Here is a 269738-nt window from a genome sequence, read left to right as displayed (position 1 = left end):
CATGTATTCTTAATATATTTTATAACAAACTCAGTTTTAAGTAAAATTTTGTACTTGTTTTTTACCTTTTAAGGCTTTTAGCCTTTTAATATATTAAAACTTCTATTATTTTACTGTTAGGATAGAGTACACTCTTAAACTTTTAATTTTTTTTTACTTGCATAAAAAAATATTTAAAACATTAAGGAATGTTTTATGTTTGACTTTTAAAGGAATTCGATTAGTATTACATATAAAGCTAATTTTTTTTAAAGCATTTCAGTCGTTTTTTCTTCTTTCTTTTCTTTTAATTAAGAGTTAGTTTAGTAAAATTTTTATTTATGTTTGATATATCAAACTAAAAATGTTTTTTAAATAAGAGATTTTTTTTAAATAAAATAAAAAAAATTATTATTTTTCAAACTAACATAATTTTTGAACTTTAATTCCTCAAATACGAAATTTTTTCTTTTGGTTTAGAACAAGTTTGCCGGGGGAGGATACGGCGAACTCTATCATTTTTATAGAATTCATCAGGAGTGCAGCAAACTTGCTCTAAAAAAATCGTATTTGAAAAAATAATAATTTTTTATTTTATTTTAATGAAAAAACCTTTAAATAAATATAAGTAATAATATAATTGTATTTGATTAATTTTTTAAAATTTTAAAAAACTATAAGGTTATATTTTAAAAAGAGACTAAGAATGAGAGAGTGAGAGATAAAAATTGTAAAATTAAAATTAAATTAAATTTATATATTGTGTTTATGGTAAAGTATAGGAGACTATGTTATGTTATAATTTTCTGTGAAAAAAGAAAATGTGTGGTTAGATTTAGAATTTAAAATGTTGAATGAGAATAATTTTAAAAATAATATTATTAAAATTTCAATTTTCATTCTTAGAAATTTTAATTTTCTTTATCTTTATTTTCTAGAGGAACTGACAGGATTAAAATTTTGTGTCTTAAGACTAAAATTTTACTTTTAATTTTTAATTACTAAATCTCAATCTCTCATTTTCATATTCTCAATCACTTCTTTTAAATACTACCTACAACAACAACAATAAAGTTTTGTTCCACTAGGTAGGGTCGGCTACACATGAATCAAACGACGTCATTGAACTTTATCATATTTATAGAAAGACTGTCTACATGTAGATCTTGTTTGACCACTTCGTGGATGGTCTTTCTAGGTTTTCTTCTGCCTTTCACCCCTTATCCATTTTCCATCTTATCCACCCTCCTGTTTAAGTGTTTTGTCGGTCTTCTTCTCACATGTCCAAACCACCTGAAACGCGATTCTACCATCTTTTCCACAATAGGTGCTACTCCAATTCTCTCTCTTATATATTTGTTCTTTATTTTATCCAATCGCGTATGACCAATCATCCATCTCAACATCTTCATCTCTACCACATTTAACTTATGTTCGTGCTTTCTTTTAGCCGCCCAACACTTTGTACCATAAAACATAGCCGGTCTGATAGTAGTGCGATAGAATTTACCTTTAAATTTTAAAGACACTTTTTGTCATATATAAACCAAATACATTCCGCCATTTTGACCAACCTACTTAGATCCTATTATTTACATCGTGTTTAATCTCTCCATTATTCTATATGATGTACTTAAAATATTTAAAACTTTTAACTTTTTATATGATATTTTCTCCAATCTTCACTTTTATATTAAAATTTTCCCCTTCACAACTGAACTTATATATATTTCATCTTATTATAGCTTATAAAATTATATAACGTTTATATTTTGATAAGTATAAGACTTTTTTTATTTTATTTTAAAAAATACTATTAATTTTTAAAAATTACAATTATACGCACATAAATTTTTTATTTATCACATACAAAACAAAATATTTATACTTTTATAAAACACAAACTTCTCCTAAAAAATTTAATGACGCTTAATCTAATTAGCTAAATCCTAGACATATACCTATATTCTGTGGATGGAATTAATTCTACGATTATAACACGTTATTCATGCTTCTGAATGTGCTTCATATTTGCCACAAATGAATAAATAGGGACCTACCACCAAGTCACCAATCGATTGCTTGTGTCAATGGATTTGGTCCACAAAAACTGATGCCCGCACACACACATTTATTAGTTACCTTCTATCTTTTTACATTCTAATTAATTGCTTTCGTCTTACTTTTATGGTATGTTTCAGTGTGATATATTAATCATTAATTTATTGTAAATATAAATTTTATTTAAAATTTTATTATTAATATAAAATAAAATTCGAACATGTGATTTTCACTTAAACAAATGAATAATTATTCAATTATACAACATTGGTTATATTAAAATTTAATAATTACATGTTAATTACTGTATTTTAATATCACTACCGTTTTGATTTTTTATACATTAAAAATGGATTATTTAAATTTACTTTAGATATAAATATATTGATTTTTTTAATGTATAATTATTTTAAAACAGAAAAAGGATATCTAAGGACGGACTATTATTACATTTTTTTTGCTGACATTATTGAAGGGATTACTAGCTTCTGATATTTGTATATTTGTATATATTTTTTTATTTTATTTAATATTCATTAATTATTATTATAATAATTAATAAATACTAAATAAAATAAATTTTAGTTATTTTTGGCTAATTTATTTTAGTTACTAAACATTTTCGTACTTTTATAATATGTGATACGATTGTAACTTTAGCTTATCTTGTCTCTTAATTAATCGTGTTGATAGAGATTCAATAATTTTATCGGACATGATATATATGTAACTATTTTTCATTATTGGGTTTAGCTGTTGTACGATGATAAAATGAACTTCAAAATAGATAATAATTACAATAATCCAACGGTGCCCTAACACATACATACAGAAGAAACCAAAACTAAAAAGAAAAGGAGAGAATAATTTTTGGTATAGAAAAATAAATCAGTTTTTCTTTTCACATGTAAGTAGCAATTCATTGACTAGAAAGAAATTTTTAAATGGAGTTCACAACTAATCGAATTAGTTTTCGTTCGATTGCATTGAAAGATTGAATGATATTGTGGTAAGAAAAAGGCATAAGGTCCATGATAGATGTAAATTAGTCGCAACTTGTCATCATATACATCTGAGACAATATGTAGGGCATACCATAATCTTATCTATATATATATATATTTTAAGGTTGTCAATTATTTTGTTTCTACTGTTTTGGTACATTCGTGATTAACATGTTGTTGTATCTTTTAGCAAAGCTTCATGGGCAATATTGTCCACCTATTTTAAAGTTTAAGATCTTATGAAATATGAAGAGTAGATGGTGTTCATTAAAAGTACTAATTGTTGTAAAGAAAAATTAAAAAGTAAATATGTTTTACAGTCTCTTACTATTTTTGATCGATTTTAAATTATATTCAAGTAATTGATCTAAGTAGTTTTTTATAACAGTAATTTATTAATGTGTCAAAAATCGTCTAAACCAGTAATATATAGACCGCTAAAACTAATTACTTAGATAGGTAGAATAATTAAAAAAATTTAAATTATAAATAAATACTTTGTCTTTCGAATAAATGATCAGAAATTGAAAATAATGTTAAATCTAATAAAAATAATTAATGTTAGAAATAAGAGACTAAATTAGAAAAAGAATTTGTGTATTATTGAGTGTGTTTAAGTTATTTAGAATGATACAATATAAAAGGATATTTATAAGTGCTAAGAAAATCGAAATAATAAAAACGTAATATCTTATAATAAATATTCAGATATGAGCTAATTAAAATTACTAATTGTAAAGGAAAATTAAAAAATAAATATTTTTTATGGTCTCTTACTATTTTTTATTGATCTTAAATTATATTTACGTAATTGGTTTAAGTGGTTTTTATAAACAGTGATTTATTGATGTGTTAGAAATCGTCTAGATCATCAATAATAATATGAATCACTAAGACTAATTACTTAGATATTAGACTGATTAAAAAAATTTAAATTATAAATGAATATTTTGTCTTTCGAACAAATAATTAGAAATCGAAAATGATGTTTACTCTAATAATAATTAAGAACGAAATTTATTTGATCACTGATAGAAAAACTGAAAAAAAATTTAAAACTACACGAAGAGAAAATTAGGCTAAAATATTAAGAAAATATAAAGAAACAATTAAAAGCTTTCATGTTATACTCTTTTCTTCTCTTCTTATAATAATAATAATGATTTCTTTCACATTTAGATTTATTGATTCTTTAATGTAACACAGAAAAATAACCACATACATTAAAATCAATTTACTTAAAAAGTTAAAGACGACAATTATTATTTAAAAAATGAGTATTATTTCTAAAAAAATATTATGGCAATTGCTAATAATATTAAAGTTAAAAAGAATTCATAAAATTTCTAAAATAGTTTAGCATTCATTATTATTATTATTATTAGAAATTTCAAAATCTTATATATTTTCAATAATGTAACACTCAAATTGATTACATTATTTAAGTTACGTCAAATTTCTTGGTGCATTATAACATGCATATAAGAAGAACATAATTTCTTTGCTCATCTTTCAATTTGTTTTATTAACATAAAGAAGTTTAAAAAAAATTGCACGAAAACAAAGGAAGATAAATAAGAAAAGGTGACGACAGCAAATTCATGGGGAATTACGTGCACAAAGAAATTGGAAAAAGTAAGTAGTTTGTGACCGTTGGATCTCATCAAACGCATCGAAGGACCACTGCACGCTCAGTGGTCCCCCATAATCCAACACCTAACATTCTGATTTCTTTTATACTTTGCAATTTCATTTCATTTCATTAATTCTTGGTAACTGAGTTCTGAACCCAACACATTTACATATGGTTTTGGAAGCAAGAAACCATAGTACTTTGTCATAAATAGCATAGATATTTTTTAGACTATTACCACTTGCCACGTGCCAACCTCTTCGCCTAACATGTGCCATCCACAAATGACAAATCAATATGGACTACTTAGCTTTAATTATGATTAAAACTAAACACATTATTAAATGATGGTGACTAGGATTTAGCCGACATAGTTGAACCGAAAGTTAATCTGTCATGTATTGGCCTATTGGGTCAATTTTATTTAACAAATTTGGATTTGGTTAATCTAAATTGTCATAAATAATAATAGGATTTAGTTAATATGTGTTTTAATGACAATTAAAAAAGTTTTTATAAAAAAAAATTACTTTAAAAAAAATATTAGTAAAAATTTTAATATATATTTTTAAAATAATGATAGTTAAATCTATAATAATATATTTAATATTTGTAAATAATATTTATTTTATTTGAAGTGTATATTTTTGTATTTTTTATTTATTTTTTTTTGCGCTGTCTTATATTAATTTTTTTAAAATAATAGAAATCGAATTTTGAATTTTTAATCATAATTTTTTTTATATTATATCATAAAATCACTTGTATCAAAATTACTTATATTTCTAATACCAATTTTTATGATATAGTGTAAAGGGAACATATTAATATTATTATTAGTACAATTTTTTTTTATTTTTTATTTTAATAAATATAAAAAATATAATAAAAACTTAAATTTTATATTTTTATATTTTTATATTTTTTTTGAATTAATTACTTGAACATATCCTCTTAGAATAAAGGTTAGAATCTTAGGGTTGCTAAAGTATTAGGTGTGGTTAAGTTAACAAATAGAACGATTGCATTTAATGATTATATAATAGTTTGATTTATTGAAATCTTATCATAATAAAGGAATATCCCACCTTTTTTGGGGGTCTGTATTCTATGAAGCTCCAAATACATGTTTTTATTACTCGAATGCATAAACTATTCTTATATACTTTTTTCGTTATCAATTTGAAAATTGAAATTCTTCATACATTTCCCGACAATTTTTTAAATATTTTAAACATCTCAGTTGTATTTATATATTAATTTAAAAGACATAAAGTAAAGAAAATTTAAAATATAATTAAAGTTCAAAAGAACACTTGAGTTCTATATGTAAATTGTGGCATTCCATTAGATTTGTTAGTTACTCGAAAATAAAATCCACTGGGGCACTGGGCTATCATGATTGTTGAGCAAATTCAGAGCACCCTATATACACATCGATAATATTAGAAAAATAAAAAAAAATTAAAATTTATTTTATATTTATTAGTTGTTATAATAATTAATAAATATTAAATAGAATAAATTTTTATTTGTTAATTTATTATAATTACTAAATATTTCTGTATATACACTACAATGATTATTGAAAGAATTGGTAAAACCCAAGATACAATAATAGTGATTCTTGAACAAATAGAAGTATAGAACAATCTGAAAACATTTCCAATTGCCAAGGTAACTCAAGAAAAAGGAGAACTCTGGAATGGGAGAACAAAAGGGATGAACTAGTGCTATGTATCAATTGAATAGTGTTGTGCAAGTGGCAGGATATATATATCGAAGAAGAGCTTTGTTGATTTGTTTCAATTTTTTTTTATTCATTGAATTTTGCATGCATATGTGAAATAAGATAGATTTTACGTTTGCAAGGATACAGATAATGAAAAGTGTTTAGTAGAGATATCTAATTCAATAATAAAATAGTGAAGAATTGTCATCAGCCACTATTATAAAGATGAATTTTTTAATGGGACAAATTAAAGCAGAAAATAAATATTAAAATTGGATGTTATTTTATTATTTAGTTTAAAGTATATATTTTTTCAAGTTATTTGATTATGTAATTCTTAATTAGACATATATTTTATTAATATTTAAATATTAGTGGTACTGTTAGAATTAGAAAAAGGGAGGTTGAAGCAAGTTGAATTTAAAAAAGATGTTCTTTTAGCAATTTTTCACAAAAAATAGATTATGCAAAAGATATTTTGCGTTTTGTCTCTAAAATCAGAACTGAATAGAGTAGAGAAGAAAAAAATCAGACAAACATGTATTCTGGTTTAGTTTTTTTGTGCATAAAATCTACATCCAATCTCCACCATAACCATGATAGAATTTTCACTATAATCAAACTTATTACAAGCACCAATACTAATGAATTACAACCTAGCTAATTTATCTAGTATTAATCACTAAGTTTCTATCCAAACCTAATTACTTCCAAGTGTTGTTCCAACTTGGCAAAAAAAAAATTCACTGGTTTAATCAGCCACCAAATATTATCCAAACTTGATAAGGGAAAGTAATCCTAACTCAACAAAAACTAAATACATAGAAATCTTCTTTGACTTTTTCAATGCATCTTTTTTACCTCTTTTCTCTCATGATTTTTTCATTTTTCAACTCACCATGATATGTCTTTTTCTCAATTACAGAAAGATAAATATTAGATAGCCATAACACTAAAATTTTAAATGAAGTACAAAGTTGAAGGAAAATGTTTCAGCTCAAGTGTATGATGTAACACTCTACTATACTTAATCTTATACTTAAGTCATAAGACTAAGATAGTAAGGTATTACGACCTCTAAAAGTAAGAATATATATGTATATTAATAGCGAAAGAGATATTTAACTAGGAGCCCTGAAAAATAGGTAAAACAAAATCGCAAAACTCAAAAAGCGCAACTCTGATAAAACGTGGTTACATGCGTGAGAAGAAACGAAAGCTTAACGACATATATATAGAGAAAACACGAGTGGAGGGTGAATAATACAAAATAACAAGCTCCTAACTCAGCCTGCGAAGCCAAGGCTAGCCGGAGAACATATAGGTACGTGTATATATAATAATAATAATAATAACCCAAAAGAACATGTTCAAAAACCCTAGTTCTCCATAAAACCTCTAAGAGGTACATAAACAAAGTATCCTTACAAACAAGAGGAGGACCTATACATATATATACATCAAAGTAACAAAAGAGGATCCCAAAGTAAACCACTTCGCCACAGAAACTTCATACGCCTACCGAAGTGCCGCTCGACCTGCATCTGAAAACAACAACATAGTATGGGATGAGAACCGGAGGTTCTCAGCATGGTAAAGGTGTCACGCACATAATATATAAGGTCCTGGAAATGCCAGAGGCAATCCTAGAACGCCGACTCTCAAATTATAAAGCTTAAATTACTAAACAGAAATCATAAAGAGGGTGGTCTTCTAGGGAACTTCTAAACCTAGCTTAAACTTTAACCTTAACTCTAAACCTGTCCACCTTTCCTCCGTACCTCCATCTCCAATGATACGCATAGACAAACAAATAGACAAGGCAAGCACAGGTAGAAAACAAGTAGTTCAAGTAACAATTACAACAATTAGCAGAGTATAATCAATTAAGCATTCCCAATTAAGGCATAGCAAACAAAGCACACAAATGCATATGATGAATGTCTATCCTACTGGCTGTGAGCTCACGTGTCGGTTACTTTGCCAGAACCCGACACATCTGGTAGCTAACCCATACATTGGTCTCTAGGTTGCGCATCTCCAGGAGGATCATAAACGAAGGAGAGTGCCTTTCCACATCGAAGGAGTGTGCCTTTCCACATCTAAGGAGTGTGCCTTTCCACCTTGCAACCAGAGAAGAACGTGGGGGATACGATACGAAGGAGAGTGTCTTTCCACCTTCCCCACATCCACATCACGACAAGAGAGGGAACTTCCACCCTCAAATTACCATCCGAATACATGTCCAAATTGGTTACGCAAGAGGGATTACACCCAGACCTTGCCATTCCAACCATTTCAGCCACACAGTCATCTTAAATCTCATCATGTTCTTACATTCATTCTTTATAATCATAGCGACGTATATTCATTCAGCTTCACACCATTTCCCTCAAGATTCATCTTGTTTACCCCTTTTCTTCATTCCCAAGTTATCTCAAATTCCTAACTTCTGCTAATTACTAATCTCACTAGCAAAATCTAGCGTTAACAGGGTAAAAATAGGGGTTTAGGGTTCAAAATCATGTTTAGAGTATAAAAATACATGTGCCAGAAAAACAGAGTGTGAGCGTGCGCACAAGTGCGTGCGTGCGCACACCAACCCAGAATTACTTGGTGTGCGTGTGCCTCACCTGTGCAAGCGCCACCAGCAGAAAGCATATCCTGGTGTGTGCATATGCACCATTTCTGAAAAGCACCAGGTGTGCGTGCGCACAGGGGCGTGCGTACGCACAGATAAGTTTTTGTTTCTGCTGGGTGCGTACGCACAGCAGTGTGCGTGGGCACACACCAGAATTTTTTGAGTCTGCTGCAACATTAAAAGTTCAGTTTTTAGCACCGGATTTTCGGCGTACATAACTTCCTCTATAAATTTCGGTTTTTCGCAAATTTTATATCATTTTCAAGCTTATAAAACCTTCTTTAATTTAAAATAAACCTCATTTCCATACAAAATTTGAGGAGCAAGTTATGGACTACCAAAGTTTATCAAAAATCAAGTTTCACCAAATTATACCAAACCTCAATTTTTACCTAAAATCACATTTTCTTACCAAAACCTAATTCCACCCAACTCAACATACCACAACCATCAATACAACTTATACTCAACAATAGCATAACAATTCTTGCAACGCTATCATCTTTTTAGCTCAATAACATCTTATTTCAATCCAACTTACAAATCTTAATCACAACTACAATTATTCTATAAACACATATTGTCATCTTCATAAAATCCTCCTACCCTCATCACATTGTTATACATCATTTTAATACCAACAATGTCAAACAAACACCACCAAATCTCAACCAAATCATTATACTAGCATATATATATATATATATATATATATATATATATATATATATATATATATATATATATATATATATATATATACAACTCACATTGTCAATTGCTCAATTATGACCAAATACCAAGAAACATCATAAATTCACCATATTCCTCAACACATGCCCAATATCAATTTATCCATCAATATTATGAAGACTAATCATTTAACTCGTTTAACCACTTCAACTTATCCTATTATTCTCTAGCCTAAGTTTTCACAGGGCATTACATATTAAATACGTGAAACCTAAACCATACAATGGCCACTTTTTCACGTATTCTCCGAGGCAACTCACCAAGGTCACACACACGCAGCTCCCACACGTCCAAATTCAATAAAGCTTTAGTGCCAATCATTCACCAAGCCTCCATTTTACTCAATTATCTTCAACATACACATATACAAGCCTAATTCACATGTATCACATCCAAGTTCAATACCCAAACTCATATAAATTGTAATTGGCAGAATTTAAGGACGCTCACCTTAAGTATATCTTGATTGAGTAAAGGCCCACAAGTTCCTCAAGCTAAACTTGAACCTAGAGAACCAAAATCACAAATTTTCAACATGGATTCTTACTAATTTTGGAAAATTGGAGGGGTAGAGAGGCTGGAGTGTTAGGGTAACTTACCAAAGAAATTGATCCTATAGAATTGTAGAGCTTGACGCCGTAATCGCGTGGCCGCAAACGGTGTGACGATCGGAGCTCGGAGCAAGAAGTTATGGTGGATTGAATTTTTGACCAAGGGTTTGGAAGTGTTAATTGTTTTTCCCCTTCTCCAAATTCTGCAGCGTGAAATGGAAAGGAGGGAGGGAAGGGAAGCTGTGTCACTTAAATGCTAAAGGGGCTGAATTGGGCTTTGGGCCCAGTTCGTCCGGTTCGGCCCGTTTGGCCCAATCTTGGGCCAAATTTTTTGAAATTGGTGTCAAAATTCTCGTTTTAACGAGCTCTATCTTATTTTAATATTAGATTTATATTTTTAATTTTTCATATTAAAATTTAATTTATTGACTAATTATTCGCTAATTTTACGTGGTTTACATCCTACCCACCTAATTAGGAATTTTTCCCTCAAAATTCAGATTCAGTTATCTGAAAGGAGGTGTGGGTAGTCCTTCCACCTGTCCGATTCGAGTTCCTATGTATGTTTCCCACTCCCAGTTCCACTTTTAGCATCCTTTACTAATGTAACTTTTACTCTGCCTAGCTGCTTGGCAATGGTATCTTATTATATATCCTAACCGAGGTTACTCGAAGCATTAGATCCTTCTTTAGTTGCACTGGTTTAAGTTTTAATACGTGATTGACATCAGAGGTGTACTCCTGAAACTAAGATGTGATACATCGCACTAGTTTGAAAGATATGGGGATAGAGTTACCTAGTATGCCACTGGCCTAATTCTCTTCAGAATTCGAAAAAGCACGTCCTTGCCATTAATCCAGGTCCTAAAACACTTCGGTTTCAATCCCTTAATCTTGATTCACTGATTGATTCCAGCTTGTTGAAGTAACCTTCTCGAGTTCAGAACATCCTTGGTTCGTATAACTCTTCTGTCGGCTTTTCATAGTGAGAATGTTAACTCGAATTTACGTAGCTCTTCTCCGTTGTCTTGGCTATTAAATTCAGGATCTAAGGTATTCGATGCTCTAGTAATACAGGGGCATTTAGTGCTCTGTGAAGCTCCATCCTCTATCCTAATCCTCAGTGATCTATTTTGAAATTGGTAATTACTCTTCCTTACTTCTGGTGTAGAACCTTCAATGGTTGCAGCATTCCGATTTATGCTTTATTCTTTATGTCTGGCTACCCAAAAATATCTTTTCATGGTACGTCTTGGCAGTTTCAGGGTAAGTTTGAAAATCCTCTCTCGTAAGTTTCAGAAAATAGTTTCTCATCTCAACTTTCGATCTCGACACATAACTCTCTCTTGGTATCTTCCTGATTCAACAGGCTTCAATACTCTTAGTAGCTCCGTATCACCATTATTGCACTCCCTAAGTCCTTGACACTACGATCTCTATTTCGGCATTGGACATATAAATCTCTTCTTAATTCCCTTTTGTTTACCAGACTTCGACATCTTTGGCGACTCCTTACTATCTCGTTATGCGTCCCGTACCTCATCGATTCCACGTTGTAACCTAGCAATGGATTTAGACCAACACTTCCAACCGCACTCTCACTCTTCCAACTTAGAACTTTAACTCATCTAACCTTTTCTCCTTTGGAATTAACGTCCAAGAATCTCTTAGAAACTTCTTGCTTAGGGCGTCTGTCACAACCTCATGACGTTGCATCCGCACGCATCTTAAGTCTTCCAATAATACATCATAGTCATTCCCTAAATGGTTGGTTAGGCTCAAGTGATACAAGAATTGGCATGAAGGTCAATCTTCTTTCTATGGCTCGAAGGCTTTCATCAGATCCTGGTATTTCATTCCCACGGTGCACCTTATTGCAACTATTTAGTCACGAGCGATATAATCGGTGAGGATTAAGGCTCTAAATTCCCTAGTAATGTCACAGGTTCGTCTTGCATTCAAAGGTCTTGCTCTAAGAAATCAATGTCTCTCTGGTTGCAGCTGGGATTCATACGCAATATTAACGTAGGCTCGAGTTGATTTTCAAAGAAATATTAAGCTTGAAAGACGAATGAATAGTGTGAACAGTGTTCGTGAGAAAATAGAAAGAGTTTTATATGCGGTCATCAGAGTTGTATCAAAATAATAGAATGCACAAGAAGAAGAATCTAGGTGCATCTCCAAAAAGGAAACCGGACCAAAAACATTTGATAGTATGGATTAGTGTGATGTCTCACTTCCTATATGCAAATAAAATTTCAGGTATCAGTTTCAGTTTACCTCTTCCTTCTTGTGACCCACCGTCATCTTGGGCCCTCTTACGTGAACAGACTATTGTCTCATTTCCCCTGATTTGCTTATCTCTAAGAATCTTGATTATTCATCCAATGCCAAATAGAAACTTCACTAAACTCTGCAGGTTTTGATGGCAGTATCCTATTCGGAATGATTTTGTTTACTTAGGTCTTTCTTCCTTATCTTAGGCTATGAGTAATCACGGTATTCTAGAATGATTCATGGCTTCTTAAATTCAATCATTGCAATTACCTTAACCTGGTGATTGTGATCTATCTGCATCATGAGTTTCCACCACGTGGATTAAGACAGTCCTTAACTAGATGCCCAGGTGATCCGCATCTGTAACACAGTCCTTGCTTGTTTTTATGATGTCTATTGGATCGATAGTTCTCAGTCCTCTTGAATTCTTGACTCCTTGGTGCCAAGTTTTGATGGTGATCTCTTCGGTGGGAATCCCGGTTATTGTTCTTTGCCACGGCTGCGTTTCTCACACATTCTTAAGATATTCAGCTATTGTTCACGAGTTCAGAAAATACCCGGATCTCCATGGGTGCAACGAAGCTCAGAATATCGCTCCGAAGGCCTCCCCATACTTGATACATTTCCACTCAGCAAAATCCTCAGGAGCTCCTTGAGAAATCCGTGAAAAGCGACACGGTTCCTCAAACTTGCTTGTGTTCTCAGTAATGGTCATTTGGCCTTGTTTCAGTTGAAGCAGTTTGAGTTCCTTGGCATTTCTAACTGAGTTGGGAAAGTACTTCTTATAAAATTCTTCTTGGAACAAATCCCACGAAATCATAACTCCATCAGGCTGCAAAATACGCCTCATGCCCTGCCACCAATGCTGAGCTTCACCGTGCAGCTGGTAGGTTCCAAACTCAACCCACTGTTCATCAGGAACCTGCTGAGCCTGTAATACTCGTGCAATAGCCTGTATCCAGTTATCCGCATCGGTAGGGTTTGAAGTTCCTCTGAAGGTCGGAGGATGAACCTTCAGGAAGGAGGAAAGCGTCATAGGACCATCATCGTCGTTGTTGCCATTATTTCCATTGTTTATTTGGTTTCCTAAAGCTTCGGCTGTTGCTTGCATCGCCGTGGCTGTATTCTCTAGGGCGGCCATGAAGTTTACAGGGTTAGGAGGATTGTTCCTTGTCGCTTCAAGCATAGCATTGCCTGTTCTGCCTCTACCTCGCCCGCGTCTGCGTCTGCAAGTCGACATATGGTCCCTATACACACCAAACAAGTGATATCAAGTTAATCAGTCTCAATATCGCAAGTCCAGTGCTTTAAGTCCCAAATGCATGCTCATGGATGTTTGTGCCACATATATCAGTTAGATATCCTAATAGCACATAGACACATACAAAGAGAATGTACAGAAGCATAATCAATCCATCCTCATGCTCTATAGGAACGAACTGCTCTGATACCATAATGTAACACCCTACCATACTTAATCTTATGCTTAAGTCATAAGACTGAGATAGTAAGGTATTACAACCTCTAAAAGTAAGAATATATATGTATATTAATAGCGAAAGAGATATTTAACTAGGAGCCCTGAAAAATAGGTAAAACAAAATCGCAAAACTCAAAAAGCGCAACTCTGATAAAACGTGGTTACATGCGTGAGAAGAAACGAAAGCTTAACGACATATATATACAGAAAACACGAGTGGAGGGTGAATAATACAAAATAACAAGCTCCTAACTCAGCCTGTGAAGCCAAGGCTGGCCGGAGAACATATACGTACATATATATACATAATAAGAATAACCCAAAAGAACATGTTCAAAAACCCTAGTTCTCCATAAAACCTCTAAGAGGTACATAAACAAAGTATCCTTACAAACAAGAGGAGGACCTATACATATATATTCTTACTTTTAGAGGTCGTAATACCTTACTATCTCAATCTTATGACTTAAGCATAAGATTAAATATGGTAGAGTATTACATATGAGATGATACTCAAGTGCCACTCTATTTCCCCTTTCCTTCAAAAGTTGTTGTGAGGCCAACTATATAGTGAGGCTGGCTCTTCAATTTTGTTTCACTGCCTCTGCATTTTCTCTTATTCTGCCCGTTGCTTTCTCCCTTTCTTGCTAGCTCTTCTTTTTTAATTTTTGCTTTAATAATCTGCACCGTTGATTTAAACTTTGGCTCCAAGTTTTATTCTTAACCATTCATTTGAATCAGAAAAAGCAACCTCCAATTTCTTTTTCTTTTTCAAGTAGATGTAGTAGAAAATTGGTAGCCTTAACAATCTCAGTTTTGCATGTACAAGAATAGTAACACAGTTGCTACACTTTGTTTTTTGATCCAATGCGGTCTTTGATTTGAAATAGAGAGGAAGAGATCATTTCTCTTCTTCTTTCCCAAACTGTGTAACATTGAGAAGAGTAGCTTAAACAAGCTAAAATGATTGCATATAAATGGAACTGAAAAGCTGTGATTTACTTCTGAATGAACATTTAATTTGATCTTTCTTTGTAGTTTCAATATTTGACTCTTTTTTTTTTATGTTTGATGTTAAAGATCACCTTTTTCATTTTGTGCCATTATAATTGTTGTCCATTGTTCGGTATTTTTGTTTTGTTCTATCTGACTTTGCTAGTGATCTTCTCCCATTTGATTTTGTGATGTCTTTGTGTCCTTATTATCCTTCATTCTTCATAGTGTTGCCAACTGCCCTTTTTACTTTTGCTTCATTAGTCAAATCATGTAATGTTGAACCATTTTTCTTGGTATGGTGATTCTGATTTCCACTATCACTATTGATCTGAGGCTTTATTTTGAGCCCTGTGAAGTATTTTTCTAATTCTGCATGTTGTGGGCTGAGATGTGTGTATTGAACCTGCAACACTTACAAACACACATTTTAGACTATATTTAGACTTTTAATCCAGTAAATGTTTGTTATGGTATTTATATACCCAAAATCAATTCTAATTCAACAAATGTATATTCGCATTTATACTTTTATGAGTTTTTGCTATTAATTTAGATTTTTAGAGAAAAAAATAAATTTTTTAGTATTAAAAAATAAAACTAAAAATCAACAAAAAATGTACCTAGTATATTTGAAAAATTGCTGTTTGTATTCTAAAATACAATATTTTTGTGACAATTTTTAATGGGATCTAGCAATAATTATAAAATATCAAAAAAATTAAAAATTACGTGACTCAGATAGCGATAATTTGTAACAATCACAAAAAATAAAAAAAATTTTATGGTGCCAGAAATAGTAACGAATTCTACAATTAGTATATTGTAGCAGTTTGAAATCACTATAAATCAAATTGACACAATATACTGATATAACGAGAGTTATATACTAGTGATTTCTATAAATCATCTTGAATATTAATCCTTGTATCTTAAAGGACAGTGACTCCCAACCATTGGTAATTTATTTTGTGACGGTTTAAATAACAAAAAAAAATAAAAAAAATCGTCGCTAAATAACGCCTTTCTTGTAGTGAAATTTGATTATGTCTGGATTAGATAATTTTTTTTGTTTATTAGTATAAGTAAGCTAGTTATTATTTATCATGAATTTACCGGAAGTTTTGAATATTTTTTTTATAGTATGCTTTTTTCTTGTTTTCATTATATCCCACAACTTTTATACAAAAGAATTTTGTTAATTAGACAATGACTTTTGTAAATAATGTGAATAATAAATTTTAGAATTGATCCAATAAAGTAAAAAAATACTCCATCGATCTTCAATTACCTCCTAAACCTTAACATTAGTATAACCATCTGCACACTTAGTGAATTGAACATGCAGTCTTTGTTAACTGTGCATGAATAGTAAATCGAATCAAAAGAAATAACCATCCAATTAAAAATAATGAACATAATCATCTACATACCTATTGAATTAAACATCTAACATATTCATTATTCATGTTGTTTAGTATTCTCATTATTTACCTATACTTTTTCTATACAAAAAGTGTTCGGATATAGCAATAGCCAAAAGATGGTATCTCTTGCTAGTTTTATTGGCTCAATTTTATCGAAATGGAACCTATATGTGTGCTTTTCTTGGATATGGAAGCATGGTGTACTAGACGTATATGTGGGACAGCTTTTTGGCAGTGTCACAAAGAAGAACTCGGACCGTGCGTTTTCTTTGTTTCTGAAATTTGCATATGAAATCTCACGGTCCGATTTGTATGCTAATGGGGATTATAATTTGGGGTTTAGGAAATCGGACCCTCAGTGTAGTACAAGACGCATGGTCTGAGTTCCATGCTATAATTTTGAGAAGAACTCGGACCCTCCGTTTTGAGTGCATATCGAAATTGTTTTGGTGAACTGCAAGCTCAAATCGCATGGTCCGATTGCATTTCTTAAGATTTTTTTAATCATGTTAACCTAGTCGAAGGGTGCGAGTTCTAATAAGTGGTCTATATAAAAGTGGGAAGTGAACTCATAACTTATTCGCGTCTTCTTCCCGAACATAAGCGGCTGCCCCTTCTGTTTCTTCTTTCTCGTTTCTTTATTGTTTGCTGTTTTAAAGTTGAAAATCTAGTAGCTATTTCTATGCTTTTTTTGGTGATTCACAGAAATGAGTGATAGAGTGTTACTAAAGGTGTATTATTTTGGTCAGATTTTACTACAAACATCTGAAGGAGTAAAATTTATTTGTGAAAATCCATTAGATGTTGTTATTCCTTTTATCATCTCATTTGAAGAGCTCAAATGTGTGATCTGTGAAAAGATTGATTCTGAGAGGGCAAGAAAGATATCCTGTATTCTCAACAGATATCCCGTATATGTGTTTGGTGGATTCATCCAGTTTCAAACCAAATATGTGACGGACGAAGCGAGCATGCAAGAGATGTTTTCAATGTATATTGAAAACCGGGCTCAAATCTCGTTCATCGAGTTGTATGTTGAGTTTGAACAACCTGAGGCTGACCGGAATATTGTACGGGAAGATTATAATAGTGACAGTGAAGAAGAGTTCGAAAGTAACTACGAGTTTGTTAGTCCAGATGGAGATGAAGATCAAGGTGATGAAAATACGGCTCCAGATGTGACAGAGGTGGCTAATGCACTCGCAAACGAAGTGCCGTTTGAGGAGCCATCATTCATACGAGTTTTGGACTTGGAAGCCATGCATGTTCCGGAATTTCCGGAATATATGACTGCAGGTACGTAAGACGTCATATTTGTATTTTTTTTAGTCAGCTATTGATATAGTTATGAATAAATTAGTATTTATTTGCCATTATTTAATCATGCGTTGATGTTATAGTTCTCAGCATCGAACCGGCGGTTGAGCAGTTCAGGTGACTGAGTCATTGGTTCAACCGCTGGTTCTATGTAAATAAAAAAATAAAAAAAAGCACGAATGTTAAATAACAAAGTTGAAGTTGTATGTGTTTTATAACAATAAATATTTTTTTTCACTTATATATGTATAGTATAAGTACTTATTAGGTAATAAGTATATTCTCTCGAACATGATTAGTAACTATTACGTGAGTTTCTGATTATCATTCGCAGTTGATCGATCCATTCAATGGTTAAAACCCAGTGAACGGGATCGGTTAGGTTCCGGTTCATTTGGCTTGATGGTCGAACCGGCATGTCCGGCCGGTTTTTCACATCTTCTGCTGTTGTTCTTTTTTTTAATTAGAGTGACATAATAACATGTTGTCAGATTTGGATTTATATCATACTAGAGGCAGTGACTGTAGATTTACCCATATTATTGGTTTTGAAATCTCTGTGTCTTTATTTGATTTTTCCTATGGTGGTTGTCAATTGCAGAGATTCCTATTGTCGCATATGGTGAATTTGCCGTTGGTATGGAGTTCAGTTCCAGGGAAGCTGTTATTAAGGCGATAAAGGATTATACCATACGACGAAGCGTTGACTACTGGGTGTATGAGTCTGAGCCATTGACATTTTATGCGAAGTGTACGTAGTATGGGTCCAGGTGTGATTGGCTTATCAGGGTTAGCATGATCAGCAGGAAGTACTGTTGGGTTATAAGGAGGTATAATGGTAGTCACACCTGTACCAGAGCCACCATTTCACAGGATCATTCGAAGCTGGATTCTATCACAATTGCAGAAGCGATAAAGCCATTGGTTGAGGTTGACCCCTCCTTGAAGGTAAAGTCGGTTATAGCAGAAGTGCAATCGAAGTTCAACTACACCGTCAGTTACCGGAAAGCATGGTTGGCTAAGCATAGGGCAGTGGAAAAAATATTTGGAGGTTGGGAAGCATCGTTTGAAGCGTTGCCTATATGGTTTGAGGCCATGTGTCATAAGGAGCCACCAGCTGTTGTCCATTTTGAGACTATGCCTGCATATCAAGGCGATGAGTTGGTGGGTGATATTCAAGTACTGCATCGAGTATTTTGGAGTTATTACCCCTGTATTAGGGCATTCAGACATTGTAAGCCAATTGTCCTGGTGCATGAGACTCACTTGTACGGAAAGTATAAGGGTTGTCTACTAGTGGCAGTTTCACAGGATGGCAACAACAATATCGTCCCAATCGTGTTTGCTATTGTGGAAGGAGAGACTTCTGATGCATGGCACTTCTTCCTTAGTAACCTTCGTCAACATGTTGTCACTCGGGATGGTGTGGGTCTAATATCCGACCGACACAAATCCATCAATGCAGCTGTGGAACACAGTAACGGAGCTTGGTCACCTCCTAGAGCTTTTCATATGTTCTGCATCAGGCATATAGAGTCGAATTTTCTGCGAAAATTCAAGGCACCGTACCTCCAAAAATTGGTCGTCAACATTGGTAACCATTTACTAAATTTAAGTAACTTATTAACAGAAATAACCTTCAATATTTGTTTTGACATCTATAATTATTCTTTTTTTTTTTTGTTGCTATCCTCTAGGATATTCAAGGACGGTGTGGGAGTACGAAGTGCGTTACCAGCGATTACGGGAATGGGGGGAAGCGTATACAAACTGGTTAAACCGAATTCCTCGCGAATAATATGCATTGGCATTTGATGGTGGATACCAATGGGGTCACATGACAACGAATCTAGTGAAATGCATCAATTCAGTGTTGAATGGTGCACGCAATCTTTCCATTACTGCTCTTGTCAAGGCAACATTCTACAGGCTAAACGAGCTGTTCACCAGAAAAAGAGCGGAGGCAGAAGCGCAGATTAATGCTGGCCATGTGTTCTCCGATGTCGTGACCTTGAAGTTGCATGCAAACCAACTTGCATCAAGAAACATTCAGGTCAGTTGCTATGACCGGCAGAATGAGGTCTTTGAGGTGCGTGAGATGCCAAGCGGACTGGAGTTTGCAGTCGATCTACGTGGCCTTCGATGTGACTGTGGTGAGTTCCAGATGGACCGGATCCCCTGCAGACATGTGTTCGCATGTTGCGCCAACCAGCGACTGGATTGAAAACTGTATGTGCATGATGTTTATAAGATGGACCAAGTTCGGCGGGTGTACCAAGCAAGATTTAGGCCACTAGGTAACCCGACGACATGGCCTGCGTACAACGGTCCTCGCTTCGTACCGAATTCGTATCTGAGACGCGTCTTGAAAGGTCGCCCCAGGATGACGCGCTTCTTGAATGAGATGGACACGCGAATGTTACGTCGTCCTAGGCGATGTAGGCTATGTGGAGCTAAGGGACATAGTCGTAGTAGATGCCGTCAGTCAGCTGGTACAAATGCCGACGGAGATGCTCAGTAGGTTCACAGTATGGTAGGTAGAGCACGGCACTAGTATGGCATGGGTTGTCCATTTGAGGTAACTTGACCTGATATATGTAACATTGTATAAAATTACTCGAAATCTCACCACTATGTAACCACTATGTAACATTGTATAATGTTTTTAATTTGTTTTTATGTTTAAATAGTTTTTATTTTTGAATTTTTATAATTTATTTGGTAGTTTATATCTATTATTTTAATATATACTACATGTATGTATTAAAAAATAAAACTGATACGTATTACATAAATATATTATAATTTGCATACTTGTTGAACCGGTCGGTCCAGTTCACAGGTTTTCTGATTGAACCGGCCAGTCTGGTCCAGTTTTTACAACACTACATATAGGATACCTGTAGCTTCTTATAATATGATCTCAATTGTCCAACTGAGGTATATTGACATGATATCTATAGCAATATACTTAGATTTTATGAAACCTTAATACATAGTCCAGATCAATAATACCTGAATAGGGTCATTAATGCATAAATACTCTAAACGTACAATAGAAATCTTAGCATAGTCCAGCTCAGTAATTCATAATGTCCAAAAGATACAAATTACTCTAAACATAGTCCACGTGATTAATACTTAAATAAATAATTTACACCACAACTACTTTCTGATGGTCCACTTTACATCCTTGACAAAGTTCTTGCATTTCTTGGCCGCCTTTTTGAAGACAGATGGAGTGTAGCGATTAGCGCTACGATGTGGTGGATCAATCCTCAGATTGTAACCTTTGGAGGTGTCATCCGGAGTGCGTTCCTGACCTGTACACAATTTATAAAAAACAATTAAATGTAGTACATCAGGTAATCAAAGCAACACATATACCACATATCATTTAGGAAAAATCAAACAGAGATGCCAATTATGAACAAAAAATAAATAACTAATCGAACATGTAAAGTAAAATACACAACATAATACCATCATTACGAGATTCTTCATCCTCATCGAACTCCTCTATTTCATCATCCTCATAATCGTCCTCGTCATCCGGGTCATCTACTAGATACGCATCGGTCTCTTTCTCGAGTGTGTTAGCATTTTCCTCAATGAGTCCCATGAAAACACGGTTAGGGTTCTGACTAAAAAAAGCTCCGCGTCCACCGTCACTCCTACTAGAGTCAACCGACATAAACCCCCTAGAAGCAACCGATGAGGTATGGCCCGGGTACCTCGCATCCAATGAATGCCTACCTGCCATGAACTCAGGCTGATGGCCATATTGTGATAGTCCAGGATCTGCAGACATGAACCCAAGCAACTGGCTAAAAGAACCTACTTCTCCTGTTTCAAACTGTGAGGTACCCCAATATTGTTGACTTACTGGAACTGATGGGGGGAACTATGTCTGAGGTACATACTGGCTTGAGGATTGATGTTGTTCTTCTGGAATCGGGTTTGGAGGTAATATATGCGGCGAATGTGGCTCTTGTCCTTCATTGTCATCATCCATATCCTGACTACCCTCATCGATATCCTGATTATCCTCATCCATATCCTGATCACCCTCATCCATATCCTGATCACCTTCATCATTATCTTGACCCACAAGATTTGACAAGTTCAAGTGGTCCCCAAATTTTGATCGGTACCAATTCATGTAACTATCTAATGGATGATGTGAAGGCATGGGAAGCTCAGATAGAACGTAGTTATACCTGTTTGACCAATGCATCACCCAAATTGAATGACTCGGTGCCGTGGCCCAATTAAGATTCTTGGGACCAGTCAGGACTTCTCCATGCGCCTTGTCTAGATTCCGCTCCTGATTAGGTAGTCCCTGAACAAAACCAAACTGTCGCCTAAACCTATCGGTAGCATGCCACTCGATACATTCAAATGATACCAACGGAACTGTAGCGCTCCAAACAACTGACTGCATGTAGATTTCAGGAGGAATGATGTTCGGATCCACGCGATTCACAGCATAAGCAACCCAAACAAACTGGAAAAAATAAAGGAACCCCATGATCACAATCCACAATGCCAATTACAATAAGAATGCTTTATAATTATGTCTCAGACCCTAAACCGGAAACTAATACTTCTTTAATTAAAACACACCTTCCCTTCCTGAAGTTCGTCAAATGCCTTCCTAAAGTGAGCTAACTTCAGATATCTATATCGTCGGTCACCACGCTCCCAGTTCCTCCACCTAATATGATATATTCAATTAGCTCAACTAGCATTAATTGAATCTTAAATATCAAGATACGGGCACATTGTAACAAATTATTACCTGTTTGCTAGCGGGAAACTTTGGGTTTTCCTAGGTAGCGGCGATAGATATGGCAGCCTGATCCAAGCCCAACAGAGTAGAAGTGTTAGTGGACCATCTATTTCCTTGCAGTTAAAACGAGATGCCCGGCATAATGCCCTATACAGGTGTGCTAGCTAGGCATGCCGCTCCCCAACTATACTGTCCAATACTAACAAAATCACGTAGCAAGGGTAGAAATTTTCAGTGCACACCTGCCCCAGACTTATCCCCAAACAAGATTGTCCCGATCAGCAACATAATATGGCACCTCACATACCTCTATATACTGATATCATCAGTCAACTCTAAATTTTCTTTTAGATCTCGCAGCCAGGTAAGTTTTATGCAACTACCTCTACAATCTGACTTACGCGGTGCAACTCCAAATTGAATTAAACACTCAGCCTCCAACGCTTTAAAACTACTCATTGTCATCCCTGTGACTGGAAGACCATCCGTGGGAAGACCAAGAATTATAGCCACATCTTCAAGAGTCACGGCACATTCACCAATGGGAAGGTGAAACGTATGTGTTTCCGGGTGCCAACGTTCGATCAGAGCATTCACCAATGCTTTCTGACACTGCACTACCCCAATCTGCGATGCATGATAGAAACCGGTGAGTCGTAAAAGGTCCTCCGCCCTATCGTTGTACCGATCCGGAGGAACTGGGTGATTACAAGTCAATATTCTTAATTTCTACAAAAAAGATAACAAATTCATAGTCAGCTCATTAACAATTACTATATGACTATCATGAATCATTTTACTAAATCCTTTTAACTCTAATTATTCTTACTTCTAAAATTAATTATTAAGCCTTAATTTTATTCATAACTAACAACTAATGAAAATAATTAACAAAGCAAAAATTCCTAATCAAAATTCTGAAGTTACAACATCTACCATAATATCTGATAGTAATTACTGATTTACTATCACTGAAATATTATTTCCTCAACTATCAAAAAATATTACTAACCTGTATCCTTTATTTTCTAACAATGGTAAGAACAATTAACTTGCTAATAATAATGATTACAACTAACAAAATTTAAATATCCTCATGATAAAAGCTAACGTGCTTTAATAAAAATAATTCCACTAATCATTCAGTAAGTACTAACAATTTCTCACAATAACAATAATGTTTAACTTCATCCATAACATTTATAGTAAAAAAATTTTAAAAATTTTTAGAAAATTTTAAAAAATTTACACGGTTTTTTCCAATTATAATAATAATAAAATTTAATAAAAAATTACAAAAAATGTTACATTCTCTCTTAAAAATTAATTACCGTTCGGTTCTGTTTACATTTTTGTAATAACAACAAACCAGCAAGCATCATAATAGTAATAACAAATTTCCTAATAATAATATCTATAATAAAAAATTAGAAAAAAAATTTCAGACAAATTTTTATAAATATCTAACAAATACGGAGATATCCTAATAATAATTCTATTTATATTTCTAACTTGCATTTCTAACAATAATCATAATAATTATATTTCTAACAGTAATAATTATAAATAAAAAAATTATAAAATTTAAAAATAACACTTACATAAATCAGATAATAATAAAATTTAATAAAAAATTACAAAAAATGTAACATTCTCTCTTAAAAATTAACTACCGCGGTTCTGTTTACATTTTGTTAATAACAACAAACCAGCAAGCATCATAATAGTAATAACAAATTTTCTAATAATAATATTTATAATAAAAATTAGAAAAAAAATTTCAGACAAATTTTAAAAAATATCTAATAAATACGGAGATATCCTAATAATCATTCTATTTATATTTCTAACTTGCATTTCTAACAATAATCATAATAATTATATTTCTAACAATAATAATTATAAATATAAAAAATTTACAAAATTTAAAAATAACACTTACATAATTAGAATGACTAAGATAATGAATAACATGAAACTCAGGTCGATCAATATCTTTAAATTTATTTTTTTTTGGCATGTTTTTCTTTCTTCAAACAAGTAGCTTTCAGAACTATGGTGAAAGGAAGAAGAAGGAGTTGGGAGTGAGGTTGAGAGTGAAATGTGAGAATGAGTTAATTCGGATGGTGAGAGTAGGTAAGTTGGTCTTGGACACCACTTCTCCGAGCCAACCCAGCGCGACGCGTGTCCAGACAAGAGAAGAAAATGGACCGTGCGTTTGGTTAAACGCAAATCGAACGGTCTGTGTGGCCTTCCCAACTCGCAGGGTCCGAGTAGCTCCTCCTTCCCAACTCGTAGGGTCCGATTAGTTTTGCCACTGACACCACAAAAATGTTTAGCACACACCACTCCTATATCAGTGTCCAGCTCCATTCATGTAACCATATGTAAATTAAAAAGCGAGTTTTATTCATGTAGGCCAAATGATGAATAAAAAAAATGCTCAGAATTTTTTACCCCCATCTCCCTCAAATAATAATGGCCACCATACCATTAGAGCTATATCATGAAATCACTTGTACGTCCTTGTATAGGGTTTTTTTTTTTTTTTTAATCTTATATTAAAACTTTGTTTTAAAATAAAAAAAATAAATTCTAGATGATTATATATAAAATATTTTATATTATATCATAATAAAATTATTTATCTCAAAAATTTAATTTAAATTGATAAATTAACATACATAAATAATAATAATTATTTTTAACCGTTTATCTAGTTCCAACCTCTGTTTAAGATTTGAAGTATTTATAGTTGATCATACTCCGGACTTTCTTCTAAATCGTTGTACTACACTGGCTATAGGGGTAGTAATAGATAAGATAGAGTAGGATTTGGAGTCAACCCTAATTTTATTTGTGGGTTGGAATTTTTATATAAACTCAACCTTATTCTATCTGCGGGTTGAGGATATCTCAACCCTAACTCTACTCGCTTTTAACTCGTGGGCACCCGATCCTATCCGCGGGTTACAAAAAAAGATGCAACATTATTATATAACTTGATAATAATTTAAAATAGAACTGACTTTTATGTAAAAAAATATTAAATTATCAATTAATGATCCTCTTTTAATGACTGAAGATCTTTTGCATTTAATGAGAGGTTTTTGGTTTAACATCCACTTAAAACATATTTTTATAGAAGTATATAATATATGGAAAAATATGAGGAGCCAATGGAATATTTATACAATGTGTACAAATGAGGTTTAGGAAGTATTAGAGATATAATCATTAGTGTTACCTTTTTCCATCAGCTGAATCTTTTGTGATGAGTGGTATTATGATATGGTATTAGAGCGCTAGATCCGAAAGGTCAAGAGTTCGATCTTTGATGAACCCTAAAATCAATTTAAGTTTTTGGGAAGATGTTTATTATCGCTAGTACTCGGATGGTTATTCTAAATAGTATGGAGGATGTTCATTTTGTAACTCAATAACCTATTGTACACATTGTACAAATAGTTCATTGTCTCCCTAGAGGGATCCATAATATATACATATATAGGATGCGCATTAGTCGAATAGAGTTGAGACACAACCCGCACTCTATCTGACCTGCACGAGAATCCTACTCGCACTTTACTCTACCCGCTACGAATCAAGTTGGCAACCGTACCCAACTAGGTGAGGTCGGATTAAATACCCGCGAATAGGACACATATTGCTACCCCTAACTGGCTAGTTTAATTTTTCACATAAATAGCAGTAAGCTAAGCTATTAGGTTGGATGGATAGAAGTAATAAAATCCTTGACTAATTTTGTTGAGAAAGCAACAAAATTTAGAGCAATAAAAAGAAAAGGAATCTAGGAAGTTGAAAGTAATAATGAAATGAGCATGCTATTATGCAGATGATGATGACGGGTCACAAGTAGCTTTGGTATGTTTTCGACTTCTTATTGGTAAGCTTCTGTACGCTCTTGTACGGAATGATCAATGATCTAACATCTTTCTAACGTTTGTACCATTCCCCATTTTCATACTTCCTATGCACCACCTACTTACAATAATATTGCTCATACTTTCTTTCTTTCCATAAATAAAATTTACATTTTTTTTATAATTTTTATATTTATTAAATATATAATTATTCATATTTTTTTTATCAACTTAAATTTTTAAAATAAATAATATTGTGATATATATCAAAACAACTCTATAACGATCTAGCTAGAATTCATTTGTTTTAAAACCATTTTGAATTTGTGAAAACTATAAGAGTATAAGAAAGTTTTAAATATATCGATACACCAGTGTTTTATTAATTTTTAATCGTTAATTTTAATTATATATTATATATTTTTTATAATTAAAATTAACGGTTAAAAATTATTGAAAAACCGATAAACCGGTAGATTAAAAATTTTTCAAGAGTATATAGTATAACTAATTGTTAGTAATTTAGTTAGGTAGTTAAATAACTTATGGTTAGTTTGTTAAGTGGTTAGTTTTTTATGGTTCTTGAAATACTCTTAGGTTTATGTAGTATAACAAAATGTTAATATTTTAGTTAGGTAGTTAAATAACAGTCTTAAGTTATTATTAAGTGGTTAGAATTATTTTTTATAGTTTTTGATATATTCTTACATTTTGTTTAGATAAATAATGAAAAATAGAAAAAAATGAGAAGAAAAAAAATAAAAAGATTATTTTATATATTTTTTGGATAAAAAAATAAATAAAAATAAAATATTTTTTTTTGTTTGAATAAAAAATTATAATAAAAAAGTTATATTAATATTCTTAAATCTTTTATTTTCTTATTAATAAAATGATGAATTAGTAATGGATTACTCTTGTGATAGCATGAGAGAGTAATGGATTATTATTTAAAAATATTACGTCTTTTACATTCTCTCTTTTACGTTCTCTCTCTCTTGCAATGCTTGCAATAATTTTTTATCAATTATTTTTAATTACAAAAATAAAAAATACACAACAATAATATATTTTATGTAACATCCTTCTTTCTATTTCTTTTCTTTTAGAGTAGCTGATCATTTTGGCTCTAGAAAGAATAATAAAAATAAAGTAGTCTTTAAAAAATATTTTTTGTTTGATAAAATGATTCAAACCTTCAGCCAATATTTAATTTATCCAGTCAATTAAATTTGTATAAAATTATTAATTTATTCGCATGCTTATTAACAAATTATCTTTTAAAAATTTAATTATATTTTTAATTATAAATATATTTAATTTATGAAAAAATATTTAATTAATTCTAATATTTTTATATTAAGAATGACTTAATTATTAAATTAAATGTAATATAAAGACCTAATTAAAAAGAAAAAAAATATAGGCATTTAATTATAAATTTAATAAAATGATAGAAACTAACAGAAAAATTAAATTATGAAGATCCAAAATATTGTGCAAACAAAAATGCTAAGTTAAAGGAGTTTTAGAATTATGAATTTTGAACGAGAGAGAGCAGAACACAAAAAAAAAAGACAAAGAAGAGAAAAATAGAAGGTAGAAGCTAAAATTAAAAAACAATAGAGACAAAACGAATATATTCACACTTCTAAAGTTATAGCACTAGCTTATATATATATATATATATATACACAAGATAAAGATATATACAACTGCCCTACACCAAGACTCACTCAAAACAGAATATACCACCAAATAAAATCAAACTAACTACTTCTCTATTTCTGTTATGAATAAAGATTTAGCATCTTTATCTTTTTTTTCTTTACACCTCTCAAATTCAAGTATGGTCGAAGAGCAACTCGTAGTTTGATCCTCAACCTCTCAAAGGAAGTAGTAGATAAAGGTTTAGCAAGGATATTTGCAATCTGTTCAGTACCTGGAATGTGCACAATATGTAGAGAGTTATTCCTCAACTTATCTCTAATGAGTTGAACTTCAAGTTGAAAATGTTTCGTCTTATCATGGAAGATTGGGTTATGTATAATGAAGACTGTGTTCAGGTTATCACAGTGAATCATAGGAGAAATCGACAGAGGGACTTCTAGTTTATAAAGAAGATTTCGCAGCAATGAATAACAAGAACAGCAAAAAATTTTTAAAAAATTATAATTTGATTTTAGATGTAATAAAACTTCATATGGTGATTTATTTGCCAAAATAGAAGTAGGTAATCTATTAATTAAATATGTTGAGGTAATAACAGCTTCATCCCAATAAACTAAAAGCATAGACGCAGTGGATAGTATAGACAAACTCATTTCAATGAGATGTCTATGCTTCCTCTCTGCACAGTCATTTTGCTCAGGAACATAAGGACATGAAAAATGATGTGAAATGCCTTCTTATGTCATGAAATTAGCAAAAGCAAGAGATTTGTATTCACCTCCATTATCATATTGGAGTTCCTTAATTTTACAATTAGTAAGGTTCTCCATGAGATTTTTATATTGTTTAAAAGCATATAATACTTGGAATTTGTTAACAAGCAAAAACGTATAAGTATACCTACTAAATGAATCTATAAAAGTCACGTAGTATCGATAACCAAGTTGAGAGATAACAGGGACATGGCCCTAAACATCGCTATAAATAAATTGTAAATGTGCATCATAAGATATATTAGAATTAGAAAAAGGCAGTTTATGCATTTTATAAATCTTAGAATTGAATCAGAACTTAAACTATTATGAACTATATTACATTGATTGAGAACTAATTGAATTGTTTTGGTGGCAGAATGACCTAAGCGTTTGTGCCACATATCAAAATTAGAATAGAAAATAGAAAAAACATAAAGAGTATTAGAGGCTGATGAAGATTGAGGCACAACAACATTCACAAACTGATAAAGACCTCCTCTTCTAAAATATTGTAGAAGAACTCTCTTGGTGAATTGACAACAAGTCAACAACATAATAAGTTGTATGAAATTCAAAATAAATAAAATTATCTTGAGCAAATTTAGATACACTTATTAGGTTCTTAGTGATGTGTGGTGTGTGTATGAGCTGTTGTAATGAAAACCATCATTTAGAATTTAAAAAATACAAAAATAAACTACCAATATGAGATATAGAGATACTTAAACCATTTTCAACTTGAACCTGATCAGGGCCTTTGAGCAAGAAAGCATGTTAGATTGATTTGGAGTCACATTATGTGAAGCTCCTGTATCTGGATACCATGTTGGATTAGATATGATGGATGTTGCGGCAAGGAAGGCTTGTGGATTATGGAAAGATGGAGTTAGTGGTGAAAGAGTGGAAGCTGTGGAATTGTTTTGTGATGAAGAGAGGATGCAGAGTGAAAACCATAAGTGTGTGTCCTGAATGATTGATATCGAGAAGGGGGTGAAAGTTCTTGGTTAAATGATGGAAGCAGTGCCAAGCAATGTGATCAAAATGGCCACATACTTGACAGTGAGGTTTGGGAGAAGTATAGAAAGACCTTCCCTCTTTGGTTTGTCTTCCTCTTCCTCGTCTTCCTCCAACTCCATGATTGAAATTTAGAATGGATAGAAATGAGGTTTGTGTGAGGTTCGCTTGCATCACTAGATTCTCTGGCTTTCGATACTTTTTAAGCATTTCATCATGAGTTAGTAGCATAGTTTTAACCTCACAAAGACTAAACATTTCTGGTTTTGAATTGACAATAGTCATAAGTATTTGATCATCCTCGTTAAGTTCTTTAAGAATAGCTTTAACCTGTTTTTCTGGTTTGAGAGGCTTTCCCAAGGCTACAAGAGAATCTGCAATGGTTTTTATTTTGGAAATGTACTTTGATGTTGTGAGATTATGTTTTTTGATAATGTTGAGTTGTGCCTTCAATTGTTTGATCCTAAATTTTATTGACTCCTCAAAATAAGCCTTAATCTTGTGCCAAATTTGATAGCTATAGACACATCCAACCATTTTTTGCTTGAAAACTGAATTCATAGAAGCTAATAAACAGGAAATTAGGTTTTAGTCATCTTAGATCCATTGTGTGTATTGAGAAAATTCAATCCTAACAAGTTAATTTTCTGAGTTATCAAAACGTGCAGGAATCTGTTTTTGATGTAGATGATCTTCTAATGCTTGTCTTCTATTAGCTGCTAAGCCTTGTTGCTTCCATGTCTTGTAGTTATTTTCTCCCAACTTATCTTGAATCGGATGAAAGGGCCTTTGATTGAAAATCTGAAATAGAATCTGATTAAAAGTTGTATTAACAGCATTTGAATCTTTGTTGTTATAGATAGCAGAATTATCAGAAGGTAAGGCCATGGATCTTCAAAAAGAAAGAAAGACTAGGCTCTAGATACCATAAAGGAGTTTTAGAACTGTAAATTTTGAACGAGAGAGCAGAATACACATGGACACTTCTTCATCTAGAGCCTAGTCTTTTTTTTCTTTCTAGAAAGACTAGGCTCTAGATACCATAAAGGAGTTGTATTAACCAAGTCTGTGCTTCTTGTCTTTTGTATACACATGGACACTTCTTCATCTTCCTCATCTTTCTCCTTCTTCGTTATCGTCGTCGTCGTAACGTCATTGTCATCGTCATGTCGTTGTCGTCGTCACTGCCGCCACTACCATCCTTCTAGTCGCTGTCACCATCGCCATCGCTGCCTCTTTCTTATGTCATTACTGCTTCCTCCTCCTCTTCTCATGTTGTTGATGTTATTGTTAACATTGTTGTTGTTTAATTTCTTCTTCTCTATTTTTTCTTTTTCATCTTCTTTTATTATTATTATCATCGTCCTCATCATCTTCATCTTCTTTTCTTATAAATGTTCAGAAAATTAAAGCACATAAATTTTGATATACAACACATAAATTTTGGTATACATCACACAAATTTTAGTATACCGCATCAAAAATTTTAAAGATCACGTGCCCAAAATATTGATACCCAACAAATAAAATATGCACAACACATAAATTTTGGTGTACAACACAAAAGTCTTGTTGCATAGCATAGAATTTTTTTATGTGCAGCATAGAAATTTTTGGAGGATTACATACTCAAAATATTGACTCACTCAACTAACAAAATACCTTTGCAGCAAAAATTTATGCTATGTGCAAAGATTTGTGTGTTATGTACAAAAATATATGTGCTATGCGTAAAAATTTGTGTCCTATATCAATAAATTTGTGTTATGTACAAAATTTGATATATTATACTTCGAAAATTTGTATTCTATATCAATACATTTTTGTGCTCTTCAATAAAAAATTATGTACTACAAAAAGTACCCAAAAAAAAAATAATAACATATGCACATAATTTTTTTGTTAAACTTTACACTAAATTAAATTTAATTACAAAAAGATTTATACACATAACACCATTTTTGTACAAAACCTTCTACATGTGTGAAATACAACAAGGAATTATTATAGAGAACAATTGGTATTATGTCTTAACAAAACTAAACTAATAAACCGAAAAAAAAAATCCATTTTTCTAAGTATAATATTTTGACATGATATAATCTAGTATTTATAAGATTATATAATTTAAAAAAAAAAAAAACTATACATATGACTATTTTTTTTCCTTTTAACAAATTAAAGTTAGTTACACAACCATTGAATGAATAAGACCCAAAAAATTGTTTGTCGACCAAAACCTTCTTCACATACGTAATGTCCAATTGAGTTGGCAAAATGACGTTTTTTTTTTTCTTACTACTAATGATTCATTGAAACTTCGTTGTCATCCCTTCCTTTCTATATATACTTATTATTTTTTTAATCACGGTAGTCATCATAATATAAGTTCTTTCATAAACTATTTCCCACATTATACCTTCCTTTAATCTGAAATTTTTCTTTTTTGGGAGAGTGGGCTTTTGCTATATACCAAAACAAGAAAAGGATGAGGTATTCGATTTTCTCTTACATCTTTTTTATTTATTTTTTATAAGAAAAAACCTCAATTGTTTCTTAATATGGTGGGGCACAGGGGAACATAAATAACGTTGGATCAAAGTGGATGAATAAGGAAAGTTGGGTATGTGAAAGCTTTTGCTTCTTCTCTTAGATAAAACAATTAAAGAAAATAAAAATAGGTCAAATCCAACACCATTTCTTGACTTACCTCAATTCTTTCTTTCTTTCTATTTTTATGTTCTCCTTCCTCTCTTTTGGGTGCCTCCTTAGTCCTTTCTTTTTTTCTTTCTTCTGATTCTTCAGATTCATTCTTCATCATTTTCTCCCCCTTCCCAACACCACCCTAAGCTATTTTCCCCCCTCTCTCTTAATTTTTAGTTTATTTTTTTTTCCAATTTGGTTTGAATAATTTCCCCTTTTGGCAAGTGAAAACCCTTGGATTTTTTTTCCCTGTTTTTGGCTCAGTGAGAAACTACTTGAACTGAAGTTGCTTCTCTAACTGCTGGTAAGTATCAGACTCAAAAGAAAGAAAAAACAAAAAAACAAAAAACAAAAAAAAAAAAAGAAAAAGAAAAGAAAAACTCTCTATCTACATATTTTCTTGCTTGATGTTTATAGATCCTTTTGTTTGGAAACCAGATTTATTTATTTACTTTTATTGATATTCTTCTCAACAATAATTAGGTATCTTTATATGTTTCCATCAAAATCTATATACATACATATACTGAAAATTTTTCTTTCTAATTTTTAAAATTTGTTAATTTCTCCATATATATATATTCTCCGATCCATTATTTTCCTTTAACATTTTTCATCTTGGTTTCAGATTTGCTCGCTGCAACTCTCTACCTTGCTTGGTTGACTCAAGGAATATAATACTTTTGTAAGAAAACATTTATTATTTATTTATTTATATATAATAATTAAATTATTTGATATAGAAATTACATAATAATTTATTTTGATTTCCATGTTTTAATTTGGCAAAGAAGAAGGAGATAGAAGAGAAAATGGTGAGAGGGAAGACTCAGATGAGACGCATAGAAAATGCCACAAGCAGGCAAGTGACGTTTTCAAAGCGCCGCAATGGGTTGCTTAAGAAAGCGTTTGAGCTTTCTGTTCTTTGTGATGCTCAGGTTGCTCTCATCATCTTCTCTCCAAGAGGCAAGCTTTATGAATTTGCAAGCTCAAGGTATATATATATTCTACTTCTACTTATTATATATATCTCATTATATTCAGTTTATAACCTTAACAATTATTATTGTTATTATTATATTTATTTATTCATGTTAGTTTCTTATTAGCTCTAATTATTCATTTTCATCTTAGGTGTATAGTTTCTTTCTTTATTTTGTTTGCTAATATATACCTCATATATATAGTTCAAAGAATAGTCAAACTAGTCAAACATTTTTATCAAGTACATTTATATCTTTTTTTTTAATTTATTTTTTGAGGTTGGGGTCTGAAGGTATGAAGAGTAGATAGGGAACATTTCATGTGAGAGAGTAGAAGGACGAAGATATATAAATGCTTGAAAAAAAATCAGGAAATTTTGGATTACATATATTTTAATTTAAAAATCTTCTAATAAAATAATAAATACATATTATCAATGTCATAATAAATTATTGAAACTAAGTTAATAAAATTAAATTTAGTAGTTAACTAAAATAATATACAAGTCATATTTTACTTAGTTTCATATATTGAATGAAACACTTCATTATTGTTTGTTATTACTTAACATAAACATTACAACTCAGTAAAGCTATAAATATGTACATGTAATAGTAGTTCAAATTAATTAAGGTAATAAGATGATGTTGAATAGGATTGAGGCCATTGAAATAATTGATTAGTAACCCACGGTAGATACATATATAGTACAAATTAAAGGGGGTAAATGATGAAATGTACTATTGTGGTTTCCTCATATTGGTGCATGAGAAGATATATAGCTAGCACATGTTCGTACTACTTAGTAGTGCTGCTGAATCATACGTACTATATAACAATAATCACTCTGACATTTACGATGTTCATCACAGGCACAGAGACACACTAATAAGTATTGTGAATTTGTGATATAATTGTGTCACTTTATCTCTAGCCATTATTTTTTTTTTTGGCACATAATTTTTATGGTTATTAGAATTATTATTAAATGAAATTTGAATGATAGAAACTTCATATCCAATTGTATTGATGCATTACAATATAAGATATATTTGAAAAATTTTGAAAATATAGTAATAATGTGCATATTTTTATTAAACATATACATTCAATTTATATCATTTTATATTAATTTAACCGTGAAAATTTATACAATTATTTTTATATAAAGTTGATAATTGAAAATCGTTAAATAATAATTTTGTAACGGTTCTTATATGAAAGTTTATATGATTCATGTTGACAATTATCCTGTCGATAATATATATAACCTGCACCACATAACAATTCTACTTGATGCCTTTTGTAAAATCTCATCATATATATGATCTTCAACTAATAATGATGATAAGTTTTTGTTTTATAGAATTAATAAGTAGTGTATGCCTACGCGATTTTTGATATAACATCCAACAACAAAGTGATTTGACAGAGTAGTGTATATAATTAATGTGTCAAAAGACAAAGGAAATTAAAGTAGTAGTATTGTAACTCATTCTGCGAGGAGCTAGCTTGTGATCTTTCATAAAATAACGTGCATAGTGTGTGTGATCACCACAGTACTTAATTACTATCTTAGTATATATAAAGAGCAACAAGTACCTCATTCCAAGATTATTTATTTCTTTATAAAATTTAATTTAATTTCTTATTAATTACTAGAGCTTGTATTTGTATAGAGAGTTGAAACTGCAAAAATTATGGTGGTTGTGTAATCTATTTTTTCTTGGGCGATTTTGTCCTGTTGTTTATAAAAAATGTGAAAAATCAGTTAGGAGGGTTTCATTTGCAATTTATTTTTATTTCTTATTTGTGGTATTTTTGTTTTTAAAATTTTATGAAAAAGAGAAAATAATAATTTTTTTTACTTTTTATTTTTTTTATGAAATTTTAAAAACAAAAAATAATGAAAATAAAACTAGAAAATAAGATCATAAACTAAACACATTCTTATATTTTAAAAATAGTGGTAATCATTTTTTTTTAATCTAACTTCTAAATATTTTAGAAGAACATGTAAACATCTTTTCCAGCTTAAATAATAAATATTGAAGCTATATAATGATCAAGTTTAGGTCAATAATAACCTAAGCTAGAATGAATAATGTTGAGATGTATACCCTTTCATTACATTAAAAAAATAGCAGTATGATTAAGTGAAAAGTTCTATTGAGCATATAAATAACGTGTATGATTAACACTTTTCTTCACTTAACATTTCACTTCTTGCATTGCTTGTAATCAGCTTTGATTTATTTATTTTTTCCCTCTCTTTTAAAAATAGTCACATCAAATCATCAATTTGAAAAGTCTTCCATCACCCTTTCTATAAATATGCTTAGACTGTGATGTAGTTAACGCTGGAAACTTCTATATAGTTAGTTGGCAATCCTTCATTGAGGTGACAAGTGTAAGAGAATCCACTTGTTAAGAGATATTATAGAGATATATATAATCATTTGTGTTTTTACTTATTGATTAAAATTTTTAGAATAAATAATTTTCTGACATAGCATTTTGTGAAAAGAGATATTTTAGGTATATAATTATTTATATGCTTTTAGTTGCAATTTATAAACTTTTTCAAACAAAACTAAAAATGTGAGGTGACCAATATTTTCTTCTTAAATTTGTTTTGTATTCAAGTTTATAGTAGCTAGCTTTATATTTATTTTTACTAAAAATGTTAGAAGTCACAGAAATAAATTAACTTTCGTTCTTTTTTGTTTGTATTGTCTTATATTTGAATTCTTTCTTTTAGAAGTCACAGAAATAAATTAACTATAAATCTTTTAATCATAAAAATTTTAATATTATATTATAAAATTACTTATTCCAAAAGTCTAAAATATTATTATATCCACACATTTATACCGAAATTATACTTGTTGTTCTCTTCCTGTTCACATACACTGCACACTCACACATCTTAGAATTCAAGTGAATTTTAGAAAGATTCAAACTCAAAGTTGGATATGATGCGATGCTAATTGAGCTTACTAGCTAAATTTCTTACTCATAATATCTAGATTAAATTCAAATAATTTAGGATTTGCTGTAAACTTGAATTATATTATGACACAATTAAGGTAGCGAAAGTGTAAATAAAGATAATCACAAGCTTGAAATATTACCAAAATATAGTGGAAGTGGATTCGTCATATAGCTAGAAAAAATTGCATGAGCAATTCCAAATACTTAAAAGTATAAACTTGAGTCTTTATTAAAACATAAAGTTATATTAGTTTTTTTTTTTTTCTTAAATATAGAGAGCATTAAATTTTAAAAAGTATCTCATGTCACAAATTTTCTGTAATCTTTTCAATAATAATAATAATAAATAATATCAAGCTTAACATGCTTTGGACAAGCATAAATATCTCTAATTTCTAAGGTTATGTCACAAGAAGATGAGAGTAGCTAAATAGTAAAGTTTCCTTAATTATTCAAGTTGAACATTTCATCAAAAAGTATAGTATATTGAACACCTTGCATTTTCAATGGGAATATTCTCATCAAAGTACACCAATGCATGATTGAAGTAGCTAGTTATGAGGCAAATGGATTATTCACAAAGCTAAAGATGGCATCTACTTCTTAGCCTAGGCCTTTGGACTTATTTGGTATATGTCTTAGAATACAATTATAGAGATATTTATTTGGAGATTTAAAGTTTGTTTAAAAAAATGTAAAAGAAAAGTTGTCTCTATTTTAAGATAAAATTTGAAAATGACTTAAATCAATATGATGACGAGTGTCATGAAACTAGAAATTGAATTTGTCAGCATAGATAATTATAATTTTATCTTATGAATTTTTATGTCATATTATGAAATCAACCCTCTTTTGAACTCAAACTATTAAATTAAAACACATACTTAGTTCTATATCAAAACACTCACAATGCAAGAGTCTCAAAGTTCAAAAAAATAGAAAATGATTCACTCCAATAATATAATTTTAACAACTATTTTCATGCTTCTAGTTTAATAAACTCTTCTAGTTAAAGTGCTCTTTTAATCCTCAAAGATTTTTTGTTTAAAATGAAATCATTCTAATATTTTTTAAAAAAACTCATTCTTAATGTTACAAAAAATTTTCTAAAATAGTCTTTTTCTTGAGAAACATTATATTTTAGATGAATTTACCTATTGTAAAAATAATAATTCCAAATCTCCCCTTTTTTTCTCTCTCTTTCTAGCAAATAGCAATCACTTCCTTCTCCAAATCCTCCACCAACCCACTTCTATCATCAACATCATCCATGATCATCTCTTCTCATTCCATCCCATCATCACCACCTCTACTTCCACCTTTTCACCACCATCACCCTCCATATCCATCTCCACCCTATTGTTATCCTTCACCCCACCCTCATCAACACTGAGGCCTTATTAGATTGAAATATGGAGGTGAAAATGAAAGTGTGAATGGGGTAAAGGGTGATAGTGGAATAAGGATGAAGATGGAGATGGAAATTAGAATAGGATTTTTTTTATTTTGTATTTATTATTTTTATCAACCTATCTAAAATTAATTCCTTTTATCTGAAGAATTATTTTAAAAAATTATTATAATAATAGGGACAATTTTCTTTAATAAAAAATTAAGAATGATTTTAATATTAGCAAAAATATTAAGAATAAAAAAAAATACCTTTTCTTTTTTCATTTGTAACTATACAAGTTGATACATTCATTGATCTATATATCTAGACACAAGTATATACCAAAAGTTTCCTAGTTATTATTGAGAGGGTACATGTTTTTATAGTTACAAATAATAGCTTTCGTTCACGTAGACTTGCACATTAGCTTATTATTATTATTAAGTGTATTGTAATAAGTATAGTATGTATCATATATATACATGCATGATAATTGTTCTAGTAGTATAGGCTAATAATTGGGTGCTACTTTTAGTATATCATATATCAGTGTATCAGAAAATCAAACCTTTATACATATTTAATATGTTCATCTTTTCAGATTGTTTATCAAACTTAATTTGTAAATTGGCTATTAATTTTACAGCATGCAGGAGATAATTGAAAGATATCGCAAGCATACAAAGGATACTCCACCAGCAGCCAAATCAGCTGAACAGAATGTCCAGGTTAGTAGCTAGGTTACATATACCATTTTTTTAAAGTTTCTTTATATATTTATTTATTTGTAATTCCATAATTAAGCATTTCCAATCCATTGTCTAGCATATACATGGTTTTTTATGTGATTATACTCATGATTAAGTATCTAGCTTTCAGTAGTGACCCTTAATTACCATAATAAAGTTACCAAACCTAATTAAATCATAGTTCTACTTCTACCAAACTAATTAAACTTAGAATTTCTCTACCCTTTTCCATTCTGATTATTTAACTAACCTTAGGCATTATTTTTCAAATATATGAAAAGACATCTATCGAATTAAAATTTAGGAAAGTCTTTATTTTTTTATTTTTTTAGAAAGATTTATTATACTAGCAATTGGATATGAATATATATTTGAACTCCTTAATTAGTCCTTATGAACAAAAAAAGAATATTGATCTGAATTTAACTTAATCCTAAAAATTAATTCAAAATAGAGGTAGGTAAAGCAGATTATTATGGCAATATGTTCCTTTTAATAATACAACATCTAGTTTCTAACATTTACTTGTTTTGAGGTTTTGGTTTGATGCTAAATAAAGATAATTTATTATGATTATACTTCAAAGGATACATGGACAAATAATGTTTGGTTTGCATTGCTTGCTGATTTATTAGTCATTTTGATATGAACAAATGATGATGATAGTGCATTTTGTTGAAGCCTAGCCAACTAGTGAGTTGTCTTCAATTGTTTGTATTTATGTTTAGTTTTTAGATTGATAAAAAAGCGTATTATTGTTTGTTGCATAAAATTAAACAATAATAATGTTGGTGTGTTTGGTCTCCAAAGTACTATATCTTATATATGCCAAAAATTGAAGTTGTTAGTTAGAGACAAATCTTATTTCAATTCATTTGATCTTGAAAAGTATTACGGTCAGAGACTATTAGCATCTAACTAATAACATCTCCTAATTAATCTTAGTTAATCGAATAATTAGCTTACTCGTCTAATTAAATAAATATTGAAAATTTTATGTATGCAATAAATTATTAACTAACAATAAACTCTTAAATAAAATTCTAAAATCTTTAACTTGTCAAATTGAGAAAAACATACAAAACCAAAAAAACTAATAACATCTCCTCCTAACGAATTTGAACCATAATTTTAGAATTGTATCACTTGTTGGATTAAAAGAAAAAAAAAAAGTATAACTGATAGTCTACATAGCTATAACTATTATTATTATTTTAACTCATTAATTTAAATTTGGTGAATTCTATTATATCTATGCTTATGATAGATATAATAATTATACAAGTATTGTTAAAATTAAACTTATATTTTTTTAATACTTTTTTAGTAATATTTTTTAAAAAATATTGTTAAATAATAAAAAAATATTTTAATTTTAACAATATCTTTTAAAACACCATAATCACCAGTATAACTATGATAATATGGACATACTAAAATGACCTTTTAAACTTTTACCAAATATTATGACTCAATTTGACTCCAACCTCAACTAGATCTGGCTAAGATATGGTGCTGATGAGTGATGACCCATTACCATTAAAAAGGGAATAGGGAAGGGCGTTTTGGGCAGTTTATAGCTTAACCGGTTAACCCTAGTAGGCCTTAATTACAAATACAATAAACATGCACACACCTCTTACCTGAATTGAAGCAACAACTAACAACTGCAAATTTTGTGACCTTTAATGTATACTTATTAATTAGATTCATCCTTTCATACAAGTAGCACCATATTTTGTGACCTTTAAATTTTTCTATAGTGAATCTAGCTAGAACCTCATCCTTCCACATAAAGACATGCAAATCTTTAAATTTCAATGTGTAGGAATTGGCTAATTGCATTTGCTTATGATAGACATATTTATTAATTTTATTGGAATATTAACTCTGTAGTTTGGTGAATGACATTGCATTCCCTATTATAATAATAGCAGAATTTGAAGCAAGAAGCAGCAACCTTGATGAAAAAGATTGACACTCTCGAAGCCGCAAAAAGGTTATTGAAGATCTTGTTTGAATAAATATTCTCCATATATTTATATAATTATATTCATCTTACTCAATTTCTGAAATTCAATAAAGTTTAGCTAATCACATTATTAATAAATTAACATCTACATACATACATATTGAATTTGTGATTCTCTCAGGAAATTCTTGGGAGAAGGTTTAGGGTCATGCAGCATTGAAGAACTGATACAGATAGAACAACAATTGGAGAAGAGTGTAAGCATTGTTAGAGCAAGAAAGGTATCACAGTCATTATTAACAAGCATTATTTCTGAATAAATTTTCTTTAAAAAATGTCAAAATTATATTTATTAAGCAATGTATAATAGCATTAATTAATTTCTAATCTCCAGACTCAGCTTTACAAGGAACAAATTGAGCAACTAAAAGAAAAGGTAAGCTTATTGCATCATTGCATTATTCCCACTAAACATTAGATTGAAAATTAAATATTCTGACTAATAATTTGTTTTTAAAAATTCAGGAAAAAGCCCTAATGGATGAAAATGCCATGCTCTATGACAAGGTAATAAAGTTACATTCTAATGCTATTTGATCTGAATTTTTTTTTGCACACTCATATAGCTGATTTGGATTATTCAACATTTCATTACCCTAATTGAAATCTAAATCTTAAAAAAGTTCACTTATAATTATTAGTTTGTGGATATTTGTGAGATGATACTTATATATACTTGTGTTACAAACATAATATAGGGTAAATTACACTCACATTTTTTAAATTCATTAAAATTCAACTCATAAACCATTATATTAGACTGAATTTTTTTTGTTACAGTGTGATAATATGGTTCAAAATCTAGCAACAAATAAAACAAATAATAAAGATCAGAGAGAGAATCAAGCTCAACCCTATGCAGAAAGTAGTAGTCCAAGTTCAGATGTGGAGACTGAATTGTTCATTGGACTTCCTGAAACAAGAACAAGGCGCATGTCTCCTACAAATTAATTAAAATTAATTTCCCTGTGATGATTGTTGGAACTATATATTCCATCTCTATGCAAAAGTATGTATAGAATAATAAGGGTAATTAGCCCAAAATTAACCTTATCATTAATGTATATTAGAAATGTGCTTCTTTATTCTGCTCTAATAGAGATAAGATAATACTAGTGATGACTAGAGTGCTTTGTTTGATGATAAATCCTCAAACATATGTTTGGAGTTTGATTATTATATGACAAGTTGTAATGGCAAATGCCTAATGGGACTCTTATTCAAATTAAATTCCTGAATTCACTATTATATGAGTGCAGTGTTAGGATAATCATCAACATTAATTTCTCTTATTTTCTTACTCAGATTTCAAGTATAGTGATGTATGATATTTGTGATGTATATATATATCAACCAGTATAAAGCTTAGAAGAAGGATAGAATTCTGTTATAACTAGAATAACAGAAATAATAGAATATAACCGAATTGATTAATGACTTAGACTCTAATCTACTACCCTGCTTCCAGTTCCTATATTCTTTGACCTGTTTCACTAGACCAAACAATTTTAACTAATATCATATCATTCATATCAAGTAGTGTTATTTGAATATTTTAAATTCTGTGTTAATAGAACTAACAGTCAAATAAAATTTAAAGTTATTATTATTATTATTGTTATTATTGTTTCAAATAGGAATCATACTAAATTCAAGAGTAATAAAATAGAAAATATACAAAATATGGTAGTTTGGAGAGCTCATAAAATCATTCTCTTACAACAAATCAACATTTCCCACCTTTGAGATCATAAGTTAATTAATTAAAATAACAACAATATGAAATATGGTACATGTATGTGCAAATAGAATTCAAGATGTGTGGTCCGATCAATCAATTAATGTTTTGTCTGTTTAGACAGCTTCAAACCTTTGAATAGGTTAAGCCCTTTAAGGTGTCTTAGTTAAAGATTTTGAAACTAAAAACAGACCCATTTCTTGATGATTGTGGACTTCCTTGCATGTTCAACCTTAATCAAAATTAGTGTGAGATTTCTCAGGTACTTGCAGATGTAACTGAGTAAGTTTGTGTTGTGTTTTTCTTTTTCTTGGGCTTCCGCCCCTTTATCTCACCCAAAAAATTAAAAAGACCAAAACTAGCCCAATAAAAAACCATTATTGATTAGTGTGAGATTTGTTTGGTAAAAAACATGCCAAAAAATAATAGGCAGCCCACTGTACAAAAATCCAAAGACTTCCAAAGTATATAATGTATACAGTTTAATGTGATAATTACATTAGTAACTGTTTTTACTATTTGAACCCGTGACTTTGAAATTACTCCAAAATTTTTTTCTCTAATAAAATAAAAACAAAAGTAGGATTAGGCATGTTCTAAAATATAATTATATAAAAGCCACGTGAAATTAATAAATATGATAAGATTTTTTTTTATCTTTTAGATAAAAAAAAAATTAGTTCAAGTTGTTAGGATGAGAAGGTTTCCCCCTGTGGATTTTTGCATCAGGCCAAGCCACAATGTGCAAACTGAAAATATTATCCTAAACTAACTTTTTTTTCTTTTAAATTTTTTTCATTTTATTGAAGGCTTAAGTACATCTATACATACAACACACCAAATTACCAATAAGAGTTTCTTTTATTTAATGCCTTTATATCCAAGAAAATCATAATAAAAGTAAATAAAAATAATATTATATATTTCACTATATATTACTAAAATTATTAGCATATTTCTTAAATACTTGAAACGCTTCCTTTATTGTAACATGTTGATTGGTATGTAGATAGGAGGATAGATTTAAGAATTTCAGTTAGAAGGCATTAAATATTGAGGAATGAATTATGAAAAGGGGTTCCATGCATAGTAAATGGAAAAAACCGGGGTGTTTTGAGGAACACCAAAAGCATAAGCATGCATAGGGATATATATCTGAAGTGAGAGCAGAGAATACTTATTACTGGATTGGATTCCAGTTCTGTCACAAAATCAAGTTGAGCAACCACAAGACAACCAAGTACGCTAAAGTTTTCATCTGTCAGAACTTCCTGGATTCTTGTAGTTCCACTGTTCTTTCCTTTTTACTAAACTTAATAAATATTACACGCTCTCAAAACTCTTCTCATTTAAAAATAAATAAATAAATAAAATGGGCAATGAAATTTTGAAAATACTAATATTCTAGTAATTTAATTTTAATAATTGATCTTAATCATATATATATATATATATATATATATATATATATATATATATAATATATATTTTTGAAAAAAATAATTAAATCAGAATTTATAAAATACTTAAAAAAATTTCAATAAAATAAATAGCCTTTTTATCTCTTTTCTTTATTATTACTATTCTCATAATATTTACAAAAAAATCAAATAACTAATATTTCTCTTACATTTGTCTTATATTTGAATCAATATTAATTAACTCTTTAATTTTTTTACTAAAATTATTGACTCTCTAACATTTTCTGATAAATATTTTTAAAAAATGTATTTAGTTAATTCAAATGTAAAACAAAAAAAAGAAAATATTTATCTTTTAGTCATACAAATATTTTCTAAATTTATTGAATCTTTAACATGTAACAACTTAATATCAAATTACTGAGATGTTGGAACCAAAAACTTATTTGTAAAAATTGAATGAAAAGAAATCAAAATCAAAACAATAATTTATTTGAAACATATTAAACTAAAATATATTCATCTAGTATTCCTATATTCTATTAAAAAAATTGTAGCGCATATTAGTCCAAACAATATAACATTGTTTAAAGTCTATACTTTGTATCCAATTACACAGAAGAGGCTATAGAAGTCTGTAATAGCTTCCCACACATTGATGATAGTAACAAAGATACACAGTTTATGATGCTAATTAATTAAAAACCATTCAAAACACAAGTATCTTCTAATTCAAATAAAAGCATATATAGACAACAAGGTGAGTAGTCATATACGCTATTATATTATATAGTAATTATAATGATGATCAAAGCACCCATCCATGCATGAAGTTATTGGTCTCACAACCCATGTTCTTAGCAACATTATTAGATGCTTCAGGTTGAACATAGTGATGGTACCTGTTCGTTCAAAACAACTTGTTAATTTAGAATTCCATCCCGGAATATATATTAATTTCAAAGTTATTATTGGAGAGAAGGGGAAAAAAAGTTCTAATAAGAAAAAAAATCAGTGGCAGTTCTTGATACTCTTATTTATAGTATTTTTTTATTGTCAATGTAAATTAATTTTGGACGTGCCTTCAATTGCGTAACGCTATATTATAAAAAATAACTACTATTTTTATTGAATGCGTGAATAATCATAAAAAACAGATAAAATTATACAAATGTGTAAAATTTTTTATATTGTCAATGGATTAAAATTAATTTTTTTTTATAATAAGAATAGGCTTGACTCTTAAAATAAAAAACAGTAATTAAATATATCAAGAATGTTATTATAATTTCAAATAATATTCCGAAACTATAACTGAAAATAGAACTGGAAAACTCAAAAGACACATGTTATCTGTGTGTAAATCAAAAGCTAAAACTACAACACAAAATACTGTGAATAGTTAAAATAAAAAAAATTAAACATGTCAATGACTATTGATAGAAATCCCTACTATATATATATATATATATATATATATATAGTCTATGATTTTTAAATTGCTTTTATAAAATAATTGACACCAGTAGTATGACACTTGACCCAAGTTTCAGTCCAAGAAAAAACCATTAGTACTTGAGTGTTAATACCTTAATCAGGTGATTAATTAATTATTTCTATGAACAGATGACTAAAATTAAATTGGAAATTTAATTTACCCTATTTGCAAGAAAGGCTCAGGTTGGCAATCCATAGGGTTATTGGTTTGAGAAGGCTGAAAGGTAAAGTTGCTGTTTGCAGCAGCTGAAGTTGAACTCCACAAGCTTTCCATAGCTTTTAGATTGAACCCTTCTGCCTCAAGCTGAAAATTCAAGTTTAATTTTTCAAGAACATAAATTAATTTAAAAATGTGTTGATTAATTAAACTAATTAAACAAATATGACAAGAGGCATGTATCCTCCATGGCTAGAATTGTTGCAATAATAATAATCCTATGCTGAAATGTTTGGTGTTATATTTCAAAACCTTGAGCCTAAGTTGCTTGTTCATATCTCCAAGATGGCGCTCCTGCAAGATCAATGAAAAATACAAAAATTAAGAAATTTTTAACTTTTTTTGAGGTTACAAAATTAAAATGTTTGAACACAATGCAAGTCAAGCGTTCATAATGGTCTGCAGATTAGTAATATATAGAATTATAAGATAAAAAATATTAATTGATGATGAGTATCATGTATGTCTTACCCTCCTACGTAGCTCTTCCATTTGTTCAATCATAATTTGTGTCTGCAATTAAAGTAAAAGTCCACAAGCATAGTCAATCTCATCCATTGCAACTGTTTTAAATTTCTTTTTCATATGTAATCTTTACCAAACAAATTGAAACGAACCAGTTCTTTGTCACATAATACAAATTGTTTGTTGATAGAATAATGTGTAAACATTCATTTGTCATACTAACCGCTCAAATTTCTAGAAGAAGTAATATCACAATATGATATCAGAATTTGTATGATTGAAAAATTTAGAATTTAATTTCTATTGAATAAAAAAATTTAGCAACCTATATAAAAATTTAAGCAAACTAAAAATATATTTAAAAATATATATTAAAAATATAATTATTTATATGACTTTTTTTATTAATTTAAATTTTTGAAAGAAGTAATATTATAAAAAATTTTCAACTTTCTCTATTTCAAATTGGGATTTATTATTATGAATAGCATACCATGATTGAAAATTATTGATATGTTAAAAGAACCCTTATTATAATTATTATATTTAAGAACCCTGAAAGAGTTATTAGTTTCTTCATTAGTATGCTGTTCTGATATTACTGATGTGGAAGGATGAGATAAAAATTATAGAGAATAGCATCTATATATAGCAATGCATATACACTTAAGATATTATATTATTACAGATGGGGACTATTATTATCAATAATAAGTCAATATATATATGACTTTAAAGTGACTAATTATACAAGACATGACTCTAGAAATTTCTCAGTTATTTTTCTAACAATTTATTGCTTGTGCTTGATCAATTTAGTGCTGTGAGAAGAAATTAAAAAAAAAAAAAGCAGTTTAATTTTTTTGCATAATACAGTTTCATTACCAAGTAATTAAGCATTTTCCCCCTCCTCTTTACTTTTATGTCTTTCCCTTACTTCCACATTTTCAACCTTATATGATGTTTAATTTAACAGTCAAAACTTTGTTGAATCAAGTTAAAAACTTAAAATAGATTGTACCCTAATTAGCCCATTGATTTAATTTTAGATCCTTTATTAGCAAGCATGTTATATATATACAACCAAAGAAAAGTAACCAAATAATTATATAAAAAAAAAAATAAAGGAAAGGAATTAAAGAACAAAAAGAAAGAAGCAAATCAAAGATAATGTTTGCACTCACCTTCCTCTGCCTGGCCTGTGCTAAAGCACCTTCAAGCTGTTTCTCAAGATTCTGCAGCTCCTTTATGCTCAATGGTCCAAGATCTTCCCCAAGCAAGTGCCTGTGTTTTACATTGCCAACTAAATTTTGTAATATAATTTATATATTATGATTTTTGCTAATAAATTCAATTATTACTACTATATGAAATCAATTTAACAATTTTTGAATATAAAAATATCTTCGTGTAAGCAATCATTTAATATTATAACATACATATCCATATTATTAATTTATTATTGAAAGGTAATTAACTTTAAGTGTTTATTGTAATTATCATTATTATTAAAAGGGAATTAAGTGAATAATACCTCTGAGTCCTTTGTAGAGACTCATACTTTGCCTTTAGCTTTGATACCTCCTGGTACCAGCTCTGATTATTGCAACACATATGTATTAAAAAATTATTCAATCAAAATTACTAAGATCTAATTAGTATCTATATATGATATATATGCATCCCATTGTTAGTTGAATGGCTTAGAATTTAAACTTCATTAATGTTTATTGTCAAAGATAGCAATCTTCTTGCATTGTTTAAAAATTGCTACACTTTTTAGATGAAAGAAGTAGTGAAAAAATACAGTGTACCTGAGTTTCACATTCAACATGTTCATCTTGAGGAGTAAAAGAGCAGCGTTGGTATCGTTCAATAGTTTTGTTGATACTGCATTATTTCAAAGCAAAATAAGAATTAGGATATAATATAATATATTAATGGTATAATATATATATTTTTTTTTTGAAAATAAGTATCAAAACAAATTATATATATATATTCTTAATTTCTTATATACAAATATTTTTTTATGCATAGTCCATAAAAAAATTCTTAATTAAATTAACTAGATATTTCATAGTTAATTCTTATCAATACCATCCATTTCACTCAAAAATAATAATTTCGGACAAGGAAAAACAATTCACATTGTTGTTCAGTACAAAATTACTATTTACTATCATCATTTTGCAAATACTCATGTTCAAATTCATACATAGAGTTTTGTAATTGCACAAACATGAAAGGTACATGACAATTGAAAGAAAAAGACCCAATTCTAATATTCTGAAAAGGGAAAACGCGGTAATAATAATGCCTTGGGTAAATCATGTAACATACATTTTTTATATTGTTCTCATAAGACAAGTATGATTATGCATTAATTTTATATAATTTAATATTAATATACTATTAATATAAAATGTCAGTGTAAATAATTTATACTTACATTTAATTATGTAAAGTTATATGTTAGTAAAAATAACTATTTTTTTATATTAATGGTATAAATGATCATCTAAAAGAAGAATATAATTAAATAATTATATAAATTTTTTTATATTATTAGTATATTAAAATTAAATTCTTTTTATATATATATGTGTGTAATCATAAGCAGGGTAAGCTAAATTTTGCATCCATACAAATTAATTTTAATTTGAAATCAATACAAAGAACAAATAGTTCAACTAAGCTTTACCCCTTCATTTAGTTTATTGACTATATAAATTTGAAAAAAAAAAGTAAAACATATAAATTACTATAATATTTTCTAGAACAAAAGAAGTGTTTTATTTTTTGGTTAGGCAAGTCAAAACTAAAAAGAAAAGAAAATGTGGAACCACTTGTAAGGGATTATTTTCTCTCTCACAGACTACTTCTCCAGGAAACCTAGATTATTTATTTTTATTTTATTTTTTTAGAGAAAATTGGGTGCTCCAACAAGAGAGAAAGTTGAAAATAATGCAATAACATATACAATCCGAAAATTAGAACAAATTAAAGGTGAAGAGCTCTAAATCCCTAATCTTGACCAAGAACAAAGTTTTACTTTTCTCTTTATACCTTGGATCACAAAGTTTACTATAGGTTGCAAATTGTTTAACCTAAATCTCTTAACAGAAGAGTAAAAGAATAAAAATAAAATAGTAAAAATCTGAGGCCAACTTTTTCATCTTTGCACTCTCCTTTCCTTTTCAAATGTCCTAAAGGCATTCCTTCACCACAGAAAATCAGATATACCTATTAGGGCTAGCAATGAAAAAGGAACAAAGTAAACAAAACAAAAATAAACTAATTCATTATCCTCTTTTTGCTTTTCTTTAGTAAAACCTTATCATTATTCATCACGCGGAAAAATTAATTAAATTACATGTCAAATTATAACACCTAAAAATAATCTACAAATACAAGAAGAGAGTGGAAGAAACCAAGAAGAAAATATCAATAATGGACATGAATCTTTATGAAAGTGATGGATAATTAACATACCCAGAAAAGAAAGAGAGAAATAATTGATCTAAAAGAATCAACAATGAAAAGAAATTAAAACAAGATTTGAGATAGAATAATAGAACAACTCAATTTGAAAGAGGAAATCAATGATAGAACCAAAAGATCAAAGGATGGATAGAAGGGAATATGGACAAGGGTAAGTTTTTTTTTTTTTTTTTTTAAGAAAAAAAAATTAAATTTAAATTTTTTTTTTTCATTTTATAAGGTGTTGAAAAAGCCCTAGATCTTGCACAACGGTACAAGAGAGTAAACACAAAAATATCCATTAAATTTTACAAATAAACTCTCTTGTATGCCTTGTCCACTCATATCATATGATGATTGCTTTCTTCCTTTACTTTGTTTTCCTTCTTAGCTTCTTTCCTTTGCTTGTGAGTTATTAGAAACTTAGAATCAGAAAAGAAGAAGAAAAATATATGATTGTACTGTTCCATAAAAAGAGTATGAAAGCTGAACCAATTTCCCTTTATCCCCCAATAGAAGGTATATGGTATGAGGAAAAAAAAAATATATATATATTATTGATTGAATGACCATCATGAAACGTGTCCATCTATGATTGGATGAGAGCAAAATTAAAACTTATGGTATGAAACTATGAAACTTTCTCTAACCCAAGAAATACAATAGAATCCCAAAATTGGAAAAATAATAATAATTAAAAAAAAAAAGAAGAAGGTGTGAAATCATGGAGGAGTATAGTTATAAGATCCATTGATCCAGAAAAGGAAGAACTAAGAGAGAGATAAAGAAGCCAGAAGGTGGTGTCAGATGTATGTGTTAGACAAAGAAAAAACCATGAATGTTGGTGATTGGTAAGAAAAAAATAAATAAAATATTTTTCTAAAAAATACTAAAAAAAAAAAAAAACCAATGGGGTGAAAAAGTTACCAAAGGTGTATGTAGTTGAAATCTTAAAAATATCAAATGCAGTAGTCTATGGGGGAAAGAAAAATAAAAAAGAAAGCACATAGAAACAGAAATAACCAGTGACCATTTTAGTGAAAGAAACTGAGGCAAAGAAGAAAGTGTTTTGCAGAGAGAAGAAGAGAAGAGATCCAAGATAACATATATATATAAATATTAAAAAAAAAATCAAATGGAACAATAAGCAACAATGGATCTTATAATGAACATTAAATTGTGATATTTTTTTTTTAAATAAATAAATCAGATCATATATTTATATTTGTTTATATTATATATATATAAAAAATAAATAAATATACCCAGCACTTCCAAATTCATAGAGCTTGCCACGGCTTGAGAAAATGATGAGGGCAACCTCAGCATCACAGAGAACTGAGAGCTCATAAGCTTTCTTGAGCAAACCATTTCTTCTTTTTGAGAAAGTAACCTGGCGATTGATCTTGTTCTCTATCCTCTTCAGTTCAACTCTCCCTCTACCCATGTTTTTTTCTTTTTTTTTTTTTCTTTTTAATAAAAGAAACTAAAAACTCTCTCTTTTTCAGTGTTTGTGTATGAGTAGTATTCCTCGAACCACTAACCTCCTCAAAGTAGTTGTAAAATATTTTTAATTAGAAAGAAAATAGAAGAGGTTTGTGTCTCACTCTTTGTTTTGGTTTCAGCTAGATATATGGAAGGAGAGAGAGAGAGGGTTGTTGAGATAATAGATAATGGGGTTGTGGGGGTTTGTTTTTGTTTCAGAGAGAAGTGGAAGTTAGTGTGTGAGATATATAGAAATAGACAATGAACATAGAAAAGGGGGGCACACACAACACTTAACATTTGATCTTCTCTTACAAGAAAATGGAAACCCAAGTTACTCTTATTTTTATCTTATTCCTTTTTTCTAATTTCATTTTGGTAAAATTTGCATGGCCCCCTCTCCCTCTCTTCTCTCTTTCCAACTTCCTGCATCTTCTTAATTGCTGCATTTTGGGGTAAGGAATTATTCAACCAATTTGTTTAACTCCATTTCTTATTATTATTAATTCTTGTGTATATATGTATGTATGTGTTGCTATTATTATTACATCAACATTATTTTATTTATTTTTTTCTTGTTCTGTTCCATTTGTTACTTAGCTTGACAAATGACAAGTCAAAATTTCTGAGTTATTTTGTTTTTTATCCATTTATATTATATCACTTTCAATTTAACTATAAAAAAAAAAGTATATATATATATATATATTCTCAATTTTTCTAAGCAGTAAAATTCTATTCGATCGACTGCTTTCTATTTTTAAAAGTATATATATTTAATTTTTATGATTTAACTAAAATATGCTAGGTATATTTTTTGAATTGATATAAAAAATTAATTTTTAATTAGTTAATATTAATCAATTTTTTATTATAATTTTTTTTTTTTAAAACTTAAGATTTAGGATTAATATTTATGGTTTAAAATTTATAATTTAGAGTTTATGATTTAAATATTAGGATTTAAAATTTGAGATAAAATAAAAAAATTGAAAAAAATTAACTCTCTAATTAAATTTATTTCTTTTTAATTTTATAACATGTTACATATTATATAACCTTTCTTAAAAACAAAAGATGAATAGATTATAAAGAATATTAATGTAATTTGTACAAAAAAAATAGATGATCAAGTGAAAATAGAACAAAAACAACGGAATTATATAAAATTAAGTATATTGATTTTTTGTGAATTAATGATATGAGAAATTTGTAAAGTATATATTGTTAGAAAGAATGACGCGCCAAAATGAGTAGCTGCACGCGCTGGCATGTGAAGGGTTTAAATAAAGAGAGAGCGGCATTTGTGGAAATGCAGCATCAAGCAGCTGCTGAGGCAGTTTAGCCCAAAATTGATTATCAGAATAATGATGATGATAGATATCTGCATCTTGTTGACCAAAACTCTTCTATATGTATGTGCTAACAACAAAGCAATAATAATAATAATAATCATAATTGTTTTTCAGAGGACCATAATAAGTTTCACCAAAGTTCGTTTCAGTTCAGTTATTTTGAAGCAACTAAATCAATATTATTTCATCTTTTGATTCACATGCATGTAATTAAGTTAGGTTTACATTCCTTAAGAAAAATCTTAGATTTCACTTGTGTATATCATATAATTCAATAAAGTAGTATACGACTAATATATATGTATACTATTAATTTAAATATTAATTTAATGTATGTTTTCTTCATTTTTGGTGGTTAGTTACAAAACACGAACACTAAAAACACCACTTTAATAAAGATATTAAAAATATCTTTTTTTTAAAGATGTTTATATGTGTCATTTTATTATTAGACATCTTTATTAAACTGATTAATAATTTATTTTTTAATAAATCAGAACAAAATCGATTTATTATAGCAACAATAATAAATTCAATTGTCTACATTATAATTATTAGACCTTGTTTGATCCGATCAAATTACACAATTTAAATCAAATATCTTTAAATTTTTTTATAAAAAGACAAATATATCTTTAACTTTTTGTTTTGCAGACATTTAAATTCCTAAAAATTTAAAAATACAATTAGATCCCCAAAAAAAAATTGAATTTATTGTTATTGTTATAAAAAAATAGGTTTAATTCTAATTTGTTAAGAAATTAAAAAATAACCAGTTCATTAATACGTTTAATAATAATGCGACACGTGAGTGTTTTTACACAAAGACGTTTTACACGTCTTTATGGAAGCGTACCTTTTAAAAGTGTGCTAGGTTATCTGATCGGAGTTTTTTGTAATTCGACTTATTTTAAACTCTGCTCATTTTATCAAAAGATTAAGTCTAAATTTTTATAAAGGGACCACTTTATATAGAATTTGAAAAAAAAGCTTATGAAATTTAATTTGTTGGGTTGGTTTGTTAAAATATTGTTTTTGTAAAAAAAAATTTAGTCTAAACTTTTAACTACTTACTTATAATCAACAAAAAAATCAATAATTAAGACTAATTAAGATTGTAGTTTTTTTTGTAAATATAATTATAATATGTAATTAATAATAAATTATAATTTATAAAAATATGAATAACAAATTCTAAAATGCATCTAGTGCCAATTTAGATTTTTTATACTTATTGTTTTGAATTTTAATTCACAAAACATATTTTTTCATTGGCTCGTGAGCTTGTCAAATTTTTAAACAAGTCGAACTTGAGTCTGAAAATAATTATGAAAGGTAATAGATTTAGGCGTGAACTATGTATTTATAACATGAATTAGATGCTTCTAAGTCAAAATTTAGTTAAATTTGACCTATAGATACAATATGACACGATACAAGAACAGGACACATAGACACATAAAATTTTAATTTTATAAGACATAAGGACATTGTATATATGTATAATATAAAATATTTTTTAGATAAATTATAATAATATTTTATTTATATTAAAATATAAATTAATATTTTAATTATTTTTATATATTTTTAATTATGTAAAATATTTAAAATAATTTATTGTTTTAATGAATAGTAATATATATTATTTCTAAACTCATTTTAAGCATATAACAAAAGTTAGACACGAAAGTATATTTTAATTTTTTTATTAAAACACATTTGATATAAAAGACGCAAGTGTCGAATAAATGTCATATTTAAAATGTATCAAATATGTAAATATGGATAATTCAACAACAGATTCATGCTTTATAAAATTTTATATGGTTATTTAATTAGATTTATGTATTTAACTAGATAACTTTTAAAATAGTAAATTTAAAAATTAACTATTTTTGTAAGTGGAATTCTTTTCAAAAATTAATTTTTAATAATATTTTTAAAAGTTAAATTGCTAATCAACGCTGGAAGTTGCAACAGAATTTTGTTTTCCTCGTTGTGGATTAATTAATCTTAAATTAACACAAGCTTCATGCACCAAAAGTCAGCTTTATTATTACCCCTTTAAGATACATGGACATTACCATCATCCGTACAACGTTTGAAGACTATTAGAGATGAGTTGAAGTACTTGGTACCCTTTCTTGCAATAATTGTGATTTAATTATAGTAGTTTACGTACATATACATACTATTTTCTAAAGATATATGAAAGCATTTGTCTTAGCTTCTTGGAATTTCTAGGCATATCCTTGTTCAACTTAGAAAAGAATATTTAAATAAGAAATAATAATTAAATATTAAAGAAAGAAGCAAAGGTCCATAATGATAAAAAAGCTAAAACATATCCTGAATTTTATTAGACAAAAAGAAACGTAAAGAAGAGCACATATATATCCGGAGAAGATTAAAGAATAAAAGAATAATAGAGTGTACCTCATGGAAGATTATTATTAAATAAAGAATCAAAGTTTGCAAAAAGTGGTAATTGCAATAATAAGGTAGGCTAAAAATTGCAAAATAAAAATGTTACTTAATTAACAAATTAAAGACGAAAGAAAACACGTTATTAGGTTCAGTTTTGGATATAGACAAGAGGGAATTTTGTTTGATTCCGTTGGAAGGGTAATCAGTTGTTGAGGCCCACCAAACCCTAATATGAAGGGCATTGAAAGCAATGTGTAAGTTAGTTGTTGTTTCAATTTGGCTGCAAAAGCATATAACCCTATACACTTTGCTTGTGCTACTATTATTGTAGCCCTACTCATTGAATTGACAATACCTTTAATTTTGGTTTGCATTCATATGTGTGTGTTTGTGTTTGTGTGAGTGTGTGCGTGACTTCTCATGAATCTCATGTTCAATGAATCCTTTTTAAGACACTTTCTTTTCCCCTTATTTTTCCAAGTGCCGTACGTGCACACAACATTTCACTCCTTTTTGTTCAAGACTCATATCTTCCCTTATGGAAACCTAATTGCTTCCTCATCTATAATTTTTTTTCCCAGTTTTTTTTTTGTAATTTTCTATACTTTTATATGATTAGCTTAATTTTTGTGCATGATTATATTATCTGTGTAAAAAATGTTTTTGCATTAATATTTAATTGATTAAGTAGGTTTTCTAGGTAGATAAAAATACAAAAATATTTTGTAACAAAAAAAATTAGTCAAAAACAGTCATAATTTATTTAGCATTTATTAATTTTAGTAACAATTAATAAATACTAAACAAGATAAATTCTAGTTAAGCTTTTTTTTTTATTTTTTTAAAAAAAAATTATTTTATTTATATAGCACTATTTAATTAAATGTGTCAATGAAAATAGTTGATTTCATACTTATTTTTTATATTTTCATTATGAATATTATATTTTCAGGCTCATAAAAAATTTTCATTACCCGTACACTGAATTAGCCACTAGTTTAATCTCGTTGGCATTGTCATCAAAATTAATTAATGTGAGGCTAAATAATTTATCGTTTTATTGAGAAACTGAAAATCTAAAAAAATGCTATATATATAAGAGAAAATAATATTTTTACTATTCTAACCAATCATGCATTATTGTTTATGGTCATTTATAATACATCATCAGAATTTCTTAATCTGAATCAATTAATTAATAGAAAAATTGACTTACTATATTCATATAAAATGTACAAATGAAAGGATATTCCCCCTTTGATTCACCTGATGTGTGCACTTATTATCTCATCCTAAAAAGTATTGGCCAGGACTAAGATAAATAAAAAAATATTATCTAGCTGCTTCATATATATATATATATATATATATATATATATATATGGTAGCCTTTAATTTATTTGTTGGTTTTGGTGTTTACTTTAATTTCACCCTTTGATACAAAGAGTGGGTGTAAAACATTTGGGTAGAAAGACAGTATTCTTTTTTTGAATGTATAATTGTATATAAGAGTGTCAAAACATAAAAAGGCTCAATGAGTGTGAAAACTGAAAAGTTGAATACATCTTATCCATATTGGGAAAATTGGTTCTTATATAGTATATATATCTGCTAAGAGAAATTACTAAGCATTTATTAGGATTGAGGGGGAAGAAACATTTCATACATATATATGGTCATGTAAACATAATTGGTTTGATTTGCAAATGAGATTCAAAAATTAAACTTGGATTGTATACTAATATGTTTATAATTACTATATAATACCATGTCAAACAATGAGCATAGCATATTCATGAGATATTTTTGAAGGATTAGGCTTAAGTGGTCCCAACATCTCATAATCATGTCCGATTTAAGAATATGCAAATTAAAAATGAGAATTTCGGGTAAGATTTTTGCCTCTACTCCTCTTTATTTTTCTGTCTTTTTTCTTTTTTATTTTTAAATCAAGAGAGAGTGAGAGACAGATAAAGAGAAGAACCAATAGTATAGTAACCGACATTTTAAATGGAATATTTTTTTTTTTAAAAAAATCAATGGGTCATGAGGAGATCGAGGGCGAGTAGGTATGAAAATTATTCAACTATTTCTTGATTAATTGAAATGCTAGTTAATAAATAATAAAATATAACATGATAAAAGAAATTAATAATAATAATAATAATAATAATAATAATAATAATAAATTTGTCAATGAATTATAGCTCAAATGACATAGTCTTTTTATACTCACCTAAGAAGTCACGGGTTCGAGTCTCTCTATCTTCGATAATAATAATAATAATAATAATAATAATAATAATAATAATAATAATAATAATAATAATAATCAATTTCATATATAGAATAAACTACTAAAATAATAGTTAAACATTCATATCACTAACAAAAATAATCTTAAAAATACAAATGACAAATAATTAAATTTTAAAAAATTTAAAAATCCAATAAAAATAATAAAAAGAATAATTTATTTTATAACTTTAGATGATTTGTGCATTTGATACAAATTTTTATAGAAATATTTAAATAATTATTTAAAAAGTATAGGTAAAAATTGGAACAAATTTTGATATGTAGATCCTTTTTTTCAATTTTTTCTTTTTAAACATTATCATTTAAAAAAAATATCCCAAAAAAATCGTTTAATGTGAGAAATATAGAGGAGAAGCACTTCAGAAGCTATATATATATATATCAGAAATTGTAATGTTAACTTGTATTCTAATGAAGTAATTAGACTATTAGTTAGTTTCTCACTATTATCTTGTATTAGTTATGCGCTATATAAAAATCTACTTTAATCATTAAAATTCTTATCTGTATGTGTTTCTTGACTTGTTCCTACAAGATTCAATTTTTCATGATGTTACATCCATTATTGTCACATTCAAGCATGCATTAAAATTTATTGATAGATGAGAAGATCATTGTCATAAAAACTTTGCACTTGTCACTTTGGTTTTTAGTTAGAGTCAATAAGTTTGACATAGATGTTCCGAGATGATTCAATTCAAGACAATAAACTAAAAAGTAAAAAATAATTCATTTTAATAATGGTTTAAACTTTTATTCATACAATAATGCAAGTACACAAGTAAGCTTACAAATATGTGAGAATGAATACGGTTCTATATATCAAAGTACATCATCTGAATCTACCCTTGCAACAACAAATTTTCATGAGAACTGTGTCACTTTTAATATAAAAATAAAAAAATAAAAAATAGGTTTGATTTGTGGCTCGTGTGAGTCATTGTTTGATGTACATTTTTGTACTATTTGCGACTCGAATTTGATCGAATCATTGAATCCAGTGGGAGAAACATGGCCTCAACAACACCACAAGGGGTGCTTCTTTTGCCATTTTAAGATCATATTCATCAATTTATATATATAAAGTTATGTGGCATTTAATTTATACATTTAACTTAGTAAATTATACAAAATGACATACAGAATGAGTTTAGTTAAAAGTTTATATTAATTAATAGCTGAATTAATGTGGAAGCAAATAGGAATTAATAGGTTAAGTATGTTAATTAGTTAACTGTAATAAAGAAATACAAGTTTTATATTATTTAGGATTGTAAAATTTATTGTTATTATTAGCCTCACATTGCCTAATTTATTTAGGCTTCTCTTTTCCTACTAGTATAATTGAATAAATCATGTACCTATTTGTTTATGTAGTAAAGTTGAGCTGGATATGAACTAAATTTTTTGGTTAGTTTTTCTCGCATTACAGTTAGGATGTTCACTATTTATTTATCATTCATTTAAACTTATATATAAAAAAAATTAATGATTAATTAAATTTTTATTTTTGATAATATCATTCTTTATATAATTTTTTTACATTATATTTTGTATAAATTTGTAAAAAGAATGAGTAACATTATTAAAATAAGAGTAATATTATTATCTCTTTTAAATACATTATTTCTTTTTAATTTCATTTACAATAGTAAAAACATATCAATATAAAAAAATAAAAAATATATTAAGATTTCATAAGATAAATAAATTAAAATAAGTACACAGCCATAAAAAAAATTATATTTAGACTTTGTGGTAGAGAAAATAAACTAAAACAGGAACATAAATAAAAAAAGACGTGTACTTTTATTTTTTCTTCCTTATTATAAATCGATATGGCTTATAATAATTTTTGTTTTGTTCTTTTCTTTTCATAAACTCTACAACCTGTAGTGATTTATGATTTACATGACGTTATACGTAAATTATAATGACTTAAGATAAAGTATATACAAAAAATTAAAAATTTACGACTCGTATAAAAAAAATTACACACGCATATAAATAATAAATCTCAATTATTGTAATTTTATAATTTTGAGTTTCAATTAATTTAATAGCGCAATTTGTTTATATTACTGCTATTATAATTGGTTTATATATATATGTTAGTATAAAATATTATTTATATACTAAAATTAATTATTATGTATTTATATATATTATTTAATTTATTTTTAATATATATTTTATATTAGTAATTAATTTTAGTCACTGAATTCAGGCGTATTTGCAACACAATTTATGCCAATAAAAATGCTACTTTGAAGTCTGAGGCGACAGACAGGATCCACCAATGATGTAATTGAAGGGTCTGGTTAGTTTAGAAATGCACACAATCTAAGCGTTCAAACTGGATTGAGGATAAAATATCACCAACATAATTTTCTTCAAAATTCTTATGATTAAAAGAGAGAGATCAATTTATACATAGTGTAAACCTTGTTGAGTTACACCGTTGAATAATTGTTCATAAGCCATGGATTTTATTGATCAAACAGTTAAATTATGTCATATTATTATTATATGTCATATTATCATGATAATCAAACTTAACTAAATTTCATAAATTCAAATATATATTAATAGATATTTTTCCGGATAGTTTATATTAATAGATATATAATCTAATAGTTGTTGTTTTTTATTTTAAAATTAAACTATAATATACGTAAAACTGAAGTGTTATGAGTTAGACCAATTTTATAAAATTTTATTATAAAATCTTTCAACCGGATCACTAATTTAAACACGCTGTTTATTTTTTAAAATATAAAATGTATCCTTTTTTGGGAAAAATGTTAACTATTGGTTTAAAGTTTGACTTAAGTAGTTGAAGGAGAATCCAACTTAAACCGACATTTTAAACAAAAAACGTATATTTGGATGGAATACATTTTAAAAAATTACAATTTAGCTTTAATTAAAATGGTTGGGTTGGATGTAGTAATGAGAAAAAGAAAGAGAAATAAATAAATATGATTCTGGATTTCTGGTAAAAAAAAATCATACCCAAATTCATCAATGAATCATTTAAAAAAAAAAAAAAAAGCAAATAAAATTAAAAAATAAAAAAATTCCCTCCAATTAATTAGTCCAAATCTTTATATAGAATATGTTGCATTTATTTCCCTTAAAAGGTTGATGAAAATTGACGACATCGTTCACATCTAGCTAGCTCATCATATAATTAAAGGGGGACCAACAATTTAAAATGACTACTAGAAATTATTATTGTTTCCATTTGAGTTTTCCATAAAAGCTGAAGCTTAAGGACCCTCAGATTTTCAACGTTTATAACAACCTAAGAAAAATATATACATAATCGATGGAATCAAGAACAAATTATATTATTATGTTGTTTGGATCAAAACGGTGTTGGCTTTGGTTATGGATATGACAAAGAACTGAGCATCCTTTAGTGTCTATATCTTGCAGCCTTTCTAAGATTCTTGACCACCATTTCTCTCTCTTTAAGAGTAAAATCTTTTGAAGCATGATGAAGATCAGATGTATCTTCCATTATTGACCTTGAATATAATTAATTATATTATATACATACAGTACAGTGTCACTTGATAGGTTTATTGAAAATATCTTCCATTATTGAAGTTCATTAATTAGCTTTTGGGAGCCCCACTCTAAATCTTAGGAGGATGTAATTCATCACCTTTTTATTCACAATAATTATGTAAGTTGCGTTTGAACTACAAAATAGTTGATGACTTTTATGAGAATATTAATTTTTTTATGCACTATTAAGATTTTGTACTGTTTGTTTATTCATCTGATCTATTATAGACTATGTGCTAATTTGGATTGGCTTTTTTAGTAAAAAAGATATTTTTTTAAATAAAATATTTTTATTCAATTTAAAATTTATTTGGATATATTTTTTTTAAAAAGTATTTTTATTAAAAAATAAATTTTTTACTTTTTTTAAAAATTAGCACTACCTTACTTTTCAAAAAAAAAAAAACTAAAAACAAAAGACGTTTTTAATATTTAAAAATTCTTTTTAAAAAATTTATTTAAATATAAAATTATTTTTATCTGTTAAAAAAATTAAAAAAATAAATATTTTTTTTAAAAGTCAATCCAAACTAACCCTATATATTAATTACACATGTGAACTTTAGAAACCAAAAAAAAAATTTAGTTTAATAAATATTAAGAAGTTAACATTTTTTATTAATATTATCTAATATTTTAGATTAGCATTTTATTTTTATACTATTAAAATTTAAGATTTAGAGTATAAAACAATTTGTAAAAATAAATTTCATATATAATTTATAATCTTAACCGCCCTAAACTTTACATTATAAATTATATTAGTAAGTTATCACTCTTTTTAGTTATGTTTAGTAGTAATAAGTAATAATAAACAAAAACTTACAGAAACATGATGTAGAATTGTGTATTGAGTAATCATAACTACTATTAGAACTCTTCTAATAATATATTTTTTTAAAAAAAACTAAACTTCCACCAATATTTATATGCAAACAAAGTCTATGTTGCTGCACCTAGTGCAATATGCACTCATGTATAGCACATCATTTTTATAGGGGTGTCACATGGTTGGACAAATTTTCTGTGACTTTCAAAATTGGCATGATCATAACCTTTTCCAATCCATGAAACGCTATAAACCAACAACATCCAAGAACAAGGATTTACCACAAAGGGTGTGGAAATAGGAAAAGAATGGAAAATAAAAAAAACAAGGATAAAATAATGGAGGTAAACAAAGTGTGCAAGTCAGATGACATTAAAGCCACTCAAAATTTACTTACTTTATTTTGTGTCTATATAGTGGGGTCCACAACAAAATAAATAACAAGTTAATATTTAAAATAATTCCTAAAAAATTATCCATCTATTTCTCAATTTGGTTTTAAAAAAAATTTAAATGCCTCAAATTAAATTTTAAAAAATATAATAATAAATTAAATTAGTCATTCTGCTAATTAATTAATAACGTGTCATAAAATAATTATATTAAAATTAAATTTCTCAATTTGATCTTTTAATGATTATTTTAACTATTAATCCTAAAGATTATTTCAAATTTCATAAATAATTGAATTCATTTTTTGTCATCACATAAGTAATAAGAATCATATCAATATTATTATATCAATAGTAACATAATTGTATATATTTTGATTTTGATAAAAATGAGCAATATTAAATTTATTTACATAAAGAGAGAGGGGGGATGAAATTAAAAAACCCTAGAATATATTGATGATGAGTTATAAATCCATGGTTAGTAGGGCTAGCTAGGTAGGGTCTAAAGCAAGACGATAATGGTGGGGTAGTTAGGGCTTTCTAAATAGAGAAAGCTTTCATGGGTGTGTAAGGGACATTAATGCCAGTTTCCATTTTTGGGTGTGGGCCCACACAGTAGCCATCAGCCAGTTGAGCTTTCAATAGTCCTCTCTTTCTCTCTCTCTCTCTCACTGAGCATGCTGCCCTTAACTTGTTTCCTTGCAGTGAAGAGGGAACAAAGAGTACGCAGTTTCTTGGAATTGTAGTTTGTCTCTTACATGAAAATTCATTTCATTTCATTTGTTTTTCCCCCTCTTTAACTTTGCCCACCTCAACAGGAGTCGTTGTGGTAAGTAGAAATTACAAATTATCATCAATATTTTTTCCAAAGATTTCAATTATCAAGAGAGAAGAATACTTAACTAGTTTTAATGTATTGACAGTAGTGTAAAATATATATTATACAATCGTACAATAACAATTGTTCTTTTAGATAACTTTTCACGCGATCAATATAAAATATAGTTATTTTTTTTAATGTGTTATTATATAATTAAATATACATATTTTGTTATGTAAAGTTTGTTAACAATTTAAAAATATGAACAATATAATATACAAATTTATCTTAATTATAAACTGAAATTTAATTAACTTTTTCAAAGAAAATTTTATATAACAAACAAAATTTAAATTCTAAAAATTTTAGTTATTTAATAGGTTAAGTAATCTATACATAAATTAAAAACAACTCAATACAAATACACATAATTAGGTATTATGAATTGATAGAACTAGATATGAGTCGTTTTAAGTTCGATTCGTTAACAGTTTGACAAATTAGGCCAATGAAATTGTATATATGTCCAATTAAGTAAAGACTTAGAATTATGTTCAGTATTTTAAAAAAATTTTGAGGGTCTGTGAGTGTCTGTGTTTGTATTTATATGGTGTCTAATCTTTGTAGAAAGAGAGAACATTTGTAAGTGGAAATAGCATAGTTGAGGGACATGACACTACACCTTATCGCCAGCATTGAGCGTTGAACTTTAAAGGAGGCCACTTTCATGGCACTGCAACTCATGTGCTGGTGGGGCTACCCCCATTCTCTTTTTTCCCCTCTCTTACATTCATATTTTGGGTATAACTTCATTGATTGTGACCTACTCATCATAATAAAACAATAATCTTACCAAGTTCTTTAATAAAGTAAGTTGTGCATTCAAAAACTGCGATTTTATGTATGTGTATATCATTCAGAATGCAATTTGTTTAATTATTTATTAACTTGTGTTTATGTCTAATTAAGTAATAGCTTACAAGGCCATGCAATAATATAAATATATTGATGAATTAGTTTTATAGATGCCTTTACATTTGAGAGGTTAAATTGATTCAATTAAAGTTTAATGGACCAAATTAAATCGTAAATCAAATTTAAAAGGTCAAATTAAGTCTTTATTCATATGATATGTGATTTTAATTTTCAATATATGGAACTATGACTATTTGGAGAGTTTAACGCTTATTTTTTTTTGTGTATGGTGTTGTTTTGTATTTTATTTATCAAAGATATTATGTCCATGTTAACATTAACTATTAAATTAGACATTATATATTTGTATATAGATATATGTTAATTTAATTTATTTTTAATATGTATTTATATTTTAATATATATTTTATATTAATAATTAATTTTGGTATATATATAATTAATATGATTGTTTATTTATACATTGGGGATTAGTTAGACTTGTTTGGAAAAATCTTCTATCTACTTGTGTGGTTATGTTTTCCCTTCTCTGAATCTTTACAACCATGTAGATTCTCTCACTGTTTTTAGAATTTAACAGTAACCAATTGTTTTTTTTTTTTTAAAGAAAAGTAACACATTTATACCATTAAAAAATAAGGACATATCAATAATATGTCCAGATTAAATGATTCATCCTTAAACATTCTTAATTAAATAAATCAAAGAATGATGTTCTTTTTATTAGTTAAATAAAAATTTAACTCTTCATTTTTTATACTTTATAATTAATAATTTTAATTTTTTTATAAGATTATAAAAAGTAAAATCATAAAATCTGATAATTTTATTACTTCTGATATATCAGACTATTTTTCTAAGAATATTGTACTCTCCATTTTTTTTCATAACATCTTAGTATACGTCTAGATATACAGATATTAATTCTACTACTAAAGTAGTCACAAAATATATTCTATTACGTGGGTAACCTGAGATAGGTAGATTGGGTTTGAAGGATGGGCCTAAGTGTCAATGTAAGATGGTCTCCGATTTGTTCACGTTCGGGAGCCGCCGTCCGAGTTGTATGTTTTGGAGAATGGAAGGTGGTACCTGCAAAGACACTCCAATGCCTAAGTTAGCAAGGAGTTAAACAGGTTTAAGAGTGTATTGAAACTTAAAGATACCTGAGGGGTATCAGGGTATATATAGTGGTGATCCAATAACCACCGTTGGAGTAGTTTCACTTCTGTAGGTGAATAACCATCCCTTTATTTTAGGGTTGTTGAGATATTGCTCTTAGAAGTGGATTGAGAGATTTTAGGGACAGTTACTTATTAAAATAAGTGTTATGTGCTAGCCTATCTCGAGTCTAACCTCTTTGAGGAGGAATCTATGTCGAACCTGACTTCTTTTAGAAGAGGTCGGGTAAGTAGTGAAGACCAATTTTTGGATTGGACCTTTTGGCTTATTTAAACTTGAACCATAGTGTTGAGTCAAGGTATAAACATTTTCCATATTCAAATTCAAACTCTCGAAATCTTAATTAAAGGATGAGATAATAAGTCACCAAGTCACATCCATGAAATTATAGCTAGGAGTGTATATGGTTACGAATATAATTCTATTATATTCTATTATATTAGTTTTGAACTCCATGAGTAACGAATATAATTAGGTCAGACCGATTAAACTCGACTTTAATTGGTTTAGGTATTAATTTTAGGATCGTAGATAGAAACTCGAACTAATTCAATCACCTAATTAATTTAATATTAATTAAAATGAATAAATAAAATTTAATAATATATATATACAATTTTATCTCCTAATTTTAAAGTACTTCAAATTATAACAGTTATTTAAGTTTGAATCAATGATTTATTTTTTAATTATATTGCAAATTTAAAGTATTTAGAAGATGTTTAAATTGGTTTTTTTTTTTTAAATTTTACTTTTAATCGAATATCTATTTACCCGAACCAATTTAACTCAAATTTAATCGGTTTAGATTAGTTTGGATCCACTTAAAAAAAAATTTAAATCCGAACTAATTAAATTTTAATCAGCTCGGTCCTCTTATTTTCTTAATTTCAAATTAACCCCACCTGTGAACACCCTTAATTATAACAAAGTAATATATATGTGAATTTAGCTAATTTGTAATTTAAAGGCACGATAAGGTTGAAAATAGTAATTAAGATGAGGTTTGCCAATAAGCCCAGAGAGTGGGTGGGTTCAATGTGTACGAAACATGGCAAAATAGAAATGAATATGGGCCTATGAAGTAAACGGCTAAACCATAGCATTTCAATTCTGTCCTTCGGTTCCGGATTATATCCTCAGACCAAAAAAAAAAAAAAAAAAAACACAGACAAAAGAGACTTTGTACTTACAATGTTAGCAATAAATTAAATTTACTGTGCTGTACTTCTCTCACTGCAACAAGCTTTTCTTTTCAAGTTGAGTGGTTGTGAAGTAAATTAAATTAAATGACAATAGCAGTGACTAGAGTTTCCCATTAATATGCATGTTGTGTATCATATATTGTTTGTCTCTGTTTTTTTTTAAATAAAAATATTATGTATACATAAAGGTAATAATCACTCTATATATGAAGTAGATTCATTTTTTTCCTTCTTTCTATCAATTGATGAGTTATGAGATACTAAGACCTAAATTAACTGGGTCCAATAATACCCCAATTCAACTATAGGAGACTGAGTTTAATTTGATATTGGATGAAGAGAGAACTTTTTTAAAATAGAAAGAAAACAAAATAAAATACACATCATAATATTATTATCAAGCTGCCTCCATTTTTGCAATAAGTAATTAAGTATCATTGATTAATAACAAGGTAAAGCATAACAATTAGCATATGACATTTTTGTTTTCATTTTGGACTGCAATGATTTAATGGAGTTGGATTTTTGAATTCCCAAGGCATCACAATTTCACAAAGGTCCAAGATGAAATGATGGCCCAAAACATAAAAAGGACAAAGAAGAATAGAGGATGATCCTGACCCAAAAAAAGAAAGAATAAAGGTTGATAGTAATCTAGTATTAAGAAAGACAAATTAACTAATAATAGTATATAGGAGAGCTTCTCTTCTCTCATTAGGAGATTCTTCTGTGAATTTTTAGGTTCTTCTCCAAGAGGGAGCCTTTCTTCTCTCAACACACATAGTCATATCCTCACAAATATAGCTTTAAATTTGAGCTTTCTACAACGCTGAAAAACCTGAAATAGACAACCATTTTAGTCAGAAACTCACAATATAAACAGCATTGAAGGAAAAGTCATCAAGTTCAACAAACCTGGAGAGTTGGGGTACAAGAGAGATTGCTTAAATGTAGTAGGGAAGGTAATAAGTGAGAAAGAGATAAATTTCAAAACATACAAGAATGCGCTACTATGAATGTGGAAAAATTCACAAGAAGTGGCAGTTACTGATATTGGATCAAAAAAGTTGTTATTCAGCTTTAAGGACAGGAAGAGAGGGCTGCAGATTATGCAGAACGGCCCTTTGAATGTCAAAGGAAATATGGTCAACCTCAGATTATGGAGGGAGGGGGAATCGGTGTTTGAAGTGGATCATGACTTCATGGAATTTTGGATCCAAGTGCATGGTATCCCACATGACCTCATGGAAAAGGAGACAGGCATTGTTATCGGAGAGATGCTGGGGGTTTTGGCTGAGGCAGAAGATCCAAAAGTCGATGGCGTTCTTAGGAGACCATATATGAGGATAAGGGTTAGCATTAAAATAACCAAGGCTCTGCCAACAGGATTCTAGCTCGACAGAGAGGAAATGCCACCACTGTAGGTCTTCTTCAAGTATGAAAGGCTACCAGACAGTTACTATTTCAATTGTGGTATATTAAGACACGAGAAAAAATCGTGCAAAAACCCAACAGCAATGGCTTGTTGGGACCCATCCAAGAAGAAGTACTCACCAGGATTGGGAGTAACCCAATTTAGACCGAGTCCAACCATGAGAGGAGGAACTTCAAAACAACAGGGAGGGAAGGAGGCAGAGGAGGAACAGACGCGTGAGCAAATGGGCCTTAGACGGGAGAGTGGAGATGAACAAAGCTCTGAGGAGAGTAGGATAAGGGCTGAGCAGGCACCGCAGCAGAAAATCAGGGAAGAAAGCGTATGGAAAAACCAAACAAGGAGAGAGGAAGAAATGGCAGAAGCAGAAGAGCAGGTAGAGGGAGTATCGAAAATCCCCGAATTTCAAGATGACAGGGATATGCTGTTTGACCTAGGAGCAGCATTTAAATTTAAAAATCTTATTATGGATATAAGAGAAAGAAAGAATGAATGGGCCAGCAACACAAAGGCCCAAAAGGGACAGAAGGGGAAAGGGACCCAGAAGTCAAGTGGAAATGGACTAAGGAAGGATATCGGGCCTATCTTAGACATAAATCCTTTGCAAGTAGGGAATATTGAAGGGAGTGGGCTGAATAAAAACCCAAGAGAAGAAACGAAGGTGAACAGCTACAAAATTGAAGACTGAAAGTTGGGCCAAGAGGATAAAAGAGAAAAAGAAACCATAGGCCAGGAATTAAAAAGGCTCATATTAGCAAGGAAGAAGGATGAGCAGGTGAGTAAAGGTAGAATAGAGAGCATGAATCACCAGGAAGTAGGGAGAAGAGGAATGCAAGATGATGAACTGAGCAAGCCATCTAAGGAGGCAAAGAACAGAGAGCTGGAATTGGTTAGTCAACATGTTAATCTGGGTGAAAATGTCTACTTTGTGGAATTAGCAAGTGATGAAGATGAAGACAAAGCAACTGAAGAACAAGCTGAGTGGGAAGCATAGTTAGCCAAGAAATTGGAATTGAAGTTGAATTTGAAAAAGAAAAGAGAGAACTGGCAGGTGCCAATGCTCACATACAAGGACAGGAAGGAGGAACAAGAGGACAATGAGCACAAAAAAATGAAGAATGGCAATACAGCTGTGGATACAGGGGAGTTTGAGTTAGCTATGCATGTGTCTAGGCAGAGTAGGGGAACACAAATGGCTGAGGAGGCGGGCCTTAACATGCCCCAACCTCAGCCATGAGTATTATAAGTTGGAATTGTCGGGGAATAGCGGCTGCCCCGATAATTTCTGAGTTATATGAGATATGTAAAAAAGTAAGGCCGCTAATAGTGTTTTTAATGGAAACTAGGGCTAGAAAGGAAAAAATGGATAGGGTTAGAAGAAAGCTTAATTTTGACTATATGTTTTGCGTGGAACCCCGGGACTTGTCCGGCGGTCTAAGTTTGTTATGGAAATCTAATACTAATATTAATATTTATGAGTGGTGTGATAATTACATTAAAGCAAATATTAACATTAACAATGATTTGAATTGGCAGGGTATTTTCGTGTATGGGAATCCAGTTTTTCAAAAGCGAAGGAAACTATGGCAGGAGCTTACGGTAAGCAACATGAGTAAGGAAGTACCTCAAGCTTATTTGGGGGACTTCAATGATATTTTAAATCAAGATGAGAAGGTAGGCATTCATCCACAACCTAGAATTTATTTAGAAACGTTTAGAAGGTTCGTAGATGATAATGGTTTAATAGATATTGATCTTAAAGGCAGTAAGTACACATGGTTTAGTAATCCAAGAAATAATGTTATCACTAGGAAAAGACTAGATAGAGTGTTAGTGAATTGAAAGTGGTTGCAAATATATCAGAATGTCAATTTAAGAGCCTCTCCGGCCGTTACTTCGGATCATTGTGCTTTATTTTTGGATACACAGCGACGAATTCGGATAAAAAAAGGATTTCAGATTTGAGGCCTATTGGGCAGAACATGAGGAGTGTAAAGAGGTGATCAAAAGGAGCTGGAAATGGGAAGATGGTAGTAGAAAGTGTTGGAATCAATTCACGAAAAAGAGGAACAAATGCATTAGGAATATAATGGAATGGAGTAGTAGGAAGTTCAAAAGAGCAGATAAAGAGATAGAAAGGAAGAAAACAGAACTACATCAAATTCAAGAGGCAGGTATGACAGAAGAGGAGCAAAGAAAGGAGAGAGAATTAAAGAAGCAAATATCAGAGCTCTGGAAACAAGAAGAGAAATATTGGGGGCAAAGATCAAGGCTGAAATAGTTAAAGTTGGGCGATAAAAATACAGTCTTCTTTCATGCGACAACTATTCAGAGAAGAATTAGGAATAGAATTGACAAATTGAGAAATGAGACTGGACAGTGAATTCTAGAGGAAGCAAATATCATGAGATTGGTAAAAAGACATTTCACTAAGTTGTTTATGTCAGAAGGAAATAGGAACCTGGAGGAGTGTGTAACAGAAATTCCTAAGAGAGTCATGAGAGAGATGAATAAGGAGTTAATGGTGAACATCACTGATGAGGAAATAAAGGAAGCGGTGTTTAGCATGGGAGGCTTAAAAGCTCTAGGCCCAAATGGAATAAATGGATTATTTTTTCAACAACACTGGGATATTTTGAGGAAAGAAGTGTGTGGAGTAGTTAAACAGATTTTTAGGGAGGGCAGCGTACCGGAGGACTTGGGAGAAACAACTGTTGTGTTGATTCCTAAAACGAGTCAACCGGAAAGCCTGAATCAACTTAGACTCATAAGCTGTCGCAACTTCGTGTACAACATAGTGACGAGGGTCTTGGTGGGGAGGTTAAGGAGAGTCTTAGATGCTATTATATCTCCAGTCCAAAGTACCTTTGTAAAAGAAAGACTTATACAAGACAATATAGTAATTGTGCAGGAAGCTTTTCATAAGTTAAACAAAAAAGAAAATCATGAAAGCAATGACATAGCTATCAAATTGGATATGAACAAGGGTTATGACAGGCTGGAATGGAATTTTCTACAAAGGGTAATGGAAGAGTTTGGTTTTAGCAAAGATTGGGTCAGATTGTTGATGAGTTGTGTGAAAAGTGCGAGTTATAGATTCAAAATAAATGGCAAGCTATCAACCAAGATCATTCCACAGAGAGGTCTCAGATAGGGAGATCCCTATTGCCCTATTTATTTATTTTGGCTGCTGAGAGTTTTACTATTCTCATGGATAAGGCGAGGAAGAAAAATCTTATATCTGGAATTAGGCTTGCTCTAACAGCACCGGTTATTACTCACCTACTTTTTGCTGATGATTGTATTATTTTTGCAGGGACACAAGAAGAGGAGATTTATCAACTTATCCAAATTATAAATAAATATACAGAGACATCATGACAGAGAATTAACACTGACAAGTCCGGGCTGATATTTGGAAGGCAGGTATCAATACAGAGGAGGGTGAACATTGAGGAGATAACTGAAATGGCATCATGGGATGATCCGGGAAGATACCTAGGGCTACCAGCAAGATGGGAAAGATCCAAGAATAAGGCATTGGAGTGGATACAGGAGAAGATGCTGGACAAGATGCAAGGATGGAAAGAGAAGCTATTAAATCAAGCCAGAAAGGAGGTTTTGATAAAAGCAGTAATACAGGCGATTCCTGTCTAGGCTATGAATATCATTAAATTCTCCAAATCCTTTTGTAAGAGAATTGAAGCAGCAATAGCCAGATTCTGGTGGAGAAGCAATGGAAAGGAAAGAAGCATTTACTAGAAGAGTTGGGTAAAAATGACAAGGAGCAAAATACATGGAGGTTTGGAATTCAAGGATTTAGAATGCCAAAACATAGCACACCTAGCTAAACAAGCTTGGAGGTTGTTAAAAGAGGAGGATGCCATATGGGTTCGGACTTTAAAGGCCATTTATTACCCAAATTACAGCCTATGGGAGGCGGTAGAAGGAAGGAACGCTTCATGGATATGGAAGAACTTGCTTGAGGGAAGGGATTTCCTCAAAAGGAAAGGAAGTTGGAGTATAGAGAATGGAGCGGAGGTAGATATTTGAGAAGACAATTGGGTAGCAGGGATAGGAAAATTGGGAAGAGGCGGAGTAGGAGGTATTAGAAAAGTGAGTGAGCTGATTAGAGAAGGGAAGGGTTGGGATAGGAACAAGATTAAAGAAATATTTCATGGAAGCGTAGCTGAACTAATAACTAAGACTCCTATTAGCCTGATCAACAAGAAGGATTACTTTGTTTGGCAGCACATAAAGGATGGACAGTACAATGTGAGAACCGGTTATTATGTCGCTAAGGAGGAGAAGGATTCGAAGAAAGAGGGAAGAATCTGCAAGGCTTCGACTAGTCAGGATTGGAGGGAGGATTGGGAAGCTATTTGGAGACTACCGGTGCATCAAAAGGTTAGAATGTTTCTATGGAAAGCAGTGCATAGAATTTTGCCAGTAAACACGAATCTATATCAGCGGAGAATTACAACGACGCCCACATGCAACATATGCCAGAAAGAGGATGAAACAATTGAACATGCGCTATTATTGTGTCCGTGGACTAGAGCAGTGTGGTTCGGATCCAGTATTCAAATTGTTCCTACGGCCTATAATGTAAGATCTTTTGGAGAATGGATAATGGATAAAATAAGAAGAATAAAGACTGAATCAAGGAGTGAACAAGAGAAAACTTTATGCAAACTCGGATGTGTTTGCTGGAGCATTTGGAAAGAAAGGAACCAGCATATATTCCAGCAAACAGAAATCAGCCCACAAAAGGTAATAATTCAATCAGAATATCTAACAGCAGAATTTCATAAGGCAACACAGGAATCCATTAAAGCAAACATTCCAGATACAGGCAGGGGCGGTGTGAGAAAGAGAATTACCTGCAGACCGCCGCCAAAGAATAGGTTGAAAGTGAACACAGACGCATCTTTTCACAGGGATACCGGTACAGCAGCTCTAGCAGCGGTAGTAAGGGACTGGCAAGGAAAAGTCATAACTGGGACAACAGCAACATTCAAGACAATATCACCATTAACAGCCGAAGCTCAAGCATATAGAGAAGCACTCATACTTATTAAGAATCTTCAGATACCCAATTGCATAATTGAAACTGACATCTTACCTCTGGTTCAGGCAATCAAGGCTAGAACGCCCATAGCGGAAGCAGATGCAATCATTCGAGATATTCTCCAACTGCTGGAAGAGGCTCTAGATGTGGGAGCTACCTGGACTCCAAGGGATGGCAACAAATTAGCTCACCAACTGGCAGCGATGGCAGCGGAAAATAATCTTGGGAGACAGTGGACAATGAACCCACCTATTCAATTAAGGAATACAATAAGATCAGAAGCAAGTCTCGCAAAAATTCAGCATATTCAAGATATACAGAATCAAGTAATACAGAATCCAGTCAAGGGGACGCAGATCAGGATGGGACACCCGTCGTGAGGCGCAGCAACGGGCTACTTCAACACGAAAACCTCAGGATTAGAGATGACATAGGCAATGGGAGAGGAGGAGCTCGGAATCACGAACATGCACAATCGTTGGAGGAGGAGAACACACCACTGGATAGCTCGCTGTGAAGGAGAAAGAAGACCAGGTTGAGGTGTTGAGGGTCAGGTTGTATTCGGGTCGGGCGCAGGTCTAGGTTGGTTGCGGGTCTCTTAGCTTCAGGCGCCTTGGGTCGGGTTGTTTGGCTGGCCAAGGCCACGTCCAAAAAAAAAACTAATAATAGTATATATAATATCAAATTTCAATTAAAGGCATTATTACTCACTAAAAGCATGTGATCTAAAGGAAAATATATATGTTAGATCATTCAAATATATTTGAAATTGACAGAATCACTGTTAGAACAGCAATATAATACTAGGTACAAAATTCAATTGCATTTCTTGTTAGGTTATTGTATCTAGCTATATTACTTATCATTTCAATGAACAGTTTCACATTTATAAATAAATTCCTATTTCTCCATTTGTGTCTTATGCGAAAATGCCACAAAATTAATATTAATAAAATTATTTCAAAAAAAATACTGAACCAATACTTTTTATTAATATTAGTTAATATTTTAAATTAATATATTATTTTTATAATATTAAAGTTAAGATTTAACTTTTAATATTTAAAATTAATTAAATATTAATCAAAAATAATAAATTTTATTAGTCGTAATATTACTCGTATTTACATCATGATATAATTTCGTATCTATTAATTAAATTATTATTAATTAAGAGAGTGTAAAATTGTTCATAAATTGTGATATTATATCACCTTGTGTGGTTATTATATTTGCTAGTTATTAAGGGCAAAGGCTATTAGTGATCCAAGTGTCCAAAATCTAGGGTTAATCGTTGCTTATATAATAAGTTAATAACTCCCCACCACGTTAGATGGACGAATTGACTCTTGGATCTTGTCAACTCTATATACAACCCTCAACTAAACATTATTTTACGGAAATAATCATCATGATCATCACCAAATATGGAGCCAACTTATTACATACATAGTCAATCCCAACATGATCCAATTGATTATTCATGTGAAGGAATATAATTTTGAATCACAATCCATATAAATTAGTCTAATATTTCCATAAGGAGCCAAAGATTAATTTAGAGTAAATATTTAAATTGATATTCAACAATTTTTTATTATACATATTAGACAGATAAATTTTTTAAAAATTTTATTATAAGATAGTTAGATCTTGATAAATATACTTACTACAAGATAAATTAGTTACTAAAAAAAAGTTCTTAAAAAATAAAAATGAATTAAAAAGTCAAATGACATATCTGAAATTTCTTATTATTAACCAAGTTGGATATTTACCAATTAAGTTAAAACAAGAAATGCATAGCGGCAGATACTTGGAAAAATAGATGACAAATCTAAATTAGGATTCCAAGAGATTTAATTTATTCCTCCTAAAATTGTGTTTGTAAATTGTATTTTAAAAGAGAAAGAAATAAATTGCAGAACTTTTGAACCATTGCAAAGAACATTTCACACATAAAACAATTAAAGGGCATGCATCCTCATCACCAACTACAAAATAAGTTTTTTTTTTTTTGTTGCTATTAACTACAAAATAAATAATTGCGATTATATGTTTTCTTCTTGTATTGGGTGCTGCCTGCAATAATTATTTGCTGCTTCCGTGGGTGTCTTTATCTTGAGAATAAGACTTTTCTTTGCACATTCCTTCTCATTTTCCATTTCATGTTCGAACAAAATGGACTAATATATATATATGTTTTATTTTCTCATTCCCTTGGATTTTTTGTTTTTATTTCCCACACGGTTTTGTTTGCAAAAAGATCAACTAGATATGTGCAGATAAATTGTAGAATTTAATTAACTAACATTAGATAAGCCTGCGTTACAATTTATTTTACTTCAAAATATAAAATATATGAATAAATGTGCAATTTAATTGCTATGTACTACATTGAACCCAAAAAAAAAAATCATAATTGTAACAACTGCTTAGATTTTGTATGACTTGGAAGATAGAAAATAATAGAATTAAATATTTACTAATTAATGATATTTGTGTATGTGCAGTTATTTTATGTTGACCATTTTTGTATAGATTATATAAATAAATTCATATATATTCTAATTACAGATCTAGTATATTCTAATTATTTTTGTTTGAGAATATCCAAATTCTCGAAACTAGAGAAAATGAAAATATAAAAATTAAAATGAAAAGAGAAGGTTTGTCTGTTTGACTTGTTCCTTATATATTCCCACTTAACAAGCCTAAGCTTTATCTGCTACCAACACTTCAATCTTCTTTTCTTCATTCACTTCTCAATTCTTTCCACTACCTTCGTTCTCTCCCATACCAAAAAAAAAAAAAAAAAGATGGTTTCCGAACCCGAACCAGAATCAGAATCCGAACCCGAATCTGAGTGCACCGAAATCCCCATCGATAACGATCATCCCTACCTCCATTACCAAGAAGAAGGAGAAGAAGAAAAAGAGAAACACAAACCGAAAGTAGACCTACTATCTCGTAATCTCGCTTCTCCTCAGTATTCCGATAACAGCCACGAGTACGACGACGATCACAACGACGACGACGACGAAGACGACGACGAAGAAGAAGCCGTAACAAACAAACAAAATCATTTCAACGCGGAAACGCTCATCCATCCTCATTCACTCCTTCCATCTCCCGCGCCGCCACACACTTTAACATCCACGTCACCACCTCGAAACGACGACGCTTCCTCCGGAATCGGCACCTTCATCAGGCAGCGAAGCTCCGGCCTCTCGGACGCGATCTTAAAGAGGATCTCGACGTTTCGCCAAAACGACGACGTTTCGGACAAGAAGAAGGTGGAAATCATGGAGTTCAACCTCTCCGGTGTCAAGGTGGTAGTAGAGCAGAAACAGGAGGAAGTGAATCAACTGAAAGGAAGAATCACCTTCTTCTCGAGATCGAATTGCAGAGACTGCACCGCCGTGAGGAAATTCTTCAGAGAGAAAGGTCTTCCGTACGTTGAGATAAACATCGACGTTTTCAGGGAGCGTGAGAAGGAGTTAATGGAGAGAACTGGAGTCTCAGCGGTGCCGCAGATTTTCTTCAACGAGAAGATGTTCGGCGGTTTGGTGGCGCTTAACTCGCTCCGTAGAAGCGGCGATTTCGATCGGAGGGTGGCGGAGATGCTGGCGGAGAAGTGTCCCGACGAAGCGCCGGCGCCGCCGGTGTACGGTGTCGATCCTATAAATCATGATAGGAAAGACGAGCTTTATGATCAGATTAGGTTCGTACGGCAGAAAATTGTGATCAGTGATCGGTGGAGGAGGATGAAGATCGTGAGGGACTGTTTCGTTGGCGAAGAGCTCGTTGATGCTTTGGTTGAATACCTTGGTTGCGCGCGTAGCGAGGTACGTATGACATACGTATGCGTATACAGCATGCTAACAGCTTACGTATTCTATACTATTCTTTCGTTTCTTTAATTTGTTGTAGATATCTTTTAAGGTATATACGTGTGCTTAGTACCATAGATTTGTAATATTAGGAATTGATAAAATTTTGATAAATGATCCTTGAAACCAAATTTTAGAGCCACTATTTTGTACATTTATGAATTGATTTAGACATCTGATATATGTATAATAAAACAAAATGCTTCCATCAAAATATAATGAAATAAAATATTACATTAGTTTTGTGGATGTAGTAAATATGAAAAAATGTTTTCATTGGTAATTAACATAGTTGAGAATTTTAGTTTTTAAATTCTTATTTATTTAGGAATTATTTTCCCTGTGTCCAATAAATATAAATAGAAAAAATTTAGGGAGTCAATAACTTTATTAAATTCTGGCATAACCAACAAAAAAAAATAAATCATTAAATAAAATTTTACACCAATCTCATACTATTAGAATAAATATATGAAATTGTTGATTTTAAAATGTAGAGCTCTTGCTTTAAAATATTAAGTGTGATACTGATTAGTAAAAGTGAGGGAAGGTGCGAGCGTGAGAATTGTTTATTTGTTTTCTGCATTGATGAGAAGCATTTAGATATGGAACAGAACTTGAGAAGTTTAGAACCATAAGCTGTAATAATGACACACATGGGGGCCTATGATGATAACAAGGACTCGTGCACTACTATGTTTTAATTTTGTTTCCAAAACAATGGGGAACAAAACAGCTCTACCACAAGAAGTACCTATGTTACATTACATCCTAGGTGTCATAAATAAAAAAATATTATATTGTTATACTTTCAGATAATTCAATTTTTTATTTTGGGAATATAGTATACGATTTTATTTTGTGTTTTTGATATCAAGTATAAAAATTTAATTTATATTTACTGAAACTTCTAAGCAGGCCTTCGTTGGACACCACTGGTTAGAATTGAGTTTCTAAGGCCCGTGAATTTTTATAACGTCAGCTTAATCACACAAAGGGCCCAATTTCAAGAGTTGTAAAGTGCACGGAATTGTGGTGTCTTTCATGCTTCATTTCGTCCACACAATAACTTCCTTTTTTTAAAAAGAAAATTAATATTCCCAGATGTTTTAAATTGATCAATTAATATATGGTGTCACGAGTGGTGACTCATGCTTAACCGTTGCTCATTCAGCACGGTATGTTGATTACTTGATTGCCATCCACTACGGTGGCGTCAGTGACTAACTAATTTTTAGTTGAACTTTTTTGTTAAATAAACAAATGTTCAATAACCATAATACTACAGTACTACTTGGAAAGGAAGTTATCCGTGCCTCTAAATCATAGGGTACATCACAATTACAAATAAAAGTTATGGCTAATGTTAATATTGATCATTATATTCAAAATACCAGAAATTAGTTATTAAATTAACTATTATATATATAATAGTTTTAAATAGAATAATTAAAAATTTTGAGTATATTAATCACACTTTTCATAAATCAGCTACTATTTAATTATTTATAAAATTTCATTACAAATATAAATATGTAGTCATTTTATATTATTATATGAATAGAGTGATTTATAACGTCTATATTATGACATAGTTGATATGAGTCTTAAGTAAATCAAACACCTTATTATCTAAGTCGATACAATTTCATTGTAGGTAACAACATCCTAGATCGTAAAAGCCTTGCCATTCCAATGCTACATGTTCACTATGTTCTTTAGTACCCCCACTTTTTAAACAGTTGTCAAAACTTTGTTTTTGTAAATGTATAATATATTGTTTCCCCCAAGACTAAGATGCTTTACATTTTGGAACAAATGTGTAGGCTGTTGTGCTCGGAAAACAGTTAGCCAGGAAGCACTTCATTCACCATGTTTTCGGGTAAGTAAAGCGCTATTGAACCTAAGAAGACCAGGCGGATAACAATATGAGCCACAAGTAGTAGTTGATGATATTTTCTTACTGGAATTGGAAACCTTTTGTGTTTTTTTAAAATGAAGGGAACATGATTTTGAGGAGGGAAATCACGTATACCGTTTCCTTGAGCATGAACCTTTTATCGAAAGTTGCTACAATTTCCGTGATGCTACAAATTATAATGAACCAAAGTCTGCAGCTGTTGTTGCCGACAGGCTTACCAAGATTATGTATGCCATTCTTGAGTCCTATGCTTCTGATGACAGACAATATATTGATTATGATGCCGTTAGACAAAGCGAAGAATTTCGTAGGTATGAGAATCTTATAAAAATGAATACTCATATGTAATTGTTTCATATGAACTTTAATAATTAAGAGACGTTAAATAACAATTTATTCAAACATATTAAAGTTTTCAAACTAGCAATTTCACGTGAAAAACTGCACGTAAATTTCTACATCTTATAATATACATAAGCATTAATTTGTTATGTATTATTTTTTTTGGCATATATTTGATGCAAATTAAATATTTGTTGATGTATGTTCATCTACTTATAGATTATATATTGGTTTTTGATTTAATATGATTCAATTTAGTCTATCATATACTGAAATCAATATTTGGTTTTTCACATTTCAACCATGTATTTGTTAAGTCTAAGTTATCAATATTAGTTATTTCAATTATGGTAATTCTATTTTTGAAATAACTAACTAATTTAGCTAATATTGATAACTAATTTCTATTACAACTCCTAACTACATCAATTAAAAATAAGATTTTTAGATAATTTATAAGTATGAGACATATAATATGCTAGAGAGTCTATAACACTTTCAACACATAATACATCACTAGTGGATTATAACTCTTAAGGATAGGCTTAAAATTAATCGACGGAATACAATGTTAGAAGACTAAAATGTTACAATGCTACCATTTAATGGTAAATGATAAAGGTGTGTCCAAAGAGAACATAGTTATTATACTGTATGTCTAAATGATATACCTCTTGTGTTTGAATATTCAATATTCTGTTTAAAGTTATTTCTCATTGTTTTACTCAATGCAGGTATGTAAATATGACAGAGGATCTCCATCGGGTCAACCTATTGGAACTATCAGAAAACGAGAAACTTGCCTTCTTCTTAAATTTGTATAATGCCATGGTCATCCATGCTATTGTTAGAATAGGTTATCCAGAAGGTGTAATGGAAAGAATGTCATTCAATACCACTTTTCAGTATTTAATTGGAGGCAGCCCTTTTTCTATATCTGATATAAAAAATGGTGTCCTCAGATGCAATCAGAGGTCAGCATATTCCTTAGGCAAACCCTTTGGCACAGGAGACAAGCGATTGGAGGTAAAAAATTTCCACAATATTCAATGTTGATAGATAGTCATGTACTCTTTCATTGTTATGATACTGAGTTAGCACTTAATAATCTTTAAAAGATCATGTATAAGTCAATTTAATATTTTAAGGATTTTAGGCCTCTATTTAGTTTTTGAAAGATTCTTAAATTCCACCTGGATGTGTCACTCATAAGTCATAACATTAACAACGTAACAAAACTAATTGAAAGACCAACTTATTGATTCTGCTGACGACTAAATTGAAACATTAAATCATCGGAAGATCAAATTAATTCAGAAAACTTTAATATTAACTTTTATATCATCTGCTATATTTAGTGTTCTTTTTATTATTATTATTTGAAGAAGTTTAACTTGTTCATGACAATTCGCAGGTTGTTCTTGTCAAGTTTAATCCGTTAATTCACTTTGGACTTTGTATGGGTTCAAAGTTCAGTCCAAAGATTAGATTCTTCTCAGCTCAAAGAGTAGAAGATGAATTAAGAGGTGCTACAAGAGACTTCTTTGAGAATAATAATGGAATTGAAGTGGACCTGGAGAAGAGAACAGTTCATCTCACTCCACTTTTAAAGTGGTAATTAACATTCAAAGCAATAAACTTGGCACCAAGTTCCTTATATCCATTTCATCCAATTCTGAAATGAAACAATAATGACAAACAGTTTTCTTGAAATGAGTAGCTTAAAAATGAGATTTGGATGAAGTTGATGTAAGGAACCTTAATCTGAGTTTGTTTTTTCAATCCTTTTGGAATACCTTGGCTAAGGCTGATTTTCATTTATACCTCCCATCTTATGGAAACATTATTATATTGGCAGGTTCGGTGGTGATTTTGGTACAGAGAAAGATATACTAAATTGGGTACTTAATTACTTGAGTCCCAGTAAATCAGGCCTTTTGTCTCATCTCTTATGTGATGCTGGCCCTGTTACTGTTTCCTACAAGAATTTTGATTGGTCAATGAAAACTTGATTAGGTAGCAACCCCATTATTTGATTCAGCAACTGAATGAATGTCTGAATTCAAGGTAATGTTCATTGCACATGTCCCGGCTTTTGACATGTTTTTCCTTCCAAATGAGAGAGAGTTGGAGTGACGTCATACCCAAAACAAATAGATAATTCAGAGATAGATATGATAATTCAGAAGCTCTAGATGTTTTACTTTTCAATGGAGTTGGTTTTAATAAGTAGAAATTTTAAAGTAGGGAGAGATTATTGACTATGATAATGTTGTAAACCACTTCAGAGTTGTGTCTCTTTTTTAAGGTCGTGGTGCATGTTATAGCAAAGAAGTAGAATATTGTTTAATCTCATACAAGAGTGCGTATCATTATTCTCTTTATTCTTTCCATCCTTCTTTCTTTTTCCAATTGCTACTTTGATACAAGGGAGTTGTTGATGGTATCTATGCCTATACATACATCATTCTACAAAGCAACAAACTAAATTGTTTTAAAGGTTATCAATGACAATATGACATAGAATAGGGAGGTTGAATTTATGGCCCTTTTTAAATTTGTGAACTTTTAACTTAAAACTTGATTTAACTTTTGAATTATACTGAATTGTTGTGACTTCTGCTAAGTTGATTAAGTAGAATATATTTTTATTTTGTCTCTTAACAATAAAACTAAAAACTGAGTAGAGAAGAGAAATTGACACAATTATATATCCTGATTCAACCACCTTATTGAATGTGGTCTACGTCCAGTCTTCACCATAACTGTGGTGAAATTTCTACTATCTTTCACAAAGATTACAATTAACAATTTTCTAGGATTCTATCGAATCCTATTTGGGATAAACCAAATTTTTACCCAAACTTGATTTGGCTAGATTCACACTCTAAACTTTCAACCACTAAATGCTCACTCAATTTAGCAAAGTAATTCCCTCAGAATTATGAATACAAAACAAAAATACATATAAAAAAGTTTGAAATAATTTTATAACTTTTCTCCAAGATTACAAAACAAAAATTCATAATACAGCAATCTCATAAAACAATTTAAACAACCAATAGCAACTAGCACAGTGCTAAGCAGCACCAATTCAGATGCTAAGAAGCACCAATTCTGTAATCAAATAACCTAATTAATTCAATTCATTTTACATATTCACTTCCTCTTTTGTTATCAAAGAGGTGAAATATGCCATGCACAAAATGTACTTAAGAAGCATTCAACTAGACTTTGATACTTTTTCAAGAAATTTTCATTTTGAATTGACAGTTTTCTTACTAGCTTACTTGAGTTGATCAAATATTTGGTCAAGTTCACAAATTCTCAAGGAACATCTTTCACTACTACATTGACCAAATACTTGTTGGAGGAGGATGTACCAACGGTCAAAGGAGGAAGACTTTTATCTTCTTCTTTTTTCATGATAGTGTCCTTTCCAGTTTTTAGTCCCTTTTTTCTTGGATTGTATTATTACACCACCGTCTTTTAGATAAGAAGTTCTATACTCTTGTTTCTCATCACTTAGATCAATACTAAAATATTCGAAAAAAATAGGCTAAAAATATGTCATATGATAATGAAACATTTTGTCACTCCGAATACAATCATACATGTGATGCATCATTAAGTATGCAAAAGAGATTTCAACTTTATTGAGAATGATATATTGAACTAAGGTGTCACAGAGAATAACTCTTTGATACGAATTACTTTCAGGCAAGAGAATATAAGTGATGATTCAGTGTAGCTGCGCTCTAACAGGACCTAGAGACCGGTGGTTTGGCATGACACTATTCATGAGAAAAATTGATGCAGGAGTATGTATCTTTATGTTTGTGTCATTAATTAAAGTAGTCTAGTTTAACATATATTATTATATTGTGTTATGAGTTAGTCTCACATCGCCTGAGTCATGAAAGTTTCCTCTCCCGTACTAGTATAAATATGCGTATGTACCCGTTTTGTTTAAGTGTTGAATTGATTAAGTTATATATTGAAATAAGTTGTGTGCTTATTTTCCTCTAGACTCTTTGAGAGTAAGAGGTGCATCATTGACTTAGCCAACCAAGGTGGGTTCTTGGCTAATTTCACCATAGTGGGGTTGTTAACCTCGCCAAGATTGGTGATCCAAGCGGACGTCCCGGCGTAAAAAATGTTCAAATTTATATTAGCGAAAACTTCTTTGTGTGAAATACCAAAATCATTATCTCACTTACCCGAAGTGTAAATTGACGGATTGTTTATTTAAATAAATTTTATGGCCCTTAACTTATGAATGAACAATTTCTTTATGATAGTATATATTTGCATAGAACTCTCGAACTAACTCAGGATAAACTGGTTTTTGAATTTTAAAAAGGTTTTTTCAGTGCAAGTAAACAATATTTTCAACAAAGTTCAAATATTTTTTAGTCAATGCATCTAAATCAGCCAAATATATTGAACATAAAGGGCGATTAATCACAATAACCCTATGGAATTTGAAGTTTATGCTTAAAGAGAAATGAAAGGGGTCAAAGTGAAAATGAGGGCGGTTACTGAACTGGGACTTGAAGCCAACAAGATCAAGGTTATCAATTCTTTTACAGAATGAAGAAAAAAGCGACGGTTAGAACGTGGTCGTGAAGAGGATCGAGGAGGAGGAGACATTGGTGGTTCTTCCGTTGCCATTGGTTTCTTACCCTTGGTCACATTTGTCCTAGAGGTGCTAGCATAACCACTGTTGGCGGATGATAGGCAGTGAATTTTGTTCGAGCCACAGTCTCGGAAACAGAAGAAGAATGTGAAGAAGATTGAGAATGAATATGAATGTGGGTTTGTGCTTTATTCTTTGGAGGAGGATTTGGAGAAAGAAGATTTGCTTGCTAGAGGAAAATGGATCCTCTCAATTGTTAAAAAAAATTGAAGGAGTAAAATGTGATCCCTAATCTTTCATTGTTCTTTCTCATGTTTTTTTTTTTTGTCTCACTTACAAAATTAATGGTCAAAGATCACACTTTACTCCCTCAATTGTTAAAAAAAATTGAGAGAATATATTCTCTTGTTAGAGAAACTCTACGAGTAGCCACCTTCTTTCTCATTATAATGAAAACTAATGACTATAGTTTTGTGATAACAATAGAAGTTAGATGAATAATATGAACCATTTTCAAAGAATAACCGCAATGAATGATGGTTTTGAAAACACAAATTTTTTTTTTAAAATAATTTGAAAAGATATTTAAAAGAATTTAATAAATATATATAAATAAGCATGTGAAAAGATAAGTCAAAAAATTTTTGAGAATCTAAATATGATTTGACTTAAAAAATTAAATAAATAAAAGATATTGTGAATATATGATAAAAAATTTGATGAGGCCTATTCATAGATTCAATTAATATGCAATTTGACTCTTAAAAAATTTGAAGTTAGATTTAATTTAATTTTTAAAATTTTAATAGTTCAATTAGACTCCAAAATTTACAATCCTAACTCACGTGAACCTTTAAACTAATTTCCGTTAACGACGTATTGATGTGGTATATTAACTTATTGTGACTAAGATTTTTTGCCAAAATTTTATATGATCAAGATTTACAGAGCTACGGAAGTTTAATTATTTTTTTTAAAATTACAAAATTTTTAAGTTGAACTTGTTATTGTCGTTTTCGTGAGAATATTGAGATGCCAATCAGGTTTTTAGGAAATTTAATAGATGTTATTTAAACGTAGAGTCTAAATTTTAACAAATTAACATATAAAATTAATATATTATTTATGAAAATTAATTTAAAAACTAATATAAATTACTATTATAAATTTTAATGTCAAATTAAATCAATTATAATTTTAAACATCAATTTAAATTCAATCTCAAATTTGTCCAAACCGAGTATCATATATAAAACATTTATATTGTAGGGTGTCATATGATTACGAAATAATTCATTAGTTCTTTTTTTTTTTTTTTTGGTACCTCAAATGGATTGGACAACTTTCAATCCTAGGTACAAGTACAACACACACCCACACACTCCTCATATGCTTATCAATTTTTTCTCTTTGGTTGCAGTTGATAGGAATTAAGCCCGAGATCTTTAAAATGAAGAGGAGGCAGAATGACGTGTGAGTTAAGGCTCATTGGCGAAATAATCCTTTAGTTCAAATGATGCTCTAAGTTTTAGTACTTCTGTTTTTTGGCCAAAAGAAGGATAAGGGGAGAATTTGGGCTTAGTCTCAGTGCATAACAAAAATATATTTGGGCCTTTGTTTTATTGACAAAAAGTGAAACGAGTATCTTCCATCTTCAACGATCTACGCAGCTTCAATGAAAACTTGTTCAGGACCCAAAAAAATAAAAAATAAAATATGAAACCTTGTTAGCACATAGCAGGGCTCACTCCTTCGCTCACTCATTCTTCCTTTTCCCCTTTTTTCCTTTGATATTCCGACAGCTCTCTTCACAAGTCTTCGGCGAAGCCACAAGATCATTCTAGAACCTCGCCTCACAAGATATGGGCGACGGTCCAAAGAGACAAGGCGGACGCCCACTTCCTCCGCCGCCAAGAGGTCCCCCCGGCCCTCCTCCTCCTCCCCCTCGCCCCCGCGCCGAACCCGTCGATCGCGAAAAGGTTCTCTCTCTCTTCTCTCTCTCTCTCTCTCTCTCTATTAAAATTTGCACTCAACGCCACTATTATTTTATTTTTGCAGACTTGCCCCTTGTTGCTCCGCGTCTTCACCAAGGTATACTTTTAAGTTTTAAGTTACAAAAAGCAATTCCTGAAAGCTTTGAAGCCATTTGTATTTTTATTTATTTATTTTTTTGTGGTTGTTGAGGAGGGGAGTCATCACACGATGGAGGACTTTGCTGTGAGAGGGAAAGAGCCAGATGAGGAGGTTCAGATTTACACCTGGAAGGACGCTACTCTTCGTGAATTAACCGAGCTCGTAAATCCTCTAATTCTATGCATTTTTCTTTTCTTTTGCTTTCTCGCAATTTCTTATATTGTGCTTCTTTCTCAGTGTTTTTAGCTTAGGGTTTTAGTTGAAGAAGGAATGGAAAGAGGAACAATGTGTTTGTGATGATAATGATGATGAAAGGTATATAGTTAATATTAGATGGTTTTTCACATGGAATGAAATTTAGGGTTCTAATTTAGTTTAATGTGTTAAGTTACCACATTGGGAGATTTTGTTTTTCTGGAGGCACTGAAAGGGTGTTAAATAGGTTTGTGGGTTGGACGGAGTATTACTGATTCAATAGCACGAGATGAAGCAAGAGCTTGGTGCCATTCTATTATTGAAAAATGGTTTGATGGTATACTACAAAAATGAGACTTAATAAGTTTAGGAAGTGGGTAGTGTGAAGGCATGGAGTTGGGTCGCTGCAAGTGCGTGCGTGGAAGATTGGCATGAATTATGTCACACAAGAAAAGAAAATGGATCAGAAACTGACAATGAATTGAGGTAAACTATAGGAGGCGTGGTTGTAACAAATGATATTTAGGGTTTGTTTTGGGAATTTGTTACTCTGCAACTTTAGTGGGATGTAGTTGTGTGCTAAAAGTGTAACATGGTTAAATGATGGTAATATGCGTTGGTTTAGCATGGAGAAAAAGTGCTGACTTTTGGTTACAGGCATTGAGAAAACGATGTAATGATCAAACGTTTATGGAAGTTGTTAAAATTCATTAAAATGCGAAGGTTTTTATATAGTTATATCTTTGGCTGCAAGTGCCCAGCAGCTTTAAAAGGTGTTTCCGAAAATGGGGTCTTATGTTTTGGTGGTGGCCTGATAGATATCATTTGGATGGTGTCAGACTCTCAGCTGACATGTGCTACTTAGTGTAATCATTGAGATTATAGACTCAAGCCTCTTACAGATTATAGTCAAGCCTTTTGGTGTTTAGTGACCCACGCTTTTGCAAATGACAGATGAGGGGAAGGCGTGAAGCCTAGCTGATGCATTGGTTCTTTTGTTTCTATTATCTGATTGAAGCTTAACGTTTTCCAATATCTGTAATTTGTGTGAAGTATGTTTTCAGTTGGTTTTCCTTTTTCTTTATTGTGGTTCATATTCTTGGCATGTGCTTAGCTGATTATTTTCCACAGGTCAAAGAAGTGGTTAAACCTGCAAGAAGAAAACATGCAAAGCTCTCATTTGCTTTTGTGTTTCCTGATAAAAATGGTCGATTCAAAGTTCAAGAGGTAATACTTTAACTTAATAAGCATTTTTTCCATCCTCTTCCATTTTATGCATACTTTACCTAAAATGGTTCACTCTATATATCTGGTTTGTATAAGAGGGTTCTTGATAACCATGACTCATATGTTAAACTTAGATCAGTAATTTGATTTTGATTATTCAGTAACCACATGCATATCTTTGTGTTAATGCTGATATGTAAAACTTGAATTTGTGAACGGGTAGTATTACCTGTCCTTTTTTATAAGCTCTGTCATCTTTGCTTGTTTTGTGTGGTGTAATCAAAGATATCAAAGGGCATGCCTTCGGTACTGTTGTGGTCCGGGAGGGCCATAAAGGGTCAGTGCATCTTGTGCCTTAAGAGTTAAGAGTTCCATATTGGTGTAGGCAAGGCATTAATTTATCAAATTATCTGTAATATTATTTATTTATTTATTTATTATTATTTGTTAACTGTGGTGTTGAATAGGAAAAAATAGATTATTCAGAGACTAGCTATAGTTGGGAAAAAAAAATTGCTTCTTATCTTTGTCTAACTTGTTAGACATTAATCCCCCAGCACCTTGAGTGGTTTTTAACTACAGTTAAAAATATATAATTAAGTGATTGTTTCAAGTCTACGGTAGTTACTGGTAAACATCTTTGGTACATAGAGATTTCCATTATCTGCAAGATTAAGCTTCCCCCTTTGAAAGAAGTGGCTTTTATAACTAGCTGCTGCAATGAGTCAGAGATTTCCATTATAACTAGCTGCTTCAAGTTGTATAAAATCTTATATTTTGGCAAACTTGATTTCTTCATGAAGGTTGGGAAGACACTAGCTTATGGAAATGGAAGATTTGATGACGGCAAGGCTTTAGCCGAACTTGGTTTTGAGGTGAAGAATTTCTTCTTGTCCTCAAGCTATATTCACAAATTTTATTCACAATGTTGCTGACTTTTTTTTTTTTGGTCAAGACAATATTGCTGACTTTGGTTGTTTATTTCGCAGATTGGTGATTACTTGGATGTGGCTATTCTGTAGGTTCTTATGGGCTGTCTTTATGTGTTTTGGCCTTTTTATATATGAAGGCCTTGAATTTAGTCGGTTTAATAGAAAACTCTATGTAGTGTTTGGTAGTTAATGTAGCATGAACTAAACCAATTTGATTTGCTTGGTTGCGAAAATAGATAAACTTGTGATTGATCAGACCAAGACCCATTATGCTACTGACTAGTGTATTGTTTGATGGGGGCAGAAAGTAAAGGGTTAATTCTTTTCTGTTTCCTGAAAACGAGGGTACAGACATAATGTAAATTGGACAAATTTTCAAACACACAAAGCACAGCGAATGTGGATTAATAATCGGATTCAAGAATAAAAGTAGAGTGATCCGAATCATAATTTGTGGAATGGTTGGTTATAGGGACCCAACTTTTTGCTACTAATAATTAATTTCAAAATAAAGAATATGTAATAAATTGATGCATTTTACGAACATTTTAACTATTTTACAAACTAACTCAAGCATTTTGTATTAGTCGTTGATTTTCGTTGAGGTTTAGAACCTGTTTAAGTTGTCATGTGTAAGAAACGTTTGTAGAAAAATAGCAAATATTTAATTATATATTATTATAAATTTAATTTGTTTACCAATTTTTAATTTATTATTTAAGATGTTATCCAAACGCACGACTTTAATTGGATAATTATATAAAATTTTATATATTGTTAGTATAGATTAAAATTAAGTTTTATTATATCAATTCAAAAATATTCTGTATAATTTTTATATTATTTATCTATCGAAATTAAATTCTAAAACAAAAAGTATTGATACTTATTTACTTTAAAATGGTTACAATACCTATTTATCTTACTCAATGTGAGAGAGAGGGGGTGGTTGGGATAAAATTTAATGAAAAAAATGAGTAAATAATTAACAATTATAAGTTTCATATGTTTTTCAGAAAATTAGATAATGAGGTGAAGAGTTAAGAAAACAAGTAATATTTCAAATTAGTTCTTATGAGTTTTTTAATCGAATGATTTAGTCTTTAATAAATTTTAATCATCAAATCATTTTTAATTTTTTGTTTTGTTAAAAAATTAATTTTTTATTAAATTTTAATAAAAAATTAGACATAAATTTTTTTCGTTATTTAATAAAAACATAATAATTTTTATATCAATCTATCTATATAAATAAATAATTTAATATATAAATTTATTTATATAATAAAATAAAAATTATTTATTAAAAATTAAAATATCCAACTAAAAATTGTTTAGAATATGATTTAGGCGTATTATTCATAAAAATGTTTCGCAAAATGGGATAGAAGTATAGAACAGCGGCAGTATTGTGTTGGCAAAACCGCAAAAGCCTTATCACTTAAACCGTAAGACGACGTCGTTTCCACCATGAGCGCCGTTATATGATTGCGAAGCACCGACAAATAATAATATTGCATTATGGCTTTATCCCTATATTGTAGTTAATTAATCCTTTTGCTAGCCAAGAATAGTAGAATACAAAGGAAAACGATAGAAAACAGCGTGAAGAAAACCCAACTCCACACAACAGTGACAACACAGTAACGGAAAAAACCAAAGTGAACGAACATCAAGACTCAAGAGAGAGAAGAAACGAAAGTTACCACTTACCATCGTCGTTGCCCGTGCTTCCTCTCTCTTTCTAAACCTCTCTTCATCTTTTCGTACGGAATCAGCGCATTGATTCTCTCTCTCTCTCTCTCTGAGTCTCACATTGTGGTTTTGCAATTACTTACTTCACTATTGTTGTCAATGGATTTCGACTAGCATTGTTCCCTTACTCAGAAAGCTCACTCTCCAACCAGATCCAAGTTCGATTCTTCTTCTTCTTCTTTCTCTCTACTTTCTCGCTCTAAAAGCTGCTTTCTTAGTTCTCACACTTTCCAATTTTGCCTTTTACTATTTTGTTTTCCAGAGCGTTCCATTTTTTTTCTTTAGTTTCTATTGTGATAAGCAATGGCGCCAAAGAGAGGGATTTCGTTCTCAAGGAGCAGAAGCAGCAGCGGCAAGTTGTCGTCATCATCTTCGTCATCGTCATCGCATTTTCCTGTTTTGGCGTTCGTGATTCTCTGTGTTATGGCTCCGATGATTTTCTTCCTCGGAAGAGGCCTCTACGCTGCGGGTCAGTTCCTCTCTCTCTGGTGAATTTGCAGATCTCGGAAATGTGAAAGTGGAAAAAATTTGTGGGAGTTAGAAGTGGTTAATTACTCAATTTAGTGTTCGTGAATTATTTATAACTATTAACTTATTAATTTACTATTTATGTAAGATTACAGTTTCTATGCTGTTTGTTTGACTAGGAAGTGTTCTGTTTTAAGTAAGAAAAGCCAAATTAGTGTTTGTGGTTTAAGTAATTAATTAATTAATTAATTAGTAATTGATTACTACTAAGTTATCACTTTAGGTATTTTAGTGTTTCTACGGTCTGTTTGATTAGGAAGTGTGTGGTTTTTGCCGTAGTTGTAGGATGCAGTTCTAACTCCTAAGTTAGAAGGGCAAGTGCCAAACAGGAGAGAAGTTTCTGAAGGGGTAGTTTGGCATTGTAACTTAATATACTTGGTTTCAATTCATTGATGTGGTGGGAAAATGGATCCTTATGGCTGTGGAAAGTGGTGATGGGCAAGTTTATGTGATGAAAAATGGGTTGAATGAATTTGACTAGTTTAGGAAGCTAGTGACCTTGACTAAGTTGTGCAGTGTCACTAGCATGATGTCACTGCTTTGACTCTGAGTTGCACTGCCCCGTTTGGAGAAACTTATTATTATTTTTTTAATGCCACTTAAGGGGATACATGATCTATTTCTTGATTCGGTTAGTCTGTCATATTTGTATCAGGGAGTTGGGACTGTGGAAGATGTTGTTGATATTAATGGAATTTTTGTTAGTTTCTAGTTGATGATAATGTGTTGGTGTTATTCATGGAATTTTGTTTGTTTCTGGTTAATGATAGCGTGTATTTAATATAGGGCTATGTGTATTTGTATTTATATTGGTGCAACATGATTGCTTGCTGACAAGAAGCAATTTTGCCGTCACACGTTGATGGTTTTTGCTTTGGCAATATCTGTGAGTAATAGAATGAGGGTAATGATGAAATCAGAGTCAAAGCATTTTATCTTTGAACTCTTGTTGATCACATGATTCAGTATTGATATTTGACAATAGGATCTGTTAATGCTTATATTTTGTTAGACACTGTTAAATTGTGAGAACTGAAATGCGATGGAATGTACCTGACTGAAACTGGAGATGTACTTCATTTACCATCCTGCTCCCTTTCCCAAATTTGATTCAATAAACCAAAATGAGAAAACAATGTTTTGATTAACATCTCTATGGATCTAATTCTATCCACAACATATTTATGAATTTCAGTTTGGCTAATTACTTTATATGCGTTTTGCAGATCAAGATGATTTTTCAGCAGTTCCAAGTAATCAGGTATTGTGTTTTTTGCTTTACAGTCTATATAACTAAGTACTGATACTTGATACATGTTCTTGCTGGTTTTATTTGTTTGCCTAAAGAACTTGTTGATTGCCACAGGTTGTCACATGGAGAGGATGGCAAGCATTGCAGAATCTTAAATCATTTTTTCCAAAAGAGGCAAGCGCAGCTTATCTTGATCTATATTTTGCATATCTTGTTTTCCACAGAATAGTACTTCTTGGTTTTCTAATAAATGTTATATTTAGGTTCTTGATGTTATCGTATCCAGCACGAATGATACAGGGCCTTTGAGTCTTGATAATTTCAGAAAAAATAATATGTCTGCCTCTTGGAGAGTCGTGGAGTTGGAGACTTCAAATGCCACAAATGAGGTTTGGAAGATTGTTTCTTCAAGAACATTAAATAGCTGTATTCTACGGTGGAACATTATTATTAATTTATTATCATATTGCTTCTAAATTTTCAATATTTTGTTTTATTTGTTAAACTCAAAACCAGCCCAAAACAGATGACAGACAAGAGAAACCAAAGCTGAAGGATGGAAAATCTTCAGCTGGTATCATACTTTGTCATATGATCTGTCTATACTCTATATTGTAGCTTAGTTTTCTGTCCAATTAGTATGTTTTATTAATTGTATGTTATGAATGTAGATGGTCGTACTCGATGGATTGATAGTCCTACGCAACAAGCCAGAAGGGTGAGCATCATTCTTTTAACGTTGTATTGTTAGGTCTTCTTCAATAGCTTGTTTGCTTTATTGCTTACACCTTTGGTTGCTAACTTTCCACTGTGGGTATGCATTCTAGCGACATTTTGGTTTCTTTTATGATAAATGGCAAACGAATTTTTCTGTCTTAATGTAACATTCATCTAGCTAGAAATTATGTTTTCAGAATACATTTACTTATGTTATAACTTTATAATTTGGTCCTGGATTATGGTATAAATATCTTTAGTAAGTTTCATTCTGTCATTTGTCAGTTTACCCTAAAATTTAACTCATTGGTGGTACTCTTCTGGACAATGAAACTTGTTCTTGTACTGCTAGAAAATAAAAGCTGTTTTGTTTGAAGATAATGATTTTGAATTTTCCTCCCCACAAAAAACAAAAGAAGAATGAAATAATTTTTGACGTTATGCACATTTTCTGCAGCAATTAATAGGGAAAAGGCGGGAGAGGCGTGCTGCTGAGTTGGTAAAATTGAACGATGAATTAATCGCAAAACTTGAAAATTCAGCTATTGAACGCTCAAAATCTGTTGAGTCAGCTGTTCTAGGTAAATACAGCATTTGGAGGAAAGAAGTTGAGTATGAAAATGCTGATTCTACTGTTCGGTTGATGCGGGACCAAAACATTATGGCTAGGGTATATTTAAGTATTGCAAAGATGAAGAACAAGCTTGAACTTTTCCAAGAACTGCAAACTCGGCTAAAAGAGAGTAAACGTGCTTTAGGCGATGCTACTTCTGATGCTGATCTAAATCGCAGGTAGTTTGGCCATGTGTAATGTCATCAAAATTACATATGTTCCTGTCTTTCTATGCCATCGGCTGAATTTACTTATTTAACTAATTTTTGTTTGATTATCTCTAGTGCACATGAAAAGATAAAGGCTATGGGTCAAGTCCTGTCAAAAGCAAGAGAACAATTGTATGACTGCAAATTGGTATCTGGGAAACTAAGGGCAATGCTACAAACAGCCGATGAGCATGTTCGGAGCTTTAAGAAACAGAGTACATTTCTCAGTCAGTTGGCTGCAAAGACGATACCTAACGGAATCCATTGCTTATCTATGCGTCTTACCATAGATTACTACCTTCTTCCACCGGAAAAGAGAAAGTTCCCTGGGAGTGAGAACTTGGAGGATCCCAGTCTTTATCATTATGCACTGTTTTCAGACAATGTCTTGGCTGCATCTGTTGTTGTCAACTCAACTATTACGAATGCTAAGGTGTCAGCGCAAATATCCTTTTACCATGACAGTTTTTGTCACGTGCATTATTTCCTTTAATAAATATTTTGTGCCTCAAAATAGCCAATAGGATATCCATGTATTGTTTATGCACACCATCTATTGTTTCATGATTTATTTTCAACATTGCAGGATCCTTCAAAGCATGTTTTTCATCTTGTTACTGACAAACTAAATTTTGGAGCCATGAACATGTGGTTTCTGTTGAACCCACCTGGAAAAGCTACAATTCATGTTGAAAATGTCGATGAATTTAAGTGGTTGAACTCATCCTACTGCCCAGTCCTGCGGCAGCTAGAATCTGCAACAATGAGAGAGTATTATTTTAAGGCAGGCCATCCGAACACACTTTCTTCTGGTGCTTCAAATCTGAAGTACAGAAACCCCAAATATCTGTCAATGCTCAACCATCTGAGATTCTACCTTCCACAAGTTTATCCAAAGTTGGATAAGATCCTTTTTCTCGATGATGACATCGTTGTCCAGAAGGATTTGACTGGTTTGTGGGCTGTGAATCTCCAAGGTAAAGTAAACGGTGCAGTCGAAACATGTGGTGCGAGCTTTCACCGATTTGACAAGTATCTGAACTTTTCAAATCCACATATTGCAAGAAATTTTGATCCGAATGCTTGTGGCTGGGCATATGGAATGAACATATTTGATCTGAAGGAGTGGAAAAAGAAGGATATCACTGGCATATATCACAAGTGGCAGAATATGGTGAGCAGTTGAACGCAGCTTTGGTTTATGTTACACATGTAATCTATTCTCACACCAATAGATGACCACAAAAGAAAACCTTACTGACCATTTCCTTTTTGTGTCTGATTCTAGAATGAAGACAGGGTGCTGTGGAAGCTGGGTACATTACCCCCGGGGCTAATGACATTCTATGGTCTCACGCATCCGCTAAATAAATCATGGCACGTTCTTGGTTTGGGTTATAATCCAAGCGTAGATCGATCCGAGATTGATAGTGCAGCAGTTGTACACTACAATGGCAACATGAAACCATGGTTGGAGATTGCCATGACAAAGTATAGGTCTTACTGGTCCAAATATGTGAAGTATGATCATCCCTATCTTCGGAACTGTAAGCTACATGAGTAATAATGATAAGTTACGGAGAACTATTCTTTCTCCATTATGGCTTTGGCTGTGTCAAATACAGTGCCATGCTAGAATGATGATCAAATGTCTTAGAAGAGATAAGGTCAGTCTTGTTCTATATATTAGCCTCCCACGTCATATGTTCCCCACATCATTGTTATTTTAGCTTTCAATTCATTTAATTTGTTCACACCACTCTCACCCATTTGAAAACAAGGTACATAAGTAGTATACCTTGTTTACTATTAAAACAAAAAAAATTCCCCATTGTACAATAGCCTGATGCTAAGAGAAAGTCTAGAAATTGAATATCATATTCTGTATTCTTTGGAAAGATAACTTTCCTGTTCAGTTTTGAGGACTTGGTTGTTATTTGCATAGTCTGAAGGATATTAGTATATTACTGTGAGGGAATATTTTTCTATTTTCGCTTCATGAGTTCGGGAGTATTTTTACTAAAAACACAACCAAACCATATAAATGTCTTTGAAGCTTAATTTTTTTACCCCCCAATAGTACATGTCAATTAAAAAGTTTATGGTTATACTAATAACTAATTCTTTTTTTCAAACGCTACCTGTAACTATTCATCCACTTAACAAACAAAGTTAAATTTTAAAATTTATAAAACCATTATCACAATATATATAATATTTAAATATGATAAAATATTATTAATTATTTTACTAATTATTTTATATTAAAATTATATATATACCGAGACAGGTAGACTTAGAGACACGTATAATCTAAACCGAACGGATAAAGATGAGGTGGGTAGTCGCTGATTTGAGAAGTGTTGTTGTTCCTAGTTTTAATATACCTTTCAAAAAAGAGCAAATGTTAATGCGTTTTGAAAAAAATAAGCTAAGGAAGATAACCGTTCTTTAAAAAGATTAACTTTCTCGTCCACCAAGTGTCAGTTTTACCAAGGAGGCAAAGAGCTGTCTAGCTGAACCTTATAAAGAAGCCATCGTGATCAAGGTGCTGGATAAGTATTATGGCTACACGGCTCTCATGCATAAGCTCCGGATAGTATGGCGCATCAAAGGAGGATTTGATTTGTTGGATGTGGGATTTGGATATTTTTTGGTTAAATTTGATATTGCTGTGGATCGTGAGAAAGTCATTCTTGGTGGCCCGTGGTTGATAGATGGTCACTATGTTGCAGTAAAGCCATGGGATGTGGATTTTAGGCCATGCGAAAAATCCTTTGGATCAACGCTGGTATGGATTCGAGTCTCGGGACTTCCAATTTGGTGCTACCAGGAACAAGCAATGCTGCGAATTGCTTCTGCAATTGGGATTCCGGTGAAAGTAGATTTGGCTACTAAGCTCGCAGAAAGAGGAAAATATGCCCGAGCTTGTGTTCAAATTAATCTTGAGTTGCCTGTAATCAAACATATTATAGTGGAGGGTGTGACTTATGAAGTGGAGTACGAGAGTTTACAGTTGATTTGTGCTACTTGTGCACGGTATGGGCATGATAAATCGTTTTGCATGGAGAATGAGTCCTTGGAAGGAAACATAAATTCCTTTGGTGATGGAAAAAATAATGAAGCCCCAACACTAGTGCCACACAACAATCATGAGATTCAAAAAGAGGCTGAATCAGAAGCTCGTGATTTGGGTGAGAAATTAGGAGTTGTTAAAGGGAAGGATGTGGTTACGGAATCATTGGCTCCTCACGTGCCTGATGGTCTTGTTAATGAGGCATGCATGGATGATGGAGAGGGCTGGCAACAAGTGTTGCGTAAGAAAAAATTTACAATGGGCCAGTCATCAGGTTTGAAGGACCAAGATGGAAAGCAGCACAAGTTTGGTTCGAGAAGGGTTCCAAGGCCCAATTTGCATGGTGATGGAGGCAAATCAACTGGCATTAGGATGGGAAAGCAAGAAAAACATGAAATTGCGCCATCTCCATCGCGCAGAACTCCTGCACGTCGTGGAATTTCTCTACGGAAGCGTCCTCGGCCTTCCTCCTTGCAGAACTCGCCAGTTGATAAAAATGGTGGCACAACGGAGGAAACCTTAGTAGATGGAAGCATGGCAAGTGCAGTGTCAGGGGGTCCAAAGGTGACAATTATTGAGGATCAGAGTGTGCCAGTACCGCAGGACAAACCACCTATTGAGGTTGGTGATTCTGTTTAGAGTTTATGTTCTTATTTATTCTGTCCCTATTATTTATGGATAGTTTAAATATGATTGTTTGGAATATTAGGGGTGCTTTTAATAAGTTAGCCCAGGTGCATTGTAAGGAACTTGTTAGGAAATTTAGACCTGTTTTCTTTATTGTGGTTGAAACTCACTCCCCTTTTCAGCATTTAAAATTATTTTGGGAAAGGTTGGGGTATCACTCTGTTGGTATAGTAGAGGCACAGGGGCATAAAGGAGGTATTTGGTTTCTATCCTCTATGAAGGGTGTTTGTTGTAAGTTCATTGATGCTTTTGATCAGGGTGTTACTGTTGAGGTTCACTTTGATAATTTAATCTGGAGGTGTAGTGGTATTTATGGCAGTCCTCAATTTAATAAAAGGGTTCTCCTTTGGGATTATCTTGTTGCACAATCCATGGTTTTTCAAGGACCTTGGATTGTTCTTGGTGATTTTAATGAAGTCAAATTTTCTCATGAATCTAAGGGCTGTCAATTTTCTCATCAAAGAGCAGACATGTTTGCTACTTCATTAGGAGATAGTGGTTTGTTTGATCTGAAGACTATCGGGAGGCAGTTTTCTTGGTACAGGAGGGTGAAAAATTATGTTGACGTGGCAAAAAAGCTTGATCGAGTCTGTATAAATAGTAGTTGGTTATCTATCTTTCCAGAGGCTTATGCAGAAGTTTTAAATAGGCTGCAGTCTGATCATTGCCCTATTCTGGTGCGTTGTAAAGGTCGTCCTCAGCCTAAAGGGAATCGACCTTTCCGATTTGTTGCTGCTTGGGCTACTCATCCTGGGTATAAAGATATTGTGAACCAGTCATGGTGGTCTGGTAATAGAGGAATTCATGGCAAGCTTTCAGAAGTACAGAAGAATTCACTAGAGTTTAACTCGAAGGTATTTGGTAACATTTTTGTTAAGAAATGTGAATTAGAGCAGCAGATTAATTATTTACAAAAGCGTTTGGAAGTGGTGGATAGTATTTATTTGCGTCAGAAAGAGCAACAGTTGCTTGATGATTATAATAATACTCTAGTGCAAGAAGAGCTCCTATGGTTCCAAAAGTCCAGAGAGCAGTGGGTAAGGTTCGGGGATAGGAATACAAGATTCTTTCATATTCAAACTCTTGCGCGAAGGAAGCATAATAAGATTCATGGCCTTTTTCTCAAGGATGGAGTGTGGGAAACTGATCCAGAGGTTCTGAGTCAAGAAGTAGAGTCTTTCTATAAAAGCTTATTCTGTCATTTGGATGATGTTGATTTGGGTTGCCTTGGTGATGTGCCTCTTCCTTCTCTGAATGAGGAAGCTTGCAATAATCTTACGGCACCAGTTACTATGGAGGAAGTCAAAACAGCTGTTTTTCACATGAACTCTTTTAAAGCTCCAGGTCCGGATGGGTTTCAAGCTTTCTTCTTCAAAGAATATTGGGAGATCATTGGTCTTGATGTTTGGAAGATGGTTAAGCAGGCATTCTCCGGTGTTACTCTTGATCCGAGAATGTTGGAGACTTTACTGGTTCTCATTCCAAAGGTTGAATCACCGGTATCTATGAAAGATTTCAGGCCGATTAGTCTCTGCAATGTAGTTTACAAGATCATCACGAAGGTCCTTGTTAATAGGCTTCGTCCTCATCTTGTGGAGATTGTTGGCCCGCTTCAAGGAGGATTTATTCCGGGACGAGGAACTCCTGACAACATCATTATTGCTCAAGAAGTCCTCCACTTTATGAAGAAGACTAAATCAAAGAAAGGCACACTGGCCTTTAAGATTGATCTGGAGAAAGCTTATGACAGAGTTGACTGGAGGTTTTTAGCTCATACCCTTAAGAGCTTTGGTTTTCCTATTCCTACACTTAATTTGATTATGAATTGTGTCACTGCTTCTTCCTTATCTATTCTTTGGAATGAGAGTCGTCTGAATGGCTTTACTCCTAGCCGAGGTCTTAGACAAGGAGACCCTATGTCACCCTATCTTTTTGTGTTGTGTATGGAGCGACTGGCATGCTTTATTAGTCATCAGGTTGATTTGGGCTTGTGGGAGCCGGTTGCTATTTCTAGAGGGGGACCAAGAATATCCCATTTAATGTTTGCGGATGACTTGCTTCTATTCTGTAAAGCTACAAAGAGACAAGTGCAAAATGTGATGTTGGTTTTAGAGACTTTTTGCAAAGCATCTGGGATGAAGATTAATGTGGAGAAGTCTAAAGCGCTTTGCTCCAAGAATGTCTCGGCAACAAGGAAAGAGGTTTTCACTGGGGTATCCTCTATCAGATTTGTCCAGGATTTGGGCAAGTATCTTGGAGTTACCCTTAGCCATTCTAGAGTGACTCGTTCAGCTTTCAATGGTGTCCTGGATAAGATTCGGAGTAGGCTAGCAAGCTGGAAAGGGAGTTTACTCAATCGGGCTGGTAGACTCTGCTTGGTTAATTCTGTTGCCGCTGCTATTCCCACGTACCAGATGCAGGTCTCTATTTTTCCCAAAGGAATCATTAGTAAATTGGAGTCTATGATGAGGAATTTTCTTTGGAAAGGACAAGTTGATGGAAGAGGATTGAATCTTGTTAGTTGGAAGGTACTGGTTACTCCAAAAAAATATGGAGGTTTGGGGATTAGAGATCCTTATTGTGTAAATATTGCTCTTCTTGGGAAGCTAGTTTGGACTTTTTTCCAGCAGCCAAACAAGCTATGGGTCCAATTATTGGATGCCAAATACCGATCATCTCTATATGACTGTTTTAGTTATCCTAAGAACAAGGACTCTCCCATTTGGAGGTGTCTTTGCAAGGCTTGGAAAGTGTTGAAGGATGGGTTTGCTTGGTGTATTGGAGATTTGAACCAGAATTTTTGGTTTTCTAGCTGGAGGAGAGAAGGACGGTTATCTAATGAGATGGATTATGTCCACATTTCTGATTCGAATCTCCGGATACAGGATATTTGGTCGGTTGGTAGGTGGCATTTGGATACTCTTTATTCTCCTTTATCTCAAAATCTGAAAGATAATATTCTCTCTTACAATCCAGATGAACAAGCAGGTCCGGAAGTGGGTTGGTATTGGAGTGGGTCTGCTGCCAAAGTCTATGACTCACGCAATGGTTACTTGTGGTTGTGTAAGCAGCTGTTTGGTTGGGAGGAGAGGGAGAATTGGCTTTGGCTTTGGCGTCAGCTTGTTCCGGAAAAGCATAAGTTTTTGGCTTGGTTGTGTCTTAAGGAGGCTCTTCCTACTGCAAGTTTTCGCTTTAGAAGAGGGATGTCGTCATCGGATAGGTGTCCAAGATGTCTTTCTAGCCAGGAATCGGTTATACATTGTATTCGGGATTGTCCAAAAGCTCAGCTTGTCTGGCAAAGGTTGGATATTCCTTGTCATCCTTTGGATTTGAAGAACTGGTTCTTGTATCATAGCATAGAGCACCCGTTCAAGTTCTTTTCGGGACTTTGGTGGATATGGCGAGCAAGGAATAACGACATCTTTAATCCCCATGAAACTTGGCCTCCGGAAAAAGTCATTTGTCTGGCATTAACTTCAGAAAAGGAGCTTAGAAATATTTTTGAATTACAACGTATGTCCCTTCCCTCTACTCTAAATGGTTTTTGGAATCCCCCATCCATTGGTACTTTTAAGATTAATTGTGATGCTAGTTATTTTGGTTCGGGTGATAGTGTTGGTTTTGCTTGTGTTATTAGAGATTGTAATGGGAGCTGGCAAAGGGGGTGTTTGGGAATGATTGAGAGTAATAGTATTCTTCAAGGAGAATTGTTTGCTATTTGGAGAGGATATCTCTTAGCTTGGGATGTGGGTCAACGAGATGTTATTTGTGAGACGGATTGTGTGGAAGCATTTAATCTTGTTACTCAAGATGGTTTTGGGTTTATTGATCCACTGGTGCTCAAAATAAGAGATATCATGCATTGGAATTGGCGTGTTGACTTTCGTTTGATTATGAGAGATGCAAACACGGTGGCAGATACTATGGCAAAGATGGCGATGAAGTTACAACTTTCGCATGTGGAGCTTCTTTCACCTTGGGAGGAGTTTAAGAGTAGTCTTAAACGGGACTGTCCCTCTATTTAAGCAGTTCCTTGTTTTGTTTCTTTTGTTTTTCTTTGTTTAATTTATTTCAGTCACCAAAAAAAGATTAACTTTCTATTAAAAATAAAAAATATTATTTATAGTTTTATACCCCAAATATTCTATATAAAAATATGGTTGTTATTAATTAATTATATATTTAAATTATTTTTTAATTAACAAAGTAAAGAGAATACCTGTTTGGTTGTTAGAAAATATTGGTATCAAAATAATGTTTAACGAGGAATTAAAATACTTTAATTATCATAATTATTTTACTAATTATATATATTTAAATAATGCACTTTATTCAATAAGGAATTAAGGATGAGTTCCTAGAAAATAACAAACTATTTTTTGGAGAAAGTAAATCAACTGAGAATAATTGGTTCCTTGCTAGTGTATCTGCAAATCATGGCTAGTCTATGCTTCCCGACGATGGAGGATGCTTGTGCTTAGTATGGATTTGTGTAGTACTATTGTGGATAGTTACACTTGGTACACATGCAACTGTATTATTTACACATTCATTTCCTAATACAACCTTTGTAAACACACAGAACCCCCTCAATCTATGGCATCTTTCTCAACTGCACATACAATAATATTCTTCGAAGACAATTCAATGACTTAGGAGGCTGAAGATGTTGACAGAAATGTATCTAATTGAAGCAAAGTTAGTTGATAGAAGTTACGTACTCCGCAAAAACAGTTGAGGCTGTACTGCGTGAAATATGGAATCAAATTTGCCAGACTTAGGGAGCTTGTATGAGTTAATACTCAATTTTGCAGTTGAAATTTGAAGTCAGATCTATTTTGACCCTTAAAATTTTAATGGACTATTTGTACAATGTGTACAATGGACTATTGAGTTATAAAATGAACATCCCTCATAAGCTTAAACTGATTTTGGGGTTCACCAAAGATCGAACTCTTGAATTTTCGGATCTAGCGCTCTAATACCATGTTATGATACCACTCATCCCAAAAACTTCAACTGATGGAAAAAGGTAACACTAATGATTATATCTCTAATACTCCATAAACCTCCATTTTACAATTGGCTCCTCATACTTTCCCAATTTCAATAGATTTAAATTGGATTCTGAAATTTACCGTCGTAACTCACATTAACTCTTGATCTAATCTTTGTTAATGACATGTTAATTTGATACATTAACTTGTTACAATTTAGATTCTTTGCCTAACTTTTATGTGATCAAGATTTATTAGAGTTTCAAAAGTTTGGTTGTTGCTTCTAGAACCATAAAATTTTTAAATTAAACTTGTTATTGTCATGTTCGTAAGAATATTGGAAAGTCAATTAAATTTTTAGGAAGTCTAATAAATTTTACTCATGAAATTTAGGCAAAAAATTTAAATATTAATAAGTTAATATACAAAATTAACACATTATTTACAGAAATAAACTCAGAAACTAACATGAATTACTATTGTAAAATTTAGAGGATAAATTAAGTTAGTTATAATTTTAAAAATCAATTTGAGTGTACCTTTAAATTTCGGAAGACGAATTGAATATTAACTTCGATTCTAAAATGACTTGTCTCTTTATACAAATTGATCATATTCTGGTGTGGATTTAGATTTGGAGGCTTCCCTAAATTCCTGAAGATAATTCCAATAGGTCAAAAGATTAATGCAAAAAATAGACAAGTGTTTGATTGTGGATTGTTTTAACAAACTTAGTTCCTTTTTTAGATTTTTTTTATTTTCTATTTTTCAATATCTTCTTTAGATTGAATTTTAGTAATTTCTTCTTATTATTTTGGTTGAATATCCCAATCTCTAGGTCTCACCCTTCTTTCTCAACTTATTGCTTTTTATAAGCTTCTCTTTTTCAATTAATTATTGAATTCTTTATTTTTCTCTTTTTTCATTAAATTTTTAATTCAAAACATTTGAGAAACGTTATTAGTGGAATAAATGGCCATTTCACCGTATTGATAAAATAGATATAAAAGATGCAAATAACAAATTTTTTTTCTAAAGATAGATTTTCGACCTGGTTTAATAAAATAAAGAAAAAGTATTGAGTACCAAAATTTTATCTATCAATTTTTTACAACAATAATTATTTATTATTTTTTAATTATGATTAAAAATTAGATCCAATTCAATGGAAGTCGGCAGGAATTGACAAAATTTTTGTTGTTAACGTAGCAAAATTGTAAAATAAATCAAACATTAATTTGTCACGGGGAAATTTAACATAAGTGCATGTGTGAGGTGTTAGTTACTCACATAATATAAATAAGGTGTCAATTTGATTTTTGAAATTTAAGATTAGATTCAAATTACTTTTTAAATTATAAATGATTTAATTCAACCTCTAAAATTTACAATAGTAATTTATATTAACTCCTGAGCTTATTTTTGTAAATGGCATATTGATTTTGTTGAATTAAATTTTAGTGTAGAGTGTGTGAGTGTAATTCGAATCACCCTTATTCGAATTACTATGGGTGTAATTCTAGTTCGAAACATAATAATTCGAATTATATAGTAACGTGCATTGATGGATTCATAAACCAATTTTCTATTTGATTTATTTGTGTAAAATTTTGTTCTCCTTGACTTATTATAGTGTTTTGGCCTAACTTTTATGTATGATTTATTACTTGATTGTCTTAAAACATATCGAGTACAAGTTTGTCCAAGGGATAATTTTAGAATTTGAGATAATATTTTAAGATTTAAATAATTTTATTAATGAATGTAATTTTTTTATAAATATAAAGTTAATTTTATTTTTTTGAGATAAATTTGTTATTATTTGAGAGTTTTGCTATGCATTCAAATATTTTTATTAATCAAATTTAATTAAATTGGTCCAAATTCAATTAAAAATCTCTTGCAGATATATATATATATATACACATTTCTTTTTCTTCACATGAAAAATAACACTGAAATTTCTTAATCGCGACGCAAAAATTTTTCCAGACTTTGAATTTGATGTTGCAGTTTTTTCTTCTTTTTTTTTATTCGTGTAGAATTTTTATATTTTTATTTATAAAATTACATGTTTTTCTTCAAAAAATTTTTGTGTTTATTATCAAAATAGATAAATAAAAAATAAAATAAAAAAGTTGTATAATTTTTTTTTGTTTGATTTTTTTTTATTTTTTTGGTTTTTATGCTTTTTAGAGGAAAAAACAACGAGAATTATAAGAGTGTGACATAAAAAAAACTAAGAAAACAAGAATAAGAAGGAGAATGAGTTCGTTGTTTGGGAAAATATAAAAAAAAATAGTATTAAAATTTTTTAAATGTGATATAAACAATTTTAATATTAACACTGAAATTTTTTAAATGTGATATATAAAACGGAATGATGCAATTTTTTTATCCTTGTTTTGGAAAAAAAAGATGATAATGACAATATTGAAAAAAATTGTGCAAAATCGTAAAATATAATGTTGTATGGCAGTTTTTTTTTCCTTATTTATTTTTGGAAGAAGAAAAAGATGATAATGACGTTGAGGAAAAAAAAAAGATGATGATAATGGTAATGATAATAAAAGAGGAAGAGAAGGAAGAGGTTGAAGTGAAAGAAGAGGAGTTAATAATAATGATAAATTTTTTTTGGTGTCTAAACAAGGAAAGAAACAAAGCAAAAACTATCCTAAATCTGAGCGGATGATTCGTTGGAGATCAACACCAGGCTCAGACCAAATAACATGATTAGAGTTACTCTTGGCACCATATTTAGCCATCCAATCCGCAGCTCTATTTGCTTCTCGGGACACCCATTCAACGTGAACAAGCCAAGGACGAGATAAAAGCTCCTGAATCTTGTGAACTAAATCTGTTACTTCAGATGAATACCCACTTGTAAGCTCATGCATGATGGGCAGAATGTCAAAACAATCCGTTTCACATATAATATCCCTCAAACTGCAATCCCAAGCTAAAACCAGCCCCCTCCAAGCAGCAAATAATTCACATCTGATTATAGACCAAGGGGGAATGCTTTCAGAGCAGCCCGAGATCCAATCTCCCTTAGAATCTCTAATAATACACCCAAATCCCGCTAAATTTGAATCCATATGCAAGCTTGCATCACAACTATTGCCTACCGGTGGTTCCCAATACAAGCAATTTTGGAGAGACCTAAAGGCATTGCTTCGATTCCTGTAAACCTGTAAGTCCTTGGCGGTAATTCTGGCCAAGGCAACAACCTTATGGTCTGTCCAAGGGTTGTCAGTGTTGAATATGTCATTGCACCTATGTCTCAATACCCACCAAAGCCCTGCACCAAAGGACGCCTCATTGTTAGCCAAGGCCTTCCGAAATTACTCTTCAAGAGTAGTACCAGCCGTCGAGTCCAGGATACTAGGATCCAACATATACCAGATTGTCTTTGATCGTTCACAGTCTCTAAGGCAATGCTCCATAGTCTCCTGCGCCTTGTTACATCTCTTACACATATCTGAAGAAGCTAAATGCCGCTTGAATCGAAAGGTCTCAGTTGGTAGAGCATCATGTAAGCTAAGCCACATAGTAAATTTGAACTTCTCTGGAATGTTTGTGTTCCACAATCAGTTCCAATTACTGTTGGCATTCCAATTTAATGTTTTCTTTAATAACCATCTGTAACCCTCCCTTGCACTATACTTTTTTGTTGCTGCAGGCCACCACTCCCACTGTGGCTCCAACTCAGTCAAACTAGGATATCTTAGACCACAAATAAACTGCTTAATCTCATGCGGAATAGGCGTGGTAAGACTATCAACCTCCCAAGACACCCCTTTTCACAAGTCAGCCACCATGAAATCTGATTCAGAAATATGTACATAAGGAACAAGGTTGCAAAGCTTACCAAAAGGAGTCCACTCATCATACCAAACTGATTTGTAGACATCTCCAATATTCCAATGAAGCCCTTCCTTGAGATGCTCATAGGCACTAACAATGTTCTTCCAGGTAGCCGATGAAGAATTTCTACCGTTTCTGTTCATACCAGATTGATTCCTGAGATATTTATGCTTCAGAACCTGCACCCATAACTTCTCACTATTATTTAGACAATCCCATACCAACTTTCCCAGAAGCGCCATGTTAGCACAGGAAGTATCCCTAATACCCAATCCTCCTGCCTTTTTAGGAGTTATGGCGACCTCCCACCTGACCAGAGGCAGCCCTTTTCCAGTCGCTTGGCCTTTCCACAAGAATTGTCTCATCAAGGAATCAATTTTATTACATGCATACTTCGGGAGAAGAGAAATTTGCATTTCATAAACTGGGATAGAGGCCATAACCGATTTAACAAGACAAAGCCTCCCTGCCTTATTCAGTAGGCGTCCTTTCCACCTGGAGAGCTTCCTCGAAAAGTTTTCAATAATCTCCTGAGCCGTCTTCCTGGAAACTCTGGCATGACCGATGTTAATTCCCAGGTATTTACCCAAATCATTGTAGAACCGGATGTTAGAGACCCCTGAGAAACCCTTTTTCTCCTCTCCGACACCCTCTTGGAACACTGGGCCTTTGACTTATGAAGATTTACCTTTAAACCTGACACTTTAGAAAACAAGTCCAAACAATGCATGACCTCTATTACTTGAGCTTTTGATGCCTTACAGAAAAGCAAAAGATCATCTGCAAATATCAAATGAGAGAGTCGTGGTCCATTCCTAGAAACCGCAACTGGGTTCCACAAACCTTGGGAAACTCTATGAGAGATAAAGCAGGCAAGCATTTCCATACAGAGTACAAATAGATAAGGAGACATAGGATCTCCTTGCCTTCACCCTCTCTTCGGATTGAAATTTTGGAGCCTGTTCCCATTCCACAAAACTGCCAACGAAGAGGAAGTCACACAATTCAATATAAGATTAATGGTAGCCTTTGGAAACCCAAACCAGACCAAAGTAGCTTCCAGAAAACGCCAGTCTACCCTGTCATAAGCTTTTTCCAAATCAATCTTGAATGCCATGGACCCTTTTCGAGACTTGGTGTTCCTCATGAAGTGCATAATCTCCTGAGCAATGATAATATTCTTTGTGGTTCCTCTTCCTGGAATGAACCCTCCTTGCAAAGGACCAATAATCTCCGACAGGAAAGGTCTGAACCTGTTAACTAGAACCTTTGTGACAATTTTATAAATTACATTACATAAGCTAATAGGCCGAAACTCCTGTAAGGAAGAGGGAACTTCCACTTTAGGAATTAGAATAATGAGAGTATCGAAAATAGCCGCATTCAGTGATTCACCCTCAAAGGCTCGCTTGACCAGTCCACACACATTGTTGCTAAGAAAGTCCCAGAACTCTTTGTAGAAAATTGCTTGAAATCCATCTGGCCCTGGGGCTTTAAACGAACTCATGGTCATCACAACTCTTTTAACCTCTTCAGACGTCACCAGTTCCACTAACTTTTGACAAGCCTCAGTACTAAGAGACGGGCAAGGAAAAGGCCCCATGGCATCTAGGTCAATATCCTCCCTTGTAGAAAAGAGCTTTTGAAAGAAAGAATTTGCCACCATTTCTAGAGTCGTAGTCTCCGTGGCCTAAGACCCATCCTCTAAAAATAACCTATGAATTTTGTTCCTCTTTCTCCTGATAACTGTCTGCAGATGAAAAAATTTTGTATTTATGTCTCCACATCTCACCCATTGTTCTCTAGATTTTTGATACCACAACAACTCTTCTTGAAGAAGGACAGCATTCAGTTCATGATGCAAAACTTGCTCTTTGATCCTAAGCTGTTGATCCTCCCGACTCTCCAGAGTAATCTGAACGTCATTCAAAAGCCTCTCCAACTCCCTTTTCTTAACAAAAATATTGCCAAAAACCTTTTTATTGAAGCTAGTTACATCTTTTTGAACCTCCAACAAATATTTGACTACATCCGGAGCTCCTCTATTCCAAGCTGTATCAACAATATTCCTAAAAAGAGGATGAGTCATCCACGCAGCCTGGAATCTGAATGGACGATGGCCCTTGGTAACCCTCTTTGCCATCTTGCACCTAGTGAATAATGGGCAATGATCAGAGTGAAGGCGCGCCAGCACCTCAGTATAAGCCTCCGGAAACATTAGTCGCCAGTCCTGGTTGATTACTGCTCTATCAAGCTTCTTGGCCACCTGCACCCCACCTTTCACCTTCCTATACCAAGTGAATCTTCTCCCAATAGCCCCCATATCAAACAGCCCACAATCCTCCAATGTTTCCGCAAATTGTTCTGCTCTGGCAAGTCTAAATTGCCCCCCTCTAACTTCACTCTACAACAGAACATCATTAAAGTCCCCTAACACAATCCAAGGTCCGTGGATCATATTAGCAATCCTTGTCAAGTCACCCCACAGTTCTTTACGCCGATGTATATGCGGATTAGCATACACCGCACTGCAGTAACTAGATGTATTGCCCATAGTGATTTCAAAACTGATACATTGATCAACTACATCCAATACTCTTACAGAAATATTTGAATTAGAACATAGAACCCAGATACCCCCACTATGACCATTAGCCTCAACAATACCAACACCCTGGTAACCTAGATTATTCCAAAAAGATTTCATCCTCTCGAAAGCAATATGGATTTCAAACAGAATGAAAAAAGTAGGGTGAAATTTATTCGCTAACTCCTTACTATGAACCCGGGCCAATTTATTAGAGGCACCTCTAATATTCCAAAATAGAAAGCTTAAATCTAAATAATCCATAAAACAATTTGTATTGTAAAAAGGACAAACCTCAGCTGAAGTCCCTAACGAGATGATGAAGATCCACCATCATATCCCTCTGAGCCTTGCTTGTCCTTGTCCGGTTGTTGCCCGGTTTGTCTGTGTCCCTCCACTGACAATCCTTCCAATTTGCCGATTTGCTGCTTGCTGGTGTCGCCAAGGCAGTCCGGAGTCGACGGCGAATTCTGCAAAGAAGAAGGGCGCAACCTCTTGTGTCCGTTTTTGATAATGGCAGTGAAAGTCGGCACCGCAACGGAGACAGCTTTGCCCTTCACCCCTTGCTGTTTGGAAGATGCCATGCGTGCCTTAGATCTGCTAACCGACCCGGTCTTCACCCCTTATTCGGCTCCTCTCATACGTAGCCCAAAGTCACGGTTCTGGTCCAATTTCTGATTTGAGTGCACCGGCATTTTATCTTTAGATGTTTGTTGGGCTTTGTTTGATTGACTCAATTTTCCTCTCCTTTTACCGCTGACTTTGGTCCAGCCAGCCTCATTTTCCAAATGCTGGGACTCCACTTCCTTCCCATGCAACGTATCATCTAATTCCTCCCCAATTTCTGCAACTATCACTGACTCTTTGGGATTGCATCAAAATTCAAAAATTTTCTCTTTTGAGGCTTCCTGTGGCTGCACCACCCGGGCCGCCATCTCGGTCACTGATGTTTCCTTTCGATCCACCCTTTCCGAATCTATTGGGGTCATTCTGCAGTCAGTTGCTGGATGCCCGAAACAATTGCACTTGTCACAAATAAGGTGTAAGCATTCATACTCCACCTTATATTCAAACTCATCGACAATCACACTCTGGACCACCGGCAAACCAAGATTAATTTGCACGCAAGCCCGAGCAAAATTTCCCCTCTCCGCCAACTTAGTAGCCAGATCCACCTTGACTGGTCTTTCCACAGCAGAAGCGATTCTCATCATGGCTTTATCCTGATAGTACCATATGCTCAAACCAGAGATTCGAATCCAAACCATAGTCTCCCCCAAAGTGTCCTCACAAGGTTTAAAATCCGGTGTCCATGGCTTGACCGCAATATAGTGACCGAAGATCATCCATGGCCCCCCTAGTAAAACCTTCTCTCGATCGTCCATGCGATCAAATTTAACGAGGAAGTACCCAAAACCCACATCCAAGATTTCATATCCACCGGTGATCCTCCATACCCCTTTCAATTTGTGAAACATGGCCGTGTAACTAAGGTTTTTTCCAAGAACCTTAATCACAATTGCTTCCTTGTATGGTTCAGAAAGGATGTTCCTAGCCTCTTCGGAGAAGCAAACTCTTGGAGGCATAAGATCTCCTTGTTTTCCAGTGACCACTACTATGGAATCCTCATCTAGAGCTTCAGCCCGATTTATCCCTGTGGCTACCGTAGAACCAATAACCTTGTCACGGAACGAAATCTTGGAAGTCACCCTGGAACTAAGGTCGCCCTTACTTGATCCCTCCTTCACATCTGATGCAAACCCTCCCCCACTCTCCCCCTTATCTCTTTCGATGGCATGGCCATCTTCTTCACCGTGTTTCACCCTCAAACGCTCTCTCTCGCTTTCTCCTTCTCTCATTCTCTCTGAGTACGAAGTACGTACTCTTTCTCTGCTAGAGTTTTTTATCTTCTTCTTTATTTCACAATTTAAATTCCATACTTCTATTATCATAATAATAATAAATTGATGACAAGTAAATCATGTCATATTTTTTATTAACGGAATACGTCTATATATACGATTGAATATTTTTAGTAGTAATAAAATTTAAAAATATTTTTATCCTAACAAAAATAATTCAAGTATATTTTTGATGATTTGCTTATTCTAAAAATAAAGGGGCCATCTACTGTAAAGATACATCTTTACAGATTTTTGTCTTTATTGATTCAAAAGCGTGTTACTTAAAAGTGTTGCTTAAAGAAAAAGTGTTACCTTTAATCGTTAACTTGGCTCTGATACCAATTTTTAAAAGCCATTTTTCGAAATTTCTATTAACTCTTTCATATAAATTTATAAAAGTATTGACTATTTCTACTATTACTAGTTTTTATAATTCTGATTTTATTTATAATTTTTCAGTCTTGTTTTAGTTTATAATATTCTTTTTTGTATATAAAGTCTTTTATCTGTTTGTCTTTTTCTTTAATATAATTTCTCAAATCCTCAAAAACTTCTTTTATTTCTACACTTTCTGTTGTTTCTAGATATCTTTTTAATTTTTCGACTTCGTTCTCCATTTTTTCTTTTAACAATTTTAATTCTTTTAAGTCATAATATGATTTTTCAGGCATTTATAAATTTTTTAAGTTTAATTCCAACTTGTTTATATTTATTCTTATTTCTATCCTTTTTATTATAAGGTCATTAATTTCGAACTGAAGATTATTTAATTCCCTTTTATACTCTTTTATTTTACTTTTTAATTTTTTCGCCCTTTTTCTTTTTATTTTGTTTACTGGTTTTTCAATCTTTGTATGCTTCATTATTTATCTTAGAATTTCTGCAAATTCTATCATCGATTCATTACTATTTTCTAGAGACTCTATTAATTTTTTTAGCTCTTCAACTTCTCTTTTCAACTTGTCATAGATTATTTTTAGAGCTTTAAATGCTCTTTGATTTATTTCAGAAAACTGTAAATAATTTAAACGATTTTCTCTTTCAAAGAGCTCTTGTTTCTTGTCTTGATAAGTTACATATATTTCTTCTTTATTTATTGTCATAATTTAGTGTTTAGAGTTTCAATTAACTTTTCGACCTTTTTTGTTAATTCTTTTATTTCAGAATTTTCTTCTTTAATTTTTAACTTAGATAAACTTAAAGGGCTATTAATTTTGGATTCTCTTATTTGAAAATTCGATGAAACTAATTTTCTTGATGGTTCTTTTAATAATAGAACTGGATTTTCAATAGCTTTATATTTTGGTATTTCTGTATTTACAATTTTCTGAAATAATTCATCGACATAAATTCTTTCTCTGTTTTTAAATATTATACTATGATGGCTATTTGTTAAAGCATAATTTATAGCATATGTAATCGAAAATGGTTCATCATCTTGTTCCATTAGATTCTTTCTGTGAAATTTATAAGCCAAACTTATAGATCTACCAAGGTTTTTAGTTGATAAAGGTATAGCATATCCAAGATGGGCGTTGAATTTAACATTTACATTTGCCAGGTTTCCATGAACAATTCCGATTATTTGATCTACTGGGTCATCAGTAATTCTTTTGTCACAGATTGCTAAGCTTATTGGTGAATTAATTCCTTTCATATATGTAGATTTGATTAAAACTTGTATAGTACTAATATGAATCTATCCAATTTTAGATCTTTTTTGTTGATCCTTAATTTTCTCAATCTGTTTACTCAATTCTTCATCATTTATCAAAGCTATCTCAAGTTCTCCATTGGCGGATTTTATCTTTATAGGGGCTTCAAGTTGAATTTTTCCATAGTATATTATATTTTTTCTATTAAAAACTTCTTTTAAGAGATTTTGTTTATTAAAATTTTCATTTGATTTGAGATTTAATTCTGTTTTTAGAACAGTCTGTTTTTTATTATCTAATAAAGCAGTTAATCTATAATAATCAGATTCTTCTGTTAATTCTAAACTTTCTAAATAATTCATAAATGAAAGACTAGGATGAAGATGTACCTTTCTGGAGAAAAACTTTCTTTATTTTGTATATTTTACATAAGGTGTTTTTATCTCCAGAGGGGAGATTGTAGATGCTAACTCCAGAAGGGAGTTTAGAATTATTTTTCCCTAAGGGAATTCTTCTTCAGACTATAGAATCGCCTTGGCATCTTCCTCCTTGCTCTCCTAGCATATGAGTACTCTTAGCCTCCTGCTTTCTATTGTCTGATGCTTTTACAATTGCCTAAGCAACCTATTTATAATAGTTGGGTTTGATGGACAATTCTCATCCTTACCCTTCTTATGACGTTATTGCTTACGTCATTGTTTTGTTCTCTTGCACCAGCTACATTGTTGGTGCTCTATGACCTAAGTGCTTACGTCACTATGCAATAATGTTAAGAGATGCTTCAGATGCACTGTCCTCCTCTTTTATCATGTGACCCTCAGATGCATTGTCTTCTTCCTTCATCATGTGAGTTGATTCCGTTTCATTATTGCTTTCTTCAGATATCTCTGAGGCACATAGCTGGCACTTGTGGTCTTCTCTGTCTTTTATCAAATAGCAGAGATTCCTCTTTATCCCTTCAGGGAGCTTTTCTAAGAGTCCAGATAAGTTATAGAATGCTGATTCAAATTCCACCAAGAGTCTCATCTCTCTTTCTTCGATTTCATTTCTTTTACTGGACACAAGCAGAGTATTTCTACTTTTATAATTAATCCTTGTGTGAGATTTCTTCGTTATTTTTTGAGTTCTTTCAAAGACCCTTGCTAATGTGTTGGCTAGCCTTCCTTCATGACTGTAAATTGTTAAGTCTTGAATCTGATCAATTGGTTAAAAATTTCCTGGGAAGACGGACATGAATATTACTTGGTGTGCTGGAACCAAGCATTCTTCTTCTTCATTAAAAATAGGTTGACTGTTTGTAAATTTTAGGGATATATCCCTTGGATTTATATTGTCAATTATATTTTTAAATCTCTTTACTGCATCAACGAATCCTGCAGGAAACTCATTAATAATTTTTAGATCATTAAAAATTAAAATTGTATCAATTAATCCATATTGGAAAAACTGATAGGTGTCAGATGGGAAAGCATCTGGAAATATAACCAGCTTTGTTAGCTGTTCTTTGGCAATAGGATAATATCCCAAAATTGCCCTTTTTTCTTCAGTCCAATTCAGGACTATGTTAAGGGTTTCTCTGAGATTTGATCTACAGACCCTTTTCTTTTCCTTGATTTCAGCCCTTGTAGGAATGTTTCTTATTATCCATGTTCTCTGGGTTTGAATTGGAGCTTTATCTGCTCTTTTTAGAGTTTGCTCTAGATGGAGAGTTTCATATTCCCTAAAGGATTTCTTTGCCTCTTCCAGTGTTAGAAACCCTCCTTTATGAATTATCCTTGACTGGTGTGTGAATGGTGCTGCTTTTTCCCAGGCATCATATACTCCTTTCATGGGGCCATTATAAATTACATAATATTTTTTATCTTGGGTGGATTTTTTAATGATTTCAGCAATTATTTTATTTTCTGAAATTTTTTCTTCACCTGATTTGTCCACCATGCTTAGCTGGCTGAACTCTGATGGTTTTGCTTGTTGTGTTGATTTCATTGCTTCAATGGCCTTCTTGAGAGATTGGATCTGTGTCCTTATTTGCTGACAATGCTTGCATTTTTCAAGTTCTTGCTCGTATTTTTGAATTTCTTGATCTAATGTATTAACTCCATTCTCTTGTTAATGTATCTACAATAACATTTTTGTCACCCTTAATATATTCAATTTTTATTGGATATTGTAACAAAAATAATTGCCATCTTACCAATCGTCCATGATTATAATCAACTTTTAAATTATATCGTATGAAACCTGTTAGGTAACTTGAATCTGTCCTTAATGTAAATTCTCTGGGTAGTAAATCAATTTTCCACTTCTTAAGAGATTTAATTGCTGCTAGAGTTTCCTTTTCATGAGTGGTATATCTCTGTTCTGTTGGAGTAAAAGTTCCTGAAATATACCTGCAAAGTAATTCCTTTGGGGAATCTTTAGAATCTAGTGATTCTTTTTCTTGTTCCAAACTTTTTATAGTTTTCTTAACTTTTAGACATCCTGACCAGGTTATGTCTGAAGCATCTGTTTCTACTATTAAGTAGTCATTTTCTTCTGGAATATAAAGTTCTGAAAGTTTTTCACATAATTCTTTAATCCTTTGAATTTGCATACTATCTTTTTCATCCCATTTCCATTCTTTTTTAGTACTTATTTTTGGAAATAGGCTTTTAGTGTATTCTGTTATATTCCTTAAAAATCCTTGATCAGAAATATAATTTATACACCCTAAAAATCTTTGTAATTGTTTTCTATCTTCTATTTTATTAGGAAATAAATTTACCTTTTTTAGGATATTTGGCTGAAGTTTTAGCTTTCCTTGAGTGGATAGAATTAATCCAAGAAACTCTATTTCTTGTTTTGCTATTCTTGCTTTCTTTTTGCTAAGAACTAATCCTTTTTCTTTACATCTTTCTAAAACTATTAATAATTTTTGAAGATGATCTTCTCTATCCTGTTTTGTAAAAATTAGTATATCATCAATGTACACTAAAACAAATTCATTTAACTCTTTTAAATTTTCTTCCATAAATCTTTGATAAATACCTGGGGCTTGTTTTAATCCGAATGGTAATACATTCCATTCATAGAGCAACACACTTGTTGATTCTTTTGTTGGGCAAGTAAAAGCAGTTAATTTCTTTGTTTCTTCATCTAAACGAAGTTGCCAATATCCTGATTTTGCATCAAGAGATGAAAACCAAGTTGCTCCTTTGATTTTTTCTAAAATAGAATCTTTTCTTGGAAGTTTATGAGCATCACCAATAGTTGCTTCATTCATCTTCTTATAGTTAATAACCATTCTTCGTTTTTCCCTTTTAATTTCATTATTGTTTTCGACATAAAAGGCTGGAGCCGCATGAGGACTTTTACTTAATCTTATAATTCCTTTTTCCAAAAGATCTCTACATTCTAATGAGAACTCTTCTCTATCTCTTGCGGAATAAGGAATTTTATTTGGAACATTTATCTCTTTTGTAGGATCTTTTAATTTAATACTTACTAATTCGTTATTTGTATTTTTAATATCTAAAGGATTTTCAGCACAAATTTCATCTAAAAGTTCTTCTATCTTTATTTCAAGATTATTTTTTGGGATATTTATTTGAAAGTATAAATTTAAATAACATGTCTCTAATATAGAAAATATTTTAAATTTTAAGATCTTATCTATAGTAGTAGTTGGTATTTTTATACGTTTTGATTTTTGATTTATTGACGAATCGTGTGGAGCTTTTAAAACTATATATGTTAATTCTTGAATGAATGGATGATATAGCTTTAAAAAGTTATTTCCTATGATAAAATCCATTCCAGAATCTAACATATATATAGATGGAACAATGAACCTATAATTTTGAATAAAAATTTCAACCATCTCTGCTTTTTGGTCAATTTTATGTATTGATTTGTCAGCTATTCTAACTCTTAATGGTTTCTTTAATTTTTTCCAATCAAGTTTTATATTTGAACTAGCAAAACATTGTGTTGCTCCAGAATCTATGAAAGCATTTATAAACTTTTCTGTTATTTTTATAGTAATAAATGTGGCATTATTACTCAGTCTCTGAGTCTGTTTCCGAGACATATTCAAAAATATAGTCTAAGTTATCATCAGATTCTTTTAATGGTTCCATGAAACAAGACTTAGCAATTTCTATTTGTTTGGTAAGATCCTTTTTATCCTTCTTTTTTGGACATTCATTTGCATAGTGTCCTTCTTCTTGGCAATACCAACACTTACAATTTTCTTTTTTATTTGGGCAATAGTTTTTTTTTGTCTTTTGTTTTTATTGTTATTTTTCTTTCTAAAATACCTCTTTTTTCTCTAGTTTGGATAATATTTTCTTTTTCTTTGAAAATTTTTATTAAGACCATATTTTTGGGGTATCTCTTCATTATTCTGACAACAAATTCTAATTATATTCGCAAATCTTTTTTGAGTTGCTTCTTGCATACAACGTTCTTTTATTTCCTCTCTTATTGCAGAGGTTGCTCCACCAAAATTATTTTCAATTGTCCCTCTGTTTATTTCTCTTATAAATCTTCCCATTATAAATTCATTAGCAGGATATGGAAGTTTTGTTATATACATACTAAGATAATGATTTTTATCTTCTTCTTTTAATTTGTAATAATGTATTCTATATTCACATATATAAGATTCCACATTACATAGATCATATATCTGAATATTAGCTAAATGATTTTTTGCTTCTTGATATTCTTTATTATAGACTTCTTGTTTATGATCTATAATATTTTTTCCAAAAAATTCTTTATATAGAATCATCATTATATATAATATCTTATCATAAGCTGTTATTTTTGTTGCTAAATCTTCTATTATTTGGTTTTCTATTGATGTCATATAATCTCTTATAGTTCCTTTAGTATGAAACCCTATGTAATTCCAAATATCTCTTCCAGACAATTCACTAAGCTTTGGATTAGTAAAAGCTTCTAATAAAAAGGAATTCAACCAATTTTCGAAAATTTCTTTTTCATTCTTTTTACAGTCTAAATCGAGCATTCTATCTCCTTCCATTTCCTGGATTTTAGGAACGTATTTTAATGGTATTTTTGTATATTTTGAATCTTTATTTATAAACCCTTTTTTAAAAGCATAATTATCAAAACATGTTTCCCATTTAAATTGAGATTGATTATCCTTAGATGTTCCAGCTTCATTTTTTACTTGTATTGGAATTGCTGGTTCTTCGTCACTTGAATAATCTAGGATGTGTTCTTCATTTTCTATATTTTCAGGGTTTACTAATTCTTCTTCTATTTGAAATCCTTGTTCCATAATATTATTTTCTTGAGCCATCTTTAATTGTTTAAAAAGCATTGTAACTTCTTCTAATTTTTCTTCAATATTCATAATTTTAGTGGTGGTTTTACTTTTAAATCTGTTATGTTGATTATATTGTAAAATTTTTTTTCTTTGGAATTCTCTTTTTCCTTATTTCTTTGAAATTTTATAGATACTAATATTTCTTCAAGCATGTCTACTATAGAATTTAATTGTGGGTTAAAAGTATGATGAAGATGTGGTGAATCATTTCCATGGTAACATTTTTTAGAAATTCCATGAAAAATAAGTTTTTTCAGGTTTTTTAAGTCCTTCAATAAAACTTATAGTAAAATAAAGATTTTGAGAAAAATCATTTTGTATTGATTTTAAGAATTCGGTGTCATTACAGTTAACATTAGTTAAAATCATTAATTTTTGATCTATTAATTTTGATAACTTAATTATTTCTTCTCTTAAATCTTCTAATTTATTTTTTTCCATTAGGTGACGCTTTTATGAAGAGTTACGATTTTAAGTGAAAAGTGTGATTTTAGAATGTGTGGTTTGAATTTTGCCACCTAAGCATATCTTTAAATTTTGCTCTTTACCTTATATTTTACCAAAAATAAATTATTGCTATTGTTTTGTAGTGGCTTTTATAACCATATTCTCTTTCTCTATTAATTATTGTATTCGTAACCGTTTCCTTTATCAATGCAACCCTACATATTATTCTCTCTCTTCATTAAATTTATGCATGCCAAAACATTTGAGGAGGAACTTGAATAGGATTACACATTCATGAATCATGACAATTCTGATGAATCTGTATTGAGTCATTTTGTCTAACTGGTTTTACTTGCTAAGTCAGTCATCTTTTCATTAGGCAAAGACTCTAGTAAGGATATTTAAACATTTTTAAATAAGAACATTTAATCTTATTTATTAGATAGATTATCATGTATTTAATTTTGAATACATAACATAAATTTAAAATATTGTCATTGTTAAAAGGTAGATTATCATGTATTTAATTTTGAATACATAACATAAATTTAAAATATTGTCATTGTTAAAAGGTATATATTGTTATTTTTTAAAATTGTTATTTTAGTTTTGATATCAATTTTTTAATTTATTTAAAATTTAATTTTTTAATAAAATTTTATTAGAAAATTATTTTATTTTTTTATAAATTTTATAATATTATTTTTTATTTCTATTTTATTATAATTATTTTGATACTTTTTTATTTTTTTGCAAATTGAATATCTTTTACAAGTTTAATTTTTATTTATAATTTTATAATCCTTTTAATAATTCTTTTTTTATTTTTAAAGATTTATATTTTAATCTACCGATTCTTATTGCTAATTTTTTATTTTTTTTGTCTAACAGTTTTTGTTTATTTTTGAATTTCTTGAATAAAATTTATTGTAAAATTAAGATTTAAAAAAATTATTTTGTATTGATTTAAGAAATTCAGTATTATTTGAATTAATATTAGTTAATTTTTTTTGCCTATTAATTTGAATAATTTAATTATTTTTTCTTAATTTTTTTAATTTATTTGTTGATTTAATTTCGTTCATAGTTTATGTTTTTATTATTAAACCACATTTTTTAAAATACGTTTTTTAACTGTGGCTAAATAAACTTTAAAAAAGATTATTTTTATGGTCTTTATATGAGTGATGGCCTTTTATTTATTATTTTTTTAGAGTAAAGTATTGTTTTTATCCCAACGTTTGGGATAAGTTCTATAATTGTTCCTAACGTTTCATTCGTCCTATTTATGTCCCCAACGTTCCAAAATTGATTCAATGTTACCCTCCTGTTAACTCCACTGACAGAACACTAATGGAGCTGTCTACATGGACGCCTTTGTCTATTGTGGCAAACTATTCCCCTGTTGACCGTTACTGAGAATTGAATAAAAAAAGAAATTTTAATTTAAAAAGGTGTTGAAACCCTAATTTGAGATAGCCCCTTTTGTAGATTCGTCTTCTCACCATCGCCGTCTCTGTTGCAGTTGTTGCTGACTCCATGGCTTCGCAGGGCTCCCAGGCGGTGCGTAGCAGCAGTGCTTCGAGTCGAAACAGCAGCCAAGGCCATCGACGGAGAACAACTTGTTACTGTGGGGAGAGGCCAGTGCTTGCGATTTCATCAACGGCAGATAATCTGGGACGGAGATTCTGGGGCTGTGTTAACTATGGGGTAAGTACAAAATGTAATTACTGGGTATGACTATTATTTGATTATCTGATTAGAATTTTCTTTTGGTTTTGGCTTAGATTGGAGAAGAGTGTGGGTATTTTGTGTGGGCAGAGTCAGAGCAAGAGGCACAAGTTGTTCGATTGAAAAGAAAAATCACAGACTTGAAGGGTAAAGTGACAACAGTTGAGAGGATGTTGACATTGGCAGTAGCAGTTGCTCTGGTTAGATGGATATGTGCTATAATATTACTGTGTGAAAAAATGTCATTGACAAAAAATGAGAGATTTTTTTTTGCAATAAGGCTGCACAACATAGCCACTAGTGTGTAATGTCTTGGCAATATGTTGTCTGTATTTTAGGGTGTGGTTGTAGGCCAGGGATTAACTTGGATCAAATGTAATCTGTTGATTGAATAATTTTGAATGAAAATTTATTGTTAACCAATTTTATGTCTTTAATATACATTTTCATGGTACATTATTGTTGTAACTATTTGCAGATATAATTAACTAAAACAGTAACCTAGAAATAGCATAAAGTATTAACCTCAACATTAGGTCTAGTATGGCAATAGTTCACAACTTAACTAACATAGATATCATGTACATGTCCAAAAATTGGAAATATAAATCAACCAAGATGCTAAACAGTGTTTATGAAGTAGCAGCATCACCAAATACAAAATATGAAATCAACAACCATAGTTTTTAACCTATCACAAAAAAAAAAAAACAAAAACAAAAACAAAAACAAAATACATCACAAGTCACAGAAAATCACTCTACATTGTTCCATGTTCTTGGTGGAGTCTTGGCCATGAACCTGAGCTGGGATTGGGTGACCTTCTTCACTGGGCTTGGTAGCACCCTTGGTGTTGTTGGGGCTGGTGCAGAAATAGTTTATGAATGATTCACTTTAGCCCTTTTTGAAGTAGCAGTCTATGATTGTTGGGAGCTGACAGCTGGCTTTCTCTTTGGGTGTAAGAGTGGTTTTTTGTTGTTTCCCTTTTGCTTCCTAAGACCACTCTCAGTAGCTTTATTAAAAGAAGTCTTGGCAGAGAGTCTGGCACTTTTTCTAACCCCTCTCTGTGACCTCCCATTTGAAGTAGAACCAGCAGCATTGTTAACTTGTGCACAAAACAGATGGGCAGATAATTCAATGAAGCAAATGATGAAGACAAAAGTAAAGACAACAACAAATAATTAATGATATAGTCTTACAGCAGGGTTTGGAGATTGACCCTAGGACTGACTAGGTGCAGACTCTTTTTTCCCCTCTTCCGTGATGTTCACATCAATTAAACCTTCATCTCCCTCCCTGTCATCATCAATGTCACTGAAATCAAGACTATCAAGAGTGTGATCTAATGCATTCCCATAAATTGAATCAGAACTCCATGAACTTTCACTCTCCCTAGGTTCATAGTCATCATCATCATCAGAGGTCTCACTCCCCTCCTCTTCTTCTTCAACAGCATCAGAACTCCTAACAGCCTCACATGATCCCTTACTCATGGACCCAACCTCTTCCACTTCAGTAGGTCCATCAGTAACTGGCTTTGACCCAAGCCCAACATTAGGACCTTCATACACAACAATTGGGTCAGGCCCAGCCTCATCACCTATTTTAGCAGGAGTAGTTATTTGCCCCGGTTGCACATCTTCTCCCACTTCACTTGTCTTGTGAACAACATAAACCTCAACCATATCATCCTCCACCTCAATTCTTGCCATATCCATTGCATCTTTGTCGTTTTTAAGCACGGCCAATCCTTCCTCTAACCCAGCATTCACAGCTTTATACCACATCGCAGCGATATCCTTCTTCAAAAATCCCTGTCTACTCATTATTTCATAAACCTCAATCAAATTTCATTCATCTTCATCACAGTAGTCTACAATGGACGTCTCCCCACACAAATACATAACAGCACCTTCTTCAAGCCGAAACCTACCCTGGTGATAAATTTTTACACTAAAATGACTCATCTCTTCCGCTACTTTTTCTATTACAAGTTTCAAACATCATAAAACAAGGGTAATCAATGTGCAGGAAAGAAAGTGTAAATCAAAACATTCTACTAACATCAACAACCCTAAACCCTAACAACAACAATATTGCAATCATAGAAACCCTATGCATTAACATCTTTACTTGCATGAATTATTCCTTTGAAATGAAAATCAAATATAGATTGCACATACCTTTTCACTTTATGCCGTTTCAAAGTTTTTAGTACCAAGACGGGGCAATGCTCTCCTGTATGTAGGGAAAACTAAAATACGAACTCGCTTCAATCTGTCTTCTTCCAGTGTAATTGAGCTCGTCGAAAAACAGAGGAGAAAAGTTCGATAGGGGTTCAGGGAATGTGGAAGATGAAGTGTTACGTTTTTCTTTCTCTCATCTGAATGCAAGCATTTCGTATGCTAAAAGAAACATTATGTGCGAAGGAAAACTCGCGTCAATACACACATTTGGGGTTAGCAACGTTTATTGTTCACGTAGGCAACTCCATTAGTGACAATTATAGGACTTATCCCAAACGTTGGGGATAAAAATAATACTTTACTCTTTTTTTATAAAGTGTATAGTATTTTGACTTCAATTAAGGTGGCACATTCTAGCGCCAGTTTTTACATGTCCTTCTTCTCAATGTCATTTAAAAAAAAATTAAATGTAAATAATGAAATTTTACCATGATTAAGAGAGTTTTCATTATAGACAAAATATATTTGACGAATTTGTTAATTATTAATCATTCATGTCAGTTAATTATGGTGTATATTCAAATATATATAATATCATTAATATTGTTTTAAAATTTTATGTAAAACATTAATTATATATTATAATTCTTTTTGAATTAATATCATCATATATTAGCTAAATTTATATAATATGCTATAAGATATTGTAATAAAAAATGATCATGATTATTTCCAAATTTCGTTAGGTTGATAACATATATTGGTTGCATTTTCAATTTATAAAAATACTAGAACTATACATCTATATATTAAACTTCTAACTAGTTAATTAGTTTATAAAAAATATATTAATCTAAAACAATAAAAGTATAATTTATAATTATTCTGTCTTTTTCTTTTCAACAGGACTAAATATTTTTTTTATATATGTTCTTAAATAATGATGTAACTATATTCATTATTTCTTATTCAATTTTAAAATTCACTTATTATAATATTCACGGTATAAATAAAATTTTTTTATTATATTTTATATCAATTATCCAAATTTTAAAAATAACATGCTAATTAAATTAATTATTTTTTAATAAAATTATAAAAATATAAAGAAACAAAATCTTTTAATTTATTTATAAAAATATTATTTACACACTAAAATTAATCACTAAATTCAGTTATTATATATTTATAGTTTAATTTATTTTAATATATATTTTATATTAGTAATTAATTTTGATAATTAATTTCGGTGTATAGTTAGCACGATTGATTTATTTATTTATTTATTTTATCAAAGATAGGAGACTCCAACCCGCAACCTCTTAATTGAATACGAAGAGATTATACCATTTGAGTTATAAGCCAGGATTGATTTATTTATTGCCTCTAATTAGTTGCCATTAAATTAGTTGTCTCTATTCTCCATCCTGTTGCCACTTCACCCTTTAATTTGCATCATTTGCATGTACCCTAGTTCCCACTTCTCTGTATTCTATTTCTATATATATGGGTACCAATATCCCAAAACATCATAGTAATCCTCAAACAACATTATTATTATTGTAGTGATCGAGTTCACACTTCACAATTGTCTTCGCATTTCAAAGACAAAAATGGCTCAACCAGTGTTTGTTTCATCAGCCCAAATCTCAAAAGAAGATGAAAAGATAGTGTTTGATTCATCTGTTATGTCATATGAATCCACCATACCCAAAAAATTCATATGGCCTGATGAGTTTAAGCCAAGCCAAGACATACCAGAACTTCAAGTTCCAGAAATTGACATGAAAGCCTTTCACTCTGGTGATCCAAAAGTTATATCAAATCTTTGCTCTAAGATTGATGAGGCATGCAAGAAGCATGGATTCTTTCATGTTGTTAACCATGGCGTGGACGCCGAACTCATAGCGAAAGCTCATGTTTTGATGGATGATTTCTTTGGCATGTCGTTGGCAGAGAAACAGAAGGCTCAGAGAACGCTTACAGATTTTCGTGGGTATGCTAGCAGCTTCACTGGCAGATTCTCTACCAAACTTCCATGGAAGGAAACACTCACTTTTCCTTACTCTGCTGAGAATTCATGCAAAGCTGTGGAGGAATATTTTGTTAATGCTCTTGGGGAAGATTTTCGTCACTTTGGGTGAGTTACAATGATTTCTTCCCTTTCTATTTTTATAATGAGCCATGCCTGAAATGTTTTAATTTAGTTATATTTATTTTTTAAAAATTATTTATATAGCGAAGGTAATAAGTAGTTATTTTTATAATAATGTTTTGGAAACGTTGAAATTTAATTCAAATTTGTCTTATTTAGTATTTATTAATTATCGTTAAAATTAATAAATATTAAATAAGAGAAGTTTGAATTAATTTTTTATTATTTATTGAATATTACGATTATTTTTTATAGTTGTGGAAATTAAATCAGTAAAATTAGCAATTTAAAAGTTTAAAATATTAACTAAAATTAAATAAGATATAATCATTGTTTTTTTACTACATAATATTATGTAGTTGAATATATGTGTGAAATTACTTTATATTTACTGGATATTAAAATTACATTATTTTATTCTGTGTTTTTTTATTCTTAATTTCCATGAAAAAATAATTAAAATTTTATTATCTCTTTTTGTTTTATTTTATTTTAAATGTTTACTTTAAAAAATAAAAAATTAAGTCAAATTATTTTTAATCAAGTAGAACATTTTATTTTTTTATTTTGTACAATTGACAAAATGGCTCAGTAATTTAACGTGGAAATGGATCTTTTTAATTTTTTTTAATTTGAAAAAGTAAAATGTGATATCATATAATTAATTTTATGAGTGGACAAAAAAAGAAAAACAAAATAGAAAGCATTAAAAGATTAAAAATTAGTCTAAGGGTGTTCATGGATTGGATCGGATTCGATCCGCATATCTGTGGTGTTTATTCGAATTCGATCCAAAAATTGCAGACATAAATCTGATCCGCAAAGCTATTCAATCCGCACACTAATCAGATCGGATTGCGAATTTTGTGTTGGTATCTGCATATCCACATATCTGCAAAAATAAAGAAATAAATATTCTTTTTATGTTTTATTTCAACTAATAATTATTATATATGTTGTATTATTTTAATTTATTATTTAAAAAAGTATGTTTAATATTATTTTAAGAGTAAACATATTTAAAAGAATAGAAAAAATAAATTTTATTGATTTTTTAATAAAAATAAGCTTTTAAAAATATATTTTGTGTTTTGCGAATATATGATATTTGATCCAATTTATAAATGTGCGAATTGGATCCAAATTTGTTTAAAAACTACGTATATTTAATCTGATTTGACTCGATAATTTTAATATGGATCGAATAAAAATTTTAGACATATCTAATCCGCGTCCACTCCTAAAAATCATATTTTATTTTTAATTAAAAAAATTAAGAGAATCTATTTCTATTTTAAGTGAACATACATAGCATCATTATTGTTAATTGCGTCACGTTAGCCTTGTCCATCAATTATAATAGAATAGTATAGTTATTATGAGAAAAATAAAAAACAATTTATAATATAAAATATTTAAAAAATAAAAAATATAATATAATAAGTAAGAAATTTAAAAATAAATTAAATTTTAAGGGTAAACAAAACCTGGTTAACATTTTTCTAGAGAGAAATGTTCATTTTTAAGATATATATTTTCCTTAATTTCAATATACATACCTCAGAGAACTGTTTTAATTTGTCAACCTGACTGCATCAATTTTAAAAGGAAAAGATTAATTAAAAAATCTTGACACATATATATTTGTATTTGATAGGGAGTTCTACGAGAAATACTGTGATGCAATGAGCAATCTAGCCCTTCAAATCATGGAACTTGTGGGAATGAGCTTAGGAGTTGGGAAATACTTCAGAGACTACTTTGAAGAAAATAACTCTATTATGCGACTGAATTATTATCCACTTTGTCAAACACCTGATTTGACCTTAGGCACTGGGCCCCACTGTGACCCTAATTCCCTTACCATTCTTCATGATGATCAAGTTGCTGGTCTTCAAGTGTTCTTCGATGGCCAATGGTACTTGGTTCCTCCAAGACAAGGTGTCTTCGTTGTTAACATTGGTGACACATTTACGGTAACAAATCTTTATATTGTAATCTTGTTAGTTGGTAATTGGTTGATTTTATATAATTTAATATATTTAATTAAACTATTTAATATAATATATATTTATATTTTAACTATTATTTTTATATAAAAATATATTGAATAGATGCCAATTAAAATTAAATATAGCATATATTACAGTATGGTGTAATTATATTCCTGAGTACATACATATACCGATTGAGTTGAATTGACATTTTAAATTTATTCCGCGTGATTTCTCAAAATTAATTAATATTTATAAATAAATACGTGTATTATTAATAACTTATGTTAATATATATGTTATACAATACTGATTTGATAATTAATTTTTAATATACCCATAATATAATTGTTATTTTTATTTATTTATTTTCAGGCTTTATCAAATGGAGTTTACAAGAGTTGTTTGCACAGAGCTGTAGTGAATGACAAATCAGCAAGAAAATCACTTGCTTTCTTCCTGTGTCCTAAGAGGGACAAAGTTGTCAATCCACCAAAGGAACTCATTACTGAAGAGAATCCAAGAAAATATCCAGATTTCAAGTGGCCAACCTTGCATGAATTCACTCAGAAACATTACAGGGTTGATGAAGGAACTCTTGAAACATTCTCCAAGTGGCTTTTAGACAATAAAACTTCAACCAATTAATTAAGAGTGTCTCTTGTATATATATATATATATATATATATGCCATCCAAATTAAACCAACAAGTATGTAATAATCGAACTTTATTTTCTTATGTTTAGGTGCGGATGATGATCATATATATAGTCGTAGACTCTTAGGAATAATATAATAAAGTGCTTGGTGTATGTCTTCATCGATTTTGAGTCCTTATAATAATATTATCATGTTTAAGCTTTTAAAATCATTTTCTCTTTTTTGATTAATTATTAATGAGTTATTTTTTCTTTTCAATGAAACAATAATATTATTAAGTTTTAAAGTGATCTTTAAATTTTCACTTAAAAATTTAAAATTGATCATTAAATTTTCAATTATTTCAATTTCTACATGAATTTTTATTATGTAATTTATATTAATCCTTCATTAGTAGCGTGTTAATTAATATGACATCATAAATGAACAATTAATAATATATAGTCTAACCAGACTATATCATTTAAATTATAATTTATTAGCATAAAATATCAATTAATTGCACATATAATAATAAATAGCAATTTTACGTATTATAAAACAATTTATTCATATGTCAATTGATATCATTATGTATCACAATATAATTTGTTTATATATTACTGACCATTAAAATTTTAGAGATAAATTTAAAACTGAGAAAAAAATTCAAGTAACACTTTTAACTTTTAAGAGTTAATTTAACATTTATTCTATTTCTTTATTTCAAAACTTCCAAAGAACGTCCACATACATTCATTATTTTGCTCTTAAATCATGATTTAATTACCTTCTCACATCCTTCAATTTAGAAAAATTATTACCGAAAATTCGTCTAAAAGAAAACACGTGTAGGACATATTCTGATCTATATCTAAACATTTAAATATTAAAATTTTGTTAAAGAATCCATCTAATTTTATAATTAATCTTTTCCTTTTCAAAATAGATGTGGTAACAAAAAGAATTTAACTGAGGTATTGAAAATTAACGGAAATACCATAAAAATAATTTTTTTTCTTCCAAAACGGGGTTTACTTTTCTTTAATTTATTTTTCTAATTGTTTGCATTGCTTATATTTTTTTTATTTTCTCTTTTATATTTTAAACAAAAATATTACGTACATATAAAAAATTAATTACTAAATCAATTATCATGTATTATATTCATACATATTAATTCATATATTTTTTTAATTAAATACTCAATCAATAAAATGATCAAACTTGTATCAAATTTATCAAAGTAGAATAATAATTTTTTTGTTTTACAGTAGAATAATAAAATTTTATGAAACACCAAAGATATATTTTTATTCGGTGAGTGATATTTTATATTATATACATAAATCATAATTGTATTTTAAATTGTTTTATTTTCCTATGCTCAAAATAATTACTATTATTCTATCATAAAATTGGCAGGAAATGCAATTCAAAATGAAGCCATGTGTGTATCATAAGTTCATAACTTATCAGTCAAAATTTATTAAAATACGGTTAAAATATATATTAAAATATAAATACACATTAAAAATAAATTAAATTACACATGTATTTATATACAAATATATTAGTGACTAATTTTAGTATACAAATGATATTTTTGTTTAAAGTAATAAGCATAAAAATAATTTTTAAAATAGAAATCATTGTAATTAACTCACCCAAAGTGTCGAAAATCTTCCGTCCCCAAGAACTGTAACAAAATATTCCTCAACAACTTTGCATGACTTCTCATCAGAAGAATAAGGAAAAGCATACCCTCGTTGAGCCTTCTTCTTCTTCTCCAGGAATGGCATGCCAAAGAAATCATCCATGAGAGAATCCACGCTTCTTGCATGCCCCATCAATTATACTATGTTTTCATTTTCTTTGGGGTCTTCATGGGGTGATGAAACAAGCATTGCTGCTTCAGCCATTTTTTGGTTTTGAAATGCAAAGGCAATTATATTGTTGTTTTAATTTGAAGATGGATTACTATGATGTTTTGGTATATATATATACATGTTGTATCACACGAAAGGGTGATGCGGCAATATTTAGTAACATTGGTTATGATCATATTTAACTTTTTTTTTTTTGTATTTAACTTATGCATATCACAAATATAATAACATAAATATATTTTTGAAGTGTGTTTAGATATGAATATATGTCCTACACGTGTTTTCTTTTAGACGAATTTTCGGTAAGAATTTTTTCCAAATTGAAGGATGTGAGGAAGGTAATTAAATCATGATTTAAAAGGTCAAATGAATTTTACCAAAATGATGAATGTATGTGGACGTTCTTTGGATGTTTTGAAATAAAGTATATAGTAAGAGTAAAGATCAAGATAGCAAGATTAAAGATCTTGAGAATGATCAATGACTAAAAACTTTCTGTTAAGTGTAACTCTCTCTCTCTCTCACACACACACACTTTCACAGCATGTATATATATACTCTATATATTTGTACCTGGTATGAGTTAAGAGAGTTGTATAATGCAATTAAGCTTTAACTTCTATAGTTTTCATTTTCCTCTGCTACTATTCAGTTTCTATAGTTCTTCAACCTTAGTTTTCTTGTTTCGCAAGTCGTCTATTCAGAATCACTTTATAATAAAGAAATAGAATAATGTTGAATTAAGTCTTAAAAGTAGTACTTGAATTTTTTCTCAATTTTAAATGGATCCCGATAGGGAGATAATGGACTATTTATACAATGTGTACAATAGACTATTGAATTACAAAATGAACATCCCTTCTACTATTTAGAATAACCATCCGAGTTCTAGAGATAATAAACATCTTCCCAAAATATTAAATTGATTTTGGAGATCTAGCGCTCTAATACCATGTCATGATACCACTCATCCCAAAAGCTTCAACTGATGGAAAAAAGGTAACACTAATGGTTATATCTCTAATACTTCATAAACCTCCATTGTACACATTTATTCCATTAGCTCCTCATACTTTCCCATTTTAAATTCATCCCTAAAGTTTTAATAGTCAATAATATATAGATAAATTATGTTATTGTTGTTAAAATTTTTATTCTAATTTGCTAATATAAAAATTAGTCCGAGTAATATTGTAATTATTAAAAAATTTTATTAGTTAATTGCGTTGACAGTTAATTAGTTTTTTGATAGAGAGAATATAATTATTCACAAAAAATATAATTTAGATATCTAATTTTAATAATCACAATAGACACATGACATAAATTGACATTTAGACAAATTATGTGTATAACACGTAAAATTATTATTTACATTTTATGTGATGTGTAATTAATTGGCATGTCATTATTTTATTACATGTAGTTAAACCATGTTCTGACATATGTTATTAATTGTCCATTTAAAATATCGAATTAACACAATGTTAATAAAAAATATTCAAAAGATTAAGGTAAATCAAATAGTAAAAATTTAGATTAAAAATAATTAAAAATTTAATGACCAATGTAAAAATTTGACTGAAAATTTAAAAATTTGAATTTTTTAAATTTTAAATTTTACTTTAAAAAGTAAAGTGTGATCTATCATTATTTATTTTATAGATAGAATAAAAAAATATATGAAAGAGAAAATATTCAATGAAATCTCACTTTATTTTTTAAAGTGAAAATCTAAAATTTAAAAGATCCAAATTCAAATTCAAAGACTACTTTAAAACTTGATAATATTATTGTTTCATTGAAAAAACTTGATAATATTATTGTTTCATTGAAAAGACAAAAACAAATAATGGAGTCGTCAATAATTAATCAAAAAAGAGAAAATGATTCGGAAAGCTTAAAAATAATAATATTTTATATTGAACTTTCATTTATTGACCATAAAAGTTCAGCGCAGATTGATGCACCAATAAATCCCACAACAAAATATCCAGAAAGTTTATTTAATAAGTGGAAATATAATATATAAACCAAACGTGAAGTTACACCAATGACATAATTGTTTGTTTAATGTGAAGTCAAATCCAATATGAAATAATGATGGGCAAATATGATGATATCCATGTATCGGATAAGAATACATCTAGGAAGCCAACATCATTTCGGTCAAAAGACATAAACATAAAAATATTTAAAATTAAACATTTAAAGAAAGAATATTTAAAAGTGAAATAAAATAAAATGAACTTAGGGTATAATTTAAGATTTAAAATTTGAAATCTAAAATGGTCGAGTTATGCCGACAATTTATTTTAGGTGAAATTGTGGTAATATTGAGAATAAAAAGAAATAAAAAAGATAAAAGAATCATTTAAAAAAATAACGAGTAAATAAGTTTATTTGGCTAGAGTCTAATAATTATTTTAATAATATTTTGGTGAAGATTTAAGGTTGTTCTTTTCATAATAAAAATATAATGTATACTGGCATATTGTTAAGGGATTACAAATGGTTTGGGATCTGGGCATAAAGAAAATCATTTTTGAGACTGACTTTCTTGTTAGAAAAAACTTAAGCATGAGTTTGAGTTTTCATTCTGTTATGGATAAGTTTCATACTGTGTAAAGGAAAAAAAAAAAAGAAATTAAGTTTCATACTCCATGACAAAAAAAAATGTATCATACTCAATCAACAGTATAAATATCGAGAAATATGTATAATCTTAATGTATGAAATACCATAAATAACATAATAATTAGTTTAAATTTATTTTTTATGTTCCTTCTAATCAAGAGAATTTACAAGAGTTGCATGCACAGAGCTATTGTGAAGAGCAAAATTGTTAGAAAAGCACTTAAAAAAAAAAATTCAAATTCTTAAATAAAAACAAATGTACCATGCATATCGAAGTAAGGAAATGTTAAAAGCAAAAAATACAAACTCAATAATTTTTATGTTTGCATAAGAGAATGTACTAACATAACATTAAACTGACAATTGAATGTAAACCATCGTTTTCAAAGAGATTACAAAAAAAAGACTGTTTAAAGCAGTGAATAGAGTAAAATAAGTAATATAGTTCAATACACTCTTATAATCCACCATCCATTACAATCACACACCTAACACCTCATTAATGTAATTTTTTTTTTATTTTTATTTTTTTTTTGTTTTTTTTATTTTTTTTAACTTATAACCACACTAGGCACACACTCTTTTTTTTTTTTTTTGGTAACTTAAAATCACACCACACATACTTTTTTTCTTTTTTGCATTTTAATTTTTTTTTTGGATTTTTTTAAAACAACTATAATATAAAACCAATCAAATTGCATCTGACAATAATATTTTCTCTTGATCAACTCCTTTGATATAGCTGGGTGTTGCTTTTTGTCTGTAACTCCATCTTTAAAATTGGACTCTGTTTAATAGAACTGTTAATAGAACTATGTCAGTTTAAAAAAAGATAAATAAAAATAAAAAACCTAAACTTAATTAGTAGCAATAAAATTAAAATTTAATGTAATGTGATACTCCACTTTAATTTGGGGTCTACTAGAAAGATAAAATTATTGATAAATAAAATGCAGTTTAATTTTAAAACCAAAAAAAAAAAAAACAGCTTTAAACTTATGAAAGCTCCCTCTACACTTCTAACAAGAAAAGAAAGGGGGGATAGATTGAACAACATTACAAAACTTAGTTGTAGTGTTCACAGTTTAAAATTTGCATTAAGTGCATGATTCACAAATTAGATTATAAAATCATTATTAGAAAAATGAACCCATATTATCTAGAATGAGTTGTGTAGTGTGTATGACAAAATAAAATAAATTATCAACCTACAAACTATTTGGTCATAAGTCATAACGTATAAATAAATAATTTTATATTCAGACAAATAAATAATTATTTGAATATGTGTCATTTGTTGAGAACCTTCAGAAATTTTTTGAGTGATATTGTATCGAAAAAATATAATTTTATATTCAAACAAACATACATAAGACTTTCGAACTAACTAAAAGTCAAAAGTATATGTTTGTGACTTTTTCTTTAATTAAGTTAATCTTCATCCTGCTAATGTTTTAGAGTAAATATATATAAAGATTAACTAATTATTTTAGGTCAAGAATATCTTACATTTAGATCTAGATAGAATTAATAATAAATTATATATATATATATATATATATATATATATATATATATATATATATATATATATAATTTACAATATTTGTATAGTAAAATTAATTAAAGGAGTTTTAATGCTAGCTAGTATCCAAGTAAAATGCATAATGACCGGCTAGTAATGACATTATGAAAAAGTAGTACAATAATGGAAGAGAGAATGAATATGATGCATGTCCCTTACATATCTCTGAAGTGGGTATGAGCAGTATGAATATAAGAGGAAAATACATGACATTCAACTTGGTAATCTTTTCTTTTTCTGCATGCGCTCTTTCTTGTAGATGACTATTTTGTATAACAAGTCAGATGGGAATGTGGGATGTGTGAAGGAGAGACCTAATAGGGGTTGGTATTTAGGGTATTTACATGTATAGATGACATGCATTGATGATTTTGCAGCATCAGTATCCCTTTCTCTTTGCTTCGTAGCTTATTAAAAAAAAATGGCTAAATTTTCAATCATAGTTTAATAAATTTCAAGAAAGTAAACTTCATTTAATTTCATAAAAAGTTCAACTAAAAAAAAAGGAATTAGATACATTACCCCTTCAAATGCATTCCGTACAACACAGTTGAGATCATCTTCTAGCAAGAATGCTTGTTTTGGTAACACCAAATATGGATATTCATAATCCTCTTTGAATTGAACTTCCATCCACCTGTTCACAGATACTGTACCTGCACAAAAACTCTCCATCTTGCTGCAATCGATTACCAACAACTTAATTAAGGATGGGAATTTCAAGGCAATGTTCCCATTGTAAAACCTTTCAAGGTTTGGTAGAGAGCGTAGAGACAAAGTCTTAAGTTTCTTGAAAATTATCTTCTCTTCGTCAAGCTTTGACGACTCTCCTACTTCTTCTTCAGACACAATCTCTTTTAGTGATTCACAGTTCTTTATGGACATGTTCTTCATCTGATGCAGAGTTCTGCTTGTTGAAGGTGTGAACAAATTCACAAGTCCATTGCATTCTGATATGTTCAACTCTATTAGGCTCGAAAACGATACCTTGCTTGGTACTATGCTCCTCAAACAATGGCACTTATCTATTTGCAGTTTTTCAAGATTTTCAGAAATCTGTTGCATCCAAGAATGCTCTAGCCCAATGGAATTCAGCTGCGACAAGGTACTCAACTGCAAACACTTTAGATGTGGAATAATTTCTTTCACACAAGCCATGCTGGGACTTTTAGTGCCAAATATCTCTTTGAAAGAGCAACAACTCACAACAAGCTTTTGTATGATGGTGGGCAGCTTTTGAAGTAATTCATATGGAAAAGTAGCTGAATCATCATGAAAACATTGCAACAGAAGAGCTTCTAATTTTGAAAGGCCATTCACATGAAACTGTCCATGCAACATCATCATGATTTCCTTCTTGTTCAGTGCTAGAAACTTCAAGTATGGAAATACCTACAAGGGGAAAAAGTATGTCTATTTCAGCATACTACTACATACATGTTGGCTAAAATAATTAATAAGACATTGATGGATATGTCATAAAATTTAACAACACATGGAACCTTTTCTGGCAACAAAATGGCTTGACACTCTGCTTGTGGATATTGAAATTTCTGAGACTCAAATTCGAATGTCTTCAACTTTTCACAGTGAAATAAGTGCACTTCCTCTAGTTTGGGGCATTCTAGCTTGTGCGGTGAAGGGTAAAAACATTCTAATTCTGGCAAAGACCACAGTTTTATGGATGTCATGCTTTGCAATGCAAACTCTTTAGGAGCTCCTTCAACAATTGCTTCATCCTTTGTAACAATTTCCACCAATCTATCACACTCTGTTATTTCCAGTTTCTCAAGTTTATTCAGATTTTCGGCTACAGATGTTGGAAATAACCTTTGAAGGTTGTTGCATCCATGAACGTAGACTTCTTGAAAACTCTGAAAGTAACTAATTTGTTGAGTAGGATCTGAACTAATGTGTTTCTCTAAGGCCTAAGTTGCTTTTGAAGGACACGGTTTCTTTTCTTTACTATATATGCTTATCAATCTTACAAAACTCTAGAGGATTATTTTGTTTGTGTTCTTGGAGAAGATTTCAGACAACTTGGGTATATCAGAAATTCAGAATATCATATAATAATTTTCTTTTAAATTTTTAATAGACTCTAATCTCAAAATAACATTTATTGATTTTTTTTATCTGTCAAGTATTTATTGTTGTATCACCTAAAGCAATGTTTGTCTCATGTTTTCATTTGGTAGAGTAAAATAAAGTGGTCCTTACCCAAGCATATTTGTAATATAAAATATTTCTCATATTTTCATTTGGTAGGAGTTTGTATCAAAATTACTCTGAAGTGATGAGCAATCTTTTTATTAAGATCATGGAACTTTTGGGAGTGAATTTAAGGGTTGGCATCAAATATTTCAGATGTAGAAAAGAAATGATTCTATAATAAAAGTGAATTCCCGTTATCTACTATGCAAAGACTTGCATGCAAACAAGAAAATCATCAGTTGTTTTCTTTCAGAGTCCAAATACAAAATAAAGTAGTGACTCCTCCAAATGAACTTATCAACAATGAAAATCCAAACGTGTATCCAGATTTCACATGGCCAGCTTTTCTTGAATTAAGACACATATTATAGGCATTATAGATCTGATGCAAGAACTCTTGATGCTTTCTCAAGGTGGCTAACAAAGAACAAAAGTATGTAATGAGTTATAATTTCAGTACTTTAGGATTTGTGTTAGCCAGGGGATAAAGTGATATTCATAAGTTTGATACTTTGGCTTGTCTAGCCGAATAGATGAGGACCTATGACTTACTTTCTAAAAGAATAAGTAAGATTATATTCAATTTTAAAAGAAAAAATATACCATAACAAAAATAAGAAAATGTTGAAAATTTAATCACTCTCCTGTGTTCACATAGAATGTCACGACATAATATTAAATTGACAACGGAATACAAACATTTTTTTTTTACTTTTAAAAAAGGAAAGTACTTAAAAGAATGAATAAAGCAAAATAAGTAATACAGTTTAACATACTGTTATCATCCATTATCCATGACTTACAATGCAATCACATTTCACACACATGGCTACACTAGCATAGATCATCCTCAACCCCTTTTTTTGTTTTTTTTTTTTAACTTATAACCACACCACACATGCACACTCTTTTTTTTTTTTTTAACTTATGACCACGCTACACACATCACATGCACTTTTTTTTTTTTTTTAACTTACAACCACACCACACTTGAACTTTTTTTTTTTTTTTTTCTCTCTTTTCTGCTTTGGGTAAACTTATACCATGCACACTACACACCTGCTCTCTTTTTTTTCCTTTTTTAATTTTTTTTAAATTTTTTTAGTTGTTTTTGGAAAAGAAATACAACATAAAAGTCAAGTTGCCAATATTCCTTCCTCTTCATCAATGTCTTGTCCATGTGGGTATCCTCATTTTGTCTCTAACTTCATTACTGGAATTAGATTCCGCTTAATAAAACTGTTAATATAACAGTGTTAGTTTAAAAAAAGATCAAATAAAAATGAAAAATTGAAACTTAAATAATATATGCAGTAAAAAAAATGATGGTAATATAACTCTCAACCTTAATTTGGGATCTACTAGAAAGGCAAGGAAGACAAACATAAAGGATTTTGTTTTGGACAATAACAATAACAACAACAATAATAATGTGTATAGAAAACAAATTTTTGCTTTGAACCTTTCCCAATCATTGCCTCCAATCAGAACATGGTTAAAAAATAAAATTAATAAGAGAAGAACAAAAGAACAAATTAAATAGCACTTCAAGGCTTAGTCACAGTATTATTATTCTCATTAAGTGTATCTGTAAACTCTGTTAAATTAGTAAATAATTAGTCAATAAATTAGTTTTTAATAAAAAATTAGAAACGCAAATATTATATTAAATTAGGATAGAGCTCATCGAAACGAAAATTTTGACACTAATTTCAAAAAAATTGGTCTAAAATTAGACTGAACGGACCGAACCAGTTGAACTGGATCCAAACTAGACCATCGATCCAACCAGACCAACCTATTAAATTAACCCAAGCCTTTCTTCCCCCTCATTTCAGCTGAAGCATTCACAGGGGAGAAGAGAATGAAAAGCCTCCCGAACCCTTACGATAAATCCAATTTGTCGTAATTTCTCCGTCCGAGCTCCGATTGCCGCACCGTTTGCGGTCACGTGTTCACTGCGTCGAGCTCTACGTTTCTACCGGAACAATTTCATAGGTAAGTCATTAAATAATCCCAGCCACTCCTTTCTCCCAATTCTTGAAAGTATGGTACGGGTATTGAATTTCTTTACTTTTTGATGTTTTAGGATCTAATTAATTAGCTTGGGAAAAACGTTTACTCTTGCTTATGTGAAGCTTGAGTAAGGTGAGGATATTATAAATCCTATTTAATTTGTTGAATTTATGTTTCGGATATTAAATTGGATATATATGTGTCATAAATGTGTATTAGGTTAAGAATAAATAATTGGAGCTTGAAATTGTGAATATTGAAACTTGGAGGAAGCTGAGCCTAGAGTTTATTGAGTTTTGAGGGGCTGCCTTGGTATTAAATAAATTGCTTTGGTCGCTACGAGAAAATCGGCCAAGGTATGGATTAGGTTTCTTGCATTTAATATATAATGTTTTGTGAAAATTAAGGCTAGATGACCATAGGATAAGTTGAAATGCAGGTGCAGGTTTAATGTTTAGCAATTTGTTGATGAATATATTTGGTTGGTGTTTGTTGGATAATAAGTGATTGATTATGGATGGAGATCGTTATTATGTTAATTTGGAAAGAATCATGGGTGGATTATTGATTATATGATTACAGGTATATTGAAGGAAAGCTTGATGGATTTGTTAAAATATGAAATTGTGTAATATTATTGAATGGTAGTTGATGAAATGATGTAGAGTATATTGAGTATTGTTGTTGGCATTTTGAGTTGATATTGATAGGTCAGAAATGTATGGAATGGAAATATTGAATGAAAATAAGGTATTGAGGAATTTGCAAAACTTTGGTTTTGGGCCGAATTTCGGCGGGCTATAACTTGGTTTACGGAACTCCAAATCGATTTCAACTTGTTTTAAATGAAAATTGGATTTGTGAAGTTTATGCCGTTCAAAGAACGGAAGAAAAATAATTTAAAATGATTGAGTTATGCCTATTGGAAGTTTTGGTGTTAAATCTGTGTGCAGTTGAATACTCCACTATATGCAGCTTTCTTGTTGATCATTTTTTTTTAAGAGCATACATCCACGCGTACGCGTGGCATGGGATTTTGGCGACGCATACGCAACTGATGCCATGCGCACGCGCAAGGGGTAGTAAGCATGTCCACGCGTACGCGTGACCCACGCGCACGCGTGACATGAAGTTTTCGCCCACGCGTACGCATGACAAGGGACGCGCGCGCGAGCTGCACTTTTACACTCCCACGTGTACGCGTGGCTCCTATTTCAGTAAATATGGTTTTCAACGTTTTAAATTGTAGTTTAAACCTCTAAACCTCTATTTTCATTTCTTTAGTCATGAATAATAATATTACACCTGATACCCAGATGAAGTTAGGAAATGGGGATGACTTGGAAGTGAAGTAAAGCTGAAAAGTGATGAATTGATTATGAAATGTTATGGATGATCATGTATGATACTTGACTTGATAATCAAATGAATGATCATGTATGAAACTTGGCTTGAATGATTAAATGATCTGAGATACGAGATTCTCTGGATAAAGTACCGTGGTTTGCCACCACGTGTACCAAGTTGAAATCTCGATACTTTGTTGACCCTACGACATAAGGGTGACCGTGCATTTATAAATTCCCGAGAATGTTAACTCCCATTGAGTAATATTGATTATTTGAGAAAAAAGCTGTGCATAGACTCTTGGGGATGCACGTTGAGGGACAGTCTAAGGTTTTCGGACTTGTCGGGTTGGCTGGATAACCGACAGATGAGCCTCATCAGCCATAGGACAGGCATGCATCATATGCATTCTACTTGAATTACTTGTTGTGTATTAACTGGGTGTGCCTAAGTGTACTTGCCATGCTAAATGTATATTTGTCACCTGCAGTATTTGTGACCTTCTTGCGCTTGTCTTTATCTGTTTATTTGTCTGTGAAATGCTGACAGAGATGGAGGTATGGAGGAGTGACAGTATGGACTTAGATTTAAAGTTAAGTTAAGTTAGGCTTAGATACTCTTAGAAAACCACCTTTTATGGCTTCTGTTTAATACTTTAAGCTCTATAATATGAGTGTCGGCGTTCTAGGATTGCCTCTGGTATTCCCAAGACCTTATATATTATGTGTGTGGCACCTTTACCATACTGAGAACCTCAAGTTCTCATTCCATACTATGTTGTTGTTTTTCAGATGCAGGTCGAGAGGCATCTCGTTAGGCGTCTGGACCCCTGAGGCGAAGTGGTTACTGGGTTATTTTATTGTATAGTGATGTATATATATGTACTTAGCTCTCTCTCTCTCTGCATAACTTGTTCTTTTGATCCTCTTAGAGGTTTATGGAGAGACAGAATTTTATTTATGTACATTTGAGTTTTGGATATGTATATATATATATATGTGTGTGTGTAAATATTATCCGGCCAGTCTTGACTTCGCAGGCTGAGTTAGGAGCTTGTTATTTTGTATCTTTGGCACTCTATTCCTACTTTTATAATCTTATGTTTGATGGTTATAGATTTCTTAACACGCAAGTTAACTCGATTCTTGAACGTTGCGCTTTTAATTTCGCGATTTTTATTTCCCCTATTCTTCAAGGCTCCTAGTATATTACAATCTTTCTGCTATTACACGTGTACATTTTATTTTAGAGGTCGTAATACCACACCACCTCTGTTTTACGACTTAAGCGTAAAGCTCAGTGTGGTAGGGTGTTACAGTATCCAATTCTAAGATTCAATAACGCAGCAGATTATTTCGGTATATACTATTTAGTCCTATACAGTTAATTAATGAAGTATTTTTTCTAAAATTTAAATAGCAGGATAGAAATTATGTAACTAATTTTATATTCTAACAAAGATACTTAAGACTTAACCTAAAGTAAATATTCATTCTGGTAATATTTGAACTTAATTAAGAATAAATAAAGGTTAACTGAATGATTGGGTCAAGATCAGGCAAATATATACGTTTAGGCTTACTACTTGAAGGGATTTTAATATTGGCATATAATAAGTAAAATATAGGATCAACAAAATAAATAAATAACTCAGAATTGAGGTTGGAAGTGATTACTGAATCCAAAAGCATTTGTGTAATAATGGGAAGTATAAGAAAGAATGAATAATGTATGCCATTCCAACCAAATCTCTAACTAATTAATTAATCATTTCTCTCTCACAGAATCTAGTGGCTAAGACTTCAATTAAATAGAAGTCATAAAACTTTGGGCTGAAACATAATTCTATATGATCCTATACAACATCCTACGTACCATCTTTCCTCTTGGTAGCTCTGACAATCACTAACATAACTAAGGAATTTGTTGAATTTTTGAAACACTCATAATAGGGTGTGGTGTTAAATTAGAAACTTAATTTGATTTGATTTGCGCAAAAAAAATTATAGTATTTTACTAATCAAACTATGTATGTGCCACCTTAGTTAATTTTTCTTGTGACCAAACTGAAACAAAACATTCCGGCTTAGTGGCAACTCTCTTTTCTATATGCTTACATATCTGAACTGGCAACAAGCAGTATGAATAAGAAGGGAAAATGAATGACATCTTATTTAGCATAAATAATGTGAAAAGGGAAACTGTATTCTAAATTATTTTAACAGATTCAATCATTATGCAGACTGCAGAGTATAATAAAACTGAAGAGAGTAAACTTTAGGCTAATAAGAACTTCAACTTAACAGAAAGGAATATAATACATACCATCCCTTCAAATGCCTGCTGTACAGCACAGTTAAGATCAACTTCCAACAATACTGCTTTTTTATTCTTCTTAAATTCAACTTCCGTCCACCTGTTGACACTGACAGCACCTGCACAAAAGCTCTCCATCTTTTGGCAATCTATTAGTGAGAATTTGTCCAGTAATGGGAATTTTAAGGCAATGTTTCCATTGTAAAACTTTCCAAGGTTTGGTAGGGAGCAAAGGGACAGAGTTTTCAATTTATGAAACACTATTATCTCTTCTTCAACAAGCTCTGATGACTCTTCTGTCTCTTTTGACACTATCTCTTCTAATGATTCACAATCTTTTACTGACATGTTCTTCAGTTGATGCAAAGTTCTGCTTGTTGAAGGTGTGAACAAACTCACAAGACCATTGCATTCTGATATGTTCAATTCTATTAGGCTGGAGAACGATAACTTGCTTGGTACTATGCTCCTCAAACAATGACACTGGTCTATTAGCAACTTTTCAAGATTTTTAGAAATGAGATCCATCCATGCATGTTCTAATCCAATGGACTTCAGTTTAGACAGCTTAATCAACTGCAAACATTTTAAATGAGGAAGAATTCCTTTGCCGTCGTCCATGTTGGGACTCTGAGAGTAGAATATCTCTTTGAAAGAGCTACAATTCACAGCAAGATTTTCTATGTTGGGAAGCTGTCGGAGTACTTCATATGGAAAAGTATCTGAATCGTCATGAAAACATTGCAACTGAAGAGCTTCTAATTTTGAAAGGCCATTCACATGAAACTGCTCATGCCACATCATCATGATCTCCTCCTTGCTCAGTGCTAGAAACTTTAAGTTTGGAATTACCTATAAGGGAAAGAAAATATGGCCAATTTAGCATACTACATACATGATGGTCAAAATAATTAATATGACATGGATGGATATATGTCATAAAATTTAACAAGACATGAAACCTTTTCTGACAAGAAAATGGCTTGATTCTCTGCTTGTGGATGTTGATATCTCTGAGACACACATTCGAATGTATTCACCTTGTCACAGTGGAATAAGTGCACTTCCTCTAGCTTGGGGCATTCTAACTTGTGGGGTGCAGGGTAGAAACATTTCAATTCTGGCAAAGACAACAGTTTTATGGAGGTCATGCTTTGCAATGCAAACTCTTTAGGAGCTCCTTCAACATCTGCTTCATCCTTTGCAACAATTTCCTCCAATCTATCACACTCTGTTATTCCCAGTTTCTCAAGTTTATTCAAATTTTCGGCTACAGATGTTGGAAATAACCTTTGAAGGTTGTTGCATCCCTGAACGTAGACTTCTTGAAAGCTCTGAAAGTAACTAATTTGTTGAGTAGGATCTGAATCCCAAACATGTTCAAGATTTAGTAGCTGCTCAATAGTCAATTTCTTCAACCTGGACCTTAAAGAATTGATATTTGTGTCTTTCACTTCATGTGTCACTTCAAATATTGCTTTCACAGAATCACATTGTCGCACTACCAATTCTTCTAATTTGCATAGCAAACTGAGTATGTGAGAGGGTATTACAATACACGTGAATTCACATTTTTCCACAATCAAAATCTTCAATCTGATGAAGCAAAAGGATGGGACTCGAAATGGAGCATTCCATATTCCATGTATCCTTGAGTGTTCGCTGAGCTTCAATTCCTCTACTTCCCTCACAAATCTTGCAACCTGTACATGAAACATAATAAAAATGTTAAATTAATCGGTCCACATGTTAATTCGCTACATAAAATCTAGTGTTTTGATCCAACTTCATTCTCACTACGTACACTTTTTTAGTTGCATCTTTTTTAGAAATTAAACCTCTTATATCTTTATAAATTTTTCTGTTTTCCACTTAAAAAGATCACATAGCTATTTTGCTTTATATCATGAGTATTCATACAAGATTTAACTACTCAAATATATTCTTCCTATTCTCGTATAATCTTATTATTCTAATTAGAAACCTTCCACACATTTATACATGAACAGAAAGAGATCAGAGAGGAAGAAGAATAATCCATCCAAAATTTTATACACTGCAATTCTTCTCAATTGTTAAAATATGAATACATATATAAATATTTGCGCAAATTGTGTAAAGATAATATCATCCAATGTGAAATTCATGGAAATTTTGCAACAATAATGATGCATATCATATCTGCTTTTAATCCAACATCGGATATAGGTTGGCATATTAAAAATGTGCTATATAGCTAAAAACTGCGTCGATCAATGCTAATTCAAGTTATTGTGATATGAATTCTGACAGCTAAAGCATATAGGTTGGTAAAGTAAGCAAATTTTTCTCTTTACAAAATAATATTTGTTGTTATAAACACTTAAAATGTATTAAGAAAAGTTTTTGTCTTTTGAAGAAAAAATAAGAAAGGAGAAAAAAAAATAAATACATACCTCTGTCCTGTAAATATTACGTAAGGTAGAATTGAGATCAACTTCCAATGGGGTTGCATCTCCATATTTAAAAAAACCTGCTGACAACTTGTTTGTATTGATGGTACCTTCACAGAAAATCTCCATCCTGTTGCACTTAAATACTTTCAATTGCTCCAATGATGGAAAGCTTAAGGTAAAACCCCCATTGTAAAATCTTCTAAGGTTTTCTAAACTCTCAAATTGTAATTCTTGCAGCTGCTCAAATACTATCTCATCATGAAGTGATTCTTCTCCTTCATTAGACACAATCCATTGCATGGATTTACAATTAGATATTTCTATTTTTTTGAGTTGAGTCAAACTTTTAGTTGTTGCAGATGTGAACAAATATATCATGCTATCGCATTTAGATACAATCAAATGCGTTAGATTGGAGAAATATACAGGAGAAGAAACTAAGCTTGTTAAACCAGAGCAGCTTCTTACTTCTAAGGTTACCAGAGTTTTGAGAATGGATGATTCTCGTATCCAAGAGTGTTCAAATCCTATGGAAATTAGTTCAGAAAGAGAAGCCAACTTCAATTCTTTAAGATGCGGTAGAAATTGGGTGCAATCCAAACTAGGCCTTTTAGAGCAAAATATCTCTTTGATAGAACTATTTTTCACTTGGAGAGTTTTTATACAGGACACCTTTTGGAGAAATCTATATGGAAGTTCATCAGACTCAAGCTCAACATTAAAACTCTGCATATCAGGAACATTTATGTCGCCAAAGTGGCTTCCCTCACATTCTTCATGTCCAATCATCTTAGCTTCTCTTTCACCAAACAACATGTTGGTCAATTTGGGAGTAACCTGGACAGAGGAAATAAGGCCATCAATTCAAGTTGTTAGAGAAATAACTAAACCAAAGGACTTAATCTTATAAGAATGAATACCATACAAGAGAAAAATATACATATAGCACAATAAATACTTTATATATTTGATAATTTTGTTTTTGGAGGTGGGAACGGATATATAGACTCGTGATGCTGATCGCAAGACGTGTCCACCAATATATTTTGAAGAAAGATAAAAGAAAATATAAAGTACATTATTTTTACATATAAATCATACCGGAAGAAGAATTTATAGGCACTGTTATACAATACAATTCACTATCCATATTACAAGATTTTTTAACCTATTTACCATTAGTAGTCTCATGTAGGAAATATAAAGCAATCGCATGATTAATAAGTAATACCTCTTTGAAACAGACTTGGTCCTCAATTTGTGGATCATGACCATTCAGTGTCTTCAACAGGATACAATGCAATGAACAGTAAAAACAATTGAGGCTTGGTAAATCCAACAGTGTCAATGAAGTCAAAAGTAGGAACTTAATAGGGTTTGAAATTGCTCTTTCTGGTGTTGTTTTAATCCCTGCCATGATTTCCACCAAGCTTTTACAATGTTTCAACTCTAGAGTTTTAAGATTTACAAGATCCTTGCCTATTGATTTTGGGAATAAGCTTGTAAGGCTTTTACATGTATCAACACGCACTTGTTGTATACGTTGAAATTGGAGTACCCCACCAGGATCTTCATTCCAAATGCTATCCAAATTCGGCAACTTTTCTAAGACCAACTCCTTCAGTAAAAATTTAATTGGTAGGAGTGTCCTGTCTTTTGTTATGCATTTCACATCAAATATAGTTTTCACAAAACTACATTTTTGAACTTCCAATTTTCGCATGTTATTTAAAAAAGGAAGTAAATTAGCAGGTATTACTTCCGATAAAAAATCACATTGATGCACAACCAAAGACTCCAAATTACTGAAGCATGCTTCAGAGAGCGGCAATGAGGCACGCCACATCTCTTGAAAATATAGACTTTCTCTGAGCAAAATCTGCACATGGAAAATAAGAAATTTAATTACTCCTTGTTTGCTTCTCTACATTAGGAGAGTTGTGTGAAATCACAAGGGATTGGAATATATTTGTAAGTTTGACTTTTTATTTGTAATTATTTAGAATGTTTAATAAAGCTGGGTAAAAATTTAAGAATTATTTCTCATTTAAAAAATGTTAATAGATGTACACTAAAATCAGTTACTAATACATTTACTTGATAAGATGATTACTTTTAGGGAAAGTATGGGGAGCCAATGGAATATTTATACAATGTGTACAATGGGAGTTTAGAGAGTATTAGAGATATAATCATTAATGTTACCTTTTCCATTAGCTGAAGCTTTTGGGATGAGTGGTATCATGCATGGTATTAGAGCGCTAGATCCTAAAGATCAAGAGTTCGAGTCTTGGTGAACCCCAAAATCAATATAAATTTTTGGGAAGATGTTTATTATCGCTACTACTCGGATGGTTATTCTAGATAGTATAGGAGATGTTTATTTTATAACTCAATAGCCCATTGTACATATTGTACAAATAACCCATTGTCTCCCTAGCGGGATCCTTACTTTTAATATATAAATAATATTTTTTAAATAAAAAATATTTAAAAAATAATAAATTAATTTACTTCTGAAATAAATACATAATATTATATAATATTATATGTAACAAATATATAATTTTAAATGCTGTATACTACTAGGCCTCGTCTTGTTTAATGTCACTCATTTTTTAACGGCATCTTATTGAAACGCTCTAATATTACTTGAATGTTATGCGAGCTTATTATTATAACTAGCTAGTGTATTTAATCCACCTTCTTATTCATTAATTCTGTGTAATAATAGATACAATATTAGTTTAGATGGTATTTTTTCATTTTTAACCAAGAGATTTTATATTTAAAATTTACAAATAACTATATATAATGAAGAATATTTAAAAAAAGAAAAATTTGTACATCAAACCTTTTTCAATCCTTATATAGTAGATAAGTATATTGCTAATAATGAAAATTCTTAAAATAAATAATCTTCTAATATATCATGACATATCTTTTGTTTTGAATTTATGTGACAAATTTCATTATATAATATCATATAGATTTAATTAGATGATAAATTTTTTAATTTAAAATGTTTATAGTTGAATTTTTAATTTATTCAACGTACTAAATATTAATATAAGAATTTAAAGAACATTTATTTTTTTACAGTGTCATAATTATTTACATGTAATACGTATTTTTTTAAGGTTCTGCTGCAAGTTACAAAAAAATATAGTGCATGATAAAAAAAAAAATTATAAAGGCAGGAAGTCAAATGAAAACTGAATAAAGTCATGGAATTTCAAAAATTTCACCTAAACAAAAGATGAATATCAAGATATATAAAAGATTTTTTTGTTTAAGTTTAAATAATATTAATAACAATATGATTAAATGATATGAAAGTAAGGTTGTTATGTAACATTTCAATATTTAAACGAGCATTAAATAAAATATTGTAACCTTTCCTTATATATAATATAATATACTAAACCTGGAATTTGTTTATTTTTTGTCTATTATTCCAATTATGTAGTTTATAATATGAGGGACATTTTTACTTTGAAAGAATAAAAGACGTACTTTTTTGTTATTCATTTTGCGAATGGTGGTATCAACATCATCTTCCCATTGGACTTCATATGCAATCCAGCCTTGTCCTGAGCGTAACTTGAGTGAATTTAGATTTATTATGTGGATGTGGGGACAGAATGTTGTCATTCTCCAGAATTCGCCAAACATGAATAACTGTTGCAATGCTGGAAAACACAAAGTACGTTTGCCTGAGTATAACCATCTCAGCATTGGCAGCTCATCAAGATGCAAAACCTGAAGCTGCTCAAATATTATGTTCTCATTAGATTCATCATCCTCTTTGCATATTATCTCTCGCATTGATGTACAATTTCTTATCTCCATATGCTTGAGTTGACTCAAAGTTTCTGCTGTTGAAGATGTGAACACATACAACAAAGCATTGCAATGATATACAACCAATTTCGTCAGACTAGAGAAAGACACCTTGCTTGCTACTAAGTTCTTTATATCAAGACACCACTTCACTTCCAATGTTTGAATATTATCAAGGATGGGGTGTATCCACGAGTGATCCAAACCAATGGATTTGAGTTTATGAAGAGAAGAGATGCTTAACCCTTTGAGAGCGAGATGCCATAGGAGTTCAACATAATCAGCCTTAGGTTTTTCCTCAAAGAGCATATCAACTCTTTTTTCTGAATATCCAAACTCAAGTACCTGAGACTTTAGTTCCCAAGTCAACTTGACGCCTCTCATATTAAATGATAATTTCTCCAAGCTCTGAAATAGGAGATTAACCTAACAAGCAACACAATGAAAATGGACTCGTTTTAAGAACAACATAAATTAGTTTGGACATCTACTAGTGAATAAATAATGTAATTCATATACAACTATGGCTGGATTTGTTCATTTCTCTAATTCTTAATCACTCACTAAACAATTCTAATAAACTTAGGTAATATTGATTAGATCCAAAGAAAAATATATGCCAACATTTTTTTCACGCAAATACTTTTTTTGAAAATCTTTTGGGATAGAAAAAAATTTCTGCAACTTATTTTTTCTATTCTATTAATTGCAACCAAAAATTATATAAAGAAAATTGTAGGCAACCAGCAACGAAAAAAATGAATAGATTCGTTTTAAAAACAAAAGTTAAATAAGTTGAAATATATATTACTCTACACCTAATAATGAACAAATTATATGAAATAGCGGGTGGGAAACTGGGTTATTTAATCATATTTCATATTTTATAATGTCGAACATAGCAACTTATGATATTTTTTTGTGAGAAAAGGATAAACCATCAAAATATATTGTTTTGCCACTTTTCTTAAAATAAATCACTTTAAAAAAATAAAAATATGAGAAATATGAAATGATGAACAGTCACTTCACTATCATCATATTAATTCAATTGTTTTGTTTTGATGTTAAAATGTATATTGCAATTCAAATAAAAGCTAGAATACCTTTTTTTAATAAAATGCAAAAATTATTATTTTTATAATTAAAAAATAAAGATATCATATATAATTACGGTGTTAGTTGTTCATCAATATTGTTAGTTGTTCATCAATATTCACATTGAAGTTTCTGTTATATTTATGATATTGCACAATTTTTTTCTTAATTACGGTGTTATTTAATTTACTTATTTCTTATCAATGATTTTTGTTACGTTATATAAATTTTTATAATTGTTTGGTTGATATAAACTGATTTCAATAAAACTATAGAATCGTCATAAGAAGTACCTGCTCGATTGGAAGTAGAACTTGTTGATCTACAAAAGTCTCTGCCTCTTGACAATTGAGTATCATCCATTTAGAGACTTGTATAGATAGTTGTTTTAGCTTCGGAAATTGAAGCTTGTGTAGTCCCGGATAAAAGTGTTTGAGCATTGGCAGCTCTCTAAGCACCAGTGAAGTCAAAGAAGGAAGCTCAAATGTTTTGGTGTCTCCTAATTCTGAGGTTCTTTTATCTTCTGCAAAGATTTTTACCATTTTCTCACAGTCTTTTACTGAAAGATTATTCAGCATGGCAAGGTCTTTAGCAATGGATGTTGAAAACACAGATTCGAGACTATCACATCTGTAAATGTTCAAATCTTGCAGAGCTTGAAAGTGAATAATTCCTTTGGGATCTTTATCCCACACATGTTCCAAATTTGGTAGATTCTCTAGAGATAATTTTTTCAAACGAGACATCCGCATTGCTTTTGTGACCTGCTTATTGCTACTGTAGTCCATATTAAAGATGACTTGCACTCCATGGCAATCGGATACATGCAGATATTCCAAATTCTTAAAGCAATGAAGCAAATGAGATGGAATTACATGCACAAGATAACCACATCTCTTCACAACCAAAGATTTTACATTCTCAAACATGTTCACTTGCACCATAGTTTTGTCACACCATACTTGTTTTAAGTTTGGATGATTCGAAAGCTCCAAATGAACCTATAAAATGATTGCGAGAAGAAAAAGGGATCATTTCTTAGCTTTTAAAATTGCTGTCATTGAATTTTTTTTTTCTAAAAATAGTTACAAAGGTTTAGTTATAAAAGATAAGTATATATATATATATATATTCAAGCTTTTGTTAAGTTATATTTTAGCAAATTAAAGAATCAGAATATATATGAAGTTCTTCGACAAAAAATTTAAAATAACTTAACTAAAATCAAAATTAAAAAAGATAGATGTGTTAATATAAACTATAATATGTATATAAGTAAAAAATTGTAGAATTCAATAAATGAAATTAAAAACATTGAGAATATGAATAAAACTTTTCAATTTAAAATAGTGCATGTCGAAATATGACTACTATAAAAAATAATACAAACTTGTAATTTAGTTCAATATTTAGGAACGTACCAAATCCAAGTAGAAGGGAATTAAAAACAAAGATATGAAAAATAAGCATTTAATTGTATAAATGAAGAAGGAGTACCTTATCTGCAAACAGCATTTGAATGGTGGCATTCAGGTCTCCTTTCCAATACCCTTTCTCTTCCTCACCATATCTTTTACTGGCAAGTACCCTTTGTAGCTTTGGCACTGTTATGTGTTTTGCGGTGAACGTTTTCATCTTGGGACATTCTCTCAGAATTAATTTTTCCAACAATGGCACCGAAAACTCACAATTCGAGTTGCTACAGAAACTTGTGAGGTTGGTTAGGTCTTTAAGTTGTATAGTTATCAAGTTGGCAAAGACAATTTGAATCCCCTCGTCATTTTCCTGCTCATCCTTGGTAACTATTTCATTTAATTGAAGACAATACTCTACCTCCAAGGTGGTGAGTTGAACCAAGCTCTTTGCTGTTGAGCATGTCATTAGAGTTTTCAATTCACCACAATAATATACTTGCAAGCATGTCAAGTGAGCGAAGGACACCGAAGAATGTGCCAACCTCCTCAATTTGTGGCAGAATAGTAAAGCCAAGCGGTGCAGTGATCTCTGAAGAGCAGGATCTCTTTCAAATCCAATATCCTCCATCTCTTCTGCCCACAAAGTTAATTCCTGAAGAAGTAATACGGTTCCCAATCTTTGCTTGGGTGCGGTGTTTCCACTTGGCACGAACTCTCTAATGTTAGAATCATAAAGCAATTGAAAGATTTGTAGATTAGGAATGGTGTGGAGGAAGCAGTATAGAGTCTCGTCATGATGACTCTGCCATGTGTGCAAGCGAAGTTTTTTCAAAGAGGTAAAGCGGTATTTGCCTGTGTTGTTCAGTAACCACTCTACTCCTTTAGAGTCAATAGTCAGATGCTCCAAATTGGACAATACCTATATACATCAATTTATAAAACTCATTATCAAATAAACTCCAATTACACCTATCGAAGAAAAACTATCGATTGTTTAGATCGATTAATACACTTATATATTGCAAGTGGCTTGTTTAGATCGATTGCAATCAAGACTGCTGCCACCTAAAATGCTGGTTTGGAACTTCTTTCCGAAAGGGCCGTATAAGTATGTATGTCTATATATTCTAATCTTTCCAAGACGAAATTTGTTTGCATATATAACATTTGGTTGGGTTATGTTTATGTATTTATGTTAAAGCAAACCATATACACTGATTAATAAATAGTTTAGATCGATTGCATAATTGAGGCTGCTGAGATTTGAAAAGCTGATTTTTCTGAAAGCGTATAAATATCTATATTCCAATTTGGTAAAAAAAAATTTATTTCTATGCATAAGAAATATAAATATGCATTTTATTTTGAAATGATAGATATATTTCTGTTAAAAATAAATAAGAATGTAAGTGTCTATCATGACTTTGATTTTGATGCACACATTATCTTTGTGTGTTTGAATACACACATGAATTTAGATTTTATAAAATTAGACTTTTGTCCCCTTAAAATTTTATTCAATAGTGTGATTCTTTTATTTATTCATTTACAATTTTACATAAAAAAAAAGGTAAAAGTAAGGAGTATAGCACGGATGTAGTTAGTAAAATAACGGAACTAAAGAAATTATTAAATAACCAAAGCCATTGAAAAATTATATTGTTAGAAATTTTTAATGATATAAATGCATATATAAATTTACTATTCAAAAACAAGTGTCATTAGCAAATATCTTTTTATATTTATCAATATTAATTCTTGTTTTTTTTTTGTTTTACACGAATATTAATTCTTATTAAGCAGTGTACTTATAGTAATAATTTCTCCATCAATTTATGCTTGATGTCAATGAAGTCATGACCATGACGTGGTGGATATAGACTATAGAATACAATAATGTCATAGGTTTTGGTAAGCACTTTTACCTTTTCTACCGATAAGAATGCTCTTTCTTCTTCATTGACACTTTCTGTTTTGAATATTTCCAAATTTGGACACTCAATCATTGTCAGTTGCTTCAAGTTTGGACACTCTACAATATGTCTCCCTTTGTAGAAACATTGGATGCTTGGTAAGTCCCTAAATGACATGGAGACTACTTCAGGAAACTTCAATGTTGTTTCTGATCCTCCATCACACGCAATGATTTCCTCCAAATGATCACAATATTGTATCGAAAAGCTTTCTAGTTTTCCAAGATCCTTGGCAATAGAAGCTGGCAACACATTGCTCAATGTGTTACATGAAGAAATCTCTATACTCTGCACATTTGTGAAGTTAACCACTCCTTTTGGATCTTCACTCCATACTTGCTTTAGATAAGGGAGAGAACCCAAATGAATAACCTCCAATAATGCAGATTTATTTGCGTCACTTTGTTGCGGAGGAAGTCTACTTTCGAAAATGAATTCCACCCACTCACATGAATAAACCTTCAAGCTTTTCAAACTCAAATAACAACATTTCATGTGACTAGGGAAAATCTTGTCAATCTTATTGCAGTGGCTAATATCAACAGAAATGAGACTAGAAAATGAATCTGCCCTTACTTCATTTTCACATGGCCATATTTCTTTTAACATCTCCATTCCACTCAATTGGATTTCCTCCAGTTTAGGAAAGATACAATCCTGTTTTGATGCAAAATAATACAATTATATAATATACATAAAACATAAAAAAATCTATTACAAATTTTACAATTCTGCGCACCTTCGAATACTCATTGTTATTTTCTTTGCTGATGAATAACTTCTCCATTAGTGAACACTTACTTATAGAGATGCTTTTTAGCTTATTGAGACTGCGAGCCATAGACAAGGAGCATAAATATGTCAAGTTACAGTCTACCAACGTTAATTTTATCAAGTTCTGAAACCAATCATTTGAAATTCGATCGCTCCATATGCTGTGGATCTTGATTGAGAACAACTTCAAGCTCTCTAAGTTTGGAATTTCTACCTGCAAGAAAACATACACAAAAATCATGTTATTCAGTTTGGAAGCACTAATATAAAAATGTTAAATACAGGTTATTTTAAACTTGAGGAACTTACATTTTCATCAAAAAGAGAAAAGGAAGTTGTGGAACTCTGCTCATCCTCTGCTGGGACAATTCCTATGTCGTCATTGATTCTTGCTTGCTTTTCCATAGATTCCGGTTCCAAAGGCATGTCTGCATTGTTGTAAAAACTGACAAATGATGGTAACTTCTGTAATGTCAAAGAGCATAACTTATGAAGCACAACCTTGTTGGATCCTTCTTCTTTACTAATAACTGCTTGTAGAGAATCACATTCAGAGACATCAATTGTTTCTAGACTAGTAAGAAATTCAACAATGTAAAAGAAGAATATGCTCTTCAATTGGGGGCACATCTTCACTTTGATTATCTTTAGTCTAGAGAATGAGGAATTTGTAATAGGACTGCAACATATCTTTTTTATGTTCTTTAGGTTGAACAGGCTGAGGAACTCTAAACTGGGAAAAGCATCATGAGGTTGTGACAACTCCGTTGAATTCACAATGTATTCAATGTCATTGTTATTTACGATGGAAAAGTGTTTCAGATCTGGAAATCCATTCAGATTCAGCTCATAAAATACATTTTGAACCCCGTGTAGCTCTCCCAATAGGAAATTCACCACTCCTTTGAATAGCAATTTGACTCCTTTGAGGGAGTGAATATCCAAGCCAGGTTCTAGCTGCAGTGCCAAAGATCTTGAAGCTTCATACTTTTTGGGCATCTTGAAATCTCCGATCGAAATTGTCTCAAAGTCTCCAATCACAATTTTGTAATCATTCAACTCGTCAAAGAACAAGTCTGCTGGCAAAAGTTCAGCACTAGGAATGTAGGCATCTAAAGTATTCAACTGATGCAGATGTTTCAACTCAGAAAGAGCTGAAATTTGACTGTGATTTATCTGTCCTTCCACCTCCATTTTAGTCAAGCTATTTTCTATATACAATTCTTCCAAATTAGGGAAGCTCGATAAAGATAAAGACCTAGTGGAGCTGCTTATAAAACAATTGCTAATATCTAGAAACTGTAACTTGCTTAAGCCGTCCAAATGTGTTGGCCAGTCTTCAATTCTAGATCCTGAAAGGCTAAGAATCCTCAACTTTCTCAAATGATTTAAAACGGACAAGTCACGAAGAGTGCATTTCTCCAAGCAAAGCATTCTGAGGTTTGGTAAGCATTTGATTGAAGACGGCAGACTCTGCAAATGAATTCCGGACAATACTAAAACTCTGAGTTCTTCCATTCCTTCAAAAAATGTATCAGGTATTTTCAAAGTTGAATCATCACAGTCAATATAAAAGAATGTAAGACGAGGACAGTTAACACGTTCTGGGAGCCCATCCACAATATGGCACTTGTGTAGATAAATTGCAGAGTACCTCTCAAGTTGTTCCTTGTGAGGCCAGACATCCAGTGTTTTGTTTCTCAGGGTAAATACATTTTGATTCTTGCACGCTATAGATAGAGCAGCATCTCGAACTATATCGTGCATATTGAAATTATCGTTGGAAGTACTATCCAACAAGCCTGAATTTTTTAGCATCTGGATTGACTTGGATATACTCTGGCGGGCGCCCCTCAGTGTATGGACATCATTAAGTATGCCCAAACCATAACAGTACTTAACCAAGTCAACAATTAATGACTGATGATACATTTGAGCACACACTAGGAAAATGGACTTGAGCTCCTCGCTTTCTAGATGATCATAACCCATCTTCACAGAATTCTCCATGTACCTGTGCACCTCATTTGATCCTTGTTGGTTTTTGAGTCTTTCTAGTTCGCCTTCCCACTCTAGCTTGTTCTTCTTCATTAACCACCTTCCGACTATAATAACTGCCATTGGTAACCCAGCACAATAATTATGAAGGGTTTCTGGGTTGAACTTGGGAATTTCATTTGACATTTCAACCACCTTCTTGAACAATGTCAGAGTATCCTTTTCATCTAACTTGGGGACAGAGGAAATTAATTTTTCTTTAACATTCATCTTACCGAGCAACACTTCTTTATATCTTGAGGTGACCAAAATTTTGCATCCCCGCTTGCTGGTGCCAGAACTGCCAGGAGAATTTTCACTTGCCCTTTGCTCTTCCTCTTCCTTTTTGCTGCTAGTCACGTGGCTTGAAACGACATCGTCATCATCAAATGGAATCCCAATCTTATTCAAGTCCAGTTCATCCCAAAGGTCATCTAAGATCACAAAGGTATTCTCCTGTTTCAGCCTCTTCCTCAGAAGTGTTGCTCTCCCATTCTCACCTATATTTCCAAAGGTTAATCTTAAACCGTCAGCGATATCTTGCTGAACCTTTAGAAGGTCTGGATCTTTCTTCACGATTGCCATGACCACCGTATCAAACAATTTGCTGTCGCCAGCCTGCTTTGCAATTCGTTTGACGAGAGAGGTCTTGCCCACACCACTAGGCCCATGCAGTCCAACCATTCTCACCGTGGAATCTTTTAGTTGCTCCAGGATTTTCTCAATGATACCCTTCCTTGATTCGAATTCAAGATAGTCACCATCAAGTGGATTGATATCCGCAAACGTTACAGCTGGTGGAAGTGAAATATTTGCAAGAATGTTGGGTGCTTCCTGATTTAGCTCTTTGATTGCCGGTGCCAATATCTTCTTTGCTTTCCTGCCAAGTTGACGCCTGTGCCACAAGAAAGGCAGAGCCCCGCTAGAGCACCCCCCGCTAAAGCAACTTGTCTTGGATTCAAGCATTTTGTCATCGTGAAACTCCTTACTTTCTTCCAGCTTCGTTGCCACCTTGTCGAGCCAATCTCGAGCAGTAGATGTCATTTCGTTTACATTGTCTTTAGCAGCTTTAACTTTCCCATCTACCGTTTCCTTATTACTTTCAAGAGTCTTAATGAGTTCTTTCAACTCTTCTTCATGGTCTTTGTAATTGATTATATAATCAAGTTGCCGAATACTCGCTTCCAATACTTTGTCAATAACTTTCTCTAACGGTTTAAACGGTAGGTCCGCCATTCTTCTGGATTTTCTAAAAATATATCTCCATTCTGTTGAATAACATGGAAACAAACTAACATGAAGAAAGAATACAGAAATTAAAATACGCGATAACATGGAGACAGATATTAACGAATAAAGCAATGCCAGGAAATCAACTTTTTTTATTTTTTATTTTTTTGCTAACATTGCCCTATGTTTTTAAAATTCTTACATTTTATATCTTAAATCATAAATCCTTAATTATGAATTCTAAATGTTAAAATTGATTAGTGTTGATTAACTAAAAATTAGTTTGCTATATCTAAATGATAATGGTAGAAGATAATGACCTAAAGCTATTTTATTTAACTTAATATTTATAATTCTACACATGTAATATGCATAATTATATATATTTATTATATCTAATATTATTTAATTTTTTTTACATTAATCAATAAATACGAAATAAAATAATTTTAAATTACTTTAGACAAATATTTTAATATTTTTTATTTAAATATTTTATAAGGAGAGACTGGATTATTAAAATAATCACTTTTAAGATACTAATTTAAACCTTTTCAAAAGTAACATTTTCTGTATTGTTTGTGAATGTAACTGTAAACCCCGTTAAATTAGTAAATAATTAGCCAATAAATTAATTTCTAATAAAAAATTAAAAATGTAAATATTATATTAAATTAGGATAGAGCTCATCGAAACGAGAATTTTGACACTAATTTCAAAAAAATCAGTCCAAAATTAGATCAAACGGGCCGAACTAATTGAACCGGATTCAAACCGAACTCGTGAACCCAACCGGCCGAGCACATTTAAGTAAGCACGGTTCTTTCTTTCCCCATTTCAGCAAAAAACGCTGAAAGCCATAAAAGGGGATAAGAAGGAAGAAACCCCAACGCTTATGGCAAAAATTCAAAATGCTGTAACTCCTCCATCCGAGCTCCGATCGCTGCACTGTTTGTGGCCACACGATTATTGTATCGAGTTCTACGTTTCTATCAGAACAATTTCATAGGTAACCCGCTTATTCACCCTCAACCTCTTCTTCCCTAATTTTTGGAAAATTAAGTGGGGAATTTCTTTACTCTTTGATGTTTTAGGATCCAATTAACTTGAGAAAAACGTTTACTCTTGCTAATGTGAAGCTTGGGTAAGGTGGAGATACCATAATTCCATCTTAATTTTACTGAATTTATGTTTTGAGTATTAAATTGGGTATATATGTGTTATGAATTTGTATTAAGTTGTGAATAAATAATTTGAGCTTTAAATTGTGGACGTTGGAATTTTGGTGGAGGCTGGGCATTAGAATTTTGTTGAGCTTTGGAGCTGTGTTTATGTTGGGAGAATTGCTTTGGTCGCTACGTGGGAATCGGCCAATGTATGGTTTAGGTTTCTTGCATTTAATATATAATGTTTTGCGAAAACTTAGGCTAGATGACCGTAGGATAAGTTGGAACGTATGTGTATATTGTGGTTTAGTATCTTGTTGTTAAATATGAATTGATGTGGTGCTGATTAGTTGAAGGATTGATAAATTGTTAATCATTAATTTGAGGACACAAGTATGTAATTTATGAACTATGGTTTGCATTAGTTGGTGGATTTGGCATGTGTATATGTAATTATTGTTGGTGTGAAGTGTGATTTTCATGGTGGTTATGGTGTTGAGGAAGAAGGACTTTTTGGTGCTAGCATGTGCAGGTTATTGTGTTGGTAACATGGGAATTGTTTTGAATGAGGAAGAGGTTTTGTAAGTTTAGCTTTCGGACCCTCAATTGCTTCTAACTTGTTTTGAAATGAAAATTGGGTTCGTGATGTTTATGCCATTCAAAGAACGGGTGAAAAATATTTTAAATCAAAGAAGTTATGCATGTTGGAAGATTTGAACTCAAAACTGGTTTTTGTTACAATTCTGTAGCTTTGCTACTGAATCTGTTTTTTTTTTTAAAGAACGTACTCCCACGCGTACGCGTGGCCCACGCATACGCGTGGCATGGATTTTTGGTGATGCGTACGCGACTGGTCCTATGCGTACGCGTGAGGAGCTAATAAGCATGTCCAATATCTTCTTTGCTTTTCTGCCAAGTTGACGCCTGTTCCACAAGAAAGGGATAGCTCCACTAGAGCACCCCTCGCTAAAGCAACTTGTCTTGGATTCAAGGATTTTGTCATCGTGAAACTCCTTACTTTCTTCCATCTTTCTCTCCACCCTCTTGAGCCAATCTTGAGCGGCTCGCGTGATTTCTTCTGCATTGTCTTTTGCAACTTGAACTTGCTCATCTACCGTTTTCTTATTACTTTCAAGAGTCTTAATGAGTTCTTTTAACTCTTCTTCATGGTCTTTGTAATTGATTATATAATCAAGTTGCCGAATACTCGCTTCCAATACTATCTCAATAACTTTCTCTACTGGTTTAACCGGAAGGTCCGCCATTCTTCTTGATTTTCTAAAAATATATATCCATTCTGTTGAATAACATATGGAATCAAACTAATATCAAGAAAGAATACAGAAATTAAAATACGTGACAACATGGAGACGGATATTAACGAATAGAGAAATGTCAGGGAATCCCCACTTTTTTTTTGTTGAGTTAATAGTCAATTTTGTCCCTGAAAGATACCTCGATCTCCATTTTCGTCCCCGAAAGTCAAAATTATCAAAATCGTCCTCCAAAGATACCTTACCTAATCACGTTTGTCCTTCCGTCATCTCCCTAGCTGAGTTGGCAAACGTTCGCTGACGTGGGCCGTTAACTGCCAAGGTGGCAAACGCCAGGCTGTAGCATGTTGTTGATGACAAGATAACTCTTGTTTAAGACGTCAAATTAGTCCCTGGAGTGGATAAACCCTAATCCCAATTTGAACGATAAATACATCGCCGTGAACACTTTCGGTGGAAGTAGAGGTAAGTAAGAGCCGTAATCCCTGGTTGGCTGATTGGATGGAGATATGAAATGGTGGTTGTGGTGGCGGTTTATCACTTTCAGTTTGCCAGCGATTTCTTCAACTTTTGCTGCTCACTCACCAGAAACAGATGGTCTTCAAGGTTTCCATTCGGCATGTAATCATAAACCAAAAACCTCTGGCTTCCCCTGTCATTAAATTTTTCATCATCATCATCCACTACACAACAGCCTCAAAGAGGCACCAGATTCCGGTACTTTAGGTTGCTAATAATCTCCACCTCATTACAAAACTCCATATCCCCTTGAAAATCAGATTCCAAGATCCTCTTAACTGCAACGACTGAACCATCGGACAAAACCCCCTTGTAAACAAGCCCAAATCCACCCCTGCCAATGAAATTCTTGGTTGAGAAATTATCAGTGGCCTTCTCAAGCTCATCAATCTTGAACCAAATAGACCCCATATTCGGCCTCAACCTACGCCTAGACCCTTGTTCCTCAGGATCAAAATCAAATTCATCATCATTAAGCTTCTTCCTCCTAACCTTCCTATCATACCAAACATAAACCCCTAACAAACAAGACATAACTAACAAAGCAACACCAGCACTAGTTAACCCAAAAACCAAACCCTGGTGAATTTTTTCACCAGAACCACCACCCTGTGGGTAAAGTGACATACCAAAGATGCAACTCATGGCACCATTGCTTTCAGGTCCATACTGATTAACAAACGCAGCAGCATATAGAATAGTAAATTTGAAACAATTTTCAGAGTGAAAAGCATTACCATCAATAGAGACAAGTTTATGCTGCACCTGAAACCCCGCAGTAAGACACACATCACATAGCGAAAGATCAGTGAGGTCTTGTTTGCAACTAGTATCAAGAGGCGTGATTTGACCAAGCTTCTTGTCCCAATCTTTTAAGGTTTCAATTCCTGCGCAGACATTTCGGGACATGATGAACTGGTGAGGGTCAAAGCTCAAGTCAACGAGGTTGTTTTGGAGAGACAAGAAATTGAGCTGAGACTGGAAATCATGGACGCATGAGGTTGAGGTTTCAAGGTTTGGGAGGTTGAAATTTGTAGTTGCTTTAAGGTACTGCGCGAACCCTATTCCGATTAGAGATAAGAGCGAGGTGCAACAGTTGCTCAAGTTTGATGATAAAGAGTGGAAATTCTCACATGCTGAAGGGTTCCATGGAACTCTCTTAACATAGCTGAAGTCGATGGGGCATATTGAAGGAGAAGAAGGAGAAGGTGAAGGTGAAGGTGCTGCCATGGTGGAAGACAGAGCAATGGTTAATATGACACAGGGGTAACGAATTGCAACGTTTGAATCTCTCCTCTGAAGACAAAATGGCGACGTTTCAACCCTAGTAGCGCTTTCTACCGAAATGACGTCGTTTTTGTTTTCTGTCACCTTGGCAATTAACGGCCCACATCAGCAGACATTTGCCAATTCAGCTAGGGAGATCACAGAAGGACGAATGTGATCAGGTAAGGTATTTTTGGAGGACGATTTTGATTAATTTTGACTTTTAAAGACAAAAATGGAGATCGAAATATCTTTCAAGGACGAAATTGACTATTAACTCTTTTTTTGTTGTTCCTAATATTGGCTTATGTTTTTAAAATTCTTAAATTTTATATCTTAAATTATAAATCCTTAATTAATTATGCATTCTCAATGTTAAAATTGATTAATATTAATTAACGAAAAGTTAGTTTGTTATCTAAATGATAATGGTAGAAGATAATGACCTAAAGCTATTTTATTTATTATATCTAATATTATTTAATTATTTTTATATTAATCAATAAATACAAAATAAAATCATTTTAAATTACTGTAGGTAAATATGTTATTATTTTTTAAATATTTTTCATCTAAATATCCTACAAGGAGAGACTGAACCACTAAGATAATCACTTTTAAGATACTAATTTAAATCCTTTCTAAAATAACATTTTTTTTTTATTGTTTGTAAATGTAACCGTGTCACTTGATACTCAAAGAGCACCTAATTGTTCATGTTCTTTTAGTATCCTTGTTTAGATGTTTATATAGATATATTAATACGTTATTTTGAAATAACGACTAAAGTTTAAACTCAGCTATCATATATCTTGGTGGAAAATCTTTAATTAGCTAGTAATCGACACAAATATCCTTGAATTGTATTCCTTTTAGTTCACAATAATTGTTCCGCAATAAAATTTCACATATAATGAAAAACCAAATAATAATAATAATAATAATAATTTTGGTAATGGAAAAAGTTTATACGAGCAGATAGAATTATCCTCATAAAAAATACAATTTAATTATTTTTCTTAAAATTACATTATTACTAAGGGTAAAAAAAATTAAAAATAGAGAAGCAATTAATAATAGCTAGATATTTTAGAACAGAAAATTTATAACTTTAAAAACGATGAGTTTAAATAAATTTTAAAGTCTTACAAATAACATTTTTCATTCTTATAATAAAATTGATTTAATAAAGTAAATTTTAAAATATACTTAATTTAGTCCTTGATACTAGTTTGTTTCTTTAAATGTTAAGGCTAAAAACTAGGATGATAAATTAACATATTAAAATTTAATTTACTACGTTAGTATTACGGAGTACGATAATATTAAAAAGATAAAAAAAATTAAAATATATTTTATTTAATATTTATTAATTATTGTAATAATTAATGAATATTAGATAAAATAAATTTTGATTGTAAGACCCAAATTTTAAAAAGTTATTGATTTATTTATGATTTATTATATTATTTAAAATTATACTTTTAGAAATTTTTATATATAAATTGAGTGAATTCTTATTTATTATTTAGAGTTTTTATAATTAAAAATAGTGAATATTTTATATGCCTTAATTTTAAATATTTAGATTTTTAATCTTATTTTATAAATAAAGGAGAATTAATCTAATTATCATCAAATCTTCATTGAATTAGTATTTATTCGAAAATAGAATTCAAGTTGATAATAAAATAGTATTCAAAGCTGATTATTATATATTTAATTCAAATTTGGATTAGTCACCAAAAAAAAATTCGAATTTGGATTATTACTCTATACTTTTATTTTTATTAAAAACTACCATCTTATCTTAATTCCTAAAATCCCCAATTTCATTATACAACACAAATCCTAATTTACCCTCATTAACTTAAACCCTAACCCACTCACCTCTACCACTCCCACACCCCACACCCCACACGGACACACACACACAAAACACCTACACACCCAAATAATCCTAACGGGTAGTGTTAGGGAACCAATGACCTAAGCGTACAATGTGTACAATTGGCTAAATCTTTGGTTTATGAATATAATGAACATCACCCATACTATCCAGAATAACCATCCGAATACCAGAGATAATAAACATCTCATGTTATAAAAAGCTGATTTTAGGGTTCACCAAGGTTCGAACTTTTGACCTTCCGAATCTAGAACTCTAATACCACGTCATGAAACCACTCATCCTAAAAGCGTAACTTGACAGGACAATGTAACACTAATGATCATATCTCTAATATTTTCTAAACCTCCATTGTGCACATTGTACACTTAGGCCATTGGCTCCCTATACTTTCTCAATCTCAACACACACCGTGAAACACCAGGAAAGAAAGAAAATGAAACAGGAAGAAAGAAAGAAAAGAAGAAAGAAAAGAAGAAAGAAAGGGGGAGGAAGAGAGGGAGATCCGAGGGTGAGGGTTGCGAGAGGAGAGGGAGACTCGAGAGAGGGAGAGCGCTAGGGGAGAAGGAGCTATCTGCACCGCCACCGTCGCGTCACCTACGCCGTCGCCACCAATAGTCGCGCCGCCACCATGCCAAGTCACCGTTGAGAACAGAGCCGTGAGGAGAGAGGGCTCGCGAGTGAGAGAAGGTTGCGGGCCTGGAAACCACCGCGCCCAGTCACTGCCGGGAAGTCATCGCCGCCATCCAAGCTCGTCGCCGCCTGTCCCGTCGTCGCCATCTCTTCGCATCGCTGCCACTGGTTGAACCGCGAACAGAGGAAGGAGGCAAAGCTTTTCCCGTCACCAGCACCGGACCTCAGCCGTCATCATCCCCATCCGGACAGCCGCTTCTGCCACTGGAGAATGCTGTTGCGTCGCCGGGATCCACTACCGGTAAGGGTCTTGTTATTAGATTTTGTCCTTTTTGAATTCTGGGAATACTATAGTCACTGCATGTTGCTACAGCCGTTGTCTTGGTCGCGTGGAAGGAGGAGGATCAAGGTGTCATCGTGCCTTGCCTCCGCCGCCGAAGACCGCCGCTGAATCCTCTGGCTTGGTAAGCGTTTCATTTCGAAAAGCTTTTTTGTTGCTGTTCTGTTATCTTATGCTGAGGTGTTGCGACGTTGTCTCTGTCATAAGGTTGAGTATCAGTGTTTGCATGTCGTGCTCAGAGTTTTCGGCTGCTTTGTTTTGCTATTTCAGTTCGAGTTGGGTTGCATGAATGTTGCTATGGTTGTTGCTAGAATGGTTTGAGCTGAGATTGCAGCTTCCGCTGACCGTGGGTCGAGAGAAAGGATTTTTCTGTGATGCGTTGGGTTATGGTATTGCTTATCGAGGTAGGGGTTTTTTCAAAGAACTTAATTTTATGATTTGGAGTTGTTATAAATGGATATTAATGTGATAAATGTACTTTTGGTAATTGTACAAGCCTTATGTATTGCTGAGCTGTTTTGTGATTAACGTATGTGTGGTTGGATTGGATTGTTGTTTGATTTGGTTATATGGTTGGTTGCTGAAATATTTCATTACAATTTTGAAAAACAGGTTTGGTTCATTGTAAATGGATTGAGTTTGGATTTGATTTCTTGAATTATGAGAAGGATATGAATTTTGGAATTAGTCTGATTTTAAACTGATTTGGTTTTGAACCGTGGAAGGGGGTTGTATACTGTTTTGGTTGGGACCCGAAACGGGTGGCATAGTCCAAGTTTTAGGGGAGATGCTGTCGAAATTTTATGAAATTCAAGATTTTGTTCTAAAATATGATTTAGAAAAGGATTGGATTCGAGAGGTTCTATTGTTTGGTTCTTGATTTATTAAGAAACAGGTGATTCAAGTTTAATATTTTAAGGAAAGCTTATGTTTTAAGTTTGATTTAAACATGAGGGACCTATGTTTTGCGGTTTGGTCAAAGAAGTACCTTTGGAGGAGTTCTAGCAGATTTTAAAGGAAATTGACCTTTGATTACTTAATTCCGAATTGCTTTTGAAGTATTCTTTAAATTTTAACTAAACAAATCCGAGCCTTTGGGAAAGTTTCTGATTTAAGAATGAAAAGTGATGAGTTTGGAAAACTCTCGTTTAATTTTGATGATGAACAAACATTATTAAAATGTTTAATTACAAAATTATTAATTTGATCTTAATTTGCATTTGCCTAATTAATAATTTTGTTGTGCAGATTTTATATTGGGCCGAAAACAAATTTATTGTGCTAGCCCAATTTACACTGAGCCTTGGTTTTAATAACAAAAAATGAATGTGGCTGATTTAATGTTACTTAGGCCCAAATGATTTTAATTGCTCTAAGCCCAAGAGTGTTACATGCTTTCCATTTGCTTTATGCTTGCTCCAAATTTTATCAAGAAAGTAAATGTTATTAATGGGCCAAAATAAATATGGTTGAAACCAAGCCCAACTTTGATGAAAGATCCAATGCATGATCCGAAAATAAATCCATCAGGAAAGCAAATGTTGCAATTTGCCTTATGCCCTCAACGGATCTCTTCTCCTAACTTGTGATGGAACTCAAAATTTATTGAGAATAATTAATATATGCATTGGAAACATGAGAGAGATTATAATTGATTTGATGGGTCATTATTGCTTCACGCCACCAAGAAAGAAAGGGGAGTAGGAATTAATTCAGCATTGTTTTACTTTATTCAAACTCACTACATGCTTTTAGTTCCACTTTGTCTTCTCTCTCTCATCTCTTTCTTCTCTTCGGTTATTACACAGGAAACATTGGTAGCCATGGAAGCAAAAATGAGCTACCGAAAGGAAGAGAAAGAAAGCCTAAAGACCATCACAATGATGGCAAGAAAACATACTAAAATAAAAATGAGCTGTGGCTAAGATACTTACCAAATGTGGTTAGATTTGGTGAGGTTATCTTGAGCTTTGCATGCTCAAAAAGAAAGAAGAAGATCTCGGCCAGCAAGGGAGATTCTTGAAGCATGACTTGTCTTTGATTCTGCTCAACCACCACAGGGAGTAGCTAGAGTGGCGAAGTGATGGTTGAAGGCAGAGATTGAAGCAGATGAAGTCATCATCATCATGAAGCATCAAGGGCCAGAATTCCATCTTGGAGAGCAAGCCAAGGATGGAGAGCTCGGATTGATGAAGGGTGATGATCAAGAAAGGACTAGAGGTAATTGCATATTGGTTAATGCATGGTTATCTCTTCTCTCTCTTTGTGGCCGAACCGGTTTTGTTGAAGGAGGAAGAAGTTGGTTCGGTTTTGGCTTCAAGTGTGGAGGCTTTCCTCTTCTTTAAAAAGGGGGAACAACCACTGTTTGAAGCAAGGAGAAAATTTGAGAGTGCAAGGCACAGTGTTCTCAGAGCTACCTGAGCTAACAGTTTTCTCTTCTCCTTCAATGTTTTCTGTTTTGTAATTTTCTATTTAATTTTGTCATGTCTTGAGTCTCATGGTAAAAGGAAAACAGTGAGGTTTGTAATGAAAAAGCCATAGAGCAGAAAAAGGCAGAGAGTGCAAAATTAAAAGAAAAAGCCATAGATGTCTTAGAGTTCTTTTGTTCATCTATGTTGTGTTTCATGATTCTGTGGGAATCCCCTTGTAAGTTGGGTTAGCACTTTACAAGTTGTAATCAGATTGATTATAGTGAAATTCCATCATGGTTGTGATGGAGACTGGATGTAGGCTGCACTGCACTTAGCAGCTGAACCAGGATATATCTGGGTGCAATATTTCTTCTCTCCTACTTCATTTCTGTTTTCTACTGCACAGGAGCAAAAACTAAAATGTCTCGTGCCAAGTGACGAGACAAAACAAAAAGTCTCGTGGCAAGTGACGAGCAAAAACAAAAGTCTCGTGTCCAGAGACGAGCTAAAACAGAAAAGCCTCCTCTGTATTCAGCAAGTGTCAGCAACATAAAAAAGGGGGCTAAGATTCAAACCCCCCTTTCTCTTAGCTACTGAAACCATCAATTGGTATCAGAGCTTGGTCTCAAAGAGATCAAGCTTTGCAGCTTGGAGTAAAGATCACTATGGCGGAAAACAGTGGCGCAAATGTGGTGTCTTATAATCTAACTGAAGGTCAATCAAGCAACAGACCCCCTCTTTTCAATGGGAAAAATTATACCTATTGGAAGGAGAGGATGAAGATATTCGTACAAGCAGTGGATTACAGACTTTGGAAGATTATTCTCGAAGGGCCTCAAATTCCAACTATCACAAGTGCAGAAGGAGTTGTTTCTCTCAAACCAGAAGCAAGATGGACTGAGGAAGATAGGAAGAAGGTGGAGTTAAATGCCAAGGCAATAAATCTGCTCAATTGTGCTATCAGCTTCGAGGAGTACCGACGGGTATCAAGATGCACAACGGCAAAGGAAATCTGGGACAAATTGCAAATCACCCATGAAGGAACCACCATTGTCAAGAAGACTCGGACAGATATACTAAATAGAGAATATGAAATGTTTGCAATGAAGGAAGGAGAGTCCATTGATGAACTGTTCGAACGGTTCAATGCTATCATTGTTGGCTTAGATGCTTTGGGAATTACACATTCTGATTCTGTGCTAGTGAGAAGAGTGTTGAGATATCTCACAAAAGAGTGGGAAACTAAAGCTTTAATTATTTCTGAGAGCAGTAGCCTAGACTCCATGACACTTGATGATTTGAGAGGAAATCTTCTTGCTTTTGAAAATACCTATTTGAAAAAGGATACAAAAAAGAAAGGAATTGCATTTTCTTCTGTGACTAACCCTCTGGATGATGAATCCAGTGATAACTCTTTTGAAAATGAGTTTGTTTTATTTGCAAAAAAATTCAGGAAAATGGCTAAGCTCAGAGGCAAAGGCAGCAGCACAAGGAGAATAAAGAAAGACCTTAGCAAGGTAACTTGCTATAATTGCAAGGAAATGGGGCATTTCAAATCTGATTGTCCTAAGCTGAAAAAGGAGGAAAAGCCGAAAAGAGGAAAGAAGAAAGGACTGATGGCCACATGGGAAGACTTGGAGAATGACTCTGATGATGATGATGAAGAAACCGAGACCAAGTCACAAACATGTCTCATGGCAGACCACATAGATCAGGTAGTCTTTCATAACCCTAACACTGAAGATCTCCATCTTATGATAGACCACCTTTCAGAAAAAATAAGATGTTTTCTGCTGGAAAATCAAGAACTTGAACAGCAAATTACCATTCTTAAGGCCGAAAACAGTTTTCTAAAAGAAAAAGTGAGAGAGGCCGAAACTGCTTGTGATCTTGTTGAAGAAAATAAGTAGTTAAGAGCCCAAGTTAGGAGCTGTGACAGTAACCATTGTGTTCTTGCATATGTGGACTGTTTTAAACAGAATGAAGAGTTGCTTAAAAAGGTTAAAAGACTTGAGGAAGACTTGGCCAAATTTACACAAAGTTCTGAAAGTTTAAATCACATCTTGGCTAGTCAAAAACCTCTTTATGATAAGGCTGGGTTGGGGTTTCATAAATCTGAAAATTCACATTTTGAAAATATTGCTTCATCTTCTAATGACACAAGATTTCAAGATCCCACCTACTTTAACAAAAAGGCAACTCCAAGGTTTTGTAGACTATGCAATCGGAATGGACACTTTCCCATTCAATGCTTTTTCGGTGAAAGAATGGTTGGTGACAAAGTTTATAAAATTGTTTTTGATTACAATGGTTTAGGACATAGAAGATGGTTTAACGTAAAAGGATCCAAAAAGATTTGGATACCTAAGGTTACTTAAGCATTGTTTTGTAGGTGTGCCTAGCATCCAAAAGGAAGGAAAATGTGTGGTATATGGACAGCGGATGCTCTAGGCATATGACCGGAAAGGCAACCTTCTTCATAAAGCTTGATGACTATGATGGAGGACTTGTCACTTTCGGTGATGATGCAAAAGGAAAAATTGTGGCTGTTGGGAAAGTTGGTAAAAACTTTTCTTCTTGTATAAATGATGTTCTCCTTGTACATGGCTTGAAACATAATTTGTTTAGTGTTAGTCAACTTTGTGATTTGGGTTTTGAAGTTATCTTTAAGAAATCTGTTTGTTTAGTTGTGTGTGAAAAAACTGGGAATGTTCTTCTTGAAGCTAAAAGATGCAACAATGTGTATGGATTAACTCTTGAGGATTTAAAGGAACAAAATGTAACATGCTTCACATCTTTTGAATCTGAAAAATGGCTTTGGCATAGAAAGTTGGGACATGCTAGCATGTATCAAATTTCTAAGCTAGTCAAAAGAAATTTGGTTAGAGGAATCCCAAACATCAAGTTTGATAAGGATCTCACTTGTGACGCTTGTCAATTAGGCAAACAAGTAAAATCCTCTTTTAAATCAAAAGATGGAATCTCAACCAAAAGGCCATTGGAAATGTTACATATTGATCTTTTTGGTCCTACTAGAACTCAAAGTTTAGGAGGTAAACATTATGGTCTTGTGGTGGTAGATGATTACTCTAGATTTGGTTGGGTACTTTTCCTTGCTCATAAAAATGATGCTTTTCATGCTTTTTCCACCCTTTGTAAGAAAATTCAAAATGAAAAGGATTTGAAAATTGCCCATTTAAGAAGTGATCATGGAAGAGAATTTGAAAATCAAGATTTTGAAAAATTCTGTGATGACTTAGGGATTTCTCATAACTTTTCATGTCCTAGAACCCCCCCAACAAAATGGGGTGGTTGAAAGAAGGAATAGAAGCCTTCAAGAAATGACTAGGGCTATGTTATGTGAAAGTGAAATTCCTAAATTCTTATGGGCTGAAGCTGTGAACACAGCATGTTATATTTTGAATAGAACAATCATTAGAAAATGGTTAAAGAAAACACCTTATGAGCTATGGAAAGGAACCCCTCCAAATCTTAAGTACTTTCATATTTTTGGATGCAAATGTTTTGTACTTAATAATAAGGAAAACCTTGGAAAATTTGATCCAAAATCATATGAAGGAATGTTTGTTGGATATTCCACCACAAGCAAGGCCTATAGAATTTATCTCAAGGAGCATAGGACAATAGAGGAATCCATACATGTTACTTTTTGTGATTCTAACTTAATTCCCAGTATTGTGAAGGATATTGATTCAGATTGTGAAGATGGAACAAGCAAAGAAATTCCCAAATCTGTCCAGAATGAAGAATCTGTCAGCCCTGTTCTGTCTCGTCAGATTGGAGGAGACACTTCCATTTTGTCTCCTGAACAGGCACGAGCAACTGAAACAGTGAGACCACCAGAAGTTCATCAAAGCTCTACGCATGTCCGAAAGCCTAGAGAATGGAAGTCTATGAGAGGTTACCCTCATGATTTCATCATTGGTGATCCTTCTCATGGCGTAACAACAAGATCCTCCACCAAAAGGCAAACCGAACCTAGCAACTTTGCTTTCTTGTCACAAATGGAGCCCAACAATGTCAAACAAGCTCTTGAAGATCCATCATGGGTCAAGGCCATGGAAGAGGAGCTAGCTCAATTTGACAAGAATAAGGTTTGGACATTAGTACCTTATTCGGATGATATGAAGGTAACGGGTACTAAGTGGGTTTTTAAAAATAAACTTGGTGAGGATGGACAAGTTGTTCGTAACAAGGCTAGATTAGTGGCCCAAGGTTACGATCAAGAAGAAGGTATAGATTTTGATGAGTCTTTTGCTCCGGTAGCTAGAATGGAAGCAATTCGTTTGCTTCTTGCCTATGCCGCCCATAAAGGTTTCAAAATGTTTCAAATGGATGTTAAATGTGCTTTCCTTAATGGTTTTATTGATAGAGAAGTGTATGTGGCTCAACCCCCCGGTTTTGAACATAAAGAGTTTCCAAATCATGTTTTCAAATTAACTAAGGCTCTTTATGGTCTTAGACAAGCTCCAAGAGCTTGGTATGAAAGGCTTAGTGCCTTCTTGTTGGAAAATAAATTTCAAAGGGGTACCACCGACACTACTTTATTTATTAAAGCATCTAATGATGATATACTTCTTGTTCAAGTTTATGTTGATGATATTGTATTTGGTTCGGCCAACATTTCCTTGTGTGAAGAGTTTGGAAAACTCATGACTAGTGAGTTTGAAATGAGTTTAATGGGAGAGCTTACTTTCTTTCTTGGCCTCCAAATTAAACAAACTCCTAGTGGTACTTTTATTTACCAAGGAAAATATGCAAAAGAACTTATTAAAAAGTTTGGCCTAGAAAACTCCAAAGCAATGGGTACACCAATGCATCCCAACACAAAACTTGAAAAGGATGATGATGGTCAAGATGTGGATGAAACAAAGTATAGAGGAATGATAGGTTCACTCATGTACCTTACCTCCTCTAGACCGGATATTGTTCAAAGTGTGGGTGTATGTTCAAGATTTCAATCTCACCCAAAAGAATCCCATCTTACGGCTGTTAAACGCATCATTAGATACATTAAGGGAACTTGTGATTATGGCTTGTGGTATCCTAAATCTGATGAATTTTGTGAAGTAGGGTTTTGTGATGCAGATTATGCGGGAGATAGAGTGGATAGAAGAAGCACGTCTGGCATGTGTTGCTTCCTTGGAAGCTCACTCAATATGTGGTCAAGCAAGAAACAAGCCACAGTGGCTTTATCCACAGCTGAAGCAGAATACATTTCCGCATCTGCATGTTGCACTCAATTAATTTGGTTAAAAACACAATTGGAAGATTACAAATTAAAAATCAATAGTATACCCCTATTTTGTGATAATATGAGTGCCATAAATATTTCAAAAAATCCTGTTTTGCACTCAAGAACAAAGCACATTGAAATTAAATATCATTTCATTAGAGAACATGTGTAAAAGGGTACTATTGATATTCAATTTGTAAAATCTGAAGACCAAATTGCTGATATTTTTACAAAACCTCTCTGTGAAGACAGATTCTGTACCTTGAGAAAAAGTTTGGGAATGTTTGATTTAAGTTTTATTGAAAATCTGTGAATTTGTGACTCTGTTCAGTTTTTGCTCGTAGGTTTGGACGAGATAAAAATCATGGCATGATGGAAGAGCTGTGGTCAAGGGGGAGGCAGCGCAGAATTCAAAATTTTATGGGCCCCACCAAAATTCCTTGACCCCACCTTAACAGTTATGGTAGTTATCTTTCTACAAATAAGAATCTTCCTCTTGTGTCATCAAATCTCCTTGGAAGTGGTTATTGTCAAATCAAATCCCTATATCCATCTAATCCCTTGATTTAAGGCAACAACTTTTCAGTTTTGGATTTCAAAAGTTAAAAGGGAAATCATTTTTTGGATAATAACCACCCATTATGGTCATTAACCGTCCACCAATGGTCATTACTCTCCATATTCTCTTTCCAAACCCCATTAAATGCGTTCACCCACCTTGTCTCTCTCCCTCTCTCAATTCGGTTATCACCACCACCCTTTCATATTTCATTCCCCATTACCATGAAAAAGAAAACCGCGCCAAGAAAGAGTGAAAGAATTCTTCTTTCTCAAAAACCATCAACACCCCAAACGCACACTCATATCCACATACATTCTACTTCCTCATCCTCTCCCTCACCTCCAACCAAACAAACTGAAACCATGAGAAGAAAGGTAGTGGCCCAAAAGAGTTCCGGAAGAGGACGAAACAGGAAGAACAAGGATCCCCAAGAGGAAGAAGAGCAAGAATCTTATACTTCTCCCATTCCATCACCTCCACCCTCATCACCGAAGCGGACTACTCCTGGAAAAAGCTCCCAGAAGAATCAGGGGTTTGCACTCAATGACACTACTGAACCTCCAAACTTGGAATCCATGGAATTCAGAGACAAATATGGCAAGACTCACTCCCACTTTGATCCAAGCAGATTTAACTCTTGCACCTCTTTTGAGTTTCATAAGGAGGTTATGGAGAAGCGTCATCTGTGCACAACTTATCTTGTTATCCTTGAAAATCTCACCAACAAAGGCATCAACGTCTCTCCTCTGTTTGAACTACTCAACTGGAAACCTTTGCTTCTCATCCAGAAACCAGTCTACCCTGGTCTTGTTCGAGAGTTTTATGCCAATATGCGACTCATTGACGGCACCCTTCATTCCTATGTCAAAAGGGTTCAAATAGCCCTTGATGCTGAGACTATTGGAGAGGCCCTGGGCTTCAAGGATGAAGGACCACGAGCATACATGGTGGAAAAATGGGACACACAAGTTGGCGTTCCATACAAGACTGTTCTCAAGCACATTTGCGAGAACCTTTCTGGATTGCATGGCACCATACCAACACATAAAGCTCTAGGACCGGTCAATTCTCTGCTTCACCGCATCATCACACATATTCTGACTCCCCAAAGCGGCTCACACAACCGAGTAACATTTTCTGACTGTCTCATCTTATTTGCTTTGGTTACCTCTACTCCTATATCCTTCGGTTATATTATGATTAGACATATGTGGGATTCTGTTAGAAGCACCAGAAAGGCTAACCTGCCTTATGGTATGTTTCTAACTAGAATATTTGAGTACTTTAAAGTTGATTTATTGAATGAGGCTGTAGAAAACAAGGTGTCTTCAATTAGAGGAGCAGGAGCAACTAAGGAAACCAAAGGGCGACAAACTGCTGCATCGGATAGTGACCATGAAGGCAGACCAGAATCTTCCAAAACAATCAAGTCCATCAAACAGATTTTGGGAGAATTTTCGAACATGGCAGATTTGATGTATCGGTCAGCCAAAGAAACCCGTAAGCAAGCCTTTGACAATGAGAAAGCTTGGAAAAATTGCAAAGACAGGGTCAATCTAATGATGGAACATTTTAAAGAAGATCTGGGAGATGATAGTGTCGGAGATGCTGAAGAACAACTTAATTTTTCTGATGATTTGTGACTGTTTCTTTACTCTGTTTGATATTGGCTCCACTAGGCTCAATCTTTTTTTTTTTTTGTATGAGCATGACTTGATACTCACTGCTCTAGGATACTCTCTAGGATATTGTGATATACTCTTGCTACTTTGCTTTGAATATTTTGCTATGTTTGATTCTGTTTTGTGCAGGTGCCCCCATGATGACAAAAGGGGGAGGAAATTTAAGTTCCAAAATTGAAATTGGAACAAAACAGGGGCTGGAAAAACAGGGGAATAGGGGTTGAAATTTTTAAAATTGAAAATTTATGATCACCCTTGTTCAAAGAATGCATGCGTTATTGCATTCACTATATTGCTTGAACTACATTTGGTTCATGATGATGTTTGATTTTGATGCTTGGCTGTTGATTCATCATTGATAAATTTGTTGGATTGAAAACTTTTTTTTTGGCAGTTCCTTTAAATTGTGCATTGTATTAAAAACTGCCTTGTTTTGATCATGTGTACTTCAAATATTTTTCACATCATTTTGTTTTGCTCTGATATACTAACAAGAAATGTTTGGAAATATTTGGATAAATTTTTGTTTGTATGAAAATGGTTGAGCAGTAAATCAGTTTATGATATCAAATGAGTTTTGATTATCAATTAAAACTGCTCATAAATCAAGCATTTAGCATCATAAAACATGCTAAATAACATTGTTACTTGAAGCTTGATTTAAAATGTTACAGGTTAAGTGTTTCCCTTGGTAACATAAGCATATATCAAGGGGGAGCATTGTGACATTTTGAAAGGGGGAGAAATTCAAATCAAAGGGAGTATTCTTTACTCAATCTCTAATATTTTTCCCATTTCAATTTTAATAATGTTTGTCATCAAGGGGGAGATTGATGAGTTTGGAAAACTCTCGTTTAATTTTGATGATGAACAAACATTATTAAAATGTTTAATTACAAAATTATTAATTTGATCTTAATTTGCATTTGCCTAATTAATAATTTTGTTGTGCAGATTTTATATTGGGCCGAAAACAAATTTATTGTGCTAGCCCAATTTACACTGAGCCTTGGTTTTAATAACAAAAAATGAATGTGGCTGATTTAATGTTACTTGGGCCCAAATGATTTTAATTGCTCTAAGCCCAAGAGTGTTACATGCTTTCCATTTGCTTTATGCTTGCTCCAAATTTTATCAAGAAAGCAAATGTTATTAATGCGCCAAAAATAAATATGGTTGAAACCAAGCCCAACTTTGATGAAAGATCCAATGCATGATCTGAAAATAAATCCATCAGGAAAGCAAATGTTGCAATTTGCCTTATGCCCTCAACGGATCTCTTCTCCTAACTTGTGATGGAACTCAAAATTTATTGAGAATAATTAATATATGCATTGGAAACATGAGAGAGATTATAATTGATTTGATGGGTCATTATTGCTTCACGCCACCAAGAAAGAAAGGGGAGTAGGAATTAATTCAGCATTATTTTACTTTATTCAAACTCACTACATGCTTTTAGTTCCACTTTGTCTTCTCTCTCTCATCTCTTTCTTCTCTTCGGTTATTACACAGGAAACATTGGTAGCCATGGAAGCAAAAATGAGCTACCGAAAGGAAGAGAAAGAAAGCCTAAAGACCATCACAATGATGGCAAGAAAACATACTAAAATAAAAATGAGCTGTGGCTAAGATACTTACCAAATGTGGTTAGATTTGGTGAGGTTATCTTGAGCTTTGCATGCTCAAAAAGGAAGAAGAAGATCTCGGCCAGCAAGGGAGATTCTTGAAGCATGACTTGTCTTTGATTCTGCTCAACCACCACAGGGAGTAGCTAGAGTGGCGAAGTGATGGTTGAAGGCAGAGATTGAAGCAGATGAAGTCATCATCATCATGAAGCATCAAGGGCCAGAATTCCATCTTGGAGAGCAAGCCAAGGATGGAGAGCTCGGATTGATGAAGGGTGGTGATCAAGAAAGGACTAGAGGTAATTGCATGTTGGTTAATGCATGGTTATCTCTTCTCTCTCTTTGTGGCCGAACCGGTTTTGTTGAAGGAGAAAGAAGTTGGTTCGGTTTTGGCTTCAAGTGTGGAGGCTTTCCTCTTCTTTAAAAAGGGGGAACAACCACTGTTTGAAGCAAGGAGAAAATTTGAGAGTGCAAGGCACAGTGTTCTCAGAGCTACCTGAGCTAACAGTTTTCTCTTCTCCTTCAATATTTTCTGTTTTGTAATTTTCTGTTTAATTTTGTCATGTCTTGAGTCTCATGGTAAAAGGCAAACAGTGAGGTTTGTAATGAAAAAGCCATAGAGCGGAAAAAGGCAGAGAGTACAAAATTAAAAGAAAAAGCCATAGATGTCTTAGAGTTCCTTTGTTCATCTATGTTGTGTTTCATGATTCTGTGGGAATCCCCTTGTAAGTTGGGTTAGCACTTTACAAGTTGTAATCAGATTGATTATAGTGAAATTCCATCATGGTTGTGATGGAGACTGGATGTAGGCTGCACTGCACTTAGCAGCTGAACCAGGATATATCTGGGTGCAATATTTCTTCTCTCCTACTTCATTTCTGTTTTCTACTGCACAGGAGCAAAAACTAAAATGTTTCGTGCCAAGTGACGAGACAAAACAAAAAGTCTCGTGGCAAGTGACGAGCAAAAACAAAAGTCTCGTGTCCAGAGACGAGCTAAAACAGAAAAGCCTCCTCTGTATTCAGCAAGTGTCAGCAACATAAAAAAGGGGGCTAAGATTCAAACCCCCCCTTTCTCTTAGCCACTGAAACCATCAAAAAGAAATTGGGTTTTTGGACTTAAATAATGTTGGTTTTGAAACTGGTTCGGAACTTTTGGCCTACATGCCTTGGTTTTGGTTTTAAGTCTCCATTCTAAATGATTTTAGTTTGGGTAATTATAATTCCGAGAATTTCTAAAGAGTTTAAGAAGTGAGGCAGGTTATTCTTCCCTAAAATCTTGTATCTTAGCAAAGAAAGTTCTGTTTTAAGGTGATGATTGAAAGTCTCTTGGAAGTTTTGTAAAATGTTATATTAAGCGACTAAGATTTGAAAAGGAATTGATTTTGAGGAAAGTTGAATTATGAGTTTGAAGAGATTTGAGAAATAAAAAGTGACTTATGGCTTGAATAATGATTGGTTTGATATGAATTGTTAATGAAATGCGGAAATGATGATGGATGAATGATTATGAATAAACATATGTGGCTTCCGCACGTTTATCTGAGATACGAGTTTCCTGGGTAAAGAACCGTGGCTTGCCACCACGTGTTTCAGGTTGGATCTCGATACTCTGTTGACCCTACGTCGTAAGGGTGATCAGGCACGTATAAATTCTCGGGTATGGATAGCCCCAGTGAGTGATTTGAATTATGTATGAATGTAAAATCTATGCATAGACTCATGGGGATGCGCGACGGGGGACAGTCTAAGGACAATTAAGACTTGTCGGGTTGGCTGGATAACCGACAGATGAGCCTCATCAGCCATAGGACAGGCATGCATCATATGCATCTGTATGCTTTGTTTGGGTTTGAACTTGTTTGGGTTTGCCTAATTGCTAAACTGTTCTTAGCTGCTACTTGAACTATTTGCTGTAATTGCTACTTACTTGTGCTTTTCTTGTCTGTCTTGCCTGTGTTTGTCCTGACGTGCTACATTTGAGAATGAACTTTGGTGCTGAATTAATGATTGTGTTGTTGATTGTGTGGTTGGTTTCTGATTGAGATTTTCTTTTAAGAAAGGAAAGGTTTCGGATTTCTGAAAGATTAAACATTGTTTCTTTGAAAAAGTTTTGAACGTTTAATTATTGGTTTTTAAAAGATTTATAAGGCAATAATAATCACTGAGATTGAAAACAGTTTTCTTATTAAATATCTTCTTGTGACAACTTTGAAACTGCGTGGTGAGACCGTGTGGTTAGGTTCTCACCCCCCCTACAGCTTTACCTTTTCAGGAACCGGAAGAAGAAACATTAAGAGGAGTTATACTGTGTTTGGTTTATATGTTGTTGAATTAATTAGATTATTCTCTTCCCTCGTCTTTGTTATTACAATTTTATAAGAGGGATATGGGTTGTATGTTTTATATATATTATATTATAAGATATTATGTAAGAAGTCTTGTATTTGAATCTATGTGTTTGTTTTTTTTAAGATAAAGTTTTTATTTCCGGTTTTCAAAGAAATCAGCGATACGGTGTTGAGTCAAAGGCTCCTATTTTAATATTAAGTATATAAAATAGTCATAATACTTCTTGCTATCAGAGTAGCGTAACCGGAAGCGTGACTTTCTAGTAGTGAGAGTGTTACATTGATTATTTTTGTTTATTTTATTTTGATTATCAAATATTTCTGTAAAGAAATAAATTAGACTAATTAATATAATGAAACTAATAAAATAGACCATTTTTAACGAGGGCGGAGTTAGAATCTTTTTTAGAAAGAGACCAACATAAAAACTAAAAAGTACATAGGACAAAATATAAAATTAAGAAGGGCCCAAACTATAAAAAGAAAGGACTTCATAAGTGAAATTTATTAATTTAGAGGAGACCATTCCCCCCCCCCCCCCCCTCAACCGCACTAAACTCCGCCCCTGATTTTTAAAGCTTATTGAATTAAAAGATATATAAAGACTAAAACCAAAAAATAGATATTATGGATCGGAATCAAGAACTTATCTGATCAGAAATTATACATGGAATAATTATTATAAATAAGAAGAAGCTAACTATGTTGGATAAAGTCAAAGTATCACAAATCACTGTCATAAGCTTTTTGTCCAAATAACTATTTCTTAAAAAGTGAACTACTAAAATTATATTTAAAAGATTTAAGTGAGAATAAAAATAATTTCGAAATCTAAAAATGACCAAACAAAAATATCAAAAGACATAAAATTTTGACAAAAATAATTAATTGTTTAATAGTTTTATTTTTGACAGAAATATATCACGATAAATTTTAAAATATTATATTTAATTGTGTTTATGTAATATTTTAAAATACTTGAGAATATTTTAGATAATTTTAAAAGGTTCTAGAATGATTCAAAAGGTTTCAGAAGACCAAAATTTTTTTTAGAAGATTCTAAAAAATTATAGAGCATTCTAAAATAGTGTAGGTATATATAAAAATATAACTAGTAGTTTAAAATAATTTTAAAAAGTTTATAAAAATGTAGTGGGTTAGATATCTGTAATAAATGTTTTGAATACTCGACTTGGACTATTGATTAGACTTAATTCTAACTATCCATTGAGAATATAAATGACTATAAATAAGGATGAAAGTTAGTGTTTGAGTGTATAAGGTATTTGTAACAAGCACTTATGATAGTAAAGTGTTCTTTTTACCAACTTTTATTTTTATTGTGTTTTCTTGTGTTCTTAACTTTTTTGTTAAATATTGAGGGTTAGCTCAAGAGATTAACATTGAGTGAGTCCAAGTGTCGGCACGTTAGCGTTAGAGTGTGTCTAAAATCGAGACAATTTGGCATCAAAGCAAAGTTCAAGAGGAAGTATAAGTAGTTCATGGATATGGAATTTTGTGTGATCATAGACCATGTTAAGACTTAAAAAAAATATTATTCCTTCTCAATGAAAAAGTAAGAAGGTTCATTCTTTAAGTAAGCCTAGAGATAAGTACTCTATCTTTTTAGAAAAGAGAATTTTTTTTTTGTTTAAGAATATTCTATCATTTATGGATGTGCACTTTCAAATGATAGAACATGACAGGAGGCTCTCGAAGCTCATGTGTTGGGAGAATCAGATGTTTTTAAAGAAAACATGCTCCAAATAGAAGAAAACCTTGAGAACCTTTTGAAGCTATTTGAGGGAACTCAAGTTTGGTTTGAACAGGAAAAATTCTAACCAAACATTTACTTTATGGTAGTGGAGGAAGTAAGTGGATGTAGAGAAGGGTACCTACAACATAACCACATGAAAAAATTTAAAAGAGAGTTAAAGAGATAATTCTTTCCTGATAATGTGGTCTATAAAGCAAGGAATAAATTGAGGAGGTTAAAGTATAAGAGTACGATTAGTGACTACTTAAAGGAGTTCACTACTCTCATGCTTCAAATTCCTAACTTAGCATAAGAGAATGCATTGTTTTTCTTTATTGATGGGTTCTAACTTTGGGAAGAAAGCATTACAAAGAAGAAATATTAAGGATGTCGATGAGGCCATTATGGAGGCCGAATCACTCACCAAGTATCATCGAGGAGACTCTAAATTCAAGTCTTCCTCCAAGTCTAATTCTACTAAAGATGGGGGAGACAAAGTAAAGAGTTTCTCAACTAAGAAAGAAGGAAAGTATTCTTCAAAAAAAGAGTACAAAAAAAAGAAGAAAATTTTCGTGTCCGAAGAAGGATGTTTCGTATGTAAAGGACCACATCAAATGAAAGATTGTCTCAAGTTAGGAACTTTAGAATCTATCACTTTAAGAATGAGAGGTTCAATCACAGATGACCAAATATATTAGATTTGTCCAACTCATGAATGTTGTGTAGCGCAAGGAGGTATGCCCTATAGAAATAAAAGCTTTGTCAAGGCTTTTATAAATGAGAAACCTGTCATATCTATGATTAACACTGGTGTTACACATAACTTCATTACGTCTGATGAAGCAAAGATGTTTGGGTTGAAAAATACCGAAAAAAGGTTGGTTTAAACCTGTGAATACCACGGATAAACCTGTTAAAGGAGTAGCAAAAATGGTTGAAATGACTATATTTTTGAAAGGATCTTATAGATTTTTCAATAGTATCCATGAATGATTTTAAGATAGTCATCGTATGCATCATAAAAAAAAGGGGTCTATATGCATGGTCCTTACAATCTCTAAAAATAGGGAGCCACCGATACTTTTTGCTATGCAACTCAAAAAGATGTTCAAGAAGGGAGAGATGGCATACTTGGATTTATTACAAGCAGAATCAACGTTCGAAGGAGAAGATGTTTTTCCCAAAATCAAGAAAATCATTGAAGAAAATAAGGATGTGATTTCTCTGAGTTTTCAAAACAACTACTACATAGGAGAAAAATGGATCATAAGATTGAATTGGAGTCAGAAGTAAAACCTCCTTCCTCTGTACCATACAAGATGGCGCCCTAAAACGTGAGGAGTTGAAGAATAACTCAAGGATCTACTAGATGCTAGGTCGTTCATCCGTCCATCGAAGGTACTTTATGGCACACCAGTCTTGTTTCAAAGGAAGCATAATGGTTCGTGAAAACTATGCATCAAATATCGAGCATTTATAACAAGGTAACCGTCAAGAACAAATGCCTTATTCCTTTGATAGTTGATTTGTTTGATCAACTTGGTGGAGCCAACTAGTTCTCAAAGTTGGATTTGAGGCCAGGATATCACCAAGTGAGAATTGATAATATTGATAAAGTCTAAGACCATGTATGTCACAAGGTATGGATCGTATGAGTAGTTAGAGATCCTTTTGTCTTAGCTAATGCTCCTTCAACCTTCTATATCTTGATGAACGAGATCTTACGATCTTACCTTAATCAGTTTGTAGTGGTCTATGTGGATGATATTATTATCTATAGCAATATCTTGAAGGAACATGTACAACACTTATGAATTATGTTCAACATCTTACAAGAGAATAACATATATACGAAAAAAAATGTTACATTTTAAGGGATGAGATCTACTTCTTGGGATACATCGTGTAATATCCTGGTTTCCGTGTTAGAGTCGCATATGTGAGTTTTATATTTTATTCACATAACGTCTATGATATGTTTTTCTTTCTGCAATCTTTAAATAAAATGAATAATAATGTAATATTAATATTATTTTATTATTTAATTTTATTTGACGAAGGACGGTCACTTCATATTGGACCCGGAAGATTGAAAAAGCTCAGGTTTACTAATGTCATTTACATTAGTAATTTACCCAATCTTTATTCTAAGTAAATATCACCACTTGAGATGATTATTTGAGTTTTTACCATGTCTAATTACTTTAATTACCTTCTAAGATATTTAAAAATTTAACCTCACTGACTCAGCAGCTCAAAAATGCGATAAGCGTGCTTAATGCGCCTCACGTCGTGACACATGCCTTCCCTATTTCATTAAGTGACATTAGTCACTAATTACACCGTATAAAGGGCACAAATCTTCTCTCACTCCCTCAAGAACAGCCGTGACATGCATGGAGGATTTTGTTGATTTTTCAACTTTCTGAGTTCAATTTCTTGAGATCCGTGACCTCACAAAAATTCTGATCCGATAGAAGTGATTATATCTTTCTCTTCTATGCAACGACGTGTGTTTTATTCGGTAAAATCATAGAGTGGAGCTTCCCCTTCCAGGAAACAGTTTGGCCGAACCAAAAGAGGGAAGAAACCACCAAATTTTTGACGTTTTTGCTCTGTTTGACTTATCAAAAATCTCCTCCGGTATCTTGTGTGTGTTCTGCGCTTCAAAGAGGTAGGTTTGACTCTTTAATCGGTTAAAATTATAAAATAATTGATATATGTGGTTGGATTATTATTTGTTGACGTCTGTTGCTCAAATCTATAATTGGTAACTGTTGAAATTTTAGCTGAATTGCTGTTGGATTTGTTGTTGTGTTTTGGCCATGTTGAGAAATAAAGAATTGAGATGTTGTTGTTGAATAATTGACTGAAATCTGAGTTATATGATAGTATGTAACTTAGTTCTGATGGTCGGATTTTAATTTGGAATTAATGATAACTAAATGAGTATTTTAAACGGAGTTTTTGAGTAAAAAGAAGCAGAGTCTTAATTTTTGAGAAAGATTTAATGAACTTATTTATTTATTTATAAATATATGAATTTTTATTGAAATTAATTGAGTTTGGTTTTTAAAGAAAAAAATAATAGGTTGCAATAAAGAGTTTAAATCGGAAGACGGTTTTAGGAGAAATAAGATTTTAATTGAACGAAAAAGATTTTATTTTGAAAATGAAAAAATCGGGCCCTATTTACTTATTTTTAATGAAGTTTTGGGTGTTCGAAAGTTTATAAAATAGTTTGAATAATTTATAAAGTAACCAGTGAAGACTGTGTTGATTTTATAATAGTTTATAAAATAAGATTTTAATTGTGGTGTTATGGATAAAGAATTATTATATCTTTAGAGGTATTTGATTATGTGATGTGATGTTTGAGGTTTGGAAAGGCAACACCAATGACTCTTCTTGTCATCAATTTATCCGACAATAGAACGGTACGGGCGCTATAACCCAAGAGTGTGACCCGTCACTTTAATCGTGGGAGTGGTATGGGCGCTATAGCCGAAGAGCGTGCGGACGCCATAACCCAAGAGTGTACCAGACACTATACCCCAAAACGATGGCAACGAGAGACAACATTCGTGATAAACTCCATTTTTAGAGTTTATCTTGTGTTGAATTTAGAGGATTTTGTCAATTTTTCTCCCATTTATTCACTAAGATAGCATGATTTTTGTTATTCTTCTTTAATTGTGCTTAAGAGTGAAAGCATGATTTTTAGGTCTTAAAATAGCTAAATTTAATTCACCTTGATTCCATTAGATGTATTGATATGTTTGTTAAGTGATTTCAGGATTAGGAGGTAAAGATTGGATTGAGGGAATGAAGAAAAAGCATGTAGAAATGGAGAACTCATGAAGAAATGAAGGAATCTTAAAGCTGTCAAACTGACCTCTTCGCACTTAATCGATCATAACTTGAGCTACAAAAGTCCAAATAACGTGGTTTCAGTTGCGTTGAAAAGCTAACATCCGAGGCTTTGAAATGGTATAATATTTGCCATAGTTGCATTGCGTATAAGGATGCGTATATGCACTTTATGCGTACGCATCGGTGCTGCACGTGACTCACTATACTACAACTCGTGGCCAGCGATTTTAGGAGCATTTTGGGTCCAATCCAACTCATTTCTGATGCTATTTAACCCAAGGATTGAAGGAGAAATACATGTAGAAGTTACCAATTAGTTTAGTTTAGTTTTCACATGCTTTTAATTTAGTTTTCTAGAGAGAGAAGCTCTCTCTTCTCTCTAGAATTCGGATTAGGTTTAGATCTAGATCTACCTCTTCTTCTTCTCTCTTAATTTTTCTCTTTCATCCTTAATTGTTCTCTTGTAGTTGTAACATTCTACTTCTCTTGTAATTCCTTTATATTGTTAGTTGTAGTTGATGAACCTTCTTTTGTAGATCTACATTTCTTCTTCAATGCAATTGATAAGTTCTTTGTTGTTTTATAATTGTTTCGCTTCTCTATTATTGATCTCTTGCTTTTGTAATTAGATCTCTCTTTAATTCTTGTAATTCAAGTTGTTTAATTTTAATGCCTTCCAAGTGTTTGATGAAATGCTTGAAAGGATGTTAGAGTAGAATTTTATGTTCTTGGCTTGGGATGGTAATTTAGGAACTCTTGGGCCACTAATGTCCAAGTAATTGATTATTGGTAACCATTGACTCTAGTTCTCACTAATTGACTTAGTGGATAGCTAGGACTTATGGACTTGGATTGATATAGCTCATTTGACTTTCCTTTACTAGTCACTGGTTAGAGGATGATTTAATGGTTGTGGTTAGTGATAAGGATAGAGATCCTTGACCTCCAAACCTTGCCAAGACCGTTTTCTCATTTAGATTTCATTGCCATCTACTTTTCTTGTTTCTCATCTCTAACCCCAACATATACAACCCATAACCAATAACAAGAACACTACCCTGTAATTCCTTTGAGAGATGACCCGAGATTTAAATACTTCGGTTTATAGATTTTAGGGGTTTGTACTTGTGACAAACAAAATTTTTGTATGAAAGGATTATTGTTGGTTTATAAGCTATACTTGCAACAAGATTTCATTAGTGAAATTCTAGACCACGCAAAAATTCGATCATCATTTCGCAAAGATGTAATGCCGGGCACGAGTCAAAAACTGACAAATGAGCTCATTACCTGCACTAGGTCTAGACATGCATCATACTTGTTTGCGTATATCTCTTGTGTGTATTTTGAATTCGTTCTTATGGTTGTATATTATGTATTGTTTGCTCTTGATTGTTGTTTGCCCTATGTTCCTTTGTTGTGGTCTGATTAATCTGGGACACGTGGTCGATTTATAAAAAACAACTTAATTTGTTTTATCCCGACCCTACTAACAACTCCCCAGTTCTTACCCCATATCTTCCTTTCCCCTTCAGATGGAGACGAGTGTCATTTTCTATGAGTTCGAGCAGCCTTATGTGTACGAGGATCCTGCCCTTCATAACTTCTATGTGGTCGCCGCGAAGCCTTGAGTTCATATATACGTAGTTAGAGATCATCCCTTCCATCACTCGTTAACTTCATCCCTCTTTGATTCTGTTGCACCGTATTCCTTTTCGCTATCGTGGTTACATCCCGATTCTGTCTACCATCCTTTTGATTTCATGCATGGAGGTCCTGTTCTAGCACAGCAGGATGGTCAGGCGGTGTCTGAGCCTGGCCCTGTCATCGATGATCCCATCCCTGAGTTTTCTCCAATAGATTCGGATATGTCAATAGAGTATCTGTTTACTCAATCCTCTAACCCTTTCGCCATAGAGTCAATTGGGACTTCAGTCACTGCGGTTGGTCAGCCATCAGCTGTTGAGCAGATTTCTCCTAATGGTACAACTTCAGTAGGAGGTGGCAGTGATGGTAGCCCCCAGTGTACACCCGAGGTCATCATTATTTCTGACGACGAGGACACCGAGGAGATAGAGATTGAGGATCTGACTTCTGAGGACGATGAGGATCCTGAGATGGATATAGAGATCGTGGACTTGACCTCTGACAACGATTAGGCAGCGACATCAACACTTTCTTTTGGGCAGCTTTCTAGTTTAGCGTTTCTTTTGTCTTAGACTCTAACTTTTGTTTTTCGAGAGATCAGATTATAAGACTAGGCTAGTCTAGGTGTCAGATTCGGGGGCTTCTTAGCTGGAAAACTCGTGAAAATCTATAGTATTTTAAGAATATCTAGAGTGTTATCATAAACAAAATAAAACAAGGACTTATGTGCAATAGGTAGAAGAGAATATCAAGATAAATTTTAGAAATCAAATATGTTTAATTTAACTTTAAAAGTTAATTTGATTATAATATCTACTAATATTCTTTTTTTAATAAATACTTGAAGAATTTAGTGAGTCATATCGAAAAATAAATAGAAAAGTGTTATGTCTACTGAAAGAAATGTTGAAGATTGATCTGTGTATTAATTTTTTTTAGAAGCTAAAATATCCATTTTTAAAATTCTTGAAGACTGATTTGGATAATACTCCATCACAAAATAAACTAAAGCCTGATTTGTTTGTTAAAATAAAATTCTGGAGATATTTTTTGTATTTTTTTTTTATTTTTAAATTAAAATATTTATTTTTAAAATTTTTTGAGATTGGTTTCGATAATTACTCAAAAAAAATTATCGACACCGGCATAAATCATCTATAACACCGTCGATACTCTACGATTTTCTAGTTGTTTGAGTAGCGATGAGCTTCGGTAAAATAAGTTACCATTTAAATTTTAGGTGAATGCTATGGTGCCTAAAAGATGTTGCCTATTTACTAAAAAAGGTTAAAAAATAATATTTAATTTAAAAAATATAACAATAAATAATTTTTAAAAAATTAAAACTTACTACAGAAAGTAAGTTAGGCAAAATTTAGGCACCAACTTATAGGCACCATAGAATTGGCCTAAATTTTATTGTTGGTCATTGGTAATTATTGTTGTTGAAAGTTATAAACGTCTCGTTTGAAAATTTAGTTTATCACATCATTGCTTAATAAAATAAATTAACTGTTGCAATTATAATTAATTAATTATACAGCTTCAGATTTTAAAGATTCAAAAAATAAAATATAAAAAATCGTATGAACTAAAACAAAATAGGTGTCTTTTACAGGTATGATCTAAAAGTTCTCCATGTATTTTGCATATGGACTTTGACTAAGCGAGATTATACATATGTCAATTTCAATAGACGCCATATTTTTTCCTTATTCTATATATTATAGATGTTTTTTTTTTTTTTTCATAAAAGCTAATACATAAATTTTGATATAACTTTTAATTTTATGTACATTATTTTTCTACACTTTTTTATATACGTAGTATAAAAGAAAAAAATTACTTTTATTAATTATTTTTAATACTCAAAGTAAAAAAATACAAAATAAAATCTACACAAAATAGTTTAAAATATATTCCTATTTCTAAAATAATTACACATCAGAAACATGAAAAAAAAAAACAGAATAAACAAGTGCTATTTTGAAAAGCGAAAAATCTCACAAGGAGAAAATCTTGAAAAATGCCTTTAATTATTGTTTATCTAAAATAAAAATCTGAATACTCTTCTCTCTAAATATTATTTAAGTATACCTTTTAGAATAAGTTAAAAATTATCTTTCTTACTAATTAATTCTTATTGATTGTCCTTAGAGGTAATTAATTTAATTTCCCTGTTGTAGACATTTAATCCACCAAAAAACAACACAGATAGCACTTTAGGGTCATACCTTGAGACCAAAACAAATTGCTAACAGTAATGAGGCAATTCTTATTGTTCAGCAGCTAACTCCTTTGTTGTTTCTACATTTTCCCCCCTTCTTCCAGTTGCATCTCTTCCTCACATTTTCTTCGCCTTTTTAAATACTCAAAAAGTATTATGAAGCTTCAGCCCTGCGAAATGCGTTTACCAAAATTGTTAACATTTAAGGCTACAATTTTTGCTTAATTAAGCTCTCTCCATATATATAAACATTTCAATTAAGCTCTCTCCATAATAAGCTACAAAAAAAACTAACCTTTGTATTTCGATTGGGATGATTTGCCTTTATTTCTTCATCACTATCTTCCAAGCGAAAAACTCGAGAGAGAACAAGAAGTTATGCTAATCGAGTGAGATAACAAAGACGAAAGTTTTTTTTTTTTTTTTTTTTTAAGTCAAATATGCAAAGCTACAAGATGTTCTTAAAAATAAACCATATATGATATGATGGATGGAAAGAAAAAGCGTGGGATTAAAAGATGTAATAATTTCCAGACACGAAAGCACCTTGGCATGTTCTTTTATTGCAGATGTGCGAATAAGTTATATTTAAAGGAAAAAATAGTAATTTTTATTTGTTGATTAAAAATATATAGGGCTTTATTCAAAATTAAACTTATACTCCTAATCAGATATTTATTTATTTATTTATTTTGACTAGATAGAGTATTTTTTAGGGAACAAATTAAATAAAATAGATATTTTTTAAATCGTATTATATCTAAATAAAAACTTTTAGAAACTAAAATAAAAGATAAAGGTTCTAATTAAACAAAAAACATATTTATAACAAAAAATAAATTTAATATTGATACACTATCAATTTAAAAAAATTTTAAATGTATATCTAATTATGTAACATTCTATTAGCAAAAATAATTATTTTTTACCTTAACGGTGAATATGATTATTTAAAAAAATAAATATAATTAAATAATTATATAAAATATTTTATACTATAAATATATTAAAATTAAACGCATAAAAAAATTAAAATGACTTTTTTTTTCTCTTTGGCCACGTATACATCAAAACACACAAGACAAACAACCCACGCACATTTCTATAAGTTGAAGTTATCAAATTTTTCCATTTTAAATTTTGGTATTGACATCGATCTTAAATCTAAAATCAAGAATATCTCTAAATTATTTGTTTTCATGTGAAAGATCATACAATATATATTATTGTAATCACATAGCATATTCAGATTGAACTTTTCTTCGAAATCAAATGGTTCTAAATTCCTAAATTCTAATATATATATTACTTTTATATTAAAATTTTTACATATTTTTATTTTAAATATTAAAATAATTAATAAAAAAAGAAAAAAATTATATTTTACAATATAAAAAATTATTATATATAGTATAAATATTATTTTTTAAAATTAAAATAGGATTCTTGAATAATAAAAAAAAATTTATTTAAATTTTTTTTTCTAAGTTTATAACAACCACCCTAGTTGTTCTTAGAAATGGAGCCCGATGTGAGTTGTGACCATATAATATAAGAGGCAAATATAAAATACTATACAAGCCTAAGTCACAAAATTTAAATTGTTTAAAATTCAAAAGATGATATTTGTGTTTAGAATCATTTAGGGTCCGGTTGACAAGTTTTAAAAGCTATTTTTTTTAATTTTTGACTTATAAAAAGTAATAGTATTAATATTTAGTATAATTTTTAAAATTAAATTGTAACTTTTTAAGAAGTTATTTAAGTGTTTATGAAAAAGTTAAAAAAAATAAATTTTCTCATAATAAATTTTTTTTATCACATTTCTTTTAAAATAAATATTTTTAAAATTAAAAAATTAAATACAAAATAACTTACCTATAAATTATTTTTAATATAAGTATTTATTGTTTAAATTATTTTTTTAAAAATAATTTAATTAAATTGTTTATAACCTTAGGATAATGCATGCCCCAGTCACCAACAATTGTACCTTCACCTTAAATACAATGCTAGAGTCACTAATAAATTTACCTTAACCTTACTACAATAATGCCCGAGTCACCAATAATTGTACCATAACCTTAAATGCAATGTCCGAGTCACCAATAATTGTACCTCAACCTTATCGTTTTGCCGGAGTCTATGGATGCTATTATAGCTGCAGTATTTGGTTGTTATTTGACCCAGTTGATTGCTGTATTTCTAAGAAATTGTAGAAAGGGGACATGTATTAACATTGTCATATTTTGGGCAGTTGGATGGGCGCCTGATCCAACTCACCCAGCATTTACTTTTTTTTGTTTTGTGTCAACTGTTGTAACATATATTCTTTCTTATCCACAAATAGAAAAAAAATGTTAATTTTAAGTGAAAAAATTAATAAGATAATAAAATAATAAATTATCATTAAATGTGTAACTTTTATTATATATAAAATTATTATGCTAATTTAAGAGGAATTAGATATTTATTTTTTATTTTACCAATCTTTTCGATTTACAAAAACAATCCAAAAAAATAGTCATAAGAATTGAGTAGCAAATGTGATGATATTTTCTAATAATAATAATTTTAAAAAAATAAATATATGATTGACTTTGATCCATAATTAAAAGTCAGGTCTAAAATAAAGAAAAATAATCAGCCACCGTGGAAGAGTTATAGAAAAATATCCAGGACATCATTTCAATTGTATAAATATTTTATGTAGTATTTTTTCAACTTTAATTCATAAAATTTACATTAAATGTTTGTTAATTTAAGTATTAAAATCGTCTTTTATAAATACTATTCCATACTCACTAAAAAATTTTGAACGACGACGTTGTTTCGCTGAAAAAGATGTCGAAATTCTATTGAAAAAGATGTTAAGACAAAATCCTCATCAAAAGAAATCTGGATATTTCAATACAAAATATAATAATTTATTCACATAATTTTCTAATATTATCAAGATATTTTTATTTTAATTGTTTTGTGCATATAACACCAAAATACTAACATCGCTTTTTAAATAAGCATCTTTATAACAAAATTAATGAACTTAAATAAGAAAAAAAGTTCTTAAGTTTAATAGTGTTTATTAAAATATTATATTTTTGACAAAATTAATAAAAAAAATTTGGCGGTATATTCAAAAATATTAATTTATATAATAAGTTTATCCAAAAAAATAAAACTAGTAATTTTATCGTTAATATGACCCTTTTCAAATGATTTGTTTAGAAATTAAATCTTTATTCTTTTATGATTATCTTATATATACTTCATATTTTTGTGGTTATTTGAATGGTTTTCAACTTTTATTGAATACAAGAACAATTTCGTTAGGTAATCAAAAAAATTCTGCCAGCTCTCATCAATTTTCGTTGGGTTGGATTTTAAAATTCATCAAACAAAAAAAATACACTTCAGTTATCCAAATTTACTCTAATTTAGAATTACATTAAATCACTTTTTCCTACTTTTTTTTTTCCCGCTGTGCATATCCCTTTTATCTCCATCCTATTGCTGAACAACCATCCCATGGCGACGCATCGCAGACCTCCGTCACACACCGATTCCATCTCCGCAACTCGACGACGCCAACACCACACGCGAGAACGCTGTCGTCACAAATCGTCGCACGGTCGCACCGCCAACCTTGATAACTTCTGTGGCGTCAACGCTGGTCTTTCGTTGGCGAGCTCTCATCAGCGTCAACAATGGTCTTCCGTCGGTGAGCAGCTCAATGCCACTACTGCCGCTCCAAACGAAGGTGACCGTCGCTACTCCATTGAAGTTGCGTCGCCTTCTCTGCTAGACCACTTGACGCCGCCTCTCCCATGCTTGGCCTCCACGCATGCTACGCTGGACTTTTAATGGAAGTGTCTTTTTAATTTGATCGTGTCTTTTTTATGGTTCTGTCTAATGGAAGTGTATTTGTGGACGTGTCTTCTGGATGTATTCTTTTATGCATGTGTCTTCTAGTAGAAGTGTTTTTATCGGTCTGCGTAGTGGCACAGTAACAGCACAATCACGATGTCGGCAACAGTACCTGTAGAGGGATTAGGTTTGATAGTGGGTCTAGGTTTAGAACGTGAATTGAATATGAAATTACTGTTTTTGGACAATCATTATGTTACGGCCTGGCCCAAACACCACGCGGGCCGACCCGACCCGTAGGCCACCCGACCCGAACGGTCGGGTGCGAGGCGCTCAACCACCGACCCGGACACGCGTCCTTGACAGCTCTCTACTACAGCTGTATGGGGAAGTTTCAAGGAAGGTGGGTCTACCCTTGCGGGACCCACTTCTGACACGGTATATAAGGGGAGGGTCCTACCCCTCCCCCAAGGTACGTCACACATACCACTTTACCCCATTTCTCGCCTGCATCACGACTGACTAGAGCGTCGGAGTGTCTTTGCAGGTGACACCCCCTCTCCACGCAAAGAACTCAGGACGTCGGCTACTCCATATTTGGCCCCGCAACCCGGAACCAGGCCATACCCCTACTCATCAACCCGAAGCCCCCTCCGAACCGTCCGGTACCTGACAAACCGAACATTGACGCCGTCTATGGAGACCGAACGTAAATGGACGTCATAGCAAGTGCTGCGGACCCAGGCGACAGGGCCAATCCGAGGGGGGCAGCCTCCGTGGCTTCCTCCCGGGGACGCACGAGATCCCCTCCTCGACGACCCGAGCCACCTTCACGAGCCCAAGAAAGACACCCCTTCGGGGGAACTGGCAGTGATAGCGCCAGGATAATGCAGGAACTGCGCCATAGGGTGCAGAACCTGGAGCGCCAGCTGGCAGATCAGGAGCACCGTCAACAAACTTCCGATCCCAACTATTTCCCGTCTCCCGAGATCCGGGGAAGAACCTCTCACAGAAGCCGCTCCCAGCGCACTCCCACCCCAAGATTGGGATCTGAAAGTAGCCGGGAAGACCAGGAACACCCGAGAAGACGGTATGACCCCTTCATCTATGCCCGATCTAGATGGACTTGCGCCGCTGGGCGAGATCGGGAAGACGACGGAGAAAGAACGAGGAGAACGCGACGACCTGTGATCATGGGAGCAACCCCCTTCCACCATTCCATCCTCGAGGTCCGGCTACCAAAGCACTTTGATAAGTCGACAGACATGAGGTACGATGGAATTCAAGACCCACATGAGCATCTAACGGCCTTCGAGGCCAGAATGGATTTGGAGGGGGAAGGCGACGAAGTCAGGTGTCGCGCCTTCTCGATCATTTTGGCGGGACCCACAATACGGTGGTTTAATAGCCTCCCGCAAGGTTCTATCGCTAGGTTCTCGGATATTAGCCGCGCCTTCTTGGCCCAATTCACTACCCGAATTGCGAAGGCGAAACACCCGATCAACTTACTCGGGGTGACACAAAGGCCCGGCGAGCAGACCAGAAAATACTTGGATCGGTTCAACGATGAGTGTTTGGAGATCGACGGCCTAACCGACTCGGTGGCCAGTTTGTGTTTGACGAACGGACTTTTGAATGAGGATTTCAGGAAGCATCTCACCACGAAGCCAGTATGGACGATGCAGGAGATCCAAAGCATAGCCAAGGAATATATCAACGATGAAGAAGTCAGTCAAGTCGTGGCTACCAACAAGCGGTAGCCCTCCTACCATCAACCTCGGTAGCACGGTGGCGGAGAAAGGCAGAAGGAGCGCACCAGGGACGGCGGTCCAGGCAAGACATCCGGGCCATTTACTCGAGTCAAAAAGTTCACCAATTACACCCCTCTCACCGTCTCCATTGTAGAAGTTTATCAGCAGATAGCCGAGAAAGGAATCTTGTCGAAGCCCCGACCTCTAAAGGACCGAACCGGAGGGAACAAGAGCCTCTATTGTGATTATCATAAGGGCTATGGATATAAGATGCAGGATTGCTTCGACCTGAAGGACGCGCTAGAGCAGGCGATCCGGGACGGAAAGCTAGCCGAGTTCTCGCACCTCATCAGGGAGCCGAGGAGACGTGAACGAGACCGAGATGGGGAGGACAAAAGCCGCGCGGTAAAATGACGCCAAGAGCCCGAGGACAATGAGCGCGGCCTCACCATAGTAAATGTGGTAATCGGAAGAGACGCGGCTCCGAGGTCGAAGTCGGCACACAAAAAGGATGCCAAAGTCCTAGCGGTCTCGTCGTCTAGCCCCACGCCAAGTTCTAAGAGGACCCCACCCATATCATTTAGTCCGGACGACCAATGGTTTGATGAGATCACGGAAAACCCTCCAATGGTCATCACGGGTAGGGTAGGGACCGGCTTGGTCAAAAGGATCCTCGTGGACACTGGCGCTGACTCGAATATCATGTTCCGCAACGTGTTCGATGCCCTAGGCCTCTGAGATGCCGATCTAAAAACCCACCAGCACGGTATAGTAGGCTTGGGCAACCACTTCATCAAGCCTGATGGAATAATCTCCCTGCCTATATCCATAGGGTCAAGACAGAGGAAAAGGTCGGTAATCGCGGAGTTCGTGGTCCTCCGAGACTCCACAGCCTACAACATCATCCTTGGGAGAAATACCATCAACGATCTTGGGGCAGTGATCAGCACAAAGATGTTGGTAATAAAGTTCATCACTGATAACGGATCTGTGGGATCCATAAGAGGGGACTTGGAAACGGCAGTCGCTTGCGACCACGCCAGTCTCTCCTTAAGAAAGAAATCCAAAGAGGCGTCGGGAGTCTTCCTCGCCGACCTGGACGTCAGAGTCGAGGACAAGCCTAGACCCGAGCCAGAAGGAGACTTAGAGAAGTTCAGGGTTGGCGACTCCGAGAAAAAGTTTACTTTCGTCAACAGAAACCTTCCACACCAATTGAAAGAACCTTTAATGGAAATGATCAGGGCTAACGGCGATCTCTTTGCCTGGACGCCAGCCGACATGCCTGGGATAGACCACCAGATCATGTCTCATCGCTTGGCAGTCAGGGCGGAGGTCAAACCAATAGCCCAAAGGAGAAGGAAAATGTCACAAGAAAGAGTAGAGGAGGTGGCCAGGTAGACAGCTAGCCTCCTTGAAGCGGGGTTCATACGAGAGCTCGATTACTCGACCTGGCTGTCGAACGTAGTCCTAGTTAGAAAGCACAATGGTAAAATGGAGGATGTGTGTGAATTACTCCGACCTTAACAAGGCATGTCCCAAGGACTCCTACCCCCTATCCAACATAGATGCGCTTGTCGATGCGGTGCCAGGATACCGGTATCTGAGCTTCATGGATGCTTACTCTGTTTACAATCAGATACCGATGCACTGGCCTGACGAGGAAAAAACGGCGTTCATAATGCCAGGTGGGACATACTACTACAAGGTAATGCCATTCAGGCTGAAGAACGCGGGAGCCACCTACCAAAGGTTGATGAACAAGATATTCAGCAACCTTATAGGCAAAACGGTGGAGGTATACGTAGATGATATCTTGGTAAAAACTAACCGGCCTAATGACCTCACAAGCGACCTTGAAAGCGTGTTCGCCTCGCTTCGACAGCACGGCATGAGGCTCAACCCACTCAAATGTGCCTTTGCCATGGAAGCAGGAAAATTCTTGGGGTTTATGATAACCCAGAGGGGAGTAGAGGCCAACCCAAAAAAATGTCAAGCAATACTCCAGATGAAGAGCCCGGGGTGTGTCAAGGACATTCAGAGGTTGGCGGGAAGGCTCACAGCGATTTCCCGCTTCCTCGGGGCGTCGGCTGCTAAGGCGTTACCATTCTTCAATTTGATGAAGAAAGGGGTAGCTTTCGAGTGGACCCCGGCATGTGAAGAGGCTTTTGAACACTTCAAGAAAATACTGGCATCACCACCAGTCCTCGGGAAGCTCAAGAACGGTGAACCGTTATACTTGTACTTGGCCATAACGGATGAAGCGATGGCAGGCACAACAACCAATCTACTTTGTGAACAGAGCACTGCAAGGAGCGGAACTTAGATATATTAAATTGGAGAGGCTAGCACTTGCGCTTCTACACTCTTCCCGTAGATTACGACAGTACTTTCAAAGTCATAAAGTGGTCATTAGGACGGATCAGGCAATTCGCCAGGTCCTCCAAAAGCCCGACTTAGCGGGAAGAATGATGACCTGGGCAGTCGAACTATCCCAGTACGACTTACAATACGAACCCAGGCACGCGATCAAAGCGCAATCCATGGCCGACTTCTTGGTGGAGATGACAGGAGACCCAACCGAGGCACCGAGCACACGGTGGAAACTCCACATAGACGGAGCCTCCAACCAAACATTCGGCGAAGCCGGGATAATCTTAGAAAGCCCCACTGGGGTCGTTTACGAGCAGTCGATCAAGTTTGAGTTCTCGGTGTCAAACAACCAAGCGGAATACGAAGCCCTCCTTGGCGGATTGGTCCTGGCTAAGGAAGTTGGAGCCACAAGACTCGAAGTGTGTAGCGATTCACAGGTCGTGACTTTGCAAATAAATGGGGCATATCAGGCCAGAGACTCGTTGCTACAAAAATACCTGGAAAAAGTTTAGGAACTAACCGAGCAATTTGAGGAAGTCTCAGTGCAGCACGTCCTGAGAGAGAGGAACATGCGAGCAAACCTCTTGTCAAAGCTGGAAAGTACCAAGCCAGGAGCGGGAAACCGATCTCTCAACCAAGGCCTAGCAAGAGAGCCGACAGTTACTCTCCATATAACAAGGGTGGGACCCTCTTGGATGGACCCGATTACCGACTTCCTGGAAAGTGGCCAAATCCCTGACAATGAGAAGATGGCCAGAGCGTTAAGAAGGAAAGCGGCCAAGTATGCGATCATACAAGGTCAGTTGTTTAAAAAGGGACTTAGCCAACCCTTGCTGAAATGCCTGCACCCCGACCAAACAGATTATGTGCTCAGAGAGGTCCATGAGGGGTGCTGCGGTTACCACATCAGGGGGCAAAGCCCTAGCAAGAAAGCTCATTAGAGCTGGTTATTACTGGCCATCGATGATGAGAGACTCCCAAGAATTTGTAAGAAAATGTGTCAAGTGCCAAGAGCACGCCAATTTCTACAAGGCCCCGGCAACCGAGCTCAATATATTGACGTCTTCCCAACCGTTCTCTCATTGGGGATTCGACCTCCTGGGACCCTTCCCGGTAGGTCCAGGGCAAGTCAAATACCTCATAGTTGCTGTCAACTACTATACCAAGTGGATAGAGGTCGAGCCACTGGCCAGCATATCCTCATCCAATTGTTGGAAGTTTATGTGGAAACAAGTGATAACTCGATTCAGCATCCCTGAGGTCATCATCTCCGATAACGGGACGCAGTTCACCGATAAAAAGTTCGTTGAGTTCCTTGCTGGTTTGGGCATCAAGCAAAAATTCTCATATGTGGAACACCCGCAAACGAATGGCCAAGTCGAGGCCGCAAACAAGGTCATCTTGCTAGGCCTCAAAAAGCGGCTTGATAAGAAAAAGGGACCATGGGCTGACGAACTCGTCTCCGTCCTCTGGTTCTACCATACAACCGTGAAATCATCTACAAGGGAAACCCCATTCCGTCTGACATACGGGGTGGATGCTATGATACCTGTAGAAGTCGGCGAGCCGAGTCCACGGCTGCTTCTGGGAGGAGTAGAGGAAGCTGTAGAGAAAGACCTAGTAGACGAGGCTAGAGAAAGAGCTCAATCCCCTCTTCTCAAAATACATTTCGAACTGCTTCCCTTATAATTCGAATTGGTGAGATTCGAACTACTCTGTGCATAATTCGAATTAGTTGAATTCGAACTACCTTGAATTCCATGCATGAATAGTTCGAACTGGTCACATTCGAATTACACTTCCCTATTAATTCGAATTGACCTGGTTTGAATTACTTGTGGTTTCCTAGTTCGATTTAGATTGATTCGAATTACATAGAAACATGCTTTTGGGTGATTCCTGTTACATTTTTTGCTTTAGTAGAATTCTGTAATTTTTCCTTCCATTTGGTTTAATATTGTGATTTGCCCTAATTGATGACTATAGATCACAAAATGTGTTGACTCTATAGTACTACTATTTTTTTTTATTCTTACTATAAAATTCAACACTATAACATACTAAACCAATTTCAAACTATTTTGTGGAACTAACCGTTTTCAAGTGTATAGGAATCTCATTCCTCGACTTAGTGCATATTTTATTTTCTGTTATATCTATTATACCAAAAAAAAAATGTATTTTGTATTCTTTAATTACGGTATTATTTATTGGTTCCTTATCAATAATTTTTATTACATCATATAAATTTATGCCTTTTTGTCTATGGTTAATCTAAACTAATTTCAATAAAATTATAGACAAAGTCGTTATAAGAAGTACCTGTTCAAGTGGAATTAGAACTTGCTGATCTTCTACAGAAGTCTTCGCCTCTTGACAATCGAATACCATCCATTTATACACTTGTATATATAGTTCTTTTAGGTTTGGAAATTGAAGCCTGTGTAGTCCCGGATAAAAGTATTTGAGCAGTGGCACTTCTGATAAGTACAGAAAACTTAGAGAATCAAACACAATCTTTATGGGGGTGTCTTCTAATTCTGAGACTGTTTTATCCTTTGCAAATATTTTTACCAACTGATCACAATTGTTTATTGAAAGTGTTTTCAGCATGACAAAATCTTTAGGCATGGATGATGGAAACACATACTCAAGACTATCACATCTATCAACTCTCAAATCTTGAAGAACTTGGAAGTGAATCATTCCTTTGGGATCCGTGTCCCACACATGTGTCAAATTTGGTAGATTCTCTAAAGACACTTTTTTCAAACGGGACATGCCCATAGCTGTTGTCACCTTATTGCTACTGTCGTCATTCATATTAAAGATGACTTGCACTGCATCGCAATCGGCAACTTCCAGATTTTCCAAATTCTTAAAGCAATGAAGCAAATGAAATGGAATTACATACGCAAGATAATCACATCTCTTCACAACCAAAGATTTTACATTGCGAAACATATTCACTTGCACCAATGTTTTATCTTGACGCCATACTTGTAACTCTGACGATTTGAAAGCTGCAAATGAACCTATAAATAGATGTGTCTTATGAGAATCAAGTTTCTGTAAATTACAATATGTATTTTTGGTTTTATATACAATTAAAAAGTGATATGATTTAATAAATAAAATTAACAAAAACTAGAGAATATGAAAAAAGATTTTTAATTTAATATAGTGCATGTCTAAATATGACTAATATAGAAAATAACATAAAGTAGCAGTTTAGTTCAATATTTAGCAATGTAGCAAATACAAGTGGAAGGATATTAAGAAGGAGGCGCACAATTAAAAAGAGGACATCAGAAGGCTTGGAAAAGGAGCATATATCATAAATGAGCTGACAGAGTACCTTATCTATCATTTGAATGGTGGCATTCAAGTCACCTTCCCAATACCCTTTCTCTTCCTCGCCAAATCTTTCTCTGACAAGTACACTTTTTAGCTTGGGTGCTCTTATGTGCTTTGCGGTGAACGTTTTCATGTTGGGGCAATCTGATAGAATCAGTTTTTCTAACAAGGACACCCAAAACTCACAATATAAGTTGCTACAGAAACTTTTGAGGTTGCTTAGTCCTTCAAGTTGTATAGTTATCAACTTGGCAAAGACAATTTTAATCTCCTCGTCATTTCCCTCCTCATCCTTGGTAACTATTTCATTTAATTTACCACATTTGGCTATCTTCATGGTGGTGAGTTGAACCAAACTCTTTGCTGTTGAGCATGTCATTAGAGTTTTCAATTTATGACAGCTCTTCACTTCCAAGTATGTCAAGTGATTGAAGGACACGGAGGAATGTGCCAACCTCCTCAATTTGTCGCAGGAATATAATTTCAGGCGCTGCAGTGATCTCTGAAGAGCAGGATCTCTTTCAAATCCAATATCCTCCATCTCTCGTGCCCACAGTTAATTCCTTAAGAAGTAATACGGTTCCCAACCTTTGCTGCGAAGAGGTGTTTTCACTTGGCACGAACTCTCTAATGTTAGAATCAAAACTCAATTCAAAGGTTTGTAGATTAGGAATAGTGTGGAGGAAGCAGTATAAAGTCTCATGATCACTCTGCCATTGGCTCAAGTAAAGCTCTTTCAAAGAGTTAAAGCGATACTTGCCTCTGTTGTTCATTAACCATTTGACTCCTTTTGAGGTGATTTTCAGAAGTTCCAACTTGGACATTACCTGTACATCAATTTATATTGAAAATAAATTTAGCAAATATCTTCTTATGTTTATATTTTAAATAAAGGTAAGTAATTTTTTTTGTCTTTTAACATTTGCGCTTTTTTTTCAAAAATATCCTTAACGTCTTAGTTACATTCAATTTTGTCCCTAATATTTTCAATTTGAATCAAAATTATCGCTGAATGTTAATTTTATGTAAGACGTTAGGACAAAATTGAAAACGTTTAAAGATAATTTTGACACAAATCGAAAACGTTAAGGACAAAATTGAATAAAATTAAACGATAGAGTATTTTTGAAAAAAATTCAAATATTAGGGACAAAAAATTTACTTTTAAATGATTATTTCATCAATTAATAATAATAATAATAATAATAATAATAATAATAATAATAATAATAATAATAATAATAATAATAATAATAATAATAATTTGTCGTTATTCATGGAATGTCTATGCGACCATGAGACTCATGATCATGATGTGGTGGATATGAATTGGAGTAGAGTAGTAGACAATAAGGTCATATGTTTTACTAAGCATTCTCACCTTTTCAGCCGATAAAAATGCTCTTTTTTCTTCATTGTCACTTTCTGTTTTGAATATTTCCAGATTTGGACACGAAGTCACTGTCAGTTGCTTCAATTTTGGACACTCTACAATATGTCTCCCTTTGTAGAAGCATCGGATGCTTGGTAAGCTAGAAAACGACATTGCAACTACTTCAGGAAACTCCAATGCTTCATTGCTTGTTTTTGATCCACCATCACAGGCAATGATTTCCACCAAATTTGACATGAGTAAATCGAAAACTATTCTAGATTTTCAAGATCCTTGGCTATAGAAGATGGCAACACATTGCTCAATGTGTTACATTCAGAAATCTCTATACTCTGCAGATTTGTGAAGTTAACCACTCCTTTTGGATCTTCACTCCACACATACTTCAAATATGGGAGATTATGCAAATCAATAACCTCTAGTGGTGATGCAAATTTTGCATCACTTTGTTGTGGAGGACATCTACTTTCGAAAATGAATTCCACCCTCACACATGAATAAACCTTCAAGCTTTTCAAACTCAAATAACAGCATTTCATGTATCTAGGGAAAATCTTGTCAATCTTATTGCACTGGCTGATATCGACAGAAATGAGACTAGAAAATGAATCTGCCCTTACTTCATCTTCATGTGGCCATATTTCTTTTAGCATCTCCATTCGACTTAACTGGATTTCCTCCAACTTAGGAAAGATACAATCCTATTTTGATGCAAAATAGTACAATTATATAATATGCATAAAATATAAAAAAATCTATTACAAACTTTACGAACTTACGTACCTTTGAGTACTTATTGTTATTTCCTTCGGTGATGAATAACTTTTCCATTAGTGAACACTCACTTATGAAGATGCTTTTTAGCTTACAGAGACTACGAGCCACAGTCAACGAGCATAAATATGTCAAGTTACAGTCTTCCAAAGTTAATTTTATCAAGTTCTGAAAACAATCATTTGAAAGTTGATCGCTCCATATCCTGTGAATCTTAATTGAGAATAACTTTAAGCTCTCCAATTTCGGAATTTTTACCTGTAAGAAATTAAACACACACAAAACTATGTTACTATGTTTGCCATCACTGATATAAAAATGTTAAATACAGATTATTTTAAACTTGATGAAAGCCATACATTTTCATCAAAGAGAGAAAAGGAAGTTGTGGTACTCTGCTCATCCTCTACCGGGATAATTCTCGTGTCATCAGTGATTCTTGCTTGCTTTTCCATAAATTGACGTTCCAAAGGCATGTCTGCATTGTTGTAAAAACTGACAAATGATGGTAAATTATGTAGTGTCAAAGAGCATAACTTGTGAAGCACAACCTTGTTAGATCCTTCTCCTTCCTCACCAACAATTGCTTGTAGAGAACCGCATTCAGGGACATCAACTGTTTCCAGATTAGTAAGAAATACAACAATGTAAAAGAAGAATATGCTCTTCAATTGGGGGCACATCTTCACTTTGATTGTCTTTAGTCTAGAGAATGAGGAATCTGTAATACGACTGCAACATATATTATTTATGTTCTTTAGGTTGAAAAGGCTGAGAAACTCTAAACTAGGAAAAGCATCATGAGGTTGTGATAGCTCCATTGAGTTCACAATGTATTCAATGTCTTTGTTATTTACGATGGACAAGTGTTTCTGATGAGTTTGAAAACTCTAAATTAATATTTGTGATAACTAAATATTATTAAAATAATTAATTATAAAATTATTAATTTGATTTTCATTTAACATATGTTAATTAATAATTTTGTGTTGCAGATTTTATATTTGGGCCGAAATGAAAAGAAGAAATCCCAAGCCCAATAAAATCAATATTCAGCCTTGATGTTAAAATTATTATGAGGATGGTGGCTGAAACAAGTGTTTTATTAAATGGGCTAGCAATTGTGATAAGAAGCCCAATTAAAGGTCTTGGTATGAGACCAAAAATGCTTGGTCCGAAATTATAAGGAATTGGGGCACAATATTATTTTATTCACTTAACAAAGGAAATCCATTCCTTTGATTATGCACTGCATGCTCCAACGGAACTCCTTTACTCATCATGATGGATTTCAAAATTTATTAGAGTAAAGTTAATAAGTGCATGGGAAATATGAGAGAGAGTGTCATTGACATGATTGATGGCATTAACATTACACGCCACCCAGGAAAGTAAAAGCAAGCTATTTTCAATTAATGTGTTTAATCACTTTGAATTGCTTTTCTTCAGATTTTCTCTTCTCTCTCATCTCTTTCTTGCTTCCTCTTCGGTCACTTCAACAGAAATTATGGAAGCCATTGAAACTACTTTGAGCTATCAAAATGAAGAAAGAGCAAGCTACAAGATCATCACAATGATGGCAAGAAAACACAAAAAATATAGTGGCTGAGATTCTTATCACATATGGTAAGATATGGTGATGATATCTTAGCCTCTCCATACCAAAAATGGAGGAAGAAGATTCGGCCAGCAAGGAGGAGATTCTTGGAGGCGTGACTTGTCTTTGGTTCTGCTCAACCACCACAGGAAGTAGCTAGAGTGGCGAAGTAATGGTAGAGGCAGAGATTGAAGCAGATGAAGTCATCATCATCATGAAGCATCAAGGGCCAGAAATCCATCTTGGAGAACAAGCCAAGGATGGAGAGCTCGGATTGATGAAGAGTGATGACCAAGGAAGGACTAGAGGTAATTGCATGTTGGTTATTGCATGGTTATCTCTTCTCTCTCTGTGTGGCCGAACCGGTTATGTGTGAAGGAAAAGAAGCTAAGCTTGCGTTTTGGCTTCAAGTGTGGGGGCTTCCCTCTTCTATAAAAAGAGTGAACAACCACTGTTAGAAGCAAGGAGTTAGAAGTAAGCAGTGAGAGTGCAAGGCACAGGATTCTCAGAGCTACCTAAGCTTACAGATTTTCTTCTCCTTCAATGTATTCTGTTTAGTATTTTTCTGTTTAATTTTGTCATGTCTTGAGTCTCATGGAAAAAGGCAAACAGTGAGGTTTGTAATGAAAAAGCCATAGAGCGAAAAAAGGCAGAGAGTGCAAAATTAAAAGAAAAAGCCATAGATGTCTTAGAGTTCCTTTGTTCATCTATGTTGTGTTTCATGATTCTGTGGAAATCCCCTTGTAAGTTGGGTTAGCACTTTACAAGTTGTAATCAGATTGATTATAGTGAAATTCCATTATGTTTGTGATGGAGACTGGATGTAGGCTGCATTGCACTTAGCAGCTGAACCAGGATATATCTGGGTGTAATCTTCAACTCTTCTCTCCTACATTTCTGTTTCTACTGTACAGGAGCAAAAACTAATATTATCTTGTGCCAAGTGACGAGACAAAAAAAAAGTCTCGTGGCAAGGGACGAGACAAAACAAAGTTGCTCGTGTCCAGTGACGAGCAAAAACAGAAAAGTCTTCTCTGAAGGTCAGCAAGTGTTAGCATCGAAAAAAGGGGGCTAAGATTCAACCCCCCCTTCTCTTAGCCACTGAAACCATCAATTGGTATCAGAGCTTGGTCTCAAAGAGATCAAGCTTTGCAGCTTGGAGTAAAGATCCTTATGGCAGAAAACAGTGGCGCAAATGTGGTGTCCTACAATCTGACTGAAGGACAATCAAGCAACAGACCTCCTCTTTTCAATGGGAAAAATTATACCTATTGGAAGGAGAGGATGAAGATATTTGTACAAGCAGTAGACTACAGACTTTGGAAGATCATCCTTCAAGGGCCTCAATATCCAACTACTACAAGTGCCGAAGGAGTGGTTTCTCTCAAACCAGAAGCAACATGGACCGAGGAAGATAGAAAAAAGGTGGAGTTAAATGCCAAGGCAATAAATCTGCTCAACTGTGCTATCAGCTTCGAGGAGTACCGACGGGTATCACGATGCACAACAGCAAAGAAAATCTGGGACAAATTGCAAATCACCCATGAAGGAACCACCATTGTGAAGAAGACTCGGACAGATATGTTGAACAGAGAATATGAAATGTTTGCAATGAAGGAAGGAGAGTCCATTGATGAACTGTTCGAACGGTTCAACTCAATCATTGTTGGCTTAGATGCTCTGGGAATTACACATTCTGAATCTGTGCTAGTGAGCAGAGTGTTGAGATGTCTCACAAAAGAGTGGGAAACAAAGTCTTTAATTATTTCTGAGAGCAGTAACTTAGATTCCATGACACTTGATGATTTGAGAGGAAATCTTCTAGCTTTTGAAAACACATATTTGAAAAAAGACTCAAAAAAGAAAGGAATTGCTTTTTCTTCTATGACTAACCCTCTAGATGATGAATCCAGTGATAACTCTTCTGAAAATGAGTTTGTGTTGTTTGCAAAAAAATTCAGGAAAATGGTGAAGTTCAAAGGCAAAGGCAGCAGCTCAAGAAAGATGAAGAAAGACCTTAGCAAAGTAACCTGTTACAATTGCAAGGAAACGGGGCATTTCAGATCTGACTGTCCTAAGTTGAAGAAGGAAGAAAAGCAAAAAAGGGAAAAGAAAAAAGGACTAATGGCCTCATGGGAAGACTTGGAGAATGAATCAGATGATGATGATGAAGAAACCGAGACCAAGTCACAACCATGTCTCATGGCAGATCACATAGATCAGGTAGTCTTTCACAACCCTAACACTGAGGATCTTCATCTTATGATAAACCACCTTTCTGAAAAAATAAGATGTTTTCGGTTGGAAAATCAAGAACTTGAACAACAAATCACCATTCTTAAAGCTGAAAACAGTTTTCTTAAAGAGAAAGTAAGAGAGGCCGAAACTGCTTGTGATCTTGTTGAAGAAAATAAGCAGTTAAGAGCCCAAATTAAGAGCTGTAAAAGTGACCATTCTGTTTTTGCACATGTAGACTGTTTTAAAAGAAATGAAGAGTTGCTTAAAGAGGTTAAAAGGCTTGAGGAAGACTTAGCCAAGTTTACACAAAGTTCTGAAAATCTTAATCAAATTTTGGCTAGTCAAAAACCTCTTTATGATAAGGCTGGGTTGGGATTTTATAAATCTAAAAAATCTCATTTTGAAAACATTGCTTCATCTTCAAATGATACAAGGTATCAAGACCCAACTTACTTTAACAAAACAGCAACTCCAAGATTTTGTAGACTATGCAACCGAAATGGATACTTTCCCATTCAATGTTTTTTTGGTGAAAGAATGATTGGTGATAAGGTTTATAAAATTGTTTTTGATTACAATGGCTTAGGACATAGAAGATGGTTTAACGTAAAAGGATCCAAAAAGATTTGGATACCTAAGGTCACTTAAGCTTGTTTTGTAGGTGTGCCTAGCATCCAAGAGGAAGGAGAATATGTGGTATATGGACAGCGGATGCTCTAGGTATATGACCGGAAAGACAACCTTCTTCATAAAGCTTGATGAATATGATGGAGGACTTGTCACTTTCGGTGATGATGCAAAAGGAAAAATAGTGGCTGTTGGGAAAGTGGGTAAAAATTTCTCATCTTGTATAAATGATGTCCTTCTTGTAAATGGCTTGAAACATAATCTGCTTAGTGTTAGTCAATTATGTGATTTAGGTTTTGATGTTATTTTTAAGAAGTTTGTGTGTTTGGTTGTTTGTGAGAAAACTGGGAATATTTTATTTGAAGCCAAGAGATGCAACAATGTGTATGGATTAACTCTTGAGGATTTAAAGGAACAAAATGTAACATGCTTTACATCTTTTGAATCTGAAAAATGGCTTTGGCATAGAAAGTTGGGACATGCTAGTATGTACCAAAATTCTAAGCTAGTTAAAAGGAATTTGGTTAGAGGTATTCCAAACATCAAGTTTGATAAGGATCTTACTTGTGATGCATGTCAATTAGGCAAGCAAGTAAAATCCTCTTTTAAAACAAAAGATGGAATCTCAACCAAAAGGCCATTAGAAATGTTGCATATTGATCTTTTTGGTCCTACTAGAACTCAATGTTTAGGAGGTAAACACTATGGTCTTGTGGTGGTAGATGATTACTCTAGATTTGGTTGGGTACTTTTTCTTGCTCATAAGAATGATGCCTTTCATGTTTTTTCCACTCTTTGCAAGAAAATTCAAAATGAAAAGGATTTGAAAATTGCCCATTTAAGAAGTGATCATGGAAGAGAATTTGAAAATCAAGTTTTTGAAAAATTCTGTGATGACTTAGGAATTTCTCATGTCCTAGAACCCCTCAACAAAATGGGGTGGTTGAAAGAAGGAATAGATGCCTTCAAGAGATGACTAGGGCTATGCTATGTGAGAATGAAATTCCTAAATTTTTGTGGGCTGAAGCTGTGAACACAACATGTTATACTTTAAATAGAACAATCATTAGAAAAGGGTTAAAGAAAACCCCTTATGAGCTATGGAAAGGGACCCCTCCAAATCTTAAGTACTTTCATGTTTTTGGATGCAAATGTTTTGTGCTAAATAATAAAGAAAATCTTGGAAAGTTTGATCCAAAATCATATGAAGGAATGTTTGTTGGATATTCCACCACAAGCAAGGCTTATAAAGTTTATCTCAAGGAGCATAGGACAATAGAGGAATCCATACACGTTACTTTTTGTGACTCTAACTTAATTCCCAGTATTGTGAAGGATAATGATTCAGATTGTGAAGAGGCTGGAACAAGTAAAGAAAATCCCAAATCTATGCTAAATGAAGAATCTGTCAGCCCAGTTTTGTCTCGTCAGATTGAAGGAGAAACTTCCATTTTATCTCCTGAGCAGACACGAGAAACTGAAACAGTGAGACCACCAGAAGTTCATTAAAGCTCAACACCTGGCCGAAAGCCTAGAGAATGGAAGTCTATGAGGGCTTATCCTCATGACTTCATCATTGGTGATCCCTCTCATGGTGTAACCATAAGATCCTCCACCAAAAGGCAAACCGAACCTAGCAATCTTGCTCTCTTGTCACAAATAGAGCCCAACAATGTCAAACAAGCTCTTGAAGACTCTTCATGGGTTAAAGCAATGCAAGAAGAGCTTGCTCAATTTGACAAGAATGAGGTTTGGACACTAGTACCTCATCCGGATGGTAAGAAGGTAACCGGTACTAAGTGGGTATTTAAAAATAAACTTGGTGAGGATGGACAAGTTGTTCGTAACAAGGCTAGATTAGTGGCCCAAGGTTACGATCAAGAAGGGGGTATTGATTTTGATGAGTCTTTTGCTCCGGTAACTAGAATGGAAGCAATTCGGTTGCTTCTTGCCTATGCCGCCCATAAAGGTTTCAAAATGTTTCAAATGGATGTTAAATGTGCTTTCCTTAATGGCTTTATTAATAGGGAAGTGTATGTAGCTCAACCCCCCGGTTTTGAACATAAAGAGTTTCCAAATCATGTTTTTAAATTAACTAAGGCTCTTTATGGTCTTAGACAAGCTCCAAGAGCTTGGTATGAAAGGCTTAGTGCCTTCTTGTTGAAAAATCATTTTCAAAGGGGTACCACCGACACTACTTTATTTATTAAAGCATCTAATGATGATATCCTTCTTGTTCAAGTTTATGTTGATGACATTGTATTTGGTTCGGCCAATGTCACCTTGTGTGAAGAGTTTGGAAAACTCATGACTAGTGAGTTTGAGATGAGTTTAATGGGAGAGCTTACTTTCTTTCTTGGCCTCCAAATTAAACAAACTCCTAGTGGTACTTTTATTCACCAAGGAAAGTATGCAAAAGAACCTATCAAAAAGTTTGGCCTAAAAAATTCCAAAATCAATGGGCACTCCTATGCATCCCAATACTAAACTTAAAAAGGATGATGATGGCCAAGATGTGGATGAAACAAGGTATAGAGGAATGATAGATTCACTTATGTACCTTACCTCCTCTAGACCGGATATAGTCCAAAGTGTGGGTGTATGTTCAAGGTTTCAATCCCATCCAAAAGAATCCCACCTTACGGCTGTTAAGCGCATCATTAGATACATTAAGGGAACTTGCAATTATGGATTATGGTATCCTAAATCTGATGACTTTTGTGCAGTAGGTTTTTGTGATGCAGATTATGCGGGAGATCGAGTGGATAGGAGGAGCACCTCCGGCATGTGTTGCTTCCTGGGAAGCTCACTCAACATGTGGTCAAGCAAGAAACAAGCCACAGTGGCTCTATCCACGGCTGAAGTCGAATATGTTTCCGCATCTGCATGTTGCTCACAATTAATTTGGTTAAAAACACAATTGGAAGATTACAAATTAAAAATCAATAGTATTCCTTTATTTTGTGACAATATGAGTGCCATAAACATTTCAAAAAATCCTGTTCTGCACTCAAGAACAAAGCACATTGAGATAAAATATCATTTTATTAGGGAACATGTGCAAAAGGGTACTATTGATATTCAATTTATAAAATCTGAAGACCAAATTGCTGATATTTTTACAAAACCTCTCTGTGAAGACAGATTCTGCACCTTAAGAAAAAGTTTGGGAATGTTTGATTTGTGTTTCATTGATAATTTGTGAATATTTGATTCTGTTCAGTTTTGTCTCGTAGGTTTGGACGAGATAAAAATGCATGCTTGATGGAGAAGCTATGATTAAGGGGGAGGCAACGCAGAATTTAATTCCTATGGGCCCCACTAAATCTCTTTGACCCCACTCTGACCGTTTTGTTAGTTCATCATTTTTTCTGAAAATCAAAATCTTTTTGTGGTCTTATCACATCATATCTTAATAGGGGAGGATAGTAGAAATAGGGGGTGACTGATCTAATGTTACTCTGAATTTCCTGATCTTTATTGCCTGCCAATTTTATTTGATCTGATATCTTGGTTACCTGTTGCTGCTGCTGAATGCTCTGTTATTTTGCTCTATGTATATTTGACTCAGGGAAATTTTTTTTTTTCATTTGTCTTGGATGACTGTACCAAACTTAATTTGATGCTGTTTTGTTTTATGCTTGAATTATTATGGATTGCATTGCTTTTTCCTCATTTTTTGCAGGGTCCCTCCTTGATGACAGAAGGGGGAGGAGAAGAGAAAAAAGGCTGAATTGAAACTGTTATGTTTCATTGATTTGTTGCACTATTTTGCAGACCTGCTTTGCTCTGTTTTATGCTCTGATCTGGCTCTGTTTTGAGCACTTTGTGTTAGTGGATTAATTTTGAGTTGAACTTTAATTGTCATTTGCTCAAATGCATGTGTGCTGACTGGACCATTGTGTTTTGGTGAAAAATAAATATTCTGCCTTTTGTATGTTGTTTTCATTTATTTTGCAAGTGCCCCTTGATGCCAAAAGGGGGAGAAATGGTGTGCTGAAAATTGAAATTGAGAAAGTGCTAAAAATTGAAATCATGAAAACAGGGAACAGGGAATGAAATCCGTGTGAATTTATGATTATCCTTGTTATAAATTGTGCCTTGCTGATTGCTGTTTTGTTGATATAATGCCTGTGATGCATTTGTTTTAATAATATGGCTGCCTGGTGGTTAATATGTTTTTTATCTTGATGAATAAGTTTTGGATTGGAAACATACTTCTGATTCATCTTGGTAAACATGCTTGCTGAATATTTTGTTCTTGGCAGTTTCTTTAAGCAGTGGGTATGAAAAAAAATGTTGAGAATTGATGTGATCATGCCGTAATTAAAAATATTTTCTTACCATAAGTATGTTACTCTGATTTGATTGAAAAATATTTTTAAAACAGCAATTTATTCTCAAAAATATTTTTGGTTGATTATGTTGTGAGGTTGAGCAGTAAATCAGTTTATGATATCAAATGAGTTTTGACTATCAATTAAAACTGCTCATAAATCAAGCATTTAGCATCATAAAATATGCTAAATAACATTGTTACTTGAAGCTTGATTTAAATGTTACAGGTTAGTGCTTCCCTTGGTAAAATAAGCATACATCAAGGGGGAGCTATGTGACATTTAGAAAGGGGGAAAAATTCAAATTCAAAGGGAGTACTCTTTACTCTATCTCTAAATTTCTTTCCATTTCAATCTTAATAATGTTTGTCATCAAGGGGGAGATTGATGAGTTTGGAAAACTCTAAATTAATATTTGTGATGACTAAACATTATTAAAATGATTAATTACAAAATTATTAATTTGATTTTCATTTAACATATGTTAATTAATAATTTTGTGTTGCAGATTTTATATTTGGGCCGAAATGAAAAGAAGAGATCCCAAGCCCAATAAAATCAATATTCAGCCTTGATGTTAAAATTATTATGAGGATGGTGGTTGAAACAAGTGTTTTATTAAATGGGCTAGCAATTGTGATAAGAAGCCCAATTAAAGGTCTTGGTATGAGACCAAAAATGCTTGGTCCGAAATTAAAAGGAATTGGGGCACAATATTATTTTATTCACTTAACAAAAGAAATCCATTCCTTTGATTATGCACTGCATGCTCCAACGGAACTCCTTTACTCATCATGATGGATTTCAAAATTTATTAGAGTAAAGTTAATAAGTGCATGGGAAATATGAGAGAGAGTGTCATTGACATGATTGATGGCATTAACATTACACGCCACCCAGGAAAGTAAAAGCAAGCTATTTTCAATTAATGTGTTTAATCACTTTGAATTGCTTTTCTTCAGATTCTCTCTTCTCTCTCATCTCTTTCTTGCTTCCTCTTCGGTCACTTCAACAGAAATTATGGAAGCCATGGAAACTACTTTGAGCTATCAAAATGAAGAAAGAGCAAGCTACAAGACCATCACAATGATGGCAAAAAAATACAAAAAATATAGTGGCTGAGATTCTTATCACATATGGTAAGATATGGTGATGATATCTTAGCCTCTCCATACCAAAAATGGAGGAAGAAGATTCGGCCAGCAAGGAGGAGATTCTTGGAGGCGTGACTTGTCTTTGGTTCTGCTCAACCACCACAGGAAGTAGCTAGAGTGGCGAAGTGATGGTAGAGGCAGAGATTGAAGTAGATGAAGTCATCATCATCATGAAGCATCAAGGGCCAGAAATCCATCTTGGAGAACAAGCCAAGGATGGAGAGCTCAGATTGATGAAGAGTGATGACCAAGGAAGGACTAGAGGTAATTGCATGTTGGTTATTGCATGGTTATCTCTTCTCTCTCTGTGTGGCCGAACCGGTTATGTGTGAAGGAAAAGAAGCTAAGCTTGGGTTTTGGCTTCAAGTGTGGGGGCTTCCCTCTTCTATAAAAAGAGTGAACAACCACTGTTTGAAGCAAGGAGTTAGAAGTAAGCAGTGAGAGTGCAAGGCACAGGATTCTCAGAGCTACCTAAGCTTACAGATTTTCTTCTCCTTCAATGTATTCTGTTTAGTATTTTTCTGTTTAATTTTGTCATGTCTTGAGTCTCATGGAAAAAGGCAAACAGTGAGGTTTGTAATGAAAAAGCCATAGAGCGGAAAAAGGCAGAGAGTGCAAAATTAAAAGAAAAAGCCATAGATGTCTTAGAGTTCCTTTGTTCATCTATGTTGTGTTTCATGATTCTGTGGGAATCCCCTTGTAAGTTGGGTTAGCACTTTACAAGTTGTAATCAGATTGATTATAGTGAAATTCCATCATGTTTGTGATGGAGACTGGATGTAGGCTGCACTGCACTTAGCAGCTGAACCAGGATATATCTGGGTGTAATCTTCAACTCTTCTCTCCTACATTTCTATTTCTACTGTACAGGAGCAAAAACTAATATTATCTCGTGCCAAGTGACGAGACAAAAAGAAAAGTCTCGTGGCAAGGGACGAGACAAAACAAAGTTGCTCGTGTCCAGTGACGAGCAAAAACAGAAAAGTCTTCTCTGAAGGTCAGCAAGTGTTAGCATCGAAAAAAGGGGGCTAAGATTCAACCCCCTTCTCTTAGCCACTGAAACCATCAGTTTCAAATTTGGAAATCCATCCAGATTCAGTTCATAAAACGCATTTTTAACTCCATGCAAATCTCCTAACAGCAAATTCTCTACGCCTTTGAATAGCAATTTAACTCCTTTGAGAGAGTGAATATTCATGCCAGGTTCTAGTTGCAGTGCCAAAGATCTTGAAGATTCATATTTGTTGGGCATCTTGAAATCCCCAATTGAAAGTGTCTCAAAGTCTCCAATCACAATCTTGTAATCATTCAACTCATGAAAGAATAAGTCTCCTGGAAAAAATTCAGAATTGCGGATGTAGACATCTATAGTATTCAATTGATACAAATGTTTCAGCTCAGAAAGAACTAAAATTTGACTATGATTTATTTGTCCTTCCACCTCCATTTTAGTCAAGCTCTTTGATACATACATTTTTCTGGTGATGAGTCATCACCGAAGCGTTGACGTGGCCTCGATTTGCCACGCTGAAGGACTTTTTCACTTAATACAGGCAGATTTTGAAAGGCTAATGTATTATTAAAAAAAAAAAAAACAAAATCGACACCACAAGAACACATTTTTTTTCAATTCTGCATATATCGTTTACCATATCCCTGTTTTATTCGGGTAAAATACATGATGAGTTTGGAAAACTCTATTTCTAATTAAGTGATGATCAAACATCATTAATAAAATTAGTTGCAAAAATTATTGATATTGAATTAAATGATTAAATTAATTTTTGCAATGCAGGTTCAGTTTGGGCCAAAAATGAAAATCTGGTGCAAGTCCAATATGCTTATAAAAATTTAAGTTAGATGTTAAATTATTGTGGCTGAAACAAATTGTTGTTACATGGGCCAGATCAAGTTATTATTACTACAAGCCCAAATGAATGCTTTCCTATTTATTCTATGCATGATCCGAAAAATATACATCAGGAAAGCAAATGTTATTAATTGGGTCAGATTAAATGATTGTTGCAACTAAGCCCAACTTTATATGTGATGAGAGTTCCTCATGCAAGATCCGAAACCAATAGAAAAAGAAAGCAAAACTGCTTCCAACGGATCCAAGCATTTCACCATGTGATGGATTCCAAAATTCATTACATTACCAACTATGAGAGAGAATTTGACAAGTTGACATGATGGGGATTAGCATTGCTACACGCTACTCCACCTAAGGGAAGTAAAAGCAATTCACTTTAATTAATTTACTCAGATACACTCAATTGCTTTTCTTCATACTTTCTTCTCTCTCATTTCTTTCTCTCTTTCGGTCTTTAACCAGAAAACAATGGATGCCATGGAAGCAAAAATGAGCTACCGAAAGGAAGGGAAAACAAGCCTAAAGACCATCACAATGATGGCAAGAAAACATAACAAAATAAAAGTGAGATGTGGCTGAGATCTTCACCAAATGTGGTTAGATTTGGTGAGGTAATCTTGAGCTCTTCATGCTCGAAAAGGAAGAAGAAAATTCGGCCAGCAAGGAGGAGATTCTTGGAGGAGATGGCTTGTCTTTGATTCTACTCAACCACCACAGGAAGTAGCTAGAGTGACGAAGTGATGGAAGAGGCAGAGATTGAAGTAGATGAAGTCATCATCATCATGAAGCATCAAGGGCCAGAAATCCATCTTGGAGAGCAAGCCAAGGATGGAGAGCTCGGATTGATGAAGAATGGTGACCAAGAAAGGACTAGAGGTAATTGCATGGTTATCTCTTCTCTCTCTATGTGGCCGAACCGAATCTGTTTCTTGAAGGAAGAAGAAGTTGGCTTGAGTTTTGGCTTCATATGTGGAGGCTTCTCTCTTCTATAAAAAGGGAGAACAACCACTGTTTGGAGCAAGGAGTTAGAAGTAAGCAGTGAGAGTGCAAGGCACAGGATTCTCAGAGCTACCTAAGCCTACAGATTTTCTTCTCCTTCAATGTATTCTGTTTAGTATTTTTCTGTTTAATTTTGTCATGTCTTGAGTCTCATGGAAAAAAGGCAAACAGTGAGGTTTGTAATGAAAAAGCCATAGAGCGAAAAAAGGCAGAGAGTGCAAAATTAAAAGAAAAAGCCATAGATGTCTTAGAGTTCCTTTGTTCATCTATGTTGTGTTTCATGATTCTGTGGGAATCCCCTTGTAAGTTGGGTTAGCACTTTACAATTTGTAATCTGGAAGATTATAGTGAAATTTCATTATGTTTGTGATGGAGACTGGATGTAGGCTGCACTGCACTTAGCAGCTGAACCAGGATATATCTGGGTGTAATTTTCTTTCTCTCCTACTCCATTTCTGTTTCACTGCACAGGAGCAAAAAATCAAAAATGTCTCGTGCCAAGTGACGAGACAAAATAAAAAAGTCTCGTGGCTAGGGACGAGATAAAAACAGAAAAGTCTCCTCTGAGTTCAGCAAGTGTTAGCAAGCAAAAAGGGGGCTAAGATTCAACCCCACCTCTCTTAGCCACTGAAACCATCAATACAGTAACCCCATAAAATCCCAGCCAACCTTCAAACCCTAGACACTACAATAGCAACAACACTCCCAAACTTCAACCACACTAACAACTTCCACAACATCAACCAACACTGTATTGAAAATGCAAAGTAAAAAAAAGAAAAGTTACCTTGAGTCTGATCACAATGTCGGAACCTCGTGTTTCTAGTGAAGGAGGGGAAGAACGAAAAGAACTTTCGGTCGGATTACTTTTTCTCTCAACTTTTTCAACCCAACGAATAGAATCCTACGATAACGCCATTGATGAAGAGACGAATATGAAGTCATAGGATGGAAGAAGAAGAGACGAGTGAAGTATTTGTATTGGAGAGAAAACTGTTATTCATGCTAAGTAACATCTAAACGGCGTCGTTTTTGGCACTCAACGGTGTCAAAGCAAAACGACGACGTTTTGGAACCCTCCAACGTGGCAAACCGAGGTCACGTCAGCGTTCTGGTGATGAGTATCATCACTAGAAAAATGCCCAGGGACCACTATAAGTGCTTGAAGCTCTATCTGAAGGACTACAATAGAAAAATTGAAATCTTGAAGATCACATTAGATATTTCCGCGAATCTCACGAACGACTATGGTTATTTACTCAACTAATTACCAAAGAGAATCCAAGAAGCTACCCAGATTTCACGTGATCAAATTTGTTTGAATTTACTCAGAAGTCAGATGCATTACATTACATAAAAGTAGATGTAATTATTATATGAAGAAAAAGATTTTAATCATTTTATATACAATGAGATTTAATTATTATCCACGTTGGCAAAGACCTGATTTGACTTACGAAATTGGACTTTTTTTTAATGGATGGTTTTAAAAAAGATCATTTTTAATTTAATGGAGAATGGTATTACTCTATTTTTTCTAAGATATGCCTATATCGTTAAGGAATTACAGATGGCTTGGGATCTGGGCATAAAGAAAATCATAAGAGATTGATTCTGTCAAAAACATGAGAGGCATGAGGATCACCCCAATCAGCTGGCGAAAAAGATTTTCCAAATGTTACAGAGGAATTGGAGAGTGGTGTTCAGCCGCACCTAGAAAAAGCTTAAGCATGAGTTTGAGTTTCCATTTTGTTGATAAACCTTGTGCAGTAGTTAGGAGCATTATTCTTGATGATGAGAGAGGGATCTCCTTATCCTGTATTACTTTTATGAGGTAGTTTTTGAGAGTTTGTCTCGTTTCAATAAAACAAATGCCTTTATTATCAATGTTGTTAATACATTTATAATTTATGTTATTGTTATGGATAAGTTTCATACACTGTTTAAAGGAAAAAAAAACAAAGAAATTAAGTTTCATAGTTCTCATACTCCATGACAAAAAAATATGTATAATCTTAATGTATAAAATACCGTAAATAAAATAATAATTAGTTTAAATCTATCTTTTATGCTCCATCTAATAGAATTTACAAGAATTGCATGCACAGAAACTGTTGTGAAGAACAAAATTGTTAGAAAAGCACTTAATTTCTTTATTTGTCCAAATGCAAATAAAATGGTGACTCCTCTTTTAATTTTACTAGTCATGTTGTGAGGAAGAATTAAAAATATTTTCACTTTAAAAAAAAAAATCAAATTCCTAAAAACACAAATGTACCATATCGAAGTAAGAAAATGTTAAAAGCAAAAAATACAAACCCATAACATTGAACTGACAATTGAATAATACCAACCATCATCGTTTTTAAAGAGATTTAAAAAAAAAAAACTGTTCAAAGCAATAAACAAAGTAACATAAGTAATACTACAGTTCAACACACTGTTATAATCCACCATCCATTACAATCACACACCTAACACCTCATTAATGTACTTTTTTTTTGTTTTTTCATTTTTTATTTTTTTTCTTTTTTAACTTATAACTACACACTAGACACGCACTCTATTTTTTTTTTTTTTATAACTTACAATCACACCACACATGTTTTTTTTTTTTTTTTTGCATTTTTAATTTTTTTGGATTTTTTTAAAACAACTATAATATAAAACAAATCAAATTGCAACTAACAACAAATCTTTTCTCTTTTCTCTTCATCAACTCCTTTGATATGGTTAGATGTCGCCTTTTTGTCTTTAACTCCATCTTTGCAATTGAACTCCTCTAATAAAACTGTTAATATAATTGTGTCAGTTTGAAAAAAGATAAATGAAAATAAAAAATTTAAACTTTATTAGTAGCAGTAAAATTAAAATTTAATGTAATGTGATACTATTAGGTACCAGACAAATGACACAGCAAGATATAAAGATGAAAAATTAAAAATTTGTATAAAATATGGAAATAATTGAATAATTTTCTTTAAGAATTATAACTTCTCTCTATCATAAGGAGACTACAATAACATTCTCTCTTGACAAAAGGAGAACACACTTCTCTCTCTATATATAGAAGAAAACTATTCAAAGAAATATTATGTTATTCTATCTGGATGACTTGATTGAAATGAATTAAAGACTCTTCAATATGAACCATCCGTTAATTAGAGATATATAATTCTTCTCTTTTTCAACCATTAAAATTCTAAGGTTATAAACTAAGATTGTTTATTACCTTTCATTTTATTTAGTTATTATTTATTTATATATTTTCTAAAATTAGCTTTACTATTTTTTCACAATCTCCCACTTAAAGCTAATTTTGATAAATTTTTGAAATTCATGTTGCTCATGTATTCCATAGCCCGTATGAGGATCTACACCATTCAAACTTTTCTGTGTTGATTGGTTTTGTCATGGCATCTGCTAGGTTATCTTTTGTGTGAATCTTCTGCATATCAACACTTCCTTCTTCTACTACTTCCCGAATAAAGTGATATTGTACTCCAATGTGTTTTGTTTTTGAACGAAAGGCAGGATTCCTTGCAATGTGCAAGGCACTCTGACTGTCACAATACACAGAAATCTTCTGTTGTTTGTGCCCGAGTTCTTCTATCAACCTTTGGATCCAAATAGCTTCCTTGCATGCTTGTGTAGCTGCCATATATTCAGCTTCTGTAGTAGATAAAGCTACAACAGTTTGTAATTTAGATAGCCAGCTCACAGCTCCTCCTGCAAGCATGAACACATATCCTGTAGTAGATTTTCGTTTATCAAGATCACCTGCAAAATCTGAGTCGACATATCCATTGACAATGAATTCCGATCCTCCAAAATATAATGCAACATTCGAGGTCCCTTTGATGTATCTCAAGATCCTCTTAACAACATTCCAATGCTCTTTACCCGGATCTGCCATAAATTGACTTACCACCGCAACCACTTGAGCAATATCTGGCCTTGTACAGATCATGGCATACATAAGGCTTCCCACTGCTGATGCATATAGTACTCGAGACATTTCCATCCTCTCTGCTTCACTACTAGGGCACATACTTGAGGATAATTTGAAATTCATAGAAAGTAGGATTGAAATTGGCTTACATTCTTGCATATTGAAGCGTTGCAAGATTTTCTTCAAATAATTCTTTTGCGATAGCCAAATCTTCCTATCTTTTTTGTCTCGGTGAATTTGCATCCCTAAAATCTTGTTTGTTGGTCTCAAGTCTTTCATATCAAACTCCCTAGCCAACTATGCCTTCAATTCTTGGATTTGATCTTTGTTGGGACCTACCACCAACATGTCTTCCACATACAACAGTAGAATGATGAAATCATTATCACCAGACCTCTTGTAATAAGTACAATGATCTGAACTAAGTCTGTTGTATCCAAGGCTAATAATGAAAGAATCAAATCTCTTATACCAACACCTTGGCGTCTGCTTTAGACCGTACAGAGATTTAGTTAACCTGCAAACCAAGTTTTCTTTTCCTTGTTCTTCAAAACCTTCTAGTTGGAGCATATATATCTCTTCTTCAAGTTCTCCATGAAGAAAAGCAGTCTTTACATCTAATTACTCTAGATGTAAATCAAATGCAGCACACATAGCCAAAACTACTCTAATAGTAGTTAGTCTCACCACTGGAGAAAATATTTCATTGAAGTCAACACCTTCTTTCTGAGCATATCCCTTGACAACCAATCTTGCACCATATCGTTCCACCTGATCATTACTATCTCGTTTGATCTTGTAAACCCATTTGTTACCAATGGCTTTCCGACCTGCTAGAAGTTCAACAAGTTTCCAGGTATGGTTTCTATGTAATGCCTCAATTTCTTCTTGCATTGCTGTCATCCACATAGAAGCGTCTGGATTGCGCATAGCCTCCATAAAAGTTGTTGGTTCTCCATCTTCTGTCAAAAGACAATATACATCATGGTTTGTCAAAACATAATTTGAGTGCCATGATGGTATTCTTCTTTGTCGAGTGGATCGACGAATTTCTATGTCATTGGCCTCTGCTTCTTATTCTTCGTGCTGTGGTTCTGCTTTAGAAAGATCACCTTCTCTGCATTTTTCATCTATTTGAACAGTGGTTATCTCTTTAATAGTGCTGTCATTTTCTTGTTCTTTTTGTAATTCATCTTCTGCAAATATCACATCTCTACTGACAACTACCTTGCGGGCAGTGGGATCCCACAGGCGATACCCCTTAACTCCGTCAGCATAACCCAAGAATATACATTTTCTAGACTTTGGGTCTAGCTTTTTTCTTTCTTGGAAATTGTACATCATGTACACAGGACAACCAAATATATGTAAAGAAGAATAATTAGGTGGCTTAACTTGCCACATCTCCATTGGTGTCTTTAACCCAATTGCAGTTGATGGTGACCGATTTATCACATAACAAGCGGTTTTAACAGCTTCTGCCCAAAAAGACTTGGCTAAACCTGTAGTTTGCAACATAGCTCGTGCTCTTTCTAGGAGAGTCCTATTCATTCGCTCTGCTACATCATTTTGCTGAGGCGTGTATGCAACTGTGAATTGCCGTTGAATACCTGATTGCTTGCAAAATGTTAGAAAATCACCATCGACATATTCTCCTCCATTATCTGTCTTTAAACACTTGATCTTCTTTCCAGATTCAAGTTCTAACTTTGCTTTGAACTCTTTGAACATCGCAAACACGTCTGACTTCTTCTTGATCGGGTACACTCATAGCCTCCTAGAGTAATCATCAATAAATGATACAAGATATTTTGCTCCTCCTAGGGACATCTCCGGCGATTCCCACACATCAGAATGAATCAACTCCAATATGTGCTTGCTCCGAGCAGTTGATCTACCAAACATCAATCTATGTTGTTTGCTTGTAACGCAGTGCTTACAAAACGGTAAGTTTACCGATTTGAGCCCGGGAATGAGATTACGTTCTACAAGAATCTTCAAGCCTCGTTCTGACATGTGGCCTAGTTTGCAATGCCATATCATCGTCATTTCTTCTTGGCTTGTTGAAGCAACTGATGCCTCTGCCTCTTGTAAAGTATCTCCCACAAGCATGTATAGATTTGCTGCAATCTTTTCTGCTTTTATTACCACAAGAGCTCCTTTAACAACTTTCAAGATCCCACCTTCAATATGGGTCTTGCAGCCAAGTTCATCCAATTGCCCAATCGACAACAAATTCTTCTTCAAGCCTTTCACGTGTCTTACCCCTTGAAGTGAACGAATAGAACCATCAAACATTTTTATTTTGACAGTACCCATTCCAACAATTTCTAAGGCATGATCGTTTTCCATAAACACCGATCCTTCCGAGACAGGTTCATATGTACAAAACCAATCACGATGAGGAGTCATGAGCCATGTTGCTCCTGAATCAACAATCCAAACATCAGTGAGCTATTTGCTACCTTTAGAACCAATTGTTGCTTCGCCATACAGGATTTCTCCATCATCAAAAGTGCTCGCAACACATCCTTGAGAACTTGATCCTTCTGGAACCTTCTCTATACTCTTCTTATTCCAACAATCTTTCTTGAAGTGCCCTCTCTTACCACAATTGTAGCATTTGACTTGCTTCTTACTTTGTGACTTTGGTCTACTTTGACTCCGACTGGAACCACGCTCCATTGATCTTCCTCTTGTCATCAATAAAGCCTCTGCTTGTTTTGAGCTCTCTAATCTATCTTCCTTATTCTTGCGCCTAGATTCTTCTTCAAGAACCGCAGCAACCATGTCATCAAAAGAAAGATAATCAGTCAAAACATTATTAGTTAAGTTAATGATAAGTTGATCATATGAGTCTGGTAGACTTTGAAGTAAGAGCTCTGCGCGTTCATTTTCCGCTATGGTATATTCCAACGATGAAAGTTGGGAAAATAGCGTATTTAGATTGTTGATGTGATCCGTTGCCGATGTGGACTCACTCATTCGAAGAGTATAAAGTCTTCTCTTCAAGAATATCTTGTTGTGAAGTGACTTGACTTCATATAATTTGGTGAGAGCATCCCAAATTTCCTTTGCTGTCTTTTTCTCTGCTACACTTGATAAAACTGAATCAGCTAGTGCCAAGTGTAAGTTTGCAACAGCATTGTTGTCCATCTCCTTCCATTTTTCATCTGTAATTCCAGCGGGTCTACCTTCAATTGCTGTCACGCAATTGTCTTTTCTCATAATGGCTTTTATCTTCAATTTTCATATGGAAAAATTACTCCCACTGAATTTTGGAATTTCATACTTTGCTGCCAGTTTTTTTAGACGGTAACTCGCAGCGAAAAAAAAATATATTAATCAGCAACCTTTGGCTCTGATACCACTGTTAGGTACCAGACAAATGACACAGCAAGATATAGAGATGAAAAATTAAAAATTTGTATAAAATATGGAAACAATTGAATAACTTTCTTTGAGAATTACAACTTCTCTCTATCATAAGGAGACTACAATAACACTCTCTCTTGACAAAAGGAGAACACACTTCTCTCTATATATATAGAAGAAAACTACTCAAAGAAATATTATGTTATTCTATCTGGATGACTTGATTGAAATGAATTAAAGAAAAACTCAATTTATAGGTGAGTCTCTTCAATATGAACCACCCGTTAATTAAAGGTATATAATTCTTCTCTTTTTCAACCATTAAAATTCTAAGGTTATAAACTAAGATTGTTTATTACCTTTCATTTTATTTAGTTATTATTTATTTATATATTTTCTAAAATTAGCTTTACTATTTTTTTACAGATACTTCATTTTAATTTGAAGTCTACTAGAAAGACAAAATTATTGATAAATAAAATACAGTTTATTTTAGACTTAAATAAAAACAAGCTTTAAATTTATGAATTCTCCTTCTACACTTCTAATAAAAGAAGAAAGAGGGAGAGGGAGAGGAAGAGAAAGATTGAACAACATTGCAAAGTTTAGTTGAAATGTTCACAGTTTTAAAATTTTCATTAAGTGCATGATTCACAAATTATATTATAAAATTATTGAAAAAATGAACCCATATTATCGTGAGTGAGGTGTGTAGTGTGTATGACAAAATAAAATAAATTATCAACCTACAAACTATTTAGTCATAACGTATAAATAAATAATTTTATATTCAAATAAAAATACATTAGACTTTCGAACTAACTAAAAGTCCTTAAGAATCTTTATCCTGGTAATGTTTTAGGGTACATATATAAAGATTAACTAATGATTTTAGGTCAAGAATCTTACATTTAGATCTAGATAAGATTTATAAATTAAAATATATATCTATAATTAAGTTAAAAGATTTGTAAAGTGAAATTAAAATACTATTTTAATTAATTAAAAGAGTTTTAAAACTAGCTAGTAAGCAAGTAAAATGTATGATGATTGATGAACAAGTAGTATACAATAATGGAAGAGAGAAGGAATATGATGCATGTCCCTTACATATCTCTGAAGTGGGTATGAGAATTATGAATAAGAGCAAAATGCAAAACATTTAACTTGGTAATCTTTTCCTTTTCTGGTCTTTCTGGTTTGTAGGTGAGTAGGAATCTTTGGTGTTTTTGTATAACAACTGGTCCCACAGGAATACATATAGGATGCATGCAGAAGAGACCTAATTAACAGGGGTTGATATTTAGGGTATTTGCATATTGTGTATAGATGATTTTACAGAATGAGTATCCCTTTCTGTTTGCTTCCTAGCTTATCAAATGAAGTTAATTCTTTTAATAAATTTCAGGAAGTAAACTTTATTTATTCTCATCAAAACATGGACTAAAAAGATAAAGGAATTAAAAACATACCCCTTCAAATACGTTCCGTACAGCACAATTGAGATCACCCTCAACCAACAATGCATGCTTTTCTTCCATATCATCAAACGGGTAGACTTCAGTATCTTCTTCGTCCTTGAATTGAACTTCCATCCACCTGTTCACAGATACTGTACCTGCACAAAAACTTTCCATCTTGCTGCAATCGATTAGCAACAAATGAACCAAGGATGGAAATTTTAACCCAATGTTGCCATTGTAAAACCTTCCAAGGTTTGGTAGAGAGTGAAGGGACAGAGTTTTCAGTTTATGAAATACTATTATCTCTTCTTCTACATGCCCTGATGACTCTTCTACTTCTTCTTCAGACACAATCTCTTTCAATGATTCACAGTTTTCTATGGACATGTTCTTCAGATGATGCAGAGTTCTGCTTGTTGAAGGTGTGAACAAATTCACAAGCCCATTGCATTCTGATATGTTCAACTCTATTAGGCTCGAGAACGATACCTTGCTTGGTACTATGCTCCTCAAACTATGACAGTTATCTATTTGCAATTTTTCAATATTTTCAGAAATGTGTTGCACCCAAGAATGCTCTAACCCAATGGAATTCAACTGAGACAAGGTACTCAACTGCAAACACTTCACTTGTGGAATAATTTCTTTGACACAATCCATGGTAGGTCTTTTAGTGCAGATTATCTCTTTGAAAGAGCTACAACATACAACGAGCTTTTCTACATTGGGCAACCGTTGAAGAAATTCATATGGTAAAGTATCTGAATCATCATGAAAACATTGCAATTGAAGAGCTTCTAATTTTGGAAGGTTGTTCAATTGAAACTGTCCATGCAACATCATCATGATATCCTCCTTGCTGACTGCTAGAAACTTCAAGTACGGGATTACCTACAAGGGAAAAAAGTATTATCAATTCAGCATACTACATAAATGATAGTCAAAATAATCAATAAGACATGGATGTATTAATGTCATAAAGATTAACAAGACATGAAACCTTTTCTGGCAAGAAAATGGCTTGATTCTCTGCTTGTGGATATTGAAATTTCTGAGACTCAAATTGGAATGTCTTCAACTTTTCACAGTGGAATAAGTGCACTTCCTCTAGCTTGGGGCATTCTAGCTTGTGCGGAGCAGGGTAAAAACATTTCAATTCTGGCAAAGACCACAATTTTATGGAGGTCATGCTTTGCAATGCAAACTCTTTAGGAGCTCCTTCAACAACTACTTCATCCTTTGCAACAATTTCCACCAATCTATCACACTCTGTTACTTCCAGTTTCTCAAGTTTATTTAGATCTTCAGCTACAGATGTTGGAAATAACCTTTGAAGGTTGTTGCATCCATGAACGTAGACTTCTTGAAAGCTCTGAAAGTAACTAATTTGTTGAGTAGGATCTGAATCCCAAACATGTTCAAGATTTGGTAGCTGCTCAATAGTCAATTTCTTTAGGCCAGACCTTAAAGAATTGATCTTTGTGTCTTCTTCATGTGTCACTTCAAATATTGCTTTCACAGAATCACATTGTCGCACTACCAACTCTTCCAATTTACATAGCAAACTGAGTATGTGAGAGGGTATTACAATAGACGTGAATTCACATCTTTCCACAACCAAGATCTTCAATCTGATGAAGCACAAGGATGGAACTCGAAATGGACCATTCCATATTCCATGTATCCTTGGGTGTTCGCGGAGCTTCAATTCCTTTACTTCCCTCACAAATTTTGCAACCTGGGCATGAAACATAATAAAAATGTTAAATTAATCAGTACACATGTTAATTGGCTACACAAAATCTAGTATTTTGATCCAACTTTCATTCTCACTACGTACACGTTTTTAGTTACATATTTTTTAGAAATTAAACATCTTATATCTTTATAATTTTTCTGTTTTGCACTTAAAAAAGTCTTTATATCTTGAGTATTCATACATGATTTAACTACTCAAATATATTCTTCTCATTCCGGTATAATCTTATTATTCTAACAAGAAACCTTCCACACATTTATACATAAACAGAAAGAGATCAGAGAGGAAGAGGAATAATCCATCCAAAATTTTATACACTGCAATTCTTCTCAATTGTTAAATTATGAATACATATATAAATATTTGCACAAATTGTGTAAAGATTATATCATCTAATGTGAAATTCATGGACATTTTGCAACAATAATGATGCATATCATATCTGCTTTTAATCCAACATCGGATATAGGTTGGCATATTAAAAATGTGCTATATAGCTAAAAACTGCGTCGATCAATGCTAATTCAAGTTATTGTGATATGAATTCTGTCGGTCAAAGAATATAGGTTGGTAAAGTAAGTAAATTTTTCTCTTTACAAAATAATATTTGTTGTTATAAACACTTAAAATGTATTAAGAAAAGTTTTTGTCTCTTAAAGAAAAAATAAGAAACGAGAAAAATAAAAAAATACATACCTCTGTCCTGTAAGTGTTTCGTAAGGTAGAATTGAGATCAACTTCCAATGTGGTTTTATCTCCATAATTAAAAAAACCTGCTGACAACTTGTTTGTATTGATGGTACCTTCACAGAACTTGTTTGTATTGATGGTACCTTCACAGAAAATTTCCATCCTGTTGCACTCAAATACTTGCAATTCCTCCAATGATGGAAAGGTTAAGGTAAAACCCCCATTGTAAAATCTTCTAAGGTTTTTTAAACACTCAAGTCGTAACTCTTGCAGCTGCTCAAATACTATCTCATCATGAATTGCTACTTCTCCTTCATTAGACACAATCCATTGCATAGATTTACAATTAGATATTTCTATTTTTTTGAGTTGAGTCAAACTTTTAGCTGTTGCAGATGTGAACAAATATATCATGCTATCGCATTCAGATACAATCAAATGCGTCAGATTGGAGAAATATACAGGAGAAGAAACTAAGCTTGTTAAACCAGAGCAGCTTCTTACTTCTAAGGTTACCAGAGTTTTGAGAATTGATGATTCTCGTATCCAAGAGTGTTCAAATCCTATGGAAATTAGTTCAGAAAGAGAAGTCAACTTCAATTCCTTAAGACGTGGTAAAACTTGGACACAATCCACATTAGAGTTTTCAGAGTAGAATATCTCTTTGATGGAACTATTTTTCACTTCGAGATTTTCTATACAGGACACCTTTTGGAGAAATGTATATGGAAGTTCATCAGACTCAAGCTCAACATTAAAGCTGTGCATAGCAGGAACATTTATGTCGCAAAAGTGGCTTCCCTCACATTCTTCATGTCCAATCATCTTCGCTTCTCTTTTACCAAACAACATGTTGGTCAATTTCGGAGTAACCTGGACAGAGGAAATGAGGCCATCAATTCAAAGTTGTTAGAGAAATAACTAAATCAAATGGACTTAATCTTATATTATTAAAATTATAAGAATGAATACCATACAAGAGAAAAATATACATATACCACAACAAATACTTTATATATTTGATAATTTTGTTTTTGGAGGTGGGAACAAATACATAGACTCGTGATGCTGATCGCAAGACATGTCCACCAATATATTTTGAAGAAAGAAAAAAGAAAATATAAAGTACATTATTTTTACATATAAATCATACAGTAAGAAGAATTTATAGGCACTGTTATACAACACAATTCACTATTCATATTACAAGATTTTTTAACCTATTTATCGTTAGTAGTCTCATGTAGGAAATATAAAGCAATCGCATGATTAATAAGTACCTCTTTAAAAGAGACTTGGTCCTCAATTTGTGGATCATGATCATTGAGTGTCTTCAACAGGACACAATGCAATGAACAGTAGAAACAATTGAAGCTTGGTAAATCCAATAGTATCAATGAAGTCAAACGTGGGAACTTAATAAGGTTTGAAATTGCTCTTTCTGGTGTAGTTTCATTCCCTGCAATGATTTCCACCAAGCTTTTACAATGTTTCAACTCTAGATTTTCAAGATTGACAAGATCCTTGCCTACTGATTTTGGGAACAAGCTGGTAAGACTTTTACATGTATCAACATGCACTTGTTGTATAAGTTGAAAGTCGAGTATCCCATCAGGATCTTCATTCCAAATGCTATCCAAATTCGGCAACTTTTCTAAGACCAACTTCTTCAGTGAAAATTTAATTGGTAGGAGTGTCCTGTCTTTTGTTATGCATTTCACATCAAATATAGTTTTCACGGAACTACATTTTTGAACTTTCAATTTTCGCATGTTATTTAAAAAAGGAAGTAAATTAGCAGGTATTACTTCCGATAAAAAATCACATTGATGCACAACCAAGGACTGCAAATTACTGAAGCATGCTTCAGAGAGCGGCAATGAGGCACGCCACATCTCTTGAAAATATAGACTTTCTCTGAGTAAAATCTGCACATGGAAAATAAGAAATTTAATTACTCCTTATTTGGTTCTCTACATTAGGAGAGTTGTGTGAAATCACAAGGGATTGGGATATACTTGTAAGTTCGACTTTTTATTTGTAATTATTTACAATGTTTAATAAAGTTGGGTAAAAATTTAAGAGTTATTTCTTCTCATTTAAAAAATTTTGATACATGTACACTAAAATCAGTCACTAATACATTTACTTGATAAGATTATTACTTTTAATATATAAATAATATTTTTAAAATAAAAAATATTTAAAAAATAATAAAAATCAGCCTAAATTAATTAAATTATTTTATTTTACATTCATTAATTTACCTCTGAAATAAATACATAATATTATATAATATTATATGTAACAAATATATAATTTTAAAGGCTGTATACTACTAGGCTTTGTCTTGTTTAATGTCATTCATTTTTTAACGGCATCTTATTGAAATCCTCTAATATTACTTGAATGTTATGCGAGCCTATTATTATAACTAGCTAGTGTATTTAATCTACCCTCTTATTCATTAATTCTGTGTAATAATAGATACAATATTAGTTTAGATGGTACTTTTTTCATTTTTAACCAAGAGATTTTATATTTAAAATTTACAAATAACTATATATAATGAAGAATATTTAAAAAAAGAAAAATTTGTATATCAAACCTTTTTCAATCCTTATATAGTAGATAAGTATATTGCTAATAATAAAAATTCTTAAAATAAATAATCTTCTAATATATCATGATATATCTTTTGTTTTGATTTTATGTGACAAATTCCATTATATAATATCATATAGATTTGATTAGATGATAAATTTTTTAATTTAAAATGTTTATAGTTGAATTTTTAATTTATTCTACGCACTAAATATTAATATAAGAATTTAAAGAAGTTCTTTAAAAGAACATTTATTTTTTTACAGTGTCATAATTATTTACATGTAATACGTATTTTTAATAAAATTGTGAAAGAGTAGGAAAAGCAAAGAAAAGAACTTTTATTGATTGTTGATTGAATTGTACTGAAGTGACTAAATATATATAGAGTATTGTCCTATAAAAGATAAAAACAAATAAAGATAAGATAAGAATAACTAAAGATAAGATAAAGATAATAAAGACTAAAATTATAATTGAATTTATGTATTCTGTTGGGCTGAATTTGTGGGCTGTGAGACTTCTTTGTTGTTGTCATGGGCTAAGGTAGAAGAATGGTTTAATATGCCCCCGCAAGCTGGAGGATGAAAGATATCGAGAACTCCAAGCTTATTGAGATTAAGATGGAAGGGTTGAGGAGACAAAGGCTTTGTGAAGATGTCAGCTAATTGCCCAGAAGAAGGAATGGGGAGAAGTTTCATCACTCCAACTTGAGCTTTTTGTCGAACCAAGTGACAATCGACCTCTAAATGTTTGGTCCGTTCATGAAAAACTGGATTAGCAGCAATATGAAGAGCACTTTGATTATCACAATATAAAACTGGTGGGCGGATAGGAGAGATACGTAAAAATTGTAACAGATTTATTATCCATTGAAGTTCACAAGTTGTGTTGGCAAGTGCACGATATTCTGCTTCAGTAGATGAGCGGGCAACGGTGGTTTGTTTCTTGGTCTTCCAAGAGACTAAAGAGTTGCCTAAGAAAAAACAATAGCCTGTTAAAGATCGCCGAGTGTCAGGACATCCGGCCCAATCAGAGTCACTGAAGCCGAGAAGCTGAATTTCTGATTCTCTTGAAAAAAAAATTTCTTTGCCGAGGCTAGTTTTTAGATATCGTAACACATGCTTGGCAGCTTGAAGATGAGATTCAGTAGGAGTTGCCATAAATTGACTTAATTGTTGAGTGGCATACATGATGTCTGGTCGAGTAGTGGTAAAGTAGATAAGATGCCCAACCAAACGGCGATACACAGAAGGGTTAGATAGCAAGGGACTTTTATCTTGATATAATCTTGTGGAACTATCCATTGGAACAGAGGCAGGTTTAGCACCTAATAAACCATAATCCTCCAAAAGATCAAGACAATATTTTCTCTGAGATAAGCAAAATTCCTTTGCTGATTGAGCTACTTCAATACCCAAAAAATATTTTAAAGGGCCCAAATCTTTAATTCGAAAGTGCTGGTGCAAAATAGACTTAATGAAAGCAAGTTCAGAGATAGAATCGCCGGTGAGAACGATGTCATCAACATAGACTAGAAGTATACAAATTTGAGCACCAGTAAATTTAACAAATAGACTATAATCAGATAAAGTCTGCTGATATCCATGGGATAGTAAAAGATGAGAAAGTTTGTCATACCACATACGACTAGATTGTCGTAGACCATATAATGACTTTAGTAACTTGCAGCATTGATTTGGGCGAGGAGATGTGAACCCGGGTGGCAAAGTCATGTAAACATCTTCAGAAAGATCCCCATGTAAGAAAACATTATTGACATCTAACTGATGTATGGGCCAATGCTTCATAGAGGCCAATGCCAAAACTAATCTAATGGTGGCAGGCTTGACAACAGGAGAGAAGGTTTCCAAGAAATCAACACCTTCAGTCTGGGTGAATCCTTTGGCCACAAGGCGAGCCTTATATCGATCAACTGAACCATCAGGCTTGCGTTTGATGCGATAGACCCATTTACAGCTAACCGGCTTAACACCTGCAGGACAATCAACAAGACGCCAAGTTTTGTTCAACTCAAGAGCATCCAGCTCATCTTTCATAGCACTACACCAATTGGGATGTTGATTGACATCTTTAAAGAACTTTGGCTCAACGTCAGAATGTAGAGATAATAGAAACCTTTTATGTGAAGATGAAAGAGAAGAAAAAGACATGACTGAAGATAAAGGATACCTGCACTTTGAGGGAGATTGATTGGTAGAGGTGAGAGACGAATTGCACAAGTAATCAGAGAGATATGCTGGAGGTCGGTGAGGTCGATCAGAATGACGAGGATGGGGTTGCTCAGGTGGTGAGGAAGGTGACGGGGGATGAGGAGGTGATGGTGGACTAGTGTCTAGTGCAGAAGAAGAGGAGGGTGTGGGCCTCAAAAGAGATTCGGTTGTTATGGATTCAAGTTGGTTAGGACACGATAGTGAGGAAGAAGGATAGGTTGTTGGAGAGAATAAAGGATTAGATGGAGTTGGATCAATGGGTATGGGTGAGGTTTCAACTGGAAGGGTTGGTATTTTTGGGTTATGTGTGTTGATAGAAAAATTGTTTGGTTCAGAATTTGTTGTTGGGTTGGAGAGAGAAATTGGGTCATTTGTGTGAACCAAAGGAAAGACTAATTCATCAAATACAACATTTCGAGAAATTTCAATTCTTTTGTCATCCAAAAGATAAATGATATATCCTTTAAAACCATTTTGAAAACCAATGAAAACACCCCTTTTGGCTCTTGGATCAAATTTTGATCTATTTGTCATTAGGGTAGACACAAAACATAAACAACCAAAAACTCTAAGGTCATGATAATTTGGTGGATGATTAAATAAAATCTCAAATGGTGTTTGAAAATTAATTGCAGAGGATGGAACTCTATTAAGCAAATAAACGGCATGTTTAACAGCATAAGACCAAAAAGATAATGGTAAATTAGATTGAAACATAAGAGCACGAGCTATATTTAAAATATGTTGATGCTTGCGTTCTACCCGTCCATTTTGTTGAGGGGTTTCAACACAACTACATTGATGAATAATTCCCTTGGAAGCATAAAAATCATGTAAAATAAATTCTGGTCCATTATCGGAACGGACAGTTTTGACTTTAGAATTGAATTGTGTTTCAACTAAAGTAATAAAATTCTTTACATGATTTTGCACTTCTCCTTTTGATTTTAACAAAATAGCCCATGTAAAGCGACTAAAATCATCAACAACAGTTAAGAAATATTTATGATTATGAATAAAATTTTGTCGAAACAGGCCCCAAATGTCAAAATGTAATAAATCAAAAATTGCATTAGTTTTATTAAAGTTTTGAGAAAATAAAAGTTTCTTCTGTTTAGAAAAATGACAAATATCACAAGTTTTATCATAATGCATAGAAATAAAAGGAAATTGCTTATGTAAATAATTAAGTCGTTGTTCAGAAAGATGACCCAAACGAAAATGCCATAACTCGGATGGTGTAATGGTTGATTTTGTTTTGATAGTATGAATGGAATGTGAAGTTGATGGGGTGTGAGTGAGAGTATTTTCAACAACATACAAGCCTTCTCTCATTCTACCAAAGCCAATCGTCCTCAAAGTGTTGATCTATAAAGTGCAAGAAGAAGATGAAAAAGTGAGTTGACATTGAAGATTGGAAGTAATTTTGGATATGGAAATAATGTTAAAATTAAAGTAAGGCAGATAAAGAATATCATGAAGGATTAAAGATGAAGAAAATTGCACAATACCCTTATAGGAAGCAGTGACTTTAGTGTTATTTGGTAAGTGAATGATAATGGGAGAGATTTTGTAATATGAAATAAACCAAGATAAGTTTGATGCAATATGGTCTGTGGCACCAGAATCAATAATCCAAGAATTTAAAAAGGTATTTTTGTTGGAAAAATTATTTAAAATAGAAAATGTGTTTGAAGAACAAAGATAATGAGTACTCGGATTAGGCAAAAACCCATTTTGATTTGATGAACCATTATCTCTATATTCTGAAGAGGGAGACTCGGTCTTTTTGAGAAGTGCTATGAGAGCTTGTTGTTGGGCTAGTGAGAGGTCCAAAATTGGGTTTGGATTCGGCTGATGGGTATGCCCTTCAATATGACCTAGGGCTGCCCTCTCATCATACACTGGAGGGGCGATTGAAGGAGTGGTGGCGGTGATAGCAACAGAGTGATGTGGACTACCAGAGTGACGTGGATGCCCTGGTGGGAACCCGTGTTTCGAATAACAGACTTCAATCGTGTGGCCACTACGACCGCAATGCGTACAGAACTTAGAGGAACCACCACGTCCCGCGCTGGAGGGAAAACCACCGCGACCCTTGCCGGAGGAAAAGCAACCGCGACCGCGACCTTGTGAGGGGTGCCGCGAATCGATGGCGGCAGTGATGGAACGTGGATCGTCTAGAATCCCAGCGGTAACTTGTAGCTGTCGTTCATGTTGGATGACCAATGCAAAAACTCTGGTTGCTGGAGGTAATTGGTCTAGGAGAAGTATTTGAGATCGCACCACCGAAAACCGTTCATCCAATCCTTAAGAAAGCGAATTATAAAATCTTGTGATCTGTGAAATGTTGCTGGACATGAACAGACCGGGAGAGGGCGAGAACTGTCGAGTTCCTCCCAAAGAGACTTCAGTGATGTGTAGAACTCGGTGACAGACAGAGTGCCCTGCTTAAGTGCATAGATTTCTTCTTGCAACTCAGCAATTCGGAGAAGATCACTCTGAGCAAATCGTTCTTTCAAATCGGTCCAGACAGAGGAGGCAGTGGCAAAATAGAGGACACTTTGAGTTATAGAAGGGGACAAAGAATGGAATAACCAAGATAAGACCAAGTTGTTGCAACGTTCCCAAGTCGAGAAAAGAGGATCCCCAGGTAGAGGAGAGGAGATAGAACCAGTAAGAAATCCATATTTATTTTTGGAAATAATAGCCATAGTGAAGAATCTATTCCATGAATGGTAATTGTTTACTGTAAGAACAGGGGTAACCAAGACTGAGGTAGGATTTTCGCTTGGATGAATATAATAGGGATTGGTTGTATCTTGAGTTAAATTGGAAGGTTGATTATTCATGGTAGGCGGGGGAGTTGAAAGAGTTTTAGGATCTGAATCGGTTGGTTTATCCATGGATATCAGCAGAGCTCAAGAAGAGCTCTGATACCATAATAAAATTGTGAAAGAGTAGGAAAAGCAAAGAAAAGAACTTTTATTGATTGTTGATTGAATTATATTGAAGTGACTAAATATATATAGAGCATTGTCCTATAAAAAATAAAAGCAAATAAAGATAAGATAAGAACAACTAAAGATAAGATAAAGATAATAAAGACTAAAATTATAATTGAATTTATGTATTCTTTTGGGCTGAATTTGTGGGCTGTGAGACTTGTTTATTGTTGTTATGGGTTAAGGTAGAAGAATGGTTTAATATTTTTTTAAGATTTTGCAAGTTACAAAAAATATAGTGATAAAAAAATTATAAAGGCAGGAAGTCAAATGGTGACTGAATAAAGTCACGGAATTTAAAAAATTTCACCTAAACAAAAGATGAATATCAAGATATATAAAAGATTTTTTGTTTAAGTTTAAATAATATTAATAACAATATGATTAAATGATATGAAAGTAAGGTTGTTATGTAACGTTTCAATATATAAAAGAGCATGAAATGATATGAAAGAGCACTAGACCTGGAATTTGTTTATTTCTTTTATCTATTATTCCAATTATGTAGTTTATAATATCAGGGACCTTTTTAACAAAATAATTTTAACTTTGAAAGAATGAAAGACGTACTTTTTTGTTTATTTATTATATGAAAAATATTTTTTTTTAAAAAAAATCTTTTAAAAAAATATAAATTATAGTTTCTCAAAAAATATATATTTTTTTTATTTTTCTAATGCTTTTATTTTTACTACTAGAAATTTGTCAAACACGCTAAAAAATAAAAAAGATTTTTTTATTGAAAAAATATATTTTTTTTATCAAAATAATGATGCCTAAACAAGCACAATATCAAGACCTTTTTAACAGAATAATTTTAACTTTGAAAGAATGAAAGACGTACTTTTTTGTTATTCATTTTGCGAATGGTGGTATCAACATCAACTTCCCATTGGACTTCATATTCATTAATCCACCTTTGTCCTGAGCGCAACTTGACTGAATTTAGATTTATTATGTGAATGTGGGGACAGAATGTTGTCATACTCCAGAATCTGCCAAAGATGGATAAGTGTTGCAATGATGGAAAACACAAAGTACGTTTGCCTGAGTATAACCATCTCAGCATTGGCAGCTCTTCAAGATGCAAAAACTGAAGCTGCTCAAATATTATGTTCTCATTAGATTCATCATCCTCTTTGCATATTATCTCTCGCATTGAACTACAATAGCTTATCTCCATATGCTTGAGTTGACTCAAACTTTCTGCTGTTGAAGATGTGAACACATACAACAAATCAATGCAATGATATATATTCAATTTCGTCAGACTAGAGAAAGACACCTTGCTTGCTACTAAGTTCTTTATATCAAGACACCACTTCACTTCCAATGTTTGGATATTATCAAGGATGGGGTGTATCCAAGAGTGATCGAAACCAATGGACTTGAGTCTCAAAAGAGAAGACATGCTTAACCCTTTGAGAGGGAGATGCGATAGGAGTTGAACATAATCAGCCTTAGGTTTTTCCTCAAATAGCACCTCTTCAACCCTTTCTTCTGACTTCCCGAATCCAAGTATCCGAGACTTTAGTTCCCAAGTCAACTTGGCGCCTCTCATATCAAATGATAATTTCTTCAAGCTCTGAAATAGAAGATTAACCTAACAAGCAACACAATCAAAATAGACTCATTTTAAGAACAACATAAATTAGTTTGGATATCTACTAGTGAATAAATAATGTAATTCATATACAACTATGGCTGGATTTGTTGATTTCTCTAATTCTTAATCACTCACTAAACAATTCTAATAAACTTAGGTAATATTGATTAGATCCAAAGAAAAATATATGCCAACATTTTTTTCACGCAAATACTTTTTTTGAAAATCTTTTGGGATAGAAAAAAATTTCTGCAACTTATTTTTTCTATTCTATTAATTGCAACCAAAAATTATATAAAGAAAATTGTAGGCAACTAGCAACGAAAAAAATGAATAAATTCGTTTTAAAAACAAAAATTAAATAAGTTGAAATATATATTACTCTACGCCTAATAATGAACAAATTATTTGATTCATATAGAACTTAAATAAATTGACATGCAATGACAAATTATATGAAATAGCGGGTACAAAATTGAGTTATTTAATCATATTTCATATTTTATAATGTCAAATATAGCAACTTATGATATTTTTTTGTGAGAAAAGGATAAACCATTAAAATATATTGTTTTGCCACTTTTTTTTAAATAAATCACTTTAAAAAAAATAAAAATATGACAAATATAGAATGATGAACACTCACTTCACTATCATCATATTAATTCAATTATTTTGTTTTGATGTTAAAATGTATATTGCAATTCAAATAAAAGCTAGAATACTTTTTTTTAATAAAATGCAAAAATTATTATTTTTATAATTAAAAAATAAAGATATCATATATAATATATATTTTTTTAAAAAATTTAGTTATAATCTTTATTTTTTATCTGATTTTAATATTCAATAAAAAAATTCTCTAAAATAAAAGATACTTTACGTTTTTATAAACTCAAGCATATTTTTGAGGGGCTATAAATCTTTAATATTAGCTTTTAAGTTTATACATTAATATTTTATCTTGTCATCTTAAACTCTTTAATTTTTTTTTTTAAAAAAAAAGTTACAGAACTTTTGTTGTTCATCAATATTCACATTGAAGTTTCTGTTATATTTATGATATTGCACAATTTTTTTCTTAATTACGGTGTTATTTAATTTACTTATTTCTTATCAATGATTTTTGTTACGTTATATAAATTTTTATAATTGTTTGGTTAATATAAACTGATTTCAATAAAACTATAGAATCGTCATAAGAAGTACCTGCTCGATTGGAAGTAGAATTTGTTGATCTATAAATGCCTCTGCCTCTTGACAACTGAGTATCATCCATTTACAGACATGTATATATAGTTGTTTAAGCTTCGGAAATTGAAGCTTTTGTAGTCCCGGATAAAAGTGTTTGAGCATTGGCAGCTCTCTAAGCACCAGTGAAGTCAAAGAAGGAAGCTCAAATGTTTTGGTGTCTCCTAATTCTGAGGTTCTTTTATCTTCTGCAAAGATTTTTACCATTTTCTCACAGTCTTCTACCGAAAGATTATTCAGCATGGCAAGGTCTTCAGCAATGGATGTTGGAAACACATATTTCAAACTATCACATTTTTCAATGCTCAAATCTTGCAGAGCAGAAAAGTGAATAATTTCTATTGAATCTTTGTTCCATACATGTTCCAAATTTGGTAGATTCTTTAAAGATAATATTTTCATCAAACGAGACAACCCCATTGCTTTTGTCACCTGTTTATTGTTACTGTCATCCATGTTAAAGATGACTTGCACTCCATCGCAATCGGATACTTGCAGATCTTCCAAATTCTTAAAGCAATGAAGCAAATGAGATGGAATTACATGCACAAGATCATGACATCTCTTCACAACCAAAGATTTTACATTCTGAAACCTGTTCACTTGCACCAAGGTTTTGTCACACCATACTTGTTTTAACTCTGGATGATTCGAAAGCTCCAAATAAACCTATAAAATGATTGCGAGAAGAAAAAGGGATCATTTCTTAGCTTTTAAAATTACTGTCATTGAATTTTTTTTTTTCTAAAAATAGTTACAAAGGTTTAGTTATAAAAGATAAGTATATATTTAATATATATATATATATATATATTCAAGCTTTTGTTAAGTTATATTTTAGCAAAGTATAAGAATATATATGAAGTAGTTCTTCGACAAAAAATTTAAAATAACTTAACTAAAATCAAAATTTAAAAAGATAGATGTGTTAATATAAATTATAATATGTATATAAGTAAAAAATTATACAATTCAATAAATGAAATTAAAAACATTGAGAATATGAATAAAACTTTTCAATTTAACATAGTGCATGTCGAAATATGACTACTATAAAAAATAATACAAACTTGTAATTTAGTTCAATATTTAGGAACGTACGAAATCCAAGTAGAAAGGGATTAAGAACAAAGATATGGAAAATGAGCATTAATTGTATAAATGAGGGAGCACGGAGTACCTTATCCGTAAACAGCATTTGAATGGTGGCATTCAGGTCTCCTTTCCAATACCCTTTCTCTTCCTCACCAAGTACGCTTTGTAGCTTGGGCGCTGTTATGTGCTTTGTAGTAAACGTTTTCATCTTGGGACATTCTGTCACAATTAATTTTTCCAACAATGGCACCGAAAACTCACAATTCGAGTTGCTACAGAAACTTGTGAGGTTGCTTAGTCCTTCAAGTTGTATAGTTATCAACTTGGCAAACACAATTTTAATCCCCTCCTCATTTTCCTGCTCATCCTTGGTAACTATTTCATTTAATTGAAGACAATACCGTACCTTCAAGGTGGTGAGTTGAACCAAGCTCTTTGCTGTTGAGCATGTCATTAGACTTTTCAATTCTTTACAATAAGATACTTCCAAGTATGTCAAGTGAGTGAAGGACACCGAGGAAGGTGCCAACCTCCTCAATCTGTGACAATCCATTAAGACCAAGCGGTGCAGTGATCTCTGAAGAGCAGGATCTCTTTCAAATCCAATATCCTCCATCTGTGGTGCCCACAAAAGTTTTAATTCCTTAAGTAGCAATACGGTTCCCAATCTTTGCTTCGGTGCAGTGTTTCCACTTGGCACGAACTCTCTAATGTTATTATCATAACCCAATTCAAAGATTTGTAGATTAGGAATGGTGTGGAGGAAGCAGTATAGAGTCTCGTCATGATGATGGCTCTGCCAATCCTTCAAGCAAAGGTGTTTCAAAGAGGTAAAGAGGTACTTGCGTGTGTTGCTCATTAACCACTCTACTCCTTTAGAGTCAATACTCAGATGCTCCAAGTTGGACAATACCTATATACATCAATTTATACAACTCATTATCAAATAAACTCCAATTACACCTATCCAAAACCCTTTATTCTTTGAAACGGGAAATTTATGTGTATACATAAAATTTTGTTTTCTATTATGTGTATATTTTTTATGTTAAAGCAAACCAAACCACATATAATATAACACGGGTTTCCATTGGCCCTCATTATTACAAAAACAATATTTTTATTACAACAAATTATCGGATATAATATTTTTGTAAACATAACAATTTTTCGAATATACATTTTAACTTTAAAATAAAATTATATTTTATAAAAAGATATTTGTATAAAAATAATTGAAAACCAATTATCATACTTCTTAAATATATAATAAACAATAATTCAGACACTTAAATCTTCTTATTTCCTATATATATTTTTCCACTTCTTCAATCTAACAAGTGACTCTCAAACACCAATCGTAGCTATGGAAGATTATTAACAGTTTAAAACAATGATACATCCTTAATAAAAACACACATAATATATAATTGAATGATAGTTTATCTAAAACTAGAACAAGAAAAAAATATGATTAATAGATACTTTATCTAAAACTAGAATAAGAAAAAAAATGTACTGATTGATAAATAGTTTAGATTAATTGCATAGTTAAGATTACTAAAATTTAAAAGGTTGACTTTTTTGAAAATGTATCTGTATTCTAATTTGGTGAAAAAAAATTTATTTCTCTGCACTAAAAAATAAGTATGTATTTTATTTTGAAATGACGGATATATTTCTATTAGAAATAATAAATAAGAATGTAAGTATCTATCATGGTTTCGATTTTGATACACACAGTATCTTTAGGTGGATATATTTCTATTAAAAATAATAAATAAGAATGTAAGTATCTATCATGGTTTCGATTTTGATACACATAGTATCTTTAGGTTTTTTTTTTATATACTAAAAATAGGAGACTTAAATCTACATCTCTTAATAGAGTATGGGAAGATTATGCTATTTAAGTTATAACTCATTGTCATCTTTGAATGTTTGAATACACACATGAATTTGTATTTTATAAATTTAGACTTGTGCCCCCTTAAAATCTTATTCAATAGTGTAATTCTTTTCTTTGTTCATTAACAATTTTACAAAAAAAAAAAAGGGTAAAACTAAGAAGGAGTATGGCAGTGATGTATAGTGAAACAATGGAACTAAAGAAATTAGGCAAGCACCAGAGCCACTGAAAAAATGTTAGAAATTTATCATTTTTTATGGATACTTGACCAATCTTCTAAATCTTAATTATTAAATTCTAAATTTTAAATTTTAATATTATAAAAATAAAATGTATTATTAACTAATATTGATAAAAAAATATTTTGTCTTTATATACACATTTTAACATTGAAATTAATTTTCATCTTTATTATTTATGATTCTCTGTATTTCTACCTTAAAGATAATTTCCAAAACCATTCAAAGTATTAAAATGATGTTATTGAAATTTACAAGAAAAGAAAATGATTTAAGGATATATTGACTAATTAGAAAGAAAATTTCACCATTTTCTTTAAATTATATGAGATTTGTTAATAAATGTCTCCAAAATATTTGTTAAGAATACAAAGTAAAATAAAAAATTTTATTAATAAGATAAGTTTTGAAGATTTAATGATATAAATGCATAAAAATTTACTATCTTCTTATATTTATCAATATTAACTCTTGTTTTGTTTACAGGAATATTAATTTTTCTTAAGCAGCGTACTTAATAGTAGTAATTTTTCTTTCAATTTATGCTTAATGTCTATGAGGTCATGACCATTATGTGGTGGATATAGACTGCAGAAGACAATCACATCCTAGGTTTTGGTAAGCACTCTTACCTTTTCAGCCGATAAGAATGCTCTTTCTTCTTCATTGCCACTTTCTGTTTTGAATATTTTCAGATTTGGACACTCAATCATTGTCAGTTGCTTCAAGTTTGGACACTCTACAATATGTCTCCCTTTGTACAAACATCGGATGCTTGGTAACTTCCTAAGTGACATGGAGACTACTTCAGGAAACTTCAATGTTGTTTCTGATCCTCCATCACACGCAATGATTTCTTCCAAATTATCACAAGATTGTATCGAAAATCTTTCTAGTTTTCCCAGATCCTTGGCTATAGATGCTTGCAACACATTACTCAATGTGTTACAATCAGAAATCTCTATGCTCTGCAGATTTGTGAAGTTAACCACTCCTTTTGGATCTTCACTCCACACTTGCTTCAGATATGGGAGATCCCACAAATCAATAACCTCCAGTAATGCAGATTTGGTGTCATTTTGTTGCGAAGAACCTCTTATTTTAAAAATGAATTCCACTGACACGCAACAATAAACCTTTAAGCTTTTCAAATGCAAATACCAGCATTTCATATGATTAGGAAAAATGATTTCAAGCTTATCGCAATCGCTAATATCAACAGAAATGAGACTTGGAAATGAATCTGCACCGACTTCGTCTTCATGTGGCCATATGTCTTTTAAAATCTCCATTTGACTCAACTGGATTTCCTCTAACTCAGGAAGGATACGAACCTGTTTTGATGTAATAAAAAGTCATTATTCAATAAAAGTCACCTAAACAATGATCAACATTAGCAAATAAAATGCATGATTGGTGAGTAAATAATAAAATTATAATAATGTAACATGAACAAAAACATAAAAAATCTATTACAAACTTTATCATTATCTCACGCACCTTTGCATACACATTCTTTTTTCCTTCTGTGACAAATAACTTTTCCATCAATGGACACCCACTTATAGAAATGCTTTTTAATTTATTGAGATTGCAAGCCACAGACAATGAACATAAATATGTCAAGTTACAACAGTCTTTCATAGTTAACTTTATTAAGTTCTGAAACCAACTATTTGAAGGTGGATTGCTCCATATCTTGTGAATCTTGATTGAAAACAACTTCAAAGTTTCTAAGTTTGGAATTTCCACCTGCAGGACAGAACCAAATACAAATTCTGTTACTCTATTTGAAATCATAGGTCTTAAAATGATAAATATATATTACTTTAAGTTGGAAGAAAGGCATACATTTTCATTAAAGAGAGAAATGGAAGTTGTGGCACTCTGCTCATTCGTTACTGCTGGGACAATTTCCCTGTCATTGATATTGTAAAAACTGACAAATGATGGTAAATCTTGTAGTGCCAAAGAGCATAACTTGTGAAACTCAACCTTATTGTTGGATCCTTCTCCTTCCTCACCAACAATTGCCTCTAAAGAATCACATTTAGAGACATCAATTGTTTCTAGACTAGTAAGAAATTTAACAATGTAAAGAAAGAATATACTCTTCAATTGGGGGCACATTTTCACTTTGATTGTCTTTAGTCTAGAGAATGATGAATCTGTAACAGGACTACAACATATCTTCTTTATCTTAATTAGGTTGAAGAGACTAAGCAACTCTAAATTGGGAAACACATCTTGAGGTTGTGACAACTCCATTGAATTCACAATATATTCAATGTCTTTGTTATTTACTATCGACAAGTGTTTCAAATATGGAAATCCATCCAAATTTAGCTCATAAAATGCATTTCGAACTCCATGCAGATCTCCCAATAGCAAATTCTCCACTCCTTTGAATAACAATTTAACTCCTTTGAGAGAGTGAATATCCATGTCAGCTTCTAGCTGCAGTGCCAATGATCTTGAAGTTTCATATTTGTTGGGCATCTTGAAATCCCCAGTCGAAAGTGTCTCAAAGTCTCCAATCACAATCTTGTAATCATTCAACTCGTGAAAGAACAAGTCTGTTGGCAAAAACTCAGCATTGGGGATGCAAACATCTATAGTATTCAATTCATGCAAATGTTTCACCTCAGATAGAATTGAAATTTGACTATGATTTGTCAAGCTGTTTCTTATATGCAGTTCCTCCAAACTGGTGAAGCTTGATAAAGAAAGAGATCGAGTAAATCTGTTTATGAAACAGTCGCTAATGTCTAGCAACTGTAACTTGCATAAGCACTCTAACTCTGGTAGCCAATCTTCAATTCTAGATCCTGAAAGGCTAAGAATTCTTAAATTTTTTAGTTTATTTATAATTGACAAGTTACCAAGAGTGCATTTCTCCAAGCAAAGCATTCTGAGGTTTGCTAAGCATTCAATTGAAGACGGAAGATTTGATAGATGGATTCCTGATAATACTAATACTCTGAGATCTTCCATTCTTTCAAAAAATCTGTCTGGTATTTGCAAACTTGGATCATCATTGTCGATATGGAAGAATTTGAGTTGAGGACAGTTCAAAACTTTTGGGAGTTCAACCATGATACGACTCTTGTGTAGATGAATTCCAGAAAGCTTCTGAAGTTGCTTCTTGTCAGGCCAAAAATCTAGTTTGTCATTTCTCAAGATAAATACCTTGCGCTCCTTGCATGCTATGGATAGAGCAGCATCTCGAACTATATCATGCATCTCGAAATGATCAATAGAATTACAATCCAACATCAACCCTGAATCTTTTAACTTGTTGATTGATGATTTGGATATTCTGTCGTGAGCTTCCCTCAGTGTGTGGACACCTTTAAGTATGCCCAAGCCATAACAATACTTCACCAAGTCTGCAATTAGTGATTGATGACTTATTTGAGCTGAAACTAGCAAAATAGACTTGAGCTCCTCACTTGCTAGATGATCATAATTCTTCTTCACGTAATTCTCCATGTCCTCTCTTGCTTCATTTGGTTCTTGGTTTCCGAGTTTTTGTAGTTCATCTTTTAACTCGGACTCGCTCTTATTTCTTAACGACTTTCCGAGTATAAGAACAAGCATGGGTAACCCTGCACAATACTTGTCAAGCATATCGGATAACTCCGGATTTTCATTTGGTATTCCAGCCACCCTCGTAAACAATGCTGAAGCTTCGCCAGGCTTTAATTTTGGCACAAGGAAAGTTGACTTAACATTCATCTTAACACGCAAAACTTCTTCAAATCTTGAAGTGACCAAAATCTTGCATCCCTTGGTGTTGCCAGGAGAATTTTCAATTTTTGCTCTTTGCTCTTTTGCCTCATTTCTTTGATTGTGCATGACATCACTTGAAACATTGTCATCATCAAATGGAATCCCTATCTTGTTCAAATCCAGTTCATCCCAAAGGTCATCAAGGATCACAAGGGTATTCTTCTGCGTCAACACATCTCTCAAACGAGCTGCTCTCCTATCGTCACCTTCATTTGCAAAAGTCAATCCTAAATGGTCGGCGATATCTTGCTGAACTTTTCGAAGGTCTGGATCTTTCTTTACGGTTGCCCAGGCCACCTTATCAAACAGTATTGTATTGCAAGTAGCTTGCTCTGCAATTTTGTAGAGCAAAGAAGTCTTGCCCACACCACTAGGCCCATGCAGCCCAACCATCCTCACCCTCGAATCTTTTAATTTCTCCATGATCTTGTCGATTATACCCTTTCTTGATTCAAACTCATGATAGCGATTGCTATCCGCAATCTTTAGAACTTTTGGACCACCAGAAATTGCTTTTGTAACTTGGGAAAATTCCTTATTTAGATTGTCAATACTGGGTGCCAATATCTTCTTTGCTTTCCTGCCAAGTTGACGCCTGTGCCACAAGAAAGGCAGAGCCCCGCTAGAGCAGCCCCCGCTAAAGCAACTTGTCTTGGATTCAAGCATTTTGTCATCGTGAAACTCCTTACTTTCTTCCCTCTTTTCCGCCACCTTCTTAAGCCAACCTTCAGCAGTTGGTGTGATTTCTTCTGCATTATTTTTTGCAGCGTCAACAAGGTGCTTCACTGTTAGCTCATTCTTCTCAAGCTTATCATCGAGTTCTTTTATATTCTTAACATGATCTTCATAATTGATAATATAATCAAGCTGGCGAATACTCGCTTCCAGGAGTAAGTCAATCGCTTTTTCTAGTGGTTTACACGCAAGGTTCCCCATTCTTCTAGATGTTCTACTGATATACCTCCATCCTGTAATGCAACGAATCCACGTGTTCTTAGTACCTTGGTTTATATATACTAGAATGAGTCACTGAGGATAAATTAATGATAGTATATAATAAATATTAAAAATAATTATGGTTTGTAGAATTAAATTAAATATACGTGAATTAAAGTTAAATTTAAAAAGTGTTATTGTTTAGAGTTGTTGTTTTTTTTGTGTCGTAGATTCTTGTTAAGGCATGTTTTTTATAAATTGTTGAGTTGTATTTACTATTTATTGTGTTGTTTGTTCCATCTTTGTATGTATATTCTTCTTTCGAAGATGTATCTTAAATTTGTATGTTTTTTTTCTTTATTCTCTTGATTGATGTGCATCCAGTTTTCTAATGACATCTACAATAAAAAGAATAAAAATGTGTAGAATTTTTTTTAAATAAGTTATTTTTAATAAGAATAATTGAAATACCCGTTAATATTTTTCTTTGATCCACTTTGTGACAATGTCTCAAGTGATACAAATTTAAAATGGAGTTGAAAAATGTTCAATTTAAAAATATAATTTAAAAATATAATAAATATGTTTGTTTTGTATCTTTTCATCTAATATAATCATTTTTAAGCAAAAAAATTTTTCTTTATTTGTGGGTGTTAATGTTTTGCATAGACGAACCACACAAACTTTGATAAACTAATTGCCTGTTTATTTGGTGATATGATATTGTCTAAAGAATGATATTTTATTGAGTAAGTTTGAGATGTTGTGTAGTGCGAAAATAAATTTCTTGTGATAAGAGAGTTATATAAGTAGGTCAAATAGTATGTAATTTAAATATTTATAACGTAAAATTTATTATGATTAATAGATTATTATGATATTTGTAATATGGATGTTTATTATATTTAATGAGTTATTTATAAAAATTAATAAATTAATTATTGGGGTTATAAATTTATTGTATTATTTATAACGGTAAAATATAATAAATATAGAGATATAAATTCTTGTAGGTTACAAATTTGGTTAGATATTATTAATTTTTAATTATTGTCATTGGTAATTATGCAGCCTAATTTGCAAATATTTTTATTACTTGTATTTTTTTATATATTTTATCTTTTTTGTTGATTTGAAAATAATAGTTGATTTGGCAAAAAATTAGTGGTTGATTCTAAAATTTTGCCAAGTAAACGATGTTGCTGACATGTCATTAATAGGAAGAAAAAAGTGTCTTAAAAGTAACATGGGTAAACTTATGTATCTACTTTATCGAAAATGTTTGGTAACCAAAAAATATTAGCCAAAAACAGCCAGAATTTGCCTTATTTAGCATTTATTAATTGTTACGACAATTAATGAATACTAAATAAGGCAAGTTCTAACTTTTTTTTTTGTCTACCTAGCATATTAAGAATAGATTGGTTCATTTTTATTTATAAAAAAACAACAACTAAGAATAATAAAATAAAAAAGTGGTAACAATAGATCCAAATATTCTTGAATTTTATTCTTTAATTATTTCACAGAATTTAGATTCTCTAAATTTTGAATTTTATTTTAGAAGATAAAGTATGATCTTTTATCATTTATTTTATAAGTAAAATAAAAAAATATAAGAAAAAAATATTTAATAATAAAAAATAATATTTTATTCTCTAAAATGAAAATTTAAAATTTAGAGAATCTAAATTTATTTGAGAGTAATGGCCTCAAAATAAAAGTGTTTTAAACAAGAATAAACACTCATAATTAAATGAGAATCCGACAGCTAATAAAGTTGCCATCTCATAAAACTGACAAATCATAAGCATTAAAAAGCATATAATGAAGGTAATAAAAGCCTCAAAAGCGGTTACTCTCAAACAAAGGAATAAAAGGTGGGAGAATTCAACACGTTAGGATATCCACTGCAACAAAAATATTGAGTACCATCAGATTTAGTGTCATAGAGTAGCGACAGATTTATCGTCGGATTCATTGGCAGTAATGATATCAAAGTCGTAAGGTTAAGTAATTATTGATAGATTCTGTTTTTCGATGATAAATCCAATGATAATATTTAAAAGAAAAATAAATTAAATTGGTGTGTCTATTAACATTGGATTTACTGTCAGAAAAATTCGACAGTAACTCCAATTAGTGAAACGTTATATTTTGGTGACTCGCAAAGGTTTATTGTCAAAATTTTTTGAGAATAATTCTGACGGTAAAAGAAGCATAAATTCAAATCACGAACCCTCTTCCCCCTCATTCGGACCCTAACTACTATCACCATTCTTTGTTACCACCATCTGCCACCACTGTAACGTTGACGACCACTGCTGCAACATCCACCTCTTCCCTTATTTCTTGTTATGTTCTTTATTATAGGTTCTTGAACAACTCTTTTTCAATTCCTTTAATTTTAGTTTAATTTAGTTTATGTTTGAGTAGAATTTTAATTTTAATTTTGAATCAATTTTAAAATTAGTTTAGTTTAGTTTTCTAATCTTAGTGGATTTAAGTTGATTAAGTTAGGTTAGATTCAATACATTAGGTTTTGAATTGTTGAAGTGTTTAGAATTGTCTAATTGTGTTAATTGTTGTGTCGAGGACTATTTTACTGAGAAAATGTTGTTGAGATTGTTTGATAATTATTTCATTTTAGTTTAATTTAGTTTAGGTTTGGTTGGAATTTCAATTTTAATTTTGAATCAGTTTTAAAGTTAATTCAATTTAGCCTTCTAATCTTAGTGAATTTAGATTGATTAAGTTAGGTTAGATTCAATACATTAGGTTTTGAATTATTGAAGTGTTTAAAATTGTCTAATTGTGTTAATTGATGCGTTGATGACTATTTTGCTGAGATTGTTTGATAATTTGATATTTGCAGACATGATGATAGGTAGAGGTGCTGCGAATCAGGTAGGGGTGGCAACGGGGCGGGTAGGGGTGGGTTTTTGCTCTACCCGACCCCGCTCCGCCGTACAACTACCCGCATAGAACCCGCCCCGCTACTACCCGCGGGTAGTAAAACGTTGAACCCTAACCAGCCCCTGCGGGTACCCGCCCCTATAATTAATAAAATCTAATGAATAAAATTAAATTTCAAAATTTATATAACTATCATCATATACACAACATAAATTAAAATAAAAATTTAAATATGATACAACATTATTAATCATTTACTAATTATTTTACATATATTATACATATTATATATTAAAATTATATATATTGCGGGGCGGGTAGGGGCGGGTATTACCTAAACCCGACCCCGCCCCGCCCCTCCCAAGAACCCGCCCTGCTAAAAACCCGCCTCGGTGCGGGGCAGGTAATTACCCGCCCCGAGCGGGTAGGGGCGAGGTGGGTACCCGCGGGTTCTGATGGTATTGTCATCCCTAGAATCAGGCTGCTGGTCGTGATCGTAGCCGTGGTCGGGGTAGAGAGAGGGTTTCTTCTAGTACTCCCGGAACTTCTGGATCCTCTCCCTTTACACCGACCACCCCGGTGACGCTACCTTGGCACTCATTGAATCTTCCTATTATTGGTCTCAAAAGAGCGATGAAGTGGAGAGTTATGTGAAGACTTATCTTGTGTGCCAACAAGATAAGATTGAAAATAAGACACCAAGTGAGTTGTTGGAACCTTTGCCTCCGTCAGAGTGACCGTGAAAAAGTGTGTCTTTGGATTACATCTCTGTCTTATCAAAGTCTGAGGAATTTGGATCTATTCTCATAGTAGTAGATTGATTTTCTAAGTATGCTACATTTATACCTGCCCCCTATCGATTGCACTGCAGAGGAAGCAGCACAATTATTCTTTAAGAATGTGGTGAAGTATTAGGGATTACCCAAGAGCATCATTAGTGATCGAGACCCAAGTTTCACAGGACGATTATGGACAGAGCTGTTCAAAATACATGGATCGGAGCTTCATTTCTCAATAAGTTTTCATCCTCAATCTGATAGACAAACTGAGAAAGTGAATGCCTTACTCAAGTGTTACTTGAGACATTTTATAAGCGTCATTCAGAAGGATTCGACAAAATTCCTACACATCATTCAATTCTCATATAATCTGCAAAAGGGTAAGTCTACAGAAAAGAGCCCGTTCGAGATTGTAATTGAACAACAGCCGCTTATACCATACTCTCTTTCTTCCTCTTACTCAGAGAAGAGCCCTTAAACTTGTCATATGATTAAGTCATGGGAAGAACAAGCAAATGTCACTCGTTCTTACCTCGACAAAGCTGCAAAGAGGATGAAAAATGGGCAAATAAGAAGAGGAGGCATGCAAGCTATCAAGTGGAAAACAAGGTAATGATTAAACTTCTTCCACAACAATTCAAAGTCTTTCACAAGGTTCATAAGGGCTTAATCTACAAATACGAAGAGCTATTTGAGATCATTGGGCGTGTTGGGAAGGTTGCTTATAAAGTACAACTCCCTCCCCTATAAAGATTCATCCAGTCTTCCATGTGAGTATGCTTAAACTATATCATGAAGACCAAGATAAACCGAGCAAAGGTGACTCGAAGCGAGCTCCACCTGTGATAATTAGATCATTTGACAAAGAGATCAAGGAGATCCTAGCTAATTAGGTTGTGCGATAAAGAGGAGTACCACCAAGTGTCTAATACTTGATCAAGTGAAAATGACATCCAATAATAAAGGCTAATTGGGAAGCTCGTAAAGATCTGCGGCAATTCCAAGAATACCAAAAGCGCTATCATAAAGAAAACACGACGAGAACATCTGCGTAATATGTGGGGGAGAATGTCACGGTAAATTTTAGAAGGTTAGATTTAATGGTGTTTGTATAGTTTTTTAGAGTGTTTGAGAATGCTCTAGATAGTTCCAGAACGTTCTAGAATGTTCTAGAAAGTCCCGAAATACTCTAAAAGGCTCTAGAAGACTTTGGAAGGTCATAGAGTATTCTAAAAGAGTGTAGATGCATATAAAAGTATAAAGAGCAATATGAAATAATCTAAAAGTATTTAGAAAAATGTGGTAAGATAAATATTCGTAGTGAAAATTATGGATGATCAATCTGGACCGTTGATTAGATTTAATCATAACAATTCAAAGTGAATAACCATAAATAGGAGTGAAAATTAGAGTTTGGATGTAGAAAGCATTTGTAACAACTAACAAACACTTAAGTAATAAAGTGTTCTTTTCACTAAAGCTTCATTTCTCTTGTGTTATCTTCTGTTCTTAGCTTTTTTGTTAAATATTGAGGGTTAGACTGATTTTATCTTAATTTAAAAAGTTGAATAAATCCGAATATCGGTACGATAATGTTAAAGTGTGTCCAAAATCGTAACAAAAATACTCTACTAATTTAAATTCTTTCTAAAATAACATTTTTTTTTATTAATGTAAGAATGTCACTTGATACTCAAAGAACATCTAATTATCCATGTTCTTTTAGTATCCTTGTTTAAATAGAGGTTTACATGGACAAGTTTTATGATTTTTATGTCTTTGTAAAATGTAAATTATATTTTTTTTTTATTTTTTATATTTATAAGATTATTATATCTTTAAATTATTTATTAATTTGAGCGTTGAAATATTTTTTGCTTAAAGATAAAGTATCACAAAGTACCCTAATTCCAATAAGCTCTTCGGATTTGACGACGTTTTCAAGTCACTGGAGTTGTAGTTGGAGGGTCGACACCAAAAAATTCCTGAGCCGCATAGGCCGGCCGAAGAAGGATTCGACGAGCTCCCATTAGATTAGCAAAAGAGTTGAAGCAGAGGGTTAGATTTTTCAAAAAGTCCAAAAAACTGAAGAGAGAAATGAAAAGGCGTAAGGACGGCGAATAAGAAGCAAAAATTTATAAGGCTGCCTGCAATTGAAGATGGTAAGAAGTTATTGATTGTGTAGAATAATTACTGTGAAATAGAAGTTCAGGACATCAAGGGCAACAGAGTTCAAAGATGGAATTTTGGAGATCCTTGTTGTGTGTGTTCAGTCTCTTTTAGATTTGTGGCGTATTCTTTAACTTTATTAGCCTTTTAATTTAAAAGAAGTCTAAAAAGTCAATTATAACATACGCAAACTCAAGCCAATTCTTTGTAGTTATAGTTTTGAAATTTAAAAAATTAGAATAGTGGGAGTTATTTATTTTATACGATTCTACTAGAGAACCAATTAAAAGTATATAGTCGATTAGAACTAACTAATTTTAAAATAAGAGGTTTGCTACAAAAAAAAAATAATCCTCTACTATTTCTAATTTTTTGAATTTTAAAAAATAATCTTTTTCCTAGAATCTCACAAATAGTATATGGATTACCCAGTAGGTATATAATGTGTTCAATTTTCGTTACCGATAACGTAAAAAGAAAATCAAGTCCAATAAAGACAACAAAACTATATACAGACGTGATATAAATCATGACCAAAAAAAAGATGTGATATAAATATGCAATGGACCTTACCTTAGTCCTTAAATATCATCAGCAATCAACTGCAGTTCTACATTTTTCCTTCTCCAGATGCGTCACCTGTTCATATATGTTCTTGAATTTCTCCTCTTGGAATGTTGACCAATCACCACAATCCGAAGTTTCTGCACTGCAAAACCTCATTCGTATACGAAATGGGTTAAACAAACTTTTGTTAAAGAACTTGAATTTCCTTCGACACCTTTATCTATATGTGTGCGCGCGTGCGTGGTTAGTGATGTTTTATAATTTTGATTATTTATTTTTCGTATATTTGATTGATAAGAAAAAGAAGATAAGAAACATAAGCCATAAACGTTTAAAAACAGCTAACTTCAATCAAATTGAAGCTCGAACAAATCTTGATAAGGCTGAAAATTAAAGAAACAAACCTAATTTTGTCTAAAGTTCGATTGGGATGACCACGAATTAAGCAACTGGCGCGAGAAGAGATGAATGAAGAAGTTTGTTCCCTTAACAAGAGATTGCAAAAGAAGCTGAAAAATGTTTAGTATTCATAAGCTGCTACTATGTGATATTGTGATCAGTTATGGATGGAAAATGAGCGCGTGTAACAAATAAATGGCGAAACACCACTAGCCATCTGTCCCTTGGCATCTTTTCAAAGAAAAAGAAAAAGAAAAAGATTATATTCTATATACATTGAAAAAAGTTACCAGGAATCAACATATTTTATTAATATTAATTAACAATATTTTATTTTTATATTATTATAATTTAAAATTTAAAATTTAGTATTTAATAATATTGATTAAAAATAATAAAATTTTGTTAGTTATGTAGTATATTACACATAAAAAATGCTTTTAAATTTGATGAGAATAAATTTTATTGTATTGTCATTAAATTAGTTAATATTATATGAGTTAATATATTTAAAACGAGAATGTTTAAATGGTTGAGAATCTTATTGAGGACTGAGGAGTGATTAACGAATATGATTTAATTTAAGTTTGTTCCATTTTGTTCTATCTTAATTCGTTTCACATTTTAGTTATATTAGACTTATGAATTTAAAAAAAAATTAAAAACTTAAATGTTGTAGTTTATAAGTAAACTTTTTAATTAATAATATTAATATCTGTTCTTAATATCAATATTAGCTAAATATTCAATATTATATACTATTATACTACTGTTTATATTTTTTAAAACTGTTTTATAAATATTAAAAATTAATTACCATATATTTGTACATAATTTTATAATTAAATAATTAAATTTATTAAAATCAAAAAATTAAATATTGTTACAACAGTATAATTTTTTTTAAACACTAAATACGTACATATAATATGGTATGGTATCGCACTTTTTAGTTGCTTTATGGCAATACATAATTCTCGGAACACAAATGCTTGTTGGATACTTGGATGGACAACATTTCGTTAGACGACAAATGAAATTAAAAGTTTCAAGTGTATGTCCGTCAAGCATTATTATTGGACTGCATATCAAATTTTCTTCTTTTATATACTTAAAAAAGTAACTAATAAATAAATAGAGTTCATCAGTTCCAAAAATATATAATCTTGGACAGCAACGCTCCTGTTATTTTTTAGAATAAAATAAGATATTAAAAACAAAATATAAGTGTATTTTTTATAAGTGTTTTTGTATCTTTTTTATCATAATAGACACAAAATATACTAATTCAGTGTTTATAAATATAATATTTTTATTCATATATCTCATATATTAAATATAATTTTATATTTTTGTATTTCTATTTCAGTGTTTTGTCTCTATAAACAAATATAGTCCAACAGATAGCTGCAAACGTACGTACAATACAAACATATAAAACAGCAAGAACAACATTGTAAAATGTAATTTTATATTATAGAAGAATTTCTTTTCACATGTTTTTTTTTTTTTGTCTCATTCAATTTTATGTCATACGAAATCATATTTTACAAAATTAATTCCATATACCGTGGCAAACGCAGCTTCATAAATTAAAGTTTCTATTTTCTTATTTACCGAGTAACTAGACACTCACAAATTATAAAATTAACATCTTGCTTCTAGCTAGGGTTTCATTGAAACATAACTTTTTCTGATTGAATATTGATGTGTCATTCCTTGTATTCCACGGCTGAATAAAGAAAGCTATATTCCGTTTTCTTTTCTCAATAAATAGTTAAATACTACAAAAGTATGAAGGTGTTCAACAATAAAGCTAAGTACATTCAACTTTTTTAACTGTTCTTATAGATTTACCTTACCCTTGTTTCTTTAGGCTAATTTTTTTCCATATGAGACCAAATTTGGTGTAATGTTGGGTTATGGAACTTGGGGGAGTTTTACACTGTTGTGACGGCGTTCAGGTGAAGGGAAGAAATCGGACGGTCCGATTTATTGCAGTTGAAAGGGGATACAAATCGGACCGTTCAATTTGTGGTTTATAAAAGGCAGTGCATGAAAATTGGACCCACCGATTTCATGCTTTACATTCAAATTTTTTTAGATTAAAAAAAATCGGACCCACCAATTTTTTTGCTGAATGAAAAAAAATTTTACAAAGTTATGAAATCGGACCAGTGATTTTCAAACCATCACACTTGCGTAAAGCACCATATACTCTCATACTCATGTGATACTCCATCTTCTTTCCAATATGAAAAATAAAAAAGTGGTTTCTTTATCCTATACCTATAAATAAAATGTAAGATAGCTTATTCCACACAACTTGACCACTAGATAATGATTAATGAGTTTAAACTTTAAATAAAGTTGAATTACATGGGGAAATGAAAAAAGATGTCGGGTACCACTATAGTAATTAGCAAGCGAAGATGGAGAAAGAAATAGTATATATAGTACCATCTAATAATTTTCTTCTTTTAATAATTAACTATATTCACATACAAAAGATATTGGAGGATAATGAGGGCAGAAACTAATTAAAGTGTATTCTATATGGCTTTAGGAACGTATTCGGGAATTGAATAAAGAAAAATAAAAGGCATAAGAGGGAAAGAATACGAAATATAATTACAGTTTAACGTCTTTAATTAACTAATTTGTTTGTTTATTTGTTTATCTATCTATCTCCTATTATTATTAATAGTACAAAAATTTTACATGCATAGAATAAAATTAATCACTAAATCAATTATCAAGTATTTATGCACATTTATGTATATGAATTTATATATTTTTTTAATTAAATAACTAATTATCAGACATGTTATAGTAGAATAATTAAACTTTTTTATAGAAGAATAAATTCTTTATTTTACAAAAAACACATACGTATTTTTATATGATAACTAATTGATAATAGATTTTGTTTATACATGTAAAACAGTTGTAGTCAGTGATGGATCCAGAAAATTTATATTGAGGGAATAAAAATAATATATATTATTATCAAAAGATATATTAATTTAAATTTAATAAAATAAAAGTGCACATTAATTAATCGGATACAAAAAAAATAAAAAATTATATTAGCCGCTAACTTTTTTTTTTCTTTCAAATCTCGAAGGTACTTCTCTTTTTGTTTTCATATTTTAAAAGTGTTAAATAATTATTTCATTATCAACTTATGTAACCAAACAATCATTACTATTTTAAAATATTTTTTATTACTATTTTTAAAAACAAAAAATATATATATTCTAAAATAATAAATTGATCAATTGACTTTAGAAATTTATATGCAATATAATTACATATAATAAAATAGAACGAAAGATAAACAAATAAATAATAAGGATCACTAAATTGAGAATAAAATAAAATATATAAATTCATAAAGAGAATAAAAAATTAGATTAATACTTAAAATATAATTGCTTGAATTAAAATTTGCAATTGAAAATATCAAAAAGAAAAACAATAAAATTGAAAGATATATAGAGTCATAAAAAGGTATATAAAAATTAAAGGATTTAAAATTTACATTTTGATGAAGAAAATATAACCACTAAACAAAGAATAAAAAAAAAGGTTGAAAATATAAAACAGAAAAAATGGTTTAAGAGAATAAAGAAGTGGTGACGGCTGAAATTTGAGAATGAGAGAAGATTAAATTTAATTAGATTAATTAATAATCAAAATGATAAAAAGATAAAGTGAGTTTGGGACTTTAAATAATTGGACTTAATTTATTTGTAGTGGGATCATTTAAAATTTAAAATAAAAAAAAAATATATATATATATATATATTTAAATTAAAATGAGAGTGGGGCAAGTGCCCCCCACCTGACCTATGTAGGTCCGTCCCTGGTTGTAATTGTTGTTATTGTTATATAAATAGCCACCACTCACATAAACATCACCAAAATGACTTTATGGTAAAGATGCTTACGTGGCAAAATCTAAACCATATATTCTAAAGCCACACTTTCACTTAAAACCGTAACTCTTCACAAAGAAAAGTGTCACCTAATGGAAAAAAGTAAATTAGAAGATTTAAGAGAAGAAATAATTAAATTATCAAAATTAATAGATCAAAAATTAACTAATGTTAATTGTAATGACACCGAATTCTTAAAATCAATACAAAATGATTTTTCTCAAAATCTTTATTTTACTATAAGTTTTATTGAAGGACTTCAAAAACCTGAAAAAACTTATTTTTCACACGGAATTTCAAAAAAATGTTACCATGGAAATGATTCCCCACATCTTTATCATACTTTTAACCCACAATTAAATTCTATAGTAGATATGCTTGAAGAAATATTAGTATCTATAAAATTTCAAAGAAATAAGGAAAAAGAGAATCCCAAAGAAAAAAAGTTTCAAAATATAATCAACATAACAGATTTAAAAGTAAAACCACCATTGAAATTATGAATATTGAAGAAAAATTAGAAGAAGTTACAATACTTTTTAAACAATTAAAAATGGCTCAAGAAAATAATATTATGGAACAGGGATTTCAAATAGAATAAGAATTAATAAATTCTGAAAATAGAGAAAATGAAGAACATATCCTAGATTATTCAAGTGACGAAGAACCAGCAATTCCAATACAAGTAAAAAATGAAGTTGGAACATCTAAGGATAATCAATCTCAATTTAAATGGGAAACATGTTTTGATAATTATGCTTTTAAAAAAGGATTTATAAATAAAGATTCAAAATATACAAAAATACCATCAAAATACGTTCCTAAAATCCAGGAAATGGAAGGAGAAAGAATGCTTGACTTAGACTGTAAAAAGAATGAAAAAGAAATTTTCGAAAATTGGTTAAATTCCTTCTTATTAGAAGCCTTTACTAATCCAAAACTTAGTGAATTATCTGGAAGAGATATTTGGAATTACATAGGATTTCATACTAAAGGAACTATAAGAGACTATATGACATCAATAGAAAACCAAATAATAGAAGAATTAGCAACAAAAACAACAGCTTATGATAAGATATTATATATCATGATGATTCTATATAAAGAATTTTTTGGAAAAAATATTATAGATCATAGACAAGAAGTCTATAATAAAGAATATCAAGAAGTAAAAAATCATTTAGCCAATATTCAGATATATGATCTATGTAATGTGGAGTCTTATATATGTGAATATAGAATACATTATTACAAATTAAAAGAAGAAGATAAAAATCATTATCTTAGTATGTATATAACAAAACTTCCATATCCTGCTAATGAATTTATAATGGGAAGATTTATAAGAGAAATAAATAGAGGGACAATTGAAAATAATTTTGGTGGAGCAACCTCTGCAATAAGAGAGGAAATAAAAGAACGTTGTATGCAAGAAGCGACTCAAAAAAGATTTGCAAATATAATTAAAATTTGCTGTCAGGATAATGAAGAGATACCTCAAAAATATGGTCTTAATAAAAGTTTTCAAAGAAAAAGAAAATATCAATTTAGAAAAAGAAAATACTATCCAAACTGGAAAAAAAGAGGTATTTTAGAAAAAGAAATAACAATAAAAACAAAAGACAAAAAAGTGACTATTGCCCAAATAAAAAAGAAAATTTTAAGTGTTGGTATTGCCAAGAAGAAGGACACTACGCAAATGAATGTCCAAAAATGAAAGATAAAAAGGATCTTACCAAACAAATAGAAATTGCTAAGTCTTGTTTCATGGAACCATTAGAAGAATCTGATGATAACCTAGACTATATTTTTGAATATGTCTTAGAAACAGACTCAGAGACTGAGTAATAATGCCACATTTATTACTATAAAAATAACAGAAAAGTTTATAAATGCTTTTATAGATACTGGAGCAACACAATGCTTTGCTAGTACAAATATAAAACTTCATTGGAAAAAATTAAAGAAACCATTAAGAGTTAGAATAGCTGACAAATCAATACATAAAATTGACCAAAAAGCAGAGATGGCTGAAATTTTTATTCAAAATTATAGGTTCATTTTTCCATCTATATATATGTTAGATTCTGGAATGGATTTTATCATAGGAAATAACTTTTTAAAACTATATCATCCATTCATTCAAGAATTAACATATATAGTTTTAAAAGCTCCACACGATTCTTCAATAAATCAAAAATCAAAACGTATAAAAATACCAACTACTACTATAGATAAGATCTTAAAATTTAAAATATTTTCTATATTAGAGACATGTTATTTAAATTTATACTTTCAGATAAATATTCCAAAAAATAATCTTGAAATAAGGATAGAAGAACTTTTGGATGAAATTTGTGCTGAAAATCCTTTAGATATTAAAAATACAAATAACGAATTAGTAAGCATTAAATTAAAAGATTCTACAAAAGAAATAAATGTTCCAAATAAAATTCCTTATTCCGCAAGAGATAGGGAAGAGTTCTCATTAGAATGTAAAGATCTTTTGGAAAAAGGAATTATAAGATTAAGTAAAAGTCCTCATGCGGCTCCGGCCTTTTATGTCGAAAATAATAATGAAATTAAAAGGGGAAAACGAAGAATGGTAATTAATTATAAGAAGATGAATGAAGCAACTGTTGGTGATGCTCATAAACTTCCAAGAAAAGATTCTATTTTAGAAAAAATCAAAGGAGCAACTTGGTTTTCATCTCTTGATGCAAAATCAGGATATTGGCAACTTCGTTTAGACGAAGAAACAAAGAAATTAACTGCTTTTACTTGCCCAACAAAAGAATCAACAAGTGTGTTGCTTTATGAATGGAATGTATTACCATTCGGATTAAAACAAGCCCCAGGTATTTACCAAAGATTTATGGAAAAAAAATCTAAAAGAGTTAAATGAATTTGTTTTAGTTTACATTGATGATATATTAATCTTTACAAAACAGGATAAAGAAGATCATCTTCAAAAATTATTAATAGTTTTAGAAAGATGTAAAGAAAAAGGATTAGTTCTTAGCAAAAAGAAAGTAAGAATAGCAATACAAGAAATAGAGTTTCTTGGATTAATTCTATCCACCCAAGGAAAGCTAAAACTTCAACCAAATATTTTAGAAAAGGTAAATTTATTTCCTAATAAAATAGAAGATAGAAAACAATTACAAAGATTTTTAGGATGTATAAATTATATTTCTGATAAAGGATTTTTAAAGAATATAACAGAATATACTAAAAACTTATTTCCAAAAATAAGTACTAAAAAAGAATGGAAATGGGAAGAAAAAGATAGTATGCAAATTCAAAGAGTCAAGGAATTATGTAAAAAACTTCCAAAACTTTATATTCCAGAAGAAAACGACTACTTAATAGTAAAAATAGATGCTTCAGACATAACCTGGTCGGGATGTCTAAAAGCTAAGAAAGCTATAAAAAGTTTGGAACAAGAAAAAGAATCACTAGATTCTAAATATTCCCCATAGGAATTACTTTGCAGGTATATTTCAGGGACTTTTACCCCAACAGAACAGAGATATACTACTCATGAAAAGGAAACTCTAGCAGCAATTAAATCTCTTAAAAAATGGAAAATTGATCTACTACCCAGAGAATTTACATTAAGGACAGATTCAAGTTAATAATTTAAAGGTTGATTATAATCATGGACGATTGGTAAGATGACAATTATTTTTGTTACAATATCCAATAAAAATTGAGTATATTAAGGGTGACAAAAATATTATTGCAGATACATTAACAAGAGAATGGAGTTCGTTTACAACGCATTAGATCAAGAAATTCAAAAATATGAACAAGAGCTCGAAAAATGCAAGCATTGTCAGCAAATTAGAACACAAATCCAATCTCTCAAGAAGGTCATTGAAGCAATGAAATCAACACAACAAGCGAAATCATCAGAGTTCAGCCAGCTAAGCGTGGTGGACAAATCAGGTGAAGAAAAAATTTCAGAAAATAAAACAATTCCTGAAATTATTAAAAAATCCACCCAAGATAAAAAATATTATGTGATTTATAATGGCCCCATGAAAGGAGTATATGATGCCTGGAAAAAAGCAGCACCATTCACACATTAATTCATAAAGGAGGATTTTTAACACTAGAAGAGGCAAAGGAATCCTTCAGGGAATATGAAGCCCTTCATCCAGAGCAAATCCTAAAAAGAGCAGATAAAGCTCCAATTCAAGCCCAGAGAACAGGAATAATAAGAAACATTCCTACAAGGGCAGAAATCAAGGAAAAGAAAAGAGTCTGTAGATCAAATCTCAGAGAAACCCTTAATATAGTCCTGAATTGGACTGAAGAGAAAAGGGCAATCTTGGGATATTATCATGTTGCCAAAGAACAGCTAACAAAGCTGGTTATCTTTCCAGATGCTTCCCCATCTGACACTTATCAGTTTTTTCAGTATGGATTAATTGATACAATTTTAATTTTTAATGATCTAAAAATTATTAGTGAGTTTCCTGCAGGATTCGTTGATGCAGTAAAGAGATTTAAAAATATGATTGACAATGTAAATCCAAGGGATATATCCCTAAAATTTACAAACAGTCAACCTATTTTTAATGAAGAAGAAGAATGCTTGGTTCCAGCACACCAAGTAATATTCATGTCCGTCTTCCCAGGAAATTTTCAGCCAATTGATCAGATTCAAGATTTAACAATCTACAGTCATGAAGGAAGGCTAGCCAGCACATTAGCAAGGGTCTTTGAAAGAACTCAAAAAATAACGAAGGAATCTCACACAAGGATTAATTATAAAAGTAGAAATACTCTGCTTGTGTCCAGTAAAAGAAATGAAATTGAAGAAAGAGAGATAAGACTCTTGGTGGAATTTGAATCAGCATTCTACAACTTATCTGGACTTTTAGAAAAGCTCCTTGAAGTGATAAAGATGAATCTCTGCTATTTGATAAAAGACAGAGAAGACCACAAGTGCCAGTTATGTGCCTCAGAAATATCTAAAGAAAACAATAATGAAACGGAATCAACCCACATGATAAAGGAAGAAGACAATGCATCTGAAGGTCACATGATAAAAGAGGAGGATAGTGCATCTGAAGCATCTCTCAACATTATTGCATAGTGACGTAAGCACTTAGGTCATAAAGCACCAACAATGTAGCTGGTGCAAGATAACAAACAATGACGTAAGCAATGACGTCATAAGAAGGGTAAGGATGGGAATTGTCCATCAAACCCAACTATTATAAATAGGTTGCTTAGGCAATTGTAGAAGCATCAGACAATAGAAAGCAGGAGGCTTAAAGTACTCATATGCTAGGAGAGCAAGAAGGAAGCTGCCGAGGCGATTCTATAGTCTGAGGAAGAATTCCCTTAGGGAAAAATAGTTCTAAACTCTCCTCTGGAGTTAGTATCTACAATCTCCCATCTGGAGATAAAAACACCTTATGTAAAATATACTAAATAAAGGAAGTTTTTCTCCAGAAAGGTACATCTTCATCCTAGTCTTTTAATTATGAATTATTTAGAAAGTTTAGAATTAACAGAAGAATCTGATTATTATAGATTAACTGCTTTATTAGATAATGAAAAATAGGCTGTTCTAAAAACAGAATTAAATCTCAAATCAAATGAAAATTTTAATAAACAAAATCCTTTAAAAGAAGTTTTTAATAGAAAAAACATAATATACTATGAAAAAATTCAACTTGAAGCCCCTATAAAGATAAAATCCGCTAATGGAGAACTTGAAATAGCTTTGATAAATGATGAAGAATTGAGTAAACAGATTGAGAAAATTAAAGATCAACAAAAAAGATCTAAAATTGGATGGATTCATATTAGTACTATACAAGTCTTAATCAAATCTACATATATGAAAGGAATTAATTCTCCAATAAGCCTAACAATCTGTGACAAAAGAATTACTGATGACCCAATAGATCAAATAATTGGAATTGTTCATGGAAATTTGGCAAACGTAAATGTTAAATTCAATGCCCATCTTGGATACGCTATACCTTTATCAACTGAAAATCTTGGAAGATCTATAAGTTTGGCTTATAAATTTCACAGAAAGAATCTAATAGAACAAGATGATGAACCATTTTCAATTACATATGCTATAAATTATGCTTTAACAAATAGCCATCATAGTATAATATTTAAAAACAGAGAAAGAATTTATGTCGATGAATTATTTCAAAAAATTGTAAAAACAGAAATACCAAAATATAAAGCTATTGAAAACCCAGTTCTATTATTAAAAGAACCATCAGAAAAATTAGTTTCATCGAATTTTCAAGTAAGAGAATCTAAAATTAATAGCCCTTTAAGTTTATCTAAGTTAAAAATTAAAGAAGAAAATTCTGAAATAAAAGAATTAACAAAAAAGGTCGAAAAACTAAATGAAACCCTAAACACTAAATTATGACAATAAATAAAGAAGAAATATATGTAACTTATCAAGACAAGAAACAAGAGCTCTTTGAAAGAGAAAATTGTTTAAATTATTTACAATTTTCTGGAATAAATCAAAGGGCATTTGAAGCTCTAAAAATAATTTATGACAAGTTGAAAAGAGAAGTTGAAGAGCTAGAAAAATTAATAGAATCTCTAGAAAATAGTGATGAATCGATGATAGAGTTTGCAGAAATTCTAAAATAAATAATGAAGCATAAAAAGATTGAAAAACCAGAAAATAAAATAAAAAGAAAAAAGGGCGGAAAAATTAAAAAGTAAAATAAAGGAGTATAAAAGGGAATTAAATAATCTTCAGATCGAAATTGATGACCTTATAATAAAAAGGATAGAAATAAGAATACATATAAACAAGTTGGAATTAAACTTAAAAAATTTATAAATGCCTGGAAAACCATATTATGACTTAAAAGAATTAAAACTGTTGAAAGAAAAAATGGAGAATGAAGTTGAAAAATTAAAAAGATATTTAGAAACAACAGAAAGTGTAGAAATAAAAGAAGTTTTTGAGGATTTGAGAAATTATATTAAAGAAAAAGACAAACAGATAAAAGATTTTATATACAATAATTCATGCAAAAAAGAATATTATAAACTAAAATAAGATTGAAAAACTATAAAAATCAGAATTATAAATCAAGGACTAGTAATAAATAATCATACAAGAAAAATAATGGTCAATACTTTAGATTATAAATTTGCAAATTATTTAAATAAAGCACCACCAATTGAATCTATACAAATTATAAACTTATTTGAAGTAAAATATGAAGAGTTAATAGAAATTTTGAAAAAGAAATTAAAAGAAAAGTGGACTTTAAAAAATTGGTATCAGAGTCAAGTTAACGATTAAGGGTAACACTTTCTCTTTAAAGCAACACTTTTAGTGACACACTTTTAAATCAATATCAACCACAAAATGAAAAACATCTTTACAAAAAGTTGAAATTGCCAACTTTATCAGAATGGCCACCTATATAAATTGCGTTTTCTATATGGCAATGTTAGAAGAATTTTGTAAAGTGGTCATCAAAAGATATATTAGCTAGGTATAAAATCAATTTTAAAAAGGATAAAAGACAAATAAAAAAAAATTCAGATAAACCAAACTAAAAATTACAATTTTTGGGTAGGATTAGAGTTGCGTCTAAAGTCTATCCTATCTTACCTATTACCATTCCTAATAATCATAATGTTCAGTAATGTTGTGATAGAGTTAAAGAAGTTCAAAAAGTTCAAGATTTTGTTAGTAAAACAGAATCAGTTGGGTAGCAGTTTCACCTAACTATCTTAAGTATATTAGTTAAGTAGAGGAATAACCAATCAGTTATATATAGGTCTATGCTTGTGATGTAAACACACTGCACAACACATTCTGTTTTGATTACTCAACAAGTCAATAATCAATTCTCTTCAATTCTTCACTCAATCTTCTTCTTCTCAAAATTGATATATATCATGGTATCTAGAGCTCAGCAAGATCCATAGCAGAAATTGTTGTTGTTCCCACCACCATTAGCAATAACAAAAATTTTCTTTCTTTTCCTATTCTTGAAAGATAGGAGAACTAAGTTGCCGAAGGAGACAGTTTCTTTTCATTAATATATATGCTGATCAATCTTACAAAACTCTAGAAGATTATTTTATTGGTGTTTTTGGGGAAGATTCGGGAAATTTGGATAAAATAGAATATAATACAAAGTTTTTTTTTTTTAAATAGACTCTTATCTGAAAATAATATACCTGCCAAGTATTTTCTCTTTCTTTTAGAAAAAATAATCACTATTCTTTTTTATTAGAGAAATTGTGATTGTTTTAAACGTACTTTTCATAATTATAAGTTGTTGTGTCACCTAAAGCAATGATATATAAAAGATATTAATTAAGTAAAAAGTTTCATTTAGTTTTTTATGAAGCTTGGTTCAAATTATCGGCCTTGAGTCATTAAAATTTAAAATTCAACCATTAGAGGACATAATAAGCACCAAGTGTAATTAATTGATGTAATTTTGCTTCAATATTCACCAAGGTATAGCAAGAAATTATTGGCTAAAGTAAAATAAAATGGTCCTAACCAAGCATCTTTGTAATATAAAATATTTGTCTCATATTCATTTGGTAGGACTTTGTCTCAAAATTAATGCGAAGTGATGAGCAAGATCATGGAGCTTTATTTTGGGAGTGAATTTAGGAGTTGACAGCAAATATTTCAGATGTAGAAAATTAAAAAAATAATTCTATTATGCTAGTCTTGGATCTTTTTGAACTGTGTGACTAACAGAATTTGAAGTACTACTCTCTATATCTCCCCTTAAGCTGGATTTCTATAGCAGATATTGGGATAGGTGTAGGGGGTTGTTGTGTTGAAGTACTTGAAGAAGCAGGTAAAAAGCAAAGGGGTTGATGTGTTGGTAGAGGTACATTGTTGAGAATGGTCTTGTGTAGGAGCAGAATTAGATATAGTTGTTTCTGAGATAGGAGGTGAAGGAATGGGTGGTATAGTCATACGTGATAATGCTGCATCACATGAGTTGTTTGTTTCATGTAAATAGAGTTAAGAAGGGAAAGTCTGTTGAAATAAATTAATTTAAATAACTCAGATCATCTATATTGAATCACAAAAAATATAACATAATGCAGAAGCGTACCTTTACTCATAAGAGTTAGAAATTGATGGAAGAATTTGGATACTGTGGTTCTTTCGATCTTCCTCAACCAAAGCCTTCTGTATTCCTAGGAGGCTGAACTGCAACTCTTTTGAGTTTTGATGGGGAAAAAGTAACAAAGGCGGCTTTGGTATATTGGGGACCGAAACCCTGAAGGTCTATTTATATTTGAGTATGGCACCCATTAAACCCTTAAGCCCAAATAAAATAGTATCTAAAGCTCAAAAGATAATATATCTAAAATCAAAAAAAATAATTATCTAAGGAACAAAAGATAATATCCGGTTTTATTCTCATTTAATTCCAAATCAAAAGTAATAATGACTTATTCAATTAGCATTTAAAATAATAAATGAGATCATCATTATATAAGTCATTTAATTTGAAATAGTATAATTTGTGATTATAATTAATATATGTATTGTCCACAAATAAGTTAGGAAATCAAATAATTTCCTAACAATCTCCCACTTGGGTTATACATATATTATTTCTTGACATAATCACATCTTTATAAACTTTATGCGCGCATCTGAATACTATTTCTCTCATTACTTTAACAATCTGGTCCGTCTCATACATTATATATGGAACTACCGCAGCTTTTATCACATTAAATACCGTGACTAAACCACGCCAATCACCATCCTAATATACTCAACGACATAGATCAAATTTGGATGAGTAATATGAAAATTACATGCCAAGTGATCTCATGCATGTCTATTTCCAGCTGGTCCAACTTTATTGAGATCAAACACAATACAAATATTGCAAAATGAACAATTCACATAACATGAAATAAACCATCAACTTAATTTTGCAAAAAAATAACTCAATATTTGTCATAGGACATATAGCATAAACTCCCACTAAACCAAGGCATCACAAATATTGACACCCATCCGAGCAGTGTGCTCATGAAAAACTTTAGGGGTCAATCCCTTGGTAATGGATCTGCTAGCATATACTCTGTTCGTATATGTCCTATGGAAATCTGTTTTTCTTTCTCCTTGACAACTAATAACTTGATGTCTGTATGCTTCGATTTTGTCAAGCTCTTGTTGTTATTGGAGTATAGTACTGCTGACTTATTGTCACAAAATATCTTTAATGACCTTTCAATATCATCTACTATATGAAGCTTAGTGACAAAGTTTCGCAACTATATGCCATGAAATCGGAATCAGAGTACCTAATGATCTCCAAATTTTCTGATCTCCGATAAATAAGCATGTAATCCTTTGTTCTCTTTAAACAACGCATTACGCGTTTAACAGCTATCCAATGATCCATATCCGGATTGCTCAAGTATCTACCCAACACTCCCACTATAAATGATATATCGGGATGTATGTAGACTTGAGCATACATTAAATTCCCTAGTGCTGATGCATAAGGTTTATCATGCATTGTTGTTTTCTTAAGATCATTTTGGGACATTGCTTGAGACTAAACTTGTCTCCTTTAACTACGGGTGTGTCAATTGGTCTATAACTTTCTATGACATATCTACTTAAAATCTTTTCGATATAGTTCTTTTGTGACAATCCAAGAATACCTTGAGAGTAATCTCTTAGTATCTCGATTCCTAATACAAAAAAGGCATCACCAAGATCTTTCATTTCGAATTTGTTCGATAGAAATTTCTTAGTTTCATGCAACAAGTCTATATCGCTACTGGCAAGTAGAATGTCATCAACATGTAAGACCAAAAGGATGTGTTTACTCCCACTGAACTTGCGGTATACACACTCATCTATGATATTTACCTCAAAACCATGAGGTAATGACTTGATGAACTTGTGATACCATTGACGGAAAGCTTGTTTGAGACCACAGATGGATTTTCTCCTTTCTCTATTGGATCTCCTTAATGACACTTCTTGAGGTTGTTGAGCTTGCTGTATGGGTTGGGGTTGAGGAGGATTCTCATAATTTTCCTGTACTATAGTAGTATCTTGAGCAACAATAACATTCTCATTGTTCTCTTGTACTGTAACTGGATCTACAGTAGGATTCTCATTGTGCTCTTGTACTGTAACTGTATCTTGAACAGTAATAGGCGCAAGGTCTTGATCATTGTCAGTTATAGAATCCTCATCAAAAGCAACATTCCTAATATTTCCTTCCCTCCAAACTCAACATCCTCAAGAAATCTCGCATTTCCCGTCTCAAAAATAGACCTTAATGCAGGATTGTAAAACTTGTACACCCGTGAACGCTCAGCGTAACCAACAAAGTAGCAACTAATTGTCCTTGAGTCCAATTTTCTTTCATGCGGCCTATAAGGTCGCGCCTTAGCTGGACATCCCCAAATATGCAAATGCTTTATACTGGCCTTTTTCCAGTCCAAATTTCATATGGGATTTTGTTAACTGCTTTGCTTGGCACCCTATTAAGGATGTACACTGCGGTCTTTAAGACTTCTCCCTAGAGTGATTCAGGTAAGAAAGAATGACTAATCATACTTCTCACCATGTCTTTAAGAGTTCGGTTCCTTCGCTCTGCAACACCATTCATGCTAGGTTTGTCTGGCATGGTGTATTGCGGAACAATACCACACTCCTCTAGGAAAAGAGCAAAAGGCTCAGAACGTTGCTCACCTGAACCATCATATCTTCCGTAGTATTCACCACCACGATCAGATTTGACAGCTTTAATTTTCTTTCCAAGTTGAAGTTCAACTTCAGCTTTGAAAGACTTGAAAACATCCAAAGTTTGGGACTTTTCATGAATTAAATATAGATACCCGTAACGAGAGTAATCATCTATGAACATAATAAAGTACCGTTGTCCATTCCAAGAGACAGTAGGGAATGGGCCATATATATCGGTATGTATCAGTTCTAAGACATCTTTAGCTCTCTCGACACCTAATTTCCTTTCGTTTGTCCTTTTCCCCTTTATGCACTCAATGCAGACTTCAAAGTCTGCCAAATTTAGGGGTCCAAGAATTCCATCCGACACGAGCCTCTGAATTCTCTGTTTAGAGATGTGACCTAGGCGTTTGTGCCATAATGATGCCGAATTCTCATTTAGTTTTCGTTTTGTACCCGTTTGCAGTATTTCATTATTATAGGAATTTAAGTCAAGCCTATATAGATTATCCACCAAATGACCACAGCAAATATTATTCGAATTATAAAAGAGACTGACTTTATTGTCTCCGAACGAACAAAATAACCTGATTTGTCCAAACGAGAGACAGAAACCAAATTCCGTCTAAATGACGGTACATAAAATGTCTCTAATAAATCCAAGTAAAATCCACTCGTGGAACATAATCTAAAGGTTCCTATAGTTTCAACTGCAACTATATTATCGTCTGCCACATAGATGTATTTTTCAGCATCACTTGGCGGTCGGCTCCACAGGCAACCCCTTCTTTACACGCCATGTGGCATATTTGGTACAATCATTCTTCATGTGTCCCACCTTCTTACAGAAGAAACAGGTTGAAACTTGATCCTGTTTCTTAGCCTTTTTCTGTTGAGAAGGCACATCCGCAGTAGTATCACGCTTTCTTTTATACTGAGAAGATGAAGCCATGTGAGTACTTTTAGTCTTATCTTGCTTTAACCTTTCTTCTTCTTGCACATAGTGAGATATAAGCTTATTTAAGGACTAAGTGTCCTTCAGAGTGTTATAACTCACTTTGAATTGCCCAAAGTGTGCAGGAAGAAAAATCAAAATGAAATGCACGAGTAAGTTTTCAGACAACTCTAACTTTAGTGCTTTCAATTTTGAAGCAAGATGAGACATTTCCACAATGTACTCTCTTATGTTCCCTTTACCTTTATACCTCATGGAGACAAGTTTGCTCAAAAGACTACTTGCCTCCGCCTTTTCATTCTTAGTAAAGAATTTTTTTCAGCATCCTTTAGGAACTGTTTGGCATCTTTATCCTCAGTAATTGAGCCCCGAAACGCCTTAGGAATTGAGCGTTTCATGATCATAATGCTCATTCGATTGGAACTCTCCCACTTCTCTATTTTAACCTCATTGAGGTTTTCCGGAGTGGAAGTAGGTTTCTCCTCTCGAAGAGCTATATCTAGATCCATACAACCGAGGACAATCTCCATGGTATCCTTTCAAACTTTAAAGTTTGAACCATTCAACATAGGAATACTGCTAATTTGCGCAGAAACATTGGTAGCTAAAGCCATAGTTTATGGATTAGAACAAAAGAACATGCAGTAAATATTAGTTAATTAATGGGTAAAAATCCATATTGAGATATCCAGCACAACATTAATTTTCAATCTTTGGATAGAAAAATTAACTGTAAGTGATACTCTCATTGCAGTAATCAAATATTGTCAAAATTCCTATCACACATTAAGCCTTTCTTTGGACCAACTTAATGCGTACATGGAAACTTAAACTTTGCAACCTATTTATTACCGCATATATTTTCTATTAATTGGCCAAACAATAACCTTCCTTTGGGCCGATTATTGACCGCATAATTAATAGAAAATAAACAAAAGTGTGCAATGCTTATTATTTGGCCAAACAATAAACTTCCTTTGGGCCGATTATTGTTCGCATAAATAATAAGCATTACTTTATTTTTAATTTGTTACCCAAACATGTATTTATTTTCAATTTGTGTATGTAATTCGGCCAAATATAGACCTTCATTTGGACCGACCAATATTCGCATGAATTACATAACACCATATTCCTAATGTTTTAAATAAATCAATTTTCACAAAAGAGGCTACTTTGGCAGCATAATGTTCAATCAATTTATTTTAAAACCAAATCTTTATAAAATTAGTGGGTACAATAATCCAAATTATTACTAGTTTCTTTATGTAATAGTTAATTTTTTTTATTGTTATTATTAATATATACACATAATATGGCCAAATATAAATCTCTTTTTGGATTAATTAATATTCGCATAAATGACATATACATATTAATCTTTATATTCTAAAAGGATAATCAATTAACTTTATACCAAATTAATGGTACACATAATTAAAAAAGGAGACAATTATAATAACACTTTGTGTTAATGTTTCAGAATAAATCAATTACTATATCAAAAAAAAAAAAAAAAAATCGATACGGTGAAATATATATAAATAAAGCAATCCAAATGGCAGTAATAACATGTAATCTGAAACAATACTAAAATCGTGTATATATATAGGCACAATCGTATATACATAATACGCGCATATATTGATTAAGGAACACAAAAATATATATTCTTTTATATTCATTTATATGCATCGTCATAACGTAAAGAACACAGGAGGGCATATCGATGGTATATATATATATATATATATATACATACGTATCAATTTATATATACATTGACGCACACATACAAACTCAAACAAGTTCATATATATGCGTGCAACAATTTATATCGTAAACAACATATATATATATATATATATATATATATATATTAATTCGATAATAGAAAAATAAAAACTGAATATTTTCGATGACTAAATAATGGATGGCTCTGATACCACTTGTTGAAATAAATTAATTTAAATAACTCAGATCATCCATATTGAATCACCAAAAATATAACATAATGTGGAAGCGTACCTTTACTCATAAGAGTTAGAAATTGATGAAAGAATTTGGATCTTGTGGTTCTTTCGATCTTCCTCAACCAAAGCCTTCTGTATTTCTATGAGGCTGAACTGCAACTCTTTTGATGGGGAAAGAGTAACAAAGGCGGTTTTGGTATATTAGGGACCGAAACCCTGAAGGTCTATTTATATTTGAGCATGACACCCATTAAACCCTTAAGCCCAAATAAAATAGTATCTAAAGCCCAAAAGATAATATATCTAAAATCCAAAAAGATAATTATCTAAGGAACAAAAGATAATATCCGGTTTTATTCTCATTTAATTCCAAATCAAAAGTAATAATGACTTATTCAATTAGCATTTAAAATAATAAATGAGATCATCATTATATAAGTCATTTAATTTGAAATAGCATAATTTGTGATTATAATTAATATATGTATTGTCCAGAAGTAAGTTAGGAAATCAAATAATTTCCTAACAAAGTCTTGATCATAAAAAATGATGTTTCTAACGATGTATATTTTTCATTTGAACTAAGGCATTTAAAACCCTTTGACTGAGGAGCATAACCAAGGTAAAAAGATTTTTGTGACTTGTAATCAAGAATTATATGGCCTAAGATGAGGGTAGCATGCACAACCAAATACTCTAAATGTGGTGTAATCTAGTTTCTTGTTGTGTAGCATTTCAAAAGGGGATTTAATATTTAAAACGTTGGATGGTAATCTATTGATGATGAAGGCAGATTGTAAAAATGCATCCTCCAAAAAAATAAAAGGCATATGAGCCGTGGCTAGAAGAGAAAGTTCCATTTCGGTTAAATGTCTATGTTTTCTCTCAACAACACTTTGTTGTTGACGAGTATAAGAACAAGACAATCTATGAACAATGTCATTATTAGTAAGAAAATTCTTGAAAGATGAAGAAAGACATTCCTTTGCATTATCTATTTATATAGCCTTTAAGATAGTACCAGTCTGTTTTTCCTTTCCATAGTTGTTTTATATTGCTGAAAAATTTGATAAACTTGAGATTTGGCTTAAAGCAAGTATAGACATGTATATCTTGTATATAGAGAGTAGTACAAAGATAGAATCAAATGCTGTTAGTCACAATTCAAAAAACTCCAAGACTAGCATAACAGAAATAAGACTCAGCATTACTTGAGTCACAAGGCAACTAACACGTCAGTGTACAAAATCATTCTCTATATAAAAGAATGCCTTCAATCGGTAGCATGAATGATCAATAACAATTGTATTCAATATATTGATGCTTTCTCAAGTCATTCTCTAATGCAAGAACTCTTGATGCTTTCTCAAGGTGGCTAACAAAGAACAAAAGTATATATATAACATTCAGTACTTTAGGATGTGTGTTAGGGGATAAAGTGATATTCATAGGTTTGATACTTTGGCTTGCTCAGTCGAATAGATGAGGGCCTAGGGCTTCTTTTCTAAAAGAATAAGTAATGTTTTCACTTTAGAAGATTATATTCAATTTAAAAGAATAAAATATACCATAACAAAATAAGAAAATATTGAAAACTTAATCACTCGTGTGTGTTCACACATAAAATGTCCTGACATAATATTAAATTGACAACGGAATACAAAATAAGTAATACAGTTTAAGTCACTGTTATGCCTAAGGATTCGATGGTCCCAGAACGTTTGGATCATTAAATGGTTCCATAACAAAACATGTTTTTAAAATTTTTTTAACAACTGCTACATAGTCCTTTAACTAATTTTAATTACAAATTGACCCCATATATTTTATTTAATTATAAAAATAGTTTTTTATTTTATAAATTATTATTTTATCAATCATCTATTATGTTTGTTAATAATCAAAAACAAAAATAATAACGAATTAGATCTTCCATTGATCATAATAAAGCTTTTGGGCATTCGAATGGATTAAAAGTTTATATTCGATCCGTGACGTTGCTGATGAATCATAAAATCGTGTTTCCTTGAAAACCAATCGATTGGATTATCAAAACAATCGATTGAATTATAACTCAATCGATTGGATTACAGTTTATCACAAAATAATCGATTGAAAATTGCCAAAAGCATGATTTTCGAATAAATCAATCGATTGGTCATATGACCCAATCGATTGAACGATGAATAAAAAGTGAATTTTTGTAATTCAATCGATTGTTTACACTCTCCAATCGATTGAATGCTTGAAAACAACTTGGGGTCTCACCAAAACAATATGGATTTGCCAATTTCAATCTATTGGCATGAGAATTCAATCGATTGGAACGCGATGTTAATGATTTTTTTTCTGAATTCAATCGATTGATAATATAATCCAAAATGCGCTATCTATTAAACCAGAAAACCATGCGTATTCACACTCAGTCTCTCCCCATTTTGAAACGTAAGAACACCG

The 269738-nt window shown here is 32.3% G+C and overlaps 13 protein-coding genes and 2 pseudogenes across 18 annotated transcripts; 5 read left to right on the top strand and 10 right to left on the bottom strand.

The window, feature by feature from the left end:
* Window positions 1–21013: 21013 nt before the first annotated feature.
* On the bottom strand, window positions 21014–21704 carry LOC148575366 (uncharacterized). Its single transcript, XM_088504438.1, has 2 exons — window positions 21332–21704; window positions 21014–21171 (listed from the first exon to the last, which is right to left on the bottom strand). Exons 1-2 carry the CDS (start codon window positions 21657–21659, stop codon window positions 21014–21016), a joined length of 486 nt encoding a protein of 161 aa, XP_088360564.1. The 5' UTR covers window positions 21660–21704.
* A 10871-nt stretch (window positions 21705–32575) lies between these two features.
* On the top strand, window positions 32576–42067 carry LOC107626026 (MADS-box protein SOC1). Of its 4 annotated transcripts, none has more exons than XM_016328795.3 (9): window positions 32576–32971; window positions 33296–33352; window positions 33462–33661; window positions 38685–38766; window positions 40725–40786; window positions 40941–41040; window positions 41154–41195; window positions 41285–41326; window positions 41600–42067. In XM_016328795.3, exons 3-9 carry the CDS (start codon window positions 33480–33482, stop codon window positions 41768–41770), a joined length of 681 nt encoding a protein of 226 aa, XP_016184281.1. In that variant the 5' UTR covers window positions 32576–32971; window positions 33296–33352; window positions 33462–33479; the 3' UTR covers window positions 41771–42067. The 4 variants fall into 4 exon arrangements, with proteins under 4 accessions (XP_016184281.1, XP_016184279.1, XP_016184280.1 ...); XM_016328793.3 differs by having other exon boundaries at window positions 32616–32971; window positions 40722–40786; XM_016328794.3 differs by having other exon boundaries at window positions 32616–32971; window positions 33459–33661.
* A 2545-nt stretch (window positions 42068–44612) lies between these two features.
* AGL6 (AGAMOUS-like 6) lies at window positions 44613–51385 on the bottom strand. The gene is made up of 8 exons (XM_088504002.1): window positions 50906–51385; window positions 47972–48047; window positions 47692–47753; window positions 47342–47441; window positions 46164–46205; window positions 45945–45986; window positions 45637–45779; window positions 44613–44880 (listed from the first exon to the last, which is right to left on the bottom strand). The coding sequence occupies exons 1-8, from the start codon at window positions 51085–51087 to the stop codon at window positions 44787–44789; spliced, it is 741 nt and encodes a 246-aa protein (XP_088360128.1). The 5' UTR covers window positions 51088–51385; the 3' UTR covers window positions 44613–44786.
* Window positions 51386–75354: 23969 nt separating this feature from the next.
* LOC107627879 (uncharacterized) lies at window positions 75355–81186 on the top strand. The gene is made up of 6 exons (XM_088504001.1): window positions 75355–76523; window positions 78395–78450; window positions 78570–78800; window positions 79566–79857; window positions 80246–80445; window positions 80690–81186. The coding sequence occupies exons 1-6, from the start codon at window positions 75495–75497 to the stop codon at window positions 80841–80843; spliced, it is 1962 nt and encodes a 653-aa protein (XP_088360127.1). The 5' UTR covers window positions 75355–75494; the 3' UTR covers window positions 80844–81186.
* Window positions 81187–85193: 4007 nt separating this feature from the next.
* Window positions 85194–88297, top strand: SAP18 (SIN3 associated polypeptide P18). The gene is made up of 6 exons (XM_088504000.1): window positions 85194–85449; window positions 85529–85561; window positions 85655–85765; window positions 86930–87025; window positions 87829–87900; window positions 88015–88297. The coding sequence occupies exons 1-6, from the start codon at window positions 85333–85335 to the stop codon at window positions 88045–88047; spliced, it is 462 nt and encodes a 153-aa protein (XP_088360126.1). The 5' UTR covers window positions 85194–85332; the 3' UTR covers window positions 88048–88297.
* Window positions 88298–89470: 1173 nt separating this feature from the next.
* Window positions 89471–94996, top strand: LOC107626024 (polygalacturonate 4-alpha-galacturonosyltransferase). The gene is made up of 11 exons (XM_016328788.3): window positions 89471–89870; window positions 89975–90181; window positions 91467–91501; window positions 91607–91666; window positions 91756–91881; window positions 92009–92066; window positions 92164–92210; window positions 92667–93001; window positions 93107–93464; window positions 93618–94205; window positions 94320–94996. The coding sequence occupies exons 2-11, from the start codon at window positions 90016–90018 to the stop codon at window positions 94593–94595; spliced, it is 2049 nt and encodes a 682-aa protein (XP_016184274.1). The 5' UTR covers window positions 89471–89870; window positions 89975–90015; the 3' UTR covers window positions 94596–94996.
* A 12352-nt stretch (window positions 94997–107348) lies between these two features.
* Window positions 107349–108829, bottom strand: LOC148575365 (uncharacterized). Its single transcript, XM_088506193.1, has 3 exons — window positions 108559–108829; window positions 108183–108340; window positions 107349–108062 (listed from the first exon to the last, which is right to left on the bottom strand). The coding sequence occupies exons 1-3, from the start codon at window positions 108827–108829 to the stop codon at window positions 107349–107351; spliced, it is 1143 nt and encodes a 380-aa protein (XP_088362319.1).
* Window positions 108830–109120: 291 nt separating this feature from the next.
* LOC148575364 (uncharacterized) lies at window positions 109121–109831 on the bottom strand. Its single transcript, XM_088506192.1, has one exon. It carries the CDS (start codon window positions 109829–109831, stop codon window positions 109121–109123), a length of 711 nt encoding a protein of 236 aa, XP_088362318.1.
* A 10765-nt stretch (window positions 109832–120596) lies between these two features.
* On the bottom strand, window positions 120597–123039 carry LOC148575363 (uncharacterized; annotated as a pseudogene).
* LOC107628557 (gibberellin 20 oxidase 2-like) lies at window positions 123022–126503 on the top strand. Its single transcript, XM_088503998.1, has 3 exons — window positions 123022–123646; window positions 125319–125637; window positions 126031–126503. Exons 1-3 carry the CDS (start codon window positions 123120–123122, stop codon window positions 126301–126303), a joined length of 1119 nt encoding a protein of 372 aa, XP_088360124.1. The 5' UTR covers window positions 123022–123119; the 3' UTR covers window positions 126304–126503.
* A 5015-nt stretch (window positions 126504–131518) lies between these two features.
* On the bottom strand, window positions 131519–135409 carry LOC148575362 (uncharacterized). The gene is made up of 4 exons (XM_088506191.1): window positions 135397–135409; window positions 133909–134309; window positions 132929–133798; window positions 131519–131621 (listed from the first exon to the last, which is right to left on the bottom strand). Exons 1-4 carry the CDS (start codon window positions 135407–135409, stop codon window positions 131613–131615), a joined length of 1293 nt encoding a protein of 430 aa, XP_088362317.1. The 3' UTR covers window positions 131519–131612.
* On the bottom strand, window positions 134613–186151 carry LOC107626022 (uncharacterized). 2 transcript variants are annotated; one of them, XM_088503996.1, is made up of 13 exons: window positions 185900–186151; window positions 185612–185774; window positions 152147–155142; window positions 151803–152051; window positions 151016–151720; window positions 149173–150009; window positions 147969–148676; window positions 146251–147003; window positions 143966–144613; window positions 142735–143571; window positions 141262–142002; window positions 140309–141151; window positions 134613–135859 (listed from the first exon to the last, which is right to left on the bottom strand). In XM_088503996.1, the coding sequence occupies exons 3-13, from the start codon at window positions 155108–155110 to the stop codon at window positions 135851–135853; spliced, it is 9294 nt and encodes a 3097-aa protein (XP_088360122.1). In that variant the 5' UTR covers window positions 155111–155142; window positions 185612–185774; window positions 185900–186151; the 3' UTR covers window positions 134613–135850. The 2 variants fall into 2 exon arrangements, with proteins under 2 accessions (XP_088360122.1, XP_088360123.1); XM_088503997.1 differs by lacking the exons at window positions 134613–135859; window positions 140309–141151; window positions 141262–142002; window positions 142735–143571; window positions 143966–144613 and having other exon boundaries at window positions 146173–147003.
* LOC107627877 (putative receptor-like protein kinase At1g11050 pseudogene) lies at window positions 157592–159626 on the bottom strand (annotated as a pseudogene).
* Window positions 186152–195841: 9690 nt separating the features above from the next.
* Window positions 195842–197328, bottom strand: LOC148575361 (uncharacterized). Its single transcript, XM_088506190.1, has 3 exons — window positions 196951–197328; window positions 195915–196661; window positions 195842–195871 (listed from the first exon to the last, which is right to left on the bottom strand). Exons 1-3 carry the CDS (start codon window positions 197326–197328, stop codon window positions 195842–195844), a joined length of 1155 nt encoding a protein of 384 aa, XP_088362316.1.
* Window positions 197329–214243: 16915 nt separating this feature from the next.
* Window positions 214244–248844, bottom strand: LOC107627874 (uncharacterized). 2 transcript variants are annotated; one of them, XM_088503993.1, is made up of 13 exons: window positions 248687–248844; window positions 248289–248424; window positions 238975–241883; window positions 238624–238875; window positions 237756–238457; window positions 235061–235888; window positions 233839–234549; window positions 231868–232626; window positions 224461–225108; window positions 223187–224053; window positions 221732–222469; window positions 220741–221622; window positions 214244–214732 (listed from the first exon to the last, which is right to left on the bottom strand). In XM_088503993.1, exons 3-13 carry the CDS (start codon window positions 241849–241851, stop codon window positions 214724–214726), a joined length of 9273 nt encoding a protein of 3090 aa, XP_088360119.1. In that variant the 5' UTR covers window positions 241852–241883; window positions 248289–248424; window positions 248687–248844; the 3' UTR covers window positions 214244–214723. The 2 variants fall into 2 exon arrangements, with proteins under 2 accessions (XP_088360119.1, XP_088360120.1); XM_088503994.1 differs by lacking the exon at window positions 248687–248844 and adding an exon at window positions 247450–247569 and having other exon boundaries at window positions 248289–248415.
* Window positions 248845–269738: the final 20894 nt, after the last annotated feature.

The sequence above is a fragment of the Arachis ipaensis genome, chromosome B2, assembly GCF_059453495.1.
Source record: "Arachis ipaensis isolate K30076 ecotype BB chromosome B2, ASM5945349v1, whole genome shotgun sequence".
NCBI lineage: Eukaryota > Viridiplantae > Streptophyta > Magnoliopsida > Fabales > Fabaceae > Arachis > Arachis ipaensis.
This window is presented reverse-complemented; position numbering and strand designations above follow the sequence as displayed.

What these genes read in the sequence shown, in the direction of transcription:
- LOC148575366 (XM_088504438.1), bottom strand. Translation starts at nt 21,659, where the DNA reads ATGTCTGCAGATCCTGGACTATCACAATATGGCCATCAGCCTGAGTTC. An exon ending in TGAAGAATCTCGTAATGATG is followed by an intron (nt 21,172 to 21,331) that starts GTATTATGTTGT and finishes AATTGTGTACAG; the next exon opens with GTCAGGAACGCACTCCGGAT.
- LOC107626026 (XM_016328793.3), top strand. Translation starts at nt 33,480, where the DNA reads ATGGTGAGAGGGAAGACTCAGATGAGACGCATAGAAAATGCCACAAGC. An exon ending in CAGCTGAACAGAATGTCCAG is followed by an intron (nt 38,767 to 40,721) that starts GTTAGTAGCTAG and finishes TTATAATAATAG; the next exon opens with CAGAATTTGAAGCAAGAAGC. An exon ending in ACTCTCGAAGCCGCAAAAAG is followed by an intron (nt 40,787 to 40,940) that starts GTTATTGAAGAT and finishes TGATTCTCTCAG; the next exon opens with GAAATTCTTGGGAGAAGGTT.
- AGL6 (XM_088504002.1), bottom strand. Translation starts at nt 51,087, where the DNA reads ATGGGTAGAGGGAGAGTTGAACTGAAGAGGATAGAGAACAAGATCAAT. An exon ending in ATGTTGAATGTGAAACTCAG is followed by an intron (nt 47,754 to 47,971) that starts GTACACTGTATT and finishes TGCAATAATCAG; the next exon opens with AGCTGGTACCAGGAGGTATC. An exon ending in GAGCCTTTCTTGCAAATAGG is followed by an intron (nt 44,881 to 45,636) that starts GTAAATTAAATT and finishes TTGAACGAACAG; the next exon opens with GTACCATCACTATGTTCAAC.
- LOC107627879 (XM_088504001.1), top strand. Translation starts at nt 75,495, where the DNA reads ATGGTTTCCGAACCCGAACCAGAATCAGAATCCGAACCCGAATCTGAG. An exon ending in TTCATTCACCATGTTTTCGG is followed by an intron (nt 78,451 to 78,569) that starts GTAAGTAAAGCG and finishes TTTAAAATGAAG; the next exon opens with GGAACATGATTTTGAGGAGG. An exon ending in CAAAGCGAAGAATTTCGTAG is followed by an intron (nt 78,801 to 79,565) that starts GTATGAGAATCT and finishes TACTCAATGCAG; the next exon opens with GTATGTAAATATGACAGAGG.
- SAP18 (XM_088504000.1), top strand. Translation starts at nt 85,333, where the DNA reads ATGGGCGACGGTCCAAAGAGACAAGGCGGACGCCCACTTCCTCCGCCG. An exon ending in AACCCGTCGATCGCGAAAAG is followed by an intron (nt 85,450 to 85,528) that starts GTTCTCTCTCTC and finishes TTATTTTTGCAG; the next exon opens with ACTTGCCCCTTGTTGCTCCG. An exon ending in TTCGTGAATTAACCGAGCTC is followed by an intron (nt 85,766 to 86,929) that starts GTAAATCCTCTA and finishes TATTTTCCACAG; the next exon opens with GTCAAAGAAGTGGTTAAACC.
- LOC107626024 (XM_016328788.3), top strand. Translation starts at nt 90,016, where the DNA reads ATGGCGCCAAAGAGAGGGATTTCGTTCTCAAGGAGCAGAAGCAGCAGC. An exon ending in AATCATTTTTTCCAAAAGAG is followed by an intron (nt 91,667 to 91,755) that starts GCAAGCGCAGCT and finishes TGTTATATTTAG; the next exon opens with GTTCTTGATGTTATCGTATC. An exon ending in CAACTATTACGAATGCTAAG is followed by an intron (nt 93,465 to 93,617) that starts GTGTCAGCGCAA and finishes TCAACATTGCAG; the next exon opens with GATCCTTCAAAGCATGTTTT.
- LOC148575365 (XM_088506193.1), bottom strand. Translation starts at nt 108,829, where the DNA reads ATGGCATCTTCCAAACAGCAAGGGGTGAAGGGCAAAGCTGTCTCCGTT. An exon ending in TGGTGGATCTTCATCATCTC is followed by an intron (nt 108,341 to 108,558) that starts GTTAGGGACTTC and finishes GGAATAATCTAG; the next exon opens with GTTACCAGGGTGTTGGTATT. An exon ending in CATCTAGTTACTGCAGTGCG is followed by an intron (nt 108,063 to 108,182) that starts GTGTATGCTAAT and finishes GTTCTGTTGTAG; the next exon opens with AGTGAAGTTAGAGGGGGGCA.
- LOC148575364 (XM_088506192.1), bottom strand. Translation starts at nt 109,831, where the DNA reads ATGCCTCCAAGAGTTTGCTTCTCCGAAGAGGCTAGGAACATCCTTTCT.
- LOC107628557 (XM_088503998.1), top strand. Translation starts at nt 123,120, where the DNA reads ATGGCTCAACCAGTGTTTGTTTCATCAGCCCAAATCTCAAAAGAAGAT. An exon ending in GAAGATTTTCGTCACTTTGG is followed by an intron (nt 123,647 to 125,318) that starts GTGAGTTACAAT and finishes TGTATTTGATAG; the next exon opens with GGAGTTCTACGAGAAATACT. An exon ending in ACATTGGTGACACATTTACG is followed by an intron (nt 125,638 to 126,030) that starts GTAACAAATCTT and finishes ATTTATTTTCAG; the next exon opens with GCTTTATCAAATGGAGTTTA.
- LOC148575362 (XM_088506191.1), bottom strand. An exon ending in CCATTTTGTTGCCAGAAAAG is followed by an intron (nt 133,799 to 133,908) that starts GTTCCATGTGTT and finishes TTCCCCTTGTAG; the next exon opens with GTATTTCCATACTTGAAGTT.
- LOC107626022 (XM_088503996.1), bottom strand. Translation starts at nt 155,110, where the DNA reads ATGGCGGACCTACCGTTTAAACCGTTAGAGAAAGTTATTGACAAAGTA. An exon ending in TTTCTCTTTTTGATGAAAAT is followed by an intron (nt 152,052 to 152,146) that starts GTAAGTTCCTCA and finishes GTTTTCTTGCAG; the next exon opens with GTAGAAATTCCAAACTTAGA. An exon ending in TTCTACTTCCAATCGAGCAG is followed by an intron (nt 147,004 to 147,968) that starts GTACTTCTTATG and finishes GTTGCTTGTTAG; the next exon opens with GTTAATCTCCTATTTCAGAG.
- LOC148575361 (XM_088506190.1), bottom strand. Translation starts at nt 197,328, where the DNA reads ATGACATGCTCAACAGCAAAGAGTTTGGTTCAACTCACCACCATGAAG. An exon ending in CCATTCAAATGATAGATAAG is followed by an intron (nt 196,662 to 196,950) that starts GTACTCTGTCAG and finishes TGTAATTTACAG; the next exon opens with AAACTTGATTCTCATAAGAC. An exon ending in TTCTAATTCCACTTGAACAG is followed by an intron (nt 195,872 to 195,914) that starts GTACTTCTTATA and finishes TATTGAAATTAG; the next exon opens with TTTAGATTAACCATAGACAA.
- LOC107627874 (XM_088503993.1), bottom strand. Translation starts at nt 241,851, where the DNA reads ATGGGGAACCTTGCGTGTAAACCACTAGAAAAAGCGATTGACTTACTC. An exon ending in CATTCTTATCGGCTGAAAAG is followed by an intron (nt 235,889 to 237,755) that starts GTAAGAGTGCTT and finishes TGATGTATATAG; the next exon opens with GTATTGTCCAACTTGGAGCA. An exon ending in AAATGCTGTTTACGGATAAG is followed by an intron (nt 234,550 to 235,060) that starts GTACTCCGTGCT and finishes ATCATTTTATAG; the next exon opens with GTTTATTTGGAGCTTTCGAA.